The following is a 237,324-nucleotide window of genomic DNA, read 5'->3' on the forward strand; positions in this document are numbered from 1 at the left end:
GTCTTTTCCCGCCCATGCCCCCCCTCGCCCTCCCTCCCCAACAATCGAAACCCGACCTCAGTCATCTTTCCAATAAGACTGAGAAAATGGAAATCTCCCTAGGTCTGACTTACCATAGACACTAGGTAGCGACCCGGTTAGTCTGGTCACGCCGCCGCAAAAAGGTTGGGCTCGGCCATGCGGGGCTTGACAGCCTTTGGTTTCCGTTCCTCCGGGGAAAGGCAAGCGACGATCTGACTGTCTGTCAGGACTCAAAGTCGCATTCCATTGCTCACGGATGCATGGACTAGTCGATTGCGACGCTTCCATCTCAATCTATTCCTTCCCACTAGCTCCTTTCCTTGCTGTAGTTGGCTTCAAACCACGCGGATGGTATGGCTATTGTCCAATGGCGATGAAGCTGGGTACTCGCTTTTTCCCAGGGTCCCATTCCCTTCATTATAACTAGTTCAATGTGCCCCCCCGAACACGAAGGGTATAGGCAACTTTAACGCTCATTTGAGCAGCCCGTCAGCGGAAAGAGCGCGGGGAGGTAACATTACAAGAACCGCCACCCCGGCCTCGATTGGAGGGTAATCCGTACATGACTAACAGTGCTCGCTTGTGCCGTGCGGGGGATCAAACTCAAAACCTTACTGGAGGTGAAAGTAATCTCTTCGTTTGTTGGGGGAGCGCTGCGCCCACCTGTAACTGGAACGCTCTGGTGGCATCTTCCGAGATGGATCTGTTTGCGGACAGAGGGACGGCCTGGGGTATCATAAGCCAGGCAGAACCAAAGACCAACTAGGAAATGCTACCGCCCCGGATATTCCGAGCACGAGGCGATTACCACCTAGACTACCTACTTAGTAGGTAGGTAGCGTAAGTCTAACTTTATTATCGTTTGTGATTCATAAAAAGGTTGATGATTTGAGCGGGAGGATGTAAGGCGACAACCAACACGTGCGTTTGAGGCTGGCCGATCTCAGGCATGATCTGTATATCATGTCACACCAAGGGCTGAGGTCCCCTGCGGGGGGAAGAACTATACGAACCACTGCTTGTCCACTTGCCGAGGCAGTGCTCCGTGGTTCCCTTGGACAGTGCTCGACGATTACCTAGGTAGGCGTTATCAGAACAATGGTTTTTAGGCGCACAGGTTGCCCGTGTCGATCAGCCATTCAGACCAATTGGTATCTGCCATACATCATACATGCTACAACAGTAGTGTTCTCGGGTCGATCGCGGCCATTGCCTTTCGGTTCGGCTATTTTATGGGGCGCTCTCCTTGTCTCCGTGGCCCTGGCTCTATCGCAGTACCTTCGGGCGGAGGACAGGAGATCTCTGAACCGAATAACCGGGGAGAGGTCCCTGATTCTCTTCTATACTGGCAACGTTTATTGCGATGACTGACGGCAACTCTGTTTGACCGTGGGAGGGTGATCTTCAGAAACGGCGGCGCGTGGTGGGAAAGAAACTTTGCGACTCTGAGGATGGTCGGTCGGTCACTCTTTCCGTGAACGCGCTCAACCCAGCTCATCCTTGACTGCCCGCCACTATTGATCCCGGACTAATCCTCATTTCGTTTCTTCCGTTCTTACTCCCTTTTCCCCTTTCTAATGCTTCATAATTGACAGTTGAGTTCTCCCCCGTCCTCCCATCAACATTCAATATCGACACGGTGTGTCGCAACTGCTTGCGGATTTGGGCATGAGCTATTTCGCTCAGCTCCGACGGCCGCTACCCACATTTTATGCGACTCTCTGTCCGTCGTCCAAACCGTCGTCGCTTCCCCCATCCACTGAGGGTCCAGCGGGTGTCACAGTGCCACTCACTAGCCAGCACGGCTAAACAATACAATCAGAAAAGAACGGTACCGCCATGATCAGCAACACCAAGCATAAACCAGAGCGTTTTCATCTCGACATTCGCATATAAAATCTTGGCGGAACCACTCCGGGTGGTCAGTGGGGTGGCTTCTCTTTCCGAATTCGGCCTGAGGTGCCGCCGCCGCCGCTAAGTTACTTGAACATCCCCTGATCGTGGAGTGCCCAGGTGCGTGTTCTGTTCTTTTGAGATAATCATCCAACTTCGTTTCAAAGTCACCTGCTATATGTCTTGACAGAAGTGCCACTAGAGTCAAGGGTAGTGATTCCAATGGCAAGAAATGATTTCGAATCTCAGGAATCCATGAAAGTAGGTCGAATCCAGATTAAGCAAACCCACGTTGATCTGGACCTCTGTGGGAATCACGCATTGCCAACTTTCCCTTTCCGTTGTACTACATTAGGCCCGGACTCACGGCGCTTTTGACTCACAGGGCAGCCCCGGAGCGTGGGAGAGCACAACAGTGCGTGTCCTGAGCGATTTCCAAGCTGGTCCCCAATTGCTTCAGAAGCAACGCAGGAGAAGTCGACTGTGCGAGGTCATGTGACCACATTGAATTGTGCACGACTATGTATTGATTATCTAGTCAAGCCCTAATTTAGACTGAAGCCTACTTCAAGGCACTGGACAACATGAGTCTCAAGAGCTAACTCTTATCAAACACTATTGGCTTTCGCTTAACGGATACTTAAACAGTACTATACCCATACTTCCGGACATCGACATTTTTATGATCTTTATCATGTACCTATGGTGAAGTCGGGTTTCTCTAGACCTAAAACAGCCCGTCCGGTCGACTGTGCTACGGTCATACCAACACGATAGTCTTCTAGTCTGAATCAGTCCAGGAATTGCGCATAAAAGAGTACCCCTTCCGTCACAAGGGAGAGCGTGCAAGACGCATGAAAAGTATTTGTACACCACAAACTGGACCGCAGGAGTATATAGAAGATTAGCCGATAAGCCCAACCTACAAGAGAGACACAGTCATATAGTCCAAAACACCCTTCTACACGACACATATTGCAGAGCCGTAGTATAAGACTTATGCATGGCTAAATCCTCCACCGGACCCTACTTGATACTAGCTAGCAACTGAAATGATCGCCACCTCCTTAGTCCCCAGCACGGACTCCCACATTGAACGGAGACAGACAATTTGACAGGTTGAACTCAAGAACCAAGTTAATTTCCCGAGCCCACTGTCACCATGCCACGTCAAATTCTCTCCTCTCCTTGCCGTCTCAACGAAACTCTGACACGAAAGAAAAGGACCTGCCTGCTTCGGCCAAGTCCCGATCGATGCGTGCTAAATCAACCTAAGCACGTCGGATTCCCGCTTCTACTATCCGTTCCTATCAGCCATAAAACTAATTTGATTCGACTAGTAACTGATCTAGCACTGGACTAAGTACCAGACTAAGCATGTACTGAGTCTTGACCTTGCCTAACCCACCCCCTTAAGATCATCTTTATAAGCCCCCCCTTCCCCTTCCCCTCCTCCCGAATCCGCGACCGGCTGTGTCGTCTGGTGTCCGACTCCACGGTCCACTGTCCACTGTCCACCGTCCACAGCCGAAACTTGAAAGGCACTAACTAAGCTCCTCCAGGCTCCCCACCGTCCACCGACTAGTCTAGGGCTTTAGTGTGGTTGTCTCATTTCACGCCATTGTTGATTGCCCATTATCCACGGTCCATTGTCCACGGTCCAGGACTCCAGGGGTGGGTGTACTGCACTAGTCCGGGAGTTTCCAAGGGCGGGAAGTGCATGCTCTAATCTAGCCTGGATGCAAATTGCAACAAGGGGGACATGCACATGGTAAGAACTAAGGATTAGTTTAGTGGTGGTCGGTGCAGGTCCGGCCGAGGGATCAATATGCCTTAAATTCGCCTGCGGGAAGGGAAGGGAGGGGGAGGCGAAGTTTAGATTAGATTACATGGTTTTTGGCGGGTGGGTGGGTGGACCGCTGGAGGTTCGGGGCAGTGTGATTGCATTACTTCCCTTGTACGGAGTACAGCACTGTGGTTTGATGGCCTGGTATAAGCACTAACCAGCTAGTGTGGCTACAGCATGGGTACCTAGTTGGTTAGATGTGGACAGCGTGGTTAGGGGAAAAGCCACTAACGAGACCGGTCTGTGGCAGTTGCTTTCGCAGTGTTGCTCTCATATGGCTTATGCTTACGATAATCACTACGCGTGCGATATCAATCGTTAACCATTAGAAGTAATCACACGTGTATACAGACAATCCACAGTTCTACAGTCATCCTAGCCTATATCCCAGAATGTCTTTTGACACACAACGAGTAGCTCAGACCAATCGCTCTCCATACCACCACGATGCCAACCCAAACAAAAACACCACCAAGCTCCCGTCCCGCATCACATCCCGCACCAGCTGCACCCCCATCCCCAACCCGACCCCACCCCCCTGCTCCCGCGACCGCAACAGCGCCCGCGCCCCAGTCAACACCACCTCTCCGGTCATGAACACCGTGAACGGATCCCGGGCCGTCGCCGGCGCCGGCGGCGCCCGCCCGTACACGTTCACGGCCGACCCCAGCACGAAGAGCAGGTACAGCCCCGCGACGGCGGCGAAGACCAAGTGAACAACCTTCCAGATCATGATCTCGCGCTTCTCGGCGTCCGTCTTCTTGCGCATGGCGTTGCCAATCAGGTTGGCCAGGAACGGCGGCAGTCCCAGGTTGGTGAGCAGGTCGGTGGAGGATTCCTTGCCGTCGCCGAGGCCAAGGTCCGCCAGGTTGATGTTCTCGAGGGGGTTGCCGCTGCCGCCGCCGCCGGAGCTGGAGGCCATGAGGGAGTTGAGGAGCTTAAGCGTCGGGTCTTGGGCGTCGAGGCCGAGCAGGTCGCCAGCTGGGTTGGGGGCGGCAGCGCCGCCGGGACCGCGGAGTTGCTGTTGTGGGTTGGGGGAGGGCGCCGGTTGGCGGAGCAGAGCACGGAAGAGTTCTTGTTGGGCTTGGAGGGTCTCGGGATCGAGTTCGGACTCTGCCTGGGAGTGGTCGGGGAAGGTAGGAGGGTTGGTTTGGGATTGGGCCGGGGTTGGGGCTGTGGTGGGAAAGACTGGTGCTGGTGGCGGCGGTGCGGTGTGTTGTGATAGGAATTCGGGTTGCGGGCTGGGCGATGCTGAGGGTTCCTCGTGGACTGGGGAGAGTTAGCTATGTCCTTTGCCGGGGGGTTGAAAACCATGGGTAGGCTGTGGCGGTGGTAAACAGCTACATACCGCTGGCGGGGGGTCGTCCACTCAAACTGGTGATCTTCTCGAGACGAGCGGCACCTCCTTCCTTGATCTTGGCTTCGCGACGCTCACGACGCAGGCGAGCAGCTCGCTGAGCCGGGGACTCCTCGGCTGCAGAGGACATTTTGAGACGGGCTGAAACACTGCAAATAGGAGGTGTTGTGGTGGTGGTTATGATTGTTGTTCTTGTGGGTGATCGTTGAGCGTTTGCTTTTCCGTTTGGTCGTACGTCCGGTTGACTTGGTGAGGATGTGTCTGTCAAATTATCTTGGTTCTCGTGTACAGTCGTAGTAGTCCTGGAGCACTGAGGTAGGAACGTAGACCCAAGAGCGAGTCGAGGCTGGCGTATACCATAAGGTTGGTTGAAGTTGAATGATGATGGAAGCCGAGAGGTCACGTCGGCGCCGTAGAAGCGGCAGTCTCATTGGCGGGCGGTGGAGCCCGACTCACTCGGCCGCCTTCCCCGGTCTCGACCAATACCTCCGTCCACCGCACCCTGATCAATACGAAGAATTGGCCTGCAGACGGCGGTTTTATTCTCTTCGACGGCAAATTTATGAGCATTGAACTGGAAGGAATAGACATGTTCTATGGATGGGTTCGAAGCCGCAGAGAATTCAAGAACCATGGCCAAGCTTGTCAAGGGCAAAAAGCGACACGACATGAAGACTACGGCGTGCTGCTCACCTACTTGTCGCTCGGAAATGTTACAACATCGACTCGCGAGCTCTTCTCGACAATATCCATAGGGCCTGGCAATATCCTACAGGGCTTAGATCGAGCAAGTGCTGAACGATCCAGACCTACCATAGTGATAAACGCTCCCTACGGTCATACAGGCAATCAGCATGCAACCACCCGTTGACTGCGGTACTCACATTTGGACGCACTCACCCTTGCACCAGACTCACAACACTCCATGACCCAAGGGCCAAGTAATATCAAGCCACCAATTCGTGTATGCCATGGGTAGGACGGAGATGGTGAAAATGATGTTGATCCGATGTCAGCACAGGGAGAGCAAGCGGGAAGTGACATCATGTTGTCTGTCCGGGACAATGCACGAGCAGGGGCATCCTTGTCATTTCCTATCGCCTCTCCATGCTCTATGCTTCAATCCCCATTATCGCGCTGTAGTAGACATGGGACCTCAGAGTGCGCTCTCACTCTCGTAGTACAGTACAATGAGTTCTAATCAAATCACTCGATCGTTCTCTACTACTCGACCGGAGGCAGTCCGCTCGCGCGCCAAGCCAAGCCTTCCGCCGAGAGCCATGACGGAGCAAGAGAGACTTCCAGGTAAACAACCAAGGTAGAGAGAGAGCTGTCAATCACTACCACCACAGTGAATGGAGACTGTTCTGGATCCCCGGGAAAGTGGGCAATAAGGCTGGTCTTTCCCCAAATATCCAGCATAGGCCCGGACGCGTCTCCCATCGATTGGCTGATCGGCCTTGGCTGCTTCTCTCCACTATGACGTAGGGCAGCACGAAGGTGACTTCACCTCTTCACCTCCTCACCACCGCCGATTGCTACTCTTCGTTGATTTTACCTTTGGTTTCTCTTCCTCATTGCATTTCGACACTATATTCTCTACTCTACATTCATTCACCTACAGGTCCTAGCTGGAACAAGCTAGGGAATGATTGCCTGGAACCACCCTCCTCTTATCTTGTCCACAACTCCTCCAGATTGATCCGCGATTCCATACAATAGAGCACACAAGAGCAAAAGCAAGACACGCGACCATGGCCCAGGCTACCAGCGGGAGGGAATCTCCCAAAACCCACCGCATGGGTGAACATTGGAGCGGTGGGAATCCGGTCCCGACCATCAGCCACTTCATGGACCGTTTAGAGCGTGACAAGCAGGAACGCAAGGCCCATGAAGAAACCCTGGCGGCCAGGAAGCGGGAGCGCGAGGCTCAGAACCAGGAGATGCCCCATAAGCCCCGGGAGACCACCGGCAAGACGCGCATGGTCACCGATCCTACCACGGGCAAGGAAATCGAGGTGGAAGACTTGGATGAAGACTCAATGGATGCGGTGAAAGATCCCAAGGTATGCCTTCCCTGCACGTTAGCAAGAGTGTGGAAATGTCTCTCTAACTACGGTTACAGCTCGTAGTTCCTAATGCCAACCTCGGCAAACCAACGGTGAGTTACAATCCAAGTGCAGCGGAGGATGCAAATACTGATCCGGGTGCAGGAGGTCAAAACGGCACCAGACCAGAGCCTGTCACAATACAAAGAGAACCAGGATATCACCGCACCGCCAGATCCTATCGCAGAGGGCACCACTTCCGATGTTCCTATCCATGGCGAGAAAACCAACGTTCTGTTCCACCCCACCCCCACAGTCACCTACAAGCCGATGTTTGATCAGCTGGAAAGGCGAGGGATTGGACTATGTCTCGGTATAGTGGCGGGGATTGTCTTCCTGGGCCGGATCTTCAATGGATCGCTCTGGGGTCTACTTCCCCTCAGTTTCTGCATCGCGAGCGGTGTGTGGCTGTGGGTGCAGGAGGTGATTCGCAGTGGTCGGGAAATGGAATGGAGCAGTGAACAGATTCGGGGTCAAATGGTACGAGAACATTCGCATCTGTAATGTGTCAAGTGGATGTACTGACTCGAGGGAACCAGGCGACCGCCAACCTTCTCCCGGAATCCGTTGAATGGCTGAACTCGTTCCTTGGGGTGTTCTGGGGGTTGATAAATCCCGAAATGCTATCTCCCGTCGCCGATACCATTGAAGATATTATGCAAGCTTCGGCGCCGGGGGTGGTCGAGAATGTCCGCATCGCAGAAATCGACCAGGGCAACAACCCCATCCGGATTTTGAGTCTTCGCGCACTGCCCGATGACCATGTGAAGCAGCTCAAGGAACAAGTGCACGAGGAGAACGTAAAGAACAAAGATCCCCAGGAAGCTGCCGCCGTAGAGGAGGGCGGTGACTTTTACAATATCGAAGCATCCTTTGCCTACCATGCCAAACCAAGTGGTCAGACTACCTCGTCCAAGGCGCGTAACATGCACATGCAGATCGTGTTCTACCTCGGAGTCAAAGGCCTCTTTGGAGTCCCGTTTCCCGTCTTTGTGGAATTGACTGAGTTGGTGGGCACTGTGCGTGCGAGATTCCAGATGATGCCCGAGGCTCCTTTTGTGAAGGACGTGACGTTCAGCTTGGTTGGCCTCCCACACGTCAAGGCTGGATGTATGCCAATGGTCAAAGGAGGAGTGAACATTCTCAACTTGCCCTTGATCTCGAATTTTGTCAACTATGCCATTGCCACAGCCGCCGGTCTGTTCGCAGCCCCCAAGTCTATGACCATGGATCTTAGCATGTTGCTCAAGGGCGATGATATTGTCAAGGAGACGCAGACTCTGGGTGTCATGTGGGTGCGCATTCACCGGGCAATTGGTCTGAGCAAGCAGGATCGGCGTGGCAGCTACGGTGGTGGTAGCGACCCCTATATCAACCTGTCTTTCTCGAAGTACGGCAAGCCCATGTACTGCACTCGGGTGATCACGGACGACCTGAACCCAGTCTGGGAAGAAACTGCCGCCTTGTTGGTTACTCCTGAGCTTATCAAGGCAGATGAAAGCCTGAGCGTTGAACTCTGGGACTCGGACCGCACGACTGCTGATGACATCGTCGGCAAGGTGGAACTCCCGATTCGGAAGATGATCCAGCATCCTGGCAAGATGTATGCGCAGGTGTCCAAGTTACAAGGTCTTAACGAAGGCAGCGAGATGCCGGGAGAGCTGCACTGGGAAGTGGGCTTCTTCGGCAAACCGAAGCTCAGGGCAGAGCTGCGCACCGACGGCAAGAAGAAGGACCTTCCCGAACAATTCAGAGATGTTCAGGAGTTCCAGGACGAAAAGGGCATCATTAGCAGCGAGGAGGAGGACGCCATTACTCACACTCCTCCTGATCCTTTGTGGCCCAGTGGTATCATTAGCATTATTGTACACCAGATCGTCAATCTGGAGATCAACAATGTCAAGGGTAGCGAGGGTAACCGCAAGGGTCGCGAGTACGAGCCAGCCAAACCGTACGGCGACCAGACAGAGGAAGAGGGCAGTCACCTGCCCACGAGCTATTGCAAGATTATTCTCAACGACGAACTGGTAGGTTCCCCGCCGTCTAGTCGATCCTAAAGCACAGTACTAAGATGTTCCCAGGTCTACCGCACGCGCGCCAAAGCCTTGAGCTCCAAGCCCATTTTCAACGCCGGAACCGAGCGATTCATTCGTGACTGGCGGTCTGCATTTGTGACTGTCGGTGTCCGCGACCAGCGTTACCGCCAGCACGATCCCATTCTGGGCGTCGTGCCTCTTAAGATCTCCGACCTCCTTCAAACCAGCTCGCAAGTTACCAGATGGTATCCTCTCGATGGTGGAATCGGATTCGGACGCATCCGCATCTCCATCCTGTTCCGCTCCGTCGAGACTCGCCTCCCACCTCAGATGCTAGGCTGGGACGTGGGCACCTTCGAGTTCGTCTCCGAGAAGCTCACCACTGTGAATTTCAATCAACGCTGCAAGGTCAAGCTCCGCACCGGCGGCAGCAGCGGCAAGATTACCAAGCACGTTTGCGCCGTCGACGAGAACAACAACCTCACCTTCGACCTTTCGGACGAGAACTTCCGCCGCAGCCTCCGCCTTCCCGTCAAACATCGCTACCGCTCTCCTGTGGTCTTCGAATTCCACGCCCAAAAGAAGCATCACGCCGCCGGATACGCCGTCTTCTGGCTGCAGCACCTGGTGGACAACGAAAACACGGAGATAGACATCCCCATCTGGTCGACCAAGAACGGCAAGCGGCTCACGCAGAACTACATCACCGAGCAAAACTGGGAGGCGAAGAAGTCGCCCGGGCTGGAAGACCTCCACGAGATCGGCCGCCTGCGCTTCACCGGCCGCTTCACGCCGGGCATCGACGACTCGCACGAGCGGTTTGTGGTCGACAGCAACTCGCGCGAGACCTTCGAGACGTGGGAGGCGTGCATCGCCGAGGGAGTGCGCTCGCCGCACATCTCCGCCTCGGTACCCGAAGAAGTGGAAGAGTTGCACGAGCAGTCCCTCCTGGACGGTCGCGACATCCTCAAACACGCGGACCCCCGCGAGCGCAAGCGCTGGCTCGACAAGCAAGGCTACGACTGGAGCGGCGCCTTCGGCCACGACCCCAGCGCCTACCTCAACGAGCACGGCAAACAGGTCGCTGAACCGGGCAGAGAGGCCCCGCCGCACGATCCGCACAACCCCCCGCGCGTCGAGGCGACCGCCTACGGGACCATGCACGCGGAGGAGAAAACCAAGACTCACCCCGACAGTTCCTCTTCCTCTGAGAGCGAAGCCGATGACGAGGGGGACCACGAGATTAACCACTCCCTGCAGCCGCAACAGCAGGAACGCGCGCTGGGCAACAGCAGCAGCAACAACGACGATTTCGACGTCAACAGCAACCTCCGTCTCTCGTCCGACAACACCACCAACACCACCGCGACGGCCAGTGCAAGCAGTGGACCCAGTCGCTCCGGCACCAACGAGGTCCTCCGCAAGGCCGAACAGCGCAGCGAACAGCGCCAGCAGCGGGGGATGATGCAGTGGCGCCCCGTCCGCAACGCGGTGTTCGCGCGCGACGAGACCAAGTATGCTCTACGCAAGATGAAGATGAAGTTCACGGGGGATTTGTCAGGTCGCGAGCCGGACATCGAGACCGAGACGGGTAATTAGCGGTGCGGTGTTGTACTGTATATGATTCTACGTCTTTTGTCTTTCGGTTTATACTACTTATGCACGTAAAGTATGGAGTTATGGGATGGGTATTATCAATGAGAACACGATTATGGGTTATCTCTGTCCAGCTCTCAGATCGAAGGTACGCAGTGAAGTCTATAGATCCTGGACCAGCAACCCAGGCGTCATCCGGACTGGCAAACAGGAGGGCAGATAAATCCCGCGCCAAGCATCTACATGAGTATATAGTGAGTAGTCACGCAGAACCACCTTCCTCCTATCTACCAATAACCAAGCCCTCACGCAAGTGAAAACCTGCCTCGAAGTGCTGTACTGTACATGCACACCCAAGATCCTACAAGACAGTTCTATTAATACATCACCTCCCCACCCCCTTACAGCCCCCCCAAAACCCACCATACTTCGATCCCAACAATCTACCACCAACGTTGAACCAGGCGTATCCGAAAGATCGAAGATAGACAGACTATTGAACCTTCATCATCCCATCTCGCCCAGCTCGTTCCGCCGCGGTGTGCCATGTCATGTCATGTCCCGTCCCTCAGCCAAGTCCTGTCCCTTCTTACCTCCACATGCTATGTATTTTCTAGAGAAGCCCCGTGGCGTACAGTACAGGACTACCCGTGAGTCAACCACATTATCAGCGGGGAGCATCATTTTGCCCAAGGGTCCAGGCGCACAAACCCAAACCACCTTGGCACCGTACTGTACAAGACCGAAGTACAGGCGTACAATCGCTTGAGCGACGGTATAGTGCAAGCAAGAAGAATACCGATAGCGGTAGATACACTCCCAGATCAGGGAGGGTATCGTATCCAGCGCCCAAACACAGAGTCATCGATACGATACGGGCATCCATCCCATCCCATTCCCCACTCTTCTGGAATCCTTGCAGTAGTGGCCTTGCAGTGAGTGACCTTGTCCTTTACCCTCATCAGGGAACGTCTTTTTCCTCTCCTTAGACAATAGCAATCGGACCACGTAGGTGGTACACACACACATGCGTGTCCAATTCGGAGCGGACGAAAAGTGGTTGAATATTCTCTACGGGCAGATACGAATACGCTTCGAAACCAAAAAAAAAAGAAAAAAGAAAAAAAGAAGCTTTCGAGAGTAATAACAAAGAGCCGCACGCAGCAAGGGCTGGTCTACTTCCCCCCCCCCCAAAAAAAGGTGCTGCCTGCAGGATAGCGTCATTGGCAGTTTCCTTTTTTTTTTTTTTTTAACTGCTCGGCATCATCTGCAGCGGATCTATATTTGGACAAGCGACGGGTCATTTCTTTCGACCAACGGGGTATATACCATGTATATGGTGGTGGTGGTGGTCTCGTCTCCACTTGGTGTTACTATATTAATCCGGGAATTTGCTGTCATTTTTGATGGCAGAAAGGGAGACGAGATGATGGACAAGGAAATCGACAGATACTCAGTACTCTGTACAAATGTGAGTGAAAGAATGGGCGCAAGTGCAATTAATCCTGCACAGTCATGGTCGCCATTCATGCGTGCATGCATGTGCGGATATTGGTTCGTATGTATTAAGTAAAAAAAGAATTATATATATATAGAAAGTGAAATATAAGGGGGTGCGGTCTGAGGGTCGGGTCGGGCAATGACATCATCGCACCGCCCGCACCGCCTTGGAAATGTCTGAGACAATCCTATGTGAGACAAATGGAATCCATGTGTCCACGGGTGGAAAGACAGAAAAAATCAGTGAAGGGCCGGATGGAAGTGGAATAGATGTGAAGAAGTGAAGAGAATTCGTCTGCCGTCTATATGCATGAGGTAGGTTCGTGATCGGAAGCGCAAGTCATCAAGGTTGTAGTAGTAGTAAGTGTTCGTCACTTTGGGGTTATCGTGAGAGGTCGGTATCAGGGCGTTGCGGTTCGTGAATTGTGATCTTCATGGACTCGTCGGTTCCTTCCAGCTCAAATGCGACAGACGAACTGGGACTGGATTGGGCGTGCGAGGGCGTCGCACTCAGCAACGGGGATGACTCTGTCGACGATGGTTGGGAGCCCCGGTCGGTAGGGCTGGAGTCGGATCCCGAGGACGATGCTGCTGCTGCTGCTGCCTGCTCTTCTGGAATGGGAGGAGGCAGTGAACTGTCCCGGTTCTCCAACGGCCCTAACGTCCAGCGCCATTCGCAGCGCCTCTTGGCGCGTTTGCGCACCGGCGTCTGTGGTGTCATGTCCCCCAGCTTCTCTCCCAAGGCGACCGCGCGGACCTGCCGTTCGGCCTTCTGATGCTTTCGCTTCTTCCGTTCCACGGGTGACAGTAGGTTGTGCTTGGATGTGCGTGGGGGTTCGTCGTCAGAGGTGTTTGTGTCGGATGACGACGATAAGTTGCTTGCGGTGGAATCGGAATCCTCGCTGTTGGGTGTGCTTGTGCTTGTGCTTGTGCTTTGTTTCGGACGCTCTTCCTCCATGTCGTGGAGATCCGAGTGGCGCGCAGTGTAGTGGACATTTTGAATTTCCTCCTCCAACGGGTAGCGGTAACTGACTTGCTTCTTGGCCGGGAAAAACACCCGCCTCGTGGCGGGAGCGCCGGTCGTGCCATTGGTAGCCACCGAGGTGGACCGGCGACGGCAGCTGGGCTCGAGCGGGGAGTTGCGCAGGATGCTGCGCACCCCCATGGGTAGTTGGTACGGGTTGTGGGTGGTGTACGGTGACGAGGGCTTGCTGAACCGGTGACTGGGGAACTTGGACGAGGGGGAGGCCGTGGCGGAGACGGGCGCAGTCACGTCGTAGGCATTCTTGAAGGTATTCCGGACGGTGGGGGATGCGGTCGAGCCAGCCACTAGTGAGAGCGACAGGCTCGTGGAGGAAGTACCGAAGGTCAAGGGTAGGGATGATGTTTGGAGGGTGAGTTTCGGTCGGGAGGTGATGGTCGACCGGGCGTTAGTCGTTGGGGCCAAACTGCAGGCCATGTTGGAGGACGGCTGTGGCGGGGTCATGGAGGTTGCGAGCATGGTCGACAAGGGCCCCTCTGCGATACAATAGCAGGAGTTGCAGATGAAAGGAAGGAGATCTGGTTCATGTAAGATGAGGTTGAAGAAGAAGAAAGAGGGAAAGGATGGTTAAGAGGAAGAAGAAGAAGAAGAAGAAGAAGAAGAAGAGGAGGAGAAACAGAGGAGTGCGACGTCGCCCCGCAAGTGGATGAATGGATGAGCGGCGCTGCAGACCGACTCCCACTGGGCTGTGATATTGAGTGGGGATGGGCTATATGCAGGGTAGGATCAGATAGTTATTGTTGTTGTTGTTGTTGTTGTTGTTGTTATTATTATTATTACTATCATTATTTATTATGTGGATTCTTGTGAGTAGTCTTGCTATTTGTTCTGGATTCAGTTTCTTGTACTGGGTATTTAGCGGGGACACATGAGAGACACCAGATTCATCATAATTTTCAGAAAGAATAATGTGACGGAAAAGAAGAGGCAAAATCGTCAGTCAGTCCGTCCGTCCGTCAGTGAAGTGCAAGTGCAAGTGGACACTGAACTGGGCTGGACTGGTGGTGGGCGCTTGGACGGGGCCCTATTTTAAGAAACACCGGCGATCAAGCAGTACGTGCTCGTCATGATATGATCCCCCATAATTTGTCTGTCTAGTCATAGTCACCCTGGCATGGACATTAGACAGCAGTCAGAGTATCAGTTATTCTGTAAGTATGCTCTTGAACCCAACAACGAACTTCATCATCTTCAACACCTAAAATCTTGCAGCAGCAGCAGTGTGTCTTGTCTTCAGACCGCAACAGAGAACCAAAAACAAGTCCGACCCAAAGATGGAGTGGCGGCGATGATGGCAAAGGATTAGCCGCTGTGGAAATTAAATCACAGTCCAGACGCAGCCAGAGCAGAGCCCGTCCAGGTCACATCGGCCTATCAGCGACAGCTATCGTGCCAATCGACGAGTCTAAATATAGTCAATCCCACGCCAACCCGACCAGTCTTTTCTTTTCTTTTCCTTTTTTTTTTTTTTTTTTTTTTTTTTTTTCTCTCTGTTTATTCCCTTCTTTCTTTTCCCACAGGCCCATCCAGTCCATTTCGGGCCCAGTCGGGCGTGTAGACGACACGCGGCGGGCTCACTTTGAGGGTGGAGACTGGGCGATAGCGGCGTGGATAGAGAGACAAAAACGAGACTCAGAGTGACTCCGACTCTGGTTCCTGTCACTTGGAAAGTTAGAACGGTTCTTGGCGACTTTGGCGACTTCTAGTCCCGACCAGAATGCGGAGAGAGGATAGATCATGGATGGAATACGCAAGTGATGGATTGAATGATGGTGCAGTCATTGTGTTTCATAGTGTCTTCTTTCCTGCAGTCTTTCCTTGGCTCGAACTTGCGCTAAGCGGGTTCGGCCGAATGCAGATAAGTCGGTGGGAAGACCCAGACAGGGTTAGTGCTGCTGTCACGGGAGAAGAGCCAGCTGACTCAGCCAGGGTCCACTGCGCACCAGCCACCTCTCTATCTGCCAGCCACGCCCCCAGCCTTCCTCTTCTGTCCCCACCCAATCAGACCATCCATCGCTGTACACTCAGCCTGTGCCAGGTGGGTGTGATTATCAACTAGGTACCTGGTCCACCATTGTGCCTGTGTCTCCATTATTCCTTCATTGCATCCTGCTGTTTATTCTTAGGAACCGGATTTGCTGTACTGGCCTATCAGCGAATGGAGTTTCCTCCACCACGCTACTGGAAGGCTGCAGCACACTAGGTATTAATCGAGCGCATGGTTGGCCGATAGTGCTGCCTGCCACCAATCTTTCTCACTGCGCGTCGAACTCTCAACCCCATCACCCGGATTAGTCCATGGCCACAGCTCCATCCAGAGACGATCGGCGAATCATCTTGCACTTTGTCAGTTGACCCTATGTCCATGCCTAAGCTTCCGTAGGATGTCGACCTCGACGGCCGACTAACCGCCTCTCGCCCGGCAGGATTATGACTGCTTCTACGCCGCCGTCTTTGAGGTCGAGCAGCCGGTGCTGAAGACGCTGCCGTTGGCCGTGCAGCAGAAGCAGATCGTGGTAACCTGTAACTACGAAGCACGACGGAGGGGGCTACGCAAGCTCCAGCTGATCAGGGAAGCCAAACAGGTCTGTCCGGACGTCGTCATTGTCTTGGGCGAGGACCTGACCCGCTTTCGCGATGCCTCCAAGCGGCTTTTCCTCTATCTGCGATCTTTCGTCTGGGGGGACAAGGTCGAACGGCTCGGCTTCGATGAGGTATGTTGGCCGGGCCTCCACAGGTTCATGCACTATCTTTAGTACCACGTCTGGGCCCCGGTGGCACCTCTAACCTGGTCATAGGTGTTCATGGACGTGACCGAGATGATCGATTACAACGTTGGCCTGCTCAACCGCCATGATCTGGAAAACTCGTTCTTCCATCTTGACCGGCAGGAACCCACAGTGGGTTTCACCTACAATGCCACTCAGGAGCACGGGTCCACTTACCCGGCGGATCTGAATTTAACGTCTGTAGACCTAAGCTCGAACGGGGCGGTTTCAGGGCTCTACACGCGGCTGCTCGTGGCCTCGCACTTGGCAGGCTTCCTGCGAGGCCAACTCGAGTTCCATTTGGGTTACACGGCCACAGTGGGGATCTCAACCTCCAAATTGCTCGCCAAGTTGGTAGGTAACACACATAAACCGAACAACCAGACCACCCTTCTTCCACCGTACGACGCGAAATCAGGCGCATTGGGGAGTAATGTGGTGGCCTTTCTTGATGGACATGAGATCCGGAAGATTCCCGGGCTGGGCTCCAAGCTGACTCGGAAAATCACCGCTTACCTTACCAAAGCTGGCGCACAAGCCAGGTCAGCCATCCCCCCTGGCTCTGCCAAAGAGTCTGATGAGCCAAAGACCGTTCGTGAAGTGCGGCTGTGTTCCGGTATGGGACCAGCCCTGCTGGACCGTATATTAGGCGGACCAGGTGCCCCCCGAGATATTGGTGCGCGGGTCTGGGGCTTGCTGTATGGTGTTGATCCTTCGCCGGTCATCCCGGCGGGCGATGTACCCACCCAGATCAGTATCGAGGACACTTATGGGCGTCTGGATACTCTGGAAGAAGTTCGGAAGCAATTGGTCTCTTTGACCGCTAGTCTTCTCCGCCGCATGCGAACCGACCTGACGGAGCAGGACCTCGAGGTAGATGCAGGGCCTGATCAACCTGTCCACAGCTTGGAACCCGTGGAGAAGTCCTCGACCCGATGGCTGGCTCGCCCTCGAACACTGCGCCTGTCTACGCGGCTTCGGAATTCGGGTACGGAGGGTGTGCGGCCGGCTCATCGGACCTCGCGCTCTGAGCCGCTCCCTGCATATGTGTTTGCCCTAGATGAAGCTATCGATGCTCTGGCAGAGCGATTGATGCATGATTCCCTGGTATCCATGTTTCGCAAATTGCACCCGGAGAAATCGGGCTGGGACCTCCAATTAATGAATGTTGCGGTAACGAATATGGTTGAAGGGGCCGGCGATAGGAAACAGAGCAGTGGACGCGACATCGGAAAGATGTTCCAGACTCAAAGAACAGGGACCAATGAATTTCCTCATGCACAGTATGCGGACGTGCCCATTTCAGAGACAAAGAAAACCATTGCCGGGTTTCGCCCTGAGGCCAGTCCTAAAACTGAGGCACCCCGCCGGAATGTTGTAGATCATCCTGTTGGAGATGTGGCTTGGGAGGAGAGCGATGAGGAAGAGGGCATGCTCTGCATAGCCTGTGAGATCTGTGGTGCCTCGATTCCTCATTTCGCGCGAGAGGCGCATGTTCTATACCACGCAGCTCCGGATTGATAATCCTTGGGGTTTTGGGGTTAAACATCAGGAAGTGACGCATTGCCATGGAGACGATGTCATCATGTGTGCATTCGATTCATGGTATAATTCAAACATTTTGCAAGCGTTTTTCTGTAGCAATTGCAGTGGCTGCCGATGAGGTTTCCAGCCAAGAGACAGAGAGAGAGAGACAGAGCAGGAAGTTAATAGCATAGAAAGAGAGAATGATAAGATATGAATGATAGTGTCAGTGCAGCCTCCGGCGCTTACCCTGTCGACCCCGTAGTGAAAAGAAGGGGGCCGGGCGGGGGCTTGGCGTGGTCGGCCACAACAACAAAGTCATCTTCTTTCCGCCTGTCAATCTTTCATTCTTTCATTCTTGCATTCTTCATCATTCCTCACCCTCTCTGTTTGTTTTGTTTTCTGTTGCCGTTCGTCAGGCCTGCTGCTCGTGCTTGAAGGACTTGGGGGATCTCTATCCGATCGGATCCGCCTCAGTCTATCATCTACTCCATTCGTTTTTATTGTTGTTCCTCCTGCGCTTTTCCCCGCCAAGGCTGCTGCGCCTCTGCGGGCCAAGAGAGACTCCCTCGGCCTCTGTGAATGTGAGAGAAAGACCCTGATCGTCTTTCTCCCGCCACAGGGTCTTGCAACAGACCATATCAGACCCTCATCCGTTCGTTTTGCACTGGCTGCATACGGCTTCGTCTCCCCATTGTCTGCCAACCAAGGAATCTAGGAATTGTGCTGTCATTTCACTCAATAATCCAAATTAATCCCTTGGCATAGATACAGGAGTGGATTTGAAACCCGCCCCCCCCATCTTTAATAACGGGTCGCAGTGATCTTCCAAACCATTTGTCTCACGCTTGGCGGCTGCCTGATGTTCTGCTTAGAAAGACTCCGGGGGAATTAGATCTGACTTCTTCTCCTTACCGCTGCTGTCAGCTGTTGCTCTTTTGCAAATCATTCGTTTACATTCCACCTTCCGCTCGTTTTGCTGGTCGTGAAGTCCAGTCGTTGGCGACCATGAGGGTCTTTTCGTACTCCCTCCCGTTCATTGCAAGCGCAATATCCCTTTTTGCTTGGGATGTGCAAGGTTCGTTCTATCCCCGTGGAGCTGGGTGTCAATTCAACTGAGATGTCAACGCAGCTCGATCGCAATCACCCAACACAATTCAACACATCTCCACATTGGACCACCCGACAATTCAGACGCCCTGGCATCGGGTTGACCATCTGACACACTTTGACATCACCTTCAGTCTTCGCGACAAAAATCAACGAGTTAAGCTCGAACTGGAGCCGAATCATGACATCCTGGCGGACGATGCATATGTACAATACCTCGATGCCGATGGGAATGTTCGACGAGCGGAACCGATCTCACGACAAGATCACAAGGTCTTTAAGGGAAGGAGTCTCATCGGTCGGGGTCAAGGCATGTGGGATCCAGTCGGATCGGCGAGAGTATACCTCAAGCATGACGGTGACCAGCCCCTTTTCGAAGGAGTATTCAGTGTGCATGGGGACAATCACCATGTCGAATTGAAGTCGACCTACCTACAGAAGAAACGCAAGCAGGATGCCGATATTGTCGACACCAAGGGCGAATACATGGTCGTCTATCGTGACTCCGATATGTATCGCATCCATACAGAGCTGAAGCGATCGGTGCTGGGATCAACATCATGTCAAGCTGATCAGTTGGACTTTAACGTCGATCCAAATCATCCGGTTCTCTCATCCTATCAGATGGATCTGGATTCAGATCGCTGGGGAGTCATGTCGATGAACTCCTTATTCGGACTGAGCAAGCGGCAATCGGATACCGGCAGCGTCTCTGGAAACTCAGGGACCGTGAATTTAGCGTCGACCATTGGTGACACTTCGGGCTGCCCCAACACAAAGCAAGTGGCTTTGATCGGAGTTGCTACGGACTGTTCATTCACAGGCTCCTTCAAGAATGAGACTGCGGCTAAGCAATGGGTGATTAGTACGGTCAACAGTGCTTCCAGCGTTTACGAGAAGTCTTTCAATGTCTCGATCGGCTTGCGGAATTTGACCCTCTCAGAGAGCTCTTGCCCCGAGAACCCGCCCGCGGCTACTGCATGGAATATGCCCTGTTCGAGCGGTAACCTCACATCCCGTCTGAATCTGTTCTCCGAGTGGCGCGGCCAGCATAGTGACTCCAACGCGTATTGGACTCTCTTCAGCGACTGTCCGACCGGCAGCGAAGTCGGCGTGTCTTGGTTGGGCCAGCTGTGCAATGCGGATGTGACTGCCAGCGGCGATAACTCCGTCAGTGGTGCCAATGTCGTCGTCCGCTCTTCTGGCGGTGGCTGGCAGATTTTTGCCCACGAGACCGGCCACACATTCGGTGCAGTGCACGATTGCGACTCTGACACTTGTTCGCAAAACCTGGAGTCCTCGTCGCAATGCTGCCCGTTGACGTCGAAGACATGTGATGCGAGCGGCAAGTATATCATGAACCCCACGACGGGGACTGACATTAGCTCGTTTTCCGAGTGCACGATCGGGAATATCTGCTCCGCCATTGGCCGTAACAGTGTCAAGTCGAGCTGTCTCTCGGCGAACCGCGGCGTCACTACCTATACAGGTAGCCAGTGCGGGAACGGAATCGTCGAGGAGGGCGAGGACTGTGATTGCGGTGGCGAAGCTGGCTGCGGCGACAACAAGTGCTGCAATCCCACTACATGCAAGTTCACGTCGGGATCCGTATGTGATGATTCGAACGATAGCTGCTGCTCATCGTGCCAATATGCTTCTGCGGGCACGGTTTGCCGGGCCAGTCGGAGCGAATGTGATCTGGCCGAGACGTGCAGCGGCAACTCCAGCTCATGCCCTTCGGACTCGTACAAAGATGATGGCACCAGTTGTGGTAGTAGCGGATCTGGCCTGAAGTGTGCTAGTGGCCAATGCACCAGCCGCGACTATCAATGCCGCAGTGTGATGGGCAGCGTTCTACACGAAAACAACACGTATGCTTGCTCAGCATATAGCTCCTCGTGCGAGCTGATTTGCAGTTCCAACTCAATCTCATTTGGTGGCCAATGCGTGGGTTTCAACCAGAACTTTCTGGATGGTACTCCCTGTGGTAGTGGCGGCCACTGCAGCAACGGAGACTGCAAGGGACAAAATGTCAAATCCTGGATCAACGACCACAAGGCCATCGTGATCGGGGTCGCCTGTGCAGTGGGAGGCTTGTTGCTTCTTGGCCTGCTTTCCTGCTTGGTTCGTCGTTGTCGTCAACCACGCCCCATGGCTCGACCTGCACCCCGACCTCCCTACGGGCCCTGGAACGGGCCGATGGCTTCATCTCCGCCAATGAATCAGTGGCCGAACAATGCTCCGGCTCAGGGATACCAGGGCTTGTCCTCGCCTCCGCCACCGTACCCCGGACCCGGACCAGCCGGACCACAGTACCCGCAATATCCGCCCCAAGGGCGCTATGCATGATTTTGTTTTCTTTCTTCCACACACGTAGAACGTGCATTCACACGAGCGCTGCATGATGAGCATTGTAGACTCATATTTGTGACACTTGCTTCTTTTCATATTGGATTAGGGTGGTGTTGGGTGTTTGTCTTTGGATGTGTGGCTATTCGATTTTCTATTGGGGGTGCATCTTATGTGCTGGGTATCAATCATATTGGTCATAACTGACCGCATTGTACAGTTAGGTTCGTGAATAATCATGATTGCTTCTTATTCCTAAAATACCGATTGCCCCCCCACAACTTGTATACTAGAAGCTTGGGGTTGCTTGCTACAGTATGTATACCATTGTAGGATGTAAGCTTGAGTTCGACACAATCATGCAGCTTGAGATGGATATCTTTTAGACAACTAGCCAAGTGAAACAGCAACGAGAGTACAAGAGAAGTCGACCAACGAGGAAAATACAATCGGCGCCCGCCCAATGCCCAAAATGATGAACAAAGAAAAAGAAAAAGACGTCGGTCCGCTTTTCGGAGCTGAGACCACATAACAAAACTATACAGCTGTAGAGTTCCCACACACCAACGACAACCAAGTGGTGAGTCTACTCCTACAGCCTCAATCCATGATCCCAGGATCCCAACAAGCATGAAGCCTCTCCAACCCAACCATCCAACCCTCGCCTCAATATCTTAAACCCAACACTTCCCCTTCCCAAAACATCCCCCCCCTCCCCCCCCACCCCCAAGAATTTATACTCTTACTGCCAACAAATACTCACAAACGCCTCCTTCGTAACACCGCCCACCCCCTCCAAATCAAACTCCTCAATCATGGCGCGCAACTCCTCCTCCTCGAGCCCGGTCTCGCCCAGCTCCCGCGCCACGCGCCGCAGATCCTCCAGATCGATGTACCCCTTCCCGCCCTCGTCGAACAGCTCGAACGCCCGCAGGATCTCGTCGCGCGGATCGCGCTCCAGGATCTTCAGGGCGGTGACCGCCTGGAACGCGGACAGGGGCATGAGGAGGTTGGATGGGTGTTGGGGGTTTGTACTTGAAGATTTCTGGAGGGGTTGAGGCTGGGCGGCTTGCTGAGCAGATTGGCCGGCGGCTTGTGGTTGTTGCTGCTGCTGCTGCTGTTGCTGGACTTGTGGCCGCGGCACGCCGTAGGTCGTGAGGAGGGAGATGAGTTCTTGTTTCGGGAGGGAGAAGCCCAGGGCTCGGAAGGCGACGCGCAGTTCGTGGTAGTCGAGGTGGCGGTCGCGGTCGAGGTCGAAGAGTGTGAACTTTATTACCAGATATTCATTAGCTTAGAGATTCTGGGGGGGAAACGGGGTGTGGGCGTGGGTTGGGAGGGGGCTAGCTTGGGGTAAGGGGTCCGCCCGTACAGCTTCATTAATCTCCTCCCGCTGTTCCTCCGTTAATCGACTCAACGGGTTCGTGTCTTGTCCGTGCATGGGCGGCGCCGGAGGTCCTCCGGGCATATGGCTGTGCTGCGCTTGCGGGTGGTTTGTCTTGTTGCTGCTGGGGTCGTTGCTGAAGTCCCCTGCGCCTACGCCGCCGGGGTTGGGGATGCTGCTGCCACCGCCGCCGGCGAGGCCGCGGTGGCGCGAGAAGGAGGACGCACTGAAGGGGAGGGCGTTGGCGGCGTTGAGGGAGCGGTCGGGCAGTTTGCCGGCGGCGTAGGAGCGTGAGCCGAAAGGTTGGGTGGAGGAGGCCATTTTGGTGGTGGTGGTGGTGGTGGTGGTGGTGTGGTTTGGTTTGATTTGAACGGGAGGGCGTTGGTTCAGGCGAGGTAGTTAAGCCTCATTGCCCGTGTGATTATTGGGGGTTCACAGTCTGGTGTCGTTTCTGTAGGGGTTTGTTGATTAGGATGTGATGTGATGTGATGTGAGCGTGTTGAAGTGGTCAGGAGAATCAGGCCGCAAGAATGAATGAGAGTGTCGGAGGTGGTGGAGAAAACGCGCGGGCGACGGAGACGCGCAGCCAAGACGGGAACAAACATTAGATTGCCCAGTGGGTTTCTCACACTACACTGTTACGACTGTTTGTCCAGGGCTTGGATTTTGGGTCATCAATTCGTATGCAATTGTTTCCTATATGCCCTGGTCTATATTTTGGTGGAATTGTACACGTCTGAGGTACGAGATGTTCAAGGGCACTCTTCCTCAGCAGCCAGGATGCATCTCACCTCATCAGATCGGGATCGACCTGAGTCCCCAAATCCAGCTCCTCCAAGAATCTGCGTCCCTGAATCGGCTCCGGCAAATACTCCTGTACCACCTCCCCATCCGCATAGTTGGGATTGTACTTGTACTCCTTCCCATACCCGAGCTCCTTCATCATCCGCGTCGGGGCATTCCGCAGATGAATCGGAATCGGCAGCCCAGCGACTCCGGGTTCTGCCAGGGCCGCAAAAGCATTGTTGAGGCCCCTGTATGATCGCGTGCTCTTCTTCGACAGCGCCATCGCCACCGTCGCGTGTGCCAGATTGATCCGTGCCTCCGGGAGCCCGATTCGCTCCACGGCCGCGTGAGTAGAAATCGCGAGCGTGAGCATGCTATTGTCGGCCAGCCCGATATCCTCCGATGCCACCACAATCAACCGTCGCGCGATGTAGAGAGGGTCTTCGCCCGACTGAATCATCCGCGCAAGATAGTAGAGCGCCGCATCCGGATCGCTTCCTCGGATGGATTTGTGGAATGCAGAGATGGTGTCGTAGTGCTGGTCGCCCGCACGGTCATACACCAGCGTTTTCGTCAGGGCCCGTTTGATCTCGTCCTTGGAGATCCCTGCACGCTTGGAAAGATCCATCGCGAGCTCCAGAAGATTGAGAGATGTTCGCGCATCGCCGTCGGAGAATCGTGCCAGGTAATCAATCAATTCGTCATCCACCAGCTCAGTAGGCGAGTAGCTGGGTCCTTCCACACGAAGCGCCCGCTGCAGAATCAATTTGATGTCCTCATCCGTGAGCTTGGAAAGCGTAAACGTGCGACATCGGGATAGCAATGCGCTCTGCACTTTGAAGGATGGGTTTTCTGTGGTGGCGCCAATGAGCGTCACTTGGCCACTTTCCACCGGTCCCAAGAAGACATCCTGCTGCGACTTGGAGAAGCGGTGGATCTCGTCGCAAAAGATGATGGTCTTTCGGCCGGTCAGACCAAGCTCACTTCGGGCCTCTGCAAAGATCTTCTTGCACTCCGCAACCCCGCTGCTGGTACTGTTGATCTCCACGAAGCGACTACCCACCATGGACGCAATGACTCGCGCAATAGTCGTCTTGCCTGTGCCAGGCCCTCCCCAGAGGACCATACTGGGCACGCGATCCTGCTCAATCAGCCCCCGCAGCACCCCCGTCGGGCCCACCAGTTCCTGGCCGCAGACCTCGTCCAGTGTCCGCGGGCGCATACGCTCCGGCAGCGGGGCTGCTTTCTGGAAAGCGTTCATCTTGGGACGCTTGGGCTCTGCCGGTAGGTCATTACTTTGTAGTTTATGGGTTGTCTCAACGGCGACCTCGGCCGCTAGCGGGGCCGTCCGCTTGCCGTTGACATTGCGCAGCGGGGAGGAATCCGTAATGGGTTCTCGTGATCCATTGCTCTGGGTAGAAGCCTTCCGGGCAGACGCTGGCTGGAAAAAGGTCGGGACTGGGGCTTTTTGCGAGGAGGGGGTTTCGGCGCTGGAACTTGGCTCGTCGATAAAGTTCTGACAATCGGAATCGATGTGGTCGTTGATTTTCAAGCTGGGGACGGACTTGCTGCAGATGGGACACGATACCATTTTGACGAGCAATCTGATAAGTCAGTGAATTGGGCTGGTAGCGCGCTATCTGATAGACCAGCTATCGGGGATAGAGTCGACTACCGTTGAAGCCATTGAGAAGACGCTTAACGCGTTTCCCCACGCGTCGGCCACGGCGGCGATAAGAGCCAGTGGCTGACTAATCCGGTCAATCTCCGATGACACATGTGAAGCTGGGTGCCTGAATGCCTGAATGCCCAGGGTTGGCAAGGAATTCCTGTGCGACACTATCAACAAGATTTATGCTCGCGTCAACACAAAATCAAAACAATTGACCTCCATGATGCTGCTGTAGCATGTTTACACTATAGTTCTCTCTTATCAGGTACTCATTGCCAAGGCCAAGCACGCAATAACTTCCGGTTCGACCCAAAGCGGAAAGCTTGAGTTTCCCCACCATCGCTTTCCATCCCCGGACTCTTCTGCCGCAGTCCCGTCTCTTTCTCTTCTCTTCCTTTCCTCTTTTGCTTGCTTCACTCCTGACTGCCTCTACTTGACTGCTTGCCTCTATGTTCCGTGGCTTACGTCTCTTTCCCTCCACTACAATTCTTCAGGTTCAGCCCTTTACATCTTCGCTGCGCACTTCTGCCTTCACCTCCGCACTCCCCCGCTATCCAGCTTGCACACGTCCAATGTCGGCCACTGCGGCTCGCCCCGACCCATTTCGCCCGGCCAAGAGGGTCGCTGGTCAGAAACAGGATGTTTGGTACGAAGCATAACTAAAACCTCTTATGCTGCGGCCTGAATTGCTGACCGGCGCGCAGGTCCATTGTCAATGAGGCTGCTGCCGCCTCGCCCGTTCAGCCCATCGTGAACATGGGTCAGGGTTTCTTGTGAGTACCCGACTAGCTTGAAAGCCCCCGGAGTAGGCAACTAATAAGGTTTTCTTTTCAGTGGCTACAACCCTCCCAAGTTTGCTCTCGATGCTGCTAAAGAAGCTCTCGACCGCGTCGAATGCAACCAATACTCCCCAACCAAGGTACATCCCTACACCAAGGAACCACAGCGCATTGTCGCATAGACTCACGCGTTTTCAGGGTCGTCCTCGTCTCAAGCAAGCCCTGGCGGATGCCTACTCCCCCTCGTTTGGCCGCACCATCAACCCGGACACCGAGGTTGTCGTTACGACGGGAGCCAATGAAGGTGGGATTGCCTAGAATAAGCGAGGAACCACGCGCAGCTGACCGAATACAAGGTATGCTGAGCGCCTTCATGGGGTTCATCGAGCCCGGCGACGAGGTTATTGTCTTCGAGCCATTCTTCGACCAGTAGGTTGCACGGTCTTTCCCCTCTACTACCCGTCTGACGCCGTCCAAAGATACATCAGCAACATCGAAATGCCCGGTGGTACAATCCGCTACGTCCCGCTTCACCCACCCAAGGATGGCGCTACACGCACTTCCTCCGCGGCTGAATGGTCCATTGACTTCCAGGAGCTGGAGAACACGATCAACTCGAAGACGAAGATGATTGTAAGGCACATGGATACTTCCGTAAATGTACTCAACTGACTGTAGATTGCTAGGTTCTGAACTCACCGTAAGTGCTCGTATCCATCTTGGTATGGACTGAACCAAGCCTAACCTCACCAGTCACAACCCCGTTGGCAAGGTCTTTTCCCGCGCCGAACTCGAGCGCATTGGTGAGCTTTGTGTGAAACACAACCTGATTATTCTTTCCGACGAAGTCTACGACCGTCTCTACTACGTTCCCTTCACCCGCATTGCTACGTTGTCCCCGGAGCTCTATGAGCGCACCCTCACCGTGGGCTCGGCTGGTAAGGCTTTCTATGCCACCGGTTGGCGTGTGGGTTACCTCATCGGACCCGAGCACCTGATCAAGTATGTCTCCGGCGCCCACACTCGTATCTGCTACAGCAGTGTTTCACCTCTCCAAGAAGCTGCCGCGGTGGCGTTCGAGCAGGCAGACAAGGTCGGCTTTTGGGACGAGAGTAGGAAGGAGATGAAGGGAAAAATGGAGCGTTTCTGCCAGGTCTTCGACGAACTCAACATTCCGGTAAGTGATGACTTCGTGAATTATCCTATAAGTCTACCAACTGAATCATATAGTACTCGGATCCTGAGGGCGGATACTTCGTCCTTGCAAACATGGCCTCTGTGAAATTGCCTGAGGATTACCCTTTCCCTCCCCATGTGGCCAGCCGGCCTCGCGACTTCAAGCTTTGCTGGTTCCTCATTCACGAGGTCGGAGTTGCAGCTATTCCTCCCACCGAGTTCTACACGGATGCCAATGCCCACATTGCTGAGGATTATCTCCGCTTTGCCGTTTGCAAGAATGACGATGTGCTCGAAACGGCTAAAGAGAGGCTACGTGGCTTGAAGAAGTACATCAAGCAGTAATTAGACTGCACGACTCTCGATCGTGTGGATGTGCATCGATGTTTGGTAATCACTGGTTTCAACAACGGATTTACGATAATATAGACTTCATGTGTCGGAGGCTGGACTGAGCAAAATTAAATAGATTTGCAATCTGCTATCTGTGTTTTTACATGACATTATCTTCATCCTGCCGGAGCACTAACAAGTACAAAGCAACCTCCGCTTGACACTTCGTTTACCTTTCCTTAGTTTGACCCAGAGCAAAATAGATGAGAAAAGTCCCCACCGTCAACTGCAACAGCACGCACCAGGAAGTCCGACGACACGACAACACAGAGACTTGGAGCCAGGATTCGAAAAAGGCAGGCATCGACGTCAATCATGCTTCTTCAGAACCTTCATTCATGCCTTCGATCTCCATGTTGCCGGTCCCGGCGCCATCCCAGCCATCACCACGTCGATAAACCCTCTGATCTTCTTCCGCCACCCCTTCGAAGCCCTCACCAAGCATGCGCTTCTTCGGGTCTTTGACTGTCGGATGAGTGGTTCTGGCTGCGCGGAGAACCCAGTAAGTCGATTCCATGTTCCTCACAACCTCACGTAGACCGCCTCCGCCCAAGGAACCCAGGAGTCGACGATACTCGGACCGACACACCTGGTCCGGACAGTTGCGGCGGTTGCGGCCGTCCCAATCCGTGGCACATGCGTGACGCTCGCCCGTGATGTACTGCTGGATGGATACGCCTGTCTCCGCATGGATCTGGTAGCGTAGCGCGGCCTCAAGCTGCTTGGCTGCGTTCGCGGCGCGGAGGTGATCACGAATGATGCGGTACATGTAGTCCACCAGCGCATGAACCTCAACCGTCGCTATTAGGAAGAAGTCAGCCCTGACTTTACTTTTTCACCCAACTCACTTTCTTTAACGACTCTAGGGAAACTTTTGGCTCAATAACATACCAAACAAACAAATCGCCAGCACGCGCCGGAACCGATCCTTCTCCTCGGGATCCTCGAAGCGCACGATGTACACCACGCGCTTGGCGCAGCGCACCGCGGTCGTGTTCTCGGGGAACCCGGCACGCACGTAGTCGGCCCAGTCGGCGAAGATGAAGTAGTCGCCCTGGCGCGCGTTCATGCGGAAGTACACCGCTTGGCGGTGGCGCTCGGGCATGTCGTAGTTGTGCAGGCAGGGGATCAGGGGCGGGCCCTCGCGCACCTCGCGCGGGATCGTGCTCTCGCGGCACGGGTGCACGAAGACCTGGTCGCCGCACACGGGCCAGTGCGTCTTGATGTCTTGGAGGAGGTGGTCGCGGCAGCAGTAGCGGGTCTCCGAGAAGGGACCGCACCCCGGGCAGATCACCGTGACCCCGTCCCAGGAGTTGCAGCGTTTCGGGCAGTGGCGCAGCGCGCAGGGGAACCCGTGGCTGTCGAGTTGCCAGAAAAATCCCTCGGGCTTTTGGCTGGAGAGCGTGCCGCCTCGGACGTTGGAGATTTGCTGATAATGGGTGGTGCTGGTGGTGGTTGTGCTCGCGGTGGTGCTGAGTGGGGATGTGCTGGTCGGTGGAGGTGGAGAGGGGTGCGCGTGGCTGCTGCTGGGGACTTGGGGGTGGGTGGATGGTGGTGGGAGGGTTGATTTGTTGGCGCTGGACTGCGTTGTGGTGGTGGTAGTATTATTTCCTCTGGCCTTATGCTGGGGGCCGGTTTTGTTTGTCTTGGTGGATGGCGCAGAGGTCACGGCGGTCTGGGGCGTCGTCTGAAGAGCCTGCTGGCTGGTTGTCCATGCGGTGGAGGTCGTGCTGGTGGACTTGGGGGTCAGATCGTGCCCATCACCTCCTTCTGGTCCTCCTCCTCCTGCCTCAGTGCCGGATTTATCATTATCACCATCACTCGCTTTGACTTTCTTCTGGCCTTCGGCGGTGGCTTCCTGGATGGGGGTGAGCTGGGCTCGAGTGGTAACAGTGTTGCCCTGAGGCGTGCTTGGCTCAGGATCCCTCGAATACGGCGGTGGAGAATCAGATTTTATGTCGGAGTCCTTCGTGAGAGTCGACTCTTCTCCGTCGGTCTCGTGAGGTACCTCGGACCTTGCAGCCCCAGGCCGGCCACGGCAGGGAATCACGGTAAAGTTCCCGATTCTCGCATTGGCAGACAAGGCACCTGCGTACGACTGCAAACCGGCCGAAGGCTCGATTCTCAGCAGCCCCTCTATCGGCTCGATGAACTCAGACGGGTTCCTGTTGAGGGCGTTCAGCCGGTCGATGGCCGCCTGGATGGCTACGATCTTGGCCGCAGTTTCTGGATCGTGTTTGCGGGTGCTCTTATCGCCACCTTTATCCTGAGGACCAGCAGCAGTAGTAGTATCCGGATTGGCTCTGGGATTTCTATTACTACCTCTATCCCGGAAAGTGGCAGCAGTAGCGGTAGCCAACTTGACGTCCGACTGATTGAGTTTGCTAGTGTTGCTGACGAGCTCAGGCAGTTTGTTCAAAATCGCCGCCGATTCTTTGGCCTCGTGGCTGCTGCTGCTGCTGCTGCTGCCCCCGTTGCTGCCGATGCTCTTGGTCTCTGCTTCTTTCATCGATGGCTCGTTGGCAGACTTGGCCAGCGCGGTCGTCGCGTCGGAGACCTCGCTCTGTCCGCTGATGGACAGGTTGCTGGACTCGGCTATGCCTGTACCCGCTCCACTACCACCACCACCGCCTCCTCGTGCTGCTGCTGCACGGTTGGTCTTTTTTCTGTTCTTCTTCGCCTTGTTCTTCTTGGCCTTCTTGGATAACTTCGCAGGCTCCATCTTTGGGGTGGGTGGGTTTGAGTGGGGTTGGTTGTGAGATGGGCTCTGTTCTTGCTCTGATGGCTGGGTGGGGGACGATGAGGTTGGGAGAGGTGAGCTTTGTGTTTGTGGCTGTGGCTGTTCGGAAGGCTTGTTGTTGGTTGTTGGAATAGGTGAGCTCGATGGCTTTTCGGAAGCGGTATCTTTGGAAGGTGAAGGGGTAGTTGGGTCGACTGGTTGTTTGGAAGGGTTATCTTCAGATTTCAACGGAACAGAAGAGCTTTGTGGCTGTCCAGAGGCGTGGTTTTCAGATCTCGAAGGGACAGGTGAGCTCAACTCCTTTTCAGAAGGCTTGTCTTCGTGGTTTGAAGGAACATCTGAGCTCAAAGTTTGTTCAGAAGGCTTGTCTTCGGGTTTAGAAAGAACAGGTGAGCTCAGTGTCTGCTCCGATGTCTGAACCTCAGATGAAGATGAACGGGCTGGCGAGCTCGAGTGTTTGTTCTCAGGTGTTGGAGGGATAGAGGTGGCCACTGGCGCCTCAGAAGATATACCCTCCGATGTTATGGGAGCAGACACGTCCAAAGGCTGCCCAGACTCCTTATCCTGTGATGATGCGGCAGGCGACCTCACTGGCTGCTCATGAACTTGGGTCTCGGATGAAGTGGCAGTAGGAGGGAAAGGATATGAAGGAACTGGGTTGGCTGGTGTGGTATCAAGCACCGTTACAACGGGTGTAGATGGGGTCTGCGTCGGGGTCGGGCTTGAAGTGGGAGTCGAACGAGTGGCTGTTCTCGCGCGGAGCAAGTCGATCGCCTCAGTGCGAGATCTCTTGTCTACTGAGGTATCTTCTGAACTGCCTGTAGGTTGCCCAATAGACTCCATTAGCTTGGCTGGACGACCCATCTTATAGAGTATGCATAGATGAAGGTTACGGTGAGGGAGGGATGGGGCGATAGGAGAGGTGGAGTGATGGTTGTGTAGAGGAATAGCTCACTGGCACCACTGCTTTCGAAATGAGAGATATCTTTGTCAAAGGCGGTGTTTCTTTGATCACGTTCTACTGTGTTGTTATCTTTCTGATCTGTGTTGTGGTGAATGGTTGTCTGTTCGATCGACTTGGTGATCCCGTGACCTGGAGGTTTCGTTGCTAGATTCTGGCTCAGAGTCTCCACGGCCTGTAACCAACTGACTGGCCGGCTTCCCAGTGCTTCGTCAAGCTCGGCCAGGAAGCTGGACGATCCGGCCTTCTCGCCTGAGTTTGTGGCTGCCACTGCTCTCTGCTTGTTGCCTCGAGGACTCTTGGCCATCTTGATATCACATTGGGTCTGCACGATATGAAAGGACAAGGATAGGTGAAGCTAGTTAGATGCACAAGCTGCTTGGTGAGACTCTCTCTTTTCTGGTTATGCTTTTGACTTCTGTCCTTTGTCAGTGCTAATCTGTCTAGTAGATGCAAGTGTGCTGATATACCGGTAAGTGGTGCTTCAGCTCATACCACAAATGGACAGTTCGACATACTTGTACTTGTTCTTGGTGGCTTGGTGACTAACAGCTTCGAATGAACTGAAGTACGAGAGAAAGAAGGACGCCATCCACAAGTGTTGCTCAGAAACCTTTTTCATTGATTCACCGCAGCACCATGCGGGTGTCTCTTACGGGGCTGTTATGAGCACTGCCATCCGTCCTGTAGTCGTTCTTCACTATGCTGTGAGATACTGGCATGCGCTGCAGAATTATCGCTTGGTTGTGTCCGCGAGAAGTCCAATCTAATAAGCTATGAGAACTGTATTATTTCAGAGTATCTCTATACTAGGCAACATAATCAAAGCATGAATCTTTTACTTCTAAGCATATTACCTGGTAGTAATCATTGGGATACATGACCAGATGAGTTTTTGACTCCATGGGTTCCATTCTAGCAGATCGAGCTCAAATTCAATAAGTAAACATCATGTCTAACAGCAATATGAAGGAAGACAGACTCCTGATGCAGTTTGACGCACAGAGTAAAGAGTTGGCCATCACGTGCCGCCAGTCCTGTCTCTGTTTCTGTCGCAGCTTGACTCCCGGTTTCAGACAACCACCTTCACTTTGACGAAAGGCGAAGACTTTAAAGCACCATTCAAGTCAATGCCTGAGTACTTGTTGATTTCAAAACGTACTCATTCTCAGAGCCAAATGTCTCTAAGAAAAGTCGGATGACAGAAAACCCCCGTTGCCTGCTGCCTACAACACCACGGACCAGGAAGCGCCGTCGCAGTCCAACACCAATCAACCCCAGATCAAAAGGGACCCTAAACACAATACTATGGCTAATTTAGTCTTGCGATCGCTGTGGGGCTCCGAGTTGAGTATTCTGCAAGACTGATCGGAATGAGTGGACAAGAGCGGTTGCGCTGGGCCGAAGTGTTAAGCGCCGTTGCTATCTTCGACCGGGCCCTTGCTGCAGAAACCCATCAGATCACCTAGTCTATCTGCTTGTCTGCACGGGAACGATCTCTGCGCCAGATGAAACCAAGCTACCTAAAGAAAGAACGGCAGATATTTTGAAATCAGCTGCCTATCCCCGTCGGGTCTCTAGTCTTTGTTGCGAACTCCGTACCGCTGTCCTGAGTGGTGACCTCCTTTTGGCGCGGCGATGGAGCCCCAAACAATCATGACTTACTATCTTTGTCTCACTGTAGCAGCGCCATGAATGTGTTTATCCCGCAGAGCTGTCCTGGTGGAAAGAAAAGACCCATATATTGTACAATGACTGCCCGCCTGGCCCCCCCTGTTTGGGTCTCCATTGTTTTGCACTCTCTTGAATGATGGACTTTTCCCTGTGTTAATCCCTTTCTCCTATTGACACTGCGTTCTCTTGATCTCTTATATCATTCGATAATCTCCTTTGTTTAATCATTACCCCGACATACTAGACCCTGCATCATAGACTGGCTTGTGTGCTTCTGAGATAACTCGCTGCTGGATCAGGATTATCTTGTTCTTACTGCTCTCTATCATTTTCATTCCCTTTGACACATACTGAATCTGCTTCTAATTTCATTGGCCATCATCCTCTGTGTCTGCAGTGAAACGAGCACTCTCGGCAAGACTCCCAGTCAATCGCTATCATGGGGATTTTCGGACCTGCACGCAACATATTCCCCCTACTGCCACCTTACGGCGCCTACGATCCTAGTGGGGGCTCTGGTCGGATTATCCCACTTCACCCGGACGGCATCACACCCTACCTGGGTCTACGAGCCCGCTTGTCACAGTCATGGATCAACCGATGGACCATCTTGCTGCTCTTAGTCCTGGTAAGAGTCCTGATGGCTGTATCGAGCATACAGAGCGACATGGCCAAGGCCAAGAGTGAAGCACTGTCGGCATGTACATCCGTGGAAACCATGGGCAGCACGATGGCCTCCATGCCGCATTATCTTGCACAGGGGGTCAACGAGGTGGCGGTGAAGACGGTCAATGCCGCAATCGACGGCCTGGAAAGCGTGCTGTCGCTGTCGCTAACGGCCGTAGAAGAGCTGGTCATTTTCTTCATCAAGGTCATGTACCAGACCTATCTCTGCCTGTTCACGCTGGTCGTGCGAGGCGCCGTCGAGATCGGAGTCAGCGTCCTGGAAGACGCCGCCGATTTCCTCAACTCAACGATCAAGACCGTCGGCGAAGACATCGGTAAGACCGTCGACACGTTCGAAAACACGCTGAACAGCTTCCTCGAAAAGGTCAACACCGTGCTCAGTGCACTGGGCACCAGCGTCCCAACTCTGAATCTCACCGACTCTATCAACACGCTTGAAAACGCCCACCTCTCCTCGTCCATCGACGCCAGTCTCGACAAGCTGAACAGCTCGATCCCCAACTTCGATGAAGTGAGCAACTTCACCGAGAACGTGCTTCGCTTCCCGTTCGAGGAAGTCAAGAAGCTGGTCAACGGCTCCCTCGGGAACTACAGCTTCAATGCGTCGGCGCTCTCCGTGCCGGCGAAGAAGAAACTCACCTTCTGCGACGCGAACGACGGCATCAACTCCTTCTTCGAGGGCGCCACCGACGCCGCGCTTACGGCGCGGAAGATCTTCATCGCCATCCTCGTCATCGCCGCCATCCTGGCCTGCGTGCCCATGGCGTGGCAGGAGATCCGGCGCTGGCGGCACATGAAGGAACGCTCGCAGCTGGTGCGCAAGGAGGCCCACGACCCGATGGACGTGGTGTACATCGTGTCGCGGCCGTACACGGCGGCGGCGGGGATCCAAGCGGCCAGCCGGTTCAGCAACAGCCGCGCGCAGATCTTGGTGCGGTGGGCGATCGCGTACGCGACGACGCCGGCGGCGTTGTTCGTGCTGTGCCTGGCGCTGGCGGGGCTCCTCTCGTGCCTGTGCCAGTACGTGCTCCTGTCGGCCGTCAAACGCACCGTGCCCGAGCTCTCCGAGGAAGTGGGCCAGTTCGCCGACAAGGTCGTCGCGGCGCTGGCCAACAGCTCGGCGGAGTGGGCCAACGACACCAACACGGCGATCCTGCACGTCGACTCGCAGATCAACACCAACGTCCTGGGGTGGGTGAACACCAGCACCACCGCGCTGAACGACACGCTCAACACCTTCGTCGACAAGACCATCGACGTGCTGAACGGCACCTTCGGCGACACCATCCTCTACGACCCGCTCCTCGAGGTGTTCAACTGTCTGATCGGCCTGAAGGTCGCCAGCGTCCAGAAGGGCCTCACCTGGGTCCACGACCACGCCCACGTCGACTTTCCCCTGTTTCCGGAGGACGTCTTCTCCCGCGGCGCCGCCGCCTCCATCAACGGCACTTCGTCGGAAAACGACAGCTTCCTCGCCGAGGCCGGCGACAAGACCTCCAACAAGATCACCGAGGTCGTCGACAAGGTCATCGCCGCCTTCGAGAAGGGCCTGCGCCTCGAGACCATCATCGCCGCCTTCATCCTCCTGGTCTGGGTCGTCAACGCCCTCTTCGGCGTCACCCGCGCCCTGATCCTCTTCGCCAAGAAGGACAAGACCCGCGGCGAGGGCGGGCCCGCCCCCGTCTCCTCCAGGCCGGATCCCGGTCCCGGCCCCGGTCCCGATAATGCGGGGTTCATCGATGTGCCCCTGACCAGTCTGCCGCGCCAGCATCAGCAGCGCTTCGATATTGATGCCGGTGGTGATGATGATCATGACGCCGCCGCTGCGCCGCGGTACGAGGTCGCGACGCAGATGGGGCGGGGGGCCGCCGCGAATACCACTACCGCGTCGACCAATACAACAAGTCCTCCGACGACTACCGGGCTAGGGTTGTATCCGGATGAAAAGGTCGGGTTCGCGGGCCAGAGGAACGCATTACGTGTGGATGGGGTGTCGGATCTACGGGGCAGCAGTTACGTGGAGTATGGGATGGAGAAGCATTGAGCTCCCTTTCTAACCCAGTGCCCTTTCGCTCCGTGAGCGCGAGTTGAGAATCCAGTTACTGAGCCTTCCTTTCCTTCTTCTTCTTCTTCTTCTTCTTCTTCGTGTCTTGTCTACAGTTTTCCCGGCGGATGATTTCTCTACTTTCAGCGCTGCTGTCGCCTTACGTCTCGTTGAGGCTTCGCGTGATATACCCGTAGAACATGGCTACGATAGTGGATTTTACTACATTGCATGATCAAAAGGTTCGAATGGATGCATTGATAAGTAAACAGATTGCTACATGCCTGGATGCGAGTCGTAAGATTCATAATGTATGCCCTTCCACTTTGACTAAGCTCGGTTTCCCCAGGTCCAACTAAATGGCCACGAAAAAGCTCTTCTCGCCCGGCTGCGGCACCACGCGGGCCCGCTCGATAATCGGATCCGCGCAGCTCACCCGAATCCTCTCGGGGGTGGCCGGACTCTCCAAGCGGAGGACGTCGTGGACGTTCCACTGGCGGCGGGCGGCCTTGAGGGCGTCGCGAATGGCGAAAAACACGGCGCTGCCCATGAACAGGGGGGGTTCGCCGACGCCGCGGGAGCGCTGGATGGTGCGCAGGTTCTCCCACTCGACGTCCTTGAGGAGGCTGACGTTGAACACCTGGGGGATGTCCCGGAAGCCGGGGATCTTGTAGTTGCCGGGGCCTCGGGTGAAGATCTGGCCCGAGGCGCGGTGCCACAGGCTCTCCTCGGTGGTGAACAGGCCCTGGCCCTGGATGAAGGCGCCCTCGATTTGGCCGTAGTCGATGGCCGGGTTGATGGTGCGGCCGACGTCCATCTTGATGTCGGCGCGCAGCGGGGTCCAATCGCCTGTCAGGGTGTCGAGCTGCACCTCGGCGGCGGTGACCCCTTGGGTGAAGTAGAAGAACATCTGGCCCGTGTTCTGGCCCCAGACGTAGCCGATGTCCGGGGTGCGGTAGTACCCTTGCGCCGAGAGGTTGACGCGGTCGAAGTACGCGGCGTGCGCTAGCTCCTTCATCGTCGCCCCGGGCATGTTCGCGCGGTAGGGCTGGAGGCGCTCGTTGAGCTGCTCGCACGCGTTGAAGATCGCGTAGCCGTTCAGGTCTGAGCTGGCCGAGGCGGCGGTCGACGAGGTGTTGGCCACGGTGTTGGTGGCTGTCTCGGAGATGAAGACGGTGGACTGCGGCACGCCCAGGGCTTCCGCGGCGATCATTGTCATCTTCGTGTGCAGACCTTGGCCCATCTCCACGCCACCGTGGGCGACGAGGACGCTACCGTCGTGGTAGATGTGGACCAGCGCGCCGGCCTGGTTTAGGAATAGTGCTGTGAAGGAGATGCCGAACTTGGTGGGGATGATCGCCATTCCGCGCTTCGACCATTTGTGGTCCTTGTTGTACTTAGTCACGGCCTTTCGACGTTCGGCGTAAGAGCTCTCCTCCAGAACCTGGTTATACATCAATGGCACGTGCCAGTCCTTGAGCTCTTGGTTGTAGTGTGTCTTGTCGCCGGATTTGTACATGTTTTGGAGCCGGAAATCTTCAACGGGGATGTTCAGGTGATCCGCAACCTCTTCCATGATGCTCTCAGCGAAAAACATGCCCTGCGGACCACCGAAACCGCGGAATGCGGTATTGGACACGGTGTTGGTCTTGCAGATGTGGCCCCGAACGTAGACATTCGGGAAACGGTATACACCGTCGATGTGTGAAAGACTTCTCTCTACGACTGCGCCGGAGAGATCTTGTGTGTGGCCGCCGTTGGCGTAGACATCCGCGTCAAGGGCGAGCAGCTTGCCCTCTTCGTCGACGGCTACCTTCCAGCGACAGTAAAAGGGGTGGCGCTGACCGGAAGTGATGATGTCTTCATCGCGGTTTAGCATGCACCGTACTGGGCGCTTCAGCTTCGCGGCAGCCGTCGCGCAGATACCGGCCAGCTGGATCGATCGAGTCTCTTTTCCACCGAAACCGCCACCGAGACGTTTCACTCGAGACACAATCTTATTGGCTGATACCCCGGTAACTTGGGCGACATAAGTTTGTCTGCAGCAATATTAGCGTCAGGTCTAAAAGAAATAACAAGGCGGCACGGCTTACGTTTCCGTCGGATTTTGGGTCCCACTCCAGACCTCCATCTCTCCATCTTCGTTCTTAGGTATGGCGACACAAGCCTGCGTCTCCAAGTAGAAATGCTCCTGTCCGCCCATTTTTGATTCGCCCGTGAATACGTGAGCTGCCTTCTCAAAGGCACTCTCAACATTGCCAGTCTGGATGTATCGATAATGTTCGAAGAACGATTCCGCCTTGATGGCCTCTTCGATCGAGAGTATCACTGGCAGGTCCTCGTATTCCACTTTGACGGCCCGAGCAGCCTCCTCCGCAATTTTAGCGGATGTCGCTAGAACCATGCCAATTGGCTGACCAGCAGTGTTAACCTCGTCCACAGCGAAGAAAAGCTCGTCGGCATTTGGTGCTCCCCAGAAGTTGGCTTCTGGGTTTGGAAGATCTGTGTGATCCACATAGTCAACAACCCCAGGAATATCCAAGGCCTCAGTTGGGTCAACATTGAGGAGTTTGGCGTGCGCCTTGGTTGACAGCACCATGCAACCATACAGCTCGTTCTGATATGTTGGGATGTCATCGGTATACTGGGCTTCTCCCGTGGCTTGCTTTAGTGCGGAGAAATGGGGTCCGGCTTTTCCAAGAACCTTTTGTTGATACGCCGCGGAAGCTTCGTGATCCTTTTCTCCCGTAGAAATGGCTCGCTCAATCTCCGCAATAACGTCCTCATCAATATCTGCACTCTTAACTTCAATCTTGGATAAGACATCATGATAGTATCGGTAGAAGAAACCAAGGGCAAGAGACTTGCGGTAAGTGGCCATTCCACCAGGAACCCCAAACTTCAGGTCAAAGTCCTGTTCCAGAGCGGCCATAGTGCCCTCCAGTGTTGCAGGGCTTGTGAATTTCTTGCCAACCAAAAACGCCTCCGCGTTTCGTGCGGAGACAGTCATCGGTGCGAGACCACCAAAGACAAGATTCACACTCTTGACGGTGTGTGACTCCGACAGGGAGACACGTAAAGCTGCATTGACGATGGCAATATCGTCGTCCTTTCGCTTAGATTGCTTATAGGCCCTGATATATTCACCGTCCTCAGCCGCAACCGGGATTCGTAACGCAGCGATAATGGCATCTTGAGGAAGAGCCGTAGCTCGGTAGCCCTTGAAGAATTGATCCATTGGTATCTCAATGGTCTGACCGAGTGATTTGGCGACAAGGATTGTTCTCGTAGCGACAAACACAGGATTGAGATCGGAGATTGGTGAAGCAGTAGCCAAGTTACCTGCAGGGGAAGCAACATTCCTGATCTGTCTTCCAGCAAAGTAACGGAGTTGTTTCTTGATCGCGTTGAATGGCTGTCCGCGCACATTTCCATATCGATCAAGCGCTTCGTCACAGATTCTCTCGAGGTCAGTCAAGGAAACATTAGCTCCCAGTTCGAGACAGTCGTCCCGCAGTGTATACTGCCGTAGGTCCTGTATGTCGCCGACATAGACGGAGGCACTATACTTCATAGCCTTGAATTTGATCTCGATCTGCGTCTCCGTGCTCCCTCCAATAATCTTAGCGTCGGGATGCACCGCCTTAATTTCCAAGAGCTGCTCCAGTGTAACTGGCCGGTACCACTTCTTCTTCTTGTTTCCCAGGGCCAAAGCACGGAACTGATGCTTCCGGAGAGAAGGCGGGAAAATGAGCTCCGTGTCCGGCCGATAATCGATGAACTCGGGTGGCGTGAATGTCTGTATCTTCTCATCCTTGACCGGGGCGGCGGAGGTTTCCTTGCAACACCCTCCCGAACCGCCTTTCTTCTCCATACAGCACCCTGATCCTCCGTTCGCGGACGACATCCCGCAGCCCTTCGGTGCAGAGAAGCTTTGAGCGGCATCCAAGATCGGTCTGTACCCGGTGCACCGACAGAGGTTTCCATCAAAAGCCTCTTCCACATCATGCTCCGATGGCTCGGAGTTATTGCGCAGGAGAGCATAAAGACTCTAAATCCAACAATTTAGCTCATGATTCATCAAAGGAATGTTGACAAGCCCTACCATCACGATTCCGGGGGTGCAAAATCCACACTGGCTGCCGTTACCAACCGCCAGCCGTTGCTGGATGGCATGAGGATTCTTCACGTCGCCGATACCCTCCACAGTGACCACATGCTTGCCATCCACACTAATCAACGGGGCCAGGCAGGCATTCACGGATGCGTGATAGAGCTTCTTTGTGGTGGGGTTGATATGGGAAACCACCTACGTTAAATTGATTGAACTTAGCAAATGACCAGATTCAAGAGGGGGCTTCAGAAGACATACCACCGTACAGGCACCGCAGCCTCCCTCCGCACATCCCAGCTTTGTTCCCGTCAGGCCGATCCCACGGAGATACTCTAATAACGTGATTTCGGGGTTGATCGAGTCGAGGACGACCTTGGTGCCGTTGAGGTAGAAGCGGATAGTGTCGTCCCATTCTTCGGTAAGCTGGGCCAGAGAGACGGCCTTGGATGGCACCGTCGGTGGTGATGAGCTCAGTATGCCGGGGGCCATCTTGCTGCGTTGGCTATGGTTGTTGACTCAGATAAAGTGTCTTGCGACGATTTTCCTAGAGGGTGGAGAAACCGCCACTCGGAACCAGCGTTGATGCGGGGTAACTCAACGCTGGCATGAAGTAGGACTAGAAGTTGTGGAACAGTGTTGAGAGAGGAACCAAAGAGAGAAAGGAGACTTGTACAAGACAAGGATTATACAATATAGTATAAAAGAGTAAGTCAACGATCAAAGATGTGAGAGCCAGTAAGTTAGTTAGTCATTAGTCATAGCTGTTGTATGAAGAGACGATGGGAGGGGGGGGTCTTATCGGCGTAACTAAGGGGGAAGGGGGGCAAATTCCCCACTCGGGCTATCGCTTTTATCGCTTTCCCCCGGCGATCGCCACTGTCCGATGGGCGGCCACCGTCGGCAGAACTGCCATCCCCTTAGTCAGCTGAATAAGGCTTCCCCATATTGGTTCAAGTTTCCAAGGTTCTAACCCTTCTTAATAGCTCTCCAATATAATTTAGTTAATTTACTATGTACTATAGTAACAATATATCGAAGGACTGTTTTACTAAATATTGGTTACTCTTCTAAGCTACTTCTGAAAATCAAATCCAGGAGTAGAGATAAAGAGGTGACTCAATCAGCCATTTTTTCCACAACTATGATCTCATCTTCGATCTCCTAAGAGCGTGGTAAACTTGATTTTTATACTGCCCAAATTCACCCCGACTGAAAGCAGTGCCGCATAAGCTAGGCCCCAGTTAGGTGATGGATGATGATCGATCTTTAAACCCAACCAGAATAACCTTTTAGGGTGGCAATGATCTTGCCGGTCCGTTGACTTAGGGCACATCCTAACGATGAGTAGAAAATAACTTCTCTCGTTTCTATGTCTAATTGTCTATCTATATATGTCTAATAAGGAATATCGCTCCCAATCGTTTCCTACAAGACAATCAAAATAAAGAAAAAAACTCCAACCAAGCAATACACCCACTCTCCAGTACACTCACTCAGTACTTCATAAACCCCCTAAAGTAGTCGGCAACACCCGCTACATCATCCAAGTGAGTCGCGAAGCCCAGGAGGCCGTCCGGGCGCAGCACCACCAGACCGCCATTATTGTCGGAGATGGTGTAGGCGGTATGAGCGGACCGTTCCGCATCATAGTACAACTTGCCCGCTCTCGGAGTGTCAAAGACATGGTCACCTCCACTGCAGGCCTGCGCGACCAGGGTCAGAAGACGAACGACCCCAGAGGGCAATGCCACGCGAAGCTTGCCCAGATCCTCCACGGTCATCTTGAGGGCCGCCTTCGTCCTTTCCGGCTGTCCGGCGAAGATCAGGATGGACCAGATGCCGGTGTTCTTGGTCAGGTGGAAGAGACGGGTGGGCAGGCGCGAGCCGGGGGCGTACACCAAGGCGTCGGGCGCTCTCCAGCCCGCGTTGTTCATGGTTGCTGTCGGCAGCTTGTTGATCAGGTTCTCGTCGTAATGGATCCCGAGACCGATGTTGAAGTGGATGGTCTCATCGAAGAGCTTGGTGAATAGCTCGTTGGCATCTATGCCCCGCCCTTTATAATTGTCCGGGACTTGGCCCGAGATGGTCGCCGAGAAGGCCTTGTCGAGCTCGATCAGGTGCTGGGCGGCTGGGCGACGCTCCGTGTTGTAGCTCTGCAGCATGTCGGCGCCGTACCAGCCCTTGACAACGCCCGCCAGTTTCCAGGACAGGTTCACGGCGTCATGGATACCCGTATTCATGCCCTGAGCAGCACCGGACGAGTGCGTGTGACACGCGTCGCCGGCCAGCAAGACTCGGTCGTTGAAGAAGAATTGATCTGCCACTCGCTGACCAATACTGCAGAAGGTTAGGGTGATGCGCAACTCGAAGCATAGCCAGGACATGATCATACCCATACAAGGTCCACCACTCGACCGATTCGAACTTCAGCGAGAAGGGCGCCATAGATTTGACGGCTTCCACCTTGGCGTCTTCGAGAGTGAAGTTATCGCCGTATTTGGCGAGCATTTCCTCTGTCATCGCGAAGCCAATGCGCTTGACGCCATGGTCCAGCTGGACCCAGAGTACATTTCCGTGAGCCTCGGACTCGATCGAAGCGAAGCCCACATCGGCATCAGGCATGTCGGTCTCGAAGTGGCCATCAATGCGAATCCACTTGTACACAGTTTGGTCGCCTTCGAAGGGAATATTGGCGAGACGACGCACAAGGGAATGACCGCCATCGGCACCGACGATGTATTTGCTAGCAGTTATTAGTCGGGCTCCATGGTCGGTCATCGGGTCATCGGTACCAAATACCTTCTCACCGTCAGACTCTTGCCCGAGCTGACCTCAGTGACATGCGCAGTCACTTTATAATCATCCTTCGCAGCGTTATCGACGGCGAAATCCTCCAATTTCCAGCCGATGTAGGGCTTACATCCGAGGCTCTCATAAGCGCCCCGAATCACGTCTTCGGAGTATTTCTGGCGGATGTTGAGGCAGTAGTCGAGAAAGGTGCCATACGTGCGTTGGAACATGATGTGCCATCCCCGGGAGGTAACGCGCTTGCCCTTGTGATAGGTGACGCTGTTGCGCGCCACGTAACCGATTTGGTTCAGTTCGTCGAGAAGATCCAGCTGATCTAACATCTCAAGGGTGCGAGGATAGAGAGTTGTTGCACGGCCATACATCGCTTGGTGGGCCTTGTCATGTCGTTCTTTTCCATTCTTGTTAGGCCATGTCTGTGACAGAAGAAAGGGTAAGGGCTGCTTTACCGACGAGTAGGGAATCCACGCCCTGCAGTGCCAGCGAGTAAGCAATAAGCAGGCCCACTGGGCCACCGCCAGAGATCAAGACATCTGTTTCAATGATCTCGGACATGATGCACAGCGAGAGGGTCAATGGTCAATGGTCAAAGAATAGGAGGAAAAGGCAATAGTGGAGAGATAAGATAATACAATATTGAACAGACAAGACTGAGTCTGAGGAAGATGATGACCATCTCTTATACCTCATCCCAGGCATATTCCGCATACTGTGAACAGAGGCAAAGAATGGCTTATGCTTGAGCCGTGGTGCATTCTCAAGCATTCTATGAGACGCCCGGCATCAGTGCGCTTCTCAAAAGGGGAAATACCGGATAGCGTATCGGGTGGTAATACACGGTGGGTAGAAGAAGATTCCGACCTGCGGAATCACGGTTCGTAGTCGGTATTCATGGTACCGGATATGTACAGTACAGACTTATCAAGCTAATTAGTGCTACGCGCAGCAAGCTGACTGCAGGGCGCATAGTCCGACAGAAATTCCAAATAAAGCTGAATAATGGGCATTCGGTTAACATGGAGGGCTAGAGGACCGTCGAGTACGTAGAAGACTTACTTGTTGCACTCTTGGGTGGTTGAAGCAGAAATCTTACTCACACATTACCAAAGGACACGCTACTCAAGTAGCTTAGATGATGAAACCATTCGTCCTGTAATAGAGAGAGAAGTTGGCTTCGCATCGCTTATAGTAGTGTGCTCTAGTGGGTGGATATACAAGAAGACTCAGCTCATCATACATGTAACCAGGGCACTTCGTCTAACCAGTTGTTCATCCTTGTACCATACATGACAATCCTCAGATCTGGGTTTGTGGTGCTCATACAAGCACGCATTGCATAAGTAATTCAGGCTTGTCCGGTGTAAGAACCCTGTCTCTGGTCAGAGTTATGTACTCTGGTCAGAGTTATGTACTCTGGTATCCCTTAGAGAGCATCTATATCATTCCATGTGACAGCCTCGAAAAGTCTAAGATGCGTCTTCAGGACGATCCTTGATGCCTCCCACCCTAATCGTAGTATCTATCTCGATTTCACAGAAACAAAGGTGCCGTAGGCCAAAGCTCGTCACCCATCGTTTTATCTATTGACCCAGCCAAACCTGGTTCACCCAGCAGGTAGGTGAAAATGTCGGAACCCGGCATACCGAGAAAGCACTGTTCATCATCCAAGCCGAGAAAATCCCCGCAATCCATTGCCGAAGGCGCAGGTAAGTCAATTACCGAAGCCTCGCAATGCATGTCCTGGCTTTGAGGCTGTGATCTGTGTTCTTGACCGATAGCTGGGTTGATGATAGATGGATCATGCTGAGCCTGCATAAGGAGGGACAAGACCTTGTTGAGACTCTGGCTGCCGATCTCAGCAGATCTTGTAAGTGAACTCATCTTTTCTAGGCACTCGGAGCAGCTTTTCCAGGATTCCTCCAAAGTCTGCTCTGCAAACTTGGCTTTGATAGCGGAGCATGTCCGAGCTAGGGCAAGAACGATTCCGGCGGAAAAGGTATCTGTAGCAGTGAAGTAAGTCAGCAGGATATCTTGTGTGGTGATGAATAATCTCCTGAGAGGTATTTACAGAATACACTATACCACCACACACTGGCCAGCTCAGTTGTCGAGGTATCATTCATAAGACGTATCAGCTCGATGGCCGCCTTGACGCAATTTATAGAGCAGCTGAGCCTGAAATCCATAAAGATCTCGCTCGGCAACTCTGAGGAAGACGCTTCCGGCAGTGCGGCAGCATGTGAGACTCGAAATTGCCGACAGAATCGGATCAAGGTAGGGCGCAGTAGAAGAATTCTATACTGCAGGAATCTGACAAAGAGACTCGGAATGAGAGAAATCAGGTAATTGTTCGCAAGTCACCCACCTCGCTCTTAGCAAGCAACTTTCGCGCGAATATTGCTTAGTGGTATTGGCCGGTATCTCTCCATTTCGCCAATTCAGTTCTACCGGAAGGCCTGACTTAAAAGCCAATAGCTCTACTTCTAGCTCCATCACATTTCTAGCTTGACTGCTTTCAGCCTGAGGCTGCTCCGCTAGGTTCTCCTGTCTACCTTCCCAGGGCGCAAAGATCCTTGCTAGGATTTGCCTTAGGATTTGATACAGTTGCAATGTGCGCACGTAGAATTCTGTTCTTGATAAGGCTGTGGGTGGTAACCTGGAAACTAGGTTCGGTTGATCGAGGGCCTCATCATCGATAGCGTCTGGGAGAGGGACCGCCGAATCCTGGATCATGGGCGGGCGGCCCAACATCATGCTACTCGCTCTAGGGAGAGTTGGTTAGCGGTTATCGAGATGGATCAATTCGATCCTTCTAACGTCAACAAAAGAAGAAGCTTACAGATCCAACATGATACACCCATGCCACACGCGTCTTCTGACTTGGATCTCCGCCGCCGATCTAAATCTATCCGAACTCAAGGAATGCATTCCGAGTGCTTGCGCCATTCTGCATGCAAAGCCAATGGTATTCCAGCACCGTGCCGGGGACTCGCTTCCTTGCAGATAAGATGACATCAGTAAAAGTGTCTGGACAAGAGCCAAAGTCCCTTTATCCATGGAGATGCCATTTAAGAACCTCTGGGAGCGCTGGAAGAACGCATCCGCGGTAGCTTCGCGCGTCACTCTATCCAATGAGGAGAATTGGCAGCCCAGTGCTAGAATAATGTTCAGCCCGGCATGAAATATCGGCCAGGGCACACTTGGGTCTCCTAAGCCGACTCGTTTTCCAAAGTCATTCGCATCCGTTGTAGGCCCGGGCGTCCATAAAGCGCTGTATGCGCGAGTAAAGGCAGGCCTGTGGAAAAACGGATATAGAGTATGAATTTTCTCATAGTAGCAATCTAGGAGGTAGTCCGCTAATTCTCGTGGCGGCAGATCAACTGCTTTGGGTGTTGGGGCCGCAGAAAATGACTGTGCAGCTATACTCGGCAGGCAAAAAGGAACAGTTTCGTTTTCTAGATGCACATCAGCCTACATTTGCGGAATTCTCACGCTAGACGTGGCACACCTGCAGCATCCTGAATCTGCCTCAAGAAGGACGCGATTGACGAGTCTCCAAAGAACTGATCTTGCTCAATCGAGTGACTAGCATGCCCCGCGATTATACCCGTTGCCGTAGTCCCGTTGTCGCTTTCGGCAAGTGGTTGCAGCAGCTCGGATTCCAGCAGAGATATTGGCCCTGGGTCAGTCGATACATTATCGGCTTCGATTTCTCCCTGTGCTTGGCGATCTGCAAGTCGAGCAGGAAGATGGTTTCCATCAACTCTATGATTTTGAAGCAGCTGCGGGCGGGGACTGGTAGATAAATTGTTTGAACTAAGATCATTCAATCGAAAATTATACCTGTCATACTCAGAGTCGAGCCAATCAAGGCGAACATACTGTTGATATTCTACTAACCGGTGATCATGGGTCTTTTTCGGATCCTCGCCGTTGTAAGAGCACCGCGCTTTCCGTCGCTCACACGAGCCACAAATAGGCGAAACACCATCGCAGCGGATCTTTTGCATACGGCATACATCACAAGCGCGTGCCACCCTTCTTCTCCTTCTTGAAGCTTGAAACTGGACAGATATTGTCAGGGTTCCATGGAACACACGCTAGGTAGCAAGCTGGGCTACATACCATATTTGCCAGGGCCCAAGATCTGGTAGCGTTTCGACTAAGACACGACTGACCTCTGAAGAGATGTCTGTTGCAGGCACTTTCAAGTGTTAGGTACTAAGACCTATATATGACATGGTTGGCTGGTTGATGGTTACTCTATACACTCGCTTGCGGTGCGTTACGATCGTCTTTTCTGCCACTGCGACCCGGTCGACCGCCTTAACCGCCCCATCCCCCGCTTGCTGATGTAGAACAATCCGAGGGAGTTCAATGATCTATCACAGAATCAAGAAGAGCTAATAGCGCTAGGTAGGTAGTACTGGGTAGTGTGGAAGTGAACTGATCTATGTAATTCTGTATGGAGACCTAATTGAGGTACATAAGTCTTGAATTCAGCTCTAATAGCATTTCTTGATAACAAACTATTATACCTTTTTAGAGTAAAAACCATCTATCTTGATAACGACTATGTGATCAGTGGATGATACCATTCTGTTCTATATAATCTAGCTCTACCAGTCACATTATATTATCATCCGCCATCAACAAGCAAATGTAAAAAGTCGTTTGTAGGTATCACCAAGTCCTACTGCCAACATTCCCCTGTTCCCCGACCAATGCCTCCTCGACTTTCTTCCTTTGGTATCTTCCCGTGTTGGTTGGGGACTGACTGTCCTTAGCTCTCAGCAAGATATGTTCGAGGTTCCTCGGCCGCAAGCAACAATGGTCTTCTCTCCGCATCATCATCACTACCGTCACGCCGTGGGCTCGCCTCTGATGCCGCTGCCGGTGTCGCTGAGAAAATAAAAATAAAAATAAAGGATAAGGCCCTTTGTCTCACTATATGTAGTATAGTCGTGGATTTCGGATGCTCCGCTGTTTTAGCGGCCATATAGTTAGCATTTTCGAAGCGCGATGCTGGACAAAATGAGGTACTATAGCAGAAGGAAGTCAGAAGATATATCGCTTATATTCTACTTAAAAGTTGCCTTGGAATACTGAGTGTACAGAGTGGGTGTAACACTAGTCCAACTAACGTTACGCATAAGCTCCTCCAAGACTAGGCCGCCTAGCCAGCAACTGGCAGACAACAACAGCCAGGATAGGATATCTTGACTGACTGAGGCAGAGAATAAGCTTTACAATAAAACATTATTTAGGGATCCTAAAATGTGCCCATAAGATCCCCCTGGTATCGAAAGTATATCCTATTCCGGTTAAAAGTACTTCAGAAAGTATTCTATAAAAATGGGTAACATAGCTTCCGGTATCTATGTAGGTATTATACTTCTTATGCTATAGCATGTCTATGGTAATGCAAGTAATATTGGATATCGTTCACGCGCACTGACTCATCCTACTGTTTTAGCTGAGCACCAACAAAGTCTTTCTCGTCTTCCTCCCACTTCTTGCGTTCAACCACGCTACGAGCTCTGTACAATAACCTGCGGTTAGCTCATGGTCCTCGGTTTCCAATGTTGCGTAGTACGTACCGGTATGCTCTCACAAACCGCCAGACCTCCGAGTCAGCCAGGTTCCAGGCTTCTGCAGCAGCCTTGGGGTTGGGTCGGTTGTTGGGCTTCTGAGCCTTGATGATTTCGCGAGCTTGTTGAATAATCTCATATTCCTTTGGAACTCCTTGCTCGCTCGGAGTGGAATGTTGCACGGATTCCTTCTTCTCGTCCTCATTCTTGGCATCTACCTTGCCGTCTCGAGGGATCTTGAAGCCAAACTGCCACTCAAATTCGTCCAGCAGCTCAGTCGGAAGGGATTGACCGGCATGAGAGGGTAAAGACTCAACAGTCATCCATAACGAAGTTCCAACGACAGTATCATCAGCGACAGCCCGCTTGAACACCGTAGATCTGGGTAATCCACCAATCTCAAGACCCAACTGGTCTTTGGTGACTTCGGTCAACCATACATCACGATCCGTCTCGCGCCGGATGTGGCGGATGCTCACGTCGGTGGAATCCTGCTGCAGACTAATCAATGTAAAAGGGTGAGGAAGTGTCCCGATGGTAAATACTCGAGTCGTATTCCTGTAGGTAGCCGGTTGGCTCAATTGCATTGGCTTCGCCGGATCACACGGGTGACACTTCGGTAAGTTGGGTGGGCATGACTGCGGTACAGGAGAGGTCGAACATTGCACGAGGGCTTTCGCAAGACGCAAAGCAGGCTCAACGAGAGCCGTCGTGTGCTTCGGAAATGGCTTCAAAATGGCGATACCTGCTGGGAAGGCATTTTGAAAAGTGTTGTGTAGATGCGAGTTAATCAACTCTGCCAATGCCAATCGTCCTGCAGTCGGAGATGAAACCATCTTCTCGGCAATCGTTGGGTAATGGGTAGTGATGGTAGAAGAGTCGTACAGAGCCAGCGAGTTAGCCTCCTCTACCTTGAAGAGGTCGGTCGAGGCCAACCCCACTAGGGTGGTAGACGTCTCATCAACTTTGTTCAGAGCCTGCTTGATCACTTCGTTGATATGTACTTTCTCCCCAGAATATAAGGCGCTTCCAAGACGGTCAAAGCGGGTGATGAAAGCTGGATCGGATCCACGGCGCAGGGACGACAAGAGCGCGTCGTCATACCTGGCCATGGGGAAACAATGCCAATCCGCAAGCAAGCCGTCGCCCATATGTCCCCAAGCTAGCCATCTGAAAATCTCGCTCTCGAGTTCTGGTTTGAAATTCACGCGCTGAGCCAGCTCGTAGAGTTGGTTGTTCATGGCTTCCCCCCGCCCAAGTATTACCGGACGGAAACCTTGAGCATACCAAGCTCTGCGCCATGCGAGAAGCAGCTGAGCATCAGCATTATTCTCCTCCACATCATTGCCCTTGTTCGGCTCGTAATATGTGTAGATGAACGGTCTGTCCCTTAAGGGGGGAAGCACTGATCGATTCTCGTCGAGAGTGATGGAGGACGAAAAAGGATTGATCCATGACCAATCGCTAAACCAGCTGGTTTCTCCACTCGTACTGTTCGGCTGAGGCTCGGGGGGAGTATGAACGGTGGGGCGGAAGGATGGCAGGTGCAAGTCGTTTAAGGAGGGAAGCTTGGGATGAGGGACAAATCTGGCCGGCCCGGAGACTGCTGCACCAGTAGAAGAATCGGTAGCTGGGGAGGAGGAGAAGATTATCAATATAAGAGCAACAAAAACAATAATGGTCAGAAGAGCCGTGCTCCGATGAGGAATCATGTTGACATAGGGATGTGGCCGTCTCGAACGGAGCGTCGAGAGCAAGAACAAGAACAAAGTCGTTCGAGTATAAGAGGTGAGAAAGTGAAGGCGGTGCGACAGGATGATGCGCTCTTGTTCCGCCTATCTGGACGCGAATACGAACAGCAGTACTTTTAGGGGAGGTGGGTAATGGCAAAGAGTGGAAGAGTAGGAAGACGTCACGACAACAAGTCGAAATTTCAAGCCATGGTCAACGAAGTCATATCTTGCCCTCAGGGTGGTATGTACAGTACAGTGGTGTAGTGGGTGTCAGATCAGTAGTACAGTACCTGAGCGCAACGATGCAGCGCTGGAGCTCAACCTGGAGCCTGGAGTTTCCAAGGATTAGGAAGACCCCAAACCGGGGGCACGGTTCAACCACTACGCTGCATGCGGTAAGGACGGTTCAGGGTCCGCTCCCGTCTTTTTTTGCTGGGCTCCAGGCTCTTTTGTGGTTTTTTGTGGCTAGGCTGTGGATGAGTACGGGGAGGTGGCTGGGCCCCGCCAAAGGCGGTGAGCTGGATAACAGCCTCAGGCAGCATCAGGCAGCATTCAACAAGCCAAAGAGAAAGCTGCCGACATCGGCACTTATTCGCCTGCCCCTCTTGACTCATCGCCCCTCGCCCTTCGATAAACTACTAAACTTCATTTCTTTTCCCCCCCCCCCCCCCCACCAACCATCCTGACTGCAATCATTGACTTGGACTGCAATCATGGGTGCTGAATCAGTCTCCTTACAAAAGCGTCTTGAGCGATGGGCTCAACGACTACAGAATCTCACTGTCTCTCCCCTCACTAGAGATTATCCCGACAACCACAAGCAGGAGCTTCCCAAGAGAGCAATTGAAGCCTTTGAGTCAATTAAGCTTTCCCAGGGTTCCCAATCAGCCCTCGAGAAGATCTCCGGTTCCTCCTCGAGTTTCACTGTCTTCCTCACTGCTTTCGTTGTTCTCGTTGCCCGTCTGACCGGCGATGAGGACATCGCCATCGGCACCAGTTCCAATGACGATGGCCGCCCTTTCGTTCTCAGAGTCCCAATTGAGGCCTCAGAGACATTTCTCCAGCTCTACGCTAAGGTCAAGAAGGTATAGTCTTCTTCTATTCATGGATTTTGCCCCCTCCCATTCTCATCCTGGTTTATGTAGGCCTTCGAAGAAGGAGCTTCCGAAATCGTACCTTTGGGCAGTCTAAGAAACTACATCCAAGAGAAGTCTGGCTCCGAGCGCTCCCCTATCCTCTTCCGCTTCGCTGCCTATGACGCACCCGCTGCCTCCCAAGACTATCCCGCCAACACCTTCGAGACCACCGATCTTGTCCTCAACATTGCTCCAGTCCTTGCATCGGATGACTCCACATCTCAGGCCGAGTTGGGAGCATACTACAACCAGAGATTGTTCTCCAGTGCGAGAATCTCCACCATATTGAAGCAGCTCGCCAAGCTCGTGGAGAATGCGGCCAGCAATCCGGAACAGGCCATCGGCCGTATCGACTTCATGACTGAGGATCAGCAGGCAATCCTTCCCGACCCGACCTCTGATTTGAATTGGTCTAAGTTCCGTGGTGCCATCCATGAGATTTTCGCCGCCAATGCGGAGAAGCATCCTGACAAGCTTTGTGTGGTCGAGACTAAGTCGGAGCGATCCCCCCACAGGGAGTTTACATACAGGCAAATAAACGAGGCGTCTAATATCCTGGGTCATCACTTGGTTCAGGCTGGTGTTGAGAGAGGCGAGGTTGTCATGGTTTACGCCTACCGTGGTGTTGATCTCGTGGTTGCTGTGATGGGTATCCTCAAGGCCGGCGCAACCTTCTCCGTCATCGATCCAGCATATCCTCCGGAAAGACAGTGCATCTATTTGGATGTCGCTCGTCCTCGCGCATTGATCAACATTGAGAAGGCTACCAAGGATGCGGGTGAACTTTCTGATGAGGTCCGCTCATTCATTGACAAGAACCTGCAGCTGCGTACTGAGGTTCCCGCGCTTGCCCTCCGCGACGATGGTACTCTTGAGGGTGGCTTGGTCAATGGGCAGGACGTGCTGGCCAGCCAGGTGTCTTTGAAGGCTCAATCTGTCGGCGTCGTGGTCGGTCCGGATTCTACCCCCACCTTGTCGTTCACCTCCGGCTCCGAGGGCAGGCCCAAGGGTGTCCGGGGTCGTCATTTCTCCCTGGCATACTACTTCCCGTGGATGTCGGAGACTTTCAAGCTCAACCCTAACGATCGCTTCACGATGCTGAGCGGTATTGCTCACGATCCAATCCAGAGAGACATCTTTACCCCCCTCTTCTTGGGTGCTCAGCTGCTTGTTCCTGCTCGCGAGGATATCCAGAATGAGAAGCTCGCCGAATGGATGCGCGAGTACGGCGCTACTGTCACTCACCTTACACCTGCCATGGGTCAGATTCTGGTGGGCGGTGCCTCAGCTCAATTCCCCGAGCTTCACCATGCTTTCTTCGTGGGCGATATTCTCATTAAGAGAGATTGCCGTTCCCTTCAGGGATTGGCTCCAAATGTCAACATTGTCAACATGTATGGCACGACCGAGACGCAGCGTGCGGTCAGTTACTTTGAAATACCTAGCTACTCGAGTGACGAGGGTTATCTGGACACCATGAAGGATGTCATTCCAGCTGGACGGGGTATGCTCGACGTTCAGATGCTGGTTGTCAACCGCTTCGAGCCGAACCGCATTTGCGCCATTGGTGAAGTGGGTGAAATCTACGTCCGCGCTGGTGGTCTCGCAGAGGGCTACCTCGGTTCTCCGGAATTGAACGAGAAGAAGTTCTTGACCAACTGGTTTGTGGACCCTCAAACCTGGACAGAGAAGGACAAGGCCGAAGCACAGGGCTCGAATGAACCCTGGAGGGAGTTCTACTTTGGCCCGAGAGATCGGTTGTATCGCAGCGGAGATCTCGGCCGTTACACTCCAACCGGTGAGGTCGAATGTTCTGGACGTGCAGACGATCAGGTCAAGATCCGTGGATTCCGTATCGAACTGGGCGAAATTGACACTCATCTGTCTCGTCACCCACTTGTCAGAGAAAATGTTACTTTGGTGCGTCGTGATAAGTTCGAGGAGCGCACCCTGGTCAGCTACTTCGTCCCAGACATGAGTAAGTGGGCATCATGGCTGCAGCAGAAGGGTCTTGAGGACGATGAGTCCGCCGAAGGCATGGTTGGCATGCTCAGACGATTCCGCCCCCTGCGTGACGACATTCGAGACCATCTTCGCAGCAAGCTTGCTAGCTACGCTGTGCCGACAGTCTTCATTCCCCTCAAGCGCATGCCTCTCAACCCCAATGGCAAGATCGACAAGCCCGCATTGCCCTTCCCTGATACTGCAGAGCTAAGTGCCGCCGCTCCTCGGCGCAAGTCCTCGGTGGCGCAAGCCCTCAGCGAGACGGAGCAAGCTGTGGCCTCAATCTGGGGTCAGCGCATTCCTAATGTGACCGCTCGTATGATTAGCCCTGATGACTCGTTCTTCGATTTGGGAGGACACAGTATCTTGGCTCAGCAGATGTTCTTCGACGTTCGACGCAAGTGGCGCGAGATCGATGTCAGCATGAACTCCATTTTCCGCAGCCCTACCCTCAGGGGCTTCGCTGCCGAGATCGACCGTCTTCTGAATCTGGAGTCGTTCGCTAGCAACGACGAGCGTAAGACCGCTGCTGCAGAGCCCGCAGCTCCTGCTGAGCTCGATGACGAATACTCAAAGGATGCCCGCAAGTTGGCAGAGACTCTGCCCGCTTCGTTCCCTACTCGCACCGAGCCTATTCTTGCATCCGAGCCCACCATCTTCCTCACCGGTGCCACTGGTTTCTTGGGTGCTCATATCCTCCGGGATCTCTTGACCCGCAAGTCACCGCAGGCGAAGGTTGTGACCTTGGTGCGCGGCAAGACTGACGAGCAGGCGCTCGGCCGCATTCGCTCTACCTGCCAGGCGTACGGTTTCTGGGACGAAGCCTGGACCAGCCGGCTCCAGTGCGTGTGCGGTAACCTGGGCGAGCCTCGGTTCGGTTTCTCCGACGCTCTTTGGGAGGACCTGACCCAGCGTGTGGATGCTGTCATCCACAACGGTGCTCTGGTTCACTGGGTGTACCCCTACTCCACCCTCAAGCCCGCCAATGTGCTGGGCACCATTGACGCTCTCAAGCTCTGTGCCAGCGGCAAGCCCAAGCAATTCTCCTTCGTCAGTTCGACCAGTACCCTCGACAGCGACCACTATGTCTTGGAATCTGAGCGGATCGTTGCCGAGGGCGGAGCTGGTATCAGCGAGGCGGACGACCTCGAGGGTAGCAGCGTCGGCCTTGGAACCGGCTATGGTCAGAGCAAGTGGGCGGGCGAATATCTCGTGCGGGAAGCTGGTCGCCGCGGTCTCAAGGGTACCGTCGTGCGTCCTGGCTACGTCCTCGGTGACTCCCAGACCGGAACTACCAACACCGACGACTTTCTCATCCGCATGATCAAGGGCTGTATCCAGCTCTCCGCCCGCCCCAACATCAACAACACCGTCAACATGGTGCCCGTCGACCACGTTGCTCGCGTTGTCATTGCCGCCGCCTTCCAGCCCCCTTGCACCCCGATCGGCGTGGCTCAGGTCACCGGTCACCCTCGCCTCCGCTTCAACCAGTTCCTGGGCGCCCTGCAGCTCTACGGCTACGAAGTGCCCCAGATTGATTACGTTCCCTGGTCTAAGGCCTTGGAGCAGTACGTCAATGATGGCCAGCACGATGACCCCGAGTCTCAGCACGCCTTGTAAGTTAACACCTACTTCCTTCTCCTCTTTCCTTAAAGCTTTGCACCCGAACAATCACTAATCTTCGTACTTCAGGATGCCCCTCTACCATTTCGTCACCTCCGACCTCCCCTCCAACACCAAGGCTCCTGAACTCGACGACGTCAATGCCGCCGCCTCCTTGCGCGCCGACGCCGCCTGGTCCGGCATTGATGCCTCCGCTGGCGCTGGTGTCACCGAGGAATTGGTTGGTCTGTATGCAGCGTACCTCGTTGCTACCGGTTTCCTTCCTCCGCCCACGGCTGCTGGCGCCCGCCCGCTGCCGACGGCGCAGTTGACGGAGGACCAGAAGAAGGCCTTGGCTAATGTTGGTGGTCGTGGTGGTGCTTCTTAAAAGTCGCACTCGCTTCTTGCTTTGTGTTAGCGTTTTGTATATCTTGGGGGAAGGGAGTATTAAAAGTTTCATGAGTCTATGGTACGATTTATGTATGGCATGGTATAGTATGCCGCGATGTTCGAGGCATTTTTCGATTATCTAGAGTTCGGGGAAGGGGAATAGATAATAAGGAGAAGAATTTTCTTACTGTTACATCGACCGTCTAGGCAGCAACAATTCTCAGTTGCCACAGCCTCATCTCCCTCTGACTCGACGTGACTCATGGTGAGCCTCAGTATCCGAAGCATAGACGTACAGCACAGCACAGCACCCAAACCGTGAAAACATTGTTCTACTAAGTATTAAAGGTCTGAGCCGCACCATCAATCCATCATGATATGCACCAACGCCATACTTCCCAACGATGGCACTCGAGAGAGTCGCCCAACCGCTGTGGGTGGTGACCACGACCGTCACCCTGCTGTTTGTCTTTTCGTCTTTTCTCCTCAACTACAAATCCAAGACGCACGTCAAGCCTTCAGTCTTACGCAAAACAGCTCTGCGCGTGATCATCTTTCAGTGCATATCGGCTTCTTACATCTCAGAAGTGATCATCCTCTCTGGCCAGCGTCATGGACCTGATCCAACTCCCGACCATATCTTCGCAGCAGTGACCACTGCCTCGGCATGGGCTACAACCTGCCTCCGCAAGGATATCCTCGTCGCAGAAGCTACTGGTCTCAGCGTGATTGCCCTCCTTTTTGGCATTCCTGGTCTGGCTCTCGATGCCATTGCCCTAGATCGCCATGCAGTGCACCGAACCCTGATCATCCTGGAGTCCGTCCGATTACTCTTGGTTAGCGGTGTGCTTGCGAACTGTCTATTCCACACCCGTTCACAAAGAAGTCCTCTCAAGAGCGAGGAAGACGAGGATATGATACCGTGTCTGGGCGAAGCCAATGGCCATTCCGCACCCAGCCCGATCTCCTACGGCACCACACGGACAGATGACCTCGAATCATCCTGCAGTACAGACGAAAGCGTTTCAGAAATCTCCGACGACGAGGAGGAGTCCGACGAGTCCGACGAGTCTCGCACCAGCCAGCTCCGCAAGACCGGCAGCTGGATAGCATACCTCCAGAACTTCAAGATCTTCCTCCCGTTCCTGATCCCCCGGAAGGATCGCAAGGTGCAGGCCTGCCTCCTGGTCTGCATCCTGTGCCTCATCGCCGACCGCGTGCTGAACGTCCTGGTGCCCCGCCAGCTGGGCATCGTCGCAGACAAGCTCTTCGCCCGGGAGTCGCCGACCACGGAGCTGGGGGTCTACATCGCGCTCAGCCTCCTGCACGGCCAGTCGGGCGTGGAGCTGGCCCTCGCGCTCGCGAAGATCCCGATCAAGCAGTTCTCGTACCGGCAGCTGACGACGACCGCGTTCAGCCACGTCATGGACCTGGGCATGGACTTCCACTCGGACCGCGACTCGGCCGAGGTGATGAAGGCGATGGAGCAAGGCGAGGCGCTGACCAACCTGCTGGAGGTGGCGCTGCTCGAGATCGCGCTCGCCGTGCTCGACACCGCCGTGGCCTTCGTCTTCCTGTATCGCAAGTTCACCTCAACCGCGGCGCTGAGCATGCTCGTCGCGACGCTGGCCTTCACGACCGTCGAGGTCATCACCGCCGACTGGAACGTCGACAACCGACGGCGGCAGACGCGCGCCGAGCGCGCCGAGGCCCGCGTCCTGCACCAGGCCATCCAGGGCTGGCCGACGGTGTTCATCTTCAACATGTTCCACCACGAGCGCGCGCGCTTTGGGGGCGCCGTCGACCGACATCTGCGCGCCACGCGCGCCTGGTCGCAGCGCGACGCCTACACCACCGCCCTGACCGAGGCCTTCTTCCCGGCCACCTTCGCCCTGCTGGCCACCCTCGTCGCCCGCGAGGTCCAGGCCGGCCGCGCCTCGCCCGGCGACTTTGTCTTCCTGGTCCAGTACTGGGACTACCTGATCTGGCCGATCAAGTATCTCTCCAAGGAGTACCGATGGCTGGTCTCGGAGGTCGTCAGCGCCGAGCGGCTGCTCGATCTCCTCCTCACCACGCCCAGCGTCACCGATGCCCCAGACGCCATCGCCCTCAGCCCGGCAACAGTCGAAGGCCGCGTCGAGTTTAAAAACGTCAACTTCTCCTACACGCCCCAGCACAACCAGCCCCAACACCACCTAAACCACGACCCCCAAACCCTGAAAAACATAACCCTAACCGCCACGCCCGGCCAGACAATCGCCCTCGTCGGCGCCACCGGCGCCGGCAAATCCAGCCTCACGAAACTCCTCCTGCGGGCCTACGACCTGTCTTCAGGTAGAATAACCCTCGACACGCACGACATCCGCTCCCTCACGCAATCCTCCCTCCGCAGCGCAATCGGCGTGGTCCCGCAGACCCCGCTGCTCTTCAACACGTCGGTCCTTGAAAACCTGCGGTACGCGCGGCGCTCCGCCAGCATCCTGGAGATCCACGCTGCGTGTCGCTCCGCCGCTATCCACGAGAAGATCCTCTCGTTTCCGCGGGGCTACGCTACGAAGGTCGGCGAACAGGGGGTCAAGTTGTCTGGCGGCGAGGTGCAGCGGTTGGCGATCGCGAGGGTGCTGCTCAAGGATCCGGCGGTGCTCGTGCTGGATGAGGCGACGAGTGCCGTGGATACGGAGACGGAGGGGGCGGTGCAGCGGGCTTTGTTTGCAGCGGATGATAGTGGAAGTGGAAGTGGGAACAGGAAAAAGAGGACGACGTTTGTGATTGCGCATCGGCTGTCGACGGTGGTGCGCGCGGATTTGATTTGCGTGTTGCATGAGGGGAGGGTTGTGGAGCGGGGGACCCATGAAGGGTTGTTGAAAGAGAGGGGGAGGTATTTTGGGCTTTGGCAGAGGCAATTGATCAGGGAGGAGGAGGGGCAAGAGGTGTCTTTGGGGGAGGTTGATGGGGATTAGGTGTCTTAGGTTAGGGCCTGTTTGGCGTTATCTTAGTCGGATGCTTTTGCTATACCATTTTTCTCTGCGATAGAGTTTTATTTACGGTCATTCAGCGGATCATAAATCATGCATAATCATCAAATCATCAAATCATCAAACGCAAACAAACCATCTAGCTACGGCGAAACAATCAACGCGAAAGATGCAGAAAAGCAAGTAAACTCAAAGCATTTTTCATATCTTGGTCCAACACACTGCGATCCATCTGCCCCGTGGCATCATGGCTGTCTGACACCTGTCTAATTGGTGTACCAGGTGGAATCACCAGTGCAGGTTCCCTGGAAGGTGAAGGAGGAGTTGGTCTGCACGATACGGGCAATTGGCTTCTCCGCCTGGTCGGTGGGGTAAAAGTCGATGATGAATTTCTGGGTCGGTCGGTCAGCAAGGATGCCCCCCTGATGTTACTGGCTCACTCACGTTCGCGTCCATGTAGACCTTGATGCTCTGGTTTCCTTGGAGGGTTTGCTGGTCGTCATAGTAGACGGTTGCGCTTATCGTTATTGTCAGACCAAGACAGCACAAAAACGGCGGGTTCTGCCCATTGCACAGAGAATCAATGGCGGTACTCACTTGATGTAAGCATGATTCACCCTGAAGAAGCCCGCCACCTCGCCCCGGACTGACTGCCCCATGCTCTGGGAGGTCAGATCGAAGCTCAAGTCGACCCGGCTGATGTCGACCTTGCCCCGGATCCGGTCATGGTAGTTCCAGTGGTAGCAAGAGCACTCGTGCGCGTCCCGCAGCGAGGCCTCCAGAACCTGACGGCCCAGGGGCCGGCTGATCTCCTGGTCGAAGGCCTTCTTGATCTGGGTCTCCGAGACATCGTGGCCGGCGGAGCCGCTGATCGTGACGCGGCGGAAGAGGGCCAGGAGCTCGTCGTCGGCGAGGCCGAGTTGAGGAGCTTGGAGAGTCATCATTGCGGATGCAGGAGCGGGAGTTGAGCGGGTTACTGCGGCGGCCATCTTGGTTGAATGAGTTGGAAATCTGGTTTAGTCTTCCGCGCCGCGATGAGTACGAAGTGCTTGTTGTTCTGAAGGTTGGTTGTTAATGATGATGAGGATGATGAAAATATCTGTGGAGATGGCGATGCGCGACTCTTATATAGACACTGATGTGACGGGAAGGCAGGAAATTGCTTTCGAGTCTTGACCTTAACCGGAACGTCTGGAAGAGGGTTAATTCGTGAGATGGTGTCGCAGTTCGAAGTGGCTCACATATTGAGTCCAATGGGTCTGACAAAGATGAGTTGACACAAACTGCTATCTGCGCGGCTTTCACACTGCAGCTTCATGTTGTCTAGTCGCAAGTCGCGATGTTAGGCACAAACTCACGCTCTTTGAAGGCCTGCTTCTCCTAGCACAGCTTACATTGCACGTTCTCCAGCTAGCCACAAAGCTGACCAGACATGGAACATGATTGCATCGAGGCATCTATACGCTTTTCTATTTGGCAATTGGCAGGCACGAAGAGCATTGACGGTTGGTGTGTATGTTGACCATAAATCCAATCACTTGTCGCTAGTGGGAATCATTCGTGGAGAACGCTGTTTGCACACGAATAAGGTGTGTGTTTGACATTTGTAAAAGCTGCAACTGCTGACTCTACAAGGCCTCCACCTCTTTGGCATCTGCGCCTAGCACAAGACTGGGCAGCGAGAGGATAGTTCATGAGGTGTGTAAGTTCTACCTCAATGCAGCCGTCCAACGGCACAAAGATCAATGAAGTGGCTTTGAAGTGGCTTATCCATAGCTATCAGTGCTTAATGTGATGAACGGGCATAGAACAAGTATGGTGTTGAGTTGAAACAACCCACGATAGACACGATTGTCGGTATAGGAAAACGCAGGCTGGATTGTATACCATCACTTATGGACGAGATGACCTTTCGAGGTGGCAGGCAGTACTACGACGTGAGTCTGTCCCAGACGAAGTAAGCAAGATTGCCATGCACTTCTCAGCTTCACTCAGAACAAGCCAAAGTGCAAATCTCTCGAGACTCGATGATTAGGCTGCGGTTCGCATTCTCCGGGGCAGTGGCTGAAGCCGAGCGGGGATATGCATCACACGACAGGGGTACAAGCGTTCCCTGCAGGATGTTCTGCAGAAGCTGGCCGAGGAACCAGTTGGGTTCAACTAATGAGCAGCTGAGTACGCTGCATTCAGGCCCAGTTTGCGCATGGACATGGATCATTTAGGACGAACCGTTCGTCGTGTCGGTCCTGCGGTAGCAGTGTGGCAGCTAGAGCCCTTGTCCCAGTGACAGCTGGCGTTGACGGCATGAATTTCAGCCAGCCTCTTGATCATCCCGGGCACTGACACAACCTTCTTGGGTTTGTGGTGTGCCAAAGGCAGTGAGTGGGTTGTCACACAACCCATTCCACGTGCGCAGGGCTACACAATATCGTAAATCATGGTCTTAGCACAGGTGGTGACTGGTCTCGTCGGTGGCCTCTTGGAGGGCTCTGTGATCTAGAAGTCTGGGGCAAGCGTCCACGTCAGCAGCGCCAGCAGCTCGTAGCTTTTTTGGTTGCTTTTTCCTCACTGTGGCGAGGAACCTGTTGGCAAACAGAAAAGGTCCTGCTACGGTGTGAATAGTTGTCTGTCATTGCGCAAACACATTTTTTTTTTCATCGAACACGAACGAGACATGCCCGAGGAGTAAGTCAAGGACAATCAAACATGACATCTAGGGATGAATGGTGTTTGCAAAAGAGAGAGGGGGGGAAAGATGAAAAAGAGGGAGAGGGAGAGAAGCTGAAGCTGAAGCTGAAACTAAAAAGGAAGGAGGAAGACGAGGTCACGGGACTTCTTTTTCTTCTTCTTCAACCATACACTTCTTCTTTTACATAGTAAGTTCCGACAAGACTACCGGCATCAACGAGCTACCTACTTCTCTCCGCGATCTACAAACACGTCCCGAGACGCAATTCCGACATACCCCAAGCCTCTGCCAAGCCCGAGGGAGTGGCCGGCAATAAGTCGGCTGAAGAACATCGCCGCCTCAGGATTTCGGCAGATCGGAGTGGAGAGAAGTGAGAGAAAGGATACGAGTCGCGGAGTACGAGCTCATCATAGCTTCTGTTCCGAACTATACCCAATTGATAAGAATCCCCTCCCCCTCGGTCCCCACTATGATTCATGTTCTTTTTCTCTGCTCTCCTATCTTATCTTTTGGCACTTTCAATAGCATCTTCGCTGAGGAGACCATTCTGAATCACTTTTGTAAGTGCCTGTGCACTCTCAAGGTATCCTCCTGTTCCGGTGCTAACCGCCATCTACTAGAAACAACTGCTCAATCACAATTACATCATGGCTTCTGATATGGAATATGTCCGGTATACCATCACTGTAGACTCTCAATTGAAAGCAATTCCCTTGCTAATGACATGGACATCGCAGCCTTGGCAACTCCGGCCTCAAGATCTCCAAGATCCTCCTGGGTACCATGTCGTACGGCACCAGACAATGGCAGGACTGGGTACTGGATGAGGAGGAAGCCCTGCCCTTGATCGAGCACGCCTACAAGCGTGGCATCAACACTTGGGACACGGTACTTTTCTCCCGCCTCGTTATCAGCTTCATTGTCCAAATCACCCAGCGCTGACAGCCAGATCAGGCCGACGTCTATTCCCACGGTCGCTCGGAGGAGATCATCGGCAAGGCGCTGAAGCAATTCAACATCCCGCGCGACCGGGTCGTCATTTTGACCAAGTGCTTCTTCGGTGTGGACGACGAAGGGGGCATGCCTCCCATCTCGGCCTGCGGCCGCAACGACGCCGGATTCGTCAACCGCGTCGGCCTGTCGCGGAAGCACATCTTCGACGCCGTGGACGCCAGTGTCCAGAGACTGGGCACCTATATCGACGTGCTGCAGATCCACCGGCTGGACCGCGACACGCCCCGCGAGGAGATCATGCGGGCGCTCAACGATGTGGTGGAGAGTGGGAAAGTGAGATACATCGGCGCCAGCACGGTAAGCACGCCCAGCGATTGAGACAACATATCGTGCAACGATGCTTTTCATGCTTAAAACACGTTGATACTAACGGGCTATCATCAAGATGGCCGCCTGGGAATTCCAGACCTTGCAGAACATCGCCGCCCGCAACGGCTGGCATCAATTCATCTGCATGCAGAACTTCCACAACCTGCTGGCCCGCGAGGAAGAGCGCGAAATGATCCCCTACTGCCAGGACGCCGGCGTGGGCCTGATCCCCTGGTCGCCCATGGCGCGGGGCGTGCTGGCGCGGCCCTGGGGCTCGCGCTCGACGGTGCGCGAGTCGACCGACGGCGCCCTCAAGATGCTGATCCGCAGCCGCGAGACGGAGGCCGACAAGGCGATCGTGGACCGCGTCGAGGAGCTCGCCCAGAAGAAGGGCGTGAGCATGGCCCAGATCGCCATCGCCTGGTCCCTGAGCCACCCGAAAGAGAACCCGATCCTGGGTCTCAGCAGCAAGGAGCGTATCGACGAAGCCGTTGCGGCCATTAAGGTGCAGCTGACCGCCGAGGAGATCAAGTATCTGGAGGAACCGTATGTTCCTAGAGCCGTGACGAGCTTGGAGCGGTGATTTGGAGGCGCGCTGGATTTGGTGTAGTGCTTCTATCTTACCAAAAATATGATTTCTAAATGAGAGCTTCAACTATGGAACCTTCCTGCGATCGGGACCTAAGCCCCCGACTTGGATTATGATACTACACTACGAACGCAACCCTTGACTATTAATTCGCCATGTATATCACGTAAGACCATCACTACTGGAAGTAAAGCAACCAGAACGAATATGATATGATATAAGTATATGCCATTGATAATCGTGTATTCATTCGCACAAGGGCTAAAGCGAGCTGAGATAGATAGATAGGTTTCGAACGGATGGAATCCGTCACACAAACAAGATATCAAAATATCAGACAACCGCACAGGAACCAAGAACACAACACAAGGATCAGTTGGTCCGATGGCAAATTAATGTTATCGACAGTAACGCTCAGCTCCTGGCTCTTATGTTACGAAGACAATATTCTGCAATGGTCGATGATATTCGGACATGGAACAAGGGAAAAGAAAAAGGGGGGTATTGCTCAACCTCTGCAAGAGGGAGGTGGAATGTATCGAATTGAAGACGGCCTCCTCGCTGCACTGGGTCGTTCGGGCTAGCATAGCCAGCACCCAGGTGGGACAAGGGGATTGGAGTGGAGGTGTGTGTGGTCAATAAGGTCATAGTAAAAGCACCAGGCTTCTGTTTCTCTGTCGTGGGACGTATGGATTTCAATGTGAATGGGTGCTTTTGCGGATGATGAAGTCGAATAGACTGCTGAGTCGATGTCGACGTTTGCCCTTTGGTGGTTGTTCGATGGATTTGTTGTTCGATGGAGACGCACTCCCGTTTGCTCGGTCCGGCTGTGGATGTTGTTGTTGTTGAGGCTGCGGGCGAGGGCTTCTTGTACCTTGCGACCGGTCGATATCCTTGTCGGGCGCTTGCTTCAGGACCGGCGCCTCGGACTTCCTGCGGTGGGACCAGCGTCTGCGCGTGCTCGAATCTTGTCGAGTCGGGGTGGGCGTGGCGTTGGCATCCGCGTCATGGACCGGCTCACGGGTGCTGGAAAGCGTGCTGTGGCGATTGAGGCGGCCGAGGGTGCCAGAGGCACGTCGGTTGGTCCGCTCAATAAATGCTGCTCCGGTTGAGTTGGAACGTCTCGAGAGACGACCGAGCGTTGATTGGTCGGAAATTGTGTTGGGTGGTGATGACATGCAGCTGGATGTGGACATTCGATGTCTGCGGTTCGTGGCGGCGGGACCTGTCGGGTTGCTGACTTCTTCCTCCAACGCCCGATCGTTTTCAGCCCTAACGGCTGTCGGGGAGCTCTGTCGTGACGGACAGCGAGATCTGGGGTTGAGCGTCGAAGCGGCGTCGTTGTAGCTGAAGGTATGCGACCAGCCCTCTCGGAAGGCCACCCAGAAGCTTGTAACAATGATCAACATGCGTAGGTTGTCGTCAACAGGCATCCTTCCGCCCAATGGCTCGTCCATCTCCGAGAGGTCGCTGATAACAGACATGGCAGAAGTAGGGGATGCGATCCCCGAGGTGGCCGGCATTGAGTACTCATGGAATACCTCCAGATGATTCCGGGTCATCGTGGCGAGGACAGGGTGACGGCGGGTGTTAGGGTTGATCACGCTGAATGTGAAGCGCTTGCTGTCTTCCTGGAGGCCAAAATCGGGGGGTGCCGACACGCGACGGTTCTTGCCTCCCCGCAGCACCCATCGCAGGACCTGGATACCTTCGTCGGTCTGGGCCACAAACTCGTATGAGCCATTGGCCAGAGGCGTCGCCTCCCAAACCGGTCCACAACTGAGGCAGATTTCCGCCTTGCCTTTCGATAATGCATCATCCGTTAACAGCTGGCATATCGTTGCGACCACTTCACGGTACTCTCCGTTCTCTTCATCGGAGCTCAGATGCCTGTCGGCGAAATCGCCTTGGCTCTGTTCATAGCGATCGCCGGTAACGACGATCAGGTCGTTGGGGCCTAGTCCTTTCTTGCCGCGAAAGATGGTTGGGAATTTGCGGGCCAGTCTAGGCAGAAACACACTTGACGGGAGTACGTCCAAAATGGGTAACGGACGCGGGGTTTGTGACACCTGTTGGAGTTGTAAGAGGAGCTTGGGTCGGAGTTTCAGTCGCCTGTGACGTGCGTGGGATGCGGGATGCGCTAATTGGTATGACGTTTTAGGTCGCGACGATTGTTTCCTAGTCGAATATGAGCGAGCGATCCTCGAGGAAGCTAGAGTTGGCCCGACGGTCGAATGCTCGTCATCGCTCGACAATAATATCTGGTCTACTGCAGGTGGCCTCGACATTGCACGTGGTGGTTCTTGCAGCGGCGGCTTGTCTGTTTCTGTCACTCTGCGCCGGCCGTACAAGCTTCCCAGACCCCAGGTTGGTAGCGTCGCGAAGGATACAGGCGGCGAGGAATGGCGCGACAAGGTCTGGGGATCGGACTGGGGACCAAGAACGTCGCTGTTGTGAGCTGCTGCTGCATCCGCGGTCAATCCAAGGTTGAATAGCATTCTTTTCTGGGCTTCAACCACGCCTATCGGTGCTCCCGGACTACCATTGACCAGTAGTACGGCGACAGAGGTGGGAAGCGTGTCTATAGTTGGTGGTGGCGGAGAATTATGCTTGTCAATAGCTGAATGTCGAAGCTTCGTTCAACAGAAAATCCAAGAATAGTAAGAGGATAGGAAATGGAGAAAGAAAGTGCATCAGCAAAGAGCTGAATGAGACTGAGTTCAAGGAAATGATGATGCTGGCCGCGACCTGCACGACAATGAACAGCTCGGTAGCAAGCGAGGCTGAGGCGGAGGCTGTGAAATCGGGTGGGGAAAGGGGAAAGGAAAGGAGTGAGGTCAGAAGTGCAAGAGGGGGAGAATAAAAGAATAGGAGAAACGAAGTCCCGGGAAAGCTCACGTCGGACAAACGTGGAGAAATCTATAGATCGTGGGACGAAGGAGGCAAAGGAAGAGTGGGCAAGAGAGTGGGTAACAAGTATAAGGAGGAGAGGGAGGAGGAGAATGAAGAAAGACGGGTGTAAGGATGGATTCTCAAGTATACGTAGTAGTGCTGCGTAGTGATGGGGAGGAAGCTTTTCAGCCTTTTTGCTAATTCAGCCTTTCGTTTGCTCGGGCAAGGAACGGTCGGCGTTAACAATTAGAATAAGATCCCACTAGGATTGACCACCTGGATGACTGCTGCATGTCAGACGAAGGGGATCGTGGATCATTAATGGAAGGAAGTGGATAGGAAGTGGACGGCGGTCAGGGTGAAGCACCGGAGGTTAAAGGAAAGGGTCAGTGTCATTCGGTAATTAATATAAGTATCATAGAAGTCTCATGAGGGGGAGACTCAGAGCAGAAAAGAAAAAAAAAATGAAAAATGAAAATAAAAAAAGAAGAAAAAAGAGAAGAAATTTGGTGATGGGCCAAGAATGAGCAGCAAAAGTAATGATCATTAATCATGGACCCAGTTGACTGGATTATTTATTCAGTTTTCCCCGATCTATCAGCATGATTTTTAGGTTCAAGGAACAAATCACGCTGCTGCATTGATGGAGCTGTGAAGCGACCAGACTAGACGGCGATCTTCGGCACCCACACTTAACCACTATTCCTCTACATTCGGTAGACGGCTCGTATCGATTTTTCAACATTTCAGCCCATTACGGAGCCTTTCCTCCGGTAGCTATGGGGCATAATGAGTTATGCATGGGGCGAAGACACAAGGCACAAGGAGGGGCAGAGCAGGGCAACTCAAGGAGGAAGGTACAGTACAGTTAGTTAGAAGGTATGTAGCAGATAACTACTACAGTACATACAGACAAAGCTACTACTGACTGAAAAACTCCGCTGGCGTTCGGAGGTGGAGGAGGTGCAGGCTGCAAGCAACCTCCGTGTCGTCCGTAACTCTGGGCGGAAGAACGGATTTTGCAAGACCTTCTCCGTCACGGAAGCCGGAAACGCCGACCTGCCGTCTTCCTCTCCGGAGCCTCGGCCTCTGCACTATCCATGATTCCATGGTTTATGTCAGAATTTGACTGCCCCAGAAGCATAAGGCTGAATTGGCCTGTTTCTCGGTTTCTCGGTTTCGACGATGAGCCCGGCTGACAGATCATCGCAGGAATCCCCTAGATGGTACGAGTACCGAGTAAGTACCAGTCAATTCACACTACTCAATCAAACTATTCTCTTCTTCTTCTCATTGATATCTTATGACAAATCCTGATAGAATTTGACTAATTAACAGAAGGATTGTAGTTAGTTGGGTTAGTTAGTCATTTCACCTGACTCATAGTAATCCGCATACTCGAAAACTTGCGAGAGAAAATTAGCTGCCACAGTGTCGACCAGGCTCGGCCAGTGCTTGGCATTACACCTAACCAGAACGAGGGTCTCCTTCCTAGCGGAAACTTCGATGGCAAATTTCTCTATTTCGCGCAAATCCCCCTGGGTGGTCTCATGGATCTGGCCGGAAAGTCGGTCTGTCCAAGGATTTCACTGGCCAGTACCTGAGTATAGATGGCTTTGGATGGTCAGCTATCTTGTAGCAGTCAGTCCACGAGGCAATGCGAGCCAACCTCCTCGAGTATAACTTCCAGTGTACGGTAACAGATGGGCCCATCGTATTTCTTTTCAATGGATTGAGGTGGCCACTGGTCGGTACAACAAGCATTCCGCGTGATCAAGCAGTGGGGCTCGAGCTCAGGAGGATCTTGAACAGAGGTTGCATAAGGGGACATATCCAGCAGAAATTGAAACAAAGGTACAGTAGTACACATGGACCAAGCGGACACTGGCCGAGTACATCATGCATTGAGCTTCTCATCATGAAAACCGATGAAATTGGCACGGAAAGTTCTTGCATCCAGTGTACTTCAAAACTGCTTGCTTCAGTTTCGACATAATGATGGAGAATGACTCAGGTTGGACGAGAATGGCCGTTGACCTTCCCTATCGAGGATGCCCTTGACGTGCTGCTTGCGTTACCGGAGATCCGAACAACAGAACACTCCAGATGAGAGGTTGACCCAGTCGATCCGATAGGGCTGATTTGTCTGAGGGGAGGTCCATTGGTCCTTGGAGGAGGGGAGTGCTCACTTCCCAAAACTGTCTCCGCGATCCGGAGAAACCTTGTCCTCTGACATCATCATTATCGTGAATGATTATGATGCTCACTATGTACTGTAAGCCGAGTAAATCGACATGGAACTCAACCCCGCTAGTCTATCTTTTGGGAGTCATTTGTACAGTATCACATGTATCAGTAAACTACTAAAATACTAGACTCGATCATACTTATATCTCTGAAATGGAAAGAAACGCCACCCTTGCCATCAGGATGCAAGGCATTACGTATTTGTGCACCGCCATATGCTGAATAAGACACGGCCATGCTTGCCGAACTTTCCGATCCGTTTAGCCACGGCTTGGCTCGACGCGTCTTTAATCATCCCTCCATGTCCAATTCTTCATAACTAATACATATTTACCTATTACCTCCACTTACCTCGGTTACTTGCCATCATCCCATGACTAGAAGGTGGTGTGAAGTCCTGCGTTAGACCATCACATCGGTTTCATTGCGTTGTCCTCGATCGAGGTCACAATGACAGCCATTTAGAGAGGCACATAAGACTACTTGGATAGAGAACACCAAAGGGTGCATGCATAGGTTGGATATGCTGATGCCTACGGACAATATGAGTTCATCAACTTACGCAGGCTCGCGAGCGGCAAATCGCCCCAGCATCCTGGATCCTGCCCGTCCTATTAGAGGCTTGACAATCGCTTTCTGTCTATGGAAAGTGCTGGTGTTCCTGGTCATCGTCTCGTGCCCAGGATTGGGCTACGATACTTCCACAAGCCATCTTTATGAGTATCAGGACCCCAACAGCTCTGATGTCATATCAGAGGACATCGAAGATCTACTTCTCACCGTTCCACGAAAGTTCGTCAGGTGGGACTCTATCTACTTCTTGCATATAGCTCAGCAAGGGTATGTCTTCGAGCAAGAGTGGGCATTTGGCTATGGCTACACTCAAGCCTTAGCCTACCTGACTTCCGGTAAAAAAAAATGCTTCTTTTCTCTAAGCAAACCAATGGTAGCCACTAATTGCCGATGTAGTTCTTCAAAACCTCACCGGCTTGGGAGGAGGGGTCATAATAGCGATTGAGGCGATCCTACTCTCTCACATTGCACACTACCTCTCCGTTCTTGCGCTCTATAGACTTTCTGTCAATGTGTTTGGAAACGACAGTACCACGCAACGACTCATCTGCCTGCTGTCTACAGCTTTACATATCATCTGCCCCGCCGGAGCATTTCTTTCGGCTCCATATGGAGAGTCACTGTTCTCGTTCCTGAACATAACTGGTTTCTATCTCTACTCTTCCGCTTACTTGGATAACAAGAATGGCAAGCGTCTGTCCGGCGATTTCAAAACGCTTTTGTCCGCTGTTCTGTTCTCTGCAGCAACGACTGTTCGCAGCAATGGCATCTTGAGCGGGATATTGTTCGCCTATGACGCTTTCCTCCAGCTTCGACGGGTCGTGTCACAGAGTATGTCATTGAACGCCTGTGCGCACCTGCTGGTTGCGATCGTGAGCGGTTGTATCATTGCTCTGGGGCTCATTCTCCCTCAATATATCGCACACACGGCATACTGTGGGAATGATCCTCATTCCCGGCCATGGTGCCAATGGTATGTTCCGAGTATATATGGCTGGGTGCAAAGCCATTATTGGTATGTGATCTTCTAGCTCTGAGCTGCACCAAGTACACTAATCATAGGAATAGGAACGTGGGTTTCCTTCGGTATTGGAGTCTCTCGAACCTTCCACTATTCGTTCTAGCAATGCCCATGCTGGCTATACTCTGTCGCTCGTCTTTCTGGGCACTTGACATGGCTGTCCCTTTCATTTATCCAAGGGCTCTCAGTGGGATTGATCACGCTTCATCGTCAGCTACCACCGCCTCATTGCTCCTACGGCTGGCTGCACCTCAGGGAATCTTGGCCTTAATGGCCCTCACCAGCTATCACGTCCAAATCATTAATCGAATAGCTTCAGGTTACCCACTGTGGTATTGGTATCTTGCGTACTTGGTTTCTGGAAATTGGGGTCAAATCCCTCCTTCAATTCAACACAGCCGCACGTTTACAAGTGCGGTGCAGGGAATGGTGACATATGCTTTAGTGCAAGCCACATTATTTGGATCATTTCTACCACCAGCCTGAGGGTAGAGCTTCAAGCTAGGAAGAATGCTTCCAAGCCACTGCATACCAAATTTATACATTTTTTAAATATGCGGCTGGTCGTATGAAGCTGTCAAACTTTGAATACGAATCATTGTCAAATGAGAAGGACCAAAAAAAATTAAAAAGAAAATCAATGAAAAGATTATAGTACTGTATAGATAATATTCTGTAAACGTGATAGAGTTGGAGGAAAGCCCTTTGGGCAGAGAAGGATGCCTGTCTGACAACAGCGTTGCTGGTTACTTGCCACCCCAATTCCCCCGCCTTTTCTTTTCTCACCTTTCATTTAACCTTTTACTTTAGCCCACTGATCCTAGCTGAGCGGTGGTGCACGGAGTCTTAATTGGGGTTCTATGTGGTGGTAGGTCGCTCTGGAGTCGGACCCATCGTTAGGCTGCCGGCCGTTACGTTATGTGAAATTATGTCATCACCGATCTGACAAAACTGACCCAGACCCGACTCAATGATGCCTCCAACTTCGGTCTGCTACGCGTGAGCTTCAAGATATCCTACACAACCTACACAACCTACACTATTACCATCTTTGCCCGTCTTTGGCTTCGAAGCTCGCTCGCACACGAAGCTCGTGCTCACAATCATTGGGCTTCAGGGTCTTCTCCTTCAACATCCCATACATCTTAAGCTCGTTCGTCGCTTCGATTCTAAAGCTTGGTTTCCGGTCGCCTTACTAGCGGAGCACACCTGGATCGCATATGCGAAACGAATCGACAGCAGGTCGTTGTTTGGGCATCGATTCTTGCACCTGAGCATCAAATCGCGGACCTCCATGTGCACTGTGCGAATATTCTATCTCTCTTCAATTTCTCCGTGGTTCAATATTGTGGATCAAACCTAGCTAACAAGCTCGAATCCCTAGAATCCGACCTCAGCTGAACCATCTTCATCATTATCATCATCCTCATTACCCTCCACCAGAACATAAACGCTTGACAGTCTATACAGCAATGGACCACTCAGGCTCTAGGCCCATCCTGACATCCGAAAACTTTCACAATACACAACACCTGTCTCGAGCCACCTCTCCAGGAGGTGAGCCTGCCGTGATGAATGGGGACGGTGAGCCTAAGGCGCGAGTTCGCCCACGCACATACCCGTACTTCAAATATCTACCATATTCGCTCGAGGACGAACCAGAGAGGGACAAGAACTTTCGCGAGATCCTCCGACAACTGTACATCGCAGTTGAAGCTGGAGATTTCAGTCCCGGCGCGGTGCACTGGACAAGAGAGCTCAGAGGGTGGCTGTCACTAAAGTTTGACCCTACTCGGACGCAACGGGTTAATCTCGTTAAACTGTACTATGAGCTCTCCCTCGCCCCCGGAATCGATCCCAATGTTGCGGAACGATTTGCGAGCATGTTCATGTTGCTCACCAAGTATGCATTCGTGTTCAAGCCTTCCACATACGTATCACTAATGGCATTCGCAGGCGCAAGCACTACCTGAGACCCGTCAAGGATCTAACGCTGGACTGGAAGCCTTTGTATAGAGAGCTGAAATCCTTTGTCCTGCCGACCGAGTCGGGCTTGGTGCACTCGTCGAATCTTAAACGGAACATCAAGACTTTGACCAAGCTCTGTGCCTTCGTTCAACTGTACATTGATCCGTGTGAACTGCCGGCGATGCTCGAAGAGTTCCTCCCTCACTATACGACTTCCTTCTCAGAAGGTGCTTTTGTTGTCGTCGGCCTGATCAACCTGATGTTGCCTACATCTCCTCCGCCCGAGTCAAGAGAGGATTTGCTTCCCCAGCACTACATGCCGACCTATTTCCATTTATGGTCGCTGGTTAGTCGGTCGAAGACATTCGATATCACTTTCTTGGACTATCTTTCTCGACTTGCTCGGGACTCCCTGCCAGCCAGTCATATACCGTTCTCGGAGCACGGCATTTTTACTCCTGATCAATCCTCGCTCATATTCACCGCTATTTTGCGACTACTAGAGATCCCGGTGGGACAGTCAACCTCTCCCTATAGTGCTCTTGTCGATATCTCTTCCGGGCTGGGTATCATGCTTGACCGTGACACACGAAAGCATCCGGTCGCACATCACATTGCCAGGTGGATTGTAATGTCGCTGTCACCAGCATGCCTCGATGCTCAGGAGTCGATTCTCACCCAGCTCGAAGGCCTTGTTCAGGCGGTAGAGACTTTTTTCCATCCCTCCAACTCTGGCGCCTGGACAAAGACCTTGTCGCAATTGGTGTACTACCTGGCAGATTTCTTTGTGATGCGTTGGAACCGAGAGCAAACCGGCGAGATGGAGGTCCCACCCGAGCGCAGGTTGACTGAGCCCCTGAAACGTCGCTTTGTGCTTTGCCTACGCGACGTGATATTCATGGGCATTTACGCCAAAAGTGGCACGGCCATGAGCTTCTCCTTGTCTACGCTGCAGAATCTGGCCTTCCTAGAACCCCACCTCATCCTTCCCGGGGCTCTGCAGCGCATTTACCCCTCGTTGCAAGGACTCGTAGAAGTTCATCGGACCACCTCGTCTCTCCGTGCTCTGCAAGTTCTATCGCGCATCATCTCCAGAACCAAGGGTTACCGCTGCCATATGACTACTCTTCTTGGGCTCGCATTACCAGGGATTGACGCCAATGATCTGGAGAAATCCTTGCACTCCTTGTCATTCATTCAGGCTGCTTGCTACAATATACCCATGGCCGACTTGACCCAAGGGAGAGACGATGTGAATTGTAACATGCTTGCAATGCAATGGATTACCGGCGAGATGGAACGCATGGAAGAGGAAGGTGTTGACATCAAATTGAACTATGATACCGAGCTGGACGATGAGACAGAAGAGATGATTCTTCGCTCGTCTACTTGCGGCTTTGGAGACTTCATTGTCTCCTTCTTGGGTCGTGTCTTCACACTTCTGGAAAACCTGCCAGACGTGAGTAGGGTTCGGAACGGATCTCCTGAGGAGAACATCGTGAACACCCTGCCGGCCACCTTCATGCCACTGCTGTCGTCTCTTTCCCCCGAATACTATGATATCGCCTTGTCCAAGGTTGTTGACTTCGTCTCCAACCATGTGATCCATCAAGCTCGGGATGCAATGGCCTTCATTTGTAACTCAGTCTGCAAAGTGAACCCTGCAAAGGCCTTGAAGCGCTTCATCCCAGTGTTGACGCAGGCCATCCGTACCGAGATTGACGACAATGGTGCAGGGTCGACCAGAACGACAGGCACAGATGTCCTACCTCGAGACCGTGGCCTGGTGTGGAACGTCAGCATGCTCAGCATGTGCGTCGTTCATGTCGGAGATGCCGTACTGGCTCACAAGAAAGAGCTCTTCGATATAGCCGTCTATATGCAGCAGAAATGTCGGGGGATACCCACAGTACATATCTCCAACTTCATACACCATCTTCTTCTCAACCTAACGGGTACATATACATCGGACTACTCCTTGTACGAGCCTGACGTTGTCGCTCAAGGCATACAGCCCAAACACTGGAGCTATCAGCAAGATCCTTGTAAACTGAGTGTAAAATGGCACGTGCCGAAACGCGAGGAACTTGAATTTGCTGTGGAGCTCTTCCAGAATCAGGCAGAGTCTGCTCTGAAGCAGCTTAAAGCATTGACCGATGAGACCTCCAGCGTGAAGCGCGATGGAAGCGGTAAAGACTGGTCTGATGAAGTGACTCGGAACCTGGTGCTGTTACGGCTCATCCTTTCCGGTATCTCTGTGCTTCTCGACCCTAATGCTGCATCTACGACTACATCGGCTGGGCTTTCCGACGGATCGACTGATGTGCAGATGGCGGACTCGAAGGAAGCTCCAAGCGACAATGAGGATCCTGACTCGGCTCTTGATAGCTCTGAGGATTCCGCAGTCAGGGATACTTTTACCTACCCTACTGGGTATCCTTTGACTGAGAACGATAAGCTGTACACAGCCATTCATGACATCAGAGAAAGGGCAGGTTGGGTCTTGCACGACGTGCACAGATTCCTGTCCGACAAGCAAGAGGACGATGTGCCATGCTTCGCAGCTCTTTACTCGGCGTACCGCTCTTGGTTCGTTGACGTCGGTATTGAACGTTCTGCTCATGTCCTAGACAGAGTCACTCGACTTCTTGCGGCCGACATTCATCCTTATAAGATGAGTGGCCTGCGAAAGGAATATCCCCGTCCATTGCTCGTACGAAGGGCGAATGTGTACCATCTGCAACGACTTCGGCATAACGCAGCCCCGCGCCGTCGTTCCAAACTTGATGAAATTCTACTCTTAGATATCGCCGAGTCCTGCGTATCTCTGTATACCGAAACTCGACGCAACGCTCAAAGTGCAGGAGAGTCGGCCCTCAAAGCTGTCTGGGGATCCCGTCTGCTAGTGATCCCCCCTCTTTTGAAGGCTCTTCAGAAGGGTATTAGAGAGAATGACCATGCTCGTATCAAGGGTGCCTTATTTTCTCTGTTATTAGGGAGTGTCGCGAAAACTGTTGGGCGCCACTGGAAGTACGCACCCGTTCTTATTCGAACATTTATCGACGCGAGCGCTGTCGACAAACCATCTGTGCAGAGAATCTGCTCAAGTGCCGTCTACCAAATCATGGAGTACGGACGTGCCATGGAGAGAATGGCAGTTCTCGATCGAGACATCATCGAATCGATCGCACCGGTTCAAGAAGTCCAGGGTGAGATTGACCAGAAGCGTGATGCCATCAACAAGAAACGCGTGCTCATCGAGAAGAAGAAGGCAGCCTTGGCAGAGGAATTGGTCAATCTTGCCCGGGTATCTCATTGGAAAGTCGCAAGTCGAGCAGCCACAATCGTGATCACTATGGGGCTTAGGTTCGACTACGTTGCAAGCGAAAACCTGGTTGAGCTCGTGACCCAAGGCTCGATTGATGACCACCCGGGACTGCGCGGCATGTACTCACAGGCTCTCATTGCGTTATTCACGATGATAGACGTCCGGGCAATTTGCAGCCACGATTACAAAAACTACATACTGGGCCACCAGCATTTCCCCTCGAAACTCAAAGTCGCCACCAAGCGCGACGATCCAAATTGGACGAAAGAATACTTGGCGAGCTTCGCTAACCCAGAAGCGGAATATTACGTTGATCATGATTTTCCTGGTTGGCTTGTTTGGGCAGATAGTATGCCGGCTTACAAGTCGAATGTGAAACGTGATATCGAGTATGACGAGGTCGAGTGGAAGGTTCGGGCGCATATGGGCAAACTATTCGACAGAGCATGGTTCTCCAAGTTCTTCATGTATCTGAAACAGGAACCCCGGGACCCTTCGGCTGACAAGTTCCGCATGCCCTGCGCAATGATGCTTCTCTACGCCTTCGAGCTGATGCTTCGTGACGAGCTAACGGCTGCTACGTTCAAAGACATCCAGGAAGAAATCGAAGCCGTCTTTGAGGACGGCAGTGACAAGCACCAACATCGCGCCACTGCAGAGATTCTCGGGGCTTTGGTGAGCTCTGTGGCCGATACCAGCGTGGAGAAGCGGACTTTGGTCTGGGAATATGCCTTTCCCATCGTGCAGAAAATCTTCACTGATGGGCTGACTCCCGAAAACTCCGGGTACTGGACAACCTTCTTGCATATGATCCTACAGTGCCGAGACCCACGCAGAGCTTGGCCTCTCGTTGACTGGCTAGCAAGTTTCCGGCTGGATATGGGCACCAATGCAGCATTCAAGGAAAGCTCGAAAATCAATCTCTTGCATCAGTCAATCATTGATGCAGGCTGGCATTTCCAAATGGAGAAGCCGATTGTTGAGGATTTCCTTGGGCATCTCGATCATCCTTACAAGGGAGTACGCGAAGCCATGGGACAGACCCTTGCGACTATCTTCCGCACCAGGTATCATGAATCGTACGCTGACCTGAAACGCCTTCTCGATGCACAAAAGTCCGCGTCTTCGGTTGGTACATATCCTTATCTCCCCACCGAAGATTTTACCAAGATGATTCGTGAAGTCTTCAGCCGTATTGAGACATGGCGGCAAGCCCGCACGCCCGGTCAACAAACGCCTTCGTCCTATACTTCTGGATGTAAGACCGTTTTGCTATGGCTGGATTCCACCCTTTCGTCCCATGAATGTACACAATTGGTGTCGTTTTTCCCTGATTTGTTCACGGGGCAGCTTCTGCATATGATGGATGTCAAGGAAGACCCAGAGCTCCAGTCCCTGGCTTACCACGTCTTCCGTCATCTGCCCAACATTCCATACCCCGCTGAGCATAACTCGGAGTTTATCAAGACCCTCATCCACATTGGGCAGACATCGCCTTCATGGCACCAACGTCTGCGTGTCATGATCAACATTCAGATCATATACTTCCGTCGTCTGTTCTTACTGTCTGCGGGCGATCGTGACAAGCTTTTTGAGTGCGTGGCCAGCATGCTCGAAGACCCACAGCATGAGGTGAGAGTGGGAGCATCTGCCACCCTATCTGGAATGATCCGTTGCTCTCCTATTTCGCTCCGGGAAGAGATGGTTGCCCGACTGAAGAAGCGATTTACTAAGGTCTTGGTTGAGAACCCTCTTCCTAAGAAACCCAAGGCCCTCCGCTCGGGTATCTCAACGCCAGTCTCCTCTGGAGCTGGTACTCCGACCCCAGAGCACACCCGACTTATCATCTCCAGACACGGTGCAGTCCTAGGACTGGGAGCGCTCATTCAAGCATTCCCCTACAACAGTCCACCGCCCAGGTGGATGCCCGATGCTCTGACCACCCTGAGCGTCCGAGCGGCTAGCGACCCTGGCATTGTTGGATCGAGTGTCAAGTCTATTATCAGCGAGTTTAAGAAGACCAGACAAGATACCTGGCACATTGACGCGAAGGTAAGCCATCGCCAAACCCTCCCGTAAGGTCTCTCTCGCTAACAGCGTCAAAACAGGCCTTCACGTCGGACCAGCTCGAGGATCTTTCTGGAGTGCTATGGAAGAGTTACTTTGCTTGAAGCAGCTGTCGCACCAAGCGTGAATGAACGAATATACGAAAATTGGCAGGGTTGTTTTGCGACATTTGGTTGATGGCTTCATCGTTTCCTTACAGGTAGTTGTAACAGTAGACATTTCGTTTCTGTTCGAAGACCGCATGGGCATTGAGTTGGGTTAAACAATCACTAATACTATCGATGACTCGTGATGTACTACATTTCCATTCCGAGTTGCGTAACAACGGACCTTGATCGATTAGTCACATCTTAATAATCGGCCGCGGTGGCTTTCTCGTCATGTGACTTGAAGCAGCCACGCGGCTCTCCGAACCGGGCTTGATCTCAAGTGCATCATCGAGCTTCTACCGAAGTCAGGCGTTGGGGCTCTTTCCATTAGCTCAAAGCTTCTTCGTTATCGTACGAAAGCTTCTATTGTTACTCCTTTCTATACATTCCCTGATAATAGCGCTACTGCGCACTTATTCCTTGCTGTGGATAGGTACTGCTGCCGGCAGCTTCTCCCGTCACCATGGCTCCAAGGGACACCTTCTTCCGGTCGTCGGACATGAGTCTGACCCAGCTTTACATCGCCAATGAAATCGGTAGAGAAGTTGTCAGTGCTCTGGGTGAACTTGGTCAGGTTGAATTCAGAGATGTAAGTTCCAACAATATTCTTCATCCACGGATGTCACTCAACTGACCGTCTGGCTGCCGCTAGCTCAACCCCGACACCAATGCCTTTCAACGTACCTTCACAAAGGAAATCCGTCGGTTGGACAATGTGGAGAGACAGTTGCGTACGTGATACAATGAAGTCAAGAATGGGAAGCTGGGCGGTAGACTAACTTGTTTCTCGCGCCAGGCTATTTCCACGGACAAATGGACAAGGCGAGCATCCCCATGAGGTCCTCCTCTGAATTCTCGGATACACTGGCAGCGCCCATGGCTTCAGAGATCGATGAACTGGCAGAACGGAGCGAAAGCCTCGAACAGCGGATTGCCTCATTGAATGATAGCTACGAGACCTTGAAAAAGCGTGAGGTGGAACTCACCGAGTGGCGTTGGGTCCTGAGGGAGGCCGGTGGTTTCTTCGATCGCGCCCACAGCCACACCGAAGAGATTCGCCAGTCTTTCGACAATGACGAGGCCCCGCTACTTCGTGACGTTGAACACCAAGGTACCAACGGCGACGCGCAGGGTCAGCAGTCCTTCCTGGAGATGAATATTGGCTTCGTGGCGGGTGTGATTCCCCGGGATAGGATTGGCGCCTTTGAGCGAATCTTGTGGCGTACCCTGCGTGGTAACCTCTACATGAACCAGTCTGAGATCCCGGAGGCTATCATCGACCCCTCGACCAACGAGGAGTCTCACAAGAACGTATTCGTCATCTTCGCCCATGGAAAGAGTATCATCGCCAAGATCAGAAAGATTTCCGAGTCTCTCGGCGCCTCGTTGTACAATGTCGATGAGAACAGTGAACTCAGACGCGACCAGATTCACGAGGTCAACACCCGCTTGAGTGACGTTGGGAACGTTCTCCGCAACACTAAGAACACGCTCGATGCGGAGCTTTCACAGATCGCTCGCTCGCTCGCAGCTTGGATGATAATCGTCAAGAAAGAGAAGGCAGTTTACGATACTCTCAACAAGTTCTCTTACGATCAAGCTCGCAAAACCCTCATCGCCGAGGCTTGGTGTCCGACCAATTCGTTGGCCTTGATCAAGTCGACCTTGCAGGATGTCAATGATCGTGCTGGATTGAGCGTGCCCACCATTGTCAACCAAATCCGTACCAACAAGACGCCCCCCACCTACATGCGCACTAACAAATTCACCGAGGCCTTCCAGACTATTGTCAATGCCTACGGTATTCCCAAGTACTCCGAAGCCAACCCCGGTCTTTACACTGTCGTTACGTTCCCCTTCCTGTTCGCTGTCATGTTCGGTGATTTCGGTCACGGTAGTTTGATGTTCCTGGCAGCCTCTGCGATGATCTTCTGGGAACGCAAGTTGCAGAAGACAAAGTTGGATGAACTGACGTACATGGCTTTCTACGGCCGTTACATCATGTTGATGATGGGTATCTTTTCCATGTACACGGGTTTGATTTACAATGATATCTTCTCGAAGTCATTCACTATCTTCTCCAGTGCTTGGAAGTGGCCTGAGGACATCCAGCAAGGACAAACTGTGAACGCAGTGCTGAAGGGCAGCGATCGCTATCCATTCGGTCTCGACTGGAATTGGCACGGAGCGGAGAACTCCCTGCTTTTCACCAACAGCTTGAAAATGAAGATGAGTATCGTTCTCGGTTGGACTCATGTAAGTACTTATGCTTATATCTATTCCATACCGACGATTGTTCTAACTCTTAGCAGATGACTTACGCTCTATGCCTGCAATACGTCAATGCGCGTCACTTCAAGTCCAAGGTCGATATTTTCGGTAACTTCATCCCGGGAATGATCTTCTTCCAGTCTATCTTCGGTTACCTCGTCCTCACCATCCTCTACAAGTGGTCTGTGGACTGGAATGCTCGTGGACAGTCTCCTCCGGGTCTCTTGAACATGCTCATCTTCATGTTCCTCAACCCTGGAACTGTCGAGGAGCAACTGTATCCTGGCCAAGCTGGTGTTCAGGTCGTTCTTCTGCTCCTCGCAGTCATTCAGGTGCCAATCATGCTTTTCTTCAAGCCATTCTACCTCCGCTGGGAGCACAACCGTGCTCGCGCTCTCGGGTACCGGGGTCTCGGCGAGCAGTCGCGTGTTAGCGCACTGGAAGATGACGGTGACCTGGATGGCCGCGCGCCCGGAGGCCGTGACAGCCTGGCCAGCGACGGCGAGGGAGTGGCGATGATCGCGCAGGATATCGGCGACGAGGAGCACGAGGAATTCGACTTCTCCGAGATCATGATCCACCAGGTGATTCACACGATCGAGTTCTGCCTGAACTGTATCTCCCACACCGCCTCGTACCTGCGTCTGTGGGCGCTCTCCTTGGCCCACCAGCAGCTGTCCATCGTGCTGTGGGACATGACCATCGGCGGCGCCTTCAAGCAGGAGTCCGGCACCATCCGCGTCCTCATGATCGTGGTCACCTTCTACCTCTGGTTCACCTTGACCATCGCCATTCTGTGTGTCATGGAAGGCACCAGTGCCATGCTGCACTCGCTCCGTCTGCACTGGGTCGAAGCCATGAGCAAGCATTTCATGGGCGAAGGCTTGCCGTTTAGCCCGTTCAGCTTCAAGACCCTCCTTGAGGATGATCCGGTGGATTAGTTTTCTTTCTTTTGGGTGGTTGTCTGGATCTGTTGATCACAGATTGTTCTGTACATGCCTTTCGTTTCTTTTTTATTGCGTCCGTGTGTTCTCGTCTTCTGTTCCTAGCTAGCGTCTGTCTTGGATTAGACCATTTACTCGCTCGGGTTAGTAACTAGAGCATACGATACTTGCAATCAGATCGTAGGAACTATTGCCTGCCCCCTGTTACGGTATATGTAAACTGGGTCCCGTATTGAATATCTGCGTTTCTGGATGGCTGTAGTGAACGGCTGGGTACATAGTGGGACAAATGACATCATTCCCCCTGGACTACCGTCGATCTCACTCCTGGAGACCAAAAACCAGATTGAGCCGCAGGCCAGAAGAGAGTGATCCAAATAGTACTGATTCCCTGGGACGTACAGTCTGGTCATGGTTGAGAAGGGAGACCAATTTTATCACGAGAGGGGAGGGGGAGGGGGAGGGGTTTATTCTTTCTGATCAAGGGGTTGCTCATTGGTGGAAATATATAACGGCGGAGGACGAAGGAAACACTCCAGACAGTGATAACAACTACGACCTTACCACTTTTCTACAGTCGACAGGGCGAGAAAACGTTGGATTTTTTGAAATGTTTTTCTTGAATTTAGATTGTTTTAATAGAGCGTATCGTTAATTACAACGTAACTCGTGACATGCTGAAGAGAACTCCCTGGCCAGCCCCGGAGCACCGTACCCATTCAATTGCAGTTTGGGGGTATTTACTTATTCCTTTTTTTTGTTTGTTTTTGAACGGTAATTCATTTCTTGTGCTGGTTGTAGGTGTCGATGATCTTCTGGACCTCGTCCTTGGAGCCGAGGAAGACACCGCTACGGTCGTGGATGTGCTCGGGGACGACCTCGAGGAGACGCTCCATGCGGGAGTTGACGGCAAGGCCGCCGGCGTTCTCGAAGAGCATGGCCATGGGGGCGCATTCGTAGAGGATGCGGAGCTTGCCCTTGGGGCTCTTCTTGTCGGCGGGGTAGGCGAAGACGCCGCCGTAGAGGAGGGTGCGGTAGGCGTCGGCGACCATGGAGCCGATGTAGCGGGCGCTGTAGGGCTTCTGGCCCTCGCCGGGGAACTTGAGGGAGTGGAAGTAGGCGTTGGTCCAGTCGTCCCAGTACATGCTGTTGCCCTCGTTGACCGAGTAGATGGCGCGCTTGGCGGGCAGCTGCATGTCTGGGTGGGTGAGGATGAACTCGCCCAGGGAGTTCTCCATGGTGAAGCCGTTGACGGTGCCGTTGCGCATGGTGATGACCAGCTGGGCTGAGGCGCCGTACATGGTGAATCCGGAGGCGACCATCTCCGTGCCGGCGCGCAGCAGGTCCTTGGCCGTCACCTGCTTGCCGGCGCCCAGCACCTCGTCGGGCAGGCGGAAGATGCCGAAGATGGTGCCCACCGAGACGCCTGCGTCCAGGTTGGAGGAGCCATCGATCGGGTCGCACACCACCGCGTAGCGCGCGTCCGGGTGCTCATCGAAGATGATCGTCTCCTCCTCCTCCTCGGACACCAGGAGCCGGCACTTGCCCGACCCCTTCATCGCCGCGATGAAGATGTCATTGCCGATGACGTCAAGCTTCTTCTGATCGTCGCCCGTCGTGTTGGACGATCCCGCCAGTCCCGTCAAGTTGATCAGCGAGGCGCGACGGATGTAGTAAGCAATCGACTTGAAGGCGAATTGCAAGGCGTGGCAGAGAAGTCTGTTACGAGTTTTGCGTGTTTAGTGTTTGGGTTCCCAAGGTTGCTGGAGGTTTTGCGCGCGCGCACGTGCCTGGAGGGGAAGAGGGGGGAAGGGGGCAGAACTCACGTGAAGTCACCGGTGGCCTCGGGTACCTTGGCCTGCTCTTCAGTGAGCCATCGGGTGAGGGTGACAATGTCGGTGTTGATGTTTTCCTGTCCAACAGGGGGAGCGCCGGCAGCCATGATGTGTAAATGTGGGTATGTATGTGGGGGAGTGAGTGAGATGGGTAGTAGAGCGAGAGAGCTGCGCAACTATAAACTTCCGATTCCGGCGAAGTGGGAATTGAGATTGTTTTTAAGTAAATTGCAACCTCGGTTCAACGGAGAAAGCAGGAAGATACGGAGATTGTCGTTTAGAGGAGAGCTCAAAGGGATTGGGAGAGGGGTGGTGCCGAAGGAGGGGTGATTTGGGGATATGTATATGTATGGAAGTGGGGTTTCGAGGAGAGAGACAAATTGGTAAGTCGCAGAGAGAGAGGAGTTGATCCAAGCAAGTGTTTTAGAAAAGAAGTAGAGTATGTGAAGGAGTTGAGAAGAGGAACAGTGGCCGGACTTTAAAAGGAGCAATCTTTTGCCGGGGAAAAGGAGTGGTTCTGGCTAACGTCACTCTAACAAACCGGATGGGCAAAGACTATCAATTGACGCAATGACTGAAATGACTGCAATGGGGATAGTTTTCGTCATTCCCGTCTCTTCTCCGCTTTCGGTCGCAGCCCGAGTTTTCCCTTCAGTCCCTGGTCCGGCTGCCCGAACGACCCCCGACTTTCCCCGCCTCACCGAGAGAGCATGTATACCCAGCTGGGAGTCCAGACTCGACTCTGGAGAGCCTAGAGGTGATCAGTGTATGTTAAGCTTCGCTATTGTTGACGACTGATACTTTTGTGTCAATCCCAGGGGCAGGACACCAGTGTCAGCGCAATTGACTCTCGTTTGTTGCCATTATCGGTGGTAGACTGACTCTTCCAGGAGGAACAACAGTTCGGTCAACCCGGCAATGGTTCGACCCAAACTAGTGAATCCATCAGTCAGATCTCAGACATCGAGAGACCAAAACAACCTCAATAGGTGGAAGGAAAAATACTCGTATCCTCGCGTTTGAGGAGAGCATTGAAGTGGGTTTTGGGCAGGTCAGCAGACACGCGGAGATTGATCAGCCCGCATCGAACTATTCCGAACTATCCAAAGGAAAAGAGTCGAGGCCCGACTGAGAGGCTCGGCTATCTTTCCATTCGGGATCCTCGAGTCCGGAGCTGACCGCTCCACGTTCCGCCTGCTGGGTCTCATGGTTCTGCCCGCAGAAAGGGCAGGGCTGACCTAAGCAGCCAACGCGTTTCTCGCTTACGCCGACTAACCGCATACAGCCTAACTAACTCCTCGGTAAAAATTGGCTCCGGGCGGGAGAGCTTTAAAAAGTTCGACTCACTTTTCTTTTTGAGCTTTTTTTCCCATCACAACAACATTCTCTGTTGCAATGTCTGTCTGCCTGTTATGATCGTGGCTTCAGATATGACACAGCTTGTAGAACTATTTGCTCACCATGCACATTTGGAACTGACACGTCTGGTTCTTCGCTGAACAGGATCCTTTTGGTAAGTGCTACTCCAGCATCGAGATCACCCCTCATCCCAACCTCACATCATCCTTCTATGATGATACCTACAACCACATTTCAAACTAGAGTCTTTGACCCCCATCCGGGGAATGAAAACTCACTTGTTTGCACGTCAGTCTGATGCATTTGCGAAGGACTTGATCTTGTCTCTTGACCACAGTCGAGTGGTTGGCAGGGTGCTAATCAGTCTACAGAACACTTACCTTTTAGCTTCATCTCGACCATGACTCGAGATTCAACCCGTCACTAATGGTATGTGGATTCCCCCTATTCCTGGCACTGCCCCTTCACTTCACTCTTCATATGATGCTTCAAACGTTTATATACGCTGGAAATTACCGACTGAGGCCTTCGGGTCCTGGACGATATCAAATGGCTATTTCTGATTTAATTTACACCGCTTCTGCTTGTCAAGCCTCATGAACCAACTTAGCATTGGCTAACAGTTCAAAAGATTTCCACAGGTTTTACATCACAGACAACGCTTGCGAATTCAGCCAAGAGGGTAAGCCATCCACTTTTCCCTTGCCTCTTCAGATGCGACTTTCGAAGATGAAACGGCACTGGGCTCCGACGGCGTTACGACATAGCGTCCGGTCATGATGGATATGCCCTTTTTGTGGCAGGCCTAGAAAACCTCGCCCACTGAGATACTCGCTCGAAGCACACTTCATGTCAGCGTTGATGTATGGCCTGAGGCTGATCATCATGAAAGTAATCACAGGCTACACACAGTAATCCCTGCTTTAGAATATCAAAAGGTAATTCTATTTTGTTTTCTGTCCATCCTCCACCCAACACAATGATGATTCCCTTAGATGACGAGTCTTATTGGAGTTATCCATGCAGACAACATCTTTTTTTAACCATTCATGCATTTCTGACATGGTTGTTGCGAGAATCTTTGCATCTCGAATCTCTAATGGACGTGGCTGACTCGCAACCTGATAGATATTGTCAATCCCACTGTGTCTGGGTTAGCTCTGACTGGGAGAAAGAGGTCTAAGTATGTCACTGCCTCTTTCCTTTGCCTGGCTTCCTTGAATGATGATACGACATAAAACAAAGACAAGCATATGTCCAAGCTTGCTTTGCGGGCCGAGACGACACCTGTCATGACTGACTCGTCGCCATGCTTCATGATCATCTCATTCACGTACCACTCTCAGTACTAATAAGCTGAGCAGGTATTGGTGTATCCGTGATCACAGCTCTTGAACATCAGGTTGGAGCTTGACTTGGTCCTGATGTTGGCCAAGTACGAGCTCCAACCTTTCACAAGATGAATGTAAGCTGAACCTGATTTTCTTTTTCGTTTGCCTTCCTCTTCTCCAATGATGATTTATTCTTTATTTATCACGACGGTCAACATAAAGAAATACCTTGATGACCACCGCCTGTGACAGGGCATTTATCTGAAATGGAGAAGACTTGTTACTTCCTCTCTTTTGTTTCTTGCATACCGCATGAGTGAGATGATCAAATGGCTAATATAGCTTCCAGTGACTTCTAGGATATGCAATCTTGAACCAGCGTAGCCACCGAGCAAGAGGAGAGGGCCGTCAAATGTCAGATTCATCTAGATGTCTAGAGTGCATTAGTCAAAGCTTATGATTTGAGATTAAAATAGAATCTTCTTTTGACGTTTACTATACCTAATTTTTCCTAATGTGTTTTCCCTTGTAGTACTTAGGGTCGGACGAAGAGTCGGAACTGACCAAGGAAACAGACCCTTGGCACTTGATCCCTGGCTCTGAGTGGTTGTGAGGGTGCGAGGGTTAAGCGCCAGTGATCGCGCCGGCTGTGATTCAACCCGCCTCAGCTGCATCTCTCGTCACATTCATGCTTGTCCCTGGACCATGCGTCTCCTGATGTTCTATTCTTGTCCTTTATCTCATCTTCTTGCTTTCTCCCCCTCCTTCCAAGTTCTCAGTGGTCCCCCAAACCCACTACAGCCCACGATGGCGGCCGCAAATTGGACCGGTCGACGAATCCCTGCCATTGGGACCCGCGTTTGGGCTGGAGAATTGTTGCAAAGAATAGAATTATCCTGTGGCCCTTCAGCCCTTTGACTTTCTCTCCACCACCTATCGTATTCTCTGGTCGGCTCGCCTCCTTCGTGTCTACGCTTGACCGTAATCTTGCCTTGCACGCAGCTCCCCCAGCCATGGCTATCGCGCTCTTGATCGGTTACGAGTATGAATAGGTGTGCTTGGCTTCTCCCACTCTCCTCACTCACTCATCATCCCGCGGTTTCCTCCCTTTGGCAATCTCCTGCTGCGAGGGTCCGAGGGTTGCTGATCACAGCCTTCTCGATAGTTGGCAGTCTTCGAGCAATGCTGGCGACGAGCTGGCGTCTGGTGTACAACCTCTGAGCAGCTGGCCGAGTCCCTATCACAGCAACAGCAACCAAATCTCACCCCGTCGTCGCGAGCATGCGGTGCAGCCTCCCCCTTTGACAACAGCCTTGAACAGTAGTCAATTCCAAGGCCTTGGACTTGGTTTAGGGGCAGCATATTCCCCGGCGCCTCTTTCGACGACTTCTCTGTCGAGCCCATTCACCCACGGCCAGTCTCCTGTAGTGGCTTCTCCTGGAGGATTCGCCCTCGGATCTTCGCCCATGTCGTCCCGACAGTATAACGTGCCCTATAACCCTCAGGATTGGGGGCCGGTGGGACATACCTCAGTCAATTCGGGGCAACAGACTTATTCTCAAGCAAATAACATGCTGAGGATTGTGCCCCAGCCACGTTCATCGGGGCCTCACTCAGGTCTGACTCCCGTTCTATATTCCATGCCCCTCTCCATCATTATAGCTATAGATGTCGTGGGCGATTCCAGTCCGGAGTTGAAAAGTGCCTAATGTGATCGTTGCAGATGTATCGTTGTCACCCCCACCTCCTCCATACTCGCCGCCCAGTCATCAGCACCAGCAGCAACCCAGAGATAATGCCAGCCATAACACCTCCTCCTTGGGCTCGACATCCCCGAGTGCCACCTCTTCGAATACAGGAGCATTGCGCTCGAGCATGGATCAAGCCTCGGAGTATCAACAGCGTCGTCTTCCACGGGCGCGCCCGCTATCTATGTTCGTAGGAAACGAACCCGGCCGGAACCGACGAGTTTCACTTCCTCCTCCACCCCCGCTACCGCAAAGTCTCGCAGGGTCCAGATCATCGTCTCGTAGTAGAGGAGAACCTTACCAGGACCAGGCCACCGCATCGATAGGGTCGAGACCGTATGTCGTCGTCTCATCGGAGGGTCTGCGGGCCTCGCAGTCAAATAATGGCAGTCATATGCCAGCATTTGATGGCATGGACGATACAGGCCGTCCTCCTGCTTCACGAAGAGCCGTCTCGGCGGGACCCGTGGTGAGCAGCACGAGCTCATCCCGAACTCACAGTCAAACCCGGAGTGGATCACTTCCAACACAAGGCTGGGAGCCAGGAATGCCCCTTCCTCCACCTCCTCCGGGTCCTCCGCCGGGCACAAGGTCCCAGAGTGTGAACGGGCTGTCTGATACGTCGCCTGCGCGCACTCATCAAGTCCCTGCGAGAACCGGGAAAGCACGGGCGCCTCCGCCCCTGGGAACCACCCTCGATAGCATACCACCAACACCTGCTGGCTGGGTGGATGAGACCATCTCAGTAGTCAAGCAGAAGCACGATAAGATGCCCCTGAGCATAGACACTATGAATAATGCATCTGGCAGCAGTTCAACATCGCATGATACTTCTCAGACAGCACAAAGCTCTGTCAGCGGCGGCCTTTTTCGAAGCCCGGCTATCAAAGATCCCAACGCCAAGGGAATTCGCGAGAGACGAATAGAACGCAGAAACCGGCAGAGTCAAGTCTTAGATGATCTCAGTGCGGTGTCCATGAGCAGTAACCCATGGGCTGAAGCACTGGAGAAAATAAAACCGTCCAACTTGGTCTTAGAAGACACAAATGGTGAATCGGAGCGAACACCACATCAGGTTTCAGCCAAGATCACGCCGCGGAGTACGCGCAGTGTGGGCTCCGAGATGCAGCAGCAAGTTCCGTCAAGATCCAGAGCGTCTTCTGGAGGCTTGTTTTCGAATCGATCCCCATTTTCGACCCCTAAAGCTGAGCCGAGCCCGCTAGGAGCCCCGGCTGGGTATGCACAGACTCCGCCATTCTCACCGGGTACGGCAAAATCGAAGCGAACGTCGCCGGCGCTCCCTTCCAAAACCCTTCCAACACCTCCACTCCAACCGAGACAGGAACGATCGCCATCTCAATCGAGAGTCAAAGACGAGCGCCCAGTGTCGCATATCCTGCACTTGCCTAATGACAGTGTTCCCGCCGTATCGCCTCTGGCACCGCGCCGCCTCTCAGCCCAGCAAGGCCCCTCTCTTGACTCGGTCATCAAGCGCGATGATGAGTTCCTCCGAAACGCTACGCAAAGGCATCAGGTTTTCGTTGAGAAAGAAGCAGATGCGGTGGACGAGAAGGAAGCACTCCAAGTGTTCACGGAGTTCATTATCGCGGAATCTCAAATCCGACGCGAGAAGTATGCTAAAGTCTGGAACACAGGCTCCTTTGACGTGGAAGAGGTAGTCCGGCAATTGTTCGAGTTGCCACCGAAGACACCGCAGACTACCCAAATGGCTTCTGCCATTGCTCCTGTAATGCCCCCTAAGAGGGCATCCAACGTAGCAGTCCCCAAGCCCAAGCTGGACATTCCTCAATCTCGGCCCGAGTCCGCTTGGTGGAATAATTACCAGCCGTGTCTCTCGCCGATTGCAAGCCTGGGTCTCAGCAATGATGAGATGAGCTCCCGAGGACGTGCTCCCAGTCGATGGTGGGAATCAAAAACTGGCTCTAGTAGTGAAGGGGGGGAGAGAAGAGTGCAACGCTCAAAGAGGGAAAGCAAGTACATGGGTCTGCCGCGTGAGGCCCTGCTCCTCGAAGAAAGCCAGAGTCTTTCCGGGAGTGGCATTGGTGGCGACCAGGATTCAACCGGCCAACGCATGACTTACGGTCCAGATGAATACCCCCCCGAGAAAGTTGGGTGGCATGAGGAGCCTGAAATACCGGTTCATCCGACCCGCAATGGCATCGGCCGCCTCGAACGGCATGAAGAGAGGTCGAAGATGGATGTTTCGAGGCTTATTACCCTACCGCCACCCTATCCCAGACATTATCCTGCCGTGAATAATAGTCACCCTGACCTTGTAACGTATCGGACGTTGGTTCGTTCCATCACTGATATATCCGAGATCAAAGCTACCCGGCAACGCCATGAAACCGATATGGCGGTCCTATTTCAGAAGCATCAAAATCGAGTCAAGGACGGTCGCCGACAGTTTAAGGCCAACATCCAGAGCGAGATTCAGCAAGGTAGTATCACGTTCGCGGAGGCCGCAGAAGCCGAAGCAGCGTTGTTAGTGGAGGAAGACGCCCTCGAGAGAGAGGTTATGCAGAGACAGTTAGATGATTTTCAGGAATCAGTTTTCAAGCCGATGCGCGCAATACTGAGAGACCGAATTGAACGGGCGACATCCTGCATCGACGAGCTACGCAGCAAGCTATTTGACGACGCACGGTGTGGGACGCCTGACCAGACACAGGAGGAAGGTGATGAGAAGCCAGAACTGCTGGAGAAACTCACCCAACTCAAGTGGCTCTTCGAGGCCAGAGAAAACCTACACCGCGAAGTCTTTGAACTCATCAGTGATCGGGATGAGAAGTACAAGGCGGTGGTTCTGCTGCCATATAAGCAAGCTGGGAATGACGAGAAGGTACTTGAAACCCGTGAGTTCTTTCAGAAAGATGCATTGGACCGTCGAGTCAATCATGAGGCCAGTGCCTTGGCTCGTCTGGAGTCGTTCTTGGACGTGATCGAAGAGAACGTGGCCCGAGGGGTGGAAATTCAACTGTCTGCCTTCTGGGACATTGCTCCGCCTCTTCTCGCCCTGGTCCAGCAGATCCCGGAGGATGTCCGTGGCTTTCTCATTCAGATCCCCAGCAATGAGTATGATGAGAATCCCAGTTACCACCGGCATCCGCTGCAATATCTCTACACGCTGGTCTCGCACGCGGAAAAATCCAGCTACCAGTACATTGAGTCACAGATCAACCTGTTCTGTTTGTTGCACGAGGTCAAATCGGCGGTGATGAAAGCGAACTGCAGTCTTGTGGAAGCCGAGCGCATCTGCCAGGGCGAGGCGGAGACCAAGGTCCTACAAGAGCTGCAAGCGCTCAGAGCAGACGAAGAACGTACATTGACCGGTGACCTGAAGGACAAGGTCGCTACAGTGGAAGGCCAGTGGGCTGAAGCGCTTGGGAGTCAGATCCAAGGATTACGGGAGCGGGTAAAGGAGCAACTCATTGCAGAGAATGGGTGGGATGATATTGAGCAGTTGGAGCAGGCATGAGAGTTGAAGTGATGGGCTGGATCAAAATTGCTTGAGTTTTTTTGTTGTGTTTCTCTGGTTCTGCTTTATTGCTATAAGATACCCCACATTCGCTCGTTACTGAATTGATTGATTGATTAACTACTTGATATCTGAGTATGAGTGCTGAGGCAGAATGACAGCAATTAGGCGACGTGGCCGACCGCCTTCCCACGTGACTCAACTACCCACTCTCCGGCATTGAAATTAAATCTTCTAGAGCTTTCCTTCCGAATCCTCAACCTAAACTCCTCTCCGTAGAAAAACCAGGCTGTTCCCCTCCCACGGTACCTTTTCTTTGTCACTCTCGCCTACTTTTCATTGCTCCAGTGGACTTTGATTGATCTATCATCTCTACAGCGTCTTAATTCTGGACGTTTTGTCTCCTAAACTGTGAGTTGCACTGAGTTTTTCACTCTTTTCCTTCAATGCACTTCCCCCTCCTTCACCCCTCCGGCCATTTGCCTCGTGGTCAAGGACAAGGGGCACAAACTTTTCATGATGAGACATCATAGCTGGCACCAGTCAGACGGGGATATTTACTCTATCCTCCATGCTGATTAGCTTGCGATCCGGAAACGCTAACTGGATCCTGACATTCTTTCACACCGTTCATGCTCTATGCTCTTGAAACACTGGTTGGAGATATATGCTAATCATTGTGTCTCCTCAGAACCCTAGCCTCCCTCCATTCCAGTGGGAAATCAAAAACCAAGCAGTTTGAGACTCGCTAAAATTTCCCACACTAGCGAAGTTTTGCCCCGCAATAGAAGCAGCTTCTTCCTGCAACCCAAGTCATTAGACCAATCCTTAAATAAAATAAAACAACCAACATGGTTCTGCACAACCCCAACAACTGGCACTGGGTGAACAAGGACGCCTCGGGCTGGGCCAAAGACTACCTTAAGGAGAAGCTCGTTGTCGTCTCCGCAGAGGACAATGGCGCCTCCGCCAAGATTTCCAACCTGCTGTCGATGGATGGCGATGTAGACGTCAGCCAGCGGAAGGGCAAGGTCATCACCTTGTTCGACGTCAAAGTACAGCTGGAGTATGAAGGTTCGTAAATGACAACAAGAGTGCTTTCTTTCCGAGGCGCGACTAAGACCTTTTGACAGGTAAGACCAAGGACGAGGAGTCCGTTAGTGGTACCATCACCATTCCTGAGGTAGCCCATGATACCGAGGAAGATGAGTACGTCGTATGTTCCCTATCAGCCGCCCCCATTGCCGTCCTGAAGGGGGTTGACTGACCGTCTGGGCTACTCAGTTTGAAATCGAGAACTACTCCGATTCCCCCTCCAAGCAGGCCGTGAAGGACCTTGTTCGCTCCAAGCTCGTCCCCCAGCTCCGTAAGGAACTCGCCACGCTTGCTCCGGCTCTGATCACCGAGCACGGCAAGGACCTCCAGCATGCCCCTGGTGTCAACCCTTCCAGCGGCTTCGCTGCGCCCAAGTACCACCCCCAAAACAAGAAGGAGACCGCCGCCCCCGTCGCCACCACCACCACCACTAGCAATAAGGTCTCGGTCAACACCACCACCGTGACTGCCTCGGACGAGTTCCGCACCACCGCCGAGGAGTTGTACAACACTTTCACCGACCCTCAACGCATTGCCGCGTTCACCCGCGGTGCTCCCCGTCAGTTCGAGGGCGCCCACGTCGGCGGCAAGTTCGCCATCTTCGATGGCAATGTCAGCGGCGAGTACGTCAAGCTCGAGCCCACCGAAATCACACAGAAGTGGCGCCTGGCCCAATGGCCCGAGGGTCACTTCAGTACGCTCGACATCAAGCTCGACCAGAACGACGTCGACGGTGTGACCCAGATGCGCGTGACCTGGACCGGCGTCCCCGTCGGCCAGGAGGACGTGACCAAGCAGAACTGGGATGTGTACTACATCCGCAGTATCAAGCAGACTTTTGGGTATGTGCTATGAGATTTTCCCCTCCCTGTTTCCCTTCCTTACAAGGTCCTGTGTACACCAGGTCCTCCCCAGCGACCTCTCCTTCTGGAAAACAGCTACTGATCGCCTTGGTTGTCCTCTTGCTGGGTTTAGGTTTGGCACTATCCTCTGAGCACATGCATGAGTTTGTGAAGAATCTTTAAACTTCTCATCTGGGAACACTATAATTGGGTAGAGAGCGGATGATTTAAAGCCATAAACCTGTCCATATCAACGCGCGTCGTCAATTTTGTTTTTGTCGTGTTAGGGCGGACCGCTGGGTTGAGGCGTTTGGGGGGTTCCTGGGCATAAAGCAGGCATTATGCGCTGCGGCACCGTCATCATACCTTGATCATACCTTCCTTTCTTCCGGATATATACACACGTACCCTGTACCGTCGGCGGCGAAGGGGGGGTTGCGCGCACGTGTTCGACGAGTCCACGATAGACAGACAATGACTAGTACAGTACATCTTTCCCTGGCATTAGTTCCTTGTAGTAAGGTACCTAAGCTTGATATGCAGATACGATATCCTAATCCCCAATGCAAAATTTTATATGTTTGGATATATTTTATCACTACGTGTAGAAGGAGAAATATAAATTTGACTGCGTTGTATAGTATTGTTTTTCTCTACCCTAGCCTTTTGTTGCCTTATATAGTCGGCCATTTTCACGTCATTAATTGGATTCGTAACACACAAGCGAGAAACTCTGTTCGAGATGTTTACAGAGTCTTCTCGATCATCTCGATACCGTAGTCGTCCTTGAGGGCCTTGATGAGAGGGGTGCAAATATCCATGGTCATGGGAGCGATGACACCCTATCAAATACCGATTAGCCTCCACTCAGCTTCAAAATACTATACTCTGCATCAAGTGCAGAAGGGGGAGGGAAAGGAAACAGACCTTCTGGTTAATAGTGCCGTCGAGCACCAACTTGACAGCGACACCGCAGGGGACGCCGACCGTCTTGGCCATGGCGGAGTAACCGCCGGGGACGCCGTACTCGCACAGGGTGCTAGTGCGGGTCTCCTTGCTGCCGTCCTTGTGCTCGATCTCGAAGCGGTGCTGCAGCATGACGAGGTCGCGCTCGTCCTCAGCGTACTGCATCTTCTGCTCGAGGGTGGCGCACAGCGTGTCGAGCGGGTTGCCGCGGGGACTGGTGGCCTCGTCGGAGAACAGACCGATCCAGCGCAGACCGGAGATGATGCGGTTGCGCTCGTCGTTGTTGGCGAACTGCGTCTTGCTGGCGATCGCCCACTCCAGATCCTTTTCGGCGGATGAGGTGGCGCCCAGGATCTTCTGCGTGGCCTCCTTCCAGCTGATCTTCGCGCCGGGGGCCAGGTATTCCTGCGGCGTGTCGTCCAGGAACCCGATGTCGACCAGCACCTTGATCATCTCCGGGAACCCCTGGTACCGCAGGGTGCCCCGGATCACCGTCTGCGCTTCAGGGATGCTGTACCGCTCGCGGTACGGCGTCGAGTCGCGGTTCGGGTACGCTACGAAGGCAAAGCCCGGGTAGATGAAGTACGGCTTCGCGGTTGCCATGAGGTCTGGCCCCGCGACGCTGAATTCCTCCCCGTCCCGGTAGAATTTGGCCGCGTTGCGCAGGGCCAGGAGCACGCCCCGCGAGGACCAGGAGAATTTGTAGCCCAGCGGGTTGTTGGAGCACTCGGGGGCGGGCAGCCCGCCGCAGTAGCTTAGGAAGCTCGTGATCTTGCCGCCTTCGGCGTGCACTTCGGAGATGGTCTTCACGGCGTAGAGGTGGTCGATTCCCTTTCAACTTTGTCAATACTTGGTCGATGGAATGATGATGCCGATGGATGCTCTGGCAACGATGCTCTGGCAATATTGGAAGGGGAGGGATGGGGACACTGGGTCAGGGTAAGGGCCGGGCAAGGCAAACGTACAGGATCCAGACCGATCTCGTTCATGACGACGATGCCGGCCTCCTTGGCGGCCGCGTCCAACTCCATCATGGCCGGCGAGACGTACGAGGTCGTCACGACGTGCTTCTTGGTGCGGATGGCCGCCTTGATGACCTGCGCGTGGAAGGTGTAGGGGATCAGCGAGATGGCCAGGTCGACCTTCGCCAGCGCCTGGTCCAGCGCCGCATCGTCGTTGACGTCCAGCGAGATCGCCGTCGTGTTCGGGAACCCTTCGCTGAGTTTCTGGGCCGATTCGAGCGTGCGGCAGGCTTGGAGGGGTTAGTTCTGGGGTCTTTGGGTTTGGGAGGGGGGTGCATGGGGGGATGGCTTACCGACGGTGACGTGCACGTCGGCCTTGCTGAGGACCTCGACGGTGGGCTTGGTCACTATTCCCGGGTGTCAGTGTCAGTGTTCATGTCCGTGTCGATGGCAAGTACGTGAGTGAGTCACCCCGCATTGCGGAGAGGGTTAAAGCATACCGAAGCCGGAGCCCAGCAGGAGAACCTTGGAGCCTGCGATAGCCATTGTGAGAGAATAGAGACGGTCAGTGGGAAGGGAGGAGATGATCAGGATGGAGAGAAAAGATAAAAAAGAAGGAGAAGAAAAGTCAAAGTAGGATCGCCTGGTCATTGACCTCAGGGTTACTACTGTAGCTGCCTTTCCCCCGCCGCCGGAAGTCACGTGCCACCCGGTATCGGAGCACGGCGCATCCACGCAATTCTATTTGCTGGTGCCACTGACTCAGGCAGATAAGACCCGCCCTATTTCTACACCGTATGAGTGATGATTTGCACCGAGTCAGTGGATCAGTGGATGGCTTGTACATGCTGCATGTGTACTGTATCTTTGGTGTATGTCTGGTCTGTCTGTCTGTCTGTCTGCATGCGTATATCCACGCCACGCCCATGATTCACTTTTCTACCTCTACTGCGCTATAAACGAGTACAAAACGAATGGGAATGAAACAAAGGGGAATATCAGTTCCAACAGCTGCTGCTGCGTCAAAGAAAAGCAACTCCAAACTCCTGAGGGTGTTTTTGATGATATATGTGCAAACCGCAAATTCGACTACAAGCCCTTGACCTTGCCATTGCTCTCTTCGGTGGGCTCATAACTCTCCCCGTCGAAGTCGCCTTCCGCGTCCGGGTTCTTCTTCGCCTTGGAGATCCGACGCTGCCAGCCCAGTAACACCGGCAGGAAATGCCACAGGTCGAAATCCGGCCACAGGACGTCGAGGAAGACGATCTCCGTCTCCTCGTCGCATTGCCAGAGCATGAAGTCGCTGAGCCGCTCCACGCCCGACGTGCGGACCAGGAGATCCAAGGGAGGATTGTCGCCCGTGAACATGTGCTCGGTTAGCGTCTGCCGGGTGATCGTCTCGGGGGACATGTACACGGCTTTCTCCTTCCGCGGCGAGTCCTCCCTGCCGTTGGCTGCGTCCGTTTGCCCGCCTAAATGCAGGGTGGAGGAGGACGAGAATGAAGAACCGGACTCGTAGACCTGGTTCGGGAGGTTATTTGGGGGGGCGCCGTCCTCGTGGGACGATTCCGACGCTGTCTCGACGTCACTGGGCAGATCGTCCGCTTTCATGGGCTGCGCGCGGGCTCGGATAGTCTGCGTGATGTGTGTCTCGGAGAAGGGCGTACGCTGGCTGGCGTTCGATGGGCGATTCGCCGGCAGCGGCTGGCTGTATTCCGATACAGTATCCCGGATGGCGCCCGTGATCTCGTCGCGCGAGGTGTACGGAAAGCAGATGTTGAGGATGCGCTCGCCGTTCCCGCTCGTCATGTCGACCGCCCGGTTGACGGCAGCCAGAACATCGGGCTTCAGCATGTCCAGTCGGCCCAATACTCGCACTTTGGCGCCATACCGATCCAATATCTCTCCGTGCTGGGCCATCTGGGACAGCTTGACCCGCGCCATCTCCATCAAGGCGTCCACCTCGAACTTCGACCGCTTGAAATTCTCGATACTGAAGGCATAAATCGTAACTACCTTAACTCCGCTCTTGTAGCACACTTCGAGGATCTAGGAGAAACCGAAAAAAAGTCAGCGAGAGATCAATAGCATGGATGAAGAACGGGACGACTCCGGAGCAAACGACTCACTCTTGCCAGGGCCTCGAAACCCATATTGTGCCCCTCCACGGTCTCGATGCCATGTGACCGCGCAAATCTCCGGTTCCCGTCCATGACGAACGCGATATGCTGTGGAACTGGACCCTGCTTGATCGCCCCAACCAACAACTCCCGGAGCTGCGCAATGACAAACTCCATTGGCGGAGAGGCCAGCAGCCATTTCCTGAACCGCGACAGGTGTATCGAGGTCGACATGGTCGTCTCTATTTCTGGCAGCACAAAGACTGGTACGACGGAAGGAAGAGGGCCTCGGGATTTCGAGTTCGCGACACGGACGGAGAAAGGGGATGGCCGAATCGGTACTTGCGGCGTGTGGTCAGATTTCCCACAATTGACGTACGGTACACGGAGAATCAAGTTCGGAATCAACGGGAGAGAGACTGGAGAAACTGCCAGTCCGCAATAGAGTTCAAAAATGAGGTAGAAGAAAGTGTCACGATGTGGTCCTGACCGATAGGACCGTGCCCGGCAGGCTACACACTGTTTCTGTTTAAAGTGGGAAATTTCTGGTGGCAAAGCAGGCGGTCATCAGGCCACACAACACACTCAATTGAGAAATAATGATGGAAGTCAATCTCGGAATCAAACCAGGGAGGAGGAATCTGGGGGGGGTGGGAACCAAGCAATTGGAATAAGGCTGACCGACCGACCGACCGAGGCGAAGATAAATGACCAGCCTGGAGCCAAGGGGAGAAACACCGAAGGGGAAACCGGAAACGTAACCTGTAGGTAGGCGTGTGTGGGTCGGCAACATACTGGAGGATCCGACGGCTTTCTCCACGTGTAAATCACCATCACCCTTCTTTCCGCTGTCCACTTTCCATCTGCCTGTTCGCCCCCCCCCCCCCCCCCCCCCCCCCCCCCCCCCCCCCCAAGCCACAAAAAAAAAAAAAAAAAAAAAAAAAAAAAAAAAAAAAAAAAAAAAAAAAAAAAAAAGTGAAAAAAAAAAAAAAAAAGAAAAAAAAAAAAAAAAAAGGTCAGCTTAAGACTTCAGTAGCTCTCCCACCCAGGTTGTGTGCCACTAAGTTGGGACTGATGTGGGTGGCTGCTTTTTCGAAGCTTCATCAGAGACACTTCCGGTAGATGGAATGCCTTTCTGAAACCCTTTTAGTATAGTGCATGTATCGTAGCATGTTTAGTTTTAGTGTCTAGGATGTAGTATGTAGTATGCAGTCTGCAGTCTGCAGTCCCGGTAAGAAGGGAAGAAGTTCTAGAGGATCACCAGACAGATACTAACTATAGCATCGAACATTCTCTGCAGGATTAACTAGATTGCTAGGTGCAGCTCAGAGGCAACCTTGGCCAGGTTAGGGATATAGTATATCAATGCAGTGAGTAGGACAAGGCAACTGTAGAAAGCACACTATTTATACAATCTGGAAAGAGTTAATATTATTCATATGACTTGGGACACAGACAGACTCTGAGATTGGGAGTTTCCCCGCCTGACGGCCGCCCCGCGGACCCAGTATTATTAGTATTACATGAACAATTCCCACCGGTGCTTTCACTGCCCGCACTGCACTTCCACTCATCCTAATCATCAATCATCACTATTGATCGAAACTCTACTCAAGTTGACTCTCCAGGCCTTTGAAAAGCAGACAAGCTCAGGGACCTCCTGGTCATATTCACTGGTTCATCTAGGCTCACTGTTCACCTATCTTTATTGGTGGCTGTTTGATCCGGTCCGGTCCCTGTCCGCAGTTTATCCTATCCTATTCGATCGGACTTCTAGAACTCGGATCTGATATACACTACCACCAACCCACAGACTGTTGCATAACTGATCGGGGATCACCAACCACACACCCTAACTCATCTGTTCACCGATCTCAAACCCGCGACCTCAGGATCAACGGCCTGCCCCTGTGGCTTCCCGTCTGTCGGTTGTTTCAGCCTGGGTTGCCCTGGAGCTGGCTTCACATCCTCAGTCCTTTCTCTCAGTTGTTCCAGCTACGCAAGTTGCTACTGTCACTTGTCTGTACGTCCGAGCAACACCATAATCTGCAAGGTTAGCCCTGTACATCCAGCCTTAATACTAGGCAATTATGTCGATCAAGTATGTATATGACTTCCTCATTCTCCGCTTGCTCATAGTTCGCTGTCAACGTATGAGGGTTCGCTAGGCTTGACCCCAGCACCGGTCGCCTCTGCTTACCATCGATGCTACTGCATTTACTGTTGAATCCTGTGTTATGATGTTCTTAGTCTGACCTGTGATTGCACAGCTGGGTGATGCTCCAGGACCAGGATGGCTTTGTCCGCCTGCCGCATGAGCAGCTGATCTATACATCTCCGCCTCGCACCAGCCTCGCACTACAGCCGCTGAGCTCATCCGGAGGCAAAAACTCATTTTCCATCCAAAGCAGTGCTGGTCGAATCTTCTTAACAAACCAGCGGGTATTGCCATCTCACTTACCCTGCAGGGGTTTGGTCTGGGATTCTTGACTGACATAGGTTGGCAGGTTGTCTATATCCCGACACAGAAATCGCAGACCTTCCAGTCGTTCTCTGCGCCGCTGCTAAATGTTCACGATACCCACGTCACTGCGCCGTTCTTTGGGCCAAATGCCTGGATCGCCCTGGTCCAGCCCGTATCGGGAGGCGGCATCCCTCCATCCTTGCCTGCTGTACAGGCCAAAGTGACTTTCAAAGAAGGAGGCGCATTCGACTTCCATAACCATTTCGAGCGAATCAAGGAGCGTCTACAGCAGGCGGTCGAAACCTCGCAAGCAAGCAGTCGCGGAGCCCGGAACGTTGACCTCTCCACGATTCATTTGGACGAGCTGCCTGCCTATTCTGGCCCCTCAAGCAGCGGTGCTGGGGAAGGTCAAGTTAGCCAGGACCAGTGCATGAGTCCACAGAGTCAGCCTCATGCAGCAGAGGCGGATTCCAGCCTAGTGGAGCCACCGCCAGACTATGAGACGGTTCAGCAGCAAAGCGTGGCGGATGAATTGGAGGCAAGACTGCGCCGTGCCAGTTGATGAAGGCTTATAGCTGTGCATACGAGAACAGAGGAGAGAAAAAGAAACAATCAATTCCAGATGGCTTGTATACTAGGTATCTTCTGGTTTTATGAGTTATGGTAGTTCCATTCTGTAGTTCAGCGATTAGTCATCTCCCTTCCGACGCGGATGGGCCAATCATGGGTGCGATAATTGGCCTTTCGCCGGCGGCCGGGGCGTTCCGATTTTCCCAGACGGCAAAGGAAGTGCCAAAGCTCAAAACCGCCAACCTCATCCAAACTCGCTCGTTGCTGCCCACCGCACCACCACCACTACCACCCCCACACCCTCGCCCACCCTAGGCTCTCCCCGGTAGTCATCAATTGACCAGTTTCCTCCCCCCGCACACGAACACAATGGGTCTCGCCGACTTCTTCTCCGACGTCATCTCCTCCTTCGGCTTCCCCGAGGCTCAGGCTGAGGCTCCCGCCGAGTCCGTCGAGCAGACCAGCAGCCAGGAGGCTGAGTCTTCCGAGGAGAAGCCCGCCGAGGAGGCTGCCGCTTCCAGCGAAGAGTCCACCGAGGAGTCCGCTGAGGAGACCCCCGCTGAGGAGTCTTCCGAGGAGGAGGAGCCCCAGGAGGAGGAAGAGGAAGAGGAAGAAGAGGAGGAAGAGGAGGAGGAGCCCGAGGACATCAAGCCCAAGCTCGAGGAGGGTGAGTGAAGTTATCCCTGGATCGACTTGATTACTGCATTTTGTCTGCGTTGAGGCTCGATGTTGGATCGAATCTGGAATTCCGCCGCGGCAATGGCTTGTCCTTGACATATCAGACAACCCCCCAATTTCTGCCATCCACCAGTCTTCCTGACGGGAATTGGCCAACCCAATACCCGCTGATTCAGCGTCATTGGCGCTGCATCAACCTCGCGAAACTCAATGCTTGTCCCAGTCTCAATTGGACAGGTTTGCTGACCTTTATGCCTCCAAACTACAGAGTGCGCCAACTCCGCCCAGTGCGCCCCCTACAAGCACCACTTCGATGAGTGCATCGAGCGCGTAACCAAGCAGGAGGAGGATGAGGACTACAAGGGTCCCAAGGAGGACTGCGTTGAGGAGTGTAAGTCCATCTGTCTTTCCAGGATCCCATTCAATGCGTGTGACTAATCATCTTTTTCTCTCTTTCACCCAACAGTCTTCCACCTCACGCACTGCGCCACTCAGTGCGCCGCCCCCAAGCTCTGGAAGCAGCTCGCCTAAACGGGCTACGACTTGCGAAACGATTACCTCCTCTTTCCCCTCCGCCGCGCGATGTGTCTTTTCGAAAATTGTCATGACCACCGCTAAGCTCAGTCTCGATTGTATAACAACGACGGAATGAAACCCTCGCGCGGGGCGAAATAGGGGAGACCGATCGCGTACTCAAGAAAGACAACCGTTTCCGTTTCAGGTCTAGAGTGTTGTATGATGGCTTTGATTTTTGTTGTTCCAGGGTGAAAAAAATGTGTCTGTCAACACTTGCCGCTGAAACGACAGGTTTTGGAGATATTTTATTGTTTTTTCACCTGCTACATGGATAGATGAACACGAATAGAAGGGGGAGAACCTACCTCTTTTCCTGTTCTTTTTCGTCTTATTGTGAGCTGGGGAGGAGGGAAACAGGGATTCTGGATCAAGAATCCCTTGCTGTGTATGTACAGATAGCTGGTCTCTGCCTGTTTGAACTGTGCTTTTATTATTTACTTTGGTCTCCTTTGTTTTTAGATGAATGTGAATTGTTCTTTCTGGATCGGGTTGGTGTAGTTTGATGCCCTGGCGGGCAAGACGTGTCTGGTGTCTGTTCAGCCTACCTATCTCTTTCCTGTGATGCCCATCCACCTCCGCCGACGTGGCGCCTGTCTCTTCTCCGCTCATCGCCGCGGTCAGTACCACTGACAAGTCTCAGCAGCCCGAAGCCTTGTCTCTATTCACCACAGTACACCTTCAAATCATCCAAGACAGCATCCATCCAGTCGCAATCGAATATCAGCTCTGCCCACGCCGGACGAATAGCGGGCGCTTCTGCTCCGTGCACGCCCACCAAGACAGAGGGGAGCTTGGCAAAGCCATGGCCGACTGAGCCGGGGCCGGGGGGCTCATGGAGAACCTGCTTTAGCGCTGCTAGGGTATTATTTTCTGGGTGCCTCTACTGGTGTATCTCTTGGAAGGTAGGTCATTAATCCCGGGGCATGGAAATACATAGCATAGCATTGCAGGCTCGCAGACTAAACTAGCACTATACACTGACGGGGATTTCCAGATCCCAGGGTTCGCAGTCAAAGTCGGGTATCAATCATATATTCATCATGGATCGTAGTCCACCTCTTCGCGGTCCATCTGCAGACTCCAAGCTTCAAATTCAAGGGGATCGTGATAGTCACCGGCAATCCCACCTCGTTCCGGTCAATCTGCTAACTCGAGGCTTCAGATTCGAGTAAACATGGCGACAGATTGGGTCATGGACAGGCTCTGTGCCAGCAATGCGAGCACGGCACACACATACGCACGTACACAACCCCTACTACAACCGCTTACTCCGCCAAATCACTGTCTCGAGGAGACCGACCACTTGAATCGGGACTTTCCTTTCTCGCCCGCACTGCCGGCTGTATCCCCGCGACGGATCGCGTCCGCGTCGTTGCCAATGGTCTCATCATCGTCCCCGACGACCTCCCCCAGATCCACCCCGCGATCCACATCCAGCCGCCTGCGGCGCACGTCCCGGCCAAACAACCCGATGCACAGCGGCAGCGGGGCCGCCACGGCCGCCACGACGGCGGAGAAGATGAGCGCGTTCCGCATGTTCTCCGGCGGGGTGGCGTGCTTCCCGGCCTTGAGGGAGTCCTGCACGAGGATGAACACGGCGCCCAGCAGCTGCCCGCCCGTCCAGCAGAGGGTGCTTCCGACCTCCGGGGAGAACGGGTAGGTGATCTCGACGAGGAATTCGAGCACGACGGGCAGCAGGCCGAACGAGGAGGCGCCCAGCAGGGCGCACACGGCGTACGTGGGGCCGATGCCCGCGCTGCTAGCCGGGGCGAAGATTAGCCCGATGTACGAGGCGGCGACGATGGGGACCAGGATACGGATCGTGGCGAGGTAGTGCTTGTACCGGTCGGTGATCGGGGAGATGAGTGCCGAGACCAGCAGGCCCACGACGATGAGGATGCCCCCCGCGATCCCGGCTTCGGTCTCGCTGGCCCCGTAGGGGCTGAGGATCTGGTTCAGGAGCGAGGAGACGCTGTTGAAGAAGCCTACGTAGATGGAGAAGGGGATCAGGATGAGGTAGAATTCGAGGGTGCGCAGGAGCTGCGTGACGGTTGGGAGGAGTGGGGTTGGCTCGCTTGTGTTGGTGTTCTGGTGGCCGGCGGAGGAGGCGCTGGGCGGGGTCGGTGGTGCAGAGGGGAGGATGAAGGATGGGAGTGCGGCGATGGTTGCCTGTTGTTTGTGGGGTGAGTGTTGGTCACGAGGAGGTTGGATAGAGAGTGAGGCTCACGATGATCGAGATGTACAGCACCATGTTGGGGACGTCGTCCGGCTCGGTGGCCCAGAACGAGTCGATGAGTTGACCCAGCGCTGCACCGAGGGGGTTGGCGAGCGTTGCCACGGCCGTCGCGCTCGTGCGTCCTCGATCGGAGAACCAGAGGTCGCTGTACCGTGTCGGTGCACTGAGACAGAATGGCTGCGCCAGGCCGATCAGGATTTGGCCGAACATGGCCACCACAAACATCCCGCCGCGAGCTCGCGTGCCGGCATATCGGATCCAATTGCCGGCCAGCAGCAGAGAGGAGGTGATGATGATCGCGGGCTTGGGGCCGCCTTTGTTGAGGGTGAAGATGACGACGCTGAATGGGAGAGTCCTGAGTTAGGTGCGTGCTGTTTGATGCCAATGATGAACTATGAGCAGCGAACTCACGGGCTGGCGGCGCAAAAGGCAAAGAGATAGCCGGTGCTCATCCAGTTGATGGCGCTCTCGGAGACCTTGAAGTGCTCGGCAGCGGTGGTCGATATCGCGGAGAAGGTCAACCACTGTCGCGCGATGTTAGAGCGTGGTTTCTGTACAGTTCCGCTCTTGCAACTTACATCCCAACTGACGACAATGTTCAACAGTACCAGCTGGATCAGTCCCCAGAATCGTCGCTTGTAGACCTTGTAGACCGGTCCCGATGGAGGGAGCGCATCCCTCCCAGATTCCACATTCCTCGTGGCCATGATCTCGTGTGCACACAAGAACCGACTGGAATGAGGAGCGGCGAAATGAGGGGAAGGGAGAATCCGGGGGGGGGGAGGGGAAACCCAGCGAAGATAAATGGCTGATAGGCTCGCTCGTTGGCGCAGTGGTTGATTCCACGCAGTTACTTTATATTAAAATCGCATGCTCGGCTGCTTGTGATCATCCAGACCGATGAAGTTGATCAACCGGCTTTGGGGGTTTGGGCTGTTTCAATTGAGCCGAAAGTCAGGCTGATTGTGGTTACATTCTGGAGACGGATGTTACATCTTCTTCCCATCCCAATCTTGAGAGCGTAGTTCTGGGGATGCTCTCATGGATGCTATGATGGATGTGGTTGGGCTGGTAGCCTTGGATAGGTTAGGTTGAACCACGTTAGATAAGAAGTTGAGTTGAGAGTCTATTGCAACAGGTTCATTCCACAAATGGAGCAGGTGATGATGAGTTCGGGAAACCAGCGCACACGGCCTTGTTCTACTCTCGGTTCATACTCGATCGAGTACATCGAGTGTGATATGATATGTAACTTATCACAATCTGCGCACGATATTTCCCCCGAAATTCCCGAAAGGCTGAGTGAGTGAGTGAGTGAGTGAGTGAGTGAGTGACTGGGGGACCAGATCATCGGCCGGCCCGCTGCGTCATTCTCCCTCCGGTCTATCTTCATGGTTCATGTGGTTGAGAATTAAGGATGGCGGCAGTGGAGCTCAACCGACGAACCCGTTGTTTCAGGGGGAAATTCCGGGGCGGTTTAATAATAGAAATCAATCCATGTCAAGAGGAGTTCTTCATTGTCCGCCTGTCAAACTCCTGCCATGACAGCGGCTGGGAGGGAACCTGGGAGGGAACCTGGAAGTGAAGGGATTCCCCCAAACCCTCCAAGGGGCCCAAGGGAGACAAAGGAATGAGAGCTGTCGAGGCGGATGGCGTGAAGAAGAGCGATCGCTCGCATCGCATCGCATCGCATCGCATCGGAGCCATCCATCTCTGCACCTGCACCTTCCTGACTGATCACAGCGTAGGTAGTTTAAATAACTGAGATGCAGTCCCGCTGAGGGATGATCCGTTTAGTTCTTTTCTTCTACTGTACTTGATATGCTCCGGTCGGCTGGTGCTGATCTTTCAGTATTCTTCTTTTTACTCCGTCCCTTTCTCTCTCGCTCTCTCTCTCTCTCTCTCTCTCTCTCCTTCTCCCTCTCCTCGCCCTCCATCTCCCTTCCTTGTACCAATTTAATTCGGTCGTATTGAGCGTTGGTCTCTCCCTTACCTTGATAGTATCAATTATCTATTTTCCCTTCATTCTGTCAATTTCCAAAGCGCACCCCTCCCTCCCTTCTCTGCCTTTGGGGGACGGTGTCCACGGCTGCCACTGCGGAGGATGGGCCTTGCCTGTTGATCCGCGAAGTCTCCAATTTAAACCCCCCGACCTGCTCCGCAAGTCCCTCTCCCCAACCTTCTTCGACACTCGCAACATATTATCACCATGAACGGCCTCGATGTCAGGTCTAGCCTGTCGTCGTACGGCGACCCCAGGCACTCAGCCTCCTACGGCGCTTCGCAACCGCCCCCAACCGGACTGCTGATGAACGGCTACCGCGATGCGTCCGGACCCCAGCAGCCACTGGGCAAGTCGCAAGTCAACCCGGTTCGTGAGACCCCTAACTTCTAAGACCCGAACCTAATCGCATACTTATTCTCCATTGTCTCCCTGCAGCTGAACACGAACCTGCCCCGGAACTCGGCCGTCCTTCACACTCATGACCCCGTCGCTATGTACCTGCTCACGGAGACCGCCATGAGCGACAGCACCCACTACGAGATCCTGTCGCTGGAGGAAGTGGAGGGACTGAAGAAGGAGCAGAAGTTCGTCAACAGCCGCCTGAACGCCGCGAAACGCAAACTGGCCCTGGAGACGAAATTGCGCGACGCCGCCATGTCGCTGAGCCGGCTGTACACGCCCAAGAGCCCCTCCTTCAACGGCCGGGAGGACCCCGAAGCCTCCTCTCCGCGGTCCCAACGAAGCCTGCTCGGACACAATGAGACCACCATGGACAAGACGGACGAAGAGCTGGCGCTGAGCACCCGCAAGTGCGAAGAGCTTTCGCAGGAGATCTGGGACCTGGAGCGCCGGCTGCAGCAGGTCAATAGCAGGCTGCTGGAGCACACGGCTGGGATCCTGCAGATGACGCATAAGGGCTTGAAGAAGAATCTCAAGAATAATGTGCCCCACACCCCGGAGAGTCTGTCTAGCCATCACACCCGGGATAGTATCGATGGGTTTGATGATCGGAGTTTCTACAAACCGTCGGGACATCTGGAAGAGCACACCGGACAGGGGCTGCATGGACTTGGGTTGGAGGCTGTTCAGGATACGGAGAAACGGTTGGAGCATCTGAGTGGGAGGGTGTATGACTTGATCCTACAGTCTAATCCGGCTGGAGAGCTCGAGCCAGTCCCGCAGCCACCCCCTGGGGCTACTCCAACTGCAGCGATGGAAGCGTACGTAGCTTATATCGAGAATGCCCTGGAAAGTCTTGGTGCGCACCCCGCAGGCAGCCAGTCTCAGACACGGTCTCTGGACGATGAGTCCGGGCAGCAGCTCGGCGAGCTCAACGCGCGACTCCATCAGATTGTCCAGCAAGCGGGCATGCCGGGCGCCCAGACTCTTCCTCCGCCACCCGACTCTTCCAGCGCAGACCAGACGGAGCAATTCTCTTACCTCCATGCTGGCCTCAATGGGCTGGAAGACCGACTGGAGAAGCTCTTCGAGCAAAAGAGCATCTTGACCACCCAGATCCAACAGCAGCGCGAATTGAACTCCAAGTCCGACGCGGAGAGAGACGCACACATCGCGGACCTGATGCAACAACTGGCGCATGTCCGGAAAGACCTCGAATTCTCCGAGAACGAGGGCCAACGGACGAGAGACGATCTGGAAGACGCGATGAAACAAGTAGCGACTCTGCAAAAAGAGCTGGCAGACCATCAAGAACAGCACGTCATGGAGGATACCTCGAAGGCTCTGACCACGGAGCAGGAAGCTCGTGCGCGCGCCGAAGCCGAGGTTGAACGCCTGGAAAAGGTCCTGGAAGATCTCAAGAAGGAGCAGGATGCTCAGGCTCAGGCTCATGAGGCCCGTGCGCACGCCGAGAGCGAGGTCGCTCGTCTGGAAGCCCACATCGGAGAAATCCAATCCCACCACGATGCTCGCCTTGAAGAGCTCACCACTGCACGTTCCGCGGCGGAGAGTGAAACGACACGGTTGCAGGCGGCCATTGACCAGCATCAGAGTGAGGCTACCCAGTTGCAGGCGGCGCTTGAGCAGCACCAGAATGAAGCCACTCGGTTACAAGCAGTGCTCGATCAACATGGGGAGGAAGCCGATTCCAAGAGCAGAGCGCTTACAGAAGCCCATCAGGAACAGCTCCAATCACAGGCTGACGCTCACACGGAAGAGTTGACTGCCTTGCGCTCAAAGACCGACGGCGAAATCACGCGTCTTCAAGAAATTATTGTTGAACTTCAGAGTACGGCAAACAATCAAGCGGAGGCCACGGAAGCCCGTCAGCACGCCGAGCAACAGGTTTTGGAGTTACAAACTACGCTCCAGCAGACCCGCAGTGAGGCAGATGTTCAAGTCAAAGAGGCTGTCGACGCCCGAGCACAAGCCGAGAGTGAGGTTGCTCGGCTGGAAGAATCCCTGGGTCAATTCCGCGTCAGTGTGGAATCTCAGCTGAAAGCGGCCACGGATGCACGCATCAACGCCGAAAACGAGGTTGCACGGCTAGAGACCGTTCTAAGTCAGCTCCGCGCCGACGTCGAGGCTCTGGAGGCTCGCGTCACGGAAGTGACCGTGGCGCGCGCTGAAGCAGAGAATAACTCGTCACGTCTGCAGGCTGAACTGAGAGAGATGGAGGGCGAAGTCGTCCGGGCCCAGACCGAGCTGACAATGGCCAAGGCGGAGCTGGACGGTGCATATGGGTCGCGAGCCCAGCGAGCGGCCGACATCGCCGCGAATCCTGCCATCCAGAAGGAGTTTGACGAGCTGAACACGCGCAATCTGGAGCTGGCCGAAGAGCTTGCAGCCCTCAAGGCGGGCAAGCCGGGTGGTGATCTTCAGCACCGGGTGGACTTGCTGGAGAGAGAGCTCCGAGATACAGTAGATGATTACGAAGTAATGACCAAGGCCAGCATCGAGTTCGAAAAAGAACGCGAGCAATTCGAGGGAGTCATCGATACCCTGCGCGACCGTTGTGAACAACTGGAGACGCAGCTCAATGAGGAACGAATCAACTGGATGGGCAGCGGACGCGATGGCCATGAGACCACTTCTACCATGGTGCTCAAGAATGAGTTCAAGAAGATGATGCGAGACACGCGGTCCGAGAACCTGAAGATACGCAAGGTAATTTACTGGGAAAATCTTCTCCTTCAATGTGCCTCTAGCAGCTGACAACATCACACATAGGCGGAACACGACGAACGCCGTCGGCTGGAGGCTCAAATCCGAAATCTGAACAAGGATCTTGCGAACTTGACTGGCAAGCCGCCCTTGGGTCAGCCTGTCGTCACAGCCTGATGATCACGAGACTTCTCTATGTTTCTTTTTCTCTTTGCTTCATGTTCGATCGATCGCTTTCAGCGGGTTCATCGGGCTTGTTGTTCATATTCCTTTCCCCGTACATAATTTAGGCCCCCCTTCTAATCTCTGCCTGTATATCCAACCCGATCTTGATGTACTGTACTAATTTCCGGCCATTTCTCGGTACTTGATTTGTCTGTGTACATAGATTAGAGTCTATCAGCGAGCCTTGCATACATAAGCATACATGAGTTGATTGTGATACTGTGATGGTCAGCCTTTCCTCTATTCATTTATTCTGCTCCTGTCGCGCCTTCCTCTTATGAACGGGAAGGTGCAATAGCCCAGATCAAGTTTGGATCTCTTCCAGCTTCGATCAACTTCTCAGCGTCATGCTCTCGTTCTTTTATCGGACCTAATCAGACGAATGCCTCCCTTACTTTCTTTGCAGTATGGTTCCCCAGGATCAAGAGCAGGGGCCTCCCAATGATTTGCCTGGCAACGACGAGGTCTTCTCTTCCGGACGAGGAGCTGCTGTTAGAATGGCGCGCTACTCCCATCTGGAATTCGCGGACTCTATTCCTAGTGAGGAGAGTTACATTTTCGACGCCATCAGGGCTTACTCCAGCTCGGATGAGGTGTCGCAACGACAGGGCTCAGCTAGACAAATACATCGAGATCTAGATAGCAGGCTAGTAGCCCACACAGCGACCTTCCCTCCTCCAACGGCGCAGGAGACGGGGCGTCCACGTCAACCGCAACAACCGCAACAACAAGCATGCCGACAACCTCGATATCTCAGGGGAAAGGAAGCTTCGTCTCCGGGCTGGCATCCTTACACTGCCAACAACAGTCGCGTTGTGTCCGTCAACGAAGGCCGAGCCATAGTCGCAGCGCCCCTGGACGAGTCGCTGAGACCGAACCTCTTCGACGTCCTGCACCTTCCCAAACCCACCACCAGCCTCAATGAAACGGACGAGGCTTCCAAGTCATCCTACTGGCTTGAGCAGGACTGTCCCGCCAATCCTGTATATCCTGCGTTTCCACCGCCCCTAAGGTCCCCCACTCCGCCTGGCCTCCCGACTTTCGGCACCCCCGAAGCTGTGAACTACTCTTCTCAGTTCCAGGTTCGCTCGGCCACAGGGGGTGATTATCAGAATCCGCAGGCAGCGAGTGGCTCGTCGAGTAGGTTCTATGGTGGTGGTGCCTCTGGGCGCACGAGAACGGCGTCGTATGGCGACAAGATCCGAAGGATGTTCAGCTTCACCTCTTCCACTCCTCCGCAGCCGCAACGGCAAGTACCGACTGTGGCACGAGCGGAGGACGGCACGGCGGTGCAGGGCCGTTTCCCTTACCGGCAGAGCGGGCATGGTGTCGGTGTAGTCAGGCGAATGGAGGATCATACTTTCCACCAGAGGGCGCTTTCGCCTGCTATGGAAGAGAACACCCACGACCTCAGTAGCCCCACTCAAGACAGGAAACCTAAGAGAGAGCAGAGCAATAGTCCCCAGCGAGAAGTTCCCTGGCGCATGACCCCGGCATATGTAGGCCCAGTTGCAAGTCATCACTCGGCCCGCGGTCGCTTCTCTTCAGTGTCTCGCCCGCCTGCCCATGACAGCCTGCAAAGGCCTGGCTCGGCGAATACCGGCTATACAACGAGCAGGGTGGAATCGTTCTATACATGCGCATCTCAATTACTCAAGCCTGCGCCGTCGAGACAGCATATGAGCACTGTGGATGATCAGGCGTGCGAGATAGCGCCACAAGAGCCGGTTGCATGCTCGCTTTTCCCTACAGAATCACCCACAACGTCCGCCCCACCAGATCACTGCGCTCTAGCCTACAATCCGTCTGGCTCGTGGCTGAAGCTGCTATCAACAGGTAATTTCTGTCTCTCCTGTTGCTTGGGCGTCGGACATGATCCAGAATCTGCCGTCTACTCCAATACATCTTCGCGTGAGACATATGAGACTGCCCGGAGCCATACTTCGAATGAAATTGCCGTGGAGCCAAATCGAGAGGACGAGGCAGCTGAAGCACCAAATCCACCGCCGCGTCCAAGACAATGGTTCTCGGAAGCATGGAAGTCCGTTCACGAATATGCCTTGCGGAATGTCGGTACCATCGGCCGGCTTCTGGATTGATATCCGTCGATTGGATGCTACGGGAGGAGGATGCTCAAACGCAGTTGCTTTTTCAGGGATAAGTGCAGATATCCGTAGAGGAGGCTGCATATTATGTCCACCTTGCTAGTGGAAATTGACTCCGTGGTGTAGTTCAAATGGCTGTCCAGGCTAGTTTTAATGCGATGCAGTGTGTGCAGTATGTGAGACAACGTACATATTTCTAAAAAGGCGCAATACCAACCGCTATCATAACCTCATGTCATGTTGACAGGAAAGAACCATGGAAAAAATCACAAGACTAAAAAGGAAGAAGTAAGAAATATGTGTAATGCAAACCCATTGATCGAGGTTAACGTCATAAAATAAATGAGCCTCAGGTCAGAACTCCAACTCCAACTCCATCGCTCCAATAATGCCCCGCGAATGCTTTAAATAGATGATGGATGATTCAACACGAAAAGAAAAAAAATAAAATAAAAACGGACATAAGTGACCACGCTATGAGTGGAATACGTGCCGAACAATCAAGGAAGAGAAACCCCCCTCCGACCGTTCTCAGTCTGAAACACCCCCGAATTGAAGCGATAGCGAGAAGGGGAGAGTTGAATGACAAGAATAGAAGCTTGGCGCGTGAAAGATGAGACAGTAAGTACTAGATGTACTGTACTTGCCGAGTCAGAGCTAGACCAGACCAGACCAGACCTAGCTAGACCTAGACCCAGGCCCAGACCCAAGCCCGGATCCAAACCCAAGTGTACGATGTGTGTGTTGCGAAGACAGCCGCGGAATTTCTTTGTGTCTGGGAAAGCACCAAGTTGAGGTACGGTGTTCCTTCAAACCATCCCATGCCCACGCCCATGCCCATGCCCATGCCCCAACCAGACCCGCACCCACTGACAGAATCATGTCGACTGTCGACCCCTTCGCGAGACGAGAAGAAGGCTGAATCAGAGACACATGAAGAACCGGCACGCCTCGCGCAGCTCCTCGTCGTCGCCGACAAAGTCCCAGCCGACGATGCGCGGGTCCTGACTCGAGCAGATGATCTTGTGGGCGTCGAATTGGAGCTTGAAGACGCGCGAGGTGGGGACGGCGCTTGCGTCGCGCGGGTGGTGGCGCGGGCGGGGGTGGGGGTGGGGTTGTTGTTGTTGTTGTTGTTGTTGTTGTTGTTGTTGTTGTTGTTGTTGTTGTTGCTGTTGTTGTTGGTGTGCTGGTCCTAAAGGATGGGGAGGTTGGTGGAGGGCTGGGTTGATGATGCCGTTCATGTTCATGGGGGGCTGGGGCTGGGCCCGGCTGGCGGCGGGTGGGGTTGGGGTTGGGCCTGGTTGCGGTTGCTGCTGGGCTTGGCCGGCGAGGCGGGCTGTTATGGCTTGTAGGGTTTGGAGGGCTCCTCCTCCTCCTGCTGCTTGGGGTGCTGAGGCCGAGACTGTGGTGGGAAGGGGGGTTTGTTGGTTCTGTGCTGCTGCTGCGCCGGGGGTTTGGAGGTGTTGTTGCTGCTGGGCAAAAGCGTTCGATCGAGCGGTAGCAGCGCGGGCGGCCGGGTCGGAGACCACGTAGGCGGCGCTGGTAGCTGCGTCCTCCTGACGCAGGCGCTGGCCGACCACCCAGCGGCCTTCCTTGCATTTCTTCCAGATGATGATGGACTCGTCGTAGGAGCCGGAGACGATGCGAGCCCACCGGCTGCCGCCGCCGCCGGGGGGGATCTTCGCGCCCAGGGCCTTGATGTCCCGCGGGTCGCGGGAGCCGGTGGTGTTCTGCGTGTAGCCGGCGCGGCGGAGGGCGCGGGGTCCGAGGTCGACGCTGGCCCCCGAGCGCTGCGCGTCGCGGAATGCGTTGTCCACGGCGAGGGCTTCGAGGCGGAGAGTCTCCTCCGCGCCGGGCGGGTCGCCGAACCCGGCTTGGACGGTCCGGACCAGGTTGCCGTGGCCGTGGAGGCAGGCAACTTCGGCGCCGGAGGCGTGGTCGAAGATCCGGACGGTGTCGTCGTTGCTCCCGCTGATGATCCGGCGGTTGTCGACCTGCACGCAGGCGATGCCCTTCTCGTGGCCGATGACGGTCTTCTTGCAGGCGCCGTTGCGGAGGTTCCAGACCTTGATCAGTCGATCTCCCGAGGCGGAGACGATCTCGTCCTCGTTGAGCTGGATGGCATTCACGGCGGCAGTGTGTCCGTCTATGGTCATCAGGAGGGAGAAAGGGGCGAGACTCTTGATGTGGCCGTTGGCAAGTTCGGCTTCCAGCACCGGGGAGGGCATCTCCGCCGTATCGATTATGTAGGACGGATAGGTTACGCCGGTGCCGAAGAACATGCTAGGGTAGTCCTTGTCGGCTGGGGAGAGCTGGTGTCGGCTCCAGACCTTGATGAGCGTATCCTTGGAGCAGGTTACAATGTACCGCTCGTCAAAGCGAAGATTCAATACGGAGTCGTCATGGGCGGCTGTGATCTCATGGAGCTTTTCGCCGGTGGAGAATCGCCAGATGATGACGCTTTTATCGCTGCTGCCCGAGATGATGATATCCTCTGAAGGACGAGGGTCAAACTGTAGGCAGAGTACCGACTTTGTATGGCCCAGCAGCGGTGGGTGCCACAGGCGCTTCGTATCTAGATCCCAGACTCTTAGGGTTTTATCCCGACTACCACTGACCAACCATTTGCCGGTGAATTGGATCGCGTAGACGCACTCTTGGTGGGCCTCTTCCATGTGTGCCGGATGTGGCAGTTGGAAGTTTGTGAAACGGCCTTTAGCCCAGTTCTCCTCCAATTTTCTTCGTAGCATGTAGAGGTGAAGCCAGTTGACTTTGGCCGTGCCATTGGGCATCCGAATAAGAAGCGATGAGTTCGGACGGCGCGTATCTGCCGACAATCCATTTCCACCGAGTTTGAGCTGAGTCGATCCGAAGTGAGACTCGCGCCGTCGGCTTGGGCTTGTCGTTTGCTCTTCCGGAGAGAACAATGTGCTCCTCTCGGTGGATACATCCCCCATGGGAAGGTCGCCTTCATTATCTGCCTCCTCCTCCGCCGCATGCCTTTGCCCGTTTTCCGGCCTCGTTTTCCGACCGAGCGATCCGGTTGTCCGTGAGTTCAACCAGCTGGGTGGTACTCGCTTCTTCTGCTTCGGCTCCCCACTATCCGGGTCGGTATGCCTCGAGCGGGATTTCCGTAACTGTGGAGATGGAAGTCCCGAGTGTTCCTGCTCAAACGTGCGAACAGCGTCCATATCCACCTTCCAGCCTTCGTTGATGTAGAGGTCTTTCCACAGGCGCGAGTCTGAAATGCGATTGCGCCAGGCACGGGAGGCCAGGGAAGCCATCAACAGCGTTTGTGGGTCGAGGTAGGAAAAGATCTCGGAGGTGATCTCGGGCGGGAGTTTCAACACCGGATCCATGTGCAGGCGCGGCGCCAGGCGCTCGATCACGGAGGCCACGGTGGATGCGCGCATGGTGCGAAGAAGGTTAAAGGCCAGCTCTGCATTATGATATTATGGCTGATTAGTATGGGAAGGTGATCGCCACGGCCCCAGTACGGTGGTTAGACATCCTGCGGGTCGGGGAACGGGGAAGAGACCGTTGCTAAACTTACCAGCTCTTTCGGTCTCGCTGTGCGTGAGAACCCACTCTTGGAGCGTCATCCACTCATCCGAGGCGGGAATCGCCAGGTCCTTCTTCTCGACTTGAGTTTTCGTCTCATCGGAGTAACCCTCGTCGAGCTTGAAGGGCGTCGACAGCGAGGGGGTGTCGGCGGCGGCGAAGTCGGAGGTGTGGTTGACGGCAGGCTGGAGCGGAGGAAGATGAGGGCTAGAAGCGGACCCCGAGGACTTGCGAGCCATGAGGACACACTACCTTGCAGGGATTCCTCGCAGTGTCTGATTGTCCCGTTTCGGTTGCAGCAGAGAGAGAAAATTCTGCATCCGACTTTGTTTCAAGTAAATCGATAGGCTGGACACCAGCTGGTAGTTGCGAAAGGAGCTAAATCGGGTATTGCAAACACCACATGGAAAGGGATGGAGGGGGGCCGGGAAGAGAGAGTGAAGGTGTGAAAAGAGAACCCCCTGAGTTCGGAAGTAGTTCGGGGAGGAGAGAAGGGGTTTAGTGGATAGGTTCGAAGATGATGGTGTATTTCGAAGTTGTTGAAGTGATGTAAGTACTGTAGTAGTAAAGGATGAGAGGAGAGGAAGAGAGAGACTGAGACTGAGACTGAGACTAAGCCGGTAGAGTCAGGCAGTAACTGGAAAGTGACCTCGTCACGTCAGATTGACTCGATTGGGTTACGGTGCGGGTTGCCGAAGATCCACTCCGCGTTTACTGCACATTGGCTGGCTTGGAAGTACATCCTTCCTTCAATTTGAGTATAACGACAGTATAACTACAATGAACACTGTAGGTTGTACCTGTTTCATCTTACTGAGGCTAACCGTTACCCCTTTAGAGACTGTAAGGAGAACGGACGGGATGCAAAACAAATAGCCCTGTAAGGAACACGGGATGTGAGATGGAAGCACATGAAGATCCATCACAGTCATCATTCATCATTCGTGTTGATTCAAATCAAATAACAATTGTAATCAGTTAGTAAGACAGAATAGAATGCCATTCACAACTGTCAGGTTTGGTATGTCTTGGGTGGTATCACCCTGATAGTTGGTCAGCGTCGAGCCATGCTCGAGTATGTGAAGATGATACATGATACCCTTGTTCAATCCCAAACTGTTGGTGTATGAGAGAAGGGTTTCTTCAAGCAGCAATCCATCCTTTGGCTTCATGCTTTTCAATCCGCCTGGTTGGAACGATCAGAAGATCCTTCTAGTCTATACCTAGAATAAAGGCGCGTAGGAAATGCAGGCGGATGATTCCCTGCGGAGATCATCCATCATCGACACATACAACGTTTACTTCTACACTTCATCTTTCTGTTATTCTTTCTTTCTTTCTTTCTACCCTTCCCTCCTTCAAGTATTTTGCCCCCTCCTCCCTCCCTCTTTTTCTCTGTGTCAATCTTCTGTCAATCTCTCACACACCTCTATTCTCCCGGTCTTTTCCTCCCCCTTTCTTCTACAATCTCCAGCTATCGATCAATCGACTTGATCTCCTGACGCGCGCAGGGACTGTCCGTCCCTACTACCACTGCAGGTAATTGACTGGCCTGGAATTTTCACCTTCTTCCGCTCACTTGCCCACTACAATCCATCCGTGTCTTTGCCTCTCCTTTTGCCTCTCTTCCATCTCATACTCTCTCTCTCTCTCTCTCTCTCTCTCTCTCTCTCGAGTCTCTACCTCCACACCTAAACCTATCAGTCTCCCTCCTTTTTTCATTCTTCCGCCGCGGGATTCTTTTCCATCCTCTCCCCCCTTCTTCCTCTTTCTCATCTCTAACCCTCTCTCCCTCTCTAGCTTGTTACTCTTCTGTTTCTTTCCCTTCCTTTCTTTAGATTGAATTTGTCATTGACCTCGTGCATTGGATTTGTGTTTCTTTGCCTCCCGCCGCGGCTGTAACACTGATACCACTACTACTACTCGACCCCAACTTCAGCTCGCTTGGTTGAGGGGCAAACCGACTGACTGATCCATTCCGCCTTCCCTTCTCCGTCTCTTCTCCCCTCTCTCTCTTCTCGGCTTCCCAAAGTCCCCCGCCCCCCCCCATTGTAACCACAATCAGCAGCACAACTCTTGTCTCCCTCCCTCCCTTTCTTCCCACTCCCTCCCCCTCCAAAAGTCAACTTGCGCTTGCCTGGCTGCAGCGGCAAACCCCACACCCACCCTCTCTCTTTTTGAATTGTTCATCCAACAATATCATTTTCCCCTTTGGCTTACCTTCTTGGCCTTCGATCTTTACTAATCCGCATTTACTCGATCAAGAAGACAAAAAGAAAAAAGAAAAAGAAAAAGAAGAATTGAAAAAGGAGGGGCGCTTTCTTCAGCAAGGGCCGGAGATTTAAACCTGGCACCCTTCGCCGCGCTAAAGAAAGAAACCCCAAACTATTAAAAGACTACAAGGGGAGATTTTATTCTGTCGTGGTCGCCTCCCCGCGCGACTTTTTTTTCATAACCTCTTCACCTCTTCCAAAAGGTACTTATCTATCCTCGATCGGCTCCTCACGAGTCTCCGGCGAGACAGAGTCGAGACACGGAAGACCAGCTTGCGGATAAACTAACTGACTCACTTAGGGATAGTGAACCGTACCACTATCTCCACTCTTAAGTTTCCCTAGTTGCTCGCTTGTTCCCATTCATCCCGCATCGGTCCACCGGCTCGCCTTCATTGATCCATGCTCCTCTTGCTGTTCCCTGTGCAACCACGTCTGTCGCTCCCGTCCACGCCCGCCTGCCCTTAGTCTGCTGCGCAGATTCGACTTCCCCCTCAACCACCCCCCGAACCCGGTCCTAATCGGCCTCAATACGCGATGGCCGAGACCGTCATCTCAAATGGCGGTCCTATCGCCGAGGACAACATCATCAACCGCCGCGGCGGGGAATCCATATACCAGAGCTGCGTCAATCTCAAGAAGCGTTTAGCAGAGGTGCCCAACTTCGAACCTCATTTGCAAGAGATGGAGGAGGCGGACCTCGTGCAAGGCAACACCGATCCCGTGGCGTCGCTGTGGAATTGTTTGCGGAATGGATACCCCCTCTTGGCCATCTACAACGCTTCTGGCCCGGATGAGAATCTGGAGATTGATCCCGCCAAGGTGCCCGAGGCCAAACGACCCAAGGCCGCCACCTTCAAGTTCCTGCAAGCCTCGCTGCAGGAACTAGCGTTTCCGCAGCAGGATTGCTTCCTAATCACCGATTTGTATGGGGAAAATACCACCGGCTTTCTCAAAGTGATCAAGATGGTGAATCGTGTTCTAGACATCCTGGAGATGCAGGGACAGTTGAAGCGACCGTCGGACGAAGCAGCACGCGCTCCGGTGAAAGGCGCCGTGAAGCTGACAAAGCGAGAACACATCCTCAAGGAGTTGCTGGAAACGGAGCGCGACTATGTCCACCACTTGCAGAATCTCCAAGCCTTGAAGAAGGAGTTGGAAGAAACGGGAGCCCTAACAGGAGATCATAGCCATCAAATCTTCCTGAACCTGAATAACCTCCTCGATTTCGCACAGCGATTTTTGATTCGAATCGAGCAGCATTACGCTTTGCCCGAAGAGAGACAGAACTGGGGCGAATTATTTACACAGCATGAAGAAGCATTCAAGCAATACGAGCCCTTTATCGCGAACCAGTTGAGATGTGATGAGGTCTGTCTGAGAGAATGGGATAAGATCCGCGTGGCCCCGCGATCTCTGGACTTGCAACAAATGGTGGCGCAACCCGCAACACTGAACGGCTTCTTCGTCAAACCTTTCCAGCGCCTGACCAAGTACCCTCTGATGCTCAAGGTATGGATCCTTATAGTGGACTACAAATGAACCTTGTCCTTTTTCCTGCCGCTAACCGTCGCACAGGAGCTTGGCAAGCAGATGGAGAACCCCGATCTGCAGAACGACATTCAACGGGCAATTGACGCCATCCAGTCGGTTTTGGACTCGGCCAACGATGCCATTGACAAGGAACACCTGCAGACAGCGGTTAAGGACCTGGATGACCGCGTTGACGATTGGAAGGCACTGAAAATAGAGGCCTTTGGAGATCTGTTGCGATTCGGCACGTTCTCCGTCATCAAAGGTGATAACGGAAAGGATTCCGAAAGAGAGGTCAGTATACACTCGGATCGCCTCGGTCCTACTAGAAGAATGCAGCGTGGATTCAGTCGCTTTGAAGCCTTGAGAGCCACAAGCTGACTTCGGGAATCTCCCTCGCACTATCTAGTATCATATATACCTCTTCGAGCGGATTCTACTATGCTGCAAGGATATCAACCCTAACAAGCAGAAGACAAAGTTGATGGTCGGAAAGGACAAGCCTGCCACGACTGGCAAGGGCAAACCACGCCTCCAGCTCAAAGGCCGCATTTATATGGCAAATGTGACGGATGTCCTGTGTATGCCGAAGCCAGGTATGATTCTATCTTTCTAAACATGCCATCTGTCTTTGTTACACCTCTGGTCATACGCCCAAGGACGTCCAGACTGCAAATATATAGCCATGTGCCATGTTTCTGACTTCTCCTCGCCACAGGATCATATCGAATCCAGATCTTCTGGAAGGGCGATCCAGGTGTCGTCGATAACTTTATCATTCGCTATCAGAACGAGGATGTCATGCGCAAATGGAGCAGGGACATCGAAGCACAGCGAGCAATTCAAGCAGAACAGCGCAGCGCCCGCAATACCAGCACATCCGAGACTGAATTTACGTACATGAAGTCCATGGCCAACATGCCCAATCCCTACCAGCAGGAGTATGACGAAGAGCAGGCTGCAACCAAGGAAGCTGCTTTCTTCTCCGAGTTTCCCATGAGTCGGAACGCCTCAAGCACGAGTCTCCGGACTCGTTCAGCAACAGGCGGCAGTGGCAGCTCTGGTCCAGTTGGTCGTCCGCCCCGCTTTCCTGTGCCTGATCCCAGTCTGTCGGTACATACGCAGTTCCCCGGGGGCAGTATGTCACCAGCTGAGAGGAACGCCAACTCTTATTTCTCCCCGGTTGCCGAAACCCCATCGACCAGGTCCAGTTCGCAGTCTACCGGCTACTTTAGCAGCCGACAGGCCACACCTACCAACAATTGGAGCGAAGACCACCCTCGCTACACGGCCCCTGCCTTGTCTCGAGCTACGTCCAGGGATGGTCCCAACTCCAACCCCTATTTTAATGGCGCGTCGAATGGACGAAGCGCTCAGCGTCCCTCGCTACCTCCCATGTCCGGAGGTTCCGCTCAGGCAGCTAATGGCATGGCACAGCGGATGCGGTCCGCTAGTAGTCCCGATATTCACAATGCCGAGCTCCGTCGGTATATGCAGTCGATGGAGTCTGTTCCTGTCCCACCTATTCCCGCTCATATGGCCAGCATGAAGGCGCCAGTCAACCGAAGCCAGAACAACTCCCCTACCTCCAATACTCAACTTCCCATTCGAAACGCTAATCACCTTTCCAACTCGCACCATGTCTCTCCCACCCATTTCAATGAGCCTCAATATGGTGATCACCGGCCCAACACGTCAGCTACCGATCAGCCAACCTCCCCCTTGAGCTATGAGCCCGACGAGGAGCCACTCATGCCCACGCAGCTCAAGGTGAAGGTCAATTTTGATGACAACTACGTTACGTTGGTTATTGCAAGCAACATCATGTTCCGGTCCCTGATCGACCGAATAGACGCCAAACTGGCTCGATTTACTACCAAATCGATAACGAGCAAATCAGTCCGACTTCGATACCGGGACGAAGATGGAGATTTTGTGACCATTGACAGCGATGAAGCGGTTCAGTTGGCTTTCTTGGAATGGCGGGAGCAGCAGCGTGATATGCTCGCCCGGGGTCAAGTTGGGGAGATCCAACTGTACTGCCAGGCAGTTGAAACCTAGGTGTGCCAGAGCCGAAACAGAGCCGCAGCAATGTCGGATGCTTTGACATGACCAGCTTCTCCTTCACCGCTCTTTGTCTTTCTTGCTTTGTTCTTCCATTTATTCCCCCTTCTCGCCTCTGTTCGTCTTGTGTTTCTCGATTACTGCCAATACCACCTATATTGTATGAGTTGGAAAGAGAAGAGACACCGATTACCAAACCATTCGCCGGTGCTGTCTCCTGGTTGCCCTCCGACCCTCGTCGTTCACTGGATTGGCCTTGAGGCTCTGGGAAGTCTCTGATTCTTGCATGCCATGCGCCTTTCAAGAAACCTTGGTTAGGTTGCTGTTCTGCTTGTTCCATTGCATGGAGTCGTGTCTTAGGAATTGTGCTGGATCATGACATATCGATTTACTGGGAATGTCTTTTCTGCGGCAATGTTGATGACTGTGTTTGATCTGATCTACATGACTGCATGATGTATGTATACTGCTATTTCTTTTCACGCATACTGGCTTGCGGGTTGAAAAGATGAGTTGTACAGTGTTCCTGCATTTTCATTTGAAGCTTGCCTGTTGTGTTTTGTCTGCCGGCTATATTGGTTGCGTTGGGTCGTGTCTGACAGCGGGTTGGATACGACGGTTGGGAAATACGGCCGGAGTGCCTCAATCGTAATGAAATAGACTTGTTTCCTCCCTTCTCCTTTTGATTGAATAACTGGGTTTTTATTTAGCGTAGGGCCTATCACTTTGTGTGACTTTGCGGCTGTTGAGTGAGGCTTGGGCAGGGAGGGGCAAGATCCATCAGAGAAGAGGGGCAAACCACAGGGTGCAATGAGATTTGTCCAAAAGCCACACCCCTCTCTCTCTCCTGAGTTCTTCTCCCTTCGGTTGCTTGTTTGAAATTAATATACGGTTGGGTCTGTCGCTCTCTTCCAGGGCTGAGGGTTGCACAAGACAAGAACCGGGAATTCGGGTCCCATCCGAGTGTTCCACTTTTTATTCCACTCTTTTCCCACTCAGTCATCCACTCGTCGATCGGGACGGGAATCGATGCGGTCTGGACGGGAGGACTCGAAAGAAAGGAGGATGGGATTATTTGTCGTGTTCTTGTATGCTCCTATGCATAGTGGCAATTGAGACATTTATCCTGTTTCAGAATCAAACAGGTGCGCACGACCTCCTGAGCGAGTCCCCGACCATGCGGGATTATTTGAGCATCTGTATCGATTCAGGGGGGCGAGATGATTGACTGAGTGAGTGAGTGATTGACCGTCTCGAGGAGTCGGGCTGCCAATAGTATGACGGCATCCGACGTCGGAAAGGATGATGTGGAGGACGCTGACTAGACCAACTTGCTGGGTAAGTTACATGTAGTTGGTTTAGTTCATGGCGGTGGACTAGTCACTAAATTAGTCGCTGCTTATGGCTTTCAGGATGCTGATGGTTGGGTGGGGTGGGGGGACGATGAAAGTGTGAGAATAGTTGGAGATGCAGTGCAGTGCCTGGTTGTAGTTAGAAAGTTGGATCCCCAACTCCAGTTCCAGTTCCAGTTGGAGGCCTTTCCCTCTCCCTCGAGTCCGTCTCTGCCTCGTCGACCCAAATAACTCAGGCCGCCTTTTTCTAGTTTCTATTTTCTGTTTTCTATTTTCTCTTCTCATCATCTCCTGCATTTCCATTAACAAATTGTTTCTATTGTTGCCTTATATTATATTATCATTCCCTCCCCTCCACCTCTTGTTCGTCCCATTCCTCTTCTTTACCTTCTTCTCTATCCTTTCTAACATTATCTAGGACTTCAAAGCAACCAAGAAGACTGGTGCTTTGATTCTGTTTCTGCTTACACTTTCGTTTCTCTCTGACATCGAAGGTTGAGAAATCGCCACCGACTTTTTCCCTGCGACCCCTGTACCGTACCTTTAGTGCGTACATATAGTCGATAACGCTAGACCCCTCTCCTGCCAAGCGGTCCATCATGTCTTTCTCCGGCCGTCGCGTCAGCATCTTGCGCCCGGGAAACCGTCGGTTTTCTCTGGGCAAGGAATTGTCCGAGAACGGTACGTCAGATTGTTGTTGATTGTTGTTTCCCCCTTCACTCTGCGCCTCGGAATGGTGGAGTCTACGGAGGGGCGAAATTGGAACAAGAGGGGAGGAATTGACACATCGGTGGTAGCGGGGCAGTGTCGACGACAAAGGCTATTCTTCTGAGGAACAATGGTCTTTAAGCTATTTGTTACGTGCATGCCATCTGACAGATCTCGCCCTTGCAGAACTCCGATCGGAAACCCACCGGCAATTCCGCAGCGCCCATGAGGGTCACCGTCCCCATGCCGGTCTCGATGCCTCGCGTGCCTCGACGGGTGTCGTCTGGTGCACAGAACGTGCCACCGAGCACGGTTACGCAGAGGACCCCTCTGCCTGGGCGAACCTGGGCCAGGGTGCCCCCGAGGCCGACGATGAGATCGAAGGCAGTTTCCCCCGTCCTACGAGCATTCCCATCACCTCCGCCGCCCGCGAATACGGCCCGACCGCCGGTATCAAGCCTCTGCGCGCCGCCGTCGCCCGGTTGTACAACGAACACTACCGTCAGGGCAAGGAGAGCCAGTACACCTGGGAGAACGTTTGCATTGTCCCCGGTGGTCGTGCTGGGTTGATCCGTATCGCTGCCATTCTGGGCAACTCTTACCTGTCTTTCCCCATTCCCGATTACTCCGCCTACTCGGAGATGTTGACCTTGTTCAAGAACGTAAGTGTTCGACCACGGCTCCGGCCTGTTAACAGCGATTGGCCAATGGCGTTCTTAGAGTCTGACACATGTGCTCCTTAGATTGCGCCTATTCCCATTCCTCTTGCTCAGGATGACCACTACCACATCCACCCCGATAAGATCGCCGAGGAGATCGCCCGTGGTACCTCCGTTCTCTTGACCTCCAACCCCCGTAACCCCACTGGTCACTTCGTTGACAACGAGGAGCTCGCTCGCATCCAAGACATCTGCAGAGATCGCGCGACACTGATCCTCGATGAGTTCTACGGTGGTTACAACTATACCACCGACTGTGACGGAACCACGATCAGCGGTGCTGAGCACGTAGTGGACGTTAACCAAGATGGTTCGCTAGCTGACCCTTCCTGAGCCTTGAACATGCTCGCTTGCTCTCTTTCGATACTGACTATAACAGATGTGCTGCTGATTGACGGCCTCACCAAGCGTTTCCGTCTTCCGGGATGGCGTATTGCCTGGGTTGTTGGTCCCAAGGAGTTTGTTGATGCTCTGGGCTCTGCCGGTTCCTACCTGGACGGTGGTGCCAATGTGCCCTTCCAGGAGGCCGCCATTCCCATGCTTGAGCCCGAGCTGGTGAGATCCGAGATGAAGGCGTTGCAAAGCCACTTCCGCGAGAAGAGAGATTTCGTTCTTCAGCGGCTGCACGAAATCGGCTTCCGCGTGAAGGATGTCCCGCAGGCCACCTTCTACATCTGGCTTGATCTCACCTCTCTGGAGCCTCCTCTTCCCAAGGAGGCAAACATCTCCGACGGATTGAACTTCTTCAACGCCCTGTTGACCGAGAAGGTCATTGTGGTTCCCGGTATCTTCTTCGACCTGAACCCCGCCAAGAGACGTGATCTCTTCGACAGTCCTTGCCACCACTTCGTTCGTCTGAGCTACGGCCCCAAGATGGATGTCCTGAAGATGGGTCTGGATGGTATCGAGCGCGTCATCCGCCGCGCTCGCGCTCAGTTCGATCCCAAGCCGGAGGACGAGGTCGCGGTGGAGGATGATTGAAGGGCTTGCATAGATTTGGACCGTTCAGCGTTATGTGATTTGTAGAGCAATAGATTGCATGGGGATGTAGATGAATATATACACATTGTTAATGCCGCCGTGTGCCCATGACTTGGAAAGACCCTGTAACTGCCCTAGGAGGGGAAAGTTTAGTGATGTTTATGGTCCATCCTCGAATCACGTGACATTGGCCTCCTTTACCCGGTCGGGCCCCCTTCCGGAATCCGTCATCCCTGACATCTTCCATCCAGCTCGTGCCTGTAACTCGAGCGGCGCAGGGGCTGACGATGCGCGATATGATGTGTGCGCGATTATGGCCCTCAACCTCCAGCGCCTCCTTAACTTGACATTCTTTATCTTCCTTTCGGTGATCCTCTTCTTTCTGATCATCCTGACCCCCGCCGACGCCATCTACCAGTGCTACATCACCCGCCGCCTCACGAACATCTTTATCATCACGGGCGGCTACGTCGTCACATTCATTCTCGCCATCCTCATATATGCGACCCGTCTATATACCAACCGGACCGTTCTGTCCGGAATCCCCAAGGCCTGGATCCCCGTGGAGAAGGAAGATGTGGGCAAGAGCGTGCGACGACTGGTAAAAGAGGGCTTAGCCCACAGCGCGATCATCGCCTACCAAGCCCGGCCGCGGGACCTGGCCGCCGACGGGGATGATTTCGCCAACTACGAGTCGCTGCTGATCGACCGCGACCACCCTCCCTGGGGTCCCATCGAACACCCTGGCTGGTCGTCTCCCTCGTGCGCGGATCTGCCGGACCTCCCGTACCGGACCGTGATCCAGGAACTGCCTCACCTGATCGAAGCGAAAGCCGTCTCCCTCGCTCCCCCGGACCCGATCTTCGCCGGGGTGCATCAGTCCCTTCGCGCCCCGTTCTCCGACGCCGACGAGTCGTTCCCTGATACCCGGGTGGTGGACGTCCTGCGGCGACCGGTCGCCATGGGCCTCCGCGAGTACCTGCAGCACCTGGCGTCGCTGGATGTCATCCAACCGCCGGAGGTGGGCGCGGCGTTCATCGCGCGCTACGAACGGGCGCGCTTCTCGTCGCGGGATCTCCACGAGAACGAGTTTCGGGAGCTGATGCGCGTCTTTGCAGAGCTGCTACGGGGCATGACGCGGCTGAATCCGCGGGTGCTGGCGGAGCTGCAGGCGGAGGACGGGGCCAGCAGTCAGACAGAGAGCGAGTCCATCATCGGGCCCTCGGACGAGGAAGGGGAAACGGAGACCATCGATTCGTTCCAGGACAGTGAGGGGCTGTTGTCCCGCGGGCGCAGTAACAGCCTGCGGCCTTCAAATGCCTCGTCCTGGGATGCCCGGTCCGCCAGACAGCACGGGCGCTGGTCGCCTGTCTGGGCGCGACGGCCGAATACGCGCGGTCGGACCATGGAGCCGCCGCGGACGCCGTCGATGCGCTCGCTTCGGCGACTGCCATCCAACAGCTCGGGTGGCAGCGTCATTCATTTGGTGGAAGCCCGGGGACCGTCGGATCTGCCGTATGCCTTTAATTTTGGGGGGGTCGAGGGGCAGCGTTGAATGGCTGTAGTGTTAATTCCGAGTTCCGAGCCCCTGCGAGTGGGGGGAGGAAGGAGCTAGTTTAGATATGATAAATATATCCGAGGAGCAACGCAACTCATTGGTTTCGTCACTCTCTGATTGGCCTTGTTCCGTCTAACAGTCGGGTCATGGATGGGCTCCCCACATCTTCAATCCGAGCAGCTTCGGCTTTTCGGGCCCAAGCCACGTGACGTCCACCAATCGGAGCATCGGCAAGCGAATCTTAGTCAAGTATTCCATCATCCATGCTTGTGGCTTGGCAAAGTGATTGATAAGATCTGACGTTCCCCTTCCTTGATACTGTAGCTGTTAGAATTTCTGTCCTGTCCCGCGCAACAACCAAAACTCCTACCTTCCCCGCCCATCCCACAAACAACCCGGAAGCATGCAGTCATTCATCCAACGGGGCGCCGCTCTCTTCACGCCGAGTCGCTCGGCCACCCCGGCCGACAGCCCCAAAGCCACCGGCGACGAGAATGCCGCCGTCGCCGCCGAAGAAGAAGTCACGCCCGCCGAGACGCTGTTCCCCAAGGTCGACCCGGCCGTTGACGGCGAGGACTGCCTGCACGACTGCGCCTCGTGCTCGGTGAAGTACCCGGCCAAGTTCGACGTGGACCAGGAGGACAACATGTACGGGAACATCAGCGAGTGGGCGACGCACGTGCTGGTCGCGACGGGCAAGACGGACTGGGTGCGCGACGTGGCGGACGAGCCCGGGAGCGTGATGGAGGCGATCGAGAAGGGGGGGCTTATTCCGAGCAATGGGGTGCGTATCCTTTCTTGAACCAGAATCCCAATGCGTCTACCCGCACGCGACACCCTCAAGAGCCCACTCAATGTTAACCGGATATCTGGGGATAGAAACTCAAACTCTCCGCCTCCAACATGCCCGTCCCGGACGAATACCACTACCACGAACCTGGCCAGCAACCCACCACCGTTCTCCTCCTGCCCAGCTTCACCGTCATCGACCACGTCACGCCCGCCCTGGCGCCGGATTTGATTGAGCATTTCGTCAACCGCGGCCCGACCACCACCACCCCGCTGACCACCCCGCTGCCCACCCCCTCCGACATTTCCGAACTCACCCCCCTCCGCGCCCGCCCCTGCCCGCACTCCGCCATCATCCTCCTCTGCTCGCACCGCACCCGTGACGCCCGCTGCGGCCAGTCCGCCCCGCTGCTCCGCAAGGAATTCGAGCGCCACCTGCGCCATCTGAATCTGTACCGCGACCTGGACGACGAGCGGCCCGGCGGCGTCGGCATCTACTTCATCAACCACGTCGGCGGGCACAAGTACGCTGCGAACGTGATCATCTATCGGCGGCGGGAGTGGGGGTGGCATTTAGCCGGTAGCGACACCACGTCTTCTGCTGACGCGGACCCTGGTGCTGCACAGGCTGGAGCAGCAGCGGGAGCTGAGGGCGCCGCCCAGGGCATCTGGCTGGCGCGGGTCAGGCCGCAGGACTGCGAGAATATCATCCGGTATACGGTGTTGCAGGGGAAGGTGGTCAAGCCGGCGGAGCAGTTGCGGGGCGGGTTTGATCGGGGGACGGGGAAGACGAGTTGGTAGGGTTTTTGCCTTTCTTTTTCCAGGGAAAAGGTGGGGGGGGGGGGGGGGGGGGGTTTTTTTTTTTTTTTTTTTTTTCTTCTACGCCTGGTATGGGGTTTTGTTGAGGGCTGGTTGTTATATAAAATGCTTGGGTTGCATATATACACACACATACATACAGATATATATAAATTTTCATGCTTAGATGGATCTTGGGATGGGGCTTGGGGTAGAGAGAGGTTGGTAGAGACACCACACCCAAGGAGGGAGCCGGGGAGGGGAGGAGACAGAATAGATGTCATTGAATTATTGAAGGTATATTTGGACTGTTAAATTGGTAGGATTTTCAAGGCATATATCTGTTGCAGTGAGCTGGAAGGGGTACCGAGTTATAGAATTATTCTGAAATCAGTCAGAATATAACAATAATAATAAGTCACAGCCCCTTATATATATCTTTGTCCTTTGTATCGAAGTCTACTCGACAGCAAGAATTGTGTGCCTTGCTATATATAGATATACAAAAGTGTAGATGTAAGATTCTACCCACCGGGAATCCTACAACTAGATATATCCCTGAACCTACCACAGAGCAACAGCGACAGGATCCCTATCTTTCCAATCTCTAGCTCTGGTTCTACATTCGTTGTCGAGGTTAGATTGTGTGTGATAATGATGATGATGCAATACAAGGCATGATCAGGAGGGCATGAATGAGAGTTTCGATGATTGAGTAAGGTTATTAGGCCTTACGGCTCATCATCATACTCCATGAACACCCAATTAAGATTTAAATTCAGATGAAGTAGTGATCTTCACGCCCTCCTACTGCAGTATACCCATAACCCCCAAGACACAGCATACAAGGACAAGTTAGGATGATAGAAAATAAGAGGAGGGGCTGGCTTCGAAAAATGGTATCATAAAGTGGAAATAATGACAAGCCCCGAGAATCTGCTCGCTATTCTTGTTCTTTCCTTGTCATGCTATACAGGCCAATTCCAGAGCTGCAGATCGCTATCTATGGACACGAATCAAAACCCAGGAGGTTAAACGTGAGACGTATGGCAGAGGGAGATACAGACGGAGAGAGAAATCACTTCCCCTCCGCCCGCTCCACCAACCGATCCTCCAGCCCCATGGGCTCCCACACCTCCTTGGCCTTCTTGTTCTGCACCCAGACCACATCGCCCTGCACGAACGCGACCACGCCGCCTTTGCCCGTGGCGCTGGCCGTGATCCGGAACAGCGGCTGGCCATTCTGCGGGTGCGCCTCGCGGAGCGGGAGCATGATGAGCCCCTGTTCCATGCACCATCCTTCCAGGATATCCTTGAAGGCGACCTCTTCGATGATCTTGGGTTTGGGTCGGGGCGCGGGAGTGGTTGTCGTAGTGGGGCGTGGGTCGTGGGTGGTCTTCTTTGGTTCGGCCGTGGTCGTTGGAGGCGGGAGTTCGGCGGCGGCACGGTCGCCCAGCTGGGAGGCGAGGTCCATGGTCTGCAGGGCCTTGTTCCACTCCTCGTCGACGATGGTCAGTTCGTTGAGGGACGCGGGGATCTGAGTGCGCCACCAGGTGAACCACTCGGCGACTTCCTCATAGTTTGGGTCGTTGGTGAGCCAGATGTAGAGGATCTGGTGGAATTTGGGGAAGAACTCGGCCGTGAGGAGGAGGGCCATGACGTTGGGCGGGAAGAAGGGCTGCCACTGGAGGACATGCTCCAAAGCTGTGAGGTCCTGGTCCTGCGGGTTGACCTGGAAGTCTTCGCGGAGGTGGCGCCCCAGGCGCGGGAGGAGGTGGTTGCGGAGGCACGAGTCGAACTCGGAGCCCAAGGCGTCCCGCCAGAGCTCGATCCCGCTGATCAGGCCCTTGCCCAGGTCCCATGTGTCGAGCACGGCCCGGAATTTACGCTTCGCATCGGAGAGCAGGCCCGTCGCTTGGCGGGGGTTGGTGTGCCGGTCGTCCAGGTATTGGAGCCACGTGAAGAGCCACCAAGGGAACCGGGAGGATGAGGATGCGTGATGGTGGTGTCGCCGGCTGCTGCTGCTGCTGCTGCTTCGGGGTTTCCATTCCTTGAGTCCGCTGGTGAGCTTGGGAACGACGAGTTGGTCGAGGACGTTGGAGTAGATGAAGGGTGGGAGGAGTTCTTTCCAGGCGACGATCAGGGATGTTGCAGGGGCGGGCTCGTAGACGTCCCATTCGTTGAGGAGGGCGGAGCGCACGCGCGGCAGCCAGAGAGTGTAGATCATGGTTTCGTAGGGAGAGGTGGATGAGCGTTGGGTGTGTTCGCCCCGGATGTCGCGAAGGAGTAAAGGCTGGAGACGGCGGAAGTTGGCTACAAGGAACGTGGGCTCCTTGAGAGGTTCCCATTCCTCCATGGCTTGCCGGAAGAGAGGGTGGATCGCGGCCACTGCAGTCTCTGGTAATCGGTACTCGTCGATCTCGTTGCGGAATTTCATCTCTATCGACTCGAGTTTGTCGGTCAATTCGTCGAACTTGGCCCGAGTTTCCTCCTTCTCGGAGACCTCCAGTGCTCCGATGGCCACAACCAACTCGGTGAGCTGATCTGCCTTGAGCTGGTTTGTGTCCAACTGCTCCACAATCTGAGTTTCCTCCATTTCGATGTATTTTTTCCTCTCCGTCAGTCCTTTCCACTCATCCGCGAAGGCCTCAAGGTCGTTGCGTGCCCGTTGTGCAATCTTCCAGGCCTCTCCCTCGCCTTGATTGACGAACGCCTGCGGGGTCATCAGACCGGCGGTCGAGGTGATCACTCGCTGCTCCTTCCCAGTCGCATCGATCAATGACTTCAGCACATTAGGAACCTCCAGGCCCTCCATATCCTGCTCGATTTCGCGTGCGGTCCGGAATTTGGGCTTGGCTCGAGCGACTGGGGTGCTCGTTCCACTGCGGCCATCGCGTTTGCGCTCCTCTTTCTTCTTCCTTTGCTTCCTTTTGCGTTCTTCATCTGAGCTCTCCCCAACGGTTTCACCGCGCAGTGTTGCCGCCCGTTTTTCCTCCTCTCGAGCTTGTTTAGTCTTCTCGCGGACCGCACCCAGACCCGCGCCCATGGGGCGAGCCTGCGCCTCGATCGGATTGATGATACCCTGTCCAGAAGAACCCAGACCTTGCCCCTCCTTGTATCCCATCTTGGCCATCATGCGCGCGGCGAAGGAGTTACCCCCCGCCGTGCCTTTGCCTCCATTGTTGCTTGCACCTTTCGTCGCAGCCTGCGCCATGTTGTTCCAGGGGTTGCGGCGCCCGCTACCTAGCCCGCCATGTGCGGGAGGTGATTCGGATCGAGACGCTGCTCGTTTGAAGCCGCGAAAACCCATAGTAGGGCGGTAGTTCTCTTCTTCGTCGGAGCTCATATCGGCAACTTTGCGTTTTTGGCCGGCAACGGGCGAAGATTCGGAGGAAGACATGATCGGGACCTGGGAGAGGTCGGTCGCAGAATGTAGACTAGATCTACCCTGAGCTTGCGACCTAACCGATAAGAGTCGCAGTCATTACCGACGGGGAAATGGGAAAGAGACGCGATGAAAGGCGACCTCTCGGCCAAGGTATGGGACTGGAAGCAAGTGCCGGACCACTCCAGAATTGGTGGATCCCAAATCGGGCCAGGTCGGGGCGGGGAAATGCCTTCTCCGAAAGCAACAATGACGTTAGGAACTTCTTCCGCCCTCCTCCTCACTGCGGAGTTCTCTTTTCTTTTCTCTTTTCTTCTTCTTTCTCCAACTGTTGTTCATTCCTCACTTCTCCTCTCAACTCATCTGTCGAATCCACAATCAATCATGGCTGCTTCTCTCGTTCGCAACACTGCCCGCTCTGTCCTTCGCAACGGAGCTTCGGCTACCAGAGCTGCCGGCAGCTTGACCTTTGCCCGCGGCAAGGCTACTTTGCCTGACCTGGCTTGTAAGGACTCCTTGGCCCTCGGATATCCGAACTCAGTGCAAGAGTGAAGCGTTTTCGCTTTACTATTCCGAGGACAAAACCCAGCGTGCGACGAAACTGACCCTCGACAGACGACTACGGTGCTCTGGAGCCCTCCATCTCGGGCAAGATCATGGAGCTCCACCACAAGAACCACCACCAGACCTACGTCAACAGCTACAACACCGCCATTGAGCAGCTCCAGGAGGCTCAGCACAAGGGCGATATCGCCGCTCAGATCGCCCTGAAGCCCTTGATCAACTTCCACGGTGGTGGTCACATCAACCACACCCTCTTCTGGGAGAACCTGGCTCCCAAGAGCGCTGGTGGTGGTGAGCCCCCTGCTGGTGCTCTGTCCAAGGCCATCGACGAGAGCTTCGGCAGCTTGGACGAGTTCAAGACCAAGATGAACGGCGCTCTCGCCGGTATCCAGGGCAGCGGCTGGGCCTGGCTCGTCAAGGACAAGCAGACTGGCAACATCGGCATTAAGACCTATGCTGTAAGTATACATCTACTGGAAGCGATCGGTTAGTGAAGGAGACTGACTCGAGGACAGAATCAGGACGCCGTCGTCGGTCAGTTCCAGCCCCTGCTGGGTATTGATGCTTGGGAGCACGCCTACTAGTAAGTTTATTCGGATCACTAAGGCTGAAGCACCTCGATTAATTCGTCCGCAGCCTCCAATACCAGAACCGCAAGGCCGAGTACTTCGGGGCTATCTGGGACGTCATCAACTGGAAGGCCGTTGAGAAGCGCTTCTCGGCGTAAGTGTAATGCAAGTAGTGATTGTATTCTAGCGCGGCTTGATGAGCGTTCTCACGATCTGTTTTGTATAACGTAATCTGGATACTCGGGACTTGTCAGGCTGTTTAATCTACGGTCCTAATGCACGAAGTTATTCTGAATATTCTGAATAGCTGCTACATAATTCCGTCGACATACTAGCTAGCCATAGTGGCTTAGGGGGTCCAGGCCCGGCAGTGGGCGGAAGGGAGCAGCGCCGCAGCTTCCGGGCCCGATCCGTCGATTTTCTAATCTTATCGCATCGACAGCCCGCTTTTGTCTCATCTCAACCTTCCCCTGCATCGTCCTCCTTTCCTTGCTTCTTTCTCCTTCTTACTCCCTGTCACTCACATTGACAATGTCAGCCGAGAGCCCCGGCGAGAAGAAAAATGGCATCCGGGCCTTCTTTGCCCACGCCCTCCGGCCCAAGAAATCCCGCCAGGTTCTCCGCAAGGGCAATAGCGCCTCAACGCCGGATCTACGAGAGGCAGCCGGCCTGCACCGACCCAGCACCACGAGCGAAGATGTGCCACCACTGCCTTCCCTCGCGCCATTGGAGGCCCATCGGCTGAAATACCGGGGGCTCAACGCCAACAAAGACTCTCAGCTCGGTGAAAACCGCGACCATACCGCCATCCTCCACACAATCGGCGACCAGGACTTCAACCGCTACGACCCCTATGGCCTCGAAGGCGAATATGACAACCGGTCCCCCGGCGAGCCGCACATCGCCAGTCTACCCTCACAATTCTGGGTACACTTCGCAACAAACTATCTCACCCCGGCAGACACGGCCAGCTTGGCCTTCTCCAGCAAAACCCTTCACCAACGCCTCGAACCGCTGGACCCGTTCCACGCCCTCTCCCTCCCCTCCAACCACACCCAGCGCATCAACTTCCTGACCACCCAAGACCGCCACCTCCCCGACCACCTCCTCTGCATCCCCTGCGCCCGCTTCCACCGTCGAACGCAACCGGGCCACGAGAAGCTCCAACCCGCCGACACCCTTAACCCACTCTTCAACTGCCCGGAAGCGCGCAACCCGCTCAACCCGCCGCCGCGGCACCGCATCACCCACAACCGCACCCTCCCCTACACCTTCGTGCAGCTCGCGATGCGAGCGCACCGCTTCAGCCCGGAGTACGGCATCCCGTTCGCAGCGCTGTCGCGGCGCTGGCGCCGCACGGAGTGGTCGCACCAGACGCGGTTCCAGGTCCACAACAACCACCTCCTGATGCGGGTGACATCTACCCGGTTCGCGGACCCGGGGCTGCCGCCGTCCACCGTGCGGCTCCTGCTCTACTCGCGCGAGGACTACGTGCCCTACTTCTCCGTCTGCGCCCACTGGCGCGACGGCAACCTGATGGCCGCCTGCAAGTGCGCGCTCTCGCACATCCCCGTGCCGCGCGAGACGGCCGCCCTGCAAGGGCTCGAGCACCGCGCCAAGGACCTCATGCACCGCCGCGTCTACAACCCCAACGCCCTCACCACCCTCTGCGGCAAGTGCCGCCCCATGCGCCGCTGCCCCGAGTGTCCCTCCGAGTACCTTATCGAGGTCAAGCTGACTGAGGACCGGTCCGAGGGCGCGCACAACCTGCGGTTCCGGCATGCCATCGTCGTCACCCGCTGGTGTGATCTGGGCGATGGCACGGCGCCCTCGCGGTCCCGCGAGTGGGCCGCGTGCTGCGGGGTCGATGGGTCCGCCGGGGATCAGGGGAAGACTCATCAAAGTCCAGGGAGGATTCTGGCCGAGGGCCCAGCGGGGGAGGGGGCTGTTGACGGTGATGGGGACAGCCTTGCAGATAGCAATATCAACGAGGGGGGCAGCAGTGGCATCAGTGGCAGAGTCTACGACTCCTTCAAGGAGATCGGCAAGCGGTCCATCTCCGGCACCTTTGAGAGTATGATCACCGATGATACCCTTCCGGGCCAGCGGATCATTTCAATGAACCCGTCCGGCAAGAAGTTGGGCGAGGAGGGGAATTCCTGGTATTGAATCTTCTGTTTCGTCTCACTATCCGTCTCACTGTAACGACTCCCCTCCTCTGTGAGGGTTTGTGGTGGTTGGCCGGTGGTGGATCAGGCAGGGTGTTTTTGTGGTCTTAAGTCTGGGATAGGGCGTATGCGTCTCCGGGGTATGGAGTTGGTGTGATTGCTTGGTTGGTTTGGAGTACTTGCATTGTTCTCGCAAGGGTGCGATATCGTTATAGACTGGCCTTAATTAGGGCGACAATTTGATAGGCCTAGCCTTTACCATAGTTTATCATGGATGTCTGGTGGAATAGCCTAATCTAAACTACTAAGATCGCCCTCGCAGTAGTTAGATGCCATACTAATGCAGGGTCTCGGATTCATTCAGGGGAAAGTATCTACACATACCTATACAGCCCTACGGTCCAAATAGAGCTAACGAAACAGTATCAGTGTCATCAAGACGTCATTCCTATTAGAATCTATCTAAAATAAAGCAAAACAATGACATGGAGTATGTATAGATCAGGGGAGGAATGGTGGCCATCATCAAGTCCCAAGGGGGGAAAAAAACAAGATTGTGATATACCAGCCATGTTGTGTGGTGTGTGTCGGTCAAAGATGCCGGTATGGAAGATCGGGTATCCCCAGCGCAAAGTAGAAACCTCCCGCCATCAAGAGAGAGAAAAAACAATATTCTGAGAAGGTGTCCTCCCACCTCCCATTTTCCTCTTTAAATCCAGAACCCAGTGTAAGCCCGTAAACCCCGGAGATAACATCAAACCAAAGATGAAACAAAGAAAAACCGCTGAAACGCAAATACACACCCAAAACGAATAATCACATATCATGGGACGCTTTGGTCTTTATCGGGAAAATCGTGTGCTCAACCAAGGTTTATTTAGTGTTTGAGGGCTTGTTGTTCTTTCTGCTCGGATTCTTCTTCGCCTTCGTCTTCGTCATTCTCTTCGTTCGTGTCAAGCCAACCGCGGGACATCTCGACCGCCTTGGTCCATTGTCGGTACATCTTCCGGCTGTGGGCGGGGGTAACGTGGGGCACGAAGGTGGTGCGGTTGGCACGGTCCATGTCCTTCAGTTCGCTGAAGTCCTTCCAAACGTCGATGGCGAAGCCGGCGGCGATGGCGGCGCCCAGCGCCGTGGTTTCGTGCATTGCCGGTCGTTCGATGGGGATTTGGATAATATCGGCTTGGGTCTGGGGTAAAAAGACATATCAGTGATCTGTCTCGCGAGATAGAGAAGGCAAAGGGTGCAACATACCTGCATGCAAATGTCGGAATTACTCATACCACCATCAACGGCCAACTCCGTCAATTTGTGTCCACTATCCAGCTCCATGGCATCCAAGATGGCCTTCGTTTGGAAACAGGCGGCCTCCATGGTCGCCCGGGCAATGTGTCCACGTTGAGTGTGCTGGGTGATACCAACTGGGGGACAGTTAGTACCGTTACGTCATAAGCATGTCTAGAAAAGTTGAAACTTACAGATGGTACCCTTAGCATCGTCGATCCAGTAGGGAGCAAACAGACCACTGAAGGCAGTAACGAACACGCAGCCACCGCTGTCAGGCACACTCGCTGCGACCTCACTCACTTTGCGCGAATCACGGAAGAAACCCATGTTGTTCATCAGGAAGGAGATACCACTTCCGGCGACAGCGACACTACCTTCCAAAGCGTAGACCGGTTTCCGGTTCTTGCCCAGTTGGAAGCCCACGGTGGCCAGCAAGCCGTGTTTCGAAATGACAGGCTTCTCTCCGACATTGTAGAGAAGGAAACATCCAGTACCATAAGTGTTCTTGGCCGAGCCTGGAGTGAACGCACAGTGACCGACCAGGGCGGAAGATTGATCACCCAGACAGCTGGTGATGGGAACGCCGTCCAGCGGCCCCGACCGGACCCACCCGAACCCTTCGGGGTCGGACGAGGGGATAATCTTGGGGAGGCGGATCTTATTCCGATCCAGCTCGAAGAACTCCAGCAGGCGATCATCATAATCGAGGGTCTCCAGGTTCATGAACATGGTTCGCGAGGCATTGGAGACGTCGGTCACTAAGCGGCCACCTTCCGGACCACCGTTCAGGTTATACAAGAGCCATGTGTCGACCGTACCGAATGCAAGGCGGCCCTCATCGTAGGCCTTCTTCACTTCGGGAAGGTTGCGGAGCATCCACATCAGCGTTACGGAAGAGGGGTAAGTGGAGAGCGGAAGACCGCAAATCTTCGACAAGTCCTCGGCACCCTTCTTGGCCTTGAGTTCTCGCACCAAGCCAGTGGTGCGGGTATCCGGCCAGGCAATCGCGTTGTGTAGTGGCTCACCGGTCTCCCAGTCCCAGCAAAGTGCCGTCTCACGTTGACTGGTGATGCCGATCGCCTCGATTTCGTCCCGGGAGTGGCCCAAGGCGAGGAAAGTCTTCATTGCTTCTTCGATACAGGTGTAGACCGAATCGACGAGTTCGAAAGGATCTTGTTCGTGCCATCTGGAGAGTAAAAATGATCCGTTAGTCCGGCGGGGAACAGCGACATCAAGCGATACAAGTGTATGGTGCAGTACTCACCCTGAGCGCTCGTGGATTTGACGGAATTCCATCTGGTACTTGGCCACGGGAACACCCGTGCAGTCGAAAATGATAAAGCGGGAACTCGTAGTACCCTGGTCGATAGCACCGATAAAGCGGTCCTTGAGGTTATCGCCGCGACGCTGCTCGTTCTGCAACAGGGAGCGATTGCCATCATGCGACTGGTGAGTGTGAAGGTCGGCATAATTCTGCTGGCGATCTTGTTGTTCCTCGACGAGAGCGTCGAGGTCTGACATATCAAAGGGGTTCCTCATCTTGGATTTGCGGGCTTTGGTTGGTGGTGGTTGTGGTGCAGACGATGCTGGTTTAGGCACGTCTCTAGTAATAGGAGTAGTGGTGATGGTGGCGGTGGCGGTGGCAGTCACGGAAGGGGATTGATGAGAATGAGGAGGAGGGGAACGATGAGGCGGAGGCGGAGGATTGGTGGTAAATGATTGCCCGTCAGGTTTCCGATGGAAGTAGGAGAAAAGTGACCAGGTAGGCAAAGCCTGGAGAAGGGAGGAAGTGATTGGAGAAATGGTGGCGGTATTGAAAGTAGAATCGAGGGGAAAACAGGATTACGTCCCTAGTCCGCTTCTTAAGACAGACGAGGGGGAAAGGCCCAGTGGAGCTGGGCGGGGGCGTGAGAAAGCGTTAGGGCTGGAACTACGACAAGTAAGAGCAGCCGGACTGTCCAGCAAGTGGCGGCTGTTGTACGGATGAATTGCGCAGCGTGAGAGTGAGAGTGCGAGTGAGCGCGGCGGACGGATTGGTGACGTAGAAGTGATTTAGGGTGAAATCAGGTGGGGAACCCGGAGCACAGGATCTGGAGAAGCAAAGGGAAAAAAATTGGAGGGAGAAGCAGCTGCGCAACCTGAGAGGAAGGGAGACTTGGTTGGGTTCGGGGAGAGACGGGGAAAGAGGGGTATGATATCACTCGTTATGGAGGAGGAAGAAAGCTGAGAAAACTGGGTGTGCTTTATAGAGGGGGGGAATACGTAGTGGCAAGGCGGATTCCTATCAAGTACGTATGATGAATAATGAGTAAGAGTTGAATACTCCGTACTTGTAGTCAAGTTGTTCAGCGAAGAGAGGAGATTGAAATTGAATAGGAAGAGAGGAGAGGGGGAAATAAATCTGGTCCAGAGACAGGAGCTGGAGAAGACTCTCTCTTTATCCAAGTAGGTGGAACCTTTTCAATTGTTGTTAATTCAATTTCTTTAATTTTTTTTATTTTCCTCAAAATTTCCTAAATAAAACAATAATTCGATTAAGTACAGTACATAGATAGTGGTAGGTAACGTTAGTAGTAGTGGTGGTGGTGGTGGTGGTGGTGGTGGTAGCAGTAGTAGTAGTCGTAACAGCAACAAGTAGCTCCCCCCCCCCTCCCCCCCTGGCTGCTCTAGACTATCTACCGACTGCTGCACTGCTCCGTACAGACTCCAGAGATCCTGTCTGCTGCATCCCGTTGGGAGCTTGTTCCGGGGGAATCTTCCTGGAGTCCTGGGCCCATCGAGTCTTGTCCGGAGTCGGGAAGGAAGGAAAGGCAGGCAGAAAGAGTCTGTTCCAGAGTCTAGTCCCGCGAGGACTCAGTCAGAACTTCGCTGGAGAGCAGATACTAGACCCCAAACTGGCAATCTGCTGAATCCCCGTTCGTTCCATCCATGGCGGAGAAGTGGGGGCGTGGGGGAGACGAGGGCAATCCCTTCCTTCCAACTCTCCTTCTGGCCCTTCATCTTTTTTTTTTCTTTTTTTTTTCTGATCAGACGACCATCTGTCCGTCGTCAGCATTGACATCCGCCCCTCTTTCATCGAAAAAGGGTCGAACAAACTGTGCTTCTCTTGCCCCCGGCTTTCCTCCCTTCCCCCTTACACCCCCATGGCAAAGTGTTCTCCAGGTGCTGGTTGAAATCGGGAAGGTTAACCCCTGTCAATTCTTATCGCCAGTATATCAAGTTTAACCAGGTAGACGGTACGTATCTTCTGACTAGACCGTTGTTAACCTGAATTCACTGGCAGCCTAAACTACTGTAGCGTCACAGGCTGTCACAGTTCCGTTCAATCCGGTTTCCATCAAATTTGAGATGACTTGAAATACGTCTGTTTAGCGCTGAGCTGTAAAGCCTTTGCATATACTAAGTATTTACCGACGGGTATACCGTATAACTTCCTTTCCCCCATCGGCAAGATATCCGAGCTTCGCAGGCCGAGCTGGGACTTCCTCATTCTTGTTCTGGTCTGCACTACCGCATTGGGAGGCAAGCCCAGGGAAACCAAATCTCTAAGAATAGTCACCAGACTTCCACATGACATCCCAGAAGACCCATCAAAATTCCATGGTTTTCTCTTCCCTCCACCCGCATAAATTAGCTGGCGTCTGTGCCTACCGTATCGGGAATCCCCTGCAAGAACCACCTGAAACTCTTAACAATCCATCAATGATCGATTCTTCCATGGAAACAAGCAATTCGCAATGAGATGGGGAGATACGAATGCCACCAGTCACGACATTGATTGAGATGGGCTAATTCTCGCGGAAAAATTGCAAGCGCAAGGACCAGGGCCTGGCGTTGGGGGATGGAAACGATCGGTCATCGAAGGATAAACCAGACTAGCCATGCATCGCGCATCCACATGCCTGCCTGACTTGACATCCAGATGTATGTATGTACATAGTGGTTGAGTACATCTGTACTACTGAGATACTATGTAGATCTACAACTGGCATTCTTGAGGCCCAATTGTGACCCGCCGCACCCCTGAGCCTAGAGGAATGAGGACCCCTTGACTTTTACATCGAAGAAAGGTGATGGCTGGTTGTTTCTGTTTTTGATACTGGCCCTTGCGAGGCCGACCATTGAAGCACCAGGGACTCGTTACGGTCAGAGGCCCAAAGAGGGGCTCTGCGGGTGTGTCCCTCCGGGACCGCCGTGGAAGACCTTCGGTTTGACTAGATTCCTGTCGATCGAGCACATGACAATGTCCAATTTTCTCCTACTAGTCAACTAGTCGATTTTCACGCACGCGTTGGACCAGACCCAGGTTCTAGACCGGGGTCTTCTCTACCCCTGGCTCAAATTTCTTATGATCACTTGAACGCCTCTAGGTTGAGGATTTATCTCCGAATTTCTTGGGATCCTTTGACTATTTCCATTTCCGACCAACACCAAGAATTGATAGTCCTGCGGACTGGCGCAGTATAAAGTAACGCGACACTACCGGTAACTATCCTGCAATAGAAGTTCTCGTGGGTTATCCGCATTGGATGAATGACTGAAGGAATGAATGAACACGCATTGAGAGGACAACCCGGCGTAGAGCTTGAAAGGCTCTGACTTTCGGCCCTGACTAGGGGCTTATCTACCGGTACACTTCCCCTGACTTGTGTTCTTTAGCGTGTCACGCTGGAGTCCATCTGGAGTCCATCTGGAGTCCACCTGGAGCCCACCTGAAGCCCATCCGGGCTGGATAACTACCTACACATGTAGATGAAGACGAGCTCGTTCGGCCTTCTGATTTACGGAGAAATTGTTGCCAGTCGGGAGTCGGTTCGGCGTGGCTTAAGGGGGCGGCTAGCTGTCTTGGGGGAAGCCACGGCCGCCACGGGATCGAATTGTCCCGACCACTGCTTGCCCTCCGGAGTCGAGGTTTAGATTTCTTGATAAGCACTCAAGTCTTCAGGTTTCGTGTATGTGCGTGGTTTAAACTACTTACTAGACTACTTCAGTGTTCTATTATTGATCCATGGGCTGTGCCTCCGATCCCTTCCATGTGCCCTTCTTCTTGTCTGCCCTACAAGTTACAGTACACGCAGTGTTCTGCAGCAGTCTTTTCTCCATCCGCAATGATGTATGTACTGTACTGTAGCTGGCTGGTTCCGCGGGCCCAACCCAAAAACGAGCGGTGACGTCTTCGACCACATCTTTCACCAGCGACCACCCCAATTGATTGCACCCAACCCGATTCATGTAACAACCAGACACGACCTTGGGAAGCAGGAGAACTAACTGATTTGGCACCCTCATGAACGACACTGTCTCCATAGAGGTCACGGCAATTGATCGGCCCTCTTGTCCCCTCCCATTCTATTCCCGAACAGGTATACGAACACCCGCCAGGGACCGTTGTGGCTCTCCGAAGGGAAGATCAACCGGTTCGAGACGGGAATGATAGCATTCCGACTCGGTATGACCTCAATCCCTCGGATCTTTCAATTAGTCAGGTCCTTTCCCCAAACGTGTGCCAAGCACAGTGTCTCCAATGATGCAAAGTGACTAGCCTATACTCATCGAACACAACCACAAGCATCAGTCTAATTTGCTTGTGTGCATAGAAAAGACATGACTGACAGAGGTAGCTGCGTCGACATATTTTGCCCTACACCTATGATATTTGATCTATATGGATTTTCCCACAACAATATCGCACAATTCTTCAGATTACTTTCGGAAGCATTACCACCAATCAGCATAATTAGTTTGTCCAAGTGCTACCACTCCATCTTCAACTCGTCGCCGTGGTCATCTCTGTCGTCGAGCCCTCCCATCATAAACCTGTTTCATCCGGATTCGTCATTGAGGAGGGTCTGGATCTGCAGAAAACAACCATGTGTAGAAACGACCTGATGAACTAATGTTGTTTGTACTCTGTACACAGACAGCATCAGCCACTCTGTCCAGGATTATTCATGGCCGCCGACGATCCTTTCTAGCCTCTGCGTAGAACCCTCCTCACCTGCAGGTAGTTACTCTAATTCCTCTGTTGGTGTTTGACAACGCACATGCTTTTTTCTCGTTCCCATCGGCGCGCCGATAACGACATCCCGCCCGGCTAACCTTCCCTTTTTCTTTTCATTCCCACCCTGCCCTTGTCAACGGAAACCCATGGACAACAACAACCACACCCCTCCCCAGCCCTCCGAACTTGGGATTCTTCACCCGCCATTCCACATCATCCTTTCCCAAGATCCCTTGCCGGTGGCGGTCACAATCGGTGGTTTCCCTTTCTTTGTGCTTCTGCGGGTTTAGGCCCCACAACCCTTTTTCCGCCTTTTAATTCTATTTATGCATATCTGTGAGTACCTATGCTGCGTGTGTCCGTCACCTGACGAGGTGCTTCTTATACTGCAACTATATAGTCCGTATATGCTCGTACATCGTACATGTACTCTTGAACCCTCCCGCTTGGCATTTTCTGGTATTGAACCCTGAGGAGAAAGCCAGAGTCTCGGTTCTGGGTGTTTTGCTTCTTGTTTTGCTTCTTCTTGGGGTACGCGGTGAATTGGCTTGGTTACATTGCTCCTGGTTCTCAAAGGGGGCGAGGGGAAAGGATAGGTACTACGTACAGGACAGGGATCACTAACTGGGTAAACAATTTACTAACGCATACACACTGAACTGATCACGGGGAAGCTTAGCGGTCCTGAATCTCGAGACAAATGGAAAAAACACCAGCGTCTGCTGGGGGGCATCGTTGAACTTCGCATTGTAATCTACAAGAAAAACTCAACCAATATTCAGAGGGCATTTCAAAATCAATACATCAGACCACATCCTCTTCCCGATGACATGCTTCCTCACACACGAACACACTCTCTCTTTCTGCTCAGAATACACGAAACAAGTCACAGATCCCTTTGAAGGATTCTTTTCTAAGGCAAAAGAGCTATTTACTCGGCATCCTCGAGCTCGGCACGCTTGCGGGCCTCGGCCTCCTCCTTCTCCTTCTTCTGCAGGAAGATCAGGGCGTTGATCTTGTCCTTGATGGTGTGCTCGCCGGTGAGGGTACCGGAGATCTGCTCACGGCCGACCAAGCTGGCGACGATGCTGGCACCGACGATGAAGGTCAGGACGAAGCGGTACATGCCGTACCAGGCGGGGGCGCGGCCGGCGGCGGCGGCGCGGGCGTCGTTGTAGTACAGGAAGGTGAAGGCGAGGAACTGCGAGATCAGGGCGTACTCAACGGGGAGGAGGAGAGTAGGCCAGGCGACGGCGGGGGCGACGATACCGGCGGCGTAGCGCTTGTAGCCGTACTTGCCGCCGTAGCCGGCCCACTCGAGACCCCAGTGGATGGCTCCGAGGAAAGAGAGGATCTGATAATTTCAATCTCGGCGTTAGCTTGACTCTTCTTTTCTTATATCATAGCAAAGGCAGGGAAAGCGGGGCAGGGAAATTGGTGGGGATGGAGTGCGGGTGAAACTTACGACAGCACCGTAGCCAACCTGGACGGGCTCGAGCATGTGCAGAAGCAACTCGGCGGTCTGGCCAGAGAAGAGCATGCCGTCACCGGCAACGGCAGCGGTCTTGATCTCCCAGGCCAGGTAGACGGTCTCGAGGGAGGTAGCAAGGTAGGGGATGACACCGGCCATTCCGAGGTAGAGAGCCTCCTTGGGGACGGCCTCCAGGCTGAAGGTGTCCTTGATCACTTTCTGTAGTCGAGCAATTGTTTCATGTCAGAGCGTTGGGACAAAGGTTCGACCCCGCGGGGGAGCTAAAATCGCATGCAAATTGGGGGAGATATGGGGAGCACGTACAGCCTCGGCCTTCATGCCAGCCATCATGTCGGTGTCCTCCTCACCGTCCTGCAATGCCCCGGGTCAGCAATTGAGCGACATCCGCGTCGATTGTTTAGGTCACTCTCTCACCTTGTGGGAGGTGGAAGCATGGCGGATAAGAGCAGTGGTGACGGGCTTGCGAGCAGCCAGAGCGAGGCTGGGGGAAGTGGTCGGGCGAACGGGGAAGCGAGCGGAAGAGGTCAAGGGAGCCTTGAAGACATTGTTGGACAGGGCCGAGCGGGCGACCGAGGCGTTAGAGCTCTGGAGAGCTCTGAGCACAGAGCGAGCAGCAGTGGTTCTGTACAACATTGTCGTTTTCGAGACAGCTAATTTTTTTTTACCCGATGTCCGCGGTTAGCAAAAGTGGAGAGAGAGGCTGGAAAGCTCGGATAGAGCACTGCACCCGGGGGGGGGAGGAGGTCACGCACCCAATTGAGCTGGAAGAAGAAGAGAAAAGAGGTGTTTGAGCGGAGAAGAGGGTATTCACCCGGAGTTCGATCGAGTTGGACTCGTGAGAGTGGAGATGTATGGCCGGAGGGGGAGCAATTGAGCCTGGAGACCACGAATGAATGAGGTGATATTAGACTGGAGGTGCGGTAACGTCGAAGCTCGGGTGTACCATAGACTCCAACCCCGCAGGTGTCATATTGATTGCCTCAGGCACGATTGGACCAGCGGACCACGAGGCTGACTCAGTATTAGGGCTGCAACCCTAGGATACTGGGCTGGGTTGAGCCAATGGCTGGGATGCTTCAGGCAAGCTGGTGGGCGGTAACTCGCCGTGGACGAGGCCGGCGGACGGGAAAGAGCACCGACGTCACTTGCTGTGCCCGCGCGTCACTAAGGGTTCCAATTCCAGCGCAAGTCCCCTCTTTCCCCCCCTATTATTATTATTATTGTTGGCCCAGTTCTTGCTTTCCCCAGGTACAGAGTGAAGTACACTCGTCTCTGACGACAGCCGTATTGCTCTACCACTCTTGGGGATCTGGCCTCTCATTCATTTTATCGCAATTGGGTAAGGTTGCTCTAGATCGATACCCAACCTTTCGGCTTCCCCTCCTTCGCCAAATTACCTTATTACCTTGTTTGCTCACTGTCTATAGAGAGCACTAGTCTTTGGTGGTCTACGCCCGGCTTTCCTTCTCTCCGCACCCCGTCCCTCTTGAGCACGTTCCGGAGAGCATATCTTTTATCTTAGCCTGTTGGCAACGCTTTCGCGTGCACATCGAGTCTCAACCTGCATGGCTCTATTCTCCACGGTCAGCGAGTGCAACTAAAGCTCGCGCTGCATAGTAAGCTCCTAGCTTTGATACCTCCATACTTCCCCGGCTCTCCCTCTTCATTCCGGTGATCTTATCTGATGGCTCATCTCTTGACTGACCGACCCGTGTCATACAAAATCCAGGCCGATTTTCATCCACGATTCCTACCTTATTCCCACCCTTACTGCTATAATTGCCCCTAATTTCTTCCCAGGCCCGGGTTACGGCCATACCCCGCAACCATGTTGGAGAGTTTGGTTGCCAACCTACTCAACCGCTTCCTGGGAATTTACGTCAAGAATTTCGATGCCAAGCAGCTGAATATCGGCATCTGGTCTGGCGATGTGAAACTTCACAACCTGGAACTCCGGCGGGAAGCTCTTGACCAGCTTCATCTCCCCCTCAACGTCGTCGAAGGTCATGTTGGACAGCTCACTCTCTCCATCCCATGGTCGAATCTCCGAGGTAAACCCGTCCGAGTCGACATCCAGGATGTGTTCCTCCTCGCGGCCCCCAAGGAGGATGCAGACTACGACCCCGAGGAGGAAGAGAGGCGGGCGCATGCCCTCAAGATGGATAAGATTGAGAGTGCGGAGATGCTAAAGGAGCGCAACTCTGAGGGTATGAGCCAGGAGGAGCAGCGCCGAAACCAGAGTTTCACCCAGAGTTTGGTGACTGCCGTCGTCGACAATCTTCAGATCTCCATCAAGAATGTCCACTTCCGTTACGAGGATTCGATCGCTTCGCCCTCCCATCCGTTTGCCGTCGGTGTGACTCTGAAGGAACTGAGTGCCGTGAGTACCGATTCAGAGTGGAACCCTACCTTTATCCAGTCCAGTTCCGGCACAACCCACAAGTTGGCCATCTTGGGGGCTCTGGCCGTGTATTGGAACACCGATGCAGAACTTTTGGGTACTGGGCGCGGTTCCGACGTTGGCGCCGAAGCCCAAGGCATTGAGCATGCAGAACTACTTGAGAAACTTAGGGCTGGCATTGACAACCAAGACAGTGCCCAGTTCATGCTTCGTCCAGTCAGTGGGCGTGCGGGTTTAGAGTTGGACAAATCAGGCAAGCATGACAGACCATCCCTCAAAGCGAGGCTCCTGTTCGATGAGCTGAGCTTTGTTCTCGATGACAATCAGTACCGTGATGCTTTGATGCTTGTGGATCTGTTCCATTATTTCATTCGCCATCAAGAATACAAGAAGCTTCAGCCCAAATGTCGACCCAAGGAGGACCCCAGAGCATGGTTAAGATTTGCCGGAGAGGCCGTGCTCAGCAAGATCCACGATCGCAACAGGCGCTGGACCTGGGAATATCAGAAAGAGCGAAGAGATGATCGCATAACGTATATAGATCTGTTCAAGAAACAGAAGCGAGAAGGAACGCTCATCGGGCCAGATGCAGAAAAATTCGATCAGCTTCAGAGGAAATTGAGCTACGAAGATATTCGCTTCTGGCGGTCGTTGGCACGAAACCAACTGCGGAAGGAGAACATCGGCGTGAAGAAACCGGCGCAACAGCAGACCTGGGGTGAATGGTTCTGGGGCACAAAGAAAGAAGAGTCGGAGGAGACCGCAATGACCGAAGAACAACGGCAGGAGCTGTATAATGCAATCGACTGGGACGAGAAGAAGGCGATCGCGGAAAGTGTCGACGTCCCGAGAGAATGGGTCAAGCTCCAGGTCAATGCCGGCTTGAAGGCTGGTAGCTTCACACTGAAACGGGACCCTCACGGGAGGGCAGATGAAGTTATGAAACTCGTGTTTGACAACTTCCGAGCTAAAGCTCTGCAGAGGCCTGACTCGTTCTTCATTGATGTCAACCTTGGTGGATTGAGGGTGTACGACGGAACAACTCCAGGGAGCCTCTTTCCGCAGATCGTCAAGGTCAAAGACTCTCTTCCAGAACCCAAACACCGCCTGTCCCAAGCCTCGGGTGACGAAGAGTTAGACTCTGAAGCAGACGATGACATTTCTGCATATCAAGACAGCTTGTTTCACTTGCAGCTTGAGCAGAACCCTCTCGAAAGCGACGCAGACTCAGTTGTCAAAGTCAAGATGAAGAGTATCGAAGTCATCTACAATCCTACGTTCGTCGTCGAGATTGCCAAATTCTTCGAGCCACCGGAGCGACATATGGAGTCTATTGGGGCTCTTCTGGACACTGCGGGTGCTACCGTTGAAGGCATCCGGCAGCAAACGCGAGCAGGTCTGGAATTTGCCCTGGAAGAGCACAAGAAGGTAGATGCACAATTCGACATCCACGCGCCCCTGATCATCGTTCCTGAGAGTATCACACAAGAAAGCTCCCTTTGTCTGATTCTGGACGCTGGTCACATTAGTGTCAACAGCGAATTGGTTGATAGACAGACCATGAAAGACCTTCAATCAAAACAAAAGCGACAATATGAGGAGGGCGATTACAAGGAACTCGAGCATCTACTCTATGACCGGTTCCTACTAAAACTCGACTCAACTCAAGTCCTTATCGGTCCCGGCATTGAGATCACAAAGTCACAACTTAGCTCGGATGTCGAGTCGCGCAATTTGCATATCATTGACCGCATCAATGTAGATTTCGTTCTGGAGATGTGCATCGTCCCCAAGGTCACCGAACTCACGAGGACGCGTATATCCGGTCACCTCCCTGAGCTACATGCTTCCATGTCTGATAAGAAATACAAGGGTCTGATGAAACTCATTGATATTGCTATTCCACGCTTCAATGATGGTGGCGACCCAAGGAAGAAGGAAGACCAAGCGAAAGAGGCGCCTGCGAATGCCACCAGAGCTAGATCGGCTTCTTTTCAGCCGTCTAACCTCAGAGAGCTGCCTGTTGTTGACGAGACAGATGACGAGTCGGATGACGAGTCGGATGATGAAAGCATGCAGAAGAGCATTGACAAGCCTATGAATATTCATCGCCGAGATTTTGAATTCAAGTTCACGGTGGGTTGTTTGCGAGGCTCACTGTTCCGCTCCGACCCGAATGACCAATTACGCGACCACCTGCTCGTTGAATTGGTTGCCGAAGGCTTTGCTCTGGACTTCTACATGCGACCCTTCGACATGGTCGCGGAGGTCGTTTTGAAGTCCTTAAGTGTGGATGACTACATCGAAGAGATCCCGGTCCCGGAGTTCAAGAGAATCATATCGTCCAAAGGCTTCGATGCCGACGAGAACAAAGATCTCTTCCATCTCAAGTTTGTCAAAGTCAACCCGGATTCTCCTGAGTTCCATTCCACTTACGAAGGTGTGGCAATGAATCTTGACACATCCGTGTCAACCATCAATCTCGTCGTTACTAGGAAGACGCTTCTAACACTTTTGGACTTTATCCTACTCACATTCACGAGCCCGGACCAAGCAAACAACCAGGTAACTCAGACTGATGACAGTAATCAAGAGCTCGCAGCCGCGAATGAACAAAATCAACAGACTGGCAAGATTCGCATTAAAGCCAACATGAAGAGCATCGCCCTCATTCTCAACAACGATGGCGTCAGACTTGCTACGCTCAGTCTAAACACTGCCGATGTCGGCATCAACCTCGTGGGCGGCTCGATGCTGATTCAGTCGCGTATTGGAAGCCTGACCCTCATAGACGACGTCAATACTGGTGCATCGGAAAGCTCAGATCTCCGCAGGCTCCTCACCATTGAGGGTGACAATTTCGCAGACTTCAAGTATGAGACCTTCGACCCAGAAAGTGCGGACTACCCCGGGTATGATTCGGAAGTTTTCCTGAGGTCAGGGTCAATGAAGATCAATTTCGTAGAAGAGCCCTATCGCAAGATCATCAACTTCCTCGTGAAGTTCGGCAAAATGCAGGCCATATTCAATGCTGCCCGACAAGCTGCGGCGAATCAGGCCAACCAACTTCAAGAAAATGCTTCCCGGATGCGATTTGATGTTGTGGTAATGACGCCCATCCTGGTCTTCCCAAGCTCGATGACAGAGAGCGGTGTGCATGATACAGTCACTGCCCACTTGGGTGAAATATACGCCAAAAACACCTTTGTTCCTCTGGACGAAGCCAAGGACAGTCCTGCTGTAAATCTGATCTCTTCTGGTGTGCGAAACATCCGTTTGACATCCAAGTTCCATTATGGTGAGGATACTGTAGAGGAGCTTGAGATGATCCAGAAAGTGAATCTTGATTTCAGTATTTGCTATCTTGAGCACCAACATGATAACCCGCGTCCAGATATTGAGATCGAAGGGTCAATGTCACCGATCAATCTCCGGATCTCGCAGAAGCAGTTCAAGTTCTTGTTGGACCTTTCAAAGACGGTCCCGAACGCCTTCGCTACTGACAGTGAACAGCAAGAGCTGGAAGCCTTGGAAGCTCTTCCTTCATCAGTAACAGAGTCATCTAGAGAGGCCGAGTCCGAACGGATTGAGCGAAGTCTATCGCGAGAAAGACTGTCCCAGGGAGACGTCAAACAAGAAACCTGGGTTCGATTGGATATGGTCTTCAAGGTGGACAGTGTCGGATTAGAGCTTATCCTGGCCGCCGATGATGCGCCAGTCGGTCGCTTGGAGGATTCTAGTCTATCCAAGTTCTCACTCAACGACACAAAAGTCAAATTGCGTATGTTGACAGACGGATCCTTGGAGTCGGAGCTCTTAATCCACTCTCTCTCGATTCGGGATAGTCGCAACCAGGACACCAACAAGTTCAGAAAGATCATGTCCTTGATCAACAACGATGTTCAGCAGCAGTTCATGGCCAGCGTCTCAATGTCACCAGGCCCGAAGAAGCACTTAATCGCCATGCTTACCATTGACAGCCCGCGAATTATCCTGGCTTTGGACTATTTGTCTGCTCTGCAGTCGTTTGCAAACTCAGCTTTCGCGTCTGAAGAACCAGTGGTTGAAGAGGAGAGTGATGAAAATCCCGAGGAATCAGAACCCAGAACCAGCACCGCCGAAAGTGACGATGCATCTATTGATGCCTCGTCAACTGAAGACGCGCCACCTGCTGCTTCTGCAGAACAGGTGACTGTCTCTTTCAGGGTAAACCTCGTTGATGCGCAGGTGATCACGATTGCGAATCCCGCTATCGCACACACCGAAGCTATTGTTTTGGGAACTAAACAGCTACTTTTTTCTCATCAGAACGTTTCGACGCTGCAAATTAGTAAAGTTGGCATGTTTCTATGTCGCATGGATAAGTTCGAGACGAGCAGGCTTCGGATTCTGGACGATTTCACCCTAGAGGTGTCTGTGGACAGTCGTGCGCAGGAAAAGGGCTCTTCGCTTACCTCCATCAATGCTCACATAGAACCTCTGGTTCTGCGCCTTTCACTTCGTGACATTCTGATGGCGATACAGATTGTGAACAAGGCATCTGAGATGAGAGCTCAAAGAATGCAACCAGTTGAGACCGGCGAAGTGAAGAGCATACCTGAGGCGAAGAGCATCAGGCCCAAATCTTCAAGAAGGCAATCTTCCGGCAGACCACCTTCATCCGCCATGGTCTCAAGAAATCGACGCCGGTCGAGTGCGGCAGCAGATCAGCCAGGCCGAGCCTCAAGCCCGGAACGCTCAGCAATCCTTAAGCGCGAAGAGTTGAATGCTCAAGTCGACGGGCTTAGAGTCATTCTTATCGGCGATCTCCATGATCTTCCATTGCTCGATTGGAGTGTTAAGAAGTTCAATGTTGATGTTCGCGATTGGTCTACAACACTGAATGCCGATACGAGCTTCGACACCTTCGTCAACGTGTACAACTTCTCAAAATCTGCATGGGAGCCTCTGATTGAACCATGGCAGTTGGGATTTCACGTGGCTAGGGAGATCAACCCCGAGATCTTCTCTATAGACGCATATTCTCATAAAACGATGGAACTCACTCTAACATCTGCCACCATTGCTTTGGCATCGAAGTCATTCCAGTTCCTTTCTACGGATGAAGATGTTCTTTCAAAGCCGAGAGGTGCTGATGCACCCTACCGGATCCGCAACCATACTGGATTCGATCTACATGTCTGGGCTGATATCGGTGCGGATGAGGATGGGCCGGCTGCTAGATTGGCTGACGGTGAGGAGTACCCTTGGCGTTTCGAGGACTCGACTTCCATGCGTGAGACGCTCGCACCCGAGGGGCATGCCGGGCTTGTTGGCATCAAGCTCGAGGGAAGTGGGTTCGAAAGCGTGAACCGGATCCCGCTTGTTAGGGAAGGTGAAATCCTCTACAGCCTGAAGCCCAAGAAAGAGGGTGTCCTCCATCGACTCCTGGTGGAGGTAAAGCTAGGCACAGACAACGTGAAGTATATCACCTTCCGCTCGCCGCTGGTTGTCGAGAATAGCACGCAGATCCCTGTGGAGCTAGGCGTCTTTAATCCCCAGGAAGGACATCTGCTGAAGATCGAGAAGATCCTTCCTGGAGAGTCGCGACCTGCACCGGTCGGAGCAGCTTACATGCACTCTCTTGTGATCCGCCCCGATCAAGGGTTTGGGTACGACTGGTCAAACGAGCAACTCCACTGGAAAGACCTACTACGTCGTCCGACTCGGACCATTAAGTGCCTGAGTGAAGGCGGGCAGCAGTCACCTCCCTTCTATTTCCAAATGCACGCTAGCTACAATGAGCGGGACTCTCTCACGGGCGTCTATCCTTACATGAGGATCAAGATATTCGCGCCTGTCGAGATTCAGAATCTTCTTCCTTACGATTTCAAGTATCGCATTTACGACAAGAACACAAGAAAAGACTGGACTAATTTCCTGCGCAAGGGTGGGGTTAGCCCTGTGCATGTCGTTGAGCTCTCTCACCTATTGCTACTCAGCGTTGACCTGGAGGACACGGTCTTCAAGCAAAGTGATTTTGCGATCATCAATGGAAACTCTCAAGATTTCAAGAGAGAGCATACCTTGTCTCTAAAGGATGAGCGAGGTATTCAGCTGAGATTGAAACTCCACTATTTCAGAGTTCCCGACAGTGGTGGTGCCTTCAAGGTCTCTGTCTACAGCCCGTACCTCATCTTGAACAAGACTGGTTTGCCCATGGAGATACAGAGCAAGGCTTTCCTGCAGTCGGCCCGGTCGGCTGCTGGGCAAGGATTGAGGGCTGATTCTAGGAATGGTGGACGTACGCTCCCTTACATGTATTCCTACCATACGGATGATCAGAAGAACCGGTCTATTCTGAGAATAGGGGACTCCGCATGGAGTAAGCCTCAGAGTTTTGAGGCTATTGGAAGCACGTTTGAGGTCATTCTACCAGACCAACATGGCAAATCCGAATTTCATTCTGGTGTTTCTGTCGCCGAGGGTGAAGGAAAATACAAGATGACCAAAGTCGTGACAATTGCACCCCGGTTTGTTCTGAAGAACAAGCTGAGTGAAGACATTTTGGTCCGTGAGCCTGGCTCGTCTAACGTTCTCAATCTCAAGAGTGGCGAGCTTGTACCTCTCCATTTCTTGCGCCAAGTTGCAGAGAAACAGCTCTGCTTGTGCTTCCCGGGCGTAAATAACCAGTGGTCCTCTCCTTTCAATATCGCGGACATTGGAACGGTGCATGTCAAATTGGCTAAGGCCCAACAACGTCAGAAACTCATCAAGGTCGACGTGGTCATGGAAGGTGCAACGCTCTTCATCCATTTCAGCTTTGAGACTCGGAACTGGCCATTCTCCATGCGGAATGAGAGCGACATGGAATTCATCTTCTATCAAGCTGTGAGTACTTTGTATTGGAACACAAGAGGTGTTTGCTAATTACGTTGAAGAATCCGAACGTCGAAGAAGATGAGGAAGACAGAACGAATGGCTGGCGACCGATCCGTTACCGACTTCCTCCGCGCAGTATCATGCCATATGCCTGGGATTATCCAGCAACTAAGAACAAGTCTCTTGTACTGACGTGCAAGGGCAAAGAAAGGCATATTAGGCTTGCGGAGATTGGCAATCTGATCCCCATGAGAATTCCGCCCGCTCAGTATGGTGAGACTCAGAAGATTATCGATATCAACATCGTTGCCGACGGCCCGACTCAGACTTTGATGTTGTCCAACTTCAAGCAGTCCAAGAGTATGTACAAGCAGAAGGACAGGGGACAGGCATCTCAGAGCAGTTTGAGTACTGGCTTCGAGGTCAAGGAACTCGACTCAGATGTCAACTTCAAGGCTCAACTTCGCCTTGGAGGAATCGGCATCTCTCTCATCAACCAGAACCTCAAGGAATTGCTGTATCTGACATTCCGCGAGATTGACATCAAGTTCCGGGAGTCAAGAATCTACCAGACCTTGAATACCACCATCAAATGGATCCAGATCGACAACCAATTGTATGGTGGTATTTTCCCAATCTTGCTCTACCCTAGTGTGGTTCCCAAGACAGGCAAGGAAATGGAAGCACACCCGATCTTCCACACAATGGTTACTCGTGTGAAGGACGATTCCTATGGCGTACTTTATATCAAGTATGCCACAGTTCTCGTGCAGCAGATGACGCTGGAACTTGACGAGGACTTCATCTTTGCGATATTGGACTTCGTCAAGGTACCCGGTGCTTCGTGGTCGGAAGAACTTGAGGGTAAGCTCTGCGATGAGGATTTGAATATCCCAGAACCGCAAACCGAAGGCACTGTTTCAGACGTATACTTTGAGCTCCTTCACCTGCAGCCAATGCAGCTCGATATATCCTTCATGCGGACTGAGCGCGTGAATGCTGAGGATACCATGCAGCCATCCAATCCTCTGATGTTCTTTGTGCATGTCATGACTATGTCGATGGGCAATGTGAACGACGCACCGATCCGACTCAACGCGCTCATGCTAGAAAATGCCCGTGTCTCTCTCGGAGTTCTTGTCAGTAATATCCAAAGTCATTACACCCAGGAGTTCTTACGGCAGGTGCACGTGGTTCTGGGGTCGGCTGATTTCTTGGGCAATCCCGTCGGATTATTCAACAATGTTAGCTCTGGAGTGGCTGCCATCTTCTACGAGCCTTACCAGGGTCTTGTTATGACCGATCGACCTCAAGAGCTGGGCATTGGCATCGCGAAGGGTGCGACCAGCTTTGTGAAGAAATCTGTCTTCGGTTTCTCTGACAGCATGGCCAAGCTCACCGGAAGTATGTCCAAGGGTCTAGCCGCTGCCACCCTAGACAAAGAGTTCCAAGACCAGCGACGAATGTCCAAGTCGCGAAACCGACCAAAGCACGCTCTGTATGGTATTACTGCTGGTGGCAACGCCTTCGCAACGAGTCTGGCAAGCGGCATCGGAGGACTCGCACGCCACCCTCTCCAGGGTGCTGAAAAGGAAGGCATCCAAGGATTCTTCAAGGGTGTCGGCAAGGGTGTTCTCGGCTTAGCCACGAAACCCGCCATCGGCGCCTTTGATCTTGCCTCGAGTATGTATGTCCATAAGTTAGACATGTGTTGATACTAACTTACGAGTAGACCTTGCCGAGGGTGTCCGCAACACCACCACCGTTTTCGACGCGGAAGGCCTTGATCGTGTTCGCCTCACACGCTTCATTGGCACCGACGGCGTCGTCCGGCCGTACTCGCAACGCGAAGCACTTGGGCAGTTCTGGCTCAAGACGGCCGATGACGGCAGATTCTTCAACGAGGACTACATCGCGCACCTTGAGCTTCCGGGTCGCGACATGCTGGTCATGTTGACCTACGACCGGATCATCCTCGTGCGCACGAAGAAACTCCGCACGGAATGGGATATGCGCCTGAAGGATATCCAAACCATTTCCAAAGAGCGAACTGGAATGAGCATTACTCTCAAGGGTGGTGCTAATGGACCATTCATCCCGGTGCAGGATGAGAGTTCGCGGAACTGGTTATACCGGCAGATTGCTGTTGGTGAGTGATGGTTTGAGATGTGTTTGCTACGCACGGGGCTGACTGGGATCTAGCTGTGAACGCTTTCAATGAGAAGTATAATGCCCGTGGGTAGGCTTGACTGCCTAGGAAACTCCACTGGTGTAATCGTAATGGAGGACAGAAGCTGTGCGTGGGAGACTGACGATTACCTGTTTCTGAACAGCGCAATTGTTTATGGTGGGGCAGAGTGGAGACAGTTTGCTCCAAGCTGGATCTCTGAGTCGAGATCTTTTGGAGTAGAGAGCCCAGCGATATGACCCTGCAATTCAAGTTTGAAATGGATGACCTGTTGATGTTTTCTTTTCTCTGCTCTTGCAATTGAAGCGACTGTACTGTACATATCCATCTTCAACTTCTTTTTTCTTTTTTCGTTTTTCTTTTTTTCTTTTTTTTTTGCCTTTTCAAGTTGACTCGACCGAGACCTTTTCATCTGACCACCCTTTGGCTGCAAGCTGTCTTGATGCATCTGATTTTCCTTTTACGAGGAGTATTGAATTGATAATCCCTGCCCTACCGATTAGGAAGGTAGATTGAATGGGGAGAATTACCTTGTACATACCTTCATGTTACCATCGCCTACTTCCACCGATAGAATTAGAAACTCTGTGGTGTGGATCCTCTACTCCACCGTGGTGAACGTTTAGCTATCAAAAACACCATCTCCACCGACAGTCGATAAGACAGTGCTCGTTAAGAGTTGCCTCAATTGGGTAAGATTTTCCAGGATGACTTGGGATACGAAGCTGTGACTTTGGTAGCGATGGATCCATCTCGAGCTCTAGACTGGTACATGACAGGTACGTCCACTGATACTTGGCTGTCATATACTTCCGGTGTTTCTTACCAGCTTACGAGTACCATGCTTGTCGTACAAGGCTCAACCTTGTGTGACGGTAATTGTTCGATGGACGGACTGCCTTGATACAGAGTCCTCCTGGACATGCTAACTCCTGCACCTCATCACGCATACCATGCAGTCACAGCGTCATCGATGGAGGATGGCGACAGCAACCATCTTCCACCGCAGACAATTCTCGCTGTTCTTCCTTTGGGTCTGGTACGTTCTGGGAGGGGCACCGGACTTCCAACTTCCTGACCAACTTCATCTCCGACGCTGCTAACCCGCCGTGGCTGGACCTTTCCAGTTTGGTGCATCTGGCAGGCCTCTGCTTTTTCACCAAAGGCTTTCTGCTGACCCGCCAGATCCTGGAGTCCAGAAGCACCTGCGACGAGCCTCCAAGAGACTTTTGGCCTGGCCATGACCATGACCGCAGCCCATCCGCCAATGGAGATGCTTATGGTTGTTGGCTCCGGCCAACCTTCAAGAAAGCCGTCATTCTGATCATTGACGCGCTGCGCTACGACTTCACCATCCCCTACTCTCCTTCCATTCAAGCAGCGGAAGAAAAGCCATACCATAATGCCCTCACCGTCCTGCACACCCTCGCAAGCGAGAGACCGCGCAATGCCCTCCTCCTCCCCTTTCTCGCTGACCCTCCGACCACCACCCTCCAACGCCTCAAAGCTCTAACCACAGGCACTCTCCCGACCTTCCTTGAAGCCGGCTCCAACTTCGCTGGTTCTGCCCTCGCCGAAGACAACCTCCTCGACCAGCTCCTCGCGTTTCCCTCGTCTTCCTGCCCCTCTTCCTCGTCCTTCGCCTCCTCCGATCACAATCCTAAGCAACGGCGCCTCGTCCACCTCGGCGACGACACCTGGCTCAAACTCTACCCGGACCATTTCGTCCCACACCTCTCCCACCCTTTCCCCTCTTTCGTTGTCGAAGACCTCCACACCGTCGACACCGGCGTCATCACCCACCTCTTTCCCCTCCTGCGCAATGACACTCTCCGCCACGAATGGGACGTGATCGTTGGCCACTTTCTGGGGGTCGACCACGTCGGCCACCGGTTTGGAGCCGCGCATCCACTGATGCGGGACAAACTCCAACAGATGGATGCGGTGGTGCGCGAAGTGGTCGCGGCTCTGGACGATGCTGACGAGGAGACGCTTTTGGTCGTCATGGGGGATCACGGGATGGATGAGAATGGGAACCATGGCGGGGAGACACTGGAGGAGGTTCTGGCTGCTGTGTGGTTATATTCGCCTCGGGCGTTTGTGGGGAGAAGGGTCAGTGGTCATGGTGATAAACGTGACGAGGGGGCAGCGGCGGTGCCCCAGGTGGATATCGTTCCGACGCTGGCGCTGCTGCTCGGAGTGCCGATCCCGTTCAATAACCTTGGGAGGCCTATCGAAGAGGTGTTTGCTTTTGGCTCGGGAGGGAGCGATGGACAAAGAGAGGAGATAAATTGGGAACGGTTGGTGAGGGCGAATGCGCTAGCTGTTGCACAGATGGAGCGGTTTCATGCCGAGTATACGAGGCTTCATGGGAGTCATAAGAGTGGTGTTGAGGTCCGCATTGGAGACTTTGTCCAGGGCGGTATAGATTACGGGGATGAGGGCTCCGTGCAGCGGGCTTATTGGGGGTTGAGGGAATACCAGGCGGAGATGTTGAAGGGCTACCGACGGGTTTGGGCGCAGTTCAACGTCTTAAGTATGGTCGAGGGGGTAGTGATTCTGCTACTGTGCGTTATTGCAATGGTCTGCGCTCTCGTTGATGGGTCTTGCCTCCATGGGCCGGAAATCAAGTCGAAGGCAGCATTTGCTGGGAGCATGGTGGGCGTTCTTGCTGCAGCTGCTCACTTCGTCTATGCGGACCCTGTATATCACGTCGTCGAGAGTCTCATCTTGGGCGCCACTATAGCCAGTCTGACAGGTTTGATCGCAGGGACCGACTGCAATGCTGTGCGCCGGCGTTGGCAGTTCGGACTCAGCATCGGGAGGTTGCAGGCCGTGTTGTTTCCTCTGGCTCTGGCGGCTGGCTTCGCGTCGAACTCCTACACCATCTGGGAAGATGAGATCCTGCTGTTCTTTCTCTCCAGCTTTGGGATCTGCACATTAGCCTCTGCCACCCAGCCAACTTCTTCCGTTCTGTTCCTGCTACTGACTCGCCTCGCCTCCTATAGCCGCCTGTGTCGAGAAGAACAATTACCCTCGTGCCGGACCACCTTCTACCAACTCGAGAACTACGTCCCCTGGCGTATCCTCGCCCCATTTCTGAATGTCTTCGTTATGCTTCCGGCATCCAAGGGCTTGGGAAATAGATTCAAGAACGCGTGGAACACACTCTACATTCCTGCACTCTTTCTCCACATTCCGTTCTGGACACTTCAGACAGCCAGCGAGCAGGGCTGGCTCGCCAACATCGTCACAGACTACACCTCCAAGGCTATATGCATAGTAATCGCTCGAATCGTGCTGCTCGTTAGTATGATTGGCCTCGGATCCGTCTTGCTGTCCTCTATTCACTACGACAAACCACACATTCTCACCACCGCCATCTTGCTAGTATATATCCTGGTGAGTCCCCCCACCAGCGGTGTTCTGCTTGCATGCCTTTACTCCCAACTCCTCCTGCTCCCACGCATTACAAACCACCGAGTCGGTCCCACTATCGCTGCTCTTCTGGGCTCATTTTACTTCTTCGCAACCGGTCACAACGCCACCTTTGCCGCCATCCAGTGGAAAGCCGCGTATACTGGTTCTCGGGATGTGGTGTATCCGTGGTCCCCGCTGCTGGTTGGGATGAATACATTCGCAGGGCCGCTTCTGGCGGCGTGCGCTGTTCCTTTCTTCTTCACCCCGTTTGACTCGTCTTCTTCGCCGAAGAGCATGGAAGCTCGAGCCCAGATGATCCTCGCACATGGTACCGTTTACACCCTCTGGGCCGCCGCCACGGCGACCTGGGCGTGTCTTCTCCGGCGGCATCTGATGCTATTTGCCATATTTTGCCCGCGGTTCCTACTGGCTGGGGTTTTGGTAGGGGTTGTGGATGTGATTGGGTTAGTGAACTCGTTTGTAATGTAGATTGCCAGTAGTCAGCTTAAGAAAGGGTGCAACTGGAGAAGTGATTGCGCAATGTTCTCTTTTCGTAGGTTAGGTTATATATATAATGAATGACAGTAGCTGGATGTCCCATGATCCTTCAGTTGACGTCAACAATGATAGAAGCTCAGGAATTGCCCTCTTCCACACCGGCCCCGACCTCCCCTGCCATGTCCCAGTGAGTCGAGCCGTGCTCCCCTTCTCCTTCGAACCTCAAACCTCAACCTCAACCTCAACCCCTAGTCCTCACTCCCAATTTCTAATTCCTTCTTCCCTCCCAGCAAGCGGCAACGCAATCACTGACAGTAATGCACCCAACAAGCCTATTCATACCCTCCCCACTTCTCCCCCCCAAAAAGGGGGATCCAGCGGGAAGAACAGTCAGTCAAATCATCCCACCATATCCTCCACCCGGACAACACCTCTTCCCCCTCCCCCCCCTCAACCAACCAAGCATAACACTGAAAAGATAAGAGAACATACATGATAACACTTCTGCCCGCCATGGCTCCGATGACAATTGTTCATGCACTTGTCATATCCCTTCCGACACCACTGGGTGTTGGCCTCGTCCGCCGGGGCGGGCGCGGCGTCGTCGCCGCCCGCTGCCTCGACGGTGTCCGGTTCGGCGTCGGCGGTGGGCACCGCAAGGGCCAGCGAGGTGAGCAGGAGGGTGAGGGGGATGATGAAGCGCATTCTGGCTTGGCTGGGGCTGAGGTCTTCTTGCAAAGAGAATGGGTTTGTTGGGGCTTGTTCTGGTGATCTCGGTTGGTGTACTCGGATGGAGATGGAGAGAGTGGTAGTGGTAGAGATGGGGGGGGGGAGTACTTATATCGTTTCATCGCGCATTTGCCTTCCTTAATCTTCGGTGCTTGGGATTGGGATGGCGAATGGATTGTGGATGGTACGATGTGCGTTGTTCGTGTCTCGTTCAACGCCATTTTCCACCGAGTTGCGCGTGTCTTCTGACCTTTGGTGGTGTTGCGATGCGGATGCGGAGGCTGAGAGGGTGATGGAGGGATACGTTCCGATGGTGATACAATTCTGAGGGTTATTGGAATTGTCGTCTTTGTCGTCGGGACAGATGATGGAGAAGGACAGAGAAGTGGCATGGGTCGCCTTGGTGCTTCTATGTCCGGGTTGGTTGAGTGGTACCGTTGATCTGTGGGGGCCGTTTGGGTTCTGTGGTTTTGTGCGATGGTGATGGGGGTTATGAAACTTTGAGTGAGGATAGAATCAGCTGGTTGTTGCAGTACAGTGCGAAGGGTTGATCGGTTGGTAGGGTTGGTGGGAGGTTAAATGTTCGATCGTCGTGAGGAGGATGAGGGCTGAAGGAGATAGACCTCGCGATCCAGAGGCAGGACAATCCATTGAGAGAGGAATATATCTATATTCATCTGTTAACATCAACATCATCACCATCAAGGATATGGGAATAGTTCACACCTCCCCTCAGCACCTACAGTACATCTACATTTACAACAACCACCACCATCCTAACCCACCCTCCAACCCATCAACCCACCAAGAACACTCGGAAGATATCCACTACATCCCTCCCAGCATTGATCTCAAGATCAAACTTCCAAACCATGAGGCTCGTGAAACAATCCTGCCGCAAAACTCCTGTTGACCTCATTCATCCCCCATCAGGGTCCCAGGTCTCAGGGGTTTTGCCTTGGTGATTCGACAACTCCTACCCCAGGGTCTGCGTAACCCCAAGAATCAACCCGCCCTCCTTGTGCAACAGTAAGCGAGAGTGAGATGCCGGAGGAGAGGACTGAAAGTCAAGAGACCGTAGGTAGTTCTTGACCTTCACGCAAAGTTAATGGCGAGTTTTAGTGTACGAGACATGCTCCTCAATCGAGTTTCCTCCTAGCTAGGTGATATTCTTCGCGCGTTCGGATCTCGTGGGGCATGCTACTGTACTGGACTGTCTGTACTGGACTGTATGTACATCCTTCCCTAGAGAGAGGGGAAGTAAGCGGATGTCACTAACCCCATGCCCCATGAACTCAGTGCAGTACCTCATTAGGAAAATGGGTTAACCCCTTCGTGCTCCGCGGAGAAAGAGAAAAACCAGGTTAAGATGCCTGTGGAATAGATTCAGTGAGAAGAAGTGGAAGGAAGAATCCCCTCCAGGTCTAGAGTCACGAAAACTGTCAAGTTTAAATTGAGCCGAGGAAACAAAAACATGATGGATCAGATGAGGCGCGCGCGGGGGCGGGCGTTGTGGGCGTTGTGGGCGTCATATCTGGGGTGTTTTTGCCTTGTGCTTTTTTTGCTTTTTTTTCTATTTTTTTTTTTCGGGGATGAAGTATGTACTGTACATACATTACTGTAGAGCAGGTGCTGTTGAGGTTGTTGACGATGGCTGTTCTGTCGGTGGTGATGGGGATGGTCAATTGGAGTGTAAGAAGAAGCAGAAGATTCTATTTATTTTTTTTTTTTTTGAATTGATTGACACTGGACTGTATTGTAAAGCTGCCTATGTTCTGGATCCATTTCCCTATCTTCTGGTTCATTGTGTACAGTCTCTACATACACTCAGCAGTGATTACTGAATACTTGGCAACAGCATTGCAACTGAACGCGGGGAATCGATACATTAGGAAGTCCTCGATACATGCTGAGCACCAGAAAAAGGCAGAGACAGAGACAGATTCAAGCGTCACACAACAGCTGTTCGTAGAGAAATTTACCCATTAGTGCTGCTGGTGGTAGACCAGGGGGCAGGCAACAATGGGTATGGTATGCTGCATAGTACTTTTCTCTTCCTCTCCCATCGCCATAACATCGACCATTATTACATCCTATCCTGTATGGAGTCCATATCAACACCTCAACCCAATTTTCCCATCATGGAGGTCTTCAGGCAGCTAGCAGCATCATCAACATCTCCGATCGCCTCGATGGGATTAGGCAAACATGATGACAATCATACTGCGACAGGAGGATACTGTATGAGTGGAGGGCTCCAATCTAATTTGCCTATTCTGGGGGCTTGGAGGGCTAACGTGGAAGGCGGGGGAGAAGAAGGAGAAGCATACTTAGGGTACAGTACAAGCCCCTGTGAGATGGATGCATGCACGCACTGTGCAAGGATGGGGAGGGATGAGTGAGACATTGACCATAAGACATGTAACGTCTCTATCTCCTTCTCCATATACAAATCAACTACGGAGGTAGTCCGCACCTGAACTACCAGCAGTTCGAGGAATGGTGAGCTCTGGTGTTGGTAGGTCGTACTCCGTAGTTGCCTAGTCAATCAATACCTGCCTTAATTCTTTCCAAGCGAAGCGGGAAGCCAGGCGGGCTGTACCGGAGTCAACCACAACCACAACCATCTGCAACGAGGCCCCCTTCTTATCACTTCATCACATCTCCTTTGCCTTTGCCTTGTCTTTTCCCCGACAAGCTCAATGACATAGCTCTGCCGTACCGGAGCAATACATTACCGCGGAATACTACCGACTCTTACTGAGAGAACACCTTTGGCTCGTATATCTCGATCGGGAAGGCTTGGGCCGAGGCCTACACTCCCTCCTCTCGTTGCCTGACTATCACAACACCACTCCATTGCGACCTGCAGAAAGAAAAGGGTGATGGAACAGCAAACACGGGATGAGATTGATGTTTTAGGCGAGGGACAAGCCGAAGCATCCGGGAGACGGAGGAGAAGGAGGCTTGATATTGGCGAGGGTCCAGGGAAGTCGATAGGAACGGAACGCCTTCAATTTGACAGCATTCTGCGGCAAACAACACTTCTTCAGAGTCTGAACTTGTGTGATAGTGATTCAGCTGGAATGGCAATCCAGATGTGGTACGGATATTGATAGGTGCTGTTTGTGCTATCCTATGCCACCGGCAAGTAGCAGTCTACTCGACAAACTACATTGTAAGTTAAATATGGAAGACTGTTGGTAAGCACTGTAGTTCGAAATCAAAAACGGCTAGCTTGGCACTTCGACTGACACCTGCGTCATGTTGTTCGGGATCACATGGCGACACTGGCAGCCTGGAGCGTTTAGTAGGATCCTTAGGCCCCAGAACAGGGCATAAGGCATCAACAGCTTCACTTCTAGTCTAGAGCTAGAGTCAACTAGTCCAAACACCATATGCACTTCATCAAGTCACCCACCCAACAGCTCCCACTTCCCAACCATGACGAAGAAATCAGCTGTCTGATGAAGTGGAGAAGGAGGGAAAAACCGCCATCCCATCCCATCGCATCGCATCGCTCCGTCCACTGTTTCGATTTCCCCGCATCCGTTTATCCTCCTTTCCCCCTCCACAGACGCAACCAAAATTTCCCAGACCAATTCGTAACAACAGGTTGGAACACGAGGGCAGCACAACCAACCTAACTGAAGCTAACCTTCTGGGTCCAGTCACCCAGGCTACGTTGACTCCCTTCCCTCTTTCTCTCGCTCTATCGATTCCAACATCAAGCAACAATTCTAGAGTCTAGATTGTTCCGACACAACCAAGTTTTCCCCAGAGAATACGAACAATTGAAGACTCCAGAAAATAGGAGGGTAGGCCTAGACCCTATAGTCTGGGTTTGGACTTGGTCTATCTGTCACTTTTTGTCATGTTGATTCAGTTCCCAGCTCGTAGGTAGTCGATCAGGAAGACCCAAGAGGGGGGGGGGTAAAAGGGTGACCAGTACAGTACAGACAGCTGCTGTAGCTTACTTATTCCAATCCCAATCTCGCAATATTCCAGGTGCAGCTCCGTAGGGCACACCGCATTGCGCTTATGGGTTGGCAATTTGTTCCGCTACCATTAGTTGAGCTGTGGCGGCGGCTGCCCCGGGATGCAAGAGATGCTGCAAACTAACTCACTCACTTATCGCATGTCTGACTAGCAGCAGAGGAGGTTAGTTTCGTTTGAACATGAGAGAGTCGAAGCTAGCCAGTGACGGGGGTGAGATTGGTTTTAATTAATTAACTTACTTGCATCCCTCTAGTCCTCTAGCTGGAGTGCTGTACAGTACTCCGTACGGCGACTAAGAAAGAATCCCTGCCATAAGCATAAGCAAAAGCATCGCAGCGCATCAACGTCATCATCCACTTTTCTTTTTTCTTCTTTTTCTTGCTACGAGCACTCCGTAACTTAACCTCTGGGTTGGGTAAAGATGTACATACAGTACACACCTTAATCCATGCCATGCGACGCGACAATCCCTCTCTTCAATCCGACGAACCAGACAAACCCAAACAAACCCATGGTGGAAAATCGACGATCTGTGAGATCGTCCTTCCCAGCGAACGCAACCCGACCAAAAACAACCCATGGATTGGAAGTTAAGTGACTCTACTCCGTTCTTAGTCTCGGTCCGGCCCTCTTTCCCCCCCTATCCCCTCTCTCTCTCCCTTTCGGCGCAAGTGATAAGAAAAGGGTAAAGATCAACCCAAATCCTGTTTTCGTTTTCTCATCCGTCCACTTCAACGCGGAAACTACATCCCACTGGTTCAGAACGCATGCCCTCAAAATCCCCGCCCCCCCTAAAACTGAAATCAGGATTTCCCCGGCCATAGCTTTGGCGGTTTTGGCTAGAGCCTAGGGGTGCCAGACGCCCAAAATAGGGTTGAGTGTCCTATTCGATCGACATTTCACGAATTCTCGAGGGTGAAGCATTGATTTTATCTATTGTCCGGAGTTAGTTTCCATGGCTGTTCTGATAGGATGGTTCTCGGGGTAATATACCCCCCCCCCCCTTTTCCTACTGGATTTGAGATAGATCGATAGATGGGAAGTAAGATAGATAGATACAGTTGTCTACAGTACGGTAGCCTCCCTGAAACAAGAATATTCCTTGTCCCTATCGACTGTACGGCACCTTATTTTTTTTTTATTTTTTTTATTGTCGACCTTGGGAATAGATTCCGTCTTTCACATGCGAGTTTTTGTCGCCTTGACGGGAGACGTGGACGGTTACTAGTATTTGATGTCGATTAAAGGTTGATCAGTAAGTCGGCGTAGTGGATAGGTAGTAGAGAGGTGTAGATCGTGAAGCTAGATACATAAACAATAGAACACTAGTTAGACAAATCGGAGGCGGGGATGAGATGTCATGACGGGACGGGGAATGATTGAGACTGCTGGAGAGGAAGGATGCATGTTACATGGTATAGCTGGTAAGTTATCTCGGTATAAGGTTTTGATCGGGAGAGGCGCTCTCCACGGGGTGGGTGTGTTCCCACGATGGGCTGGTGGCGCTCGCGCTGGCGTGGGCGTTATTGTCCTTCGGTTATTGAAACATGGCATCTCAACCTGAATTCACCGAGGAGGGGGGATGGGTGGACATCTGACAACTGACAGGACGGGACTCGGGGCTTAGTACTGGGCTTCTATACATCGGACTTAACGGGCCTTTTCTTGGGAACTGGAACGGTAAGTGGTGCGGTGCGGTGTGGTGTGGTCAATCCAATACTGGATAGCTGACTGTGTCTGTCGCGGCTGTTGGGGTATATGCGACTACCAGATAATCTAACCAGAGAAAAACAAAAAGGGCGGGATGCATTCTCTCTCTCTCTCTCTCTCCCGAATCGCCGATTTCCCGCATAGCCGTCCGTCCTATCTAGTTCGCTAAGTTACCACTAAGTTACGGAGTACTCACCCCCCCTCCCCTCCGGACGCCATCTGGTGGAGCCCCGAAGTCCGCCAGCCGTTTCAGCATCCCGTCGATCCTTGGCTGACGTGGGTTGTACAGTCCAGTCCAGTCCAGTCCAGCTGCAGACAACTAGACTTACAGACCAACAGCACCCGCCGTCAAAAAAAAAAAAGCTGTGATCACTCATCCAGGGGCATCATATCACCACATCGTGCAGCCTTCGTTGCCTTCGGCGCTACACGGCGAACTCATATCTCTCCAACCAAATCGAGCTACCGGCATCGACCGATCGTCCCAAAGACCTACCCATGTACCTTACCACTGGGCGTCCGTCGTGCGCCGCCTCGTCACCACACCCTAGCTCCAAGGGACAGACCATGTGGGGAGTTAAGCAATTCTTCCAAAATAAGTACATGCAGCCACATTTCCAAATGGGTGGCAATCATCCTCCACCACTCCTCTTTCGGCGGCAACTGCTCGCCATCGGGCATCAGGGCAGAAACCAGGCCATGCCAGAAAACAAATGACAGCCTCTCAGAGCTCGCAACAAGGTATCAAGAAAAAAAAAAAAAAAAAAAAAAAAAAGTACGACAGAAGGCCTCCTCCCTCCCATTAGGATCAGACTCGATTTGCAACAATAGGCTTAAGATCATGACGAGCAATAAATAGTCTGTAAGATGCTAAGATACGGGACCAAAGAAAGAGACCAGAATAGGAACTCGTAAACAACAGTCGTGGACATCTCTGTATGAAGGGTGGAGTGGAGCCTGATATCTCGACAATCTCAACAGTCGGACCTCAGGACCATCGACTTTGTCGGAAACAAAATGATGCACCGGCTAATCCAAGAAACGAGCATTCACATCAGCCAGTGAATGGCTAGATATCATGTGAGCAACATCCTCTCAGCCAACGCCGAGGAACCCCCAGTCAGTGCCTTCAGGCTGGCTCAGAAACCGAGTGTGCTTGTACTCGGAATTGTGTGACGTGTGGAAAGTTCCCATCACAGGGGCAGACTCAACGACTGGGGCCTGACTGTAGGGCTGCTGGAACTCTGCTTGGATGTATCCATGTCGTGGGTAATCGTAACGCTGCTGTTGCTGCTGTTGCGCGTGTGGGTGGTGCTGGACGTAGTGCATGTATGGCTGCTGTACATGAGGAATGTCAGCCGACAACGTGACCGGCACGCTGGGCGCCACCACCGGGGACTGCTCATGGATGGGCACGGACGTGATCTGTACATTCTGGTGCGGGTAGTAATTGTGGTGCGGCGGTAGCGTGGTGGTGAAGCCGAAGTGTGCCTGTGGAAGAATGTACTGTGGTTCATGCGGCACAGAGATGGCGACTGGTGGGTGATACTCCTGGTCAGAAGCAGGGTCCTCTGACGACGTGCGGCTCGCGGCCGCGCCATGTGTTTTCTCATGGTGTTTAGTCAATGTAGTCTTGCGGCAGAAGCTATCGAAGGTCAGAGGCTAGCTTTCACGGAATTCATGATTTGAACGTACCTCCGTTCACAGGTAGGCTCTTGGCAGATATAGGGGCGCTTTCCGGTGTGGATCCTTCGATGACGGGCCAGACTCGATGACTAGAACGGTCAGCTTTGATGCCCGGCAAGAGGGAATGATCAGCACCACGCACATCCGAGAAAGCTTTGCCGCATCCTTCGTGGTCGCACGAATGGGGTTTCTCGCCAGTATGCGTCCGCACATGTACTGTCAGGGCACTCCGCTGGATGAAACTCTTCTTGCAGTCTTCATGATTGCAGTGGTAAGGTCGCTCGTTGGTGTGGATGCGGTAGTGCCTGCAGAGATCGGATTTGCGGTTGAAGGACTAGGCAAGATCGTCAGTATAGTTCGTACACCCGGTTGGCTCAGGCCATGATTGAATGTGCATGAGCCACAGGCAAAACCAAATAGATACCTTATTGCAGCCTGGCCAAGTGCAATTAAAGTCGCGTCCACTGCCGGGTGCCATGGTCGCTGCAGGACGAATGTTTGCCGCGGCGTGAAGTGTCACGGGGGGGTGTGGGCCGCGATAAGGTATGTGACCGCGGCGAGAGATCGACGGGGTGATAGGTAGAAGGTGAGAAGGAGACAGATAGATGGTAAAGCAGGATATGGCTGAATGTATACAGAAAGACACAAGACGGCGTTTGGGACTTGGCGGGTTAGAGAGTCTGGAGAGCTTGGGGAGAGAGTCGAAGATAAAGGGTGTGAGGAGAAGAAAAGCGAGGAAGGAGGTTGAGGAGGCGAATATAGCAGGAATGTCGCAGCGAATTAAGTATGAAAGTCTGCAGCGCCGCTAACACTCATTGGCGGCGACATGCAAACCAGTCATTTGACAGCCAAGTCGCCGGCTGGATGATGAATCAAATAGGTAAGCGCAGCGAGCAGTCCAGGCCAACAACTTTTGAGGCTGGACTATAATAAGCTGAAGGAAGAGGAGGAGGAGGAGGAGGTAAGAGGAAGTAAAGTAATAGTCCCAGTTGTAGTAGTGGTGGTGGTGGTGGTGGTGGTGGCCGAGTCCAGAGTAGCCGATAATAATAACAATAATAATAGTACGAGCCGTGTTCCTTTCGTATTGGAAACAACGGATCTAATGATAATTATTATCGATGACAACAGCAACCACAAGATCGATCTCCTTGACGAAGCCCTCCCAAAAAGGCTCCTGGATTTGGTCGACGTTGCAATGCGATGGTGGTACAAGGGCAGCTGCTGCAATTCTTAAGTTCTGTTCTCGCCAGGTACACGCGGACCGGCCCAGGGTGGAGGATGGAGTGTAGTGGGGATAGTTTAAAAGAGGAGCCCTGGTTGACCGGAGAGAGGCAAAAACAAATGATAAAAAGGTAGAAGAGAGATCTAAGGTTGGGAGTCAAGAGCAAGAAATACTCTACGTAGAAAGGAGCAGCTGCACGAAGGAAAGCAAAGGAAAGGAGCTGACAGTTCTGTCAGTTCCCTACAAGTACAAGCAGAACAACAACATTAGAGAGAGCTTGGCCTAGTAGTAAGTAGTAAGTTAGCATTTAGTTAGTTTAGTTGATTTAGTTAGTAGTAGTAACTTAGTCGTAGTCTGTTCAATATTTTCTTTTTCTCCATCTAATTTATTTAGTCTTATTATTATTTCATCTCAGTCGATTTTATTTTTCATCTGTCTCTTTCTCTCTCTCTTCCTCCACCCCCCCCTCCTCCCCTTCTGCATTTAATTTAGCTCAGAATTATTATTATCATTTTTCTTTTTTTTTCTGAGAATAAAAAAAACATAAAAATGAAATTTAAACTCTCGCGGTTCCTCATGTTTCGCCTCCCCATCTCTTCGTTTCTCGCCGCGTATTTTAACACCGCATACCTCTTTCACGGTACATGGGAAGTACCTAGTCACTAGGCTTGTTGATTACATATCCATCAGTTCCCACCAGGGAACCCCATTGAGAACTCCAATGAGAACCCCAATGAGTAATTTAAAATAGTTAGTAGCTCCGCTGGATCGACCTTTCTCATACTTCCACCAAGGCTCCAATGAAGAAGATCGGGAGATAGCTTTGGGGGGGGAGGTAGAGGGAATCTGCAGAAGAGCGACAGCCAGAGAACAATAATAACACAAACACCAACCCGATAAGTGCTCCCAACCAGCAAGGCAACGACGACCTGATTAGGAACAACCCATACCTTATGATCGAAGTACTCTGTACTTCGTACAGACATGCAGATACACTCCCACCACAGCACATATACACACCAAACAACGCAGGTAAGCCGTGGGGTGGGCTGTCTCCTTATGTCTACCAAGCAGTGGGCACTTTAATTTAGGAAATCCCCTTAAAATGACAGGCCGAGGAGGCGTCCACTGGGGCCCGCTATCGCGATGCCTGGGGTAAATCACTTGCCTAAGCTGAGGTCGCCGGAAGACCCAACCTTTAAGACTAGGGGCAGAGGCAGCCTGAGTGAGTGAGTGAGGTCCGTATCTCCCGTCAATTATTATTATTATTATTATAATCACCTACAAAAGCGGTTTTGCTACAAGTGCAGCAGGAACGAACACCTGTCCTAGATTATTTATGGGATAGAGACCAAGACTACGTAAGAATCAAAAAAATGCCTACGTAGTTACTATTTTTCTTTTCTGCATTCTCATCCTACAGAACAGTCTTTCTCCAGTCAGGACTAGGTTGGTTTTGGGAATTGGTGGAAAGAGAAGACCAGGAGGGACTCAGGGAGAGGGAGAGAGCGAGAGAGAATGAGAGAGAGAGAGGAGGGGAACACCAAAATCCCCACCGGATCCGCCTGTGCCTTAGAATGCTGAGAGGCTAGCATATAGACTCGACCAATAAACAAGCCTAAGACCGCAGGCTGGCCTTGGAACAAACCCACTAGTCTGCAGATGGTTTAGCAGCCTGCATTCGAAGATGTAATCTGGACTTCAGCACTAGTATCAGATACTGTATCCCGACACTAGTAATTGGAGTCGTCGGCCGCATATAGTACGTAAGATTACCTATCAAAATGTACGAGTACATATTTGCTTCGTGCTGTAATTGATTCTTGCTGGATATGAACAAACCCCAGATCGCAGACTTCCAACAACCCAGTCAAACGTACTCTGGCAGTCTCGGGACATCCCTGCACAGATCAATGGTAGAGGTGAAAAACAATGTCATCCATTTTCAATAGAACTGAGGGGATCATCGTATAACTGCAGACAATAAATGGGAACTGGAGAAGTATCACAGCAGACTCACTCCAATACAGCCAGCAGTAAGTCGGGGTACAGACTGCCCCGTAACCACACTGGTATGCTTAGAGTGTGGACCAACAGCAAGCTAGGCCAAGTAAGCCAAGGTGTCTCTGGAAGTGTACTGTACAGTATGCGGATACCGCAGTCGTACCGAGATACACCACGTTACTTTTCACTCGCTGACATCAAATAACCCCGTATCCTTCTGGTCCTCGTTCAATCCTGGCGGTAACTTAAGAATGATACCTCCGTACAGAGTAAGTTAACTAAGTACTCCGTATGTATGTAATTCAACTAACCTGGTGCCAGACAATCCACACCCAAACCAAAGGTCCATCCTCTCTATATCTCTATCCCCGCGATCGAGCTGGAAATAGATTTCATGGCTGGAGCTTTCGGCAACCTGCCTGCCTGGTTCGCAAGCGGAACTGACCGCCAGCAGCGTATACCGAACAGGAAGCGACACGGGCAAGAGCTGAAAGAGGGAAGCTGCCATAAGACTTAGTGACAGACGAGGCAACACCAGCCGGGAAATTATCAGCAAGGGATAAGTTAATGTTAGTAGGCGATGCAACAATTCTCTACCCTCCCTTCCTCTGGCCAAGTATGGGGAACATTTGAAGCTAGTCCAGAGCAGCCCTCTCCCTCGAGGGATTGGTAAGGTATCAATCATCCATCCATCGATTCCATCGGATGAGAGAACCGGGAGGTGGGCCATGGTTCTTCCTACGAACCCGCCCTGATTCCTCGGTCTGGATTACTAGCATCCCCAATAACTGCTACTTGGCCCGAATAGGCAGTAGTTGTCCTGGTTCTGGGATGATTCAAAGCCGACCAAGAGTGAACAGATGATATCTTTGCCGATGTCGATTGGCTCTATCGTAAATTCTAGGATAGGGGGACAATCGCAAACGAGAACGCCACGGCTTACCACCGCGGCTCTAACGATGTGCTAATTCGAGGCCGTCCAGGTGAAACGCCAACGATCCTCTAACTCCGATCAGTATCATCGTATCGCATCATGGGGAGGACTTATCATCGGTCAAGGGAGAATCCGGAGGTGCCATTTCTCCACGTGGCGGGCTTCCAAATCCATCTGGCCCCCGCGAAACGAGCTCCTGTGAGGACCTTGTACGGAGTACTGCGAAGGGAGCTTTCACCTTTCTGATTGCTCTATGAGTCAGTCGATAGCTAGACTGACAAGCTGACAACCCGAGTTGACTCTTCCCCACCCCTCCCAAGACCAGGGAGCAAAGACCACCTAGCAGCGGGTCGGTACAAGCTCTCATGCTCTCTCCATGCCCTAGTCGACCACCCCCTTCCCCCTGTCCCCCTTCCTTCCGCCCGTTCCACCGTGGCTATTCATTATCAGTCTGATAAGCGGAAATGAACTATACTTACATCCGAGGCAATTCAATAGCTATCCTTTGTCCGTTGACGATATTGCCAGTTGCAGCAGAGTGACCAGCAAAGAGGCGTACGTTGTGGCTTGCAGGCGCGTAGCTCTGTTCTCTCTCTTCTTCTTCTTCTTCTTCTTCTTCTTCTTCTTCTTCACACACACACGCACACACGCACACACGCACACACGCACACACATCCCCTCTAATTTTATCATGTCATCATCAAGCAAACCTTTTTTTTCGATGTTCGTGGACTCGAATCCACATGGTCTAGATCTGACGTTTTATCACGATCAAATGAACGAATTGACCAGTGGAATGAGTTATGACTTATGAGGCTTTTTGGGCGAGTGGGGGGAATCCTAAGGTAGTTCAGCCCCGACAGCCTAAGTTAGTGGATCCTTCGTTCATTCTCCTCTACGCCTCCTCCCCATCCCTCACCCCAATAATGACGGCGGGTTATATCAAGGGATGGTAGGCCGACGATGAAACAAAGACCGACCATCACCGCCTTGCTATGTATTCCTTAAGTAGGAGTCTAGTAGCGAACCGCCCACTTTACCTCGCTGACTTAAGGTTTGACCATTCATGGGGTGGGGGCCGGGGGGAAAAGAGAGAAGCCAAGGGGAAAGGGAAGCCTATCTGGTCACCTCTAGAGCTCCAGGCTAGTGGTATGTACTGTAGCCAAACTAAACTGACAAAGGAATCCACTTCGACAATTCAGATTACCCTTTGAACCGAGGATGGGTCACTTCTGTCAGTTCTGTCAGTATCTACAGAAACCCACACCACCACATCCACAATCACCGATCATCAAATCTGCAACGCACTGAACAGATCGTCATCCGCTGGATAGATAAAGTTTTTTTTCGTCTACATTGTTGGTCCAGCAAATAACTGGCTGTTCCCCCCCCCTTAGTGATTCTGCCTACCTACCTACTGGTAGGTTAATCGTCGTAGTGCTATCTATCTCTTGCGGGGCAGAGGGTTGCATGATCGGACAAACTGCCAAATGTCGCCGACGGAGAGTTTTTTTTCCCTCTTGACCCTGGTCCACTAGTACTAGGTACCTGTTAGCCGGCCGTGTTGAAGTATATATCGACCATCCAATTGAATGGGGTTTCTGGGTCTGCATTCCACAGCGGGTTAACAAGTGATGCTACCTCCTAGGTACTTACTGCCAATATAGCTCGATCAACGGATTCACTGTCCGTTGTAACTTAAAGGTACATAAGTTATACTTCGACATCCCTGGGGTTACGAACAATATCACGGAGCGAAGCTTCCCACTACCTGACATGGATGACGATTAAGCGACGGAGTAGTGACTCAGAGGGCAAACCTGTGGTCGTGAAGGGGAATAGATTATGCTCGTATTTGTCCACGGCGGGTATGGCATGAGGTAGGTAGTCGATTGGATACTATCGAAAGAAAGGAAGCCCTCGATAGGTTATACTTAGATGAAAAGAATCCATATCACCAAGTCCTATAAGGGTGATAAACCCATGGAGAACTGGAATCACCATCACGGTGAAGGAAACGAGGAAACCAGAGAGCGAGATCATCCGTGAAGGGTTGCGTCTATCTACATATCACTAGCGGGTAACCCCGACAGATGACATGACATGGATGGACTCCAGGTAAGACATTCATCCATCCATCCATCCCATTCCTCGCGCGGCGTGTCGAGTCATCACTGTCGAAGTAAGTTAGTCACTCTACTTTAGGTGATTGCCATCGGCTTTGACGGGAAGAGGATACCGACTTAACAGACTAGTCGAGTCACGCCAGAGCTTGGCTTCGTCCGTCGTCCATCGATTGGACCAATTGACGCGCCACGGACGAGAAGAAGGCTGGCTGCTAACTTATTAGGTGTAGCTATACCACCCACAACTATTATTACCCTTACAACTATAATTCCATCTGTTATGGTCCCAGATCTTCCCACTGACTGGAGTTACTCCGTACTTGGATTTATAATCGATTCCCCCATCCCATCCCATCCCTTCCCTTCATCCTTCTTGGCTTGGGGTGCGGGTTATATCAGACAATCTACGCGAGACTCGGCGAGAGTGAGCGTGAGCTTAATACAAGTGAGTTAAGACCAAGAAGTCCGTAGTCTTCTTTCCAAGAATAATATAATCGCGAGGACCTTGGTCGACGAACGGTCGGACGCAGGTTAGTATCCTCATCTGGTGTTCCGTCAACGCGGTTGAAGTGGTCTGAAATGAGAGAGGTACATACAGTACGTAGTAATTTATCTCTGTGCAGCGGAAGCTACATTCACTATACGTAGCGGGTACTGTACAAAATGGATACATTTCCGCCTCTAATCCTCCCCTCTATGTTGGCTTTGCTTTAGGTTCGAACGATGTGCGGCGCGCGGTAACAGTACCTCTCCGTAAAAAAAGTGATCCGCATGTTGTCTGGATCGCAAGCCCACATACAGAAAAAGAGAAAGAAGAGGTCGCCTCCACGACCCCCTCCCCGCCCATCTCTTTTTCTGGCATAGGGTTATCTAGTCCCGAGTGCCACAGTTACAGTGCATGCAGTGTGGCAGCTCTGCCTTGCCCCCCCCCCCCCCCCCCCCCCGCCTCTGGCCACTCTCTCCGCCAAACCTTAGTGAGAGGAACCCATCAATGAAAAGCGCGGAACTTCATACGCCGCTGTAGTTCACGGTGACGCCGGGTCTGTCGATCTTTCTGGGGGGCAAAGGTGGTGGTCAGTAAAGAGTGAAAGCTCACACGGGAGAATGTACTGTAAATTGTCTCAACATACCGGGACTAATAGCTGCAGCAGTAGATAGACGGTTCGAATCTAACCTGATGAGGCTGACTTTTTCTGATCTTTAAGTTGTTTGGTTTGCTGGGATATTGCTAGCAGATGGTTGTTAGGGAAAGAGGGGCGCAGTGGAGGTAGCTAGGTAATTAGACACCATTCTTGGCGATTGTTTTTCGCCTAACCTTATTTTACTGCTATGTCCATCCATCTTCCCAAGAAAAGAAGGGGAGCAACGATCGCAACAAAGATTGTAATTCAATACTCGACAATGGTGTTGAAGTAGTCAATATAACTGAGACTGGGTAGACAGAGGTGAACATAGAATAACAGAAGGGCGTTACGACGGGAAGCAGAATGAATTAAAAATACGAGATGATTATCGGGAAGGAAAGCTTTTTTCCCTTTTTACCCTTTGGGATATGACAGTTCGATGGATCGAATTCTACTTAGTCGCTGTCGTCTATCACAAAGGGCGGAGGCTTCGTTTCATACTCATCTCACCCGGATGGCACGATGAAGAGGGGGAAGGCGTAGTTGGCTACTATCTAGGTGGATTTGCAGGGATTGCAGAACAGTAGTAGTATGATTCGATCGATGGGTGAGAAAGAGACGGATGACAACAGGAGCATAGGTTTGACTACTGCTACCCCGGACAGCTTCACTACTAGTCAATAACCACTAGGCACCTGGTAGCTATCTATACAAGACTCCTGACGTGTTATCCAAGGGAAAAGGAAGGAAGAAATAATGACGTCGTTCAGCTGACAGCTTAAGGTATACTTAGCAGTAAACTAGTCACTTCTGAGTTAGTGGTTGACCTAGTAGTTAATATTAGCAGGTAGTAAGCGCTTCCGGCACCAGAACCCAGGTACCTGGTCGCTGGTTCCCAGTCTATCCTGTGGTGTTGTGCTGTTCTCCCGTCGCAGGCGAGAGACATCATGTGTGTTTGTTGTGTGTTTCTTACCACTATCTGCGTGCTGTTACCGCCCTCTTATCGCTTTTGTCAGCTCCACCGGAAATTGCAGTTTAATCCGCGAGGCGAAGATAGGTAAGGTACTATTACCTTCCCATCCCTGCCGCCCCTCCAGATGCATGAGTTAGCCGAAGTCAACAGGGAGGGGGGTGGAGGAGAAGGAGGAGTGAGTTGGTGTTGAATTGCCCAGTAGTATTCGTGAATCTTACTAGTCCCAATCAGGGAATTGGGAGGTTCAAAATGGAGAGAATGTTGCGACACTGAGGCTTGCGAGCGGTGATGCAGGGCCGAATAACGGCGGTGGGCGGGAGAGCGGGTAAATGACACTAACCCCACTCCAGTAATTTTCATGGTTGTGCAAACTAGTTCGGACTAGTGGGCGAGTCGTTGAGGTATGATTCCTGGATCCCAGCCTCGTCATCGTATGGCTGAAATGCTATTGGAAACGAGTGAGACCGTGACCGAGAGGAGGAGAGAAATGGATTACAAAAATAGACTAGTAACCAATGGTTAGTGGTTAGACAGGCCAGGGGACATTACCAATTTAACTCCCCCCCCTCCTCCGGGGATAACTTATTTGCTTACCAGGGCCTCAAACCCCAACAGCATCGCTGACTGGCTGGCTTTTCAGCCGGGGTTTGAATGATTGACAGAGGGAGGGGGTGGGTTTATGCACGACTTCACTGGTATTACCTCAAACATGGATAACCGATGCTGAGGTTCCTAGCTACTATGCACATACTATTTAAGAATTGGTCTACCTAAGCTTGGTAGACTGACTGACTGAGTTGCCTTTTCTCATGCTCTCTCCAGTTCAAGTGGGCGTCCGCCTTGGGGCTTCCAATTTTCAACATATGCCAGCATCAATTGGTTAGGTGAACTTCCAATGCGTGACGGGTCAATCGATACCCCGCATTTCCCAGGAGGCTTCCTTTTTTTTTTTTTTTTTTTTTTCCTCGGGTGCGCGATGGGCGAAAGACAATTGAGAGAATTGTCGTCGGAGAAGGGGAAAATCGCGAGAAAACCACCCATGTGACAAAACGAGAAAAGGGGAGATGAGTGGCCAGTCATGGATCAAAACAGTGAAGGTGCAATCAATATCTGAGAAAGCTGAGGGGACGGAGTATTTTCTGGCCTGAGGCTAAGCGAAAAGATGCTGACCGGCTTCTCTGCTTTGCATTGCTGCCCATCAGCCCCAATCCAAGCCAAGGCATCGATATGATATGCGTCTCATGATGTTGTTGACCTCCTTCCAGCCTACAGTTTCCGCATTTTCCGCATACTCTTTTCCCAGAGGCAGACTACGGTAACCATAAACTCCACCCATCATGGTGTCCCCACCACATATACTTTCTATCTAGTAGCTATTCACCTCACATGTCATTTATTGTTTATTGGACAGGTGCGTATGACTCGCAGCAGTCTCCATCAAAGGTGGTTCTGGCCGCCCTTCGGAACCAAATTCCAGCCCATAGTATAGCGAGATTGTCGCTCGCTTGCCTCGGGTTGATAATCGATGCCTTAATCGTCGGATACTACTGCACCTCCCAAAACAGATCTAGGTCTCCTGCACTCGAATGGAGGCATGTATGCGTGTACGAGTGACCGTGTAGTGATGGAAGAAGATGCATGAGTTATCTCCGTTTTTGTCTCCATCCTTCAGTGACTTACTGACCCGAGGGACAAGACCTCAAGACCTTAGGACTCAATACTATTATTTTTTCATTCTGTGTCAACTTGCATGGGATGCGAAGCCGTGTTAGACTAAGCAGCCGCGGTGGCCTTCCGGATGATACTAGACATGCAGCTAAGTACATGTGTTTGGCGCGCATCGGATGATTGATGCTCCTAGTGGCCAGTGCCCAAAAATAAATCTCCGATTTGCATGTTGGAAACGCCCTGTCAATGGGAGCTACTCAAGTACAGTACTAGGTACTGTACACTATATGGCCACGCACCATCGTGCTTCAACCTTGCGTTAAACGGCTTCTCTCGGCCCGGTGGGCTCAGGGAAGAAGGGGGGTTTAGAGGAGCGAACATCCATGGTATTTTCGATCTCGAATGGCGACCGCAATCGAGCGAATGAGAAACAATCGTGATCCCGATTCATCAACCAATGCATAAAACATGGATAATTGGCAAGTGCCTACCTACCTAGTATCCAGGTAGCCTTATGGCAGCCAAGAGCGAGTTTTGGAGACGTGATTGGCCTCTGCTTAACCATCCAGCATCTAGAACCTTTTTTTTTTCTTTTGTCGGTTCCCACCGCCAGCGCCACGACGAATCACTAAGGGACTAAAGGGGAAAGGGAGGTTCACTGCAGTGGTAACTTCGCATCGTCGTGGAACTCGGGAGGGAAGTCATCATGCTGGTCATGATCGGGAATGAATGAAGTGTCGGTGAGTCTCCGTCAATCACACGGGGCGTTTCCGCTCGGTAGGAATTGTCTGCGATATTCAAATCATATCCGTCCCCTCAAGGATCGCTCCCGTTCGGCGTTAGCGACTCTTAGCAGACCCCGGATAAGGCGTGGGGAGAGACGAAGGGAGGGGGTAAAGAGGGCGACAGAAGGATGGGAGGATAATTTTTCTTTTTCTTTTCTTTTTGTTGCCTCTTAGCAGCAGCGCCTCCCCTCCCCCCCCCCCCCCCCCCTTGCAGGCGCGGGTCCCGATACGGTCTGGAATAGGTGATTGCGGATATCGCCGTGGATGGACAGTTGAATGAGGAGGAAGGAGATCATGAGTAATTCGTCAATTGGAGCGACTACGTCGGCTCGCTTACAATGAATAGATTCAGAAGGCAGTAGTAGCAGTAGATAGTTTAGTAGTAACTATACTTAACATGACCTACCTACCGGTAGTCCAGAGACTCCTTCCTTGTTCGGCATTTGCCGCTATCGCGAGCCCAGCCGGTCAGATTAGCAGGTGATGCTGGTAAAGGAATAAAATTGTCGAGTCGGATCTCTAAGGAGTGTCATGATCTGATTGATCTTCTCGATGAACTCTCTGTTTCCAACGTACGCCGAGTGCAGTGGCTGTGTGTTACTCCTGTCTGGGTTTCGTTCCCACCCGGCCGGGCCGACCACTGAGAGTCATCCGTACAACCACTCATACTACCAGTATACCACTCGCTAACGTAACTTATGGCTATCTCCTTCATTTCGCTAATCCCATGGGTACGATACGATACAGTTACATGGTCTCATTTAGATTGAAGAGGAACGTTGGAAAGCCGCAGACTCGAATCACTATTGACTTGGCCTATGACGTACACAAACAATCTAATTTTCATTTATAAGCATCCTAGGTTGAGGCCATCATCCTTCGCGTGAAGCATCAACTAAATCACCTGTGATCGCTGGCGTAATCATAGCTGCCGAAAGTCAAGTATAAGCTGCCAGCAACCAGGGGGACTGTGCTCCCAATGTTCCAGTTGAGCCTCCTGTCACCTGCTCTCCAGCTAACGGAGAGTTTCCTAACTCTTTCTATGCATCATTTTCACCCAGACGATGAACCTTAAGGATCCCGCGGTCTGAGAGATCATATGCGAAGAGGACTAAGGAAATGCCGGCCTTTCAGAGTCAGTCCAGGGGCCGACTATAGCCGTGCCTCAACGGCTCGTCTAGGCCCAAGAATCGACCATCAGCCATCTCTCGCGACCCAAAAAAGGAACTGAAAGAAGTAGGTAAGACCAACTGTCTCTCAATTGATCTCATAGTTCAAGATTTTAACTTCTCAGAAGGATGATGCTGCCGCCCAACTTCCTGCTGGGTGGGGGGGCAAAAACCGCCTGTCGAGATTCGTTCGTTATGCTTTATTGCGTTTCTCCGCCTTTGGTAGTTCTCGCATGAGAATCCTTCATGCTGACAGATTAAATGTCAAGAGAGAGTGTGTGGGAGAAAGAGAAAGGAGTCAGTCGGTCATAATAGCCTCATGGTCATGGCGTTGCCATGCCATGCCATCGCGCGCGGCTCCATATCATCGCATGCAGTTTGAAGTTAGCGGGCGCTTTGGCCATCTTCAAAAGGAAGAATACGACCCAGCCCCAGACCAGATCGGTTTATCTTCTCAATCATATCGATCATCCTTATTAACTAGCATCCAAAGGGAGTTGGATTGCCAGTAGATCGAACCTTACCGCCTCGTAACTTATCTCTATGGTGTGACTCCTTGTCTTCACTTGGTGGCCGTATACCCCACGACCCATGCATCGCTTGGTAATCTGTCAGCAGAACTTCCGCCTGCAATCCTGAATTCTCCTGAGCTGGCGGTGACTTCGGTGCCTAACTGATGGGGGAGTCAGGAGTGAGACTTCTTGCTCGACATCTCGGGTTCCAGTAAATGCAGGTGGGGCGTCCTTGCGTGGACGGACAATAGTAAGCTCATTCTGGTACAGGATGCCACTCTTATCGACATAAGACACTGAGAACTGAGAAAATTTGCTGCCCCCTTGTGAATGGAACTTCCAGTATTGTTGTAGAACTGCACGTCTATAGAAGGTTACACCTGAGGCATCAACGGCTGTTGATCTGACATGTCACATGATGGTCCGCGATAAGGACTAATTACCTAAGCATGGAGCTTATCGGGAAGGCTGCCTTTGCGCCGCCGGAAATCATGCGGGCCAAATAATAAACATGGTCGGACCCCGTCGCTCCTCTCCGTCCAAAGGCCCGAGGGTGAGGATTCGGTGTTCCATTGAAACGAATAAGCTGTCATCATGGCCAATCACACCCACGAGGAAGATCTGGAGAACAGATCGATAATCCTAGTGACTGGAACAAACAGGTAAGCTCAGCTCCGCCCAATCGCAGAGCTCCTAAGCTTCCCTGGCCCCTTATCCCGCCGCCAACACCAAACACAAAAGTCAGCAGCAGAAGAGCACGACAAGAAAGCAACATCATCACTTCAATTGACCTTCTGACTAACATGATATTTCTCTCTCAAACCCAGCGGTCTCGGATTCTCAATATGTTGTCGTCTCGTCGACGACTTCCTCAAGTCCCCCGCCAACAACCACCGCAGCCTAGCGGTGGTCTTCACCACGCGCAGCACGAAGAAGGGCACTGAGACCCAGCAGCGTCTCCAGCAGCACCTGCAGAGCACGACAACACAAAACCCCGAGCATCGCGCCCGCATCACCTTCATCCCGGAAACCGTCGACCTCTCCAACCTGCCATCGACGCGCGCCTGCGCCCGGCGCCTCACGCGCACCCTCCCCAAGCTCGACGCCGTGATCCTCAATGCCGGCATCGGCGGCTGGACGGGCCTCAACTGGCCGCAGGCCGTCTGGGGGGTCCTGACGGACCTCGTCCACACCGTCTCCTGGCCGAGCTACAAGATCGCGCCCGTCGGCCTGCTCACGGCGCCGCAGACCACCACCCAGCGGGACCAGGAACCCCGCCTGGGCAACGTCTTCTGCGCCAACGTCTTCGGCCACTACATGCTCGCGCACAACCTGATGCCTCTACTCCGTCAGACCTCATCCCCCCAGAGCGCCAGCAGCAGCCGCATCATCTGGGTCTCCAGCATCGAAGCCACCCTCCGGCACTTCTCTATCGACGACCTCCAGGGTCTCCGAACCGCCGCCCCCTACGAATCCTCCAAAGCTCTGACCGACATCCTCGCCCTGACCGCCGATCTATCGTCCACAAGTCCCTGGACCAAGTCATTCTGCTCCACCACTTCCTCCAACACCTCCTCCACAGTCGCAACAAACAACCCCCCGACCCTGGAAACCGAGGCCGAGGCCGAAACCAAACCCAACACCTACCTCGCGCACCCGGGCATCTGCGGCACGGCGATCCTCCCGCTCCCGCTCCCGCTCATCTACGCGATGCTGATCTCCTTCTGGCTGGCCCGCCTGCTGGGCTCCCCCTGGCACACAATGTGGACGTACCTGGGGGCGTGCGCGCCCGTGTGGCTGGCGCTGGGCGGCCAGGCCGAGCTGGACGCCGCCGAGGCGCCCTACCGCGCGCACCCGGGCGGCGGCCGCGTGAAGTGGGGATCCTCGAGCGACCGCCGCGGCCGCGACCGGGCCATCTCGACGGAGGTGGATGGCTGGGGCCACGGGGGCGTCGTCGGGCCCGCCGTCGTCGCCGCGGACCGGCTGCGGCGCCGCAAGCGCGGGGCCCGCGACCTTACGGCCGAGGAGCGGGTCGCGTTCGAGGAGCTGGGCCGCCAGTGCTGGCGGCGGATGGAGGAGCTGCGCGTGCAGTGGGAGGGGATCCTCGACCGCGAGGAGGAGAAACTCGAACTCAAGGGCAAGGAGGCTGCCGCCGCTGAGCAATGATGAACGCGTTCCACGGGGAGGGAGAGAGATTCATCCTGTAACATATCATGCTTCAAGTACTGCTGTATTACTACTGATGTACATGTATAATTAAATCATATAATCTACGATAATGGAATCGTTAATGGAATCGACAAGGGAATCGACAAGGGAATCGACAAGGGAATCACAACGACTACAGTAGAACTGAGCAAAGGCATTTCGCGGTGATATTCTTTTTTCTTGCTTTCATTTTCGTTTTCTTTTCTCTTTTCTGAATTCTTGCCTCCCCGTATTTACATTCCTTGGGGAAAAAAACACCCCATGACCACATACGTCATTAAAATCAGATAAGAGTAATAGTCCATATACTCACCCCCTTTCCCTTCAAAACAGACACCGACCCAAGTTTAACGGAAGGCGGAGAGACAACTAAGAACGATAGGCTAAAAAGCAGCTGCATCGTTGAGAAAAAAGAAAAGAAGAATTCAGAAATGGAAAAAGGGCGGGAATCGGACGTAGAGAGAAGTCACCAGATCGGGTCAAAGTGCTGATCAAAGAGACAGCAGAAAAAAAATGAGATTAGTAGGTTTTACAGAAGAACAGACCCGAATCAAGACACGCTTCACCATCAAGGCCTCTAGCATGCGAAAGTCGGTCAATCAAGCACAAGACAAAGAGTAAAGCGCGAGAAGGGAGATTGTTCAGGGAGGTCGGGAAACCAGTTGTATCCAGGTCGGAAAGCCAGTTCGTCGAGCAGAGCTAGCAGTCAGAAAGTTCAATACTGCTCATATGGAGGTAAAAGTGTAAAGCAAGCGACTCAAATTTCTATGCATTTGAGCGTTTTCGGGAGATGGGCGAATTTTATATAAAGGTGTATAAAGGGGGCGTGGCGACGTGAAGAGGAAGTTTTACATGATAATCGCAGGAACTAAAGAGAATGTTTGGTTAGTGAACTGAGAACCGGACCTTCCGGATCGTGGTGAAGCTTACCATCAATGTTCTGCTTGATGCTCTTGTGAGGCAGGATCGAGCCACCGTTCACGTAGACTTCATCCGCAATGGTGACATCGTCACCAAGCACGGTGACATTCTCCAAACGAGCCCACCGACCGACGGAGCTGTTCCATCCCACGATGGTCGACTTGACCCAGGCGTGGTCCTTGACCTTGCTGTTCTCCATGAGAACACAACGCTGCAAGCGAACACCATCACCGATCACGACATTGGGGCCAATGACTACATTGGGGCCAATGCGGCAGTTCTTGCCGATCTTAGCGGAAGGGTCGACCATGACGTTTCCACCGTACACGTAGGGCTCGCTGTTGGGAGCAAGCAGTTTCGAATTGCGCTTCGCCAGAGAGGTCAGGTAGAGGCAGGTTCCGCTAAGGAAGTCCTTAGGCTGACCAACGTCCATCCAGAAGCCCTCCAGGTCAAAGGAGTGCAGCTGGCCATCCTTCACAATGGCGGGGAATGTCTCTTGTTCGATAGAGGTGGGGCGGAGCTCGATGCGGTTCAGCACGCTGGGGTTCAGAATGTAGATACCCGCGTTGATGCGGTTGCCGACGAACTCGACGGGCTTCTCGACGAACCGATCGATCCGACTGGGGTGGTTGGGCTTGTGAACGACAACACCGTACTTGGAGGGCTCGTCAACCTTGGTGACAACAATGGTACCCTCGTTACCATGGCTCTTGTGGAACTCAGCAAGCTCCTTGAAGGGATAGTCGCAGATGATGTCGGAGTTCAGGACGAAGAAGGGAGAGTCGTCCTTGCCCAAGATCTTTTCCGCCAGCTTCAGGGGGCCGGCCGTGCCAAGGGGTTCGGATTCGACGGAGAATTCGATTCTGACATTATATTGTTCCTCGTACTATGTAAACAGAATTTATGTAAGTTTGTCATCCTCTTTAAAGTGGTGGAAGATGATCATACTTTTTTGAGAGCAGCAACCATGACATCGGGGCGGTAGTTGACAGCCAGGACAATGTCCGTGACACCTGCAGCAGCCAAGCTTTCCACCTGGTGCAAGATCATGGGCCGATTGCCGAATTCCACCAAAGGCTTAGGAAGCGTCAAGGTCTAGGGACAAGCAGGAGATCAGCAAGCGCATCTTCGAGAACTCCGACTGCAGCGGTATGTGGAACGTCACGATCGTCGGCGGGGGGGGAAGAGGGGGAGCTACTCACCAAAGGACGCAGGCGGGTACCGAAACCTCCGACCAAAATAAGAGCTATGAAATGAGACTCGTTAGATAAAAAGCCGCTTGATGGCTGTGGGTAGATCTGGTAGTTTGTACATACCCTTCATGATTGTGGTAGTGTGTAGTTGGTGTTAAAGCGAAAGGGGTAGAGGGGTTGTTCGGGAGGGGGGGGACTTGCTCCAAACGAATGACCGGAGCAGAGTATGGGCGAGGTACAAAAGATTAGATGTGAAACCCACACGGGGAAAGAGAAGGCTAATGGAAGTGTTTCGAGGTTGATTCAAAGTAAGACCCAGCAATCCGAGATGGACGGGGAAGAGTGATAAGATTGAATTAGAACAGAATGGAGAAGAGAATGAATGGATTGGGGGGGGGTCTGGTGAGGAGGGGGGGGGAAGAAGGGGAAAAAGGAGAGGAAATTGACTTATAAGAGAAAGCGCAAGAGCGAAAGAAGACTGAGAGAGAAGAGGAGAACACCTGGCTATTGTGACTTGACGACGACTTGACTTGATGGGTGGATTTGGGGGGAAGGAGGGGGGGGGCTGTAACGGAAGCGTATGTATGGAGATTGTATGGAAGACTAGAGGGAGGAGGGTCGGACGGCTAAAAGACCAGAGAAGGGCCCCCGATGCACCCCCAATGCACCCCCAGTGCACCCCCTTAATAGTGTAAAGTGTGGGCAGCCTTATGCTAACTACAACGTTGTGTCCACTAGTCCAGGCACCGGACGGACCACTGGCTGGCTGGCGTTTCAACCACCACAAAGGCAGGCCGCACGTTTGCGGCAACGCCACCCCATTTAAAACCAGTTCCGTACCGGCACCGTATGGTTTCAGGTCTAGAGCCATACTACGGAATACTCCTGGACTAGTCGCGGCCGGATCAGGTGCTCTCGTGGGGCAATCATTTCATTATTTTCATTATTGTTCGTTTCTGACTTGCCCCTGGATCTTCCCAGCAACTTCACAGATCTAATTACGCGTTGCAATAATTGAAAGGAGCATAAGAAATTCTTTCATGTGCTGAGATTGTATCAGACTCTCATGCAATCACTGCACGAAGAGGTCACTTGAAAAGGTCACTAGCATGATGTACTGCACAATTCGTCATAATCCCCAGCCGCTTGTGTTCACCTCACCATCTCGGCATGTGGATGCTGCTCAACCTTTCTCGGGTTGCATTCCCCCATTCGCTCGCCATTGAGAACTTGTTGTAGTAGAGCCGCGCGGAGCTTGTTACTCAAGTGTTGCAGTGAAGCAATTAGTGTATGCAGGAGGCATAATCATCTCGCCCCCCTCCCCAAGCAAATCTCCAACAGACCCTGTAGCAAGTCCCAAGCTTCTCGATCTTCTGATCGTCCATGTATAATCGCTTTTCTGGTCTCTCCCTGCTTGAGGACAGACAATGGATTTCCTGCCCTTGTCCGCCGTCTCCCCGGTTCGTGTTACCAGCCACTATGGTCATGTGCATGATCCGGAGGGCATAGTGGAAGAGCAATCCCCAGCTCTGTATGTCCTTACCTACAAGACTGTGGTTGATGTTCTAAATATACTCTTGCGTATCCGGAGGCAGTGCGTTATTCCTGGTAGCTGTTCCAGCAAGACCACGTGTTAGGGACCCCTTATCATCCTCACCGCCTACTGCATCCGGCGCAAATCGTCTGATCCACTCGCGCACCTTGCTGACTTTCTCTACCAGCCGATCCTCTTCCTTCTTGGCTGCAGGACCCTGCTGCTGCTGCTGCTGCTGCTGCTGCTGCTGCTGCTGCTGCTGCTGCCGCTGCCGTTGGAATTCTTGTAGCCTCTTTGTGCTGTAGACACCGCCTGCATCGTTTGCGTCAACCCGCTGTCGATGCAGAAGGTCAACTCTAGTGACTCCCTTCCGCAGACTTTGCCCGTACACCCGTTCTCGGAAGGAACTCAGTCCTACCGTGCGCATCAGAACAATATCTCGAGGCCGCAGCGTAGCCAACGACCTTCCAAGTTCGTCCTCGATAGGGTTGCGATCACTGGCAGCATGTGCTTGATCCGCAGGAGGAAGCCAGAAGGTTACTCCAAATCCGCTTCGGGAATCATCGCCCACTACGACCTCCACCAGGTCTATTTCTTTCTTCCATTGCCGTGTCACAATACGGCGTGGAGGGTTGATGGTAATGATTGACACGACTAGATTGACACTCAGGGTCTGCGGCACAATCGACGTCAAGTATGCTGCCGTAGGGATAGCCTGGAGGTTGGTAACAGACGTTTGGCAAAGAATCCCTGGGTTCGGCGCTTCTTTGTCGCTCACTGTTGCGATCGAACTCTCAGTACTATCGGCCCATGTGCCGCTACCTTGAAAGGAGTTATCAGAGCGAACCCCGGTCGCCGAAACCTCGGAAACCTCATGCACGGTGAAGGAGTGCTCGTAGAACCGTGAGAGTACTGAACCCTCTGGTTCATTGGTCGAATTCCCGCCAGAGACCGCGAGGTCGCGGGTTGCTAGGAAGCAGGCCCTTTCCTGGGAGCAAGTGTCGAACTTCCCTTGTCGTAACTCAGATGTCCGCAAGTCTTGCAAAAGCCTCCACTTAACAGGGTAAGCATCGGTCAGGCACCATGGCTCTTCGTCATGGATATTTGGTCCCTTGAAAGGAAAGATGGGCTCTGTGAGCAATTGCTCTTCATCCCACTGAAGGTTTCTCAGAGTGGGTGCACCCATTAAGAAGATGAGTTTCTTCGACATCGCCTTGGCTGATATATACAGAAACGGCCATGAGGCTCGTCGAAGCAGTACGATTGATCTGCCACGCCCTGGAGAATGATATTTCTGCAGAGCACGGAGAAATATAGTGACTTTGGTATAGTGTGTCAATACTCGGCCATAGGACATCGGACGCACCGAGATTAAGCGGCTAGTGGCGGGCTATTGATCGATAGCCCTGATCCTAGACCCAGTTATATAGCAAGGTACACGAATGAGGCTCTGGAGATGAACAAGCAGAGGCTGCTGCAAACCTCGCGTCACCGTGTCGAAGCTGAACCACGGATTGCAGGCAAGTAGCATCGTCGGTCGTACGGTACTTCAAATACAGTACCGTAACTCCAGCCTCAAGATATCAAGATATCATTGCGAGAAGTGCTGATTGAGTCAACTGTTGACTGTGGATCAGGATATTCGAATAGCGTACTAGGTACACATCAGCAGAACTTTCCAGCACTCTCCCGTTATGACATCTCCATATTAGAAAGAGACATGATGGCCTGTGAAGCCCGATCTACTCATTTTCGAAGCGGGCATCACGTGGATGGGGGGTGACAGGACTACGGAACTCCATTCAAGTCGCAGTGGCAACTTCCTTCGGCAGATGACTTTCGCCGCCCGCCGAATATCAGACTGGCCCGACATCATCATTCCCGGCCTCCATCTCGCCCATCGATTCGCTGTCTTGAAGTGATAGGAGATGGCTTTTGTCTTTATTAAACACTGAACAGGCTCTCATATCATTTTTCTTCCCCTCATCTCTGTTGAAGGGTAATCTCTGGAATCAGCGGCCAAGTGCCGCCATCCTATAGCCATGGCCTTCCAAGTTCCGATCCCTATGCCGGTATGAACCATTTGTTCCCTCATTTCAACATCTTGGCTCCTTTACTAACGATGCCTTCTTGCGATAGAATCTGGCGGCAATGACATCGGATGCTTGGCCTTCTCTGTCTAAATTACTGAATGCGCCCCGGAAACTGATCGAGCACTCCGCCTCCCCCCGCCAGCTGCAACGTACCGGCCACGAAACCAGTTCGATCGTATGTCTTTCTACCCATCCGTTGCGGACGTCTGATGAATTGCGTACTCATGGACACACTCTCAGGAAAATCGCCAAACTTTTCTTCCCGAATGTCTAACTACAGTATCCTCCGAGGCTCTCAGATCGGCTGTTATGTACAAGCCGGCGGTATTTGGAATGCCTCGCTCCCTGTTCGCTGGTAAATCGCCACAGAGTCATATCGCATTCTCAACCACATACTAACTTCACTTTCATTTTCTAGCGACCACTCTTTGGGCTCCGCCATCGACCACTGGCCGCCGTCTTGCCACACCTGCCTCTCGTCTTTTCTCCACGCTGACCGCAAATCCGAACCGCATCCGCCACGCCCCGCACCTACACGGACTCTCACGTCTCCAACAACAGCGGTACCTCTTTGGGGGTCCGTCTCAGGCCTTACTAGCCCAGAGAGAGAAAACCGCGAACAACAACCCCAGTAGCGCGAACGCTCAAAATGCATTCTACCAGGCTCTTCTGCGCGCGAACCATCCTGCCATAATCCTTGAACGGTACAGATCCGGGTACTTTGCTAGTAACGCGGCCACTGAGGCGCTTTACCACAAGGCTTTGCAACGGGTCAATGGAATAGATGGCTCAACATCTTTCTTAGGCGCCAACCAACAGTCCAGTCCTGACCTGCTTCATCAACTCAAGCCCGATCAATTACAAGCTATTGGCCAGGCCGTCGGTGCTAAAGGTATTCATGGTAAAGTACACGCGGCACCTGGCCAAACCGGCACTGGGGCTAAAGACGCACCTCTGTACGTTGTGGTCGAGGAGTCAATGGGAAGTACTATTTTTCGCTGGGTGAGATTTTTTACCATGATGGCATTCATCGCATACATATCTTGGGTGATTCTCGCTGTCGTCCTTGAGACTTCAGGTGTTTTGCGAAACGTCAAGGGCCCACAGAACAACGAAGCTCAACCTGAACACCAGACCGTGCGCTTCAGCGACGTTCATGGATGCGACGAGGCCAAGGATGAGTTGCAGGAACTTGTTGAATTCTTGATCAATCCCGAACGATTTTCCTCGCTCGGTGGCAAACTGCCCAAGGGTGTTCTTCTGGTTGGTCCTCCTGGTACTGGTAAGACCCTACTCGCGCGTGCCGTGGCGGGTGAAGCCGGTGTTCCATTCTTCTTCATGTCTGGCTCGGAATTCGACGAAGTCTACGTTGGTGTCGGCGCCAAGCGTGTTCGGGATCTGTTCACTCAAGCCCGCAGCAAGTCCCCTGCCATTATATTCATTGACGAGTTGGACGCTATTGGTGCGAAGAGAAACGAAAGGGATGCCGCCTATGTGAAGCAGACTTTGAACCAGCTGCTTACCGAACTCGATGGATTTAATCAGAGTAGCGGAGTTATCATCATAGCAGCAACCAATTATCCTCAGCTGCTTGACAAGGCCCTTACGCGGCCTGGTCGCTTCGATCGAAAGGTGGTTGTCGGTCTTCCAGACGTCCGCGGTCGTATGGAAATTCTGAATCACCACATGAAGAGTGTACAAATCGGTACTGATGTCGATGTGGCGGTCATTGCTCGTGGCACCTCTGGGTTCTCTGGTGCTGACCTTGAGAATCTTGTCAACCAGGCCGCCATTTATGCCAGCAGGAACAAGAAGACCAAGGTCGGACCCAAGGATTTCGACTATGCCAAGGACAAAATCATAATGGGCGCGGAGGCTCGCAGCCGGGTCATTCAGGATAAGGACAAGCTTCTGACTGCTTACCACGAGGCTGGTCACGCTCTCGTTGCTTACTTCTCAAAATCCTCGATGCCGCTCTATAAGATCACTATCGTGCCCCGCGGAATGGCGTTGGGTATCACACATTTCCTGCCTGAGATGGACATGGTTTCCAAGGATTACACCCAGTATCTGTCGGATATCGATGTCGCCATGGGTGGCAAAGCTGCGGAGGAGCTCATCTTTGGCCCTGATAAGGTCACCAGTGGTATCTCGGCTGTATGTTTGATCTTTTGCCCTTCTCTTTGGAGGTAGCCTTTGCTGACATGTTGCAGGATATTGAAGCAGCCACGAAGACCGCTTTCGCTCTCGTTACTCAATTCGGGTACTCCAAGAAACTTGGAAATGTCGACTTGATGTCCAACTACAGCAGCCTGTCCTCCGAAACGAAACAAGAAATCGAAGCTGAGGTTCGACGCATTGTCGAGGAGGCTCGCGTTCGCGCCACCAACATTTTGACCGAGAAGCACAAGGAGCTTGAACTGCTGACCCAGGCTCTGATCAAGTACGAGACGTTGACTAAGGAAGAGATGGAGAAGGTTCTTCGGGGAGAAAAGCTCGACAAGCTAGAAACGGCCCCGGCCGCCCCCATCAAGTTGCCCGAGGTTCTCCGGACCGCCAAGTTGCCCTCGCCGAGCCCCGAGGACATACCCCCAGTAGCAACCAATTCCGCCAACGAATGAAACGCGAGCCGCTATTCCTGACTTTCTTTTTTTTTTGACCTTCGACCTCGACCTATGTCCTCTCTCCTCTCTCCCCTTTGGACCATATCTTTGTCGAGGCTTGTCGAGGCTTATCAGCAAAGCCCGATAGCCTTGGCACCATCATTTCACGACATTCCCAAATTTGATCTAGCACGGAACCAGATCGATTTATGTCTCTTCGAACTTCCCGCCATCTTACACAGTTTTCTTTTGCAATGCATCCCGTTCCGGTTCTACTTTGTTCTTGTCTTGTATTGTTTTTCAGACTTGGGTATCTGATTTCTGCTGCCCCTCCATCCCATGGATGAATCGGTCTTCCCGATGTTAACATGTATGTAGCAAGCTTTTGAGGGGGTGGTTCTCACGAAAGATGATGGTATAGGGGCGTCATCTGCTCCATGGGGGGTTATCATGGAATGACTTTTAGTTTGCGTGTAACATGTGTACATACATGTATCAAAATTTGCATGAGTACCGGATACGCAAAGCGAGATTTTTTTGTAGACCAGATCACTAGCCAATACATATCTTAATCATTGCCCTGATACATATAATGTTGGTGTTTATGAATTTGAGGAAAGGTGAGGATTGGCGCTGTTGCGTTGCTTCGTGTTAGGTTCGGGTTTGGAAGGTATATGTCTTAATTTATGCCTTGGCAACATACGACAAATTCGGCCCGTATGACAATCTGTATATACCATCAGTCTTTCGATAACATCCATTCTCTTCCCCCTAATTATATCTCTCCACCAACTCTTCTCTCCGATTCTAGCCACATCCCAAGTTCCACCATCTGTATCAAAATGTATATAACTTATGTAGGTATGAAGGTATGCCAACGCAAACCCAGGCATTCTATTTAAGAGCCAACCCTCAAATTAAACCCAGACCAGACCTTACAATACAAAGAACAGTCGAAACCCCATTCTGATCTAAATTGGGTGATTGTGGAGTATGATGCCAAGCCGCAAGCCTCAATATCCTTATTCAACCATAAAATCCTCGATCATGCCATCAAATCATGCATTTTCTTTCATCATTATCATTATCACAAGAAATCTAACTTAGACAACGAATGTAAGTCCAGGAATGGAAGAAAAGGGAATGAACGAAGTAAGGAAAAGAGTGACTAGGAATAAGACTAATAGAGAGTGACATTTCAGAGTAAGAATCATCCAGACACAAGGAAAAGCATAACCATCATTTTTTTTGTTTGGGGAGGGGGGGACAAAAGAGCGTCTCGTCACGTAAAGCCAGAATGAAACCTGGGCATAAAGTGTATGTGTAAATGGATATCATGTGCCAGCCAGATACCTTTGCGACGAAGAACAAGGCGTGTATCAGCATCAGTAAATAGTCAGAATCTTGTCTCGAAAGTGATAGAAGAAAAGGTAAAAAGCCTTTGGATCTTCCGCAACACTGTAAAAACCCTAAACATCATAGGTAACTCAAGGGGGTATCATGACATTCAATCATCAGGTCGACGCAGATAGAAGAAATGACGGCTCCAAAACAAGAAGAAAGAGGAAAAAGACTAAGATCGGACCAAACGTGAAACGCAATATCTCTCAGCCTCGACGGGACTTTCGGTCCATATACCGCGGCCGTCGTGTTGGATCTTCCTCGTCGGAACGAACAGAACCCCTGGATTTAGCTTCCAGTGCAAAGCTCACCGTGGGCGCGTTGGCATTCTCAGCAGACTCTTGAGGCTTGCGCTGCCCAAATTCCTGGGCCATGCGTGTGGGTCTCTCTTTCAAGATCCCACTGGGGGGCATGGCATGCTTGACGGGTGAATGGGGCTCGGGCTTCTTGCTGGAGCCTTTCATCCAGCCGAAGAGTCCAAGGGAACTCCGTCGCTTGTGGTCCTTGATGCTCGCAGTCAACGGTTTGAGTGCAGGGTTTGTTGTGAATGACGAGTCAGTGAAAGAATGGGGAAGAGTTCGGCGAGCCTGGTCCGCCATTCCATCGGCGTAGGTGGGCATGGAAGCGGACAGGTCACGAGGGCCCTCTGAGTATAAATTGACTCTAGACGGCCTGGGCGGGGCATTGTTGCGCGTTTTGTGGATGACTGGCGCAGGTGCACCATCATCACTATCCGTTTGGTCGTCAAATGGTGATGTCTGAAAGCGACGAGCATTTCCTGAGCGACCGAACAGTGGCCGTAGACTGATGCGCTTACGACGCTCCGTGTCTTGCTCTGGCGGTGGTCCGGGCTCTAGAGACTGCAGCTCAAACGTGGGAATGCTGGGGATGTCAGGTTCTCTGAAGCCCGAGTCGATACTATGTCTGCGGCCGAGAAAAGAAGCCTGGCTGGGTGCGCGTGCAACGAACAGACGAGGATTCAACGCAACAGGTCCCAAATGTGTCAACTCAGGCTGCTCTTTCTCTGCCTGAGGAGCAGGCTTGGCTGCTTCAACCCAATCTTGAGGGGTCAATGGCGGCGAAGACGATAGTGTGGCTGAAAGCTCCTCGATCGACCTGGATGGCTTCTTTTGATAGTGTTTGTTATCTATCTTGGAGAGGACCCTTTCCAAGCTATCTTCGTTGTACAGCGCATTGTCACCGTAGTAACCAAAATTGGCCTTTTCAAGGGATTCCCGGTCAAACAGTCGGTCATCCCTAGAGGTGATGCAATTCAATGGAAACAAAGTCGGAGTCACGTCGCCTCCAGCCGTGCTCTGGGATGGCAGCGGAACATCACTGACATTTGCTGTCAGATTGTCACTACCGACACTATGACACGAGCTTCTCTTGGTTGTTAATTCATCAGCGGAACGCGGGCGCCGGAGCCTGAATCCCATTGCAACATCTTGGTCATATTGGCTCTTCTCTGCAATGATGCTCCCATTGGAGCGGCTCGGACACGCAGCGTATGCTGTGCTCATGGTATCAGGTGTGGGTGGCAGCCTTGCCGTTCCGAACACGCTGTCAGTGCGTGTCTTTAGACTAGAGCCGTAAGAGTCGCTATCGGAACTCGTTTTTTTTGGTCCCTTCGGAATGGCAGACTGCATGTTCCGGCGAGGAACATCATCCACAAAGACATCGTGTTGTGGCCGGACCCATGATTCAATGCGGTCTTTGCTTTGGGAGCTTGCAATGCCACAGATCTCTGAGCCATGTGCTGCCGGTTCCTTTCGGATGACAGGTATCTCCAGCTGGTCGAACCCCTCATCACCATCTGATCCAAGGGGGAACAGTTCGCTGCATTCGCTGAGAGCACTAAGTCTCGGCGACCCGAGGTCGAGTGTGTCAGTCATTGACTGCAAGCTTTCTGACTTGGTAATTTCACTCATCGCAGTGTTGAGCTGATCCTCAGGCGCTTCGTATAAGCTCCGGAGCGCCGCTACGCCTTTCTTATCGTCACGTAGAAATGAAGGGGCCCGTTGGAGATGATGGGATGCGGATGAATCTCGGCGAGATCCCGAGAAGATGGTACCGCGTTTCGACGAAATCCTCTCCGGAATTTGAACAGTGGGTTTCGGCTTTGGGGTTGCAATATCGTCATCATCTGGCAGAGCTGTCGAGGGTCTGGATGAATATTCACCACCTTGCAACTCTGTGACCTTGTTTTCGAGAACGCATATCATGCTGACAGCTTCTGTTATTGCCTGGTCGCGCCTATCGATTTCCTGCCTCAGTTCCTCGTTTGATTCCCGCAACCGCTGGTTATCAGCTTCCGCCTCTCGAAGCTCCTGCACTTCCTCTTCCAAGGAGCGCAGGCGCTGGAGCTCTTCCTCCATCTCCTCCATTTTCAGTAGCTTCTTCTCCAATGCCGTCACCTGCTGTACACGATGGAAGATTTCCAGCTTCAAGTCGAAGTTCTGCTTGTTGAGTTTTGAGACATACTGCGTAAAAGAATCAGCAAAGACAGGTCTCCAACGCAGCGGTGGATGCAACCTACCTCACCCATCTCTCTAACACCCATATCATTCGGCTGCCTGGTACCTGACGAGGCCACACTGTGAACTCTACGCTGTTTTTCGGAGCTAGCTTCCCATGATTGAGTTCGAGACTGCGCCTGTGATTGCGCCGGTGACTGGGATGGAGACTTGTTTTTGGGATGAGATCGCTCCGGTGTTCGAGGGTTGCATGGTTTCAATTCGTCTGATCCTCCTTTGGTACTTCGAGTTGCGCGCTGCTCTTTCAACAAATCTTGTAACAAAGCCGAAGAAGGATTGACCAATGTCGCAGTGGGTTCCGGTTCCGGCGTTCCTAGAGATTCCGCAAGCTATCAGCCATTGCCTTTCCAACGTACCGTAAATGGGGGCGGTGTGGGTATCCTACCGTCTCTCGATAGCTGAGGCGTGCGAGGTGTTGCGGTTCGTGGTGTCATTGATATGGGGGATGCGTCATTCAACCATGACATCTCTAGAAAGTGGTTAATTGTTTGGAGTCGGTGTGGAGTCGGGCTGGGGTATATAAGATCGTACCTGAGCTCATCTGCGAGGAGGAATCCATGTTGACAGACCCCTTGACTCGGGCTAGGGCAGGAGGCTTCGGAGGGATAGATTTAACTGCACAGTAAACCGAAACGTCAGTTTTCACACTTCCTTGATGTGTCTCCTATCCCTTGAGCGAATCAAGGGATAATCCCAATGGTGAGAACTCACTCTTGCGTCGCGCACTGTGACTCCGCGACAAGGAGAGGGGATCCTTCGAGGGAGATGTAGCTGGAGATGGATAGGAGCAGTGGCGCAAAGAAGACGGAGTCACTGATTGCACCGAGCTGGTGCTCCGTCTCTGGAGTTTCGTGTCCATTTTCATGGATTGTGGGAACCGTAACAAAAAATAAAAAAAAAAGAGAGCGCGATCCCACTATTCGATGCGCATCACTGGCAAGACGCAGGACACCAGTCTCACTGCAGTAAAACGCAGGATTGTATCCACCAAAGATGCAGGTCAGATTGAAAGAGGGGCTGTAATTCGACCGATAGCGTAAGGAGAAAAAGCAATGTCTCGTCCTGAGGATAAGGAAACGGGCTGGCGAGGCGTTGGGTGACGACAGGACAGGCCCACCGCCTCAGACAAGCTGGCGGGGGGAGCGAGGAGAAGGCAATTGACACAGCCAAAGATAGATGGAAGGATCACTATCGCGACCGTCTAAGGGGGGAAAGATTAGAGGCAGCTGGGCTGCGAACTGGAAGTGAGGGGAGAGAGGAGGAAAGGCGCCAGGAAGGATTGTGACGAGTCGAGCGTGGATCTTCAGATCACACACAGCCAAGACAGGAGAGAAAGAGTGACAGGAAGTGATCCCCACACTGCACGATGGTCGGGGTGTGGGCGCTAAAAAGGTAGTATTGCAATATAGTTGTTATTTGTTACGATTTTAGATATGTAGTTCGGTGGCATGCATTAATAGAGAATGGAATGGATTGCGGTTGCCATGCGACGATGTCGGATGAAATCGAGTCAAGATCTAGCCACGACAAGGGAATTTGGACGCTTAAGCTGAGATCTCGATGATGATTGATATGTTTGAAGGAATGTAATCAATTCTCAGCTGGAGGGGGAGTAATTGGTATTGGAAGAAGAGGAGAAGGGATCCAGAAGTGAGCAATAGACCAGTTACAGTAGTAGATAATGACCTCGAGTGGATTCACGAGTGGAGGAGACTAATTTAGACCCGCGGTTCCTTTCCACTGTTTGCAGTCTTTCCCCTCTTTTCGAGTCTCGACTTTGGGGGAGGTTGGCCAGTTAGCCTACAAGGGCTGGGCGGACCAATCCAGCAGAATCCCTTTCGAGTCTACAGTTCAAGATCGATCGATTGAAACTCGGAATCTTCAACAATTCTAATCAGCTCTCTTTCTCTCTGTCACTAAATCTTACCCCCCTCGTCCCTCTCAATTCTCCGATCTCCTATTGATCTGACTAGACTGCTTCCTCCACTACAATATCTCCCGCCTCATCCGGTTTGTCTCGTCAAATCTGATGTATCATCCTCGGTTGGCCTCACGCTTTCAGCAAAGCCCCATCCTTGGTGCCGTGGTCGACGGTGCGACTCCAGCAATCAGTGCTGTCGACTGGCTTGGTCCCATCGTTCATGCCACGGTTAGCCTGAACGTGGTTTATACCTCGCTAGATCGAGAATCCGGTTCCAAGGTCAACTCCGAACACATTACGCAAAGTTCCCAAAATCCCGATTGCTCCCAGGGGGGCTCTTTTTTGCGCTCATTTCTACTGGCAATTTACAGTTACCTGTCCAGCTGACTGATCCAAAGCCGCAGCAGATCATCTGGGCGGTTTGCTTCCGGAGCGTTGGGATTGTCGCGAGGATCTGCATGGCATTATGCTTCCGCGGCCTCGCTTACATTATTTTTATAGACCTTGGGAACTCGATCATTTCGGTCTTCAAGTGTGAGTACCAGAAAACTGTTGGGCTTCCCACCCGAACGAGGTTTGAGCACCACCACTGTGACTGAGCTTTACCCCCTATCATCACGCGGTTGCCTTCAGAGATCATATCATCGAATCTATACGAACGCGTAGATCATACAATCTTGAGTTGATGACAAGTGGCGATCAGATTTATGTCCTTCGTCTATTGATTTCAACACTTTCCTTGAAATAACGTATCACATTGCTCGAAAAAACAACAAACAGAAAAACACTCGCTTCTAATATGTTGGCGAGCCAGCTCAGCCTTCTTTAGTGTATCTTCACAAACCCGTTCACTCATTTCTTCTTCGACTCCCCAGCCCAGACCCGGGTCTCCTTGGCACTGTCATGCGTAGCTCGGAACACTGTGTGGAATCGATATCAGTAAGAAGGAAAGCCGAAGGCAGGCAGTAGCATCAACGACACCGTCAACAAACGTACACTGTCGTTCCGTCTCGTCCAGACCACGCAGGAAATCCGCCCCTTGGCCCAACGCGCCCTGCGGATTGTGCGCATGGTCGGCGATCTGCGCTGCGCGCTTCTTGAATGTCTGTCGGACGATGAGCGATCCTGTTAACCTCATGCCTCTCGAAAGGAACTCCTGGGGGGTATGGTCATACATTACTCAGAACATCCACCATCTCCTCTTCCTCAAACAGCTCCAGCACCCGTTCGCTCAGACTGTAGAAATGGGGTGCCAGCGAGCGCAAATCCACCGTCCGCGGATCGGCCTTCAATGCGTTCAGGACACGATCCGACAATGCAAATGGGAGATCCAGCGTCACCAGTCGCGAGGTACCCAGCCGTGCACTGAGAGCAATCCCATCAGACAACATCCACAATCAACGGCAATAGTAGACACCAGATTCGCTTACCCGATGGACAGCATCTCCCCCAACCAAAGTGGCAGGTCAATGCGAGTCCCAGCTTTGATCTGGTAGCATGGTCAGTCAAGATAGTGTGCAGAATCCACGAAAAGACGGTTTCCATACATTCTCTCCCGGATTGCCTTCTAGAATGCCAAGACCCGGCACGTCGAGCTCAAATGTGCAGGGCAGTTTCTACATCAGATTTGCCCTCGTCAGTATGTTGGAACGAACACACCAGGCTTCCCCCGCCAACCTACCTGCGCATCGGTTAGGATAGCATCGATATCATAGTAGGCCATTTTGCCGTGGACTTTGATATTCAAGATTTCTTCTTCACCTAGCAGTAGACCGCTCACGCGGAGGGTTTGGCACTGGGCAGGCGAGACTGCGACGCGTCCCCGCAAACCGCGAGAGCACGTGACCACACACCTTATTCGGAATGTGGACCAATGAGATGGCTTCCATATAAGCGAATTAGTATACAATTTTCGAGGCATCTCAAGTGCAAGGAAACTCTCGGTGTATGCGACCGCGCATCGAGGCGATCAGTCTCTGATCACTTTTGTCTTAGTTTGTTACACAACTCAAAATTGTGGATAGTCCATGCGGCGTATGATTCTATCATCTGACTAACTATCTTGCACAAGTGAGAGATTATTGATTAGTGTTCTACACATGCAGGCATGCAATACTACGGGTCTAATATCGCTCCGATCTGTGAGCTGCAAAGTATGCTTTGCCTGGCCTAACGTTCCGAGGGCTCTGAAACGCTATGACAAACGATGGTCTGTTGCAATCACTCATATGTGTAAAGGCTTTTTATAACCCCTGTTTTCTCCGACAGAGCGACGCTTCTTGGATGGTTATCTCACAAATGTCCATCTGAAGACTGTCACTAGTGGTCAGGCAGTCTCTGTGTCTACCTCCTTATCGTAGGGAACTGTAGTAGGCATTGTGCCTCTGAATTTGCGACTGGTGACGAAGCAGCAGGGACGCCTCATGAGATATTGCTTCGAATCCGAGAGGTTGTATGGTTATGTAGAGCTCGGACAAATACACCAAGATCAGTAGCTTCGATCAAAACAAAGTTGATACCACACCATGAAGCCACAGTAGGACCCACACCACCAGACTCATAAGTAACGTCAAATGCAAGAACAACGTCACAAAACAAAAACTCACATGCAACCCATCATGCTCAATGTCAATTGAGATCTAGACATCTAGGGCTGGCGCAGCCCATGACTAATCCAAGTCACATGCCTCTCACCTCCATCATCACGTGCATTCACGGCAATCAATCCATCGCGGCAACCCGCCGTAGGCCGATTTACACCTTTTCCCACAATTTCTAGCTCTGATTTTTTCTCTTTACCGTTCCCCGCGAAAGACAGTCTTCGTCTTGGTCTTGAAGGCCCCGGTTCTTCTGATTCTCCCGTGGGACTGTCTCCTCCCGATGGGCGGATCGCTCGACGCCGCCCAGGACAGTGGACGCTGTCGAGCTCGATGACGATGGCCCCTCCGAGCGGGTCGGCAGTGTACAAGAAGAAAGATGGCACCCTGACCATGTCGCCGGACCAGCAGTCGGTCTCCTGGATCCCGGCGGCTGGAGGTGCGACGGGGACGATCACCATCTCTGTGGCTCAGATAACGAGTGCGTGGGTTTTTTTTGTTCTTTTCGCAGCTTTGTTTAGAACGCGACCGACCCATCTTGCGCTCTTCCTAAGCTATTCTTTTTGCTCAGAGACACTAATAAAATGACGAACAAAATGGAATAGATTTACAGCAGACCCCCGCGACTAGCCCAAAAGTAATGCTGAAGATCCACGTCCTCCCTCCCAACGCACCGGACAACACTCCCGAACAGTACGTCTTCAACTTCACAGCCGGAGCGAATGCGCGAGCCGAGGCGGATGCCATCAAGGATGCGCTGAGCGCGGCCATTCAGGCTGTCAAGGCCGCTCAGGCCGCGCCAACACCTCCTGTAGCTGCTGCTGCTGCTGCTGGTAGCGGCGGCGGCGGAGGCTCCAACGAAGGCGTCTCCGCGGCGATGGCGATGGCGAATGCGATCACGGCCGGAGGGAGTTACGAGAAGCCGTGGGATGACGACAAGCGGCTCCAGGGCGACATGGAGCTGCAGCAGTCGCTGCTCAAGTCGAACCCGCAGCTGCAGCGCATGTTTATGGAGTCGATGGGCACCAAGCCCGAGACGCTCTCCGCGGGCCAGTTCATGAAGCAGTTCTGGTCGACGCGGCTGCACCTGCTGCGCGCCCATGCGATCGAGCGGTCGCAGACGCGCGGCTCCTACAACGTGCTGTCGACGCTCAAGCCGCGGGTGGAGGACAGCGTGACGAAGCTCAACATCAGCAAGGAGCAGATCCAGCTGATCTTCAACCAGCACCCGCTCGTGAAGCAGGTGTACGACGAGAACGTGCCCAAGCTGAGCGAGACGCAGTTTTGGTCGCGGTTCTTCCAGAGCCGGCTGTTCAAGAAGCTGCGCGGCGAGCGGATCTCTGAGACGGACGCGACGGATGCGATTTTGGATAAGTATCTCAAGGCTGACGAGCATGGGAACCTGCGGGATGCGCAGGTCCCGCACTTTTTGGATTTGGCAGGCAACGAGGTCAATCACAGTCAGCGGCGCGGCAATCGCCCCGACCTCGACATGCGGCCGTCCTCCGTGGAGAAGGTCCCGATTATCCGGACGTTGAATAACCTAAGTGAGAAGATTATGGCCAACGTCGCGCCGGCCGATGCGATTCCGCAAGCGAATGACGACACGGAGGATGATATGTACAACGAGCTACAGCTGCGGGATCTGCGGGGCGACGAGGAGCAACGGCGTATCCTGCTGAATGTGAAGGATCAGAGTCGCTTTTTCTCGTCGCAGTCCAAGACAGATGAGGATGAGGAAAGCCGACTGTTTGCTCAGCAGGATCCAAATCGGATCCTAAACGACTTGCGTGGCGAAGTTGACCAGAACCTGCCAGAGGGCGGAATAGTGCCTATAGGGCGCCTTGTGGAACCAGAGGAGGATGATGACGACGACGATGAAAACAAGCAGGCTAGCCAGGTGGGCTCTCGAGCCACCTTAAAACGTGCGTCGAGTCAGATTCTCGAGGCCATCCGCGACCGCCGCACGCAGACCGAGGCGTCAGCGATCTCCGGCACATTCGGCCTGTCGAGTGCGCTGTACGATCGACTCACGCTGACGCATGCGACCTCGACCGAATTCCTGCACCAATTCTGGCAAGCGTTTCTGTCGGGCAACCCCGACCGTGCCGGGGAGGTGGCGTCGCTGGTCGAATCGCTCAACCGGGCCATGGACCGCATCAAGGCCGTGCAGCAAGACGCAGAGGCGGAGCGACAGGTGGAAGTGAACCGACTGCGGCGACACGCCCGAGACGTGCTGGAGGCGACGGGCAAAAAATTGCGGATTAATCTGGCGAATGTCGCTGGCGGGGAGCAGGCCGTGACGCGGTTACTGGGGCCGACGATCCGCGCTTTGGAAACGGCGCTGACGAAGTATAAGGACGCGTTGGCCGAGGAAATGAAGGAGATGCCTCCCGCGTGAGCTTGGCATTGGAGGGAACCATGTATGATAGAACTAGACATAAAATGATGTGAATTATAGCTATTCAACTGCCCCTTCTGAAAGTGAGCAAACAAAGGTTACCTTAGCGTATCGGCATGCCGGGACCCCTCCAAGCCTCGGCCCGCACTCCGTCATTGGCGCGACGTGGCCCATCATCAATCAATCAGCCAACCTCACTTCCGCAACCCGCAATCCGCTCCGCAAGTGACCACGCGACATCAACACTGTTACCACCCCCCATGCTCTAACCCATCCTCCCTACTGTCTCACAAGAAAGCGAACCGGGAAATCGCCAACTATCAAACAATCCCGCACACAATCGCCGTCTCGAGGCAAAAACACCGCAACGAAGATGCTAACCTCCGGCCTCACCAACGCGCCCATCTCCAAGGGCCTCCTCATCTACACGATCGCAGCCTCGGTGGCGCTCGCGATCCTCGACATCAAGCACCTCGCCACTCTCCAGATCACGCCGCACCTCTGGCCGTACGGCCAATACTGGCGGCTGGCGGCGTGGCAGGTCGCGGGGTTCGGCAACTCGACGGAGGCGCTGTTCGCCGCGATGCTGGCCTACCACCTACGGGTGGTGGAGCGGGCGTGGGGGACGCGGAAGATGGCGGTATGCACCTTTACCCGGGCATTTTGGACATCGTCCTTTTCCCCCGTTCCAAACGTGCTGGGATGTCTGCTAACAGCAGCCAAAAAAAATAAAAATAACAATGGATAGACCTTCCTCCTCACCACATTACCCTACACCACCCTCCTCCCTCCGCTCCTCCTCCTGATCCTGCGACCGCTCACCCTCGCGAAGCTGAATGCGCTGCCCTCAGGCCCAACAGCCACGCTCTTCGCGTTACTCGCGCAGTATCACGCGTCGATCCCGCAGACGGTGCGGTATTGTCTTTCCACGGCCACTCCCACACCCACGACGGCCCCGCCTCCGGCTTCGGCGACAGCGCCCACGGAACAAACTACCAACAAAGCAAACCTCGCGATCACGCTCTCCGACAAATCAACCACCTACCTCGTCGCGGCGCAACTCGCCGCCTCGCAGTTCCCGAATCTGCTCCTGCCGGCCGTGGTCGGGTGGGGGGTCGGGCTGGCGTGGCGGACGGAGGCGCTGCCGCTGTTCTTTGTGCCGGGCGGGTATCGGTGGCGGGTGCCGGGGTGGGTGGTTGGGCAGGCAGACCGGAACAGCAGTAGCAGTGGCGGTGCTGGTGGGAGAGAGGGGACGGCTGGTTCTGGGAGCGAGCGGTATGAGGAGTTACGGCGACGGTTGGAGGGGGAGGTTGTTGCTGCTTCGGGGTCGTCGGGGGCCGGAGGAGCTGCAGCTGGATCGGGGGTAGAAGGGGCTGGGGCTGGGGCTGCGCAGCGGTTGAGACGCGGGGTGGGAGCCTAACCTCTCTGTTTGTGGCCAGGTTATGTATTATGGTATGCGGGATTGGGAGGGTTGGATCTGTGATTCCCTGTGAGGGTCATGTCTGAGACTCCGTGGTAAACTAGCTATCTCGGGATACAATAAGAATGTTCTCAAGTTGCTGCCTCACAAAGGGTCCAAGGTGCAGGGTTTATAGTCCAGGAAGAGGCACACGATCAACCGCCCGAGTCGATGACCCGCATATCACAAACAGCAAAGACAAAGGCAAAAAAGCAAAAACACATGTCCTCAGGGAGGATCGAACTCCCGGCCTTGGGATATCCTGGAAGTTGAGGGCTTCCAAGTCATATTCAGTTGATATGAGACCCACGTGATAACCACTACACCATGAAGACATTTGTTGAAGAAGGGGCGGGATTTATGCCGCCATGAGCCTGGCCCAAGGGTTCCTCTGCTGCAAGAACCGTACAACCCAGACTACCTACCTATGCAAGAACCTAACATCCTACCAGACTGGCCAACCCATGTCTATACAACAATCTAACCTCACATAAATAACCATACACCTAAACCACGAATCCTATTCCAAAGTATATACCATATCAAATACTTCTATCTATCCATAAGACTCCCCCGGAACTCCAATCCAAAGAAAATCCTGTCCAACCCAGCTCCATCCATCCAACCACAGCCCAAACAGCTCTCCTCTCAACGCCCACTCCGACTCCGGCGCATATTGTCCTTGCACTCGTTACAATACCATTTCACTGTCCCCAGAAATGTTAGCCGATAACTGAACCCAAGCACCAGAAAAAAAAAGGACATACCATTCTTGCCAGGCGGTTTCGTCAACCCCACACACGACAGATGGAACCACTCGCGCGGGCAGGCATCGTTGTCACACGCCACCATCTCGCCGAAGCTGATCTCATTGCAGTAGCAGTACCGCGGCTCGCCGTCCTCGTCCTCGTCGTCGCCCTCGTGCAGCGACTCCTCCTCCTCTGACACCGCCCGCAGCGGCACCACCACCGGCACGCTGCCGTTCTTCTTGTGCGAGCGTTTCGTGGTTGTGGTGGTGGCGGCGGGAGCGGGATCGGTGCTGCGGGTTGGGCGTACACGCTGCGTCGTTGTCGTGGCGGCCGCAGCGGTGGTGGAAGGTTCTGTGAAGGTCGGCAGCACGGGCGTAGAGGTCTTGGAAGATCGGCCCTTGGGCGGTGGGTTCGGGATTGAAACCGGGGCAGGTGCAGGAGCCGAGGCAGTAGCAGCAGGAGCAGCGATAGTAGCGGCAGCCGGCGGCGGCGCTGGTGTTTCGCTGGGCTCGATGGATGGCGTTGGCTTGCCGCCGTCGGTGTCCTCGCGCTTCGTGCTTACTGGCACAGGTATCTTCGCCACGTCCACGCCCTCGTCGGCCATCTCGCGCGGGGTTTCGTTGACCGAGCTGAGGGTGGCTTCCGGTTTGGCCGTGCTTTCTTTAATGACGGTCTTCGTCTCGGTTGTTTTGTCTTTGATGGGAAAATGTCAGTTGAGACTGCAACAATTGCAGCTGAGAGTCTAGCAGAATACTCACTGTTCCCGGCCATGCGATTGGAGGCGGATGACGATGGGCGCTGACGGCCGTTGTTTGCCTGTCCGGCAGTCTGCTGCGCACGGGAAGACTGCGGTCGTGCCGCCCCAGGGCCTGGACTGGCTGCGTTGCGTGGGATCGTGGCTGCAGCGACAACAGGCGAAGGGGCGAGGATTGGCGAATCGGCCGCAGAATTGGCTTGGTTGTTTCTGTTTGACACCAAAAAGAGTCAGTATCAGCTCGTGTAACAATAACCACAGCAACAAAGAAGACTTTGTTTTTCTCTTGCAACTGCATGATCAGACGGAAAAAAACCCCCTAAGCATTGGCAGCCTTACCTCTTCCGTGAAGCCGCGTTGGCATTTGGCGCACGCGCTCTCTTCTTAGTTGCACCCCCGGCACCGCCAGCGCCAGCACCAGTAGCATCTACATCCTTGGAGCCAGCCCGGCCTGCAGCACCACCTGCAGCACCACCTGCGCCGCTCGCCGACCTCTCCATCGCAGCCCCCGTATCCACAGGCGGTGGCCGCTCGACCTTCCTCCGCTTCGCCTGGCCGGAGGTACTGCCGCCCTGCCCAGCACCACCGACATGCTCACCAGCCTGGCCTCCGGCACCACCACCAGAAGCGGCTCCTCCTGCACCGCCTCTAGCCTTCCCACTCTGTCCTCCCTTCCTGCCGCCACCCCCTCCACCAGCAGCACCCCCGCCAGATCCCCTCGCTCCATCATCCAAATCCGAATCCACATGGCCCGGCCCTTGCCCGGCCCCCGCGCCCCCACGCCGCTGCCTCCTAGCCATAACCGCCTCGCGTCTGGCCTCACTCCGCGACGATCCCTCCGCATCATGGCCCGCTCCATGCCCGTGGGCCCCATGCCCATGTGAATGCCCATGCCCATGTGCCAGTTCCGTCTTGCCGGACCCCGTCGCATCGCGCCGAGGACGGTCCGCCGTCTTCGCGCTACCAGCACCAAGACCCACTAAGCGATTCGAATACGCCCAATGCGATAAGCTGCCCAGGCGGGCCTCGTCACTGATCTCGCCGGCAATGAAGGGGAAGACGGCATCGAGCCGGGTGAGCTGGCGATCGAGCTCGTCGTTCGCATTCGAGATGACATGGTTCTTCTCATCGGCGGTCATCATCAGATCCGACAGCGTGTGCCGGACACGGTCGAAGAGGAGGCGACGGTTCTTGCTGGCGGGGGATTCCGAGGGGGGCTGTTGTTCGTCGATCCGGTTGAATAAGCATCGTGACACAAAATCACCTCAAAGAACCTCCTTTGCAGGAGCAACGCAGAGAGATAATGACAGGGAAAAACATACCATCGACCCAATCCCCAACCCCAAACCATCCCCTCCCTCCCCCTGCCCCTCCCCAAACCCGCCCTCCCCAAGACTCCGCCCCGGATCCCCCGAACCATTTTCAAGAAACCCAGATCCCGAGCCCGAGACAGAAAAAGGAACCGGCCGCGCCTCCGCACTCGCCTTCAGCAACTGCAACAGATTCTCCTCCAGCGCCCACGCCTTGGCGTCCACCTCCTTGAGCAGGGAATTATGCCGCCGGAACTCCCGCGGCAGCGCCGTGATGGCGTCCGTGAAGTGCGTGAGCGCCGGGTAGAAGCCGTGCGGGATGGCGGTGGTGGCATTGACCGCGGCGTGGTCGGCGGCGGAGGAGCGGTGGAGCCCAGAAGCGCCGGTGGTGGTGCCGTGGCCGAAGGCGAAGGAGGACCGGGATTGCGTCTTGGAGGTGCGGGAGGGGTTGGTGCGCGTCTGCCGGGTTTTTGTTGTTGTTGTCGTTGTCGTCGTCGTGGTCGTTGCCGTGGCTGCGGTTGTGGTTGTGGGATTGGCGTGCGTTGTGGAGGAGCCGCCAGCGGCGGTTGGGAGATTGGGTGGAAGTGTGGTGGACATTCTTGTGGATTTCTCAAGTAGGTCTTGTCGCTGGATCGAGAGGTTGTTCTAGTGGGAAAGAAAGAGAAAGAAACCTAGAAAGTAGAGACGGGGGGAAAGAGAGAGAGAGGAAAAGTGGAGGAGAAATGAGGATAAGAGAAGAAAGAGGATTTGCCTCATGCACCTCAGTGAAACACACAATCCAGCTGAAATTGTGAATTGATCCAGCTATTGGAGTGAGTTTCAGACGGAAACAGCACTGCTGATGCGATTAACCCACGAAAATCACCATAGGCGCAACATGCATTTGAGAACGCAGAAGAAGTTGTAGCGCCGAAGATTAAGTGCTGGCTTGCGGTGCGGAGAAGGAATGAGCCCCATCAGGTGATTGACGCCTGTATTTCCAGGCATCACAATTCCTTAGTCAGAACCGGGTGTCAACACAGAAAATGACATCACTTGTCCGTATCGAGGGGTTGCTACGAACGCCGGCTGAAAACTTGGAACCTAAACGACTCAACAAGACCAAAACTGAACCGAGGAAATTATATCAATGTCTAAATTTACACGCGTGCGCTAAACACATGCAAGGTATCGGCAGGCCAGACCATCTAACATGTGCAAAGAACGGTACACCAAAGCTCCGACACACGCAAGCATGACTTGTTGTATAACCATCGTACACTATGCTTTGTAGACAAAGGAAAAAAACCATACAGTGAAGACCTAAATGAGTTGACACAAACTAGCTCCTTCCGCCAAACCAAGAAAAAATGTCCCAAAAAACACTCTACTCGCCCTTCAGGCGCTCCTGGTGGACGCTGAAGGCATCCTCGAGGAACTCCTGCTCCTCCTTCAAGTGAACGGACTTGAGACCAGTGGCCACAGAGGCACTAGGGGCACGACCAGCGTAGAGGACGTGGCGGCGGTTGTGATGCTCGGTCTGGTTCAACAGAGTCTCGATACGAGGCTGAGTGTAGCTCCAGGCACCGGCGTTCAGGGGCTCCTCCTGGCACCAGACGATGTTGCGGGCGTTGGGGTAGCTGTCGAGGTTCTCCTTCAGCTGAGCCCAAGGGAAGGGGTGCAGCTGCTCAATGCGGGTGATGGCGGTGTTGCGGATGTTGTTAGCCTCACGGTGCTTCTGAAGAGCAGCATAAACCTGGCCAGAGCACAGGATAACACGCTCGATCTTCTCAGGCTCATCGATCTCCTTGCCGTGGCCCTCATCGGGAATGATCCACTGGAAGTGGGACTCGCCAGTGAAGTTCTCAATGTCAGAGCGGGCAATGGGGTGACGGAGGAGGGATTTGGAGAAGAAGAGCACAAGAGCTGTGACTAGAGTCAGCTTGAAACAGAATGACAGAGGATAGGGAAAACATACGCTTGCGGAATTGACGGTGGATCTGGCGACGCAGGATGTGGAACAGGTTGGCAGGGCTGGTCATGCAAGCAATCTGCATGTTGCAGTCCTGGTGCTGGCGGTCAAGCTTGTCCGCGGAGGGGAAGATACGGGGCTCCTCGTTGCAAAGCTGCAGCCAGCGCTCCATTCTGCCGGAAGAGTGCTCGGGACCCTGGCCGTCGTAACCGTGGGGCAGAGACACGACGAGACCAGAGCGCTGGAGCCACTTGGACTCTCCGGAGGCGATGAACTGATCGATGATGACCTGAGCGTTGTTGGCAAAGTCACCGAACTGGGCCTCCCACATGACAAGAGCGTTGGGAGAGGTCAGGGAGTAACCGTATTCGAAACCCAGACTGCAGGTCGATTAGCATGAGTAGGAGACTTCAACCTGTAATATGAAGGCAAGAACTTACCATCCGAATTCACTGAGGGAGGAGTTGGAAATAACAAAGCTACCCTGCTTCTCGGAGACGTCCTGGAGAGGGGTGTAGGTAGTCTCGTTCTCCTGGTCGTGGAGAACAGCGTGGCGCTGGGAGAAAGTACCACGCTCAACATCCTGACCGGAAACACGGACATGGTAGCCCTCAGACACGAGAGAGCCGAAGGCAAGAGCCTCAGCAGTAGCCCAGTCAATGTTCTTGCCCTCGTCAACGGTCTTCTTGCGGTTGGCCAGGATACGCTTAAGGTTGCGGTGGAGAGTGAAGCCCTCAGGAGCACCGCTGATCTTGCCAGCAATGTGCTGCAGAAGAGAGGTGTCAACACCGGTGGGGAGGTGAGGCAGAACCTCGTTGGCCAGCTCCTTGGGGGTCTTGAAGCCGTTCCAGGCAGACGTGAGCCACTCCTTGCCGGTGGGCTGGTAGTCCTTGCTGCGGTCGAAGCTGTCGTTCAGCATGCCCCAGACCCACTTCTTGTGCTCGTCAATGTCCTCCTTGGTGAAGGTACCCTCCGCGATGAGCTTCTCGACGTACTTGTCGAGCTGAGCCTTCTGCTGAGCAATGCGCTTGTACATCAGGGGCTGGGTGAAGGAGGGCTGATCGGTCTCGTTGTGACCCTGCTTACGGTAGCAGACAATGTCAATGACAACATCGCTCTTGAACTCGGCGCGCCAGTCAGCGGCGACCTGGCAGACGTAGTTGACAGCCTCAACATCATCGGCGTTGACGTGGAAGACGGGAGCATCGATGGACTTGGCGATGTCGGAGCAGTAGGGGGTGGAACGCGAGTAACGGGGATCGGTGGTGAAACCAATTTGGTTGTTCACGATGATGTGAATGGTACCACCGGTGGAGTAGGCAGGGAGGGAGTGGAAGCCCATGGTCTCGTAGACGACACCCTGACCAGCAAAGGCAGCATCACCGTGGAGGAGGACACCCATGGCGGAGTCGAAGTTGGACTCGTCCTTGTTGTAGTGCTGGATCGAGCGGGTCTTTCCGAGAACGACGGGGTCCTCAGCCTCCAAGTGGGAGGGGTTGGCGACCAAAGAAAGCTGCACGCGCTTACCCGAGGGGGTCGGGCGCTCGAAGTTCATACCCAGGTGGTACTTGACATCACCGGAGCCCTCGTCGGACGGCTCGGCGGAACCAGCGAATTCGCTGAAGATGGACTCGTTGGGCTTACGGACGACGTTGGAGAGGACGTTCAAGCGACCACGGTGGGGCATACCGATGACAATGTCCTTGATACCGTAATCGACACTGCGGTCGATCAAGGCCTTCATACCGGGCACCAGGGTTTCGCAACCCTCCAGACCGAAACGCTTGTCATTGGGGAACTTGGTGGCAAGGAAGGACTCGAAGCTGTGAGACCAGATCAAGCGGTCGAGGATACGGCGCTTGTCATCGACAGAGTACTTGTAGGGCTCGGGGACCTCGAAGCGGTCACGAATCCAGTCGCAAGGTTTACGGTCGGGGATGTGGATGTATTCAACACCGTAAGATCCGCAGTAGATCTTCTCGCAGGTAGCGATGATCTCGCGCAGAGTCATCTTCTTGCGGCTCTCAGTCGCGAAGCGGGGCAGGATACCGGGGCCAAGAGTGAACTCCTCGTCGAGATCACGCTCGGTGAAACCGTAGTGGTCGAGCTCGAGCTCCTTGGGCTTGTTGTAGCCGAAAGCCTCGGCCTCACCACGGATACCAAGGGGATCAATCTTGGCCTTGTGGTGACCACGAGCCTGGTAGGCACGTACCAAAAGCTGAACCTTCAAGTGATTCGTGACATCGGTACCAGCTGCGAAGCTAAGACCCTCACCGGGCATGTTTTGAGGGACACCGCCGGTAGGGGTGGGAACGAGCGTGGGAGGGGGCTGGAAAGCCTGCGAAACGGGCATCTTGCCCTCCTCCATGTTCTTGAAATACGTTTGCCATGAGATGTGAACGCTGGACGGGTCGTTCTTCCATGCCAAGTACATCTCATCAACATAGTTGGCGGTGTTTCCGGAGAGGAAAGAATCGTTGGCATCAACGCCCTCAGCGGACTGGGCGTAGTAACGTTTGCTGTTGACCACCGCCAGAGGACGGCGAGTGGTCAAGCCGAGTTTTGAGCTGCGGAAAGACACATTTCTGGCGCTGGAAGCGAGGGAGATGGATCTTGTGCAGGCGGAGCGCAAACCGCTGTTAGCGGCCTTGACGGCTGTGGAGCGAAACATGGCGGGAATTTTTTCTAATGCGTTTTGCGACGAGCTTGAGATGATAGAAAGACAGATAGAGGTTGCGGAGGGGGAGCTGCTTAATCTGTTGACGCGTCAATTGGTATGTTAGCTAGAGCTTCATCTTGCAGTCATCGCTGCGGGATTTTTTTTCTGGCGGACCAAAGGAACACGCACGCTGGGAGAAGAAGGGTTTCTAGGATCGAAAGCAGGTGTCGACTATTGTTGCCGTAGCACCTGAGCAAAAACGGGACTCATCAGAGAGTGAACACACTCTCAATAAACAAAAGGGGTTCAAGAGGGGAAGCCTCTAGGTGTTTGAAGGTAGGGTGGAGTAGAGAGAGTAGTAGTAATGGAAGAGAGGAGATGGGAACGGAGAATGGGATGGGAGGGAACTTGGAACTGGCAGCAGCAGCCAGGCAAGGCAGAGGTTTGCCGAGAATGGTACGGAGGTACGGCTATGACGGCCAGCGCAGCTGTGGCTGATGCCTTTTGCAGGTGCGGCCACAGCTGACTCATCCCGCTTTGTCCGTTCTCTCAGCGGACCGAGGGAATTCTCCCTTTTCATGCAGTCGCCAGCAGTGACCAGCAGCGCGGATGCCCAGCGATGCCCAGCAGTGGCGGGCCGGACTTCCCGGTTGCGGTTAAGCAGTTGCACCGCCACACCCGGCTATGAGCATTTCCCGGGCCGGGTTTTTGCGGGAGGGCACGTGGACCCAATGACATCAAATGCAGGCAGGGCACGCGGAACACTCGAGGGCTGCTGGACAGCCCTGCTGGTCAGAGGATCTACAAATAAGAAAGCCTAGTCTCGGTTTTACCCCAGATCCAGAGCAGCAAACTTGATCGGCAGCGAGTCAGAAGACCTTCCTTACGGGAATCATATCATGCGCGCTGACAAAATCACGGGGTTCCATTCGCTAACGGTACAGTACAAACAAGCCGCTGCCTTGCGCGGCGAGGAGGTATTATATAGTGGGCATGAACATCATTATGTAAATAGGGCAAACGGCCAAGATGAGTTATATACCGTGATGGTTTCGCCTGTATCTCATCTCCCGGACTGTTCAACATAGTGAAACCCTGGGCGGTCAGATAGAGGAACAGTTCTCCTCCTCGCTCAATGAAGGATCCATCCGCTGTTCCGCGGAGGCGTGTGACCATCGCAGTTTCTCCGATTTCTCAATGGGAGACTCTGCGGCATCAGAGCTACAGAATGCATCCGGGGGAGCTGTCAGAATCGTGGGACTCGCATCGGAGATGTAGCTCGCGCGGTTGGACGATGTATGGAGATAGGGCGGGGGACTGCCGCTGCCGCTGCGGAGGCTTCCATTGCTCCCGCCCCAGGCGCCCCGTCGAAGGCGCATCAACGCGCTCAGGGACATCTCGTCGTCCATACTACTCGCGAGGTCGACCAATTGAGCGAGCCCGGGACTCGGCAGCGCTGGGTTCGTAGCACCATGAGCCGTCAGCGAGATGACCGAGTTGCGCGTGCTCCATTCACTCCGCTCGGTGATGGGGGTGAGACTGGGCTCGCGGAACTTGCCCCGGCTGCTGAAGCTCCGCGAGATCCCCTCAACGCCCCGGGGACCGAAGTAGCCGCCGTTGGTGAGCTCCGTGCTGCAGGTCCCCAGAGACTGTGCGTAGAATCCGAACTCTTGGCCGTAGAAACCGTCATCGTCATTCTCGAGCGCTTCAGCGTTGGCCGCGGCAATGATCAGGTCATCGTACAGCAAGGCGTCATTATCATCGTAGTCGAAATCGTCTAATACTTCGTCGAAGCCCAACCCATCAACAGCCTGGCTTAAATGGCTGTCGTCCGATATCAGCCCGGAAGGGGTGTCCATCGTCTGCGCTGTGCTTGTCTGACCGACGGACCGCTCGCTAATGCTCACAGAGCGCCCGAACCTCTCGTGTAAGGAAGTGTCGTTGGCCACTTTGGCCAGAGCGTCGTGGAAGGCCCCGAGGTTGTACTCGGATAAGACTCCGCCATGCGGTTTGGAAGGCGCAAGGTCCGTGAGTGCCTCAAGGGTGTGGCTGTAAATCCTAGAAGTGTCTGCTTGATACTCGCTCGCTATGCTGGGAGCATGCCTGAGACCGCCATTGTGCTCCAATAGTGGCTCCTCATGTTCGGCGAGACTCGCAGAGGTTTCGTTCTCCTCCGCCTTCACTGGCGGGTTAGACACGGGACGTTCAGCTACCGGCTTCCGCTCATAAAGATGACTTGTTTCGTCATCAAAGACCGACTCGTCAAACCTCTCGCCCTGAGTAGTCAGCTCACCGAACTCTCCATCATCGAAATACAAATCATCATCGTCCTCTTGTATCGGCTGCGGAGCGACCGGCTTCCGCTCATATAGATGGCTAGTTTCATCGTCAAATACCGACTCATCAAATTTCTCCCCTTCAGTGGTCAGGTCACCGAACTCCCCATCGTCAAAATACAGATCGTCGTCGTCGTCGTCGTCGACAATCGGCTGTGGAGCCATCGGCTGTACACTCTGAACCAACTGCGGAGTCTCAACAGACGATGCCGTCGCCGTAGGCAAAGACTGAATGCCGCGATCCTGCTCAGGAGCCGCAGCCGGCTCTCCGTTCGACAGGTTTGGGGAACTGTCCGCCACAGGAGCCGGAGAATCCCCAGCACCATCATACCCCGGAATCCCGGGCGTTAGCGGGCTCGCAACGACCGGAGACAGCTCGGGAGCCAGCCACGACTTGTTAAGGATGTTGCCTGTGCCCGAAAAGCCCTGGAACTCGTAGTCCTCGTCTGCATCGACGTTCACGCCGGGGATCTTCTCTTCGAAGTCGTACATGTCATCGAGAATATCGGCATCAAAGTCTTCGCCATCGCTGAAGCCCGGATCCTCCAACTGGGCCTTGGCCCTTCTCGCGGCCTCCTTTTCCTTATGTTTCTCCTCCAGCAGCTTCTCCTGCGCCGACGACTCCACACCGTTCATATCAAAACTGAACCGAGACGCATTGCTCTTGAAATGCTTGGGCAGGCCCAGGGACTGGTGCGGCATCATCTCGATGGTGTCCTCGTCATGCCCAGCGGCAGGCTCCTGTTGAACCTCGGGCTGGTCTTCTGTATCTTCCTTAGTTCGCACCTGCTCATCGGGCGACTCCGCCGGTCCGCTCTCCTCTGGGATCGTTGAGGGCAGCTTCCGAGCAAACACGGGGAGCGCGCGGGAGTCGCTTTCCGCCAGCGAAGGATCTGTCAACAAAGAGGACTGGAGATAGGCTTTGCTCTCGACCTGCAACACCTGCTGGTTGTCCTCCTCGAAGTGCTCTTTGAACACGGGTGAGTATTGCGTGTGCCGCTTTGCTTGCTCACTGTGCTGGGCAGCGTGGGCGGCCTGATCCGCACAAGGTGCAATCGGCTCGTTGGACGATTGATGATAGGTGTCGCGGAGCAGTACCGGAGGCGTGGAGTGATTGCGACGCGGACGCGGCGCAGAGAAGTCATGGACGATCTTCCCGCGAATCCGGGGATCGTAATCGTCGGGGATCGCGGGGACCAAGTTGCGGGCAGAGTTCGTGGTGTCAGCGGTGCGGAGGCTTGTTCCTTGGTGCGAGCGCCGTCGGGCGAGGAGTGACATGGGATTCAGTAGATGCAGCCTGGTTTTGCCCGACTTGTGATAGCCATGTTCTGAGCCCAGATTGTCCCGATCTCCCTGCCGACGATGGCTGCCGCCATCACTCTTGTAGTCGCGCTGCGCGGTGGCGACCTTGTCGGCGGACGATGTTATATCGGGAGAGGTCTTGAACCTGAAGGGGTGACTCGAGGACGGCATGCTGGGGGTCGAGTATCGTTTGAGGTGGGGATCGGAGGGTTGGTGATTCGAAGAAAGTAGGTTTTTGCCTATGGAAAGTCGAAACGGAGAGCTCGTTCGGGGGATGTCTCCATCCCCATGGTGCGGACGCGAAACTGTGAAGGATGCCTGCGAGTAATTGGACTGGGAGGTGAGGGCTGGGTCTCGGTCGCGATCTTCGGAGCTGGAGTCGCGCAGAGCGTGATTCTCGAACGACGAGGAGGACACTGCAAGGTTGGCTGAGGAAGAAGCGGGCGCATGGACTGGGCTCGCTGACACGGTAACTGCTCTCTTCGAATCCGAGGTCGAGTCGATTGGGCTCGGTCCTTCGGCGGCTGGTGAGGGGTCGGCGAAAGCGGGAAGATTTGTGTTATTCGGAATGACGGGGAGCTGGGAAGGAGTGTTGGATACCAGGCCCTTCGCCGTGGGCTGCACAACGGACGACGAAACGAGGGATGCGCTCGATCGGCGGTGGTCGCGACGCCAGTAGGAGAAGACTGTGGAGGGGGCCATGATGAGGAATGCGCCAGGAACACCTGGAGGTGCATCCGGGTGAAGGTTAGCGTCTAGAATGTGAGGAATCGCATCCAGACCATATTTTTTGCGAGTTGCTTGGATCGTCCTGGGCAGGAATGTGAGATCAGAAGTTTAAGCGGATATGTACACGTAGAGAAGATAGCGTCTGCCTGTGGAGAAGCTAGAGAAGAAGAATGGAAGAGAGAAAGAATCAATCATTACGGAGTAGAGTATGGATGGATGATGCAGGATAATTTGCCGTGGGGCAATTCCAGGTCTACCTTAGTCTCCATGTCTCACCCGGCGCGCGGGCGGCCGTCCAATGGTTGAGATTCAAGGGGGGAAAAACCGTTTGATTAGGTTCTTTAGGTACTTTAGGTGCTTTACTATCTTCTTGCTCATCTCGTTGTCTCCATCTTTTTTTCCCACTAGCTTGTCCACTCAGTACTTCTGCTGCACGCGAAACTTGGTCCAGTCGCAAATCAGGGGCACAGACGGATTCACCACCAAACATCCGAAACATTGCAACGAAATGCCATTGACAGAGAAGACCGGGGAGAACGCATAGCCGAAAACGATCATGGCCAACAGGTTGCATGCAGCAGTCGGAATTGTAATAATACCTAATCTACCTCTTATCTTTGCTTTGACTTCCCAAGCTACCACTGGCCACTGCATGAATTGCCCCCCGCCAATGTAGAGATAGATTGGTTCCTATTTTTAGACGGCCGAAGACGACTCAGCATTGCAGGAATGTGGAATCTGGGAAATGGTAATTTAACGGTATAATACACAAAAACAAACCCGCTAACGTAGAGAGGATATCACCACAAATACTGAACAAGACAAGACAAAACAAACAAGGCTCCAGAAACACAAATCGAGCTCAACGCAATACCGTAGAATGCATCCGGATCAAAGATTGAAATATAGATATGCAGAGCGAGGAGATGAACTGGTCAAAGGGAGATGAGAAAGAAGCAGATGAGACGGACTAGACGATGCTCTGCCTCCAGCGATCTATGACCTCCCGTTGACCGGGGTGAATCATAGGTCTCATCGTCTTGGCGGGGTGCTTGTTAGGTGCATAGCTGAGATGACTGACCCCCAGGATAGCATCGCTGTAGAATGTATTCGGATGCGCCACCCCAGAGACATATGGAGCAGCCCTCGCAGCTGCATATCCAGCCTGAGGCCCAGGATACGTTGGCATCTGCCGCAACGACAGTCGGGGATCGTTGGAGTACTGCTGCTGAGCTGTCCCTTGTGGCATGGAAATATCTTTAGTAGGTGGCCGCTGCATAGCAGAAGGACGTCGGGCGTGTAAAATATCAGCCATGCTTCTCCGATACCGTGGGATCTTCAGTGTCGAGTTGTTCAGAGCTTCAGCTTCCGCCTCGCGCTGAAGACGAGCTCGCCGTTGCGCTAAAGTCTCATCCTCGGGCGGGATCGCATCAGCCTTGCCCTTCTCACCGTCGGCCCCGACGTTGTTAATCTCCGCGAGGATCTCGCTTGCGAACTCGCTATCCGCAACAGTGGAAGGAGCCTGGTCTTTAGACTTAAGCCGCTGAAGACGTTGGGCCAGGGTTTCCTCCTCATCGCCGCTTTCCTCGGCTGCAGCCATGGCGTCTTGCACCGTAGCTGCATACATCGTGTTTGAGCGCCTATCGGGAGTGCGTGGTGGGGGTTCCCCCCGGAGGCGGGCTCTACGCTGGCTCAGAGGTTCCGACTCTTCCATGGCTCTCTTCTCCATCAGACCGAGCGGGCGCGCCTCTTCCGTCGCGGGTGCCTTTTCAGGAAACAGCATACCCAGCGGGACATCATCGTCGTCGCCCTCGTCCGGCTTGTTAGCATCTGCACTTTCCCAGGCCAGAGTTACTGGCCTCTGTCGCCGATGCTCGCTCTGCTTCTGAGCGACAGCATCCATTTGGAGGAGCGTTGATTGGAGTCCGAAGGGGCCCGCCACGGCTTTCTGCCGTTGTTTGAGTTCATTCTTTCGCATTTCCAATTCTGCCATTAGTGTATTTGGCGGGCCGGTGAACTCTACTTCCGGTTCAATTGGATGGGCGAGATCTTCGTCATCGTGGTGAACCACGTCCGCCCCGTTAGTTGCGCCATACTCATCCTGTAACAAGGTGCCTTCATGCATGTCTGCCGCCTCGGCTTCTGTTTGTTTATAGTAGCGATCGGAGGTCACTGGTCTTGCTTCTAGCTCCGGATCGGACAAGCGACGGTCGAAGCCGAGAGTGCTCCGCGAGGCTCGCTTCTTCGAATGATCAAGCAAACCGCCGACGGAAGGTTTACGTGTGAGCTTGGCATGACCCGCCGCGCCAGCAATGGGATGGTCGGTAAATGCACTCACAGGGGCATGTGTTGAAGCATCAAGTATACTATCCAAGGTGGCTACCGCGGAAGCTTGAGTCAGTTCTAAATTAAGTGGCACCGATGGCTGTTCGAAGAAAACACTGGCACGAAGCTGCGGCGGCAACGCTGCTACCTCCTTGTCTCGCTTGAGAGCGGCGTTGCCGTTCGAGTCCTGTTGTGACAACCACGGGGCTGATTTGCGGTTATCGACAGGAATTGAGCCAAGAAGCTGTGTGCGGCGCTTCTCTCTCTCTGCGCCTGGTTTCCGCGACAGACGAGGGGGCAAGTTCAACATCATTGGCACCGGTGCAGGGTAATAGACCATATCCTCGCCGGCCTGTGGTTGCTTGTAAGTTTCGGATCGGCTTGCGAGCGGCGGGCGGGTAAGCGATACTCGGCGCACCAGGTCTTTCTCCGAAGGAACATAGTGCACGCCGTCGAAGTCAGTGAACAGGACTCGAGCTTGCTGGTAGGTGTCAGTCGAAGCCGCTGTGCAAGGACGTTCGAGTTCTTCGCCCAGTAGGTGATTGTAATGCTCATGGTCGACAAGACGAAGCTCTCCTGGGGCGGGCGCAGAAGGGGGAGGAGGTAGGTACGGCATAAGGGGCGTGTGGTTGGTGGATGCCGCGTACGACGGGTTCGGACCATGCTCCGAGACTTGAGCGAGGCGCGAGGCAGACTGGATGGAGCCATGACGGGACGACAGGCTGGCCTTAAACCCATCTTGGTTGTTGGTATAGACCGAGGAGCCACTGGACCTCCGTTTCTGCTCCAAATCCATCTTGCGGATCTCGTCTCCAATATTGGTTGAGCTCATACTCATCCGTTCAGCACTCCTCTCCAGGCGTTCCACATTATTGACATAGGCTCCTTGCAGGGACTGTAGACCGGGGGTCGGATGGTTGAGAGGGATGGGCTCTCCGGAGATGGGGCTTCGGAGCGGCGCTTCGGAAGGGGAAGAAGCGATGGTGGTTGCGGTAGTGTCAAGCGGAGGCACGCGACGGGAACTCTTGGGACTTTGGGCTGCGGAGGAGTGATCGGCGGGTAGTTCGTAGTCATCGTCTTCGACCATGTCGTAGCTGGTTGAGGTGATCGACCGGATGATCGAGCCTAAACCGCCGATGCTGGAACTTTCGGCTGATCTGGCAGGTTGCAGATAGTTGCCAGCGCCGATATGGTCCACATCCAAGGGAAGTGGTTGGAAGGATGCATCATGGTGCTGGGACTGGAGGGAAGGACTGCGGAAATGCTGATCGTCAGAATCGCTCGCATTGGAAGCGACCTCGTGGTCGGCCTGTAAGAGGGCGTTGTAAACCATGGTCGAACTGTGCTGGGGAGATGATCGCGAGCGTCCAAGCCATAAAGGGGATGAATTAGTTCACTCAACAGGCCCCAGTTGACCTGGTCGAGGCAAGCGAAACAACGCGAGAGCAGATTAGAGTGAGAGGAAAGTCAGATGTTCTGGCACAGATAAGAGATGAAGGCGGGCCCTGCACTACCGCGATACCCCCCTGCCAGAACAAGAACGTAACTAAGAAGGGTAGAGAGGTAAACGAAGGAGACGAAGGATTGGAATGGGAAGAGAAGGAGGAAGAAGGAGAAGAAGGAGAAGAAGGAGAAGAACAAGAAGAAGGGAAAGGATAGAAAATCCCCTTGGATAGAAGATATTATCAGCTCCGACCTGGCATTACGCAGCTGGGAAAATAATAATTGGAGATGGGGAGAAGAGGGAGGAGGGGGATGGTTTTGGGTGTGGAAGTAACGTATTGTAGAGGAAGGTCTTGTACTTCGTATTATTGACATTTTTTTTCTTAATGGCCTGGGTTGCTAAATTTGGGTGGCCGAACCAGGCTGGACCGAAAGCAGTGGAGTTAGGTTACTGTGAGTGTGGGAGAGCCGGGACTAAGACTCTTAGGGGGATCCGCCACGCTGTTTGCGCCAGACAAGGGTACTGGTACAGTACCGTACAAAAGGTACATAATGTATACAACTGTAGTAGACAAACTACAACAAACTGTTCTGGGTAAGAGGTCAGGAGACAGTTCTTGCAGTGCTAGGTAGTCACTAGTCACACACGTAAGTTACTGTACATGAGTAAGGTACTACAGTAGGGCTCTTACAAAACACAGTACACTCTCCCTAGACAGAGAAGCACTGTATGATGCTGCTGCTAGGTGTGAATGCCAAATGACCGGTATGGGCTAGCTCAAATTGTCTGTTTCAGGGTCTTCTGCTGAACGAGTCGAAGGACAGCCCCTGGGGAAAATGTCTTACGTACCCGGACTCCCCCAAATCCACCACCGCCCCTTTCTGTCACGAACACCACTGTTCCCACATCCATATCGACAGGACCGAGTACGGAGCAATACATTCGATGCACCTATTAGTACAGTACATACCCCCTCCTGGAATCTTCCAGCTGGTCGATCTTCAACACGAAGGTTTGCTTATCTGACTCGAATGACCAGGAGGAAAAAAATATCAATCTTTACCTGTATGCCGCGGTAATCGTCGGCCGTTGTATCTACGCTAGCCAGTAGTTAGTGGGGAGTCTAAAAGCAAAGGGCCAGGCGATCGACTGGATGGATGAATGTACCGTACAGCAGTATCCCTCACATACGTATCCAATGCCCTTCTCCCTTTATCCAACTGTGCATCAGCGTTGGATGATAGAGGCGGAGTATACCGCCCTTTCAAAGCATTTGCTGTCACACTTGGAATCACCCTTCGTCCGCCAGCAGCTTCTCCCAGCGACATAACTCATCACGGTCAAGTCGAAGGTTAGGGTTTCTACCTCCCTCGCGATATGACAGACACTCAGCCGCAGGTCAGGAATCCTTGCTCAAAGAAATTAAAGCCCCACCCGCAGGTTCACTGCAGTAGTTCTTGACCCATGCCCAGAGATCTTGTGGCTGTACTGAACGTAGAAGGTATTTTGATCTCCATCTTTTAGTCCCAATTCACCTATACCACGGCGCCTTCCGTTTCTCAACATTTCCCTCAATCCTCGCTGTCGATCTTGAATTACGCGAGCATGCATCCATCTGGCCCAAACGACTAACTCCGAACCCACTCAACGAACAATAAAAAACAACCAGCAGCCGAGCAATGACCTCATTTTCCAAAAAAATCGCTCAGAGAAAGCCACGGCTGGAAAGTGTGAAAACTCACTAACATCTCCGGCAAGTGGGGAATTATGACGCTATGCGCTCAATCTCCCACCAGGAACGCATGGAAGGCTGAAGCTATCCAAGGCGATTTTGCTGTCTAGCGCCGTCCTCCGCCAGACTAAGAGGATAGGGCCCAGACATCAACGAAAGTCTACAGCCAACAAGGTGTGTCCGGTGCTCGGATACGCTCCACCTTCATCCCAGCAGCGAGCCCCACTTCCATGATTTGCGAAAAAGAGGCGCCGTAACAGAACCACTGCACCTCCCCACAGGTGCTCAAGGAGATTCAAACCCTGGGGTTGTTGGTTGGCTTGAAGGATCCTTGTCTAGTGTGAACGGACTCGGGGTTTCGGAGAAAACGGATCAGAATCAAGCAGTCTACACGACCGTCAGCTGAGAGCAACAGAATGTCGCTCAGCGCTCCCGTTCATCCGATACGCTGTGCATGGACGAGTGGTTTTGTCCGGAGGCGATCAGTTGGCCAACAAGCTGACGGATCAACAAATGATAATCGGCCAACCGCACAAGCCGCCAATCGGTAGAGATGACGTTTTCGGTGACGGATGGCAGTCGCTGGGCAGTTCAGCCTTACTCGGAAACTTCCGTCGGATCGTCTACGAGACATGGATGCTTTCAGGTTTGGATACTTAGGCCTCTCGCAGCTACCTCGCCCGATGAAATTTGACAAATCGTCGAGGGCTATAGAACTAGGTTCCATGTAGCGACCGACAGAGGAGCTAACAGTATGATATGCATTCGGCTCTCCCTCCAATATTCTTGATCCCATAGTTACGGAAGTATTTCACACCGAAACAGGATACAACCACATGATTTGGACAATGTGCTTTCGCTGAGGGATTCAACGTCATCTCGTCAGTACCCTTCTCAAAATTCTGATGCCGGCGATTCTCTTGAGAGCTTCTCCGCATGTGTCTACCTGTTTTCAAGCTAGTAAAGACACGTCCAAGACGAGATTGGCTCCAGATTCCAACAACCATTTGCTGACCTCCGCAACTCAACGCGAATGCACGCAAAAGAAAATGATTGACGACAAAACAGCCAGGCTCCGATGCACAATCCTGCATCAGCAAATAATGAGGATCTCGTCAAATGATTTTACAATCTACTCGACTCCATGCACATATGGAATCAGATCCAAACACAGACCCTAACCAATAAACTTGAACTTGCATCCCAGCATCAATTCATCTGTCGTACATTACACAGACCCTAACGCTCACAGATCACGCTTCCTCCTCCTTCACCCCCTCCCTCTCCTTCTTCTTCATCTCCTTCCACTCCGCCCTCTCCCTAACCGTCTTTGCGACCCCCACCCCATTCTCCCCACCCAACGCCTCAAACCCCTGAATGACCCCCTCGCGGTCCCCCGCCCCCATCTCCTGACTCATCTTCACCTTCCCCTGCAACCGCTCAATCCGGATCTCAATCCCGATAATATTCTTCTTCAGCAACTCCACATAATTGACCGGCGCATCCGCCACGGCCCACGGCTTCTCGTACCCCATAATCCGCGTCTCCGCCTCGCGCGACAGATCCTCCACCTGCCGCTGCAGGTACGCGCCCGTCTCGTCGGACTTGCTGTCGCAAAACACCCGGACCTTGCCGTACACCTGCGCGGCCGAGTAGTTCCAGGTGGGGACCACCTTGCCGGTGGCGGGCTTGGTCTCGGTGTAGAATTTGGGCGTCACGTAATGATGATAGGGTCCGTTGAAGAGGACGAGGACCTCGTCGGGGAGCTCGAGGGCCCCGCTGCTATTCTGGGTAGTGTGGTGGGCGGCGAGAGCCTCCATCAGGGCTTTGGCTTGCGGGTTCTGCTTGGCCATGTGGCCGCGGAGGGTGCCGAGGTGGGTGGGTTCGGCACTGGCATCTGTGACGGCGGGGGACTCGGGCACGTCGAGGACGAACGGGATGTGGCTGGTTTGGAGGAGCGGGTGGGAGGCGGATTTGATGGCGGTCGTGAAGATGCCCAGGGGGTTGTCGCGGATAAGTTGGTGCAGGTAGGCGATGCTGGATTCGGCGTGGATGGTGCGGAGATACATTTTGTTTTGTTTGGGTGGTGTTGGTGGTGAAAGTGCAACGAGGGCGGGGTGGGTGCGGGGTTTGGTTTAGAGAACCGTTGTCTCAGGGAGAGGGCACTGGTTTTCTTATAATGATTTTGCGTCAATTGGTTCTGACAGAACCATGCCCATGTGGTCCTTGTGGATTAAATGATGAGTAGGCCCACCGAGCTGTCCTTATTGACAATGAAGTCCCCCTCCGGCAGACCGTTATCGCCTATCGCTGATGTTCTGAAGCTGGTGAGTCAGGTTTCCAACTGGTCTGATTGGCACACTTCGCCGAGGCCCGCGGAAAAACGATGTAATTGCCTGCAACTGCGGAGTAGGCTCGCGTAAGTATGTCTTCTTTGGGTGCTTGGCGCAAGATGATTGGGGCTTGGACAGAGAATTGTTCTAGAAACGTGACCGAATGACTCTCCTTGACAATGTTCACGGTTACGACACAGTACCTGGATTGTTGACCAGATAGAGCATGCATTTTATCACCCTGGCGCTAATCCTCTCTCGGATTAGTGACCGAGTCAACTCGCCATGCTGGAAGCAAGGCAGCCAATCGGAGAGGGCTCTATTTCGATGACGCTTGCCGTTTTGGGAATGTGTCGGGCGTGGGCCAGGGATCAATGGATCTATGAAGTTGTGGAATGGATACTATGTACATGCAGCAATCGACTGTCTGATAGAGTTGCCATCATACGGTATTTATCCTGCAACTGGCGGTCCTGGGTCGCAAGCGGGAAGAAAGATATACCATTCGGTTATGCTGATATTGAAGAAGATATCGCAGAAACACGACCAAGAGCGCCTTTCGGCTTCAAATCGCTCACTTCAGATCTCCTGTCGTCAACGCAAGGTTGAAGCCAAATCTTGGCTCATTCCCTAACGGGCAACGACTCTCCCGAGAACGTTTTAAAGGGATTCGATCAGTTCAACCTTCATCGAGAGGTCGCTACCATTATCATCACCGCCAAAGAGAGAGCTTTCACGTCGCGGACAACAGCCACACTCCCGGGTGCAGTGTGCATACATATAGATCTCCAGCCAGTCCGTGGACACTACTCCCTTCCAAGCACGAGGATTGACGCAACAATCGCAGTCAGCAAACCTACAGCAGCCGCCCCGCAGACGACACGCCTGTGCCTCCTTTCTATGAGATTCCAGCTTCTGAGACACCCTCAAATCTGCCCGGATCCCAGCACCCTTTACCAGATACTCGTCGCTCAGCACTTTAATCTTCTGCCAGTTCTTCCGTAGTTCAACCGAGACTGTGTGGGACTCTTGCGTGAGCTGGTTCCGTTGCACCGACTGGTCTTGTGTCGAGCGGGGTCAGAGTCCTTGGGGGGGGGGGGGGTGTTGAGCTTCATCAATTTGCTCGGCTAACCGGACACGGTGTTGGACCAGAGCACTAGCTTCGGCCACGAGCGCCTTTTTCCTGTGAACGTAGTCCAGTTGTAAGGCCCGCTCCGAGTCGGGTGTTTGGACCTTAGCGACTAGGCTGACTAGGGCGAGGAGGCGAGGGCGATTGACTCGCTCACAGTAATCTTCGAGACTCTCCCACAGGTTGGTCCCAGCATAGGCAAAGAGCTTGGTCGCAGTCGTAACCAGGGCGCACACAAGCCCAACGAGCATGCCCAAAATTGCGAAGATGAGAGCCATCAGTAGCAGCACCAGTAGCAGCCATACACCTCCATCCAGCATCTTTGCGGTTACTTGCTCGTTTGGGACATCCATGGGGCAAAGGTCGACTGTATAGTTTGCGGAAACGGATGGCAAAAGAAGTGGACGCCTGGGATAGATTCGAGTCCGAAAGTCAAGAAGAAAATCACAGAAGATTAAGTGTCTCTTGAGAGGATTAGAAGCATTTGAAAGACAGTCATTGAGGTTGACAGTCCATGGTGTCGGGGACACGCAAGCCTTTACGTAGGAGTGGATATCCAGATTTCACCTTAGTGCCTAGTAAACCTGAACCGTAGACTTTCTAGCTCTAGGCTTCACACATCAAAAACTTCTTATTTTCCTCTGTTCCTCATCCCCTAGTTCCAAGTCCCGAGTCATATCAAAGAACGCTCTTCTATTATATTGTGCGATGGACAATTCTCGGAGTAGTGGTCCAATTCCCAATTCTCTCCACTAGAACTCTTTGTATCTTCAAGAACACCTTGTTGTTCGCTCTACGCCCTATTCTTCAGTCTCCGGAGAATGCTTATCAATGCCACTAGTAGTAGTCACGCGTGGTGTTCCCGCTCGTGGCAGTAAAGTGGTCTCCAGACTTGACTGGCCACGTAGAAGAACCTGCAGTAGCTAGCCACCTTTTTCTCCGCTTTTCGTTTCTAAATGGGCTTCGTTCCGAGCTTGTCAGCGAGCAAAAGATTAAGTAAGTATGCTCCAACCCAAGCTGTTGTAGGGCGATCGATAGTCCAAGTCTTAGCTTTCTGATAAGCGATTCCCAGGCGAAGCTTGTTGTTGAGCTAAATCCCGGTTGTCCTGTCGGATCAGCCATAAGGGCCCCACGGCTGAGGCTCCAGCGGGCGCATAATCTCACTTAAAGTGTAAATATGGACTCTAATCTGTGAACGCTAGAGGCAGGCAAAGAAAGAAGAATCAGGAAGATCTTCAACCACGAGTCTCCATATTATCCTTCCCATTCGTCAAGAGGATCATCGACGGTGGCGGTGGCTTCTGGCTGTTGGGCTGATGGCTGCTGCTCCTCACCTGTCGCGCAACCGCAGCCGCAGTGCCCGACGCGAGCCCACCTGCGCCTACAGCTGCCCCGGGCGAGCTGACATACTGGCAGAATTGGGTGGCCACGAGCGGGGGTCGTTCCTGCAGTCGATCGCCGCGCTCGGGGCGCGTGGACGCACCACGGGAACGGATCCCACACCTTCGACGGGTACTTTTCCAACGGGCAGGTCCGCATCGACCACGTGTACGTCACCGGGAACTTCACGGGAGGGCGACTGTCTGTGCTGGAAGAGAGTAGATCCGTTGATAGCAACAGCAGCAGCAGCAGCAGCAGCAGCAACGGGTACAATATCATTGCGGTGGGGACTGGGGCCGGCGGCGGGGAGTCCGCGCTGCGCACACGCACGACCTTTGGGCGCATAAGAAGGTCGAGTTCGAGTATCGTTCCCATGCTGGCGTGTGCAAGACTGCCTTAAAAAAGACGCAGTTGGAGACGGCGGCCAAGGCCCAGCTGACCAAGATGTCCAATGCCAAGGATCAGTGCTCGTGCTGGACCTATACCGGATGGGGCGGGTGGTATGGCGAGGTCAAGTTCATGGAGATCGACGACGGGGATATTATCTCGGGGACCTGCTATGACCCGGCATGCAATGCTACTTGAAAGGAGAGGGCGATTTTGACCGATTAGAGAAAGAACCTTACTATCTCCCAGTCAAAAGCCTGTCTACCCTAGTGATTGGCAGAATTGGGACTTCAGAGTTTATAGATGATAGCGAAAGTGCTCAAATCACAGTGCACCTGGAGGCTTAGGAGGCCCTAGCTAGGCAGTTATCATCTGTGAGTAGCCAAAAACAACTTTCCAAGGTATTGAGAAAAAAGCAAGGTAGGCTATCAAGATCAATACCATCTATACTACATATACTTTGGTATGAAGTATATGTACTTCATGAGTCTACCAGTCTTGGTAATATACATTATACAACACCCGACCCTGGCTGACCAACCGAGCGCCGATCTGATTCATCACAGGTTGAAGCCGAGAATGGACCCAACCCCAAACGGCAATCTCTCAACCAACCCAGCCCGAAGTCCATCGAATTCCAAGCACTTCACTCCCCATCTAAACAGACTTATAGTTACCGCGGTAACGCTTAACAACCTTGAAAGTGCTGTCAGACGTGCAGGTATTACCCGGAATCGTCACCTCGCCACTGCAGGTGCCTGTGATGCCGGCACTGATCCCAATAAAGTCAAGGGACTCCTTGGCCTTGCCGGGGTAGGCGGTACCGTCAGGGTCGTAGGCGCTGCAGAGCTTGGGGCTGCCGTCGAAAGCGGACTCGCAGCCGAAGGTCCAGGTGCCGGTGAAGCAGTCGGAGGTGTACTGAACCTTCTCGCTGTTGTCCATGCAGGGCGAGTAGCCGCCGGGGTCGGCGTTGTTGTAGATAGTGTTGCCGTCGTCGTCGGTCAGGGTGAAGCCCGCCGAGTAGCCGCTGCCGGCGCCCTGGATGTCGCTGTAGGAGTCGGTGGCGTAGAGGAAGTGGATGATGTCGGTGGTCGCGAGGACAGTGGACGCTGTGGCGCACAGGGTGAGGAGGAGGGATTTGGCGAGCATCTTGCAGGCTTCTTTGGTTTTGTTTCTTGTAAGATTGGGAGATGGACTTGGTTTGAGATGAAGGGAGGAAGAGACTTGAGATGGTTGTCTGTGATGATCGAGAGAATTGTCTGCGAGCATTGGGGTATTTATATCCAGGTTGCGCCTATACATGGATCGCAACTCGTGAGCCTCATCCCTCTTTCCAAGGCCTGTTGGAGAAAGTCTTCCCCGTTTCGTCACTGAACTCATACTCTAAACGGTGAACAAGGCCATGCGGAACCGTTTTGGGGGCCGGAGAACGGATCCATTGCGGAGGATTGGATTAGCTTGGTCAAGCGGGATCATCTTACCCCCTTCTGCATCGCCCAATGCATAGAACCCCTAGGTTGATCAGTCTCGAAGTCTTCCTTTTGCGGACAGCTAGCCTCATCGCCCCCAAATTGCGGAGATGCAGCGTCGTCGGTGTGGGGTGCTCGTCCCACCAAGCTTTCGCGAGGTGGCCATTGAAGGCTTGGTAGGTGGGGCTTGGAGGCTTGTCCGGAACTGGGGCACATCCTTCAGGTCGTCCATCACCAGATCCTGCTCGCTACACCTGCTTCTCAAGGAGAAAATTAGCCATGAGCAATTGTTAAATATATACTGCCTGCTGTCTATGACCTGATTTGGGGCTACGGGTTTGGCAGAAGGAAGAGACTAAGCAGAGGATTCAAAAGCTGGCTTGTATTAGTGTGGCCTATACACGATCAACACAACGGCTATGATGTAAGTACCTTCCAAAGACCTCGTTCTACGGAGCAGAAGAAGTGTCTGCTGCTTGGCTAAGAGCTGATGTACATTGATTTCCGGTATACGCGATAGCGATAAAGTTGCGCAAGGTGAGTAGCAGGGCAGATGGCATAGATTAACGCTGCACTGGAATCAAACTTGTTCATTGGTCTAATGTTACCTAAGGAAGCGCTTGATCGTTTTCTGCTGGCATGAGAAGCAGCCCGTTCCATTAAAGCCCCAGTTTTTCGAGGCTGCCAAGTCGATGAACCCGGTTGCCTGACTAGAGTCTCAGGGGTGCCGATCTTCGGGGATATTGGTTGGTGTATAGCCTCAGGCAGAATGACTGTGGGGCCTGAGGCGGAGCCAACTTACCAGGAATCTAAATCATTCAACATTTTCCCTTATAACAATGCTTATATGCGTCTTGGATATCCGGGGGAAATAGGTAAAGAGACAAACACCGTTCTCTATGCTGGCTCCTTCATACCAGTATCGGTACTCTAAGTTGTCATAAACGAGTGTATATTGTCAAAGTCGTGATCAAATGCTCAAAATCCCTCGGCTGGACATCAGACCAACATCAACCGTCGATCATCTCCAGGACACCGGCAGAATTCGAGATCCACTCCTCCTCTAAAGTGTCATGTTGACTATGGCGAAAAACCTCTTCGGTAGCAGCAGAGAGCCATTCTGCTTTGCCGACCGCATTCCACAACGGAGCATTCCTTGGCCACGGAAATTGTAGATCGCATACTTGAAGGGTCCTGCTTGCCGCGTCCGCAATATCCTGGCCAATACTCTTTTGTTTCGTTGCACTGGTAAAAGCCCTACAAGCCCTAAACAGCGCCAGGTTGAATCGTTTGACCTCCTCGATGCTCACCCACACATAGGTCGCTAGATCATCCTGGCAATACCGATTGAGCATGTTGGGATATGACAGCAGCCCCAGCTTCTTGCAACTGGCGACTAGCCTTTCCAGCAGATTGCGGTCAGGGGGGGCAAGGGAAGGCTTGAGGTCCGGGCCAAGCACTCCACCGCCTTGGGAGAGCCCAGCGAAGATGATATGGAGCAAGATGGCCTGGTACGTCGGGATGGGCCACAAACAGGCGCTGCATGCGTCCTCTGAACTCGAGGCATCCCATACTGCCTACAGAGTTCCTCATTAGTCAGATACACCTACACCTGAGCGAGATCTCAATCACATACAGTCTGTTCACGAATGGCAGAGTCAAGGACCTTATGCAGATCCATGGCTTTGGACTGGGTGTCTTTCTCCCGACTCATCCACAGCCCCAGAACCACCATCGATTGCACCAGCAAGGGCGTCTCATAGTCGCTGAACGAACCCTTGTGAATGAAGGGCCAGTGAGGATGAAACCGTTGGAAATACAGAGCGAGATAGTGACTCTGCATTGCAGACCGGTTCGCCTTGAGTTGGGTCGACATCGACCGCGACGGCATGGACTGCGGGTCCGACGCGCGCTTGTCGTAGTCACCAGGCTGTACATCGACGGCGGTCTGTCGGTGGTGGTCAAGAGAACAGGAAATCCCTCGACGCAGGCAATTGCTACATGGTGGCTCGCCTTGGCACCGGATCTTCAGAGTCCGGCAGTGTGTGCAGGCGTGTTTGGTGGGAGGCGCTGTTTCCTTTGTGACATGCACCTTTTGCATGTGCCGACGGAGTGTGTCGCTATCATTTCTCAGTGTTGGATCATTCCATTGGGAGGGGGTATAGTATCTCTGACCGTCGGCTAAATGTTTGAGCGCAGATCGAGCACTGCGGAAGCTGACGGCGGGTATGGTGCGCCTCATGTCGATGGCGATGCTCCCTCCGTTGATAGCTCAAGCTGCAGCCCGGGAATCGACACTTGTATTTCTTGGGGGGATTCGAGAGCATCTTGCTGATTTGTCAGATAATCTAAGACTTGTCAAACATGATCAATGGTATGATTGGTGTGAGACTACAAGGCAATGTGAGGCGTAGGGGCGACCAGACGTTTCAACAAGGTTTCAGTGGCTTGTCCGGAAGATGAATAAACTTATACGTAGCTTAGTAAGGCGTCTTGAATGAAGTAGATGATGAGCCAACTCTGTCTCACGGTCAAAGACACAATGTTCATGGAACTGGCACGCCCCTTCCGAGTGCCCCACTTTGTCCGGAGTGCCCACCCCGCGCGGGCATTGGGATGTCCACCTTGCTCGGAGTGCCCGCCTTGGTCACTCAGCTTGGTATACGGCGATCGGTTTTGTGCTTTTGATTGTGAACTATGGGTATATGCAGTTCCTTATACTGCATCTACGGGATGATTAATATGAATGATTTCTAATCCGTAGACCACAATGCAGCTATAAGTACTGCCCTGAAGCTGGCCTTGGCTGCAGCAGTGTCCATCTTCCAACCCTATTCTATTCCGCCAGGCGAACTACTTCTTTCCCACCTCTTCATACTGAACCAATGGCTCCCTCAATCCTCATCGCCGGTGCAACAGGCAACACCGGCCGAAACGTCGTCAAAACCCTATCCCAACTACTAGCAACCACCGAAACCCTACCCAACCACCGCATCATCGCCCTCACCCGCTCCGCCCAGAGCCCGGCCGCGCAGCAGCTCGCTCAGCTCCCCGGCGTAGAGGTCCTGGAGCAGAACTGGATCGACCTGACCCCAGCCTGGCTCCAAGAGCAGGAAGTCGTCCGCGCGTTCATCGCCTCGCACAACCAACCGAACCACTTCGCCGAGGAATCGACTTTCCACGTCGCGGCCCTGCGCGCCGGGGTCCAGTACGTGGTGCGCATCTCGACAACCGCGGCGAACGTCCGCCCGGACTGCGACGCCTACTACGCCCGGGCCCACTGGGCGATCGAGAGCCTCCTCGGCTCCCCGGAATTCCACGGCCTGCAGTGGACCTCCCTCCAGCCTAATGTTTTTTCCGGGTTTTGGCTGGCCTCCGCCGCGGAGTTCATCAAGCACTCCCGCACGAACGGAAAGCAGGGGACGCTGAGGTTGATGGCCTCCGAAACGGCGCCGGTGGGCATCGTCGACCCCGATGAGGTGGGCGCCTTTGCGGCGCACCTTTTGGTCGAGGTGGACCCGGCGGTGCACCATCGGGCTAGGTATGTGCTGAACGGGCCTGTGGATGTGACCGGGCGAGAGATCGTGCAAATGGTTGGGGGGCGGATCGGGGCGCCGGTGGAGAGCGTTCGCTACGAGGACCTGTCTGATCTCGATGCGTATCTTGAGCGAGAGTTTATGGGGACCCCGCAGTCGTCGCGGAATGTGGTCTGGTCTGTCAAGCATGCGCTCAGAACGGCGTGGGATGGGAAGTGTACTGCTTCTACGACAAGTAGGGAGGTGCTGGAGATCGCTGCGCCGAAGCGGACACCGGCCCAGGTCCTGGATGATTTGCTGAAGGAGTAGAGGGAGAATCACTCATCTAACAGTAGTGGTGGACCTGGAATAAGACACCTATGCTTTGCCTCTTGGGAAACAACCTTCTCAGTTGACACGCTGCTGAACAGTTGCATTTAGTCGGAAACTCCACCAATTGAGAAAAGTATGACTTTAATTTCACCAGGAGAGAATCACGTACTGTAGTAGCATGACCGAGGTAAAAAGATCATTCTTTTCTGCAGGGATATGTTGCCGCCCCGGCTAAGACCAAAGCTGGAAACGATTTCAGCGGACATATCTGACCGCCTACCTAATATTTCCTACACTCAGCAGCGAGCTTAGCAGTTTATGGCCATTGAAAATCGATTTTGTGTTGTATCAAACAATTAGCTAGAATTTCTCCGAGCGGTAGCCCAGGAATAATGGATACTGGAAAGAGAAAAGTACATCAGGTATCCAGATTCCGACTGTTGTCAAAGCAGTCGCACCTATAGAAAGGCAAGCGGATAGCACCTCAACCCCTACCTCTCCAGTAAGCAGAAGATTCCAGCAACGGAACAACATCAACTTACCCGTACCTACCGTACACTACATAACTTACCTACATCAACCCCCCTCAACCCCCAAACCTCCCATCACACATCCACAACTCAAAACCAACTAAGCCACCCACTCACGCACACCCTGAAAAACCAAAAAAGGAAAAAAAAAAAAAAAAAATGCCCTGGCGCCCCCTCCACCCCACCGACCTCCCCGCCCTAACAACCATCGCCAACGAAATCCACCAAACCCTCCCGGAACGCCCGGAGATATTCGCCGAGCGCATCCGCCTCTTCCCGGAAGGCTGCTGGGGCCTCGACGCCGAGAACAACGGCCAACTGGTCGGCTACGCCATCTCGCACCCGATCCGCGCGGGCCAGCCGCCGGCGCTGGACACGCTGCTGGGGCGGATCGCGCCGGACGCAGACCAGTATTACATCCACGACGTGGCAATCCTCCCGGGTGTGCGCGGACGGGGTCTTGCGGCGGAGGGGGTGCGGCGGCTTTTGGGGGTCGCGGAGCGGGGGCATGAGACCACGGGGTTGGTGTCGGTTTATGGCACGGAGAAGTTTTGGGGACGGTTTGGGTTTGGGGTTGTGGAGGTGGGAGAGGAGTTGAGGGCGAAACTGGGGGGTTATGGTGGGGATGCGGTTTTTCTTGTTAGGAGGAATGAGGGTGCGAGGGGGTGAGGTAGAGGGGTTGATTGGGGTTTGGCAATCTCGCTGGGTATATGTCTGTTCTATTTGGGCTCTATTGGGTGTGATTGCGGGACATGTTGCAAGCTTGTCAGGTTCACTATACATGTTCGCATATCTGCATCACGAGACACGCCGTTCACATCAATCAATACCTCACCAGTACCCAACAAATTACTCGAATCCTCGCTTCAGATTCTCAAATCGACTGAACGGATAGTTCAGCGTATTCGGACTCCGATCCAGATCCCCCGTCCGCATGAATTCGTTCACCGTTGTCCGGATCAAGCTCCGCTCATGCCCGACGGGATGATCCCCACTCAACTCCCACCACATGGCGCCCCCCAACCCCCTCCGCTTGATGTACTCGACCTTCATCGCCGCCACCTGCGGCGTGTCGTAACTGACCACCTTCCGCTCCCCGGGCGCATGACTCCAACTCGCCAACAGATTGCTGTCCACAAACTCCTGATGTCCCGCCGGCGGCAGGGCCTTGTAATCCCACACGCCATTCTCCCACGACCCCTCGCCCACCCCCTGGAATGGCCGCCCGGGACCCTCCGTGTTTTCAAATGCGCGCCCGTACAACGGCATCCCGAAGATGATCTTGCTCGGGTGCACCCCCTGCGAGACGTACGCGTGCACCGCGTGATCCGCACTGAACGGGGTCAGCCGCTCGTGGCCCTGTGGCGCGGGGAAGACGTTGGCTTGGTGGCCGGCGTGCGCGTCCCAGCTGCCCGCGAAGTCGTAGCACATCAGGTTCCAGAAGTCGAGGTAAGGGTCCATGTCACGGATGCGGAGCTTGGAGAAGTGGGTGGGGCCACAGGGGGCGGCGATGGTCAAAAGTAGCCGCGAGGGGAGGCGGAGGTGGGCCGCGTAGCGGTCCAGCTCGCGGCGGGTCTCCTGCAGCAATAGCACGAAGTTGGCGGCTTGCTGCGGGTCTGCCGGGTACTCCCAGTCGATGTCGATGCCGTCGAATCCCAGGTCCGCGAGGAGGTGCACGGCGCTCCGGGCGAAGGTGTGGCGGCCCTCGGGCGTGGAGGCCGGTTGGGCGAAGTTGGCGCTGTAGGTCCAGCCGCCAATCGAGAGGAGGGTCTTCAGATGGCGATGCTGCTTCTTGAGCAGAAAGAGCTGTTTGATGCAGCCGTAGGCGTTGGTGTTGGGTTCGTCCCAGCTGTCGCTGGGGTAGTGCTTTTCGAGGTCGGAGTAGGTGTCTGTCAGAAATCTGAGGGGTGAAATGTTAGATTTGAGAAGAGGGGGGCAGGATGTTGGGGGATGTACACTTCGCCCGTGGGTCGGATGTTTGCAAACGAATCTGATGTTTGTTAGTGGGTGTGTGGTCCGGGTACATTTTGGGCTTCATACATAGGATGTGCGTGATATACTCGGCTGGAATGTCCTGTGGTTGGTAGTTACGGCCATAGACGCCCTGCACACAGGTTAGCTTAGAAAATCTCCCTTATGTAAGCTAAGGCATACCCAGTTGGTAAAATATGCAACTGTTTTGTAGGCGGGCCCTTGCGGAACGCCAGGAGCGGGTGGCGGAACCATCTGCGGCGGAATCGGAGGAGGAGCACGTGTTATGTTGTAGCTTGAACTCGGAGCTGCAGAACTACCTATATCACGAGGAGTCGGATCTGCGGCCTGAGCTGGCTCATTTCTAGGAGTTTGACCCGACGGGATCTGCAGCTCCTGGCCTGGAAAGATGAGATCCGGGTTGGTGAGCTGCGGGTTGGCGGCCTTGAGGGCATCTAGAGTGACGCCATGATCTTGAGCGACTTTCCACAAGGTGTCTCCGCTAGCAATGGTGTAGGTAGGCATTTTGCAGGAAGTTCAACAATGTTTGGGAAAGGTAGGATAGTTGGAGGAGGAAAGAAACAGAGAATGACGATGAGGCGGAAGACCGGACGGCGGTTCAGGCACCAACTGCAGTCAACCTTAATTCTTTATTTATCGAGGGGTTAGCTCAATGAGGCCTAGCCAGAAGCCATGTCCCACCTGCCTCTTGCAGTGCGGTCAGTGTCAATGCCTCAGGCGGAAAAGCAGGCTCGTTGCCTCAGGCCTCACCCCAAGATCTCAGCTACATCACTATCTCGGCTATACTAGCGTGGGGCGGCTGATCACTCGATCGCCAGCAAACAAGTCGTCTGAAAATGTGTCGTTCTGGGTTGACTGTGATGAGGATCTTGACATGTATTTCTGACAAACCGACAACAATGATGAGAGCTCTCATCACCCCTATACGGAGTACCTTGCAGGGAGACATCAGAATGCTACGGTTTCGGGACCAAAGCAGCCCCTCCTGCTCCTAAATGCTGACGATGGTGCACCGGCCCCTGGCCCCCACCTTATATTATATCCGATGCGATAGTCTTTCGGGGGTGACAGATGCTACGTATGTCTTAGATTATGGCCCCCGAATCCAGCCTGGCCTGTGATGGTAAACTTCAATGTGTACAGTACATACACCGGTCGGATGGGCGGTGCATTGAGGGCGACCGGGGCGGGCTGAAAAAGACAGACGTCTTGGCAGTTGGCAAGTCCGGCAGAATATCATGAGTGTATTGCTTGCAGAGAGATCAGAGATTCTCATATGGCAGCAGACAGTGGATTGGGTCCCAAGCATACAAGCATGCATTCATGCAAGGAGTTGTTGAGGCACTGCAAAAAGGCCGAGAGATCCGATGAATTAATCCGCTAGTCCTATTCGGACCATCACGTGTCGGCACTCCATCCGAGAGTTCATTTGACAGTTTCGGAGTTTGAGATCATTGGAATTCCACAGTCCCCGGGAGATAATCTCAATCTCAATGATTTCCTTTACCGGTTCATCTCGATCCACTTGTTCCCCCTAATGATGACGCCCCCATCACCTCATTTTGGCTGGCTTCAAATGGTGCCGCTGATCCAGTTGCAGTGATTGGCTTCCCTGCAAGTTAGGCAGCTGCGCAAATCAGGAATGGCAAAAGGCCCACGCGTACCATCACCGGAGGGTTCCACCACTAAGGCTGACTGCGCCATGAGGAGAAGAAATCATCCCAGCGACCAGTTTCTTCGGGGTTTTTCCCTCCTTTGTCCACTTCGCCTCTATTTATCTTATCCGGTCCCTCCTTCATAATGCAAACCGTTCTCTCTTCTCGCACGGCTTGATTTTTGGCCACCCAACAATCCTCCCTCCCCACCCTATATGCATTCTTTCAGTTGAGATGAACCTCCACCAGGTGCAATGGCACCTTGCTCGAGCGGCCATGCTGATGGCCGCTTTGTGCCTCGTCCTCTACCTCTACGCAAATCGCAATGGCGCCGCTACGGCCAATGACGGTCTGGTGGTTGACGATGTCAAAGCCGTTGTTCCTGCCCTCTCCGCCTGCGACGATTTCGACCCCGCCACCGTATCGCTTGACCTCCACGGTACCTTGAACGCCAAAGCTCCGATCAATGGCAGCGCAGTCGACGACTTTGTATGCTCGATAGTGAAGCACGACATGAAACAGACCGTCCATCTCGACTGTCCTCTCAACATCAGCGCTCGTTATGACGGCCTCCGCGTGCAACCGAGCTGGGGTAGCGCCAACCCCAAGGTCAAATACTTCTTTGCCCTCGATCTATACCAAGCCGCCCACATTCTCATGCCCCTGATGGGCGCGATTCTGGATACGATGCGGTTTGTTGGGCCTCAGTACTGCGCTCTTTCCATCGTCGAAGGTCGATCCACCGATGGCACGTACGATATTCTTGTCGCTCTGGAACGGGAGCTCGCTGCGATGGGTGTGCGATACTTTTTGGGAACAAACGATTTGAACCCCAAGGCCGAGGGTGAGGATCGCATCAAGGACCTGGCCATTCTGCGCAATCAAGCGATTGCCCCGCTGGTCGCTGCCGGCACGGGCAAATTCAGCCCGTACGCCGCCGACACGCTGATTGTCTTCGTCAACGATATCGTCCTGTGCACGGAGGATCTTCTTGAGCTGATCTATCAGCACCAGCAGCAGGATGCGCAGATGACCTGCGCATTCGACTGGAACGCGGGAGGTGGCTCCTTTTACGACTCCTGGGTGTCTCGTTCGATGTCCGGCAACCTGTTTTTCGAGATTACCCACGACGCGCGGTACTGGATCGGCAAGGATATGTTCTTTGATGACAACTCCAATGCGGAGCGCTATGGGCGAGGCCTCCCCGTGCAGGTCTACTCATGCTGGGGCGGCATGGTGACCCTCAACGCGGCGCCGTTCGTGCAGAAATCTGTCACGTTCCGCAGCTCCGAACCAGGCGAGTGCTACATGGGGGAGCCCATGACACTGGCCAAGGATTTCTGGCGGGCGGGCTTGGGCAAGATTCAGGCCGTTTCCAGCATCAATGTCGCCTACGAGTACAAGTCAGCGCGGGAGGCGAAGGAGACCTACAAATATGTGCACCAGATCATTCGACGGGAGAAGTACACGAAGGGACCGGAATTGATCGAGTGGCAGCCGGAGCCACCGCCGCGGGTCAAGTGCATGCCCTGGTTCAATAACCAATATTGGGTCGACCCGATGTAAATAGTATTTGTGATACCAAGCGTATATATGTTCTCGTGCGTCTCGAATTTCTGTCTTATCTTACGGCCATTTGTAGGGCTTGCTGCTGGCGCAGTGATGATCTCTGTGCTAGTGGCTGCTCTGAATCATAGAATTTAGATAAGAATTCTTACTTGTTTGTTCATTTGGTTTAGCAGTACGTGGTTGTTTTCAATTCCATATGCGAAAACAAAAGAGAAGGCGGATGTATGCATGACCTTGTAGATGGCATTGATAAGTGACTAAAGAACAAAGAATGTTTGCAGTTGCCATCCAATCATTGTCTCTTGTTTGCTTCCACAACATATTCGTATTGGAGACGTTGGGAAGTACCCAGCCTTGCTGGGACACAATTCACAACCTCTACTAGTCTGCATTCTTTTGCAGAAATTGCCTACCGAATGAAGGACCCTATTCAATGAAACCACGTGGTGAATAAGAAAGGAACATTTATATCAGGCCCATTCACAGCGTTCTCTCTAAGCTGGATTCTATCTTGAATCAAGCATCTTCTTCTTCTTCTTCTTCTTCTTCTTCTTCTTCTTCTTCTTCTTCTTCTTCCTTCTTCCTTCTTCCTTCTTCCTTCTCCTTCCACCGTCTCTCTTTCAACCAAGTTACCGTAGCCTAATATCGAGACTTATACAGTCCAAGTCCAGGATTCCAGCTCCCAGTCCGTCCTCTTATCCACCACCCTTCCCAGTCCCTTATATACACTATCATCCAGACACACGTCCTATCCCAGACTCTACTGATGGAATCTATCCCATCGTCTATCTCGGGGTTCGAAGATTGATTTCAGGGTCTGCTCAACATCATCCATCCATCATCCATCAGCGAAATGCACTGAGTGCTAGTCAAGAAGGATTTGCTTCTCGAATATCTCAAAAGTCATATATGGGCGTTCATGTACCTCATAGGCGACTCTCAACTTGCGTCAACGCCACTCGCTGGTTTGATCTATACCAATGTCTTGGTTTATTACCAGTAGCGTCTTTTACGAGGCATCGGTTAACAGGCTTCTAGAGGTTCACTCATGAAAGGGTTGTAGGTAGCCACCCATTTATCTTTTACAAACCTGCCTGATCAATAGCCAACTCTTTCACCAAGGTCAACAAGGTTTCGATGAACGGTGCGTGATTTATGTGGTTAGAGGCTTCTGCAACTACTGCCGGGATGCATTAAATAGCGAGCATTCAAATTTGCTACTGCCCACGATAGTTTTGGAGACAATCCGAGGCAATCTATGGCAGTCTGAGCAAATGCGGAACAGTCCGTTCAATGACAGAACCGCGCCGGCGTTAACAGAGAAATGGCAACGTGGTAATGGCTATCTTAGCTTTGTCACAGATGACCGCAACACAGTCTATGGGCGTCCATATCTAGGACAATTGGGGAATCCTAAGAATCGGATCATGTAACCTCGTGACTATCATTAAGCGAGACGACAGTACGCTGCGCTATTACATAGTAGCAAAAGGGGATGGACACTGCGCGATCAACATTATTGAACTATGGACTCTAATCTGGCCAGATCATATCAGTTGTCATATTCCTATAGTATTTGCAAATATCCTGACGATGGATAGAGGCTTACTCTACACAACCAAAGAACGCAGCTAAGAAAAATGGCAGGGGCTTTCGCAAGGGGCTACAGCCTAACTCAAACGGTCGAAATGTTATCGATGGACTGGAAAAGGCTGTGGTCCCAGCAGCAAGAACTGATCTACAAAAGGGCACATACACTGACCTCGTGAGTGGTCCTAATAAGGGACTTTCAGTTGGTGAAGCACAAAGAGAGGCAAATCGAGCCACGATGGCTCGGTCCTCTCGACCTGCATCCCCGTCTAAAATTGCATGCCGAGCAATGATTATCATCCGTGATTGATCATCAGCTCCAAGTGGCTTTGTGTGATGCTGCAAAGCAATGTGAAGCACGAGAACAAGCACAATGTTGCATCATTACTATCATGGCTAATTGAACGATAGACACTATGTGACGACGACGTAACTTGACGCTCTATGTTGCAAACGGACCAGGCTGATGGATTTCTACGCATCCCTCATGGAAAGGCTGGTGAGGCTATTCTCGCGGGAGTAGGACTTGCTTCTATATAAGAAGGCTTCCCCCCCCCCCCCCCCCAAGGCCTCCAGCCTTCTTCTTCTCTGCAACTCTCTCTCTCTCTCTCTGTGTGTGTGTAAGCTCTGCTGTCACGATTCAGCTTCCTCTCCCCGAGTATCTGGTTGGCTGACTTCATTTCTTTTGATACCGCGAAGCTTCAAAAACAAAGCAATGCCTTGTATGCCTTGCAGGACATGGTCTCTCCTCTCCCTCCGCGAAAAGTCGGCTGACTTATTTGCAGTCTACCGCTCCAGTTCCGTGCCCGCGGGCCCTGTTGGTCCTCCCCATCCTGCCTTCCCCCGTGTGAGTTCCTTGCCGGACGGATTGGACTTGGCTAACAGCTTCCAGCGCGCCGCGCGAGCCCCTTCTATCGCGGAGGATGCCCCTGCTGTCGCCGCTCTTCTCCCCCCCACGTGTGGCCACCTATACCCGCGGGGGGGCGGGTCCAACAATTGACAATGGTCAACGGGGCGGAAATTTTGATACAGGGGAATGTGCATGATCCTACAAAGCACCCGAATAGGGGCCGTTTTGTATTCATGTTGGCGGACAAGCTGGCAGATTAGCTGTCGAAGCTGGCTGACTGAGCTATCCAGAACGCGACCGCTTTTGATACAGGGCACGCTGAACACGATTATCGAAACATGACTATGGAAGCAAGCGACGCGGGGTCCGCGAACCAGGGATAGGGGGTTGACTGGAGACCATTCGCTTGCCGGGCCTCTGGCAGGGCTGCTGTGCCGACTACAAATGGCTAGAGAACTGGCCGGGGGAAAACTTCGGGACTGGGTTCGGCAGCATCCCTGATTCTGGATGCCATGCAATCGGTACTTCTCCACGAGGGTAGAGATACGGGTAAAGTATTTGACACGTCATCTTTTCGAAAGTCACCAAGAGGAAGCTGGCTGTTTGTCGAAATGACCCGGTTATCCAATATTGGGCTTCACTATGAAAGCGCTCACAACCGATGATTGAATTTCCATACCCATATCACGTCTGGAGACCTTAAGCAGTGACTTGCACAGACTGTTCTGAGGCCGCAACCTGCTGAGACCCGGGGATTGAAACGTGCGTCCAGCGCGATCGCTGAACGAGAGGCATTTCGCACCGGCGAATAATACAGTGCAAATATCGGTCTTGAGACTGTTGGCATGCTGTTTGACACGGACAGGATCAGCCGGACACACGAATGCTTAGCTCAATTCTGTTGTCAATGCCGCACAACGGCACTTGATGACCGAATCAATCATCGTGGCCACGTTCTCTCCCGACAAACTGGTTCTTCAGAACTTACAGGTCCTGGAATCTGGATCTCTCTTGTACCCTGGAGTT

The 237,324-nt window shown here is 53.3% G+C and overlaps 71 protein-coding genes and 1 non-coding gene across 72 annotated transcripts; 33 read left to right on the forward strand and 39 right to left on the reverse strand.

Annotated features, from left to right (window-relative positions):
- Window positions 1–4,027: 4,027 nt before the first annotated feature.
- Window positions 4,028–5,569, reverse strand: BO82DRAFT_329527 (uncharacterized protein). The gene is made up of 2 exons (XM_025633062.1): window positions 5,109–5,569; window positions 4,028–5,029 (listed from the first exon to the last, which is right to left on the reverse strand). Exons 1-2 carry the CDS (start codon window positions 5,245–5,247, stop codon window positions 4,179–4,181), a joined length of 990 nt encoding a protein of 329 aa, XP_025494504.1. The 5' UTR covers window positions 5,248–5,569; the 3' UTR covers window positions 4,028–4,178.
- A 1,714-nt stretch (window positions 5,570–7,283) lies between these two features.
- BO82DRAFT_351881 (C2 domain protein) lies at window positions 7,284–10,976 on the forward strand. Its single transcript, XM_025634539.1, has 3 exons — window positions 7,284–7,705; window positions 7,765–9,252; window positions 9,307–10,976. The coding sequence occupies exons 1-3, from the start codon at window positions 7,307–7,309 to the stop codon at window positions 10,858–10,860; spliced, it is 3,441 nt and encodes a 1,146-aa protein (XP_025494505.1). The 5' UTR covers window positions 7,284–7,306; the 3' UTR covers window positions 10,861–10,976.
- Window positions 10,977–12,739: 1,763 nt separating this feature from the next.
- Window positions 12,740–13,816, reverse strand: BO82DRAFT_277126 (uncharacterized protein; the record flags this gene model as incomplete). The annotated part of the gene is made up of 1 exon (XM_025631170.1): window positions 12,740–13,816. One exon carries the CDS (start codon window positions 13,814–13,816, stop codon window positions 12,740–12,742), a length of 1,077 nt encoding a protein of 358 aa, XP_025494506.1.
- Window positions 13,817–13,955: 139 nt separating this feature from the next.
- BO82DRAFT_15675 (uncharacterized protein) lies at window positions 13,956–14,259 on the forward strand. Its single transcript, XM_025630211.1, has one exon. The coding sequence runs from the start codon at window positions 14,054–14,056 to the stop codon at window positions 14,207–14,209; it is 156 nt and encodes a 51-aa protein (XP_025494507.1). The 5' UTR covers window positions 13,956–14,053; the 3' UTR covers window positions 14,210–14,259.
- A 1,151-nt stretch (window positions 14,260–15,410) lies between these two features.
- Window positions 15,411–17,900, forward strand: BO82DRAFT_351887 (putative DNA polymerase iota). The gene is made up of 3 exons (XM_025634540.1): window positions 15,411–15,745; window positions 15,826–16,113; window positions 16,198–17,900. The coding sequence occupies exons 1-3, from the start codon at window positions 15,698–15,700 to the stop codon at window positions 17,686–17,688; spliced, it is 1,827 nt and encodes a 608-aa protein (XP_025494508.1). The 5' UTR covers window positions 15,411–15,697; the 3' UTR covers window positions 17,689–17,900.
- Window positions 17,901–18,699: 799 nt separating this feature from the next.
- admB (ADAM family of metalloprotease ADM-B) lies at window positions 18,700–21,150 on the forward strand (the record flags this gene model as incomplete). The annotated part of the gene is made up of 2 exons (XM_025631189.1): window positions 18,700–18,769; window positions 18,824–21,150. The coding sequence occupies 2 exons, from the start codon at window positions 18,700–18,702 to the stop codon at window positions 21,148–21,150; spliced, it is 2,397 nt and encodes a 798-aa protein (XP_025494509.1).
- A 731-nt stretch (window positions 21,151–21,881) lies between these two features.
- On the reverse strand, window positions 21,882–23,070 carry cdc31 (putative cell division control protein Cdc31). The gene is made up of 2 exons (XM_025632176.1): window positions 22,520–23,070; window positions 21,882–22,417 (listed from the first exon to the last, which is right to left on the reverse strand). Exons 1-2 carry the CDS (start codon window positions 22,850–22,852, stop codon window positions 21,893–21,895), a joined length of 858 nt encoding a protein of 285 aa, XP_025494510.1. The 5' UTR covers window positions 22,853–23,070; the 3' UTR covers window positions 21,882–21,892.
- A 129-nt stretch (window positions 23,071–23,199) lies between these two features.
- Window positions 23,200–24,987, reverse strand: BO82DRAFT_304297 (ssDNA-dependent ATPase MGS1). The gene has a single exon (XM_025632177.1). It carries the CDS (start codon window positions 24,906–24,908, stop codon window positions 23,319–23,321), a length of 1,590 nt encoding a protein of 529 aa, XP_025494511.1. The 5' UTR covers window positions 24,909–24,987; the 3' UTR covers window positions 23,200–23,318.
- A 574-nt stretch (window positions 24,988–25,561) lies between these two features.
- On the forward strand, window positions 25,562–27,289 carry BO82DRAFT_399561 (kynurenine--oxoglutarate transaminase; the record flags this gene model as incomplete). The annotated part of the gene is made up of 9 exons (XM_025639124.1): window positions 25,562–25,635; window positions 25,694–25,762; window positions 25,824–25,908; window positions 25,967–26,072; window positions 26,125–26,197; window positions 26,248–26,401; window positions 26,455–26,468; window positions 26,522–26,945; window positions 26,999–27,289. The coding sequence occupies 9 exons, from the start codon at window positions 25,562–25,564 to the stop codon at window positions 27,287–27,289; spliced, it is 1,290 nt and encodes a 429-aa protein (XP_025494512.1).
- A 361-nt stretch (window positions 27,290–27,650) lies between these two features.
- On the reverse strand, window positions 27,651–30,059 carry BO82DRAFT_381496 (uncharacterized protein; the record flags this gene model as incomplete). Its single annotated transcript, XM_025637862.1, has 3 exons — window positions 27,651–28,138; window positions 28,229–29,126; window positions 29,169–30,059. 3 exons carry the CDS (start codon window positions 30,057–30,059, stop codon window positions 27,651–27,653), a joined length of 2,277 nt encoding a protein of 758 aa, XP_025494513.1.
- A 3,092-nt stretch (window positions 30,060–33,151) lies between these two features.
- On the forward strand, window positions 33,152–35,443 carry prm1 (pheromone-regulated protein PRM1; the record flags this gene model as incomplete). The annotated part of the gene is made up of 1 exon (XM_025631173.1): window positions 33,152–35,443. The coding sequence occupies one exon, from the start codon at window positions 33,152–33,154 to the stop codon at window positions 35,441–35,443; it is 2,292 nt and encodes a 763-aa protein (XP_025494514.1).
- Window positions 35,444–35,685: 242 nt separating this feature from the next.
- On the reverse strand, window positions 35,686–40,329 carry BO82DRAFT_430041 (putative xanthine dehydrogenase HxA). The gene is made up of 4 exons (XM_025640592.1): window positions 39,816–40,329; window positions 39,549–39,752; window positions 37,537–39,494; window positions 35,686–37,482 (listed from the first exon to the last, which is right to left on the reverse strand). Exons 1-4 carry the CDS (start codon window positions 40,044–40,046, stop codon window positions 35,799–35,801), a joined length of 4,077 nt encoding a protein of 1,358 aa, XP_025494515.1. The 5' UTR covers window positions 40,047–40,329; the 3' UTR covers window positions 35,686–35,798.
- Window positions 40,330–40,917: 588 nt separating this feature from the next.
- BO82DRAFT_430042 (pentachlorophenol 4-monooxygenase) lies at window positions 40,918–42,920 on the reverse strand (the record flags this gene model as incomplete). The annotated part of the gene is made up of 4 exons (XM_025640593.1): window positions 40,918–41,894; window positions 41,950–42,300; window positions 42,357–42,756; window positions 42,815–42,920. 4 exons carry the CDS (start codon window positions 42,918–42,920, stop codon window positions 41,051–41,053), a joined length of 1,701 nt encoding a protein of 566 aa, XP_025494516.1. The 3' UTR covers window positions 40,918–41,050.
- A 975-nt stretch (window positions 42,921–43,895) lies between these two features.
- BO82DRAFT_329557 (uncharacterized protein) lies at window positions 43,896–46,532 on the reverse strand (the record flags this gene model as incomplete). Its single annotated transcript, XM_025633063.1, has 7 exons — window positions 46,491–46,532; window positions 46,266–46,429; window positions 45,874–46,208; window positions 45,343–45,820; window positions 44,731–45,129; window positions 44,434–44,675; window positions 43,896–44,365 (listed from the first exon to the last, which is right to left on the reverse strand). The coding sequence occupies exons 1-7, from the start codon at window positions 46,491–46,493 to the stop codon at window positions 43,896–43,898; spliced, it is 2,091 nt and encodes a 696-aa protein (XP_025494517.1). The 5' UTR covers window positions 46,494–46,532.
- Window positions 46,533–47,736: 1,204 nt separating this feature from the next.
- BO82DRAFT_329560 (uncharacterized protein) lies at window positions 47,737–49,977 on the reverse strand. Its single transcript, XM_025633064.1, has 2 exons — window positions 47,966–49,977; window positions 47,737–47,905 (listed from the first exon to the last, which is right to left on the reverse strand). The coding sequence occupies exons 1-2, from the start codon at window positions 49,666–49,668 to the stop codon at window positions 47,830–47,832; spliced, it is 1,779 nt and encodes a 592-aa protein (XP_025494518.1). The 5' UTR covers window positions 49,669–49,977; the 3' UTR covers window positions 47,737–47,829.
- A 386-nt stretch (window positions 49,978–50,363) lies between these two features.
- On the forward strand, window positions 50,364–54,819 carry aarA (L-aminoadipate-semialdehyde dehydrogenase; the record flags this gene model as incomplete). Its single annotated transcript, XM_025633065.1, has 3 exons — window positions 50,364–50,774; window positions 50,835–54,445; window positions 54,522–54,819. Exons 1-3 carry the CDS (start codon window positions 50,403–50,405, stop codon window positions 54,817–54,819), a joined length of 4,281 nt encoding a protein of 1,426 aa, XP_025494519.1. The 5' UTR covers window positions 50,364–50,402.
- Window positions 54,820–55,112: 293 nt separating this feature from the next.
- Window positions 55,113–57,961, forward strand: BO82DRAFT_351900 (ABC transporter ATP-binding protein). The gene has a single exon (XM_025634541.1). It carries the CDS (start codon window positions 55,226–55,228, stop codon window positions 57,779–57,781), a length of 2,556 nt encoding a protein of 851 aa, XP_025494520.1. The 5' UTR covers window positions 55,113–55,225; the 3' UTR covers window positions 57,782–57,961.
- BO82DRAFT_15821 (uncharacterized protein) lies at window positions 57,922–58,941 on the reverse strand. The gene is made up of 3 exons (XM_025630229.1): window positions 58,394–58,941; window positions 58,241–58,313; window positions 57,922–58,188 (listed from the first exon to the last, which is right to left on the reverse strand). Exons 1-3 carry the CDS (start codon window positions 58,783–58,785, stop codon window positions 58,063–58,065), a joined length of 591 nt encoding a protein of 196 aa, XP_025494521.1. The 5' UTR covers window positions 58,786–58,941; the 3' UTR covers window positions 57,922–58,062.
- Window positions 58,942–61,132: 2,191 nt separating this feature from the next.
- BO82DRAFT_372388 (aldo/keto reductase) lies at window positions 61,133–62,391 on the forward strand (the record flags this gene model as incomplete). Its single annotated transcript, XM_025637317.1, has 4 exons — window positions 61,133–61,158; window positions 61,223–61,373; window positions 61,440–61,796; window positions 61,885–62,391. The coding sequence occupies 4 exons, from the start codon at window positions 61,133–61,135 to the stop codon at window positions 62,389–62,391; spliced, it is 1,041 nt and encodes a 346-aa protein (XP_025494522.1).
- Window positions 62,392–63,037: 646 nt separating this feature from the next.
- On the reverse strand, window positions 63,038–65,378 carry BO82DRAFT_15863 (uncharacterized protein). Its single transcript, XM_025630232.1, has one exon. It carries the CDS (start codon window positions 64,893–64,895, stop codon window positions 63,093–63,095), a length of 1,803 nt encoding a protein of 600 aa, XP_025494523.1. The 5' UTR covers window positions 64,896–65,378; the 3' UTR covers window positions 63,038–63,092.
- Window positions 65,379–67,879: 2,501 nt separating this feature from the next.
- Window positions 67,880–69,306, forward strand: BO82DRAFT_351903 (DUF409 domain protein). Its single transcript, XM_025634542.1, has 2 exons — window positions 67,880–68,444; window positions 68,506–69,306. Exons 1-2 carry the CDS (start codon window positions 68,081–68,083, stop codon window positions 69,138–69,140), a joined length of 999 nt encoding a protein of 332 aa, XP_025494524.1. The 5' UTR covers window positions 67,880–68,080; the 3' UTR covers window positions 69,141–69,306.
- A 1,264-nt stretch (window positions 69,307–70,570) lies between these two features.
- Window positions 70,571–76,786, forward strand: BO82DRAFT_351905 (proteasome activator BLM10). Its single transcript, XM_025634543.1, has 3 exons — window positions 70,571–71,033; window positions 71,087–76,478; window positions 76,535–76,786. Exons 1-3 carry the CDS (start codon window positions 70,603–70,605, stop codon window positions 76,595–76,597), a joined length of 5,886 nt encoding a protein of 1,961 aa, XP_025494525.1. The 5' UTR covers window positions 70,571–70,602; the 3' UTR covers window positions 76,598–76,786.
- A 167-nt stretch (window positions 76,787–76,953) lies between these two features.
- On the forward strand, window positions 76,954–80,056 carry BO82DRAFT_351906 (H(+)-transporting V0 sector ATPase subunit a). The gene is made up of 4 exons (XM_025634544.1): window positions 76,954–77,231; window positions 77,295–77,373; window positions 77,439–78,898; window positions 78,955–80,056. The coding sequence occupies exons 1-4, from the start codon at window positions 77,106–77,108 to the stop codon at window positions 79,852–79,854; spliced, it is 2,565 nt and encodes an 854-aa protein (XP_025494526.1). The 5' UTR covers window positions 76,954–77,105; the 3' UTR covers window positions 79,855–80,056.
- Window positions 80,057–80,473: 417 nt separating this feature from the next.
- On the reverse strand, window positions 80,474–81,838 carry fbp1 (fructose 1,6-bisphosphate 1-phosphatase). The gene has a single exon (XM_025634545.1). It carries the CDS (start codon window positions 81,414–81,416, stop codon window positions 80,637–80,639), a length of 780 nt encoding a protein of 259 aa, XP_025494527.1. The 5' UTR covers window positions 81,417–81,838; the 3' UTR covers window positions 80,474–80,636.
- A 3,557-nt stretch (window positions 81,839–85,395) lies between these two features.
- On the forward strand, window positions 85,396–89,776 carry BO82DRAFT_430052 (uncharacterized protein; the record flags this gene model as incomplete). Its single annotated transcript, XM_025640594.1, has 3 exons — window positions 85,396–85,424; window positions 85,548–85,999; window positions 86,106–89,776. The coding sequence occupies 3 exons, from the start codon at window positions 85,396–85,398 to the stop codon at window positions 89,627–89,629; spliced, it is 4,005 nt and encodes a 1,334-aa protein (XP_025494528.1). The 3' UTR covers window positions 89,630–89,776.
- Window positions 89,777–90,023: 247 nt separating this feature from the next.
- Window positions 90,024–92,109, forward strand: BO82DRAFT_351911 (AHA1 family protein). Its single transcript, XM_025634547.1, has 4 exons — window positions 90,024–90,703; window positions 90,763–90,845; window positions 90,914–91,566; window positions 91,700–92,109. Exons 1-4 carry the CDS (start codon window positions 90,481–90,483, stop codon window positions 91,716–91,718), a joined length of 978 nt encoding a protein of 325 aa, XP_025494529.1. The 5' UTR covers window positions 90,024–90,480; the 3' UTR covers window positions 91,719–92,109.
- Window positions 92,110–92,194: 85 nt separating this feature from the next.
- On the reverse strand, window positions 92,195–94,122 carry lys9 (saccharopine dehydrogenase (NADP+, L-glutamate-forming)). The gene is made up of 5 exons (XM_025634548.1): window positions 93,995–94,122; window positions 93,848–93,901; window positions 93,498–93,784; window positions 92,494–93,363; window positions 92,195–92,408 (listed from the first exon to the last, which is right to left on the reverse strand). The coding sequence occupies exons 1-5, from the start codon at window positions 94,038–94,040 to the stop codon at window positions 92,313–92,315; spliced, it is 1,353 nt and encodes a 450-aa protein (XP_025494530.1). The 5' UTR covers window positions 94,041–94,122; the 3' UTR covers window positions 92,195–92,312.
- A 380-nt stretch (window positions 94,123–94,502) lies between these two features.
- On the reverse strand, window positions 94,503–95,995 carry BO82DRAFT_16356 (undecaprenyl diphosphate synthase family protein). Its single transcript, XM_025630283.1, has 2 exons — window positions 95,624–95,995; window positions 94,503–95,543 (listed from the first exon to the last, which is right to left on the reverse strand). The coding sequence occupies exons 1-2, from the start codon at window positions 95,846–95,848 to the stop codon at window positions 94,584–94,586; spliced, it is 1,185 nt and encodes a 394-aa protein (XP_025494531.1). The 5' UTR covers window positions 95,849–95,995; the 3' UTR covers window positions 94,503–94,583.
- Window positions 95,996–96,492, reverse strand: BO82DRAFT_16355 (uncharacterized protein). The gene has a single exon (XM_025630282.1). It carries the CDS (start codon window positions 96,405–96,407, stop codon window positions 96,144–96,146), a length of 264 nt encoding a protein of 87 aa, XP_025494532.1. The 5' UTR covers window positions 96,408–96,492; the 3' UTR covers window positions 95,996–96,143.
- A 1,399-nt stretch (window positions 96,493–97,891) lies between these two features.
- Window positions 97,892–98,640, forward strand: BO82DRAFT_277300 (uncharacterized protein; the record flags this gene model as incomplete). The annotated part of the gene is made up of 2 exons (XM_025631183.1): window positions 97,892–98,056; window positions 98,122–98,640. The coding sequence occupies 2 exons, from the start codon at window positions 97,892–97,894 to the stop codon at window positions 98,638–98,640; spliced, it is 684 nt and encodes a 227-aa protein (XP_025494533.1).
- Window positions 98,641–99,017: 377 nt separating this feature from the next.
- Window positions 99,018–99,857, forward strand: BO82DRAFT_277050 (cytochrome b-c1 complex subunit 6 family protein; the record flags this gene model as incomplete). The annotated part of the gene is made up of 3 exons (XM_025631169.1): window positions 99,018–99,315; window positions 99,595–99,717; window positions 99,793–99,857. The coding sequence occupies 3 exons, from the start codon at window positions 99,018–99,020 to the stop codon at window positions 99,855–99,857; spliced, it is 486 nt and encodes a 161-aa protein (XP_025494534.1).
- A 1,026-nt stretch (window positions 99,858–100,883) lies between these two features.
- On the reverse strand, window positions 100,884–102,910 carry BO82DRAFT_390101 (putative cell surface receptor/MFS transporter (FLVCR)). Its single transcript, XM_025638495.1, has 4 exons — window positions 102,717–102,910; window positions 102,550–102,662; window positions 102,130–102,493; window positions 100,884–102,071 (listed from the first exon to the last, which is right to left on the reverse strand). Exons 1-4 carry the CDS (start codon window positions 102,843–102,845, stop codon window positions 101,181–101,183), a joined length of 1,497 nt encoding a protein of 498 aa, XP_025494535.1. The 5' UTR covers window positions 102,846–102,910; the 3' UTR covers window positions 100,884–101,180.
- Window positions 102,911–103,972: 1,062 nt separating this feature from the next.
- Window positions 103,973–107,708, forward strand: BO82DRAFT_351918 (involucrin repeat protein). The gene is made up of 2 exons (XM_025634549.1): window positions 103,973–104,509; window positions 104,579–107,708. Exons 1-2 carry the CDS (start codon window positions 104,348–104,350, stop codon window positions 107,315–107,317), a joined length of 2,901 nt encoding a protein of 966 aa, XP_025494536.1. The 5' UTR covers window positions 103,973–104,347; the 3' UTR covers window positions 107,318–107,708.
- A 280-nt stretch (window positions 107,709–107,988) lies between these two features.
- On the forward strand, window positions 107,989–109,590 carry BO82DRAFT_277188 (uncharacterized protein; the record flags this gene model as incomplete). Its single annotated transcript, XM_025631172.1, has 1 exon — window positions 107,989–109,590. One exon carries the CDS (start codon window positions 107,989–107,991, stop codon window positions 109,588–109,590), a length of 1,602 nt encoding a protein of 533 aa, XP_025494537.1.
- Window positions 109,591–110,118: 528 nt separating this feature from the next.
- Window positions 110,119–113,396, reverse strand: BO82DRAFT_381516 (F-box and WD domain protein; the record flags this gene model as incomplete). The annotated part of the gene is made up of 2 exons (XM_025637863.1): window positions 110,119–113,035; window positions 113,150–113,396. 2 exons carry the CDS (start codon window positions 113,394–113,396, stop codon window positions 110,520–110,522), a joined length of 2,763 nt encoding a protein of 920 aa, XP_025494538.1. The 3' UTR covers window positions 110,119–110,519.
- A 2,571-nt stretch (window positions 113,397–115,967) lies between these two features.
- On the forward strand, window positions 115,968–119,024 carry BO82DRAFT_277324 (Rho family guanine nucleotide exchange factor CDC24; the record flags this gene model as incomplete). Its single annotated transcript, XM_025631186.1, has 4 exons — window positions 115,968–116,942; window positions 117,009–117,257; window positions 117,373–117,559; window positions 117,682–119,024. The coding sequence occupies 4 exons, from the start codon at window positions 115,968–115,970 to the stop codon at window positions 119,022–119,024; spliced, it is 2,754 nt and encodes a 917-aa protein (XP_025494539.1).
- A 1,596-nt stretch (window positions 119,025–120,620) lies between these two features.
- Window positions 120,621–122,885, forward strand: BO82DRAFT_351921 (pyridoxal phosphate-dependent aminotransferase). The gene is made up of 4 exons (XM_025634550.1): window positions 120,621–121,060; window positions 121,274–121,749; window positions 121,831–122,116; window positions 122,186–122,885. The coding sequence occupies exons 1-4, from the start codon at window positions 120,979–120,981 to the stop codon at window positions 122,785–122,787; spliced, it is 1,446 nt and encodes a 481-aa protein (XP_025494540.1). The 5' UTR covers window positions 120,621–120,978; the 3' UTR covers window positions 122,788–122,885.
- BO82DRAFT_409530 (uncharacterized protein) lies at window positions 122,479–125,935 on the forward strand (the record flags this gene model as incomplete). The annotated part of the gene is made up of 3 exons (XM_025639731.1): window positions 122,479–124,290; window positions 124,748–125,129; window positions 125,225–125,935. Exons 1-3 carry the CDS (start codon window positions 122,858–122,860, stop codon window positions 125,933–125,935), a joined length of 2,526 nt encoding a protein of 841 aa, XP_025494541.1. The 5' UTR covers window positions 122,479–122,857.
- A 731-nt stretch (window positions 125,936–126,666) lies between these two features.
- Window positions 126,667–129,470, reverse strand: BO82DRAFT_351924 (putative G-patch domain protein (TFIP11)). Its single transcript, XM_025634551.1, has one exon. It carries the CDS (start codon window positions 129,330–129,332, stop codon window positions 127,011–127,013), a length of 2,322 nt encoding a protein of 773 aa, XP_025494542.1. The 5' UTR covers window positions 129,333–129,470; the 3' UTR covers window positions 126,667–127,010.
- Window positions 129,471–129,691: 221 nt separating this feature from the next.
- On the forward strand, window positions 129,692–130,842 carry sod2 (superoxide dismutase sodB). Its single transcript, XM_025632178.1, has 4 exons — window positions 129,692–129,822; window positions 129,933–130,339; window positions 130,397–130,464; window positions 130,518–130,842. Exons 1-4 carry the CDS (start codon window positions 129,702–129,704, stop codon window positions 130,606–130,608), a joined length of 687 nt encoding a protein of 228 aa, XP_025494543.1. The 5' UTR covers window positions 129,692–129,701; the 3' UTR covers window positions 130,609–130,842.
- A 79-nt stretch (window positions 130,843–130,921) lies between these two features.
- On the forward strand, window positions 130,922–132,932 carry BO82DRAFT_351925 (uncharacterized protein). The gene has a single exon (XM_025634552.1). The coding sequence runs from the start codon at window positions 130,982–130,984 to the stop codon at window positions 132,617–132,619; it is 1,638 nt and encodes a 545-aa protein (XP_025494544.1). The 5' UTR covers window positions 130,922–130,981; the 3' UTR covers window positions 132,620–132,932.
- Window positions 132,933–133,395: 463 nt separating this feature from the next.
- Window positions 133,396–135,575, reverse strand: BO82DRAFT_16607 (glycerol kinase). Its single transcript, XM_025630302.1, has 4 exons — window positions 135,170–135,575; window positions 134,097–135,091; window positions 133,873–134,039; window positions 133,396–133,807 (listed from the first exon to the last, which is right to left on the reverse strand). The coding sequence occupies exons 1-4, from the start codon at window positions 135,442–135,444 to the stop codon at window positions 133,496–133,498; spliced, it is 1,749 nt and encodes a 582-aa protein (XP_025494545.1). The 5' UTR covers window positions 135,445–135,575; the 3' UTR covers window positions 133,396–133,495.
- A 4,913-nt stretch (window positions 135,576–140,488) lies between these two features.
- On the reverse strand, window positions 140,489–142,280 carry BO82DRAFT_351929 (DUF3429 domain-containing protein). Its single transcript, XM_025634553.1, has 5 exons — window positions 142,151–142,280; window positions 141,813–142,048; window positions 141,702–141,749; window positions 141,372–141,596; window positions 140,489–141,260 (listed from the first exon to the last, which is right to left on the reverse strand). The coding sequence occupies exons 2-5, from the start codon at window positions 142,029–142,031 to the stop codon at window positions 140,838–140,840; spliced, it is 915 nt and encodes a 304-aa protein (XP_025494546.1). The 5' UTR covers window positions 142,032–142,048; window positions 142,151–142,280; the 3' UTR covers window positions 140,489–140,837.
- A 694-nt stretch (window positions 142,281–142,974) lies between these two features.
- Window positions 142,975–152,910, forward strand: BO82DRAFT_16723 (membrane morphogenesis protein VPS13). The gene is made up of 4 exons (XM_025630315.1): window positions 142,975–143,014; window positions 143,128–150,669; window positions 150,720–152,343; window positions 152,393–152,910. The coding sequence occupies exons 2-4, from the start codon at window positions 143,227–143,229 to the stop codon at window positions 152,815–152,817; spliced, it is 9,492 nt and encodes a 3,163-aa protein (XP_025494547.1). The 5' UTR covers window positions 142,975–143,014; window positions 143,128–143,226; the 3' UTR covers window positions 152,818–152,910.
- Window positions 152,911–153,867: 957 nt separating this feature from the next.
- On the forward strand, window positions 153,868–156,757 carry BO82DRAFT_255347 (GPI ethanolamine phosphate transferase 3; the record flags this gene model as incomplete). The annotated part of the gene is made up of 2 exons (XM_025630903.1): window positions 153,868–153,887; window positions 153,976–156,757. Coding segments are annotated over 2 exons (2,802 nt in total), but the record flags the coding sequence as incomplete, so codon positions are not given.
- A 46-nt stretch (window positions 156,758–156,803) lies between these two features.
- Window positions 156,804–157,711, reverse strand: BO82DRAFT_351934 (uncharacterized protein). Its single transcript, XM_025634554.1, has 2 exons — window positions 157,259–157,711; window positions 156,804–157,098 (listed from the first exon to the last, which is right to left on the reverse strand). Exons 1-2 carry the CDS (start codon window positions 157,469–157,471, stop codon window positions 157,072–157,074), a joined length of 240 nt encoding a protein of 79 aa, XP_025494549.1. The 5' UTR covers window positions 157,472–157,711; the 3' UTR covers window positions 156,804–157,071.
- Window positions 157,712–164,181: 6,470 nt separating this feature from the next.
- BO82DRAFT_16864 (putative C2H2 finger domain protein) lies at window positions 164,182–165,685 on the reverse strand. Its single transcript, XM_025630325.1, has 4 exons — window positions 165,315–165,685; window positions 165,033–165,224; window positions 164,900–164,979; window positions 164,182–164,849 (listed from the first exon to the last, which is right to left on the reverse strand). The coding sequence occupies exons 1-4, from the start codon at window positions 165,366–165,368 to the stop codon at window positions 164,300–164,302; spliced, it is 876 nt and encodes a 291-aa protein (XP_025494550.1). The 5' UTR covers window positions 165,369–165,685; the 3' UTR covers window positions 164,182–164,299.
- A 988-nt stretch (window positions 165,686–166,673) lies between these two features.
- BO82DRAFT_16870 (uncharacterized protein) lies at window positions 166,674–167,266 on the reverse strand. The gene has a single exon (XM_025630326.1). The coding sequence runs from the start codon at window positions 167,096–167,098 to the stop codon at window positions 166,799–166,801; it is 300 nt and encodes a 99-aa protein (XP_025494551.1). The 5' UTR covers window positions 167,099–167,266; the 3' UTR covers window positions 166,674–166,798.
- A 2,218-nt stretch (window positions 167,267–169,484) lies between these two features.
- BO82DRAFT_351938 (uncharacterized protein) lies at window positions 169,485–169,838 on the reverse strand. The gene has a single exon (XM_025634555.1). The coding sequence runs from the start codon at window positions 169,741–169,743 to the stop codon at window positions 169,549–169,551; it is 195 nt and encodes a 64-aa protein (XP_025494552.1). The 5' UTR covers window positions 169,744–169,838; the 3' UTR covers window positions 169,485–169,548.
- An 8,163-nt stretch (window positions 169,839–178,001) lies between these two features.
- On the forward strand, window positions 178,002–179,674 carry BO82DRAFT_381526 (3-keto-steroid reductase; the record flags this gene model as incomplete). The annotated part of the gene is made up of 2 exons (XM_025637864.1): window positions 178,002–178,069; window positions 178,235–179,674. 2 exons carry the CDS (start codon window positions 178,002–178,004, stop codon window positions 179,571–179,573), a joined length of 1,407 nt encoding a protein of 468 aa, XP_025494553.1. The 3' UTR covers window positions 179,574–179,674.
- Window positions 179,675–180,463: 789 nt separating this feature from the next.
- BO82DRAFT_399599 (mannose-1-phosphate guanyltransferase) lies at window positions 180,464–181,859 on the reverse strand (the record flags this gene model as incomplete). Its single annotated transcript, XM_025639125.1, has 5 exons — window positions 180,464–180,483; window positions 180,546–181,422; window positions 181,485–181,631; window positions 181,739–181,782; window positions 181,853–181,859. 5 exons carry the CDS (start codon window positions 181,857–181,859, stop codon window positions 180,464–180,466), a joined length of 1,095 nt encoding a protein of 364 aa, XP_025494554.1.
- Window positions 181,860–183,020: 1,161 nt separating this feature from the next.
- BO82DRAFT_17004 (uncharacterized protein) lies at window positions 183,021–184,532 on the reverse strand. The gene has a single exon (XM_025630338.1). It carries the CDS (start codon window positions 184,471–184,473, stop codon window positions 183,295–183,297), a length of 1,179 nt encoding a protein of 392 aa, XP_025494555.1. The 5' UTR covers window positions 184,474–184,532; the 3' UTR covers window positions 183,021–183,294.
- A 773-nt stretch (window positions 184,533–185,305) lies between these two features.
- Window positions 185,306–187,977, forward strand: BO82DRAFT_362502 (i-AAA protease YME1; the record flags this gene model as incomplete). The annotated part of the gene is made up of 5 exons (XM_025636858.1): window positions 185,306–185,335; window positions 185,403–185,531; window positions 185,597–185,711; window positions 185,775–187,513; window positions 187,570–187,977. The coding sequence occupies 5 exons, from the start codon at window positions 185,306–185,308 to the stop codon at window positions 187,975–187,977; spliced, it is 2,421 nt and encodes an 806-aa protein (XP_025494556.1).
- Window positions 187,978–189,528: 1,551 nt separating this feature from the next.
- BO82DRAFT_17029 (uncharacterized protein) lies at window positions 189,529–192,890 on the reverse strand. The gene is made up of 5 exons (XM_025630341.1): window positions 192,609–192,890; window positions 192,429–192,512; window positions 192,283–192,366; window positions 191,900–192,210; window positions 189,529–191,843 (listed from the first exon to the last, which is right to left on the reverse strand). Exons 1-5 carry the CDS (start codon window positions 192,760–192,762, stop codon window positions 189,567–189,569), a joined length of 2,910 nt encoding a protein of 969 aa, XP_025494557.1. The 5' UTR covers window positions 192,763–192,890; the 3' UTR covers window positions 189,529–189,566.
- Window positions 192,891–194,567: 1,677 nt separating this feature from the next.
- psf3 (DNA replication protein PSF3) lies at window positions 194,568–195,591 on the reverse strand. Its single transcript, XM_025632179.1, has 6 exons — window positions 195,500–195,591; window positions 195,366–195,434; window positions 195,249–195,307; window positions 194,994–195,183; window positions 194,815–194,923; window positions 194,568–194,738 (listed from the first exon to the last, which is right to left on the reverse strand). The coding sequence occupies exons 1-6, from the start codon at window positions 195,539–195,541 to the stop codon at window positions 194,671–194,673; spliced, it is 537 nt and encodes a 178-aa protein (XP_025494558.1). The 5' UTR covers window positions 195,542–195,591; the 3' UTR covers window positions 194,568–194,670.
- Window positions 195,592–196,597: 1,006 nt separating this feature from the next.
- On the forward strand, window positions 196,598–198,876 carry BO82DRAFT_329668 (TFIIH subunit TFB1 family protein). The gene is made up of 2 exons (XM_025633066.1): window positions 196,598–196,896; window positions 197,021–198,876. Exons 1-2 carry the CDS (start codon window positions 196,749–196,751, stop codon window positions 198,814–198,816), a joined length of 1,944 nt encoding a protein of 647 aa, XP_025494559.1. The 5' UTR covers window positions 196,598–196,748; the 3' UTR covers window positions 198,817–198,876.
- Window positions 198,877–199,021: 145 nt separating this feature from the next.
- Window positions 199,022–200,565, forward strand: dscB. Its single transcript, XM_025637865.1, has 3 exons — window positions 199,022–199,456; window positions 199,565–200,179; window positions 200,256–200,565. Exons 1-3 carry the CDS (start codon window positions 199,190–199,192, stop codon window positions 200,307–200,309), a joined length of 936 nt encoding a protein of 311 aa, XP_025494560.1. The 5' UTR covers window positions 199,022–199,189; the 3' UTR covers window positions 200,310–200,565.
- Window positions 200,499–200,610, reverse strand: BO82DRAFT_t91. Its single transcript has one exon. It is a non-coding gene; the product is annotated as a tRNA-Met (tRNA).
- A 170-nt stretch (window positions 200,611–200,780) lies between these two features.
- On the reverse strand, window positions 200,781–203,976 carry BO82DRAFT_329674 (putative PHD finger domain protein (Ing1)). Its single transcript, XM_025633067.1, has 6 exons — window positions 203,230–203,976; window positions 202,251–202,995; window positions 202,118–202,205; window positions 201,783–201,988; window positions 201,043–201,717; window positions 200,781–200,982 (listed from the first exon to the last, which is right to left on the reverse strand). The coding sequence occupies exons 1-6, from the start codon at window positions 203,683–203,685 to the stop codon at window positions 200,924–200,926; spliced, it is 2,229 nt and encodes a 742-aa protein (XP_025494561.1). The 5' UTR covers window positions 203,686–203,976; the 3' UTR covers window positions 200,781–200,923.
- A 1,304-nt stretch (window positions 203,977–205,280) lies between these two features.
- On the reverse strand, window positions 205,281–207,962 carry kgd1 (alpha-ketoglutarate dehydrogenase KGD1). Its single transcript, XM_025634556.1, has one exon. It carries the CDS (start codon window positions 207,708–207,710, stop codon window positions 205,476–205,478), a length of 2,235 nt encoding a protein of 744 aa, XP_025494562.1. The 5' UTR covers window positions 207,711–207,962; the 3' UTR covers window positions 205,281–205,475.
- A 649-nt stretch (window positions 207,963–208,611) lies between these two features.
- Window positions 208,612–212,203, reverse strand: BO82DRAFT_351948 (uncharacterized protein). The gene has a single exon (XM_025634557.1). The coding sequence runs from the start codon at window positions 212,036–212,038 to the stop codon at window positions 208,802–208,804; it is 3,237 nt and encodes a 1,078-aa protein (XP_025494563.1). The 5' UTR covers window positions 212,039–212,203; the 3' UTR covers window positions 208,612–208,801.
- A 216-nt stretch (window positions 212,204–212,419) lies between these two features.
- Window positions 212,420–212,877, reverse strand: BO82DRAFT_17123 (uncharacterized protein). The gene has a single exon (XM_025630351.1). It carries the CDS (start codon window positions 212,717–212,719, stop codon window positions 212,483–212,485), a length of 237 nt encoding a protein of 78 aa, XP_025494564.1. The 5' UTR covers window positions 212,720–212,877; the 3' UTR covers window positions 212,420–212,482.
- BO82DRAFT_17122 (uncharacterized protein) lies at window positions 212,878–216,135 on the reverse strand. Its single transcript, XM_025630350.1, has one exon. It carries the CDS (start codon window positions 215,721–215,723, stop codon window positions 213,036–213,038), a length of 2,688 nt encoding a protein of 895 aa, XP_025494565.1. The 5' UTR covers window positions 215,724–216,135; the 3' UTR covers window positions 212,878–213,035.
- A 2,433-nt stretch (window positions 216,136–218,568) lies between these two features.
- BO82DRAFT_351950 (FMN-binding negative transcriptional regulator) lies at window positions 218,569–219,824 on the reverse strand. Its single transcript, XM_025634558.1, has one exon. It carries the CDS (start codon window positions 219,633–219,635, stop codon window positions 218,820–218,822), a length of 816 nt encoding a protein of 271 aa, XP_025494566.1. The 5' UTR covers window positions 219,636–219,824; the 3' UTR covers window positions 218,569–218,819.
- Window positions 219,825–220,755: 931 nt separating this feature from the next.
- BO82DRAFT_399611 (uncharacterized protein) lies at window positions 220,756–221,348 on the reverse strand (the record flags this gene model as incomplete). Its single annotated transcript, XM_025639126.1, has 3 exons — window positions 220,756–220,797; window positions 220,857–220,955; window positions 221,037–221,348. 3 exons carry the CDS (start codon window positions 221,346–221,348, stop codon window positions 220,756–220,758), a joined length of 453 nt encoding a protein of 150 aa, XP_025494567.1.
- Window positions 221,349–222,344: 996 nt separating this feature from the next.
- BO82DRAFT_399612 (uncharacterized protein) lies at window positions 222,345–222,993 on the forward strand (the record flags this gene model as incomplete). The annotated part of the gene is made up of 2 exons (XM_025639127.1): window positions 222,345–222,626; window positions 222,649–222,993. The coding sequence occupies 2 exons, from the start codon at window positions 222,345–222,347 to the stop codon at window positions 222,991–222,993; spliced, it is 627 nt and encodes a 208-aa protein (XP_025494568.1).
- A 537-nt stretch (window positions 222,994–223,530) lies between these two features.
- BO82DRAFT_247860 (uncharacterized protein) lies at window positions 223,531–223,905 on the reverse strand (the record flags this gene model as incomplete). The annotated part of the gene is made up of 1 exon (XM_025630844.1): window positions 223,531–223,905. A coding segment is annotated over one exon (375 nt), but the record flags the coding sequence as incomplete, so codon positions are not given.
- A 1,369-nt stretch (window positions 223,906–225,274) lies between these two features.
- BO82DRAFT_277321 (Zn(II)2Cys6 transcription factor) lies at window positions 225,275–226,365 on the reverse strand (the record flags this gene model as incomplete). The annotated part of the gene is made up of 2 exons (XM_025631185.1): window positions 225,275–225,841; window positions 225,901–226,365. 2 exons carry the CDS (start codon window positions 226,363–226,365, stop codon window positions 225,275–225,277), a joined length of 1,032 nt encoding a protein of 343 aa, XP_025494570.1.
- A 570-nt stretch (window positions 226,366–226,935) lies between these two features.
- On the forward strand, window positions 226,936–228,252 carry BO82DRAFT_351952 (NmrA-like family protein). The gene has a single exon (XM_025634559.1). The coding sequence runs from the start codon at window positions 227,150–227,152 to the stop codon at window positions 228,107–228,109; it is 960 nt and encodes a 319-aa protein (XP_025494571.1). The 5' UTR covers window positions 226,936–227,149; the 3' UTR covers window positions 228,110–228,252.
- Window positions 228,253–228,580: 328 nt separating this feature from the next.
- Window positions 228,581–229,401, forward strand: BO82DRAFT_17162 (GNAT family N-acetyltransferase). Its single transcript, XM_025630354.1, has one exon. It carries the CDS (start codon window positions 228,802–228,804, stop codon window positions 229,309–229,311), a length of 510 nt encoding a protein of 169 aa, XP_025494572.1. The 5' UTR covers window positions 228,581–228,801; the 3' UTR covers window positions 229,312–229,401.
- BO82DRAFT_17161 (putative endochitinase 1 precursor) lies at window positions 229,402–231,222 on the reverse strand. The gene is made up of 4 exons (XM_025630353.1): window positions 230,797–231,222; window positions 230,683–230,746; window positions 230,599–230,632; window positions 229,402–230,542 (listed from the first exon to the last, which is right to left on the reverse strand). The coding sequence occupies exons 1-4, from the start codon at window positions 231,136–231,138 to the stop codon at window positions 229,492–229,494; spliced, it is 1,491 nt and encodes a 496-aa protein (XP_025494573.1). The 5' UTR covers window positions 231,139–231,222; the 3' UTR covers window positions 229,402–229,491.
- An 890-nt stretch (window positions 231,223–232,112) lies between these two features.
- BO82DRAFT_351954 (glycosyltransferase family 69 protein) lies at window positions 232,113–234,283 on the forward strand. The gene has a single exon (XM_025634560.1). It carries the CDS (start codon window positions 232,524–232,526, stop codon window positions 233,853–233,855), a length of 1,332 nt encoding a protein of 443 aa, XP_025494574.1. The 5' UTR covers window positions 232,113–232,523; the 3' UTR covers window positions 233,856–234,283.
- The last annotated feature ends 3,041 nt before the right edge of the window (window positions 234,284–237,324 follow it).

Source organism: Aspergillus uvarum (genome assembly GCF_003184745.1).
Source record: "Aspergillus uvarum CBS 121591 unplaced genomic scaffold BO82scaffold_11, whole genome shotgun sequence".
NCBI classification, from domain to species: Eukaryota; Fungi; Ascomycota; class Eurotiomycetes; order Eurotiales; family Aspergillaceae; genus Aspergillus; species Aspergillus uvarum.

What these genes read in the sequence shown, in the direction of transcription:
- BO82DRAFT_329527 (XM_025633062.1), bottom strand. Translation starts at nt 5,247, where the DNA reads ATGTCCTCTGCAGCCGAGGAGTCCCCGGCTCAGCGAGCTGCTCGCCTG. An exon ending in TGGACGACCCCCCGCCAGCG is followed by an intron (nt 5,030 to 5,108) that starts GTATGTAGCTGT and finishes AACTCTCCCCAG; the next exon opens with TCCACGAGGAACCCTCAGCA.
- BO82DRAFT_351881 (XM_025634539.1), top strand. Translation starts at nt 7,307, where the DNA reads ATGCAAATACTGATCCGGGTGCAGGAGGTCAAAACGGCACCAGACCAG. An exon ending in AACAGATTCGGGGTCAAATG is followed by an intron (nt 7,706 to 7,764) that starts GTACGAGAACAT and finishes CGAGGGAACCAG; the next exon opens with GCGACCGCCAACCTTCTCCC. An exon ending in TTATTCTCAACGACGAACTG is followed by an intron (nt 9,253 to 9,306) that starts GTAGGTTCCCCG and finishes AGATGTTCCCAG; the next exon opens with GTCTACCGCACGCGCGCCAA.
- BO82DRAFT_15675 (XM_025630211.1), top strand. Translation starts at nt 14,054, where the DNA reads ATGAGCGGCGCTGCAGACCGACTCCCACTGGGCTGTGATATTGAGTGG.
- BO82DRAFT_351887 (XM_025634540.1), top strand. Translation starts at nt 15,698, where the DNA reads ATGGCCACAGCTCCATCCAGAGACGATCGGCGAATCATCTTGCACTTT. An exon ending in GGCGAATCATCTTGCACTTT is followed by an intron (nt 15,746 to 15,825) that starts GTCAGTTGACCC and finishes CTCGCCCGGCAG; the next exon opens with GATTATGACTGCTTCTACGC. An exon ending in AACGGCTCGGCTTCGATGAG is followed by an intron (nt 16,114 to 16,197) that starts GTATGTTGGCCG and finishes ACCTGGTCATAG; the next exon opens with GTGTTCATGGACGTGACCGA.
- cdc31 (XM_025632176.1), bottom strand. Translation starts at nt 22,852, where the DNA reads ATGGCCTCCTCCACCCAACCTTTCGGCTCACGCTCCTACGCCGCCGGC. An exon ending in GGGAGGAGATTAATGAAGCT is followed by an intron (nt 22,418 to 22,519) that starts GTACGGGCGGAC and finishes CTGGTAATAAAG; the next exon opens with TTCACACTCTTCGACCTCGA.
- BO82DRAFT_304297 (XM_025632177.1), bottom strand. Translation starts at nt 24,908, where the DNA reads ATGGTATCGTGTCCCATCTGCAGCAAGTCCGTCCCCAGCTTGAAAATC.
- BO82DRAFT_430041 (XM_025640592.1), bottom strand. Translation starts at nt 40,046, where the DNA reads ATGGCCCCCGGCATACTGAGCTCATCACCACCGACGGTGCCATCCAAG. An exon ending in GCTGCGGTGCCTGTACGGTG is followed by an intron (nt 39,753 to 39,815) that starts GTATGTCTTCTG and finishes AATTTAACGTAG; the next exon opens with GTGGTTTCCCATATCAACCC. An exon ending in ACCCAAAATCCGACGGAAAC is followed by an intron (nt 37,483 to 37,536) that starts GTAAGCCGTGCC and finishes ATATTGCTGCAG; the next exon opens with ACAAACTTATGTCGCCCAAG.
- BO82DRAFT_329560 (XM_025633064.1), bottom strand. Translation starts at nt 49,668, where the DNA reads ATGATTCCTCATCGGAGCACGGCTCTTCTGACCATTATTGTTTTTGTT. An exon ending in CGGTTTGTGAGAGCATACCG is followed by an intron (nt 47,906 to 47,965) that starts GTACGTACTACG and finishes GTTATTGTACAG; the next exon opens with AGCTCGTAGCGTGGTTGAAC.
- BO82DRAFT_351900 (XM_025634541.1), top strand. Translation starts at nt 55,226, where the DNA reads ATGGCACTCGAGAGAGTCGCCCAACCGCTGTGGGTGGTGACCACGACC.
- BO82DRAFT_15821 (XM_025630229.1), bottom strand. Translation starts at nt 58,785, where the DNA reads ATGGCCGCCGCAGTAACCCGCTCAACTCCCGCTCCTGCATCCGCAATG. An exon ending in GTGAATCATGCTTACATCAA is followed by an intron (nt 58,314 to 58,393) that starts GTGAGTACCGCC and finishes AATAACGATAAG; the next exon opens with CGCAACCGTCTACTATGACG. An exon ending in AGGTCTACATGGACGCGAAC is followed by an intron (nt 58,189 to 58,240) that starts GTGAGTGAGCCA and finishes CGACCGACCCAG; the next exon opens with AAATTCATCATCGACTTTTA.
- BO82DRAFT_15863 (XM_025630232.1), bottom strand. Translation starts at nt 64,895, where the DNA reads ATGCTATTCAACCTTGGATTGACCGCGGATGCAGCAGCAGCTCACAAC.
- BO82DRAFT_351903 (XM_025634542.1), top strand. Translation starts at nt 68,081, where the DNA reads ATGAGTTCATCAACTTACGCAGGCTCGCGAGCGGCAAATCGCCCCAGC. An exon ending in CTTAGCCTACCTGACTTCCG is followed by an intron (nt 68,445 to 68,505) that starts GTAAAAAAAAAT and finishes TTGCCGATGTAG; the next exon opens with TTCTTCAAAACCTCACCGGC.
- BO82DRAFT_351905 (XM_025634543.1), top strand. Translation starts at nt 70,603, where the DNA reads ATGGACCACTCAGGCTCTAGGCCCATCCTGACATCCGAAAACTTTCAC. An exon ending in ATGTTCATGTTGCTCACCAA is followed by an intron (nt 71,034 to 71,086) that starts GTATGCATTCGT and finishes TGGCATTCGCAG; the next exon opens with GCGCAAGCACTACCTGAGAC. An exon ending in CCTGGCACATTGACGCGAAG is followed by an intron (nt 76,479 to 76,534) that starts GTAAGCCATCGC and finishes GCGTCAAAACAG; the next exon opens with GCCTTCACGTCGGACCAGCT.
- BO82DRAFT_351906 (XM_025634544.1), top strand. Translation starts at nt 77,106, where the DNA reads ATGGCTCCAAGGGACACCTTCTTCCGGTCGTCGGACATGAGTCTGACC. An exon ending in CAATGTGGAGAGACAGTTGC is followed by an intron (nt 77,374 to 77,438) that starts GTACGTGATACA and finishes TTCTCGCGCCAG; the next exon opens with GCTATTTCCACGGACAAATG. An exon ending in TCGTTCTCGGTTGGACTCAT is followed by an intron (nt 78,899 to 78,954) that starts GTAAGTACTTAT and finishes AACTCTTAGCAG; the next exon opens with ATGACTTACGCTCTATGCCT.
- fbp1 (XM_025634545.1), bottom strand. Translation starts at nt 81,416, where the DNA reads ATGAAGGGGTCGGGCAAGTGCCGGCTCCTGGTGTCCGAGGAGGAGGAG.
- BO82DRAFT_351911 (XM_025634547.1), top strand. Translation starts at nt 90,481, where the DNA reads ATGGTTCTGCACAACCCCAACAACTGGCACTGGGTGAACAAGGACGCC. An exon ending in AGTACAGCTGGAGTATGAAG is followed by an intron (nt 90,704 to 90,762) that starts GTTCGTAAATGA and finishes ACCTTTTGACAG; the next exon opens with GTAAGACCAAGGACGAGGAG. An exon ending in CCGAGGAAGATGAGTACGTC is followed by an intron (nt 90,846 to 90,913) that starts GTATGTTCCCTA and finishes TGGGCTACTCAG; the next exon opens with TTTGAAATCGAGAACTACTC.
- lys9 (XM_025634548.1), bottom strand. Translation starts at nt 94,040, where the DNA reads ATGGCTATCGCAGGCTCCAAGGTTCTCCTGCTGGGCTCCGGCTTCG. An exon ending in CCTGCTGGGCTCCGGCTTCG is followed by an intron (nt 93,902 to 93,994) that starts GTATGCTTTAAC and finishes ACCCGGGAATAG; the next exon opens with TGACCAAGCCCACCGTCGAG. An exon ending in ACGAGATCGGTCTGGATCCT is followed by an intron (nt 93,364 to 93,497) that starts GTACGTTTGCCT and finishes CAAAGTTGAAAG; the next exon opens with GGAATCGACCACCTCTACGC.
- BO82DRAFT_16356 (XM_025630283.1), bottom strand. Translation starts at nt 95,848, where the DNA reads ATGTCGACCTCGATACACCTGTCGCGGTTCAGGAAATGGCTGCTGGCC. An exon ending in GTTTCGAGGCCCTGGCAAGA is followed by an intron (nt 95,544 to 95,623) that starts GTGAGTCGTTTG and finishes GGTTTCTCCTAG; the next exon opens with ATCCTCGAAGTGTGCTACAA.
- BO82DRAFT_16355 (XM_025630282.1), bottom strand. Translation starts at nt 96,407, where the DNA reads ATGTTGCCGACCCACACACGCCTACCTACAGGTTACGTTTCCGGTTTC.
- BO82DRAFT_390101 (XM_025638495.1), bottom strand. Translation starts at nt 102,845, where the DNA reads ATGGCCACGAGGAATGTGGAATCTGGGAGGGATGCGCTCCCTCCATCG. An exon ending in GCCTTTTGCGCCGCCAGCCC is followed by an intron (nt 102,494 to 102,549) that starts GTGAGTTCGCTG and finishes CACCTAACTCAG; the next exon opens with GACTCTCCCATTCAGCGTCG. An exon ending in TGCTGTACATCTCGATCATC is followed by an intron (nt 102,072 to 102,129) that starts GTGAGCCTCACT and finishes CACAAACAACAG; the next exon opens with GCAACCATCGCCGCACTCCC.
- BO82DRAFT_351918 (XM_025634549.1), top strand. Translation starts at nt 104,348, where the DNA reads ATGAACGGCCTCGATGTCAGGTCTAGCCTGTCGTCGTACGGCGACCCC. An exon ending in GCAAGTCGCAAGTCAACCCG is followed by an intron (nt 104,510 to 104,578) that starts GTTCGTGAGACC and finishes GTCTCCCTGCAG; the next exon opens with CTGAACACGAACCTGCCCCG.
- BO82DRAFT_351921 (XM_025634550.1), top strand. Translation starts at nt 120,979, where the DNA reads ATGTCTTTCTCCGGCCGTCGCGTCAGCATCTTGCGCCCGGGAAACCGT. An exon ending in CAAGGAATTGTCCGAGAACG is followed by an intron (nt 121,061 to 121,273) that starts GTACGTCAGATT and finishes TCGCCCTTGCAG; the next exon opens with AACTCCGATCGGAAACCCAC. An exon ending in TGTTGACCTTGTTCAAGAAC is followed by an intron (nt 121,750 to 121,830) that starts GTAAGTGTTCGA and finishes TGTGCTCCTTAG; the next exon opens with ATTGCGCCTATTCCCATTCC.
- BO82DRAFT_351924 (XM_025634551.1), bottom strand. Translation starts at nt 129,332, where the DNA reads ATGTCTTCCTCCGAATCTTCGCCCGTTGCCGGCCAAAAACGCAAAGTT.
- sod2 (XM_025632178.1), top strand. Translation starts at nt 129,702, where the DNA reads ATGGCTGCTTCTCTCGTTCGCAACACTGCCCGCTCTGTCCTTCGCAAC. An exon ending in TCGGCATTAAGACCTATGCT is followed by an intron (nt 130,340 to 130,396) that starts GTAAGTATACAT and finishes ACTCGAGGACAG; the next exon opens with AATCAGGACGCCGTCGTCGG. An exon ending in GCTTGGGAGCACGCCTACTA is followed by an intron (nt 130,465 to 130,517) that starts GTAAGTTTATTC and finishes ATTCGTCCGCAG; the next exon opens with CCTCCAATACCAGAACCGCA.
- BO82DRAFT_351925 (XM_025634552.1), top strand. Translation starts at nt 130,982, where the DNA reads ATGTCAGCCGAGAGCCCCGGCGAGAAGAAAAATGGCATCCGGGCCTTC.
- BO82DRAFT_16607 (XM_025630302.1), bottom strand. Translation starts at nt 135,444, where the DNA reads ATGAGGAACCCCTTTGATATGTCAGACCTCGACGCTCTCGTCGAGGAA. An exon ending in CAAATCCACGAGCGCTCAGG is followed by an intron (nt 135,092 to 135,169) that starts GTGAGTACTGCA and finishes TTTACTCTCCAG; the next exon opens with ATGGCACGAACAAGATCCTT. An exon ending in CGATGCTAAGGGTACCATCT is followed by an intron (nt 134,040 to 134,096) that starts GTAAGTTTCAAC and finishes ACTGTCCCCCAG; the next exon opens with TTGGTATCACCCAGCACACT.
- BO82DRAFT_351929 (XM_025634553.1), bottom strand. Translation starts at nt 142,031, where the DNA reads ATGTTGTACAGAACCACTGCTGCTCGCTCTGTGCTCAGAGCTCTCCAG. An exon ending in ATGCTTCCACCTCCCACAAG is followed by an intron (nt 141,750 to 141,812) that starts GTGAGAGAGTGA and finishes GGGGCATTGCAG; the next exon opens with GACGGTGAGGAGGACACCGA. An exon ending in CTGGCATGAAGGCCGAGGCT is followed by an intron (nt 141,597 to 141,701) that starts GTACGTGCTCCC and finishes GCTCGACTACAG; the next exon opens with AAAGTGATCAAGGACACCTT.
- BO82DRAFT_16723 (XM_025630315.1), top strand. Translation starts at nt 143,227, where the DNA reads ATGTTGGAGAGTTTGGTTGCCAACCTACTCAACCGCTTCCTGGGAATT. An exon ending in AATTCATCTTCTATCAAGCT is followed by an intron (nt 150,670 to 150,719) that starts GTGAGTACTTTG and finishes ATTACGTTGAAG; the next exon opens with AATCCGAACGTCGAAGAAGA. An exon ending in CGCCTTTGATCTTGCCTCGA is followed by an intron (nt 152,344 to 152,392) that starts GTATGTATGTCC and finishes ACTTACGAGTAG; the next exon opens with ACCTTGCCGAGGGTGTCCGC.
- BO82DRAFT_351934 (XM_025634554.1), bottom strand. Translation starts at nt 157,471, where the DNA reads ATGCGCTTCATCATCCCCCTCACCCTCCTGCTCACCTCGCTGGCCCTT. An exon ending in GCGGGCAGAAGTGTTATCAT is followed by an intron (nt 157,099 to 157,258) that starts GTATGTTCTCTT and finishes GGGTATGAATAG; the next exon opens with GCTTGTTGGGTGCATTACTG.
- BO82DRAFT_16864 (XM_025630325.1), bottom strand. Translation starts at nt 165,368, where the DNA reads ATGGCACCCGGCAGTGGACGCGACTTTAATTGCACTTGGCCAGGCTGC. An exon ending in CTTGGCCAGGCTGCAATAAG is followed by an intron (nt 165,225 to 165,314) that starts GTATCTATTTGG and finishes GATCTTGCCTAG; the next exon opens with TCCTTCAACCGCAAATCCGA. An exon ending in GCGGCAAAGCTTTCTCGGAT is followed by an intron (nt 164,980 to 165,032) that starts GTGCGTGGTGCT and finishes TGACCGTTCTAG; the next exon opens with TCATCGAGTCTGGCCCGTCA.
- BO82DRAFT_16870 (XM_025630326.1), bottom strand. Translation starts at nt 167,098, where the DNA reads ATGTCTGTACGAAGTACAGAGTACTTCGATCATAAGGTATGGGTTGTT.
- BO82DRAFT_351938 (XM_025634555.1), bottom strand. Translation starts at nt 169,743, where the DNA reads ATGATAAAATTAGAGGGGATGTGTGTGCGTGTGTGCGTGTGTGCGTGT.
- BO82DRAFT_17004 (XM_025630338.1), bottom strand. Translation starts at nt 184,473, where the DNA reads ATGTCGAAGAAACTCATCTTCTTAATGGGTGCACCCACTCTGAGAAAC.
- BO82DRAFT_17029 (XM_025630341.1), bottom strand. Translation starts at nt 192,762, where the DNA reads ATGAAAATGGACACGAAACTCCAGAGACGGAGCACCAGCTCGGTGCAA. An exon ending in GCCTCAGCTATCGAGAGACG is followed by an intron (nt 192,211 to 192,282) that starts GTAGGATACCCA and finishes CGGAATCTCTAG; the next exon opens with GAACGCCGGAACCGGAACCC. An exon ending in GTGTTAGAGAGATGGGTGAG is followed by an intron (nt 191,844 to 191,899) that starts GTAGGTTGCATC and finishes TCTTTTACGCAG; the next exon opens with TATGTCTCAAAACTCAACAA.
- psf3 (XM_025632179.1), bottom strand. Translation starts at nt 195,541, where the DNA reads ATGGCCTACTATGATATCGATGCTATCCTAACCGATGCGCAG. An exon ending in CTATCCTAACCGATGCGCAG is followed by an intron (nt 195,435 to 195,499) that starts GTAGGTTGGCGG and finishes AATCTGATGTAG; the next exon opens with AAACTGCCCTGCACATTTGA. An exon ending in TGGTGGATGTTCTGAGTAAT is followed by an intron (nt 194,924 to 194,993) that starts GTATGACCATAC and finishes ATCGTCCGACAG; the next exon opens with ACATTCAAGAAGCGCGCAGC.
- BO82DRAFT_329668 (XM_025633066.1), top strand. Translation starts at nt 196,749, where the DNA reads ATGACGATGGCCCCTCCGAGCGGGTCGGCAGTGTACAAGAAGAAAGAT. An exon ending in CTCTGTGGCTCAGATAACGA is followed by an intron (nt 196,897 to 197,020) that starts GTGCGTGGGTTT and finishes AAAATGGAATAG; the next exon opens with ATTTACAGCAGACCCCCGCG.
- dscB (XM_025637865.1), top strand. Translation starts at nt 199,190, where the DNA reads ATGCTAACCTCCGGCCTCACCAACGCGCCCATCTCCAAGGGCCTCCTC. An exon ending in GGGGGACGCGGAAGATGGCG is followed by an intron (nt 199,457 to 199,564) that starts GTATGCACCTTT and finishes AACAATGGATAG; the next exon opens with ACCTTCCTCCTCACCACATT. An exon ending in GAGCTGCAGCTGGATCGGGG is followed by an intron (nt 200,180 to 200,255) that starts GTAGAAGGGGCT and finishes GTTTGTGGCCAG; the next exon opens with GTTATGTATTATGGTATGCG.
- BO82DRAFT_329674 (XM_025633067.1), bottom strand. Translation starts at nt 203,685, where the DNA reads ATGTCCACCACACTTCCACCCAATCTCCCAACCGCCGCTGGCGGCTCC. An exon ending in GTCGGCGAGCGGCGCAGGTG is followed by an intron (nt 202,206 to 202,250) that starts GTGCTGCAGGTG and finishes CCAAGGATGTAG; the next exon opens with ATGCTACTGGTGCTGGCGCT. An exon ending in GAAACCGCCTGGCAAGAATG is followed by an intron (nt 200,983 to 201,042) that starts GTATGTCCTTTT and finishes TTCTGGGGACAG; the next exon opens with TGAAATGGTATTGTAACGAG.
- kgd1 (XM_025634556.1), bottom strand. Translation starts at nt 207,710, where the DNA reads ATGTTTCGCTCCACAGCCGTCAAGGCCGCTAACAGCGGTTTGCGCTCC.
- BO82DRAFT_351948 (XM_025634557.1), bottom strand. Translation starts at nt 212,038, where the DNA reads ATGGCCCCCTCCACAGTCTTCTCCTACTGGCGTCGCGACCACCGCCGA.
- BO82DRAFT_17123 (XM_025630351.1), bottom strand. Translation starts at nt 212,719, where the DNA reads ATGCAGTGGCCAGTGGTAGCTTGGGAAGTCAAAGCAAAGATAAGAGGT.
- BO82DRAFT_17122 (XM_025630350.1), bottom strand. Translation starts at nt 215,723, where the DNA reads ATGGTTTACAACGCCCTCTTACAGGCCGACCACGAGGTCGCTTCCAAT.
- BO82DRAFT_351950 (XM_025634558.1), bottom strand. Translation starts at nt 219,635, where the DNA reads ATGTATCTCCGCACCATCCACGCCGAATCCAGCATCGCCTACCTGCAC.
- BO82DRAFT_351952 (XM_025634559.1), top strand. Translation starts at nt 227,150, where the DNA reads ATGGCTCCCTCAATCCTCATCGCCGGTGCAACAGGCAACACCGGCCGA.
- BO82DRAFT_17162 (XM_025630354.1), top strand. Translation starts at nt 228,802, where the DNA reads ATGCCCTGGCGCCCCCTCCACCCCACCGACCTCCCCGCCCTAACAACC.
- BO82DRAFT_17161 (XM_025630353.1), bottom strand. Translation starts at nt 231,138, where the DNA reads ATGCCTACCTACACCATTGCTAGCGGAGACACCTTGTGGAAAGTCGCT. An exon ending in TTGCATATTTTACCAACTGG is followed by an intron (nt 230,747 to 230,796) that starts GTATGCCTTAGC and finishes ACCTGTGTGCAG; the next exon opens with GGCGTCTATGGCCGTAACTA. An exon ending in ATCCGACCCACGGGCGAAGT is followed by an intron (nt 230,543 to 230,598) that starts GTACATCCCCCA and finishes TTCACCCCTCAG; the next exon opens with ATTTCTGACAGACACCTACT.
- BO82DRAFT_351954 (XM_025634560.1), top strand. Translation starts at nt 232,524, where the DNA reads ATGAACCTCCACCAGGTGCAATGGCACCTTGCTCGAGCGGCCATGCTG.